Source organism: Natrix helvetica (genome assembly GCF_964273705.1).
Source record: "Natrix helvetica genome assembly, chromosome: 2".
Taxonomy (NCBI): Eukaryota; Metazoa; Chordata; class Lepidosauria; order Squamata; family Natricidae; genus Natrix; species Natrix helvetica.
In genome coordinates this window covers 73,918,158-74,198,846 of record NC_138552.1, presented here as the reverse complement: position 1 = coordinate 74,198,846, position 280,689 = coordinate 73,918,158, and the positions used below count along the sequence as shown (strand labels likewise).

The 280,689-nt window shown below is 40.8% G+C and overlaps 4 protein-coding genes across 12 annotated transcripts; all 4 read left to right on the top strand.

The window, feature by feature from the left end:
- The first annotated feature begins 31,441 nt into the window (after positions 1–31,441).
- PIP5K1B (phosphatidylinositol-4-phosphate 5-kinase type 1 beta) lies at positions 31,442–115,211 on the top strand. Of its 5 annotated transcripts, none has more exons than XM_081943656.1 (15): positions 31,442–31,582; positions 67,259–67,340; positions 70,442–70,507; positions 78,846–78,976; positions 81,366–81,483; positions 83,964–84,116; positions 86,129–86,428; positions 93,141–93,352; positions 94,002–94,085; positions 94,202–94,250; positions 94,854–94,938; positions 96,812–96,967; positions 97,647–97,791; positions 111,148–111,265; positions 114,513–115,211. In XM_081943656.1, the coding sequence occupies exons 3-15, from the start codon at positions 70,442–70,444 to the stop codon at positions 114,513–114,515; spliced, it is 1,620 nt and encodes a 539-aa protein (XP_081799782.1). In that variant the 5' UTR covers positions 31,442–31,582; positions 67,259–67,340; the 3' UTR covers positions 114,516–115,211. The 5 variants fall into 5 exon arrangements, with proteins under 5 accessions (XP_081799782.1, XP_081799783.1, XP_081799785.1 ...); XM_081943657.1 differs by lacking the exon at positions 31,442–31,582 and adding an exon at positions 31,816–32,023; XM_081943659.1 differs by lacking the exon at positions 31,442–31,582 and adding an exon at positions 32,132–32,271.
- An 11,025-nt stretch (positions 115,212–126,236) lies between these two features.
- FXN (frataxin) lies at positions 126,237–137,003 on the top strand. Of its 2 annotated transcripts, none has more exons than XM_081945746.1 (5): positions 126,237–126,466; positions 128,848–128,945; positions 133,340–133,460; positions 134,707–134,804; positions 136,685–137,003. In XM_081945746.1, exons 1-5 carry the CDS (start codon positions 126,335–126,337, stop codon positions 136,839–136,841), a joined length of 606 nt encoding a protein of 201 aa, XP_081801872.1. In that variant the 5' UTR covers positions 126,237–126,334; the 3' UTR covers positions 136,842–137,003. The 2 variants fall into 2 exon arrangements, with proteins under 2 accessions (XP_081801872.1, XP_081801873.1); XM_081945747.1 differs by lacking the exon at positions 126,237–126,466 and adding an exon at positions 126,591–127,183.
- A 6,298-nt stretch (positions 137,004–143,301) lies between these two features.
- TJP2 (tight junction protein 2) lies at positions 143,302–241,649 on the top strand. 4 transcript variants are annotated; one of them, XM_081945744.1, is made up of 24 exons: positions 143,302–144,709; positions 171,776–171,887; positions 207,258–207,311; positions 220,575–220,699; positions 221,702–221,804; positions 222,514–223,072; positions 224,824–224,927; positions 225,104–225,257; positions 226,620–226,731; positions 226,820–226,953; positions 229,219–229,285; positions 230,216–230,366; positions 230,949–231,057; positions 231,660–231,870; positions 232,840–233,027; positions 233,864–233,959; positions 235,004–235,083; positions 235,209–235,419; positions 236,254–236,354; positions 237,331–237,543; positions 237,779–237,889; positions 238,796–239,125; positions 239,553–239,638; positions 240,828–241,649. In XM_081945744.1, exons 3-24 carry the CDS (start codon positions 207,267–207,269, stop codon positions 240,991–240,993), a joined length of 3,456 nt encoding a protein of 1,151 aa, XP_081801870.1. In that variant the 5' UTR covers positions 143,302–144,709; positions 171,776–171,887; positions 207,258–207,266; the 3' UTR covers positions 240,994–241,649. The 4 variants fall into 4 exon arrangements, with proteins under 4 accessions (XP_081801870.1, XP_081801871.1, XP_081801869.1 ...); XM_081945745.1 differs by lacking the exon at positions 143,302–144,709 and adding an exon at positions 145,611–145,800; XM_081945743.1 differs by lacking the exons at positions 143,302–144,709; positions 171,776–171,887 and adding an exon at positions 178,303–178,326.
- A 1,794-nt stretch (positions 241,650–243,443) lies between these two features.
- On the top strand, positions 243,444–273,534 carry ENTREP1 (endosomal transmembrane epsin interactor 1). The gene is made up of 11 exons (XM_081941738.1): positions 243,444–244,419; positions 247,251–247,307; positions 250,678–250,788; positions 251,260–251,382; positions 253,299–253,406; positions 253,514–253,647; positions 257,783–257,912; positions 259,695–259,770; positions 267,196–267,333; positions 270,236–270,528; positions 271,926–273,534. Exons 1-11 carry the CDS (start codon positions 244,030–244,032, stop codon positions 272,127–272,129), a joined length of 1,764 nt encoding a protein of 587 aa, XP_081797864.1. The 5' UTR covers positions 243,444–244,029; the 3' UTR covers positions 272,130–273,534.
- The last annotated feature ends 7,155 nt before the right edge of the window (positions 273,535–280,689 follow it).

Sequence of the window (280,689 nt, the reverse complement as noted above, 5' to 3'; positions counted from 1 at the left end):
CCACTGGTGTAAAAGCTCATTTGGGTTGTCTTTAAAAAGATGAGGAACAGCTCAACATTTCTGCACCCAAATCCTGAGATATTCTCCCATCTAACTAACTCACCTAACTCTTCTCTTCTCCATTTTTTTTAATATTAAGGAACATCTGATAAGGCTTTCAGACTGAAGTAATTGTTATTTAGGTACTAGCCCCAAATAATAGTTTTATTTTTGACAGATCCTGCTGACAAATGACTTATGTCAGGGGTGTCCAAACTTGGGAACTTTAAGACTTGTGGACTTCAACTCCCAGAATTCCCCAGCCAGCCATGTAATGTAAATGTATCTGAACTGTTTTTGATTAGATTTTTTAATCTCACCTTTATTTCTTTATAAGCAACTCAAGGTGGCAAACATATCCAACACACTTTCCTTCTCCTACTTTTCCCACAACAACAACCCTTTGAGGTGAGATGGGCCGAGAGTGAGTAGCTGGTCCAAAGTCATCCTGTCAGCTTTCGTGCCCATTTTATCTTGATGTGATAGAGAGAGGTTTATCTGAGACATTTTCTCAAAGTTATTTTCTTGGCCCAGGCTTATGTCTCTCTTATCTGATTATTGCCTTGATTGCAACTCTTCTTTCCGCCCTGCCAGAACATTCTCTGTGGTCTCTACACCATGATATCACCTGTAGGCAGCCCATCCCCTGCCCAGGAATGGGAAAGGCTTTAATTATATTTCTTGTTCCAATCTTCCCCTTAAACCTTCAGCAATCCAGATCAGTTTCAAAGTGTGCAAAATGGGAGGGGTGTGTGTGATTCACTGACTGGTCCGTGGTGATGCAGTCAGGGGCTTAGGAGATGGTAGAATAGCTAGGTGCCCATTGACCACTTCCAGATGCTAGCACGTCTCCTGCAGCCATTTCCCCCCCAGATGTACCCAACATCAATCTGCAATCCACCAAACAGCTATTTGGCAGACAGAACTGTACAGTAAAGCAGAGCCAATTTCCCCCCTCAAAATCTAAGAAGACACAACTGTTTACTCAACAGAAGACTCAACAAAGATGATTAGGGGACTGAAGGCCAAAACATGTGAAGAATGGTTGCAGGAATTGGGTGTGCCTGGTTTAATAAAAAGAAGGGGTGAAAGGATAACACTGTTCTAAGCCGCTGCTACAAAGAAGAGGGGTTTCAGCCTATTCTCCAAAGCACTTGAAGGCAGGACATGAAGCCGTGGATGGAAATTAATCAAGGAGAGAACCAATAGAAGATAACTGAGGAGAAATTTCCTGACAGTTAGAACAATTAATCAGTGGAACAACTTGCCTTCAGAAGTTGTGGGTGCTTCAACACTGAAGGTTTTTAAGAAGAGATTGGACAACTATTTGTGAGAAATGGCCTAGGGTTAGGGTTGGAGGTTGGAGGTTAGACTAGAAGTCTTCCAAGATACCTTCCAACTTCGTTATTCTGTTTCATAGATTGTAGTGTGCTACCCGTGGTGGGTTATGACTGGTACATCCCGATACGGGCGTACTGGTGCCTGCCGGGAGCACTGGGTACCGTTCTGGTACGGTGCTCCAGAGGGCCCACCCGCCCGCCCAAGCTCCTTACTGGTATTTGAGTTCTTCGGCGCTTCCGCACATGCACATGGAGCGTACGACGCCTGTGAGACCCTCCGCTGAGCAGCTGGAGCATCGTGGAGGTGTCGCGGAGCATCATAGGAAGTAATGACGTGTTCGCACATGTGCACGTGTGCTGCGCGTGTTCAAGTGGTGGACGCCGGGCCCCGTTGCACTGTACCGGTTGCAAGGGATCCAGAACCCACCACTGGGTGCTACCACCGTTTGACCACTCTTTCAAGATATCTCACTACCACATGGAAGGTTTTGAAAGAACAAGCCCTATCCCTACCATGTCCCAATAAAGTGAGATGGCTGTCTATCAGTTGTCTTTCAGAGCACAGTTGCAGATTTTCAAGCAACCCAATTCTCCCACTGCATCTTTCCCACCTAGAATAAGCTTGTTCAATAGCACCCAGAAGCTAAAGGTATTCATTTACACGTAACATACCAAGGAAATCCAAACGAAGATCCTTTTCATTCAAAACAGATGCCAGTTGCCCACTGAAGAAGAGACAAGTATATGAGTTGTAATGTTTAGTGGTTCTAATAGCCTGCTGTTGAAATCTTCTAATGGGGGATTCCATGGAAATGTAGCAAGGAACTCTGGGATCTCCTAAAAGTGGGCTGTAGCAGCATGGGTAAGAGTTAGAAATTTTTAGGATTTCAGTGGCTGTGGAGGAAATGGTTATGGCTATTAGGGAAATCGAGATCAATCAAGGGCAATTATGCAATAGGCATAGCAACCGAACCTGATTCTCCCTGCTTCCAGCTCCTCTGAGGCTAGCTTTAAACACTCCAGTTCAGATTACAGTCAATTTGTAACAGGGTTGGGCAGAGGTGGGCTGCGCTTACGTTTACAAGCGGTTTGCTGGTTGTGCGCACGCACGTGCACATGTGCTAGCTTCATTCGGCACGCCCCTTTGGGAGTGAAACAGAGCTTCAAAGAAGCAGGTACCCTATTTTTCGGAGTATAAGATGCACTGGAGTATAAGATGCGCCAAGATTTTGAAGAGGCAAATTTTTTAAAAAAATTGCACTCTCCCCAAAATGGCCTGTTTTTCGTGAAACGGGCCCAGGTTTTTTTTTCATAAAAAGGGCATGCATAGCCTTTAGGAGGCTTGTAGAGTGCTCCTGGGGATTGGGGGGGGCCAAAAACGAGCAAAAAATGGCCCATTCAATGCTGTATTCAATGTATACGACACACCCAGATTTTCACCTTCTTTTTTGAGGGAAAAAGATGCGTCTTATACTCCGAAAAATACGGTAATCAACTCAGGCAGTGAGTAAAGCAGGGGCAGCACAAAACTCAGCTGAGCAGCGAGGACAGAGGGAACGAGCCAGAAAGTTAGCTATAAACGGATAGCTTAGCACAAGGGCAGATAGGCGGGTCCAGCCAGCGATCAACGCTAAGGGTTTGCCCAAACCTGCGCGACCATGCAGCAGCCCACCACTGGGGTTGGGTTAGTGCTTCAGTCTGGACCCTAGTTGGTCATTCTCTACTCCTTGCTCTTCTCATCCCTGCAGGTAAGGAAGCTTGCTGACTGGGCCCTATTCAAGTCTCTCAGGGATCCTTTCTGAGTGCACTAGTTCCCATTCTTTTTGCTTGCTTTCCCAAAGGATTGGGATACATTCATACAGGTGGTTCTTGACTTACAAACAAACATTTGTTTAGTGAACATTTGAAGTTACAATGACACTGAAAAAAGTGACATGATTGGTTTTTGCACAACTGTTCCAGGACCTCCATAGTCATGTGATCAAAATTTGGGCACTTGGCAACTGGCGGGTATTTATCAATCCCAGTGGTACTGTCCTGGGATGATGTGATCACAATTTGTAATCTTCCCAGCCGGCTTCTGACAAGCAAAGTCAATGGTGGAAGCCAAATTCGCTTAACAACGGCAGGATTCACTTACCATTTGCAGTGATTCACTTAGCAACTCCGGGGGGGAAAAGTCATAAAATGGGGCAAAACTCACTTAACAACTGCCTTACTTAGCAATGGAAATTTGGGGCTCAATTGCGGTTGTATGTCGAGGACTACCTCTGCTATCTGTACATTTTTCTCTTCAACGTTCAGCGTAGCCTCTTTCTTTCCTCCCATTGTGCCATTGTTGCTCTGATGCTACAATGATCAAAGCAAAGGGAACAGGATGTCCCTTCATTTCTGTGTTCCACTGAAACTCTGCAATAAGGAAAACCTGATAGCTCAGCAAAGTGCCATTCGCTGCTCCTTCATAGTTTCATTCCAACATGTTGTTACTTAAATATGGGGTAGGAGGGGAAAGAAAAGCTTTGCAATATTGTGGGCAAGGGGGTGATAAAACAAAAGGAGTATATTTCACTTGGCTTTAGGCCAGGGGTGCTGACTGGGGAATTCTGGGAGTTGAACTCCCCAAGAGTCAAAGTTGCCAAGTTGCCAAGATTTGACACCCCTGCTCTGTGATATTAAAAAAAACCTACGGCTCAAACGTCTATGGCTGTGATGGTGAACCTATAGCACGTGTACCAGAGGTGGCAGGCAGGCGTGCTCTCTGTGGGCATGCGTGCTGTTGCCAGCTGCTCTTCGCGCCGTCATCAACTGCACCAGCCAGCTGATCTTCAAGCTTCCAGGACTCCAGCAAGCGTGCCAGAGGTGGCACGCAGCACCCTCTCTGATAGCATGCAAGCCGTTGCCCCAGTTCAGCTCCGCCGTGCATGCACACGTGCCTCCTGCTGGCCAGTTAGACTACGGGTATCTGCCGCACATGCACGGCGGGTGCGGGGGGGGTCATTCACACATGTGCAGGGTGCGTGCAGGGGTAGCGCAAGTGCATGGGGGTCCACACATTGCATTTTGGGGGCTTAGATACATGCACACGCTAGCGCAGGTGTGCGCTTTAGGCACTCGGTCCAGAAAAGGTTAGCCATCACTGGTCTATGGAGATTCTTAGTCATCCATGGTTGTCCCAAAGGTGCTTTTTCAAGAGGCAACTGGACTTTCTGGTTTTTCTTTGAAGACGTTTCTCTTCTTATCCAAGACATTTTATATACCAATACCACTTTATAATGCTTTGGTAAGACCACACTTGGAATACTGCATTCAGTTCTGGTCGTCACGATGTAAAAAAGATGTGGAGACTCTGGAGAGAGTGCAGAGAAGAGCAACAAAGATGATTAGGGGACTGGAGGCTAAAACATATGAAGAACGGTTGCAGGAACTGGGTATGTTTAGTATAATGAAAAGAAGGACTAGGGGAGACATGATAGCAGTGTTCCAATATCTCAAGGGTTGCCACAAAGAAGAGGGAGTCAAACTATTCTCCAAGGCACCTGAGGGTAGAACAAGAAGCAATGGGTGGAAACTAATCAAGGAGAGAAGCAACTTAGAACTGAGGAGAAACTTCCTGACGGTTAGAACAATTAATCAGTGGAACAGCTTGCCTCCAGAAGTTGTGAATGCCCCAACACTGGAAGTCTTTAAGAAGATGTTGGATAGCCATTTGTCTGGAACGGTATAGGGTTTTCTGCCTAGGCAGGGGGTTGGACTAGAAGACCTCCAAGGTCCCTTCCAACTCTGCTATTGTATTGTATTTCTTCAGCACAAAGAAAAAACCAGAAAGTCCAGTTGCCTCTTGAAAAAGCGCCTTTGGGACTACAGCTCAAACCTTTCTTTTCCTCTTCTAGATTTGGTGGAAAAGGCTGGTTACGGATTATAAGACGTCAATCTGAGGCGCACCAAGCCACTGGCAATCAAAACACAATATGATTTGGCAGTCTGTGAATTTGAACGCTTCTAGGATGTGCAGTCTTAAGGGATTATCTGTGCTACGTATTTGCCTCATCCCAAGGATGGGACAGCAATCATTTCTGCAGAGCAAAAACAGATGAAGTCAGCTTTTACTCACGTCCCCTTCCGTCACAGATTTGATCCCCAACACATTTCCCCACTGTGGTTTGAAAGTCGGCTTTTTGTCTTAAGAGCTTTCAAATGCTCTTATTTATTTCAGCAAGAGGGCTTTACTTCTTTGCGACCTATTCCAGCAGTTCATTACAGGTAGTCCTCGACTTAGGACCGCAACTGAGCCCAAAATTTCTGTTGCTAAGCAACATAGTTGTTAAGTGAATCTTGCCCCATTTCACGACCTTTCTTGCCACAGTTGTTAAGTGAATCACTGAAGTGGTTCAATTAGTAACAAGGTTGTTAATGAATCTGGCTTTCCCATTGACTTTGTTTATCACGTCACAAAGGGTGATTACGTGACCTCCAAGACACTACAACCGTCATAAATAGGAGTCAGCTGCCTTAGTTTTGATCACGTGACCATGGGGATGTTGCAATGGTCATAAAAATGGTCACATGTCACCCTTTTCAGTGCAATTGTAACTTTGAACTGTCACTAAATGAACTGTTGTAAGTCAAGGACTAGCTGTACTTCACAGAGGGAGGAATGCTTGCTGAACCCAGAAAGAATTTCTAAGATTTCCCTTTGATAATCAGTATCAAAACAGCAGAGAGACTAAAATATATGTTTTCTAAAAGGTTGCTGACTCAATGCCCTGCCTATATTTTCCTTCTCACATATGTACAATTTAAATGAAGAGAAATCTGGTACAGGTATTCCTTGAAATACGACCTCAACTGAGCCCAGAATTTCTGTCATTAAGCGAGACATTTGTTAAGGGAAGTTTGCTCCGTTTTATGACCTACCTTCCTGTACTTGTTAGGTGAATCGCTGCCGTTGTTAAGTGAGTAACACGGTTGTTAAGTGAATCTGGCTTCCCCACTGACTTTGCTGGTTAGAAGGTCACAAAGGGTGATCGCATGACCTTGGGACACTACAACGGTCATAAATATGAGCCAAGTGTCTGAATTTTGATCACGTCATCCTGGGGATGCTGCAAAGATCATAAGCGTAAAATACAGTCATAAATCACTTTTTTCAGTACTGTTGTAAACTTCGATCACTAAACTACTGTTTGTAAGTTGAGAACTACCTGTAGTATCTTTTCAGAGTAACACATTATATTAAAAGCCACAAGCTTCATGAACTATAAATAAAGTTTATTAGTTCAACTGGGTTCTGCCAGATATTTCCTGCTTTTTTTTTTTTTTTTACTATCATAGTTTTCTTCCTACCAAAAAAATTAAATTATTGTTTCTTTTATCTAGCAATATTTCCATAGCTAATTGGGGACTTTTTTGGGGGGGGGGGGAAATAAATGCAAGAAAAACTAGGTAGTTGAAAAATAATAATTTAGAAAAAATGTTTGTCCGGTTTATGAACCAGCCTCCTCATAGCTACAGGGTAAAACTCTTAGTCATTGTGCTGTTTTAGCATTCACACTAAAGAAAAGATTTAGAAATTATCAGAGTTCAAAAGGGTTGACAATAAAATGTTTATTTTAAATGCAGATGTATCATTGCATATATGTGTCTTTTTGTCCTTTAGTATACTTATATACATACACATATGAAATATATAATACATATAATACACACAGAGACACATTTAGTTTAAGACAGATGTATTTTATACATATGTAAAATATATTTCCAGGAAGATTCTTCCACTGGAAGGGAAGCAATTAATATTTGTTTTCCTGGTGGAAGGACACAACAACAGAGGAATTGTCCAACAGGAGAACATGGCAACCTGCTGTGTAAACTTAATATCTTGCCAGATGTTGCCAAAGTGTCCCAGACCAGAGAAATTTCCTGCAAGCAGCTTAGAATCAAGCTGTCACGGAAGCAGCTCCAGTTGCCAAGTGTGAAATAGGCTTTAAAATGGAGAACCTTCCTCAAACTGTTCCATCTGAGAGATAACAGCACTTTTCCTTTTTCTATGAACTTTTGCCTCAGCCAGGAAATGTCTTCCTTCTGATTCATTGAGGTCACCCTTGTTTTTGTTTTTTCCTTCTTCTTCTTATTATTATTATAATGTTTGCCTCTGAGCTGTAGACATTTTGTGGGCAGGGCTGTATTAATTATTTAGCAGTCATGTTGACTGTAAAGAGTTATGGCACGCATTGATGTTTTGAATGTGATTGCTCACTACGGAGAGATTATTTTATCCCATTACTGAGACTTAGTCATGCTTGGAATAGTGATGTTAATTAGGGTATCCACAATTCCATTTGTATTGCTAAGCATCAGGAATCTGTTGGCAACCTTTTAAGCATTTCAAGTTTTGCAAGTTGCCTTTGCAGCTGACCATGCCATACTACCCAAATCACTGGGATCAGACTCTTGCATTAACATGTGCTTTAATTGATCCCATAGGACAACAGATAAGTTATAAATACTGATGAAATTTGAAAACTGAAGGTAAGAAAAACAAAAAGATACAGAATCCAGCTGATTATGCTAAAATCAGAGGTGGTATCAGCAGGTTCTGACCAGTTCTGGAGAACTGGTAGCAGAAATTTTGAGTAGTTCAGAGAACTGGTAAATGCCACCTCTGACTGGCCCTGCCCCCATCTATTCTCTGCCTCCTGAGTCCCAGCTGATTGGGAGAAAAGGGGGATTTTGCAGTATCCTTCCTCTGGAGTGGGGAGGGAATGGAGATTTTGCAGTATCTTTCCCCTGCCACACACCCCAAGCCATACCATGCCCACTAAGCCATGCCCACAGAACCAGTAGTAAAAAAATTTCAATTCCACCACTGCAAGTGGATTACTTCAGCCAGTATTTCTCACCTTTGGCAATTTTCAGATACAGGGATTTCAACTCCCAGAATTCTCCAGTCAGCCTGCGAGCTGGAGAATTCTGGAAGTTGAAGTCCACACTTCTGAAGTTGAGAAACACTGATTTATAGAAAAGCTCTTCTTTTTGTTCCTGACACCACTGGAACAAAAGACATAAAGACTCTGGAACCTTGTGCCAAACACTATGTCGATATGGGATTATTTCTGGTCTCCAGTGCTGCAGAGATATGATGGAGAAAGACAAGGGATGTGTTGGATTGGGTAATGGATAGGCACACACAGGCTTAACGGTAACAACAGCTCTTTATTAAGTACAAGTGAGAACAATCCAGTGAAGGTTGAGTCTAACAGCAGCCCTTTTATAGGGAGTTGTCAGGCCCTTCGACCAATAGGATTAAACGCGGGAACAGAGGACCTTGGTGGAAACCACTATAGTTAGAGCAAGTATATAACAAGATGTATATGGCATCACCTGCATTTCCATGCCTAACATTAAGGGGAAATATATGGAGGGCTAATTGTTTTCAGGGGCTCCCATGTGATTTGTGGTCTTAAAGTTTAGTCTATCACAATGATTTGTCTTGATGAGAGAATATCTCCTGAGGAAATAAATCCTTGTTTTCTTAGTAGACACATTAGAATAAAGACAGCTAGGTAGGTTTGGTTTGGTTTGGTTTTTTTTACTGAATATAATCTTTCAAATTTCCTTCATTTCCAGAGTTGTGCAATAATGAAAGTAGGAGTTTTCCCTCCAGACTTGTGCCTCAATCCTTGGATAATAATTCCTCACGGCTGCTAAGAAAGGTCTGCGGTGGGATGATCTAGCAGAATAATCCCCACCCATAACTCTTTAGTTATCAGTCACTTTCATACATGTGATTTTTGTTATTAGGGAGCAGCCCAGGGACAGCACTAAAACTCTCTCTAAAAACTCAACAGCCGGCAGCATAAGACACGGACAAAGTTCTGAGAGCTAAAATTGGTTTTATTACAGTTGGGAAGCCCACAGGACAAAGATCAGTGGCCGCAAAATCTACCCATCCAGCTGGATATATATGTAGCTCACCCAGGAGTCTCTTTTAATCTCCCTTCTCTCTCTCAGCCTTATGAGGTACAGAATGTCTTGCCACTCATTGCTCAGCTTTGGAAGTGGAAAGCAGCTGCTCCATATAGGCAATCCATGACTTAGGAACACAATTGACCCCAAAATTTCTGTTGCTGAGTAAGGCAGTTGTTAAATGGGCTTTGCCCCATCTTATGACCTTTTTGCCACAGTGCTAAAGTGAACCAACGCAGTTGTTAACTTAGCAATATGGTTGGTAAGTGAAATCTGGTTTCCCATTAACTCTGCTTATCAAAAGGTGAAATCTGGCAACCCTATTAATTTTGCTTGTCAAAAGGTGACCACATCAGCCCGGGACTCTCCAACCGTCATAAATACTTGCAAGTTGTGAAGTGTCACAACTTGGAATCTGGGTTGTAAGAAGCCCTGGAAGGCCAGCTGTAACTTGGAATGGTTGCTAAACGATCGGTCATAGGTCAAGAGCTTTTGTGAAGCTCTACATGGGGCTCCCCTTGAGATGTACCCGAAGACTACAACTAGTTCAGAATGCGGCCGCGCGGGCCATCATGGGGAGTACTAGGTACTCCCACGTAACACCTTTCCTGCGCGAGCTGCACTGGCTACCTGTGGGTTTTCGGGTGCGTTTCAAGGTGTTGATCACCATCTTCAAAGCGCTCCATGGCACAGGGCCTAGTTACCTGCGGGATCGCATTCTACCACATACATCCCTGCGAACAATTCGCTCACACAGGGAGGGACTCCTCCGGGTGCCGTCCACCAAGCAATGCCAACGGGCGGCGCCTAGGAGTAGAGCCTTCTCTGTGATGGGCCCAACCCTCTGGAATGACCTCCCCCCGATATTAGAACTACTACCGACTTCCGCTCCTTCCGACAAAAACTTAAGACTCACCTGTTCCGACTAGCCGGCCTGGCCCACTTATAGTTCTACTCTTACCTCCTGGCGGATATTTTATTTGGGATAGCTTTTAAGGTTAATGTTTTTAACTTTTTTAAATTTAAAAAAAAAAATTTAATCTAACTTAACTAAATTGTACAGGGAACTTCTACTACCTCCTCCAGTCCTATGTTTAATTTATTTATTGTATACTTATAACATGTATATTTACTGTTCAACTATTTTAATATGACTGTACACCGCCCCGAGTCTCTTTTGAGAGAGGGGCGGTCTAGAAATCCAATAAAGTTAAGTTAAGTTAAGATTTCCCCCATTTGCTTTTCCCATTTGTTTCATAATCTTGATTCTGAACATAATCAAGATATGGGAAATGCAGTTGATATATACGAGGCATCCTTTCTGCAAGTACACTGGCGATGCACAGATGTTTTGCAGCTGGTACTCAGTTTCCCTCCCTGAATTTGGAAAGATTCTATGATAAAGTGAAGGTTGGTCTCCACTACGGAGGAAAGGGAAGTAAGCAAATCAGCTGTGTGTTTCCTGGAGCCCTAGACTGGAAGAGACTTTGAGCTTAGGAGTCAAAATAAAATAACATTTTAGCTTTCTACTTGTAGCTTTCTTTCTCTCTGTCTTGTGTTTTGGATAAAGCTCTTCATTTGAATAAAGGGGAAGCTGCTTTCGTAGCAGCAAATTCCATTTCAGCCCAGGAATGATTCCAGCAGACAATCAAAGAAGAAGTTGAGATCTTAATCCTGAGGGCATGTCAGAAGCAAACAACACACACTTTAAAAAGGGGGGCAGGGTTTCAAGTCTGTGATTGTGGCTACCATTTTGACTCTTTTGACCTCTAGGTAGATGACTCTTAAAGCCCATTACGTCTCACCTATTATTTCACAATTAGAGCAGTATAAACCATCAATAGCATGATCGCAATGTTGGGTATTGTAAAAACCTATAATTAAAGGTAACCATTGAATGCCTACCGATGTCTGCCTTTCAAAACCAACAGGCTTTTATTTCTATTTTCATGGGACCCAGATTTGATATATTTGCTATGTTTGGCACCCAAAGATTTTGAAGAGACTCATTTTAGTGACCAAACCTGCAATGTTGCACAGCCTGGTAGCTACAATTGACTGGAATATTGTGCAGCCTACATTTCCTAGAGTTATGCACATCTTATGTTTTCAATTATGGAAATGTGCTGAATATTTACAAACACATCATAAGAGGAGGTTGTAAGTTTGCTTTGCATGATATGTGGAACAAGTTTTTTTGCTTCTAGTATCTGCAAATTTCTTTCTGTTAAAGAGGCACATAAATAAAACATTAAACATGGCACGGCCAACGTAGAGCAGAACTTAATTTGTAAAATAATAGAGATGAATATGCATTGTCACAGGATGTACAGGTGTGGCTCTGCTCCAAACATAATTTGAACTCTTTAATTATATGTTTGAAATGTAAGTATGCACATGCCAATAATTACGTCTGTTACAGTATTTATATCTCATATTCTGCACAATAAGGAAGATAAACATAGATATTTCTTACCCTCTCCCTTCCGTTTTTAATCGATTCCTTCCCAGCTTTTGGCTCTGAAGTCTCGAATTCAGATTTCTAAATAAAAGATAAAAGCTTGATTGGGAAATAATGTAGTTCATCCTTCAGGTTAAAGAGAACAGGCCCATGAAACAGGTCACTCCTACTCAAATCAAGGAGAATTCTGAATTTGTAAGCTGTGTGGGTGAAATTCTCAAACAGATGGTGAAAGCAAATCCATCTGGCCTTCTAGCTTTTTCTCATTGTAACTCCGTCTTTTTCTTTTTGGGTAGGTTAATCTCACCTATCCTGATTTCCTTAACCACTTGTATTTTTAGGTTAATGCTTAGGGCAGATGAGGAATAGAATGAGCATATCTGAAAGAAAGATACTGTTCTTCTTCTGTCTATTTGATGTTACATGTCATTTTAACTTAATATATATTAAAATTTAAAATGTTTACGCACACACAAAATTACTTATGTTCCTCAAGTTCTAATCTTAATTAACATGTTAAAAAATGAATCCAGGATTCTATTATATGAATAAATTCATTTTTTTTAAAAAAAATCATTGATTCTATCATTTTGAATTCTTTGTTAAGGGAGTCCTACTAGGTTGATTTTACTACTATTTTAGCAGCAAATGTCATTACTGTGTTTCAGTGTCACCAAGCAAAGTAATTATAGTCATGCACTGCAATAATTTGTTTTGCTGTCAATATTATACTCCCCATTTCTACCAATACATTGAGTAAATGGGCCTAATACAGTGGTGCAATTCAGCCGATTCTATCTGGTTCGGACAAATCAGTAGCAGTGGCGGTAGGAGGCTCTGCCCACCTGTCCGGACATCGTCCTGTTTTTTTATGCTCTGTGCTTGTGCGGAAGGTCCTGCACATGTGTAGGGGTGGCACGTGCGAGGGAAGTGTGCACACACTCACATTTCGGACAAAGATCTCAGAAGATCATCAGAACTGCAGAAAAAAACATTACTGCCAACCTGCTTTCCATTGAGGACTTGTACACTGCACAAGTCAAAAAGAGGGCCATGAAAATATTTACAGACCCCCTCGCATCCTGGACATAAATTGTTTCAACTCCTACCCTCAAAACGACGCTATAGAGCACTGCACACCAAGACAACTAGACACAAGAACAGTTTTTCCCCGAACGCCATCGCTCTGCTAAACAAATAATTCCCTCACTCTGTCAAACCATTCACTAAGGCTGCATTACTACTACTATTAGTCTTCTCATCGTTCCTATCACCCATCTCCTCCCACTTATGAGTGCAGGACTGTAAATTTGTTGCTCGTATCCTTATGATTTATGTTGATATAGATTGTTTCCATCAATCCTGGGAAAAGGATCACCTGATATTAAACTACAACCTATGACACAGGCATGTATCTGGGAGTAAACCTGCTGTTAGGTGTACTACTGTACAACCTAACATAACGAAATGAATGTCCCACCATCAATTATACAGAAAGAAGCATAACAGATTGCGGGGAGGGGACACCAATTTGGCTTCAAAAGCAAAACATACTTGTTCTAAGCATCTCTTCCTTGTCATGAATAACATTACTGTGTTATATTATCATATATCACATTTAAGGTTTTGCCTTCCAAATACACAGTTTCGTCTACATATAAGCATTTTACCATTTTGGTATATTTTCAGAGAATTCAGATTCTCTCCAATGTGCTTCCTCCAATAAATAAATAAATAAATAAAAATAAAAAGGCATATTAGTCAAGCGTAATTCTGCTCTAAAGGCCGTTGGCCCTTAGAAACTCAAAAAGGCAGCAATGGGATACATTAAATATTAACCTAGAATATGACTCTAAGGAGAAAATGTAGTCATTATGCTCTGTAACAAAGTGAACATGATAAACAGGACAGCTCTTTGGAGCTAGAACTATGAGTTAGAAATTAGATAAGAATATAATGGTAAAAGAACATTTTTAAAAAGCTTCCTAGCTATGTATTCATAGTAAGAATCTAGAAATCTTGTGGGTTTTTTTAAAGAGTCCCATTGTGAGAGGAAGAGCTTTTTTTTCTGCAAAGAAATCTGGCTTAGACTTGTTGGGGACAACAAAAGAGATAATTTAATTTACTACATGATGGAAGATAATTATAGGCCTGGATTTACTTTATTTTATTTTATTTTGTGGAAATGGCATCTCTAATCAACTGGATTTCTGGAAGAAGAAAACAGTTATTCAGCAAAAAAAATCAGCTATTAGGAAAACAAATTGGATTTTCGGTCAGATATGAATATGTTGCACACAAGGTATTCTGTGAATTTTCTCCTGCAGATCCAGAGGCCGATGAAGTGGGTTGAGATGTGCTAAAGATGAAGCTCCGTTCTTCCTCCAATGTTCTTCTTCCACAAAGACAATCATAGAAATATCCTGGACCTGAGAAGAAGCTTAGGTTAATAAATAATGACCAGTCTGAGCTTTCTTCAGTTCATGGAATACAGGTAGACCTTGACTTACAACCATTCATTTAGTGACCATTTGAAGTTACAATGGTCACTGAAAAAAGTGACTTAGACCATTTTTTATTCTTACAACTATTGTAGCATCCCAGGGGTGGGTTCCTGCCAGTTCTAACCTCTTCTATAGAAGAGATTCCACAAATCTACAGTGCCGTTTAGAACCGGTTCCAGCTCCCTCCCCCGCCCGTTCACACAGCATCAAGATGAACAGCGAGAGGAGGAATTCTGGGAGTTGAAGTCCACAAGTCTTAAAGCTGTCAAGTTTGAACACCTCTGGGGGTTTTTTTCTAAAGGGTTAGGGTTGCAAGGGTCTTGTAACTTGACAGCTTTAAGACTTGCGTGCTTCAAATGCCAGAGTTTCTGAGCCAAGATTTTGGTTGCTAAGCAAGAGCGTTGTTAAGTGAGTTTCACCACATTTTACAAGTTGGCCACACCCACCCAATCACATAGCTGGCAAGCCACTCCCACCCAGTCACATGGCCGACAAGCCACTCCCACAAAGCAGGCCACACCTACAGAAGAGGTTCTAAAAAAATTTGAAACCCACCACTTTAGTAGCCCCACGGTTACCTGGCATGTATTTATGACAGTCACACTTACCCAGGATCATGTGATTACCACATGTAAGCTTCCCATCTGTCTTTCAACAAGTAAAGTCAATGGGGGTAGCCAAATTTGCTTAACAACTGCTACGATTGACTTAACTATTGTAGCAAAAAAGATCATAAAATGAATCAAAACACATTTAACAACTGCCTTGCTTAGCGATGGAAATTTTGGGCTCAATTGTGGTTGTAAGTCAAGGACTATTTAAAATGGTTTGTAGTAATTAAGCAAGCTGAGGATGTCTCCCCAACAGTGGTGTACGTAGCTACTAACTGGTATCCAGAACAGATCGTTTTTTAAATCTCCCTCACACACTTTGTGGCTGAAAGCCAATTTGGTGTACAGAAATGGTTAAGGCACCAAGTTAGAAACTAGGAGACTTGAGTTCTGGTCCTATCTTAGTCATAAAGCCTGTTGGGTGTCTTTGAGCCAGTTATTCTCTCAGCCCTAGGAAGAAGGCAATAACAAACCACTTCTGAAAGCTTCTGCCCAGAAAACTGCACAAAGAGAAAAATCACAAGGAGTCTCCACCTGTCTTTACCACATCCCTTATTGCTTGTTCCTTGATGGACTGATACCCTTGGTACACCATTGCCCCTCAATCTTGTCGCGGAATGAGCAAAGATTGCAATTACAGGTAATCCTCAATTTACAAGAGTCCTTCTGTGTCTATTTGAAGTTGCAACAGCCCTAAAAATAGTGACTTACGACTGTTTTTCACACTTACAAGTGTTGCAGCATTCCTATGGTCCTGTAATCAAAATGTCCACTGACTCATATTTATGACAGTTGCAGTGTCTTGAGGTTATGTGATCACCTTGTGCGACCTGACAAGCAAAGTCAATGGGGAAGCCAGATTCACTTAACAACTAGGTTACTGGCTTAACAACCTCAGTGATTCATTTAACAACTGTGGCAAGAAAGGTTGTAAAATGGGGCAAAACTCACTTAACAACTTTCTTGCTTAGTAATAGAAATTTTGGGTTCAATTGTGGTCATAGGTTGAGGAGTACATGGATATTGCATGAAGAGCTTATTCATTCTACTCTACTGTGTTCACTCTGTGTTATCACCAGAAGGGGCCAGCAACCATTTGGAAATGTAAGAAGAAATGATATTACTCTGCATCCATCTCGCTCCCATCAGACCTATCAGAACTAAAAGGTACATTTTCCTGCTAGTGTTTTGAAGTTCTCTTTGTCCCTTTGTCTCTACTTTCTGTTTTGACCAATGAGTATTTCTTCATTTATAAGTGGATTCCAGGAATTCCTTGGATAGTTCAGAGATCACATCCCCTCGGTGTCACCTCAACAAAGTTGGAATTACTATGGTCTCCAATATCTTCTAAAATTATTTTTGATCAGAAATGCTGACCTACACACCAACAAGCATGAATTTACAAAGCAAAACTATTACAAAACAAAAGCTCAGGGTAAGAGAAATAGGTCAGGCAAAGAAATATAGCAATTTAGAGATCAACTCAAAATTCAACACTGAGCAAAAAATTTTTATTTTTAAATTGTTATAACTACCAGGGACGTGTGGTCAGGGGAGGCAGGGGAGGCAGAGCCTCAACTCTCATCATGAAATAATAATATATAATAATAATATATATTTCCTCCCATCCCTTTTACATGGCTCCCGCTAAGCTCCGGTAAGGAGAAGAGCCTTTGGGGAGGGAGGAGGAGGAGGAGGTGCGCGCGTGGGGCAGTGCCAGCTGGGCAACCGGCAGAGGCAGGAGGGTTCTCCGAAGCGCCAATAACCTTCCTGCCTCCGCTGTACTTTGTGCGCTCCTCGCGACTGCAATAGATGTCCAGAAGTGGCAGGGCTGTTGGGCTGGAAGCCCAAACCCCATTAGCCACAAAAGCCGCTTCTGGACATATATTGCAGTCGCGAGGAGCGCGCGAAGTCCAGTAGAGGCAGGAAGGTTCTCGTTGTTCCCCAGTCGCTACTACTTCATGGCATCCCAAGAAATGGTACCTCTAGAGACATTAAAGACAAGCTAGTAATGAAGGGATTTTTGTGCCTTTAAGTATGTGCACCCTTATGCTTTCACTTGGTCTATATAAGTTAAAATTTATATGCATTTCTAAATGTGTGTATATAATGAATGTACCAAAAACCATGTCATATAGGCCAATCAAAATATATTTAATTAACCCTTTTTCGGAGAAAATATTACTGTATTTGAGATACTTAAAAGTCATAATCAAATGAATGTTTAGGAGGGGAAAGTAACCAATTCAACCATGTAATTTATATAATTGCGTGTCTATGGGACATGACTTTTGTTACAACCTTATATCTCTGTATGCATATGTCTGTGTGTTTGTGTTTGTAGATGTGTGTGTGAGAGAGAGGGGGGGAAGAGAGGGGAAGGGAGAGAGAGAACTATGTACACATAAAGAAGTATGTATTTACAACCACAAACCAACAACTGTTAGCTCAAAGTTACAACGGCACTGAAAATGTGACTTATGAACGGTCCTCAAAATAAGCAGTTACTGTTGGAACTCAGATTTGTTTAACAACTGCATGATTCACTGAACAATTGCAGTGATTTGCTTAACAACAATGGGGAATAGAATATCCTGAAATCAGTTGTGACTTACTTAATCATCTTGCCTAGCAATGGAAATGTCAATCCCAGTTCTGGTCATAAGATGAAAACTGACCTGTAAGGCCACATAAATCAGTTGCAGGTCACTTTTCTTGAAGAAAGAGATGGGAAGGCCCAATGACAAGAGGGTGGAAGGACAAACTGTATTTCTTGCCAAATGTTGCCAAAATGTCTCAGTCCCAATAGACTTTTTTTAAAAAAGCAACAGAGCCAAATGGCATGAATACATAATAGGAACAATGTAAAGATGCAGATAAAATATGGTTTTGTTTGATTAAGCATGCAGCATGTGAACTATGTCCATGTACTTTTATAAACTCTAGTCTAGTGAATCGAATGCATTATATAAATGTATTCAGTTTAATTCCTTCAAAAAGCTGTAGTTGAACTAATTATAGCTTTGTAAACCAGGTCTGTATTTAGAGAAGAAATTGTTTGTTGTCCCAGTAATCATCTTTTTGTACTATACTTCTGGATTCCTAACTCATTTATATACTGACTTTATTCAGCCAAAACACTTATTTATAGTAAACAACCGTAATTGGCTTTCCTAAACTGATTTTCTGAATTCATTCAGTGTTAGATATTAGCATATACCGAGATAAGTCTTCCCTCTGGTCCGCTACTACAGCGGGAAACAGGTATCCCTCTGATTGGTCGAGGGGCGTACCCGATCCCTATAAAAGGGGAACCCTCCGACCACAGAGCAAGCTGGATCACTACTATTACTAATAAAGAGCTGTTAAGTCACTTCGTGTCCGCAGTCTGTCTCTCATTGCCCAGATCTAACATTGGCGACGAGGATGGGATTGAGAGACAGATAGGACGAAGAACGCTACCTCCAGAATCTCCGGATTTGATCCAGCCCAGGAATTCGGCAGCAATTCCGACAGCCATCTCAGATCACCGCAGCGCGGCAAATTCAAACAGAGAAGATGGCGATGCATGCTCCCCCCGCTCCTTTCGACCCAGCAAACGACGAATGGGAAGCCTTCATGATTCGTTTCGAGTGTTTCCTCGAAGCGAACAAATACACGGGGATCACCGATGCGAGGAAGAAAAACATCTTCCTCGGCTACTGCGGAAAAGAAGTCTTCAATACGGCCAGAGACCTCACCGCGCCTACTCCAATACAGGCAGTATCGTGGACAACGTTGCAACAGACTCTGCAAACTCATTACGCGCCAAAACCTTCCCGCCATGTCTGCCGCAAAGAATTCAACATGAGGACTCAGAAGGCGGGAGAATCCATTAATCAATATGTTGCAGCCCTACGAAAAGCAGCAGCTCACTGCGAATACAGGGATCTGGAAGAACACATCTTAGAGCAACTCATCTGTGGGTTAAGAGACATTTCGCTGCAAAAGAAGCTGTTGGCAAACCCGAATTTAACCCTACAGACAGCGTTAAACGAAGCAAGAGCGTCAGAATCAGCGGAGAAATCATCAGTGACCATACAACGAGGGGCCAACATAAACCAGCCAGCACCAAGACAAACCAGAGTGCACTACAAGGACGCAAGCCCCGACTTCGAGAATCCCGAGTTCGAGGACAGTCACCTGATGCAGAGCAGTCACTTGAGGCCTGGGGGGAGACCCGGATCCCGTTTGCCGCCCTGCGCAAGTTGCGGAGGGAATCACCCCAGGTCTACTTGTAGGTTCAGGAACGTTGTTTGTTCGCACTGCAACAAACTTGGGCACATCGCACGAGTGTGCCGGAGCGGAGTCCCTGCCTCACGGCAGCCACCCATGTACCGCCAACAGAAGCCCAACCCAGGGGCTTGGCGAAATCAAAAAGGGCGCCCAGAGAGAAATCCACAAGTGTTTACCCAGAGAGAACATTTCCAAAGAGCTGAACGAGCGTATCCCCAGAGAGATTACTCACAAGGAGTTGAGCGAGCGTATCCCCAGAGAGAATACACACAAAGAGCTGAAAGAGCGTTCTATCAAGACGCTCAACGAGAGTATTTTCAGGATGTTGACGATGAGATAGAGTTGACCCAGAGAGAGGAGTTGCGAACGTATCTCACAACAATACATCAGGTCCGCCCTAAGCGGCCCAAAAGGCTGAGAGTCACAGTCCTCTTGGAGGGCTCACCCTGCGAGCTAGAAGTTGACACAGGATCGACCCTGACGATCATTTCATGGGCATCCATGAAACAGGCTATCCCTAGCCTCAGAAAGAGCCAACCACACGCTCCAGACGTCCTGCTACGAGACTACCAGGGGAACCAAGTCCCCATCGTGGGCCAAGGCACATTCCACATCCGTTTCAAGGACATCGAAGCCCAGCTGCCCGTGACCATCGCCAGCGCGCCATTGCAGAACCTTCTGGGGCTTGATTGGTTTGAAGCCCTGGGGTTAGAAGTCACCGGAATCAACGCCGTGAGAAACAGCAGCGCGGAACAGATTTTTAAGGAGTTCGAGGATGTGTTCAGCCCCGGTCTTGGTAAGTATGTGGGTAAACCAATATCATTCAACTTAGACCCCAAAGTGGCGCCAATCCGACTTAAACCAAGACGAGTGCCTTTTGCACTCCGCCCATAAATAGATAAAGAAATAGATAAGTTAGTGGAGCAAGGAATCCTTGAGCCGGTAGATCACACGCGCTGGGAAACGCCCATCGTGACCCCAGTCAAACCAGACGGATCAGTCCGCATCTGCGCGGACTATAAATGCACAATTAATGTCGCGCTACAACAGAGCGCATATCCTGTGCCTGTAGTACAGCACTTATTGCACTCGTTGGGGCCAGGAAAGGTATTTGCAAAATTAGACATGGCACAAGCTTACCAGCAACTGCCAGTTGATAGCGCCACAGCGGAGGCCCAAACTATAGTGGGGAGGAGGAGCTATAGAGGAGCATTCAAATGCAACCGGCTACAATTCGGCGTTAGCATTGCCCCAGGATTGTTCCAGAGCGTCATGGAACGACTTTTGCAAGGGATACCAGGAGTCGTCCCCTATTTTGACGACATCTTGGTGTCAGCTGCAAACGAGGAGCAATTAAACAAAAGAGTCAGATCTGTTTTGGCCAGAATCAGAGAAAAGGGTCTCCGCCTTAAAAAAGAAAAATGCCAAATTAACGTGCCTAGCGTAGAATTCCTGGGTTATAGAATCGATGGTCAGGGAATACACCCCACTTCAAAGAAAATTAAGGCGATCCAGGACGCCCCCACACCACGAAACCAGACCGAGTTGCAGGCCTTCCTCGGATTACTTAACTTCTACAGCGTTTTTCTGAGGCAGAAGGCGACCGTTGCTGAGCCACTACACCGTCTACTCCAGAGGAACGCACCATGGAAATGGGGACGATCCGAAGCTGCAGCTTTCGCCGGGGTAAAGCGCCTGCTCACCACTGACTCATTGCTTGTTCAATACAGCCAGACCCTACCGCTGGTATTGACCTGCGACGCATCACCTTTCGGAGTTGGAGCAGTCCTCAGCCACAGGATGCCCGACGGAAAAGAAGCACCCATTGCGTTCTACTCCAGAACCCTTTCATCGGCCGAGAGAAATTACAGCCAAATGGACAGGGAAGCGCTGGCTGCCGTAGCGGGAGTAAAGTGTTTCCACGAATACCTCTACGGCCGCGATTTTGAACTGATCACAGATCACAAACCGCTGTTGGGACTTTTGGCGGGAAACCGCCCCACTCCGGTCTCCCTTTCTCCTCGCATGACCAGGTGGACTGTTTTCCTGGCTGCGTATTCATACAAATTGATTCATCGACCGGGCTCCACTCTTGGACACGCAGACGCACTCAGCCGTTGCCCATTACCTGACATTCTGCCAGACCCCACTCCAGAAGTACCGGTATTGCTCATTGACTGTTTGGATTCGGGACCGGTTTCTTCCTACGATGTTGCAAGGTTCTCCTCTAAAGACAACTTAATAAAACAAGTTCAAACTTGGGTTTGGAGGGGGTGGCCAAAGGGAAATGTGGGCCCGGAATTCAAAATGTTTTGGTCAAAATGGGACGAGCTCTCAGTACTACAAGGATGTTTGTTGTGGGGGGATCGAGTTGTTATTCCGTATGCTTTACGTAAAAATGTATTAGATGCTTTACATATGGGTCATCCGGGGATTGTTAGAATGAAGGCGTTAGCAAGAAGTTACGTGTGGTGGCCAAACATGGACAAAGAAATAGAGGAGTGGGTGGCCACTTGTGATCCATGCCAGGAATCGAGACCAGCACCCCCGGAAGCGCCCGCCACAGAATGGGAGAAACCCAAAGCACCCTGGTCGCGAATTCACATCGACTTCGCAGGGCCATTCCAAGGTCAGACTTTCCTTATAGTTGTGGATGCATACTCAAAATGGCTAGATGTAGTCCTAATGACTTCAACCACGGCAGAGGCAGTCATAAAGGTTCTACGGCGACTCTTCGCCACCCATGGCCTGCCAGATCTCCTCGTATCCGATAACGGGCCCCAATTCACGGCCATGCACTTTGAAACATTTTTAGCAGGGTTGGGAATCCGGCATGCCCTCGTCGCGCCATTCCATCCAGCATCAAACGGACAGGCAGAGAGAATGGTGCGATTCGCAAAAGAGGCCCTCGCCAGGATGGGTCCAGGTGATTGGCAAACACGCATTGACCATTACCTCCTCATTCAGCACATTACCCCAAGCGCAACGACGGGTAGGAGCCCCGCTGAACTACTCATGGGTCGCCGCCTACGGTCTCACCTGGACCGGCTCCACCCGAATTACTCTGCCACGGCTCCCCCAGACTCTACAAGTAAGATCCGGTCTTTCAGAGTAGGGGATTCTGTATACGCCCACAACTACACAGGGGGGACATTGTGGATGCCGGCAAAGGTCATTGGCATCACGGGTCCACGATCGTATTTGCTGGAACTAGAAGATGGGCGGAACTGGAAAAGGCACATCGATCAACTTCGGGGTCGCCTAGCACACTCCGACCTGCGAAACGAAGACGAGAGTTTCCTGTCTACAGAAAGTCAGCCACACGAAAGACCCATCATAGGAAACGACGACGCCGGTGAGCAAAGCGGGGGACAAGGCAGCACGCACGAAGCAGAGAAACCCCCAGACAACGCAGCCGAACAGACTCCTGAACGCCCGAGCAACGAAGGCACAAGACCTCCAGAACGGGAAATAGGAAAAGCACCCGATCCTGCAACTACTTCGAACCAACCTGCACCCGGTCCTACAACCACTTCAAACCAACCCGAACTACGACGTTCCTCCCGAGCAAGACAAACACTCACATACCTAAAAGACTATGTAACATACCGCAACGTTCCATCTAGGAGGGGAGGGGTGTTAGATATTAGCATATACCGAGATAAGTCTTCCCTCTGGTCCGCTACTACAGCGGGAAACAGGTATCCCTCTGATTGGTCGAGGGGCGTACCCGATCCCTATAAAAGGGGAACCCTCCGACCACAGAGCAAGCTGGATCACTACTATTACTAATAAAGAGCTGTTAAGTCACTTCGTGTCCGCAGTCTGTCTCTCGTTGCCCAGATCTAACATTCAGCATTAAACTTGGTGGGCTGAGTTTGCACAACATTAAACATACCTTGCCAGTGTGGTTTTATGTAACATCCAAAAACAGCCCCTCTCAGGGAGGGACAGAGAAAACTTACTGGTGATAATGTCCCACAGAGAGAATTGCAGGAACCAGTTGGATTGCTACCTGAACTTTATTTCAGCATAGGTGATAAAATAGCATTTTTTTAAAAAAAGGTAATCTGAGCTTTTTTAAAAATCAAGCTGGGGTCCTGGTAATTTAATGGTTATCTGGGGAGATTTTCTGAAAATATGCAAAAGAGGTTTTCTACTGTTTTCCTACAGGATTCTTAGGCTTGTTTTTAACTTCTAAGGCTATACTTATTGTCTCTGGATGGTCCCAACTAGATCCAATCCTGCTTGATTATTTTGAGATCAACCAGGGTCAATTAGGTGTTGCTATTCAAGTCACCTCTTTCATTTAAAAGAAATATTCCTCAGGATTGTAAATACATACAGAATTGTATTGGCTGTTAGCTTTGATCTGAATTTTTAATTATATATGAATAATTTAATTTATTCCAATTATTGTCAATGCTAATTTATTCTTGTTTTATAACAAATGTATATTGTTGTTGCATTAGTATACCAATAAGCAATCTGATGTCCTCAAGATGTTTAGGACTACAGCTCCATGCTATAATCCCTAAATTGTCTACTATGTTGATTGAGAGGAAGGAAACATTGCTCATGGTTATTTAGTTGGGAGGCAAATTTTTATTTTGTGTTTCAGTGTTTTCCACATACATATGAAAGAGAACATGCTTTTACTGGGTTATTGACCAATTTATTGTTTAAATGTGTTTGGTGTGGCTATGTGTTCTTGTATTTATCTGTTTTGGGAATACATTAAATTGTTCCAGGTGCTCTTAATTTTATGGTTATCAAGATTGCTAATTTATTGTTTATTTCATATTGTATATTTGTTATTACAGTGGTACCTCAATAGTCATTGTTAATTTGTTCCAGGAGAAGTGATGATTACCAAAAATGATGAATACCAAACCAATTTTTCCCATAAGGAATAATATAGTTAGTCACAAGGCAGCCAAAATTGACAAGTTCTAGAGTCTAGAACAGTCTAGAATCTAGACTGTACATTGAGTACCAAACAAACTATGAGTATCAGGATAAAAGTTTCACATCAAAATGCATTGAGCACCAAATTTGATGAATTTCAAAGCAGTTACATATCATACTTTTTGAATATTCTGCTATTCTGTTTCATTTTTTTCTAACCACCTTTATCCAGAACATTATAAACTATAAGACCTGCAACACACCAATTTTCTGTGTATCAGCTTGATCTGTGCATTCACTCAACCTTGCTTGGCTGTTCCAAGTTGGGCATGAAGAGTTTTGCAGGTGTCCTTTTTGTACTGTAAAAATGTTGCACGTTCCTAAAAAAGTTTGGAGTCATCTGAAAGTACACTTGCTCCTTGCTTGTGTTGATCTATTGGTGCCAATCCCACTTTGGCTGTTATTAGATGACATGACTTGAGGTACATAGCAACCAACCTCTAGAAAGGAGAAGGTAAATGATCTTTCCCAATTAGCCTCCCTCTGCCCATCTCACAATGTCATGTTGCATAACTCTCAGAACCACTGTGAATTAGTGCCAGGTATGAAATCCTCTTACTTTCGCTACTGGTTTGGAATTGGGAGCGCAGAGCATCTGTGATGACATTTGGGCGGATGGGCGGAGACTCCCACTGCCGCCACTACTGGTTCGTCCGAACCAGTGCGTACTGGCAGAATACCATCTCTGATTAGTGCTCTTTGAAGTACTGAACTGCTAGAAGTATCTTCTTCAGTGAAATTGTTTCTATTGTATTCTATGTTGTTGAAAGCCATCATGGGTCTTCCAGATTTGGCAATCTGTATATTTAATAAATAAAAAATAATTGATTTAATAATCTGTCTCCAAAATGTTTCCACAGTGATATTGTTGTCTGCCCAAAATAAACCAGACCAGTAAACCAAAGTCATATAGTCCAACACTACTTTAATTATAAAGTTAGAGTAATATAATTTTGCAAATCTGAATGTGCCTTTCCCCTCCTTCCCTTTATCTTTGTGTAAACTAGGGAGGGGCTTGTCCAAGATGTTTGCATATGTTACAGGTCTGCCCTGGACTCAGGTTTCTTTTATTTGACCATTGCCTTGGCAGTAGCTCTTCCTCCTATCCCTCAAAACCATTCCTTCTGCTTTCTACAGCTATGGTCTACACAGGCACCAGAGTTGGTTCCAGAAAAGCCCAATTTACACACCTGGGCATTTGCTATCTAGATCAAGGTGAAGCAGCTTGACGTCAGTCAAATTTCATACCAGAACTCAGTAATCTGTCTAGAAATTCCAAACATTTAATACTTTCTTTAAGAATTTGCTTACTTGGCAGAAAATTTTCAAACACATCTCAACTAATTGGGCTCTTCATTTCAGAAAAAAATAAAGCCTTACACCTAGATCAGGGGTGGCGAACACGCGGCTCGCGAGCCGCATGCAGCTCCCGGCCAAAATAAATGAGGCTCTTTGCCTCTTATCATTATTTAGTATACTGTGGCTCGGATCGCGCGCTCCCTTTCGGAAGCTGGGGAGGTCCTTTGCAGGCAGCTAGAACGGGCCGCCTGCAAAGGACTTCCCCAGACTTGCTTTGAGGAGCACGGGGCGACTGAGGCTAGTTGTGAAGCCCCAAAGCCCCCACCGCCACCGGAAGAACTGCTGCCACCTGCTCCTCATCCTCCTCTAACAGGCAGCACTGCCGGATTTGCCGCCCGGCGCTGCGGCTGAGATGAAGCCCGCCAAAGCTCCAGCCGGCATCTCCGCGCATGGCAGCAGCGCCTCCCCTCCGCTCGGAGCAGCTGAGCTCAGTCAGCGCTGGGTTACCCCTGCCCCCTCCTCCTCCTCCTCCGCCGTGCTTTTGAGGAGCCATGAGGCTGCAGGAGCCAGTAGGAAGGCGGGGGGGAGCAGGGGAAAAAAAGCCTCATGGCTCCTCAAAAGCACGGAGGAGGGGGAGGGGGCAGAGGTAACCCAGCGCTGAGCTCAGGAGCAAATCTGGTGATTCTGTTGGAGGAGGAGGAGGAGGTAGCAGCAGTTATTCTGGTGGCAACTCGAACTCGTCGGCATCTTCAGCAGAAGCCCTGCCCACAATGAAGAAAGCAAAGATGGAGCAGATCCACGCAGATGACGTCGCTGCAACATGACTGGAGGAGGAATTCTGGGAGTTGAAGTCCACAAGTGTTAAAGCTGTCAGGTTTGAAGACCCCTGGGGGTTTTTTTCCCTAAAGGGTTAGGGGTGCAAGGGTCTTGTAACTTGACAGCTTTAAGAGTTGCGTGCTTCAAATGCCAGAGTTTCTGAGCCAACATTTTGGTTGCTAAGCAGGAGCGTTGTTAAGTGATACTGATATTATATAACACTTTGAATTAAGCGGGTACCTTGAAGAAACATAACTTTGAGTTTCAAATAATACTGATTTCGTTGTTGTCTTAGGTGACATCTGTGAAAAAAATTCGGGTGCTCAGGCATGAAAATGTGCCGCTCAAACACTATACTTTTCTGCTCACATCGAAAAAAAATTAGAGGGAACATTGCTTCCGGGTCTGTTTTGGCAGGTCACTGCGTGGTGTGGCTCTCTGACTCTCACAGTTTAAAATTTTGGCTCTTTTTGTCGAACTTGTTCGCCACCCCTGCTCTTGGCCATCTAGAAAGTATTCCAGGTTTTTGATTGTGGTGACCAAAACTGGATGCAATATTCCAAATGTGGTCTTAGTAAGGCATTATAAAGTGGTACTAACATTTCATGTAATTTTGATCCATTCCTCTGTTAATGCAACCTAGGACTGTATTGGGGTGGGGTGGGGTTTTTTGGCAGCTTTGGCTGTCTTAATCCGACACTGTCAAGATGTATTGAAACCACTGGTGGAGTATAGATTAGGAAAGACTGTTAATGTGTTTTGCATATTATGATAATTTTTCCCTGCTCTACTATATTAACCTCATATGGTTAACAAGTTAGCAAAACATTTCTAACCGAAAAGGAAGTTTAAGAAGAATATTGCCAATACATTAATTTTTTTTCAATTTTTCAATTTTATTAAGAAACATGTAAAATACACACACACAAAACTTAGACGTACAACACATTTACACAATGCAATACAAACAGGAGCTTCCTGTTCTTTCTAGTAGCAATTATCAATTGATAGCGCTCACCTTATATTATTTCCCATTCAATTGTATTTCATTTGGGTTTCACCATTCTTAGCTTTCTTATTTTACTCATAACTATTATTTTTGAGTTTTGTTACATTCCTTCATTGATTCTTGTTTCTTTCCTCCATCCACCTATACCATTTATCCTATATCTGGTAGAATTCTGATTCTTCTTTTCCCTGAATTTCTTTAGTTAGTTTGTCCATTTCAGCACAATCCATAACCTTTCTTATTATTTCATCTTCACTTGGAGTTAGTTTGTTTTTCCATTTCTGGGCAAAGGCAATCCTTGCCGCCGTAATTATATGTAGTATTAAATACTGGATTTCTTTTTTGCATTTTGCAGACATTATTCCTAATTTAAAAAATCAGGTTTCCATTTTATTTTAACCCCCGTTATTGCCTCCAGCCAATTTCTGATCTTTTTCCAAAAATGTTTAGCCTCCTCACAGGTCCACCATAAATGGTAATATGTTCCATGTATCGATTCACATTTCCAACATTTTGGGGAGGTATTTGTTGAGATTTTAGCTAACCTTGTTGGTGCCAGGTGCCATCTATAAAACATTTTGTATTGGTTTTCCTTGTATGCAACTGATAGTGTCATTTTTAAGTTTGTTCCCCAAAATCTTTCCCATTTGTCTAATTTAATATTATAGCCAAAGTTCTGCGCCCATTTTATCATTTGTTCTTTCACAATTTCCTCTTCCATTTTATACTTCAGGAGAAATGTATATATTCTCCCTATCATCTTTCTATCTGAGCTTTGAATAATTTTATCCAATTTGTGTGGTTCTGTTTCAATGGCATATAATTTGGTATCTTTATTGTATTTAGTTTTGATTTGAAGGTAAGTTAGCCAGTCAACTTTCATGTTTTGTTCTGCCAATTCTTCAATTGTTTTTAAGTTTCCCTGTCTAGCAATTAAGTCTCTATATCTTAGCATTTTGTTCAAATCTATAAAATTTGGATGGGTCGTCCTTTCTGTCGGTGATAGCCAATTCGGAATTTTCACATACATTAATTTTTTGAACACACCCATTCTAGGACATTTTTATTTACAGAAATATAAATGGCCACTGCTATCCTATCTGCTGTATATTTTAGTGACATCAAAAACTTTCCAGTTGAAAGTCTAATGAGAGGAACTGCTTTGATGAAATAAACCAAAATATTGCAAACACTGTCTTAGATCCAATGCACAAGTTGTTTCTTTCCAAAGCTTTCTCATCAAAATAAGTGATTGTACCTCAAAGAACGACTGTTATAAATCAAAGAACCAGTTTTACAGGCTGCATTTTGAAGTGCCCTTTGTAATCAGTTGAACTAAAGAAAATGTTGACAAGATGCAGGGAACTTGTCTGAGTCTTTCCAAAAAAAAGTTGTCTTCCTAACAGCTAATGGCTATCGATGAAAGTGTACAGAACTGTGTCAAAAGTAGAAATTATCTTCTACAATGGTGTGTTTTGCCTATAAACCCATGTATTAATTTCTAAATATCCATATATGTAAGGCAAGGAGCCTCTTGGGGTCAAACTGATAAAAGAAACTAAGCTAAAAAGAGCAATTTCTATTCTATTTAGAACTTCCACTTGCACTTATCTTTAATTGCTTTTCCTCAGCTCTATGACAGCAAGAACAAAGTCCAATTATGATAAAAAGCACAAACCTATTGAGTAAAGCTTATTAGAATTACTAGAGTCTGATCACTAGAAATTACTAAACAACAAATACCCTTGTGCAATCAATATTAATGCTAGCTTGTTTCAAGAGGTATCTCAAGGAGCAGATATGGCATTTAAATCCAAACATACATACTTACAAATCACTACTTAATTCATAGCTCTCAGGTTCTGTTATTCTGATGCAATAAGAATCTGCAAATGCTGAATAAAATTGCTGAATTTGTATTTTGTGTTAAAACTATGCTTCATAATATTTTACTCCAAAGCAAGATCAATAGAAGCAGTTTTGTATTCATGTTTAGGGAGGAAATTTGCCAATATTCCCTAAAAGACCTCTCTCTACTTTTTCTGAAGCTATTGTATATTTACTTTTATATCTATATATCTGTATCTCTCTCTCCGTCTCCCCTGTGCTAGGATTTCTATGGAAATTAGGCTATATTCCAATCACTATGGTGAATTTTAAACCATGGCTTATAATTGGCTTACCCAATGTGTATACAAGGTTCATAGTAGGCCCCAACCCAAATCGTCACATTGAGAGATGCACTGCACAAAGCCTTACTACAGTGCTTTAAAATGCATTTATCGATGCTTGGAATTAAAACTCAGAATAACATTATAAAGATCTCTTACTTTAATGCAACCTATTTGGGATGGTATCACTTCTGAATATTTATAAAAAATTGTTTTCAAAATGATTAAATACTGAATATACAATCATTCAAACATATAGGCCAGTGATGGTGAATGTTTTTGTCCTTGCGTGCCAAAACTGTGCACGCCTGTGCAATAGTGCGTGCACCCGTGCCCCACACCCACAATGCATTGCACCCCACCCTCGTGTGCATACACGTGACCCCCCCATGCATGCGCAGGTAACCCACTTGCACATGCACATGCTTCCACTCCCTGCATGGGGTTTTGCCCCTCAAGCCCTCCAGAGGCCAGAAACACACTCCATTTTTGGCACCCTGAGGCCTTAGGGAGGGCCTCCTGAGTCTGGGGGAGGCCATTTTCTCCCTCCCAGAGGCTTGAGGAAAGCTTCCAGAGCCTGACCAGGGCAAAAACCAGGAAGTTCCAGATGTTCGGAAATGGGTGTGTTTCCGGCCTCTAGAGCCCAGGGGAGGCCGTTTTTCCCCTCCCAGAGGTTCGAGGAAAGTCTCTGGAGCCTGGAGAGGGCAAAAAACCAGGACATTCTGAAGTTCTGTTTTTCGCCTTCCCCCAGACTGCACACACACACACACACACACCGCACATGCGTGTGCATCTCCTGCGTCCACGGCAGACCCAAAAATCAGCTAGCCGGTGGGAGGCGTGCACGCATGCGTGGTGGAGCTGCACTGGGTAAGTTTGCATGCCTGCACAGAGCGCTCCGCATGCCAAAGGTTCGCCATCACGGATATAAGCTATGCAAAAGGAAAGTCACAATCTCCTAGCATTTGACTTTAGGGAGTGGGAGTACTATAGGTGGCTTAAGGCATCTATTTTGCATCCTTTGGCAGCAAAAGAGCAGTTTGCCATCAAATTTTTGCCCTACAGATCAAATGTCAATATAGGTCATGGGTTGTGATTTATCTGTTTAGGTGCAAAACTAACCAAGCCATATGACCAACCTTGTACATTATCCTTCCTGTTTACTAGATTTTAGAGGTGTCTTTTTTATTACCCATTTTTATGATAGCTATGACCTTTGGTTTCCATTGCAATACCAAAATCCAGATTGCTCACAGGATGTTTAGATCTTGAGCAAGCCATTAGTATTAAAGCATCGAAGAAAAAAAATGTGGCAGATAAAAGAGGTGACATAAAAGATCCCAATTGTATCTTTGAAGTGTTCCTAAAAGGGCATTGCTCTTTAATATTTGTTCTATCCCAGATTTTCAAGATTTGATTATTTTCAAATAGGCGCACTGAAGCTCGTCCTTGTTCCTTCCCCAAATCCTATCTGAAGTGTGGGGCTGAAGAAGGAAAAAAAAACATTTTTCCCAGGGGCTCATGCCAGAGCAAGATTGCTTATAGCTTTTGAAAATTCAAGGGAAAGCCTACAAATAGCATCCTGCAAACCAATGATTTCCATGCCGAATAATGCTAAATGTCATCCGTGGAGAGTCCTAACTTTGGAGCAGAATTGTGAAGATTTTTTTTTTAAAAAATGATGAATAACCGAAGAGAACTGGTTAAAATAACAACTGTGCTGGTTAAACTGTTCAGGTCCTCAAAACAAAAGGTCAAGAGAATGGCTGGGAAAGTCCAAACTTGGCTGTAGATCAAACCTTTTAATACCCCCCCCTCTCTCTGACACACACACACTGTGAGAGAGGGAGGGAGGGAGAGGTAGAGCAGGAGAAAAAAGAGAAAGAGAGAGTAGATGTATGAAAAGATACACTGGAGGAAATGGACTAAAGGTTGAGGCATCACAAATTGTGCTTGTCTTTAAGATAACCATTGTGGATTTTACAAGCAAAGCAATCATCGGAGAGCGCAGAGTCCACCACCGAGACTGCGCGGAGAGCAGAAATCAAGTTGGACCCAACAATTTCCTCAAACCGAAGCCGGATCAAACTGACAGGCCACGGCCTGAGTGGGACCTCCCAGGTAAACCCTTGGCGCGTGAAAGACGGGGAACCGAGAGAGAGAGGACGAGAATCGAAGGCGACGCCAAAAGAAAGTGAAGGCGGTGGGGGGGGGGCGAGGAACGAGGAAGAGCCTCGGTGCGGCTGCCGGGCTACGGGGGGGGGGGGGGCTAAGACGGGTCGCTTAGTTTTGGGTCACTGGTTCTGGCTTTTCCTTCTTTCCCTTCCCCCTCTCTCCCTCCCTCCCCCTCCAGCCCAGATTCGGAGCTGGCTGGAGGAAAAGAGCACGAGGCCCGCCGAGGCTTTTGCGCTGAGTTTCGAGGAGGCGGGTGGGCGGACGGCTCTGGCTTCTACGTGGAGGAGATTTCTCCCCCTAACAGGGCCGGAGGAAGAGAAAAAAAGGGAAGCCCAGCTCGGAACTTGGCGTCGAGAGGAGGAGGAGGAGGAGGAAGAGGAGGAAGCGGTGGGTGCTGCAACCTGGCGACCAAACCGGTCGCGTGCCCGTCGGGAGGCGCTGCTGCCCTGCGGCGCAGAGGCGCAACTGGGGCAGGATCAGGGACGCCCCGGGCTGAGCCGAGCTCCAGAGCGCCAGGCAATTGGCTCTTGCCGCCGCCGCAGCTTAGTCCCTCCCGCGCCTGATTGCCTGGGATTCCGGCTCGGCTTTTGGAAGCTTGTCGCCTGCGGCAAGCCCGGTTTCTCGGTCGCTTGGAGGTGGGTGTGCGGGAGACTCCGGCTGCCGGAGGAGGAGGCCTTTCTCCGAGCCTCCCACGGAACCCGAGCTTGGCCTGCTGCTGGGGAGCTGCGTGGTGAGGAGAGGAGCGGAGGGGGGAGGACGGGTTGGCGCCAAGAAGAAGCGGGGAGGCTCATTGGTGAAGGTGGAGGTTGCGCTGCGAAGGGGAGAGACACGGTTTCAGCCACGGCGGCGCTGGTCGGAAGGACTCTTGTACCCTTGGCCAGCTCCAGCCCTGGCTTTCCCGAACAGGTGGAGGGAGGTGGTTGCCTTTAATCCTTCGCCGAATGATACCCCCTCCCTACCCCTCACGCAACTCCCGACCGATAAGAGGTAGGAAATGGGGAAGGGGCGACGGTCGAGATCCTGCTCGTCCAGCACCTCAGAATGTGTGGGGCTGGTCGCCTATCGCTCGCCGCGCTTTTCAAAGTGGTCAGTTGGGGGGAGAGAAAGGGTGGACAGGTCCACGGCTCGGGGAAGTTGTTGCGATGGGTGATTTTATACCAAAAAAAAAGAAGAAATGTTCTGGAACAGTCATTGCCCGGCTTATGCGAACACCACAATTTGTATTCCGACACCCCTCTTTCCTTCCCCCCCCCACCAAAAATAAGAAGATCTGGGGGGAAAAGTACTTCGTGCAGATTCTGTAGGTGCCCTTAAACGGGAGAAGGACAAGAGCTGGGTTGGCTGCCTGGAAGAATCCGAGCGTTTTAATGTCCTTTCCCACAACCCTTCCAGTTTTGCCTTCTGGTAATTGAGCATCCTGTTATGGAGAAGAGCAACAGTTAGACTTCTGTTAAGGCTAGGCCGGTGCCTGTTATGCATGGTGTTGGTTCTTTCTGGTTTCTTCAAGCTTGTAAGAAGGTCAGGAATCTTTCTAAAACTTGTGAAGGGATTAATTACTCCGCGTGTTTGTGCTTTCTTCCAGTAGCAGAATGTGCTATCTTGGAAATCCCATTGAGTTTTAAAGACAGGATCAAGATCAGGGTTTGGGGGTTAAATTTTGTTGAGTGCAGGGAGCAACTGCTTATAATTGAAAGGGCACCCGAATCTAAAGGGTATAAATATATTTACAAAATAACTGCTGGACCTTTTGCTGGAATTCATAAGACATAAATGTAACTGAACCTGTTATCTGAAATGGATGATTGGGAGGAGAATTAGATGTAAAGGAATTTAGGATTGAAACAGGAGTGATTTTTCTGGACTAAAGGAGGGATATCAGTTTCACCAGGTTGGGTTTAAAAATGAAATGATGAAATAATAATATAAACATACGTTGATATTATGCAAATGTTCTGTTCTGAAAGGAAGCTCTTTGCTCAATATATAAAGATTGTATTGCATTATCACAAGATTGTTTACCTAAAATAGCATTGCTTCCTGGAACCAATAGCTAGTCCTGAATTATAGCTATTGCAGGTGAGTTTTTATTTCACTATATGCAAACACACCTTTGTGTATTTGCTCTGCATACCTTTGTGTAATAACATTTCTTCATTAAGCAGAAACTTAGTTGAAAAAATGGAAACAAAGATGGATGCTAGTTAGTCTCCTTCCACTGCTCCCAACTTTTGTAAATGTTGGATCAGATACCTTCATTAACTATAGTGATCGCATATTAAAATATAAAACATTCAGACATAAGAGATTTCATTATTTTATCAAAGGTGTAATATTAAGATGCAGATTAGCCCATACAATTGCATTTAACCTTGCCAGGAGTCCTGCAATCCATAATAGTTAGTAAATCAGAGGATTTTACTTCTTAGGTTCGCTATGTTTTGGTCTTGGTACTGTTTCATATCTCAACCTGGCCAAAACATATTAATGTTAATAATATTACTGAAATAAACAATATAGTATACAAATACTAATAGATAACATATTAAGATATCATTCATTGTGACATTAAGCAAATCCATGATTATGCAAAACAATTCATCTAGACTTGAAAAGCAAGGACTGGAAACATGAACCTAGGAAGGGGCTAGACTCTCATAATGTAAAATAGTAGCTTAAAGTTATAGTAATTACTTCATGGATATACAATGAGTTTTCTGTAATTTCTATCCAGCTTTTTTAAGTTGTGAAAAACAAAAATCAAATGCCAAAACAAAAACATAAGATCGTTCCTCAGTCCTTATGTCAAAGAGCTATGCTGGAGGAGAAACACTATTTAGGACTTCAGTTCTCACTCTCCTAATCAGTTGCAATAGATAGTGAAAACCTACTAGACATTTGATTCTTATACTAATTTGTACTAAGGATCTTTCTTAATGCTTGCAAGACTTGTTTACTAAATTGGAATGGAAGCTTTTTGAATGCATCATAAGTCTGAATCCTTGCAGTCTGGTTCTCCCCCCCCCCTCCCATTAATGTTCAGTAGTGAAGTTTGTGTGACTTCCCTCTCTTTTTGCATTGCATAATTGGAAGAAAGAACTATGCCTGGGTTTCTTTGGATAGTGACATAACAAAAATATTAAATGTCAATGCAGCTATCTTTTAATCTTTTCACAAAATCAAAATGATACATAGAGAGCTGTAATAAATTATTTGTATCCTGAATTATAAGATATGGGCAAAAATAGCTTTTCCAATGGATTGCTTTCATCTTTTTCTTTCAACAATACTTGAGAATGCACTTATTTCTCTACCATTAACAGTTCATCCATGGATTTAGAAATTTATTTCGTGCATTCCAGTATAATCCTTTACATGTTTACCTAGGAATAAGTTCCTTTAAGAGTGCATAGGATTAGAGCCGACAATTATTTTCCTACGATCACTGAAGATGTTATGAAAATACAAACATTGCCAAAAACAATTGGTACATTTCTTCTATTATACTCATTTTGTATCTGTTAAAAAGGCTTTTCATTATCTATTGTGTGATGCTGCACATGAAACTTCTGGATAGAAAGTACTTATTTCAGTCAATAGCTGTGTAAAACCATTTACGACTTATAAAACAAAGTAGGGAAAGTATGCAGAGCATGAATTCTGAAATTCTTTCCAAACTCTCTGCCAAAGGCCATAAGAGGCACTGTATTTTATTCTGCATTCAATTTTTCTGTATTTTGTTTTTCCTTTGTGTTACATCTGTGTGCATATAGGGAAGCATAGACCAGATTACTATACTGTAGTACAGTAATCCATTCTGAGTCACATGACCAGTAATGAGTGCTTACAATGAAGGAGTTATCAATGTTCTGAGATGCTTTCCACCTGCCTCTCTGTAGGGATGCGCTGTAGGAATTTTCCAGGATTTTTTCTCTGTAGCTTCCACCAAGATTTTGTTTATTTTGAAACCTACATTTTCTTTGGCAGTGTTCTCCCTCTGTGCTGTACTGTACTCTGTACTTTGTCCTCCTCCCATGATGGCACGCATGCCAGAAGTGCCACACAGAGCTATCTCTCCGGGCACATGGAGCCATCACCCGTTGCTCTTCTGGGTTCCAGTGGCGGGAGGCGGCCCAACTTTCTCTCGCTGTCCGGGTCTGCGGAACCAGGTCGTCGATGGGGATGTCCCGCCACCCTGATGGGGGCAGGGGGATGCAAGGACCCTTGAAAGGCCAGGCAGAGCCAGCGCATGCACATAGGAGAGCAGGTGGCTGGCGCACATGCGCGCACCAGAAACCAGAAGATCACCTGCTTTTCCTGTTTCTGCCACATGCGTGTGCTTCGCATGCACATACGCTTTGGCATTCGGTGCCAAAAAGGAGCATGCACGGTCTCATTTCGGCACTCTGTGTCAAAAAGGGTAGCCATTACTATCCTACTCTATTCAGTTATAATAATACTGATAGACAGACAAATGTCTCAGCCCCTTTACCTAACTTTTATGTTTTGTTGGTTTGAAAGTTTCTGCACAAATAGTCCTCATAACAGTTCATTTAGCACTGAAAAAAGGGACTTGTCCCCGTTTTTCATGCATGACCATTACAGCATCTCCATGATTATGTGATCAAAATTCAGGTGCTGGCAACTGACTCATATTTATGACAGATGCAGTGTATCTGGGTCTTGTGATCAGCTTTTGCGACCTCCTAATAAACAAAGTCAATGGGGAAGCCAGATTCACTTAACATCCGTGTTACTAATTTAACAAGTGCACCGATTAACAACTGTGGCAAGAAGGGTTGTAAAATGGGGCAAAACTTACTTAACAAATGTCTCGCTTAGCAACATAAATTTTGGGCTTGATTGCGGTCATAAGTTGAGGACTACCTGTATATCCTGCAAGTTTTTTCATCAATGGAGTTTGTCAGTTAAACTTTCATAGTAGGAAATATCCATAAAAAGACATCTTCTGTCGTTTCACTTGTAGGACACCTTTTGAAGGGCAATGTATTACTACTGTATAGAAGTAGTGCTGTTCTACTATCATGATGTTTGTCATAGAATAAATCAAAAGATTAAAGCATGTCTTTTATTTTAAAACTTTGGAGAGTGTTCAGAATTTGTAACCAAAAATGTTTTTTCAAGAAACCTGAAAATGTGGTATTTTAGTAACCTGAGTTGCATAAACTTAAACATGATTACTAAGGAAGTGTAGGAAATATGGGTTAAACTGGGACAAATTCCTAGTTGTCCAATTAAGGTGTCAGGATCAGCCTTGAAGTTCAAACTTACCGTAATTTTTCTATGTTGTGTGACTTTTTTTTTTCCTGGTGTTTTGCTGAATCTGTTTTCATTTGTGGCACTAGATAGGCAGCATAGCCCACAAACATCAGCTCAATGATTATCTAACTTAGTTGACGGACACAAAATATATTTTTGTTTTCATATGTTAAATTGTATATGTTTCAGAAAAAATGATAACACTTTATATAATTTTTGCTAGATGTAACCTTACATTTTGTATATTTTCTTCGGTTTTTTTCAATCTATGCTTTTATATCTCCCTGGCCAATAGTCAAAAACATACACTCTTAAACTTTTGTTTCATTTGCAGATAGATAGATTTTTACTCCAAAAGCATTTTATTAAAATAAATTTGATTAAAAAAAATCTAATTTAAAATTTAAAAATCTGATGGAAAGTTGTAATGGAAAGTATTTCAGTGTTCACCATAGCTAGATGAAAAGTTTGGCTTTTATTTGTATTGGAAGTCAGTTCTTTTCAATGAATGTTTGAAAGAAAGGCAGAGGATACAGAATTTTGTAAAATACAAATGCTTAATACTTTGAAATGGCCATGAAAAAATTGGTCCTGCTTTATTTTGTGTAGTTTTCAAGCACTACTCCATCTCTTTAAAAGGTGCATGTCTAGTCATAACTTTCTGGACAATTATTCTGGGAATCACATATTTTATCAGTTGTCATGTGACAGAGGTAGAGAAAGGGTGGGTGTCAGAGTATGTAATCCTATATAGCCATCAACTCTGATTCCACCAGGTGTAGATAGTCCTCAGGTATGACCAATACAGCAGCAAAGATTAATTATTCTTGGTCTTCAAAGTTAACGGCTGTTGTAGCACCTTGTGGTCATGTGATCACAATTCAGGTGCTTAGCAACTGCCTGCACTTAAAACTGCAGAAGCACTTTAGCTTCCCCTCTCCCTTTGCCTATCTGCCCCCATCTCTGCCCTTTGGACAGCTTTGCATTCGATTGACTCTGCCATCCCAACTTGATTTGTTGCTCCCCATATGACCTTTGGAAGGCTTTTGAAGAAATCTCAGGACAGGATCACCTGCAATTAATGCAAATTGCTATATGCCATTTGGATAAGAGGCGGGCACAGTCCGAGGAAGAAGACCTGATGTAAGCAGCAGCTGCCTCTTGAGAGCCAGGCAGGATAGGGTTTTTCAGCAGTGGCAGGAAGAAGATAGTGAAAGTCAGCAAGGACTTGAGGAGTGGCAAGGTTGGCAGGGGCAATAGGGTTGGTGAGCATTGTATGGCAAGGCTGGCAGGGCCAGGGCACACAGATTGACAAAGCCAGCAGGCAAGCAGGGGCGATAGGGCCAGAAGATACTAGGGTGAGTGGAGGGTAGGGTGAAAAGTTAAGCAGAAATGCAAGCCAGCCAAAAGAGCACAGATGTGGGGGTGCAGATAAGGTGAGCTGTAGACAAGATACTTCCTTACCTTATCAATGCTTTGGGATGGGAGGGACTGAGCCCAGAGTGGCTTGGATCAAGGCGGGTCCTTTGCTAATGATCAGTCAGATATGGTTAATAATGCAGAAGTTGCTGTTGCAAAATCATGTGATGTCACTGCATCACTTAGTGTCAGAAATTCCAGTCGCAATTGCTAACATAACTCGACGGCTACCTATATGGTTGATAGTTACTAATTGGTAATTCTTTTGCATAAAAAAGTCACACTTCAAAGGAATGTTTTTTCTCTATCTCTGTTCTAAGTTTTGCTTAATTTTGTCCCCATATACAATAACATTGTTTTCCAAGGTGTGGAACTATGATCTCAACTTTAGTTTTTGGGCCCTAAGTTCTCCATTGTTAGCATTTGCTCTAGATATTCCTGATCAGCTTGAGTTATGTTCGATATAAGACTTATAATTTATTTTTTCAAGAGTAAGATAAATTCAAGTAGAACAGAGCGAGTGTTGTCTCCTTAAGTCAGTGCTTTCCAAACCTGGGTAAATTATTCAAAACTGGGTAAAAGTGGTTTTTCTTTAATTAATAACACACAAAATCATTAATCGTAATGGGAACATTTACATTGACTTAAGGTGTTTTACCTAGATTGGGTAAGAAGGACTTTCGGATAAGCTGTTTGATAAGGAAAAAGTTTGGGAAACACTGCATTAAGTAATAGAGAAGTCTAGTCAAACTTAGAGTTCTAAGTTAAACATAATTATGGAAGCAAAAAATTAAGAAGAAATGGGAAATGGTAATTCGTTGGTTAACTCTAACTCAGCTATCATATGAGGCTATTTTTTCTTTAATACATAAAAGACATGTCTGGCCAGCCTCCAAAAATAGAATTACATTTTTTCAAAGAAGAGAGGAAATAGTAAGCGTGTCAGTGAGAAAGTATGCATGATCTGATGAGTTTAAGGAAATGTCTAATTTTAGCTTTAAAGCTAGGATGAGCAACCTGTAGTCATGGGCCCTGAGTACTTGCAGTGTGCATTAGGAATATTTAGCAGCAAAAAAGATAAAGCATGATTTTTCTCTGTGATTTCTAAAATAAGGGACAAACATGTGCAGCAAGATTTAATGCACTTGTTTTCCTTTTGAGACTCCACATTCTCCACTACCCCCTACCCCCAAATTTCAGCTTGTCCATGCTTTAACCTCATTTTTTTTTACTAGCTACAAGCCTTGCGACCCTGGGAGGCAGAAATATTTAACAATGAAAATGAAAAATCAGAAGCTTTAAAGTCTCCTTCATAACTTCAGGTCTGTGTTAAATCATGGTTGTATATAATTAGCAGAAATGGAAGATTATCGAAAAGGAAATGACAGCTTTAAAAAAACGATCAGTTTTGTTTGCCACCTAATTGGTAACCAAGATATTGTAATGGAAAAAACAATCAGCAGTATCCCTGATCAGGAAGTGGAAATTTGACTGTAGGTTTATTATTGCTGTTTATTAATCACATTTCATTAAAAAAAGCCATGACAAATGATGGTCATATTTTTAAAAAATATGAGGAAAATCAATAAATAAAGAAAAATGTAAATAAATCATAAATATATCAGTAAACCTAAGTTCCCATATTGACTCACTTCCCATTTTGTGTTAAAATACATGCCTGAGCACCTGAATTTTTTTCACAGATGTCACCTAAGACAACAACGAAATCAGTATTATTTGAAACTCAAAGTTATGTTTCTTCAAGGTACACACTTAATTAAAAGTGTTATATAATATCAGTATCACTTAACAACGCTCCTGCTTAGCAACCAAAATGTTGGCTCAGAAACTCTGGCATTTGAAGCACACAAGTCTTAAAGCTGTCAAGTTACAAGACCCTTGCACCCCTAGCCCTTTAGAAAAAAAAACCAGGGGTCTTCAAACCTGACAGCTTTAAGACTTGTGGACTTCAACTCCCAGAATTCCTCCTCCAGTCATGTTGGCTCAGGAACTCTGGCATTGAAGTGTGCAAGTCTTAAAGCTGTCAAGTTACAAGACCCTTGCACCCCTAACCCTTTAGAAAAAAAACCCCAGAGGTGTTCAAACTTGAGAGCTTTAAGACTTGTGGACCTCAACTCCCAGAATTCCTCCTCCAGTCATGTTGGCTCAGGAACTCTGGCATTGAAGCAAGTAAGTCTTAAAGCTGTCAAGTTACAAGATCCTTGCACCCCTAACCCTTTAGGGAAAAAAAACGAGGGGTCTTCAAACCTGACAGCTTTAAGACTTGTGGACTTCAACTCCCAGAATTCCTCCTCCAGTCATGTTGCAGCGACATCATCTGCGTGGATCTGCTCCATCTTCGGTTTTTTTCACCGGGGGCAGGGCTACCACTGAAGATGCCGACGAGCCTCTGCTGCCACCAGAATAACTGCTGCCACCACCTCCTCCACCTCCTCCTCCTCCTCCTCCAACAGCACCACCACATTTGCTGTAAGGCGCTGTGTCTGAGGTGAAGCCCGCAAAGCTCCCGCTGGTGCCTCCACCCGTGGCAGCGGCGCCTCCCCCTCCGCTCGGAGCACCTGAGCTTGGTCCCGCGTTACCCCTACCCCCTCCGCCGTGCTTTTGAGGAGCCATGAGGCCTTTTTTTCCCCTGCTCCCACCCCCTCCATCGCCTTCCTACTGGCTCCCGCAGCCTCATGGCTCCTTAAAAGCACGGAGGAGGAGGAGAGGGCAGGGGTGACGCGGGGCTCAGCTCAGGTGCTCCAAGTGGAGGGGAAGTCGCCACTGCCACACACGGGGATGCTGGCTGGAGCTTTGGCGGCTTCACCTCAGCCGCAGCGCCGGGCGACATATCTGGCAGTGCTGTTGGAGGAGGAGGAGGTGGTGGCAGTTATTCTGGTGGCGGCGGGGGCTTTGGGGCTTCGCAATACCATCAGTCGCCCCGTGCTCATCAAAACAAGTCCAGGGAGGTCTTATGCGGGTGGCCAGTTCTAGCCGCCTGCAAAGGACCTCCCCAGCTTCCGGAGCCTGTGGCAGTAGAAATCACTGCGCGGCAGTTGAAAACTGCTGCACGGTGTTTTCTTGCCATGTGCGCGGTCGCACAGCCGTGCACCTTAGAGGGAACATTGACTACTGTATGCATCAGTGTTTGAGGAATCTCAAAGCTACTTGAACGAATCTGTTTATTTCTTCTTAAGTAGTTTCCTGAATAGGAGCTCCTGGAAAGTTACCATATTTTTCGGAGTATAAGACGCACTGGAGCATAAGACGCACCAAGGTTTTGAAGAGGCAAATTTTAAAAAAAGTTTTTGCACTCTGCAAACCTCCAAAAAAGACTCGTTTTTTTGTGAAAATGGGCCTGTTTTTTTTTTTTTTCAAAAAATGGACATGAATAGCTCTTAGGAGGCTTGTAGAGTGCTCCTGGGGGTGGGGGTGGGGCAAGAATGAGCAAACAAAGGCCCATTTTCTGTGAAAAAGGGTCCGTTTTTTGTCAAAAAAAGGGCATGAATAGCCTTTAGGAGGCTTATAGAGTGCTCCTGGGGGCTGGGGGGGGGGCAAAATTGAGCAAAAAACTGCCCATGTTTTGCTCATTTCTGCCCTCCCCAGCCCCCAGGAGCACTCAGAAAGCTTCCTACAGGCTATGCACAGCCATTTTGGTGAATGGCGCGGGGATTTGAGAGGCAAAAAAAAAGCTTATTCAGTGTATAAGACGCACCTAGATTTTCAGCCTCTTTTTTGAGGGAAAAGGGTGCGTCTTATACTCCGGAAAATACGGTAATATCTCATTAGTGTCAGATTTCCCTCAAGATTGTAAGGAACGTTTTCTCTTTAAGAGTCTGCCTGAAATGGGTGCAGTTTGTCATTGTAAGTTATAAATTTGCATTCATATTAGTTTCAGATAGGCCTGTATTGTTGGCTATGTGGATATATTTATTTTGAGGTTTTTGAATTGAACTTAATAAAAATTGTATTTGGTCTTGTAGCCTGTTGTAATTTTTGTTAACATTTTCCTTAATGGTAGAGCCTTGCTATTGTTATGGATACTTAAAACCTCCAAAATGCTTAAATTCCTGGTTACTACTTTATTTTCATTTAGGTTCTGCCTATGAAATAGAACTTAAATGGAAATTTAAAGACAATCTTATGTAACAATAAATTTATTTCGTAATTTCACAAGATGATTTCCAATGCTGTAGGTATGTTATTTCATATTTATGAGGCTTACAGCTTAGGAGTACCTGCAAAATTCACGTTATTTCAAAATAAAATTTCAGAATTTTAAATTGTGTGTAAGATGGATGAATGGGGCTGTCTTGAACACAATTACTTGCTATGCATGGTAATAACTCTATGAAATTGTCTATATTTTTAAACAAGTCCTTCCACTATCATTATCAAATTGTGTAATACCATCTCTACACTAGTCTGATTTCTTAAGAGAAGTAGAAATCTTCCACTATCGTGTTTAACAAGCTTGAACTGCGACCTTTTCAAATTACAGTTTTTTCAAATTCTATGTATGTGGGAATAGAACAGTGCGTGCTTTCTGTGTTACTATTTTATAATTTGTTTCTGGCAAAGCTGTAACTAGCATTTCTAGATCCTGTTGCAGATACCAACACAGTGAAAGATATAAATTTATTTGTTTTGTGATTTTATGAGATGTGATTGCAGCTCATAAATATGTACTAATTAATTTGATTTTCTTTTATCTGCAACTGTACTAACAGTTTAATAGTAACAACATGGAATGAATATGGCTTTGTATTCTCTGAAATTATTATTTTTTTTCTCCCCAACATTTGAATGCTCACAGTTTTCAAATATGCACTAAAAAGAGCAGGTCTAGTTTTGAAGTAAAAATGGGCAATGCATTTGGTTCAATACATTGTGTAGCTGTCCATAATTATTCCAAAGAAGGTTAACAAAAGATGTGTCAGTAAAAACTTAAATGTGGGTATCCAAAGCAAAATGTTAGTATTCCTACCTTTCCTTGCTGTTGAATTAACGAAGTCTGGTTTGGTTATTTAACCTTTTCAGCTCTTTTATTATTAAATTTTAACAATAGATGTACCAATTATCTGCACAAGATATTTATCTAAGCCAACTGTAACTTTTTTGCTTATGATTTAATCTCTTACATCAGGGGTGTCGCATTGTCACGGTGATGTCACTTGACATATCAGGACTCCCCCCCCCCCCATTGCTAAACAAGGCGTGGGCATGACCAGCACGTGATGCATCCGGCCTGTGGGCCACGAGTTTGTCAGCTCTGCCTTACATGATCATAATGTTGTCTAATGCAGAATGCCCAATGTGTAGCGGTAGAGTTTAGCCTTTCAAGTGACGTTCTCTGTCTTAGAAGTCCTCTGGGTCTACACACCTTAATTCCACCTTCTGCCTTAGTAATTCTTGATTACTAAGGGAAGCCCCGGCATGTGAGAGAACTCCCCTGATCTGTGCTGTTCTTGCAAATTAAAAGGAAAAGAATAACTAAATTCCATAGCATCATCTTCTGGCCTTGTTTCTTTAAGATTTGGAACTAAGAGAATCAACTTGTTTTTTTTCTCCCTTCCTTTATAAAGGAGGCTCTATTTGTGAGGGAGATAAAGTCATTTTTTAAAAATAAAAATAAAAATCCAGTTTTAGCTTTAATCAGTCACATATAAAACATTCACTAGCAAAGAATGTACAAATAGGGAATTGCAACTTCAATAAATTCTCAAGTAGTTCCATAGAAAAAAATATATATAAAGGAAAGGGAAATGTACGTCTCTGAATAGAGATCTCAATATATTTGTTTCCTACTGATGAAGGGCATTGCTGTAAAACGATTGTCAGTTACATAAAGCTCAATTGTAGAGTTTATACAGTGAACATAAATACTAGAGACAATAAAGCTTAAGCAGCAGTTCAAACAAAAATGTAAAAGTTAATATTGGCTGGTGTTATTTACCTATTGCTCAGAGCAAGTGAATTCCTAAAACAGGTCTTCTGACTTCTGGAATTTTCCAGAGTCTTCTGGATAATAGCCTTTAATCCAGAATTTAGGACAATGTTACTTTTGTCTTCTACTTAATCTGAGTAAAGTATTGGGTACTTTACCTAATATTCAGTGTCTCTATTTGATTCCAAAAAGGCAACATTTTCAAGAGGGACACCTTGGGAGATTTGCCATTTATACATGACAGAGGCAGCATTTTTCTTTGGGAATGTGATAAACAGATGCTGATAGGCTATCTGTGAATATGCGGTCGCAGCGTTACAGCCATCAACAAAGTTGACAAATGATAAAATAAAACTAAAATGTATGAGAAAATAATATTAATTTGATTTAGTTTTCAACATAATATAATTAAACACATTTAAATAAGGTTTTTCTCCTAGTACCTCACTCAAAGACTAGTTGTTTCCCCTGGCCTGAAAATGTTTCTGCTCTGTTGACAACACAATGTGTGATATGAACTCAACACTACATTATTTAGTTCAGATCTTTTTATTGTTCAACCTGTTTTGTGAATCTTTGCTGACTATAGGGGCAGTGTTCATCTCCATTTTAAGGCCATTGAGCCAGTCCTGTCCAAAGACATTTCCACCCTTATGTGGCCAACATTTCATCATGGAGCGCTGTTACTATTTATCTACTCACATTTGAATGCTCTCAAACTGCTAGGTTGGCAGGAGCTGAGGACAGGAGCTCACCCCCATTGCATAGTGCTCGGGTCTCGAACCTGGGCTGCCATCATTCTAGCCCACAAGCCCAGTGTCTTAACCACTGAGTGTACATGACACCCTTATTTAGTTGAATAAAGGTTACAAAAATTTCTGTTTGAAAAATTATTTCTAAGTATTTTAACTTAACATGCTTTATTGTGCATTATCATTACTTGAATTTGTTCTATTCTTATGAACCAAATTTCTGCGTTTTTTAAAATCATTCAACAGAGTAGTTCTCTAATATTTGAAATTAGGGCAAAAAGGTTAATCTTGGGCAAAATGTTATTTCTAGGAGCATTTCAAATAGTTATGAAAACAATTGTGTCAAAGTAAATCTTTTACAGGCTGTATTCTTGTTTGCATATTCCTTTCCTTATTGAAAAATTGAAAGGATTACATTTATAAAGGCTTTGTTTTGTATCTGTGGTTAATTCAAAACATAACCCAGCTGTAAAGCAGTATATCTTTCATGAAGCTAACTTGCATTTTCTTATTGTAGTTTCTCTCGCACGCGAAGAGATCATAATTGGAACACCTACTTCCTCTTTTGTCTAACTGAATCTGTTTACCTGTGATGAAGGTAGGTCCAGGATAAAAGCTTTTTAGTCCCACCTTTTGTCAAGAGAAACTAGATGATCCCTCGGTGCATTGCCAGTCTAATACAATTATAAGAACTAATCTTTAAACCAAAGAAGTGAATCTTTTGAAAAACCATTATTTTTTCTTTACATATAGCTCCCAATAATTTTCTTATCAAATTCTTTAAAATTATGTTATTTAAAATATATTCCCATGAAAGTGCATGTAAATAGCAACATAAACATAGGTAATATAATAAAATATTGTAAGACAGTGCTGAAAACATTGGAAAAGAGGAAGGATTATTAAGTTCTTTGCATGACAGCTACTTGCAATTTATATCATGTAGTAAAAACAGCATTCTAGTTTAGTAATATGAAGCAATAAAATAAAAGACCACATAGTCAAGATAGATACCGTTTGTCGTGAAATGTTAGAAAGTATATGCTTTAATTGCTGGGATTTTACAGTGGTAATGTGTGAAATATAATTTCATAAATATATCATCTATTTAGCAATTCTCTGAAAGTGCTAATTATTAACGTATCTCAACACCTGCTGTTTATATTCTTAAAAATTAAATATTTACGAGTGTTTGCCCAGTCCAGATAAAACTTTTTCTTGATTCTTACCTATATACCAGTATAATTGTGCAAACTTTGCATAGGGTTGTCAAACATTTTTTAACCTGTCATTATGTTTTTTTTAAATATTATTTTGTTAAAGATCTTGCCAGATTAGTTGATTCTTAAAGAAAGAAAACATCTGTTTATTACTTGAGAAAAGTTTTTTTTTAAGTTCCAGGTGTTTACTTGATTCTTTATTATATTAGTATATGCTGACTGTGACTTTTTATTTGAGACTATCATTGCAAATTTTAATTTTGCACATTCTGTCTTTATTATAAATAATAAACATTAGAAAAATGTTCCACAACGTTGTATCATACTGAATTATATGATTAAATAGGGATAAATTTTTCATCATCAGGCTTTTTATCATGATACTGTTGTTGATTTAGTTTAATTCTATTTTGCCAGGAGCAAAAAAGTAGCTATTTAACCTTTGTGGAGCACTATACTTTCCAATGTGTACCTGTGCTTTATTCAAGGAGCTCCTTCTGTAAGAAGCATATGCATTTTCTCCTATCTACTCTTTTACATTCATTTTAAAAAGATGTTATAATGCTCTCATATTTAGAGGAGAGGTGAGTTGCAAATCCTGGCACTACCGGTTTGCTCGTGCACACTTGATGCTTCTGCACATGCACAGAAGTTTCTGCGCATGCACAGAAACATCCGGGCAGGTGGGTGGAGCCTCCCACCGCTGCCACTACTGGTTCGCCTGATCCAGGCCAAATCAGGAGCAACCCACCTATGAATTACAGTAGAAGGGGAGAAATGCAGTTTATTTTCCAGTGGAAGACAGGGAGTGGTCACGTGTGGGTATTCTCAAAGCCTGATTGGTCCAAAGACTGAGAGCAAACTTCTTAAATACTCCTGCCTTCCTTTCTTGCCCAGTTTCCTCTCAGTCTCTTGGTCCAAGCACTGTTTTGAGTTTGTCAGTAGGTAGGGAAGTGATTTGTTCAATCTGTTCTTAAATTCAGCTTAATTGGATAGTTTAAAATTCTTGCTAAATTCCAAATTACAGCTGCGGCCCAAGGGACAGTTCTCTGCCTTGGGCGGTCAGGGGGGGGGCTGTGGGGCGCTTGCCCTCTCCTCCGCGGGCCAGAGCCTTAGCCCTATCCCCGGGGCTGCAGGCGTGCCGGGCTCCAGCGCAGCTTGGATAAGGCCGTTTTTCCTTCAGCGGGCAGCAGGAGAGCGCTGTCTGGTGCCGCGGGGCACTCAGGAGTGTGGGCGAAGCCTCCTAATTTGATTCGGGTGGCTGCCGCGCGCTGAGCCTTACTAGCTCAGCGCAGCAAATACGCCTGGGGGGAGGGCGAGCCAGTGTGCCGCGGGGCCCCCAGGGCTACGACGCCCATCCTTGCCAGAGTCGGGCACGGCCTTAGAGTTCCGCACGGCCCTCTCCTTCGGCGCCTAGCCGTTTGGAGACTCCAGGGGCCGTTTGGGGCGACAGCCACATGTGCGAGGCTTTTCTCCCGTGCGTGGCTTCCTGGAAGACCCAGGCCAGGAGTGATCGGCCTATTCATCATCTATACATCGGAGGCCCAGGCTCCGGTGGGGCCTACAGAGGCCTAATTTCTTCCTCCTCTTTCTCCAGGACACGTGAGTGGGACAATGGAGGAAGGATTGGATACTCACCAGGGGCAGACAGAAGGCCCTATGGGGGTGGAAGAGAACGTGGGGCAGGGGTTCAGTCCCAGGGAGCCCCCAGCTCGGCCCCCTGCGGCCCAACGTCCCTGCCACGAGGGAGGAGGCCAGGAGACACAAGGCCCTGGAGAAAGCTTTCGCCAGGGCTGAAAGACAAGACAAGTCTGCTGGGCCTTTTATCTTCCAGTAGGTCTAGGTCACCTATCAGACCTCCTTCGGTTCATTCCTCGCCTCGGGGGTTCAGTCCTTCTTCTCCCTCGGCCTCCCCTGCCAGATCCTGCAGCTATTCCAGGCGGAGGGGGTCTCCCTCCCCTCCCCTGTTGGTCTCTCTGGTATTGGCGAGGGAGAGCTCTGAGGACCCATTGGAAAGTCCTACAGAGGGCATCATCCTTCTCAAAGGTTGGCACCCCAGGGCCCTAGTTCTTCCTTTAAGGACTTAGGATTTAGACCGCCTTCCGGAAGATATCAAATAACTTATTTCTGCAGCCATCTCAGTGGGCATTGCCCAGCAGGACAGGGGTTCCCATTTGTCTAGGGGTCAGGGGGACCCAGGTCGCCACATGTATTGGGCGCCTTCTCCTTCCATGGTTAGCAAGGGTTCGGTCCTGGAGGAAGAGAATCTCCAGGATATGGGATTCTCGGAGGAGGAAGACACAGCCCCTCCTGATCCTCCATCGTCCTCGGGTCTTTTTCCCCTGACCGCATTCAAGACTCTCCTGAACAAGGCGAGGAAGACCACCAAGATTGGTACATGGGACTCCACAGTACCCCCGCCTAGGGACCCTGACATGGTCATGTTTTCCAACACGGCCACAAACAAGGAGGAAATTCCGGCTCCTCCTCTATTTATGGAGGTTCTGCCCAACCAGTGGGCCCGTCCATCCCATTTTTCTAACCCTGGGAGTAATGACCGTCGCTTCTACAACGTGGAGCAGGCCTTTGCTCAGGCCATCCAATTGCCCACCATTGACATCCCGGTCGCTACACTGGTCTCGTCTTCCCCGGTAGTGTCTGGTGATGCGGCGGATAAGTTGAAACCCGAGGATAAGCGCACAGAGCTTACCTTAAGGAAAAATTTCGGAGAACGAGCCAGACGTCGCAACAACCCAATTTTTCTTGGGTTGGAGGGGAGGAGATGTGATATAAATGGCAAAAAAAAAAATTCCTTTTTTTCTTTAGATAACTATAAGAATAATAAGGAAATGTTAATGGATAATGTTTAATGATTTTTACATGTCTTGGCATTGGTAAAAGCAATCAGATATAAGCCTTAAATAGTGAGTTGGGGAAAAAAGGGAATATGCTATAAAAGGGTAATTATTGGAGCTTTATAGGAATAGCAAATGAATGCCAGTAGGTGGTTGTGTCTTTAAATACAAATGATTCTAGATAATAGCATGTTTAAATAATTATAACTAAATGAGAATGATGGCATTTTGATGGCAAAATACATAAAGATTTTTGATTTTAAAATGTAAATTAAAAATATGAAGGATGAATAGTAACGCACGAAATTTATTTGTAACCAATTGACATGCTTTCTACAAGATGTAATGAATAATTTTTGTGTGTGTGTGTGTTTTTGTTTAATTAAAACAATAACCCCCCCCCCCAAAGGAAAAATTTCAATGCCACTGCCTGGGCCATAAAGACCGCGGCGGCAGCCTCGTATTTTAACCGCACCACAGTCATGTGGCTCCGCCAGCTCCACGATCGCATTCCGATCCAGGATGAGCGGCTCCATCAAGACCTGACCAAGATCATTACCGCTTCTCAATTTTCCGCCGATGCAACTTTGGGCAATTTGCGTCCAGTGCCTTAGCCACCTCAGTTACTTCCCGATGCCTTTTATGGCTTCTAAATTGGCAGATGGATAATAAGACCAAATGGAATCTTGCGGCTGTACCTTTTAAAGGGCCAAATCTCTTCGGGGAGGCGCTCGATCCCATTCTAGTCGAGAACAAAGATAAAAAGAAGTTTCTCCTGTCCAACACTAAGAAGTCCGAGGCTAGGTCTCATCCTTATCGTAGGCTATCTTATAGAGCTTATGACTATGATCATCATCAACATTTTTCCTCTTTCAGGTCTGACAGGCAGTTTTCTCGGTCGTCCTTTCAGGACCGGAACAGATTCCAGCATCAGTCCCGGCGGCCCTTTCAGGGTGGCGGCAGTCACCCCTACCACAGAGGGAAATGACTCGAACCCGAGTCGTCCCATAGGCGGCTGCCTGTCCCTTTTTGCAGATCAATGGGACGAAATCACGTCAGACACCTGGGTCAGGTCAACCGTTCGCCAGGGTCTCAGGTTCGAGTTTCTCTCCCCTCCCCCGAATCTCTTTAGGTCGTTCCCTCCGTCACGGAGCCCTGGAGCGCTGCCACCTGATGGACCAGGCTATCAAGCACCTTCTCAACATTCAGGCAGTGAATGCTGTTCCCCATGCGGAACCAGGCCGGGGCCACTATTCCAACCTGTTTGTGGTTCCGAAGAGTTCGGGGGGCTGGAGGGCGATTCTGGACCTCAAGCGCCTGAACCGATTCCTGGTATACAGGCATTTCAAGATGTCCTACCTCAAGTCTATCCTTCAGGGCATCCAGAGGGGGGACTTCTTAGCATCGGTAGACCTAACAGAGGCCTATCTTTATATTCCTATTCTCCCAACTCACCGCAGGTACCTGAGATTTTCACATGGGGACCATCATTACCAGTACAGGGCCCGTCCCTTCGCATTGGCTTCGGCCCCTCGGTCATTTACAAAGGTGCTAGCGACATGAGCGGCTCATCTACGCTCCGTCCCAGTGAGGCTACAATGTTACCTGCCCACGTCCTTGTCCAGGCGGGGTCCCTTCCTCAGGCAGTCACAGATCTACGTCTCACCATTTGGAGACTTCAATTTCTGGGGTTCTCAGTGAACTTTCCCAAGAGCCATCTCTCCCCATCCACGCGCCTTCTTCACCTAGAGACAGTCATAGACTCCGAGTCAGGGGTGGTGCGTCTATCTCCGGACCGTCAGTCAAGTCTTCAACAGTTAGCAGGAAAGGTTCACAAAGGTCAGTTAGTTTCAGTCCTCACATTGTCACAATTGTTAGGCAAGATGGTGTCTTGTATAGAGATAGTCCCGTGGGCCAGACTCCACCTCTGGCCCCTTCAGTGGAAGTTCATCCCCTTCCAGAGGGGAAGCATGAGCAACTCCCTTTGGACCCTCCGCCTCCCTGCGGGGGTCCGGGCTTCTCTCAGGTGGTGGATCTCCCCATCTGTCCAACGGGGCTGCTTCTTTTGCGAACCAGACAGGGTGACAGTGACCACGGACGTAAGTCTGTTTGGTTGGGGGGCCCTGGTGGGCGCTCGCTTGACCCAGGGCAGGTGGGCAGCCTCAGATCTCAGGCACAATATAAATTGGCTGGAGCTGAAGGCAGCGCGCCTAGCCCTACAACACTTCAGGTCTTCTGTGGAGGGCCGTCATGTATTTCTCCTGACGGACTATGTGGCCACCAAGGCCCACATAAATCGTCAAGGGGGGACTCACTCCCGGGCTCTCTGGCTAGAGGCCCTGAGGCTCGGTGCCTGGGCGGAGAGACACTTGTTGTCTCTGGTGTCGGAACACATCTCGGGTGGACTGGCTGAGCAGGGCAATCCTGGACAATGGCGAGTGGCAACTGCACCCGTCCTTGTTTCAGGAGATCTGTTGGAGGTTCGGCACCCCGCTGGTGGACCTCTTCGCCTCCCCGGTGAATGCTCAGCTGCCTCGTTACTTCACCAGATTTCAGTCCCGGTCTGCAGAGGGCATGGTCGCCCTCCGGAGCAGGTGGCCTCTGGGCCTTCTTTATGTCTTCCCTCCCATTCCCCTCATTCCGGGGGATTCTCAGGAAGGTGGTGGTGGAGAAGGCGCTAGTCATCGTTGTGGCCCCTTATTGGCCCAGGAGGCCCTAGTTTGCGGATCTTGTCCAGCTGTCAGTGGCCCCTCCGTGGGGCATTCCGCAGGAGGGGGTGGTCTTGCGCCAGGGGGTCCTGATTCACCTGGATCCCCAGTGACTCCATCTGACCGCCTGGCTCTTGAACGGCAACTCCTGAGGGAGGCGAACCTGTCTTCCGGGGTCATACGTACCATCGAGGCTTCTAGGCACCAGTTGATGACACACATTTACAACTCCACCTGGGCTGCCTTCGTTAAGTGGTGCTTCCCACTTGGCGTTTCCCCGGACAGGGCCACTATTCCCAAAGTTTTGGACTTTCTGCAGAAAGGACGATGGGTTATCGCTCAACACCCTGCGTCGTCAGGTGGTGGCTCTGTCTCCAGTCCTGGGATGGGTGGGGGTCATCCTCCCTTTCTCATGTTCCACTGATCAGGCGTTTTCTTAAGGGGGCTGCTAATCTCAGACTTCCACCCATACACAGGTTTCCTATGTGGGATCTGCCCCTAGTTCTTAGGGTCTTGACGGGGCCTCCATTCGAACCTCTCCGGTCTGTTCATCTGAGATTCCTGTCCCTTAAGGTAGTTTTTCTAGTGGCGATTACCTCAGCCCGGCGTATTTTGGAGCTGGGCGCTCTGTCATCCAAGGATGACCTTTGTTGCTTTCACCAAGATAGGGTAGTTCTTCGGCTTGACCCTACCTTTCTCCCAAAGGTGAACACCCTTTTCATAGGGCGCAGGAAGTAGTCCTGCCTGATTTTTGTCCGGGTCCTTCTAATGATAGGGAGAAGTTCTGGCACTGTTTGGATGTTCATCGTTCTCTGCACATTTATCTCCGACAGACAGCAGGGGTCCGCAGGTCGGAGGCCTTGGCTGTTGGCTGCGGCAGGCCATTGTGGAGGCCTATGGGGCGGCGGGTCATCCTGTTCTGTCGGGAATAACAGCCCATTCGACCAGGAGTGCCGTGACTATGGCGGCATGGGCCACTAGAGCTCCCTTTGAGGACATTTGTCGGGCTGCTACTTGGGCATCCCCGACACCTTTTATCCGGCATTATTGGCTGGATGCGTTCGCCTCGACGGATGCTGCATTTGGTCAGAGGGTCCTGCAGAGGGTGGCAGCGGAAGCTCCCCTTGGGTCGTAGTTGTGGTTGTTTTTTCTCCCTCCCTGGGACTAGGCTTGGGTATGTCCCACACGTGACCACTCCCTCTCTTCCACTGGAAAAAGAACGTTGGTCTTACCTGAACGTGTCTTTTCAGGGGAAGAGAGGGAGTGGTCACGACCCGCCCTGGTTAGGTTGTTGGGGCCAAGGGGAGGGCCGGGTGGTTCCCGGGGGTTTGTTGTTGTTTTTTTGTTTTCAGTTCGATTGTTCACCTTCGAGGAAACAGGGCAAGAAAGGAAGGCAGGAGTATTTAAGAAGTTTGCTCTCAGTCTTTGGACCAATCAGACTTTGAGAATATCCACACGTGACCACTCCCTCTCTTCCCCTGAAAAGACACGTTCAGGTAAGACCAACATTCTTTTCAATATATTTTAAAAATTCACAGAGGTATTGTAGAAAATCCCATTTGCTTATTGGTTTGCTATCATGTTGTAATTGCATGCTGATCACCTAGTGCCTGAATTACAATCATGTCATTGGGGAGACATTGTAATGGCGTTGTTATAACTTTGAATGGTTGTTGAACCAGTGAGTGTTAGATGAGGTCTATCAATATAAGAGATACTGTAAGTTAGCAGACCCAACTATTTGGGCACCAGGGACAGGTTCTGTGGAGTGAGTTTTTTCCGTGGACCAGAGGGGGCATGGTTCCATGTGCTGTCTGCATCCTGTAGTTGGGGCTTCCCTTGTTTGCATGGCCTGGTTTCTGGCATGCCACAGACCAATGCTGGTTCACAGACCATGGTTTGGGGACTCCTGCTGAAGTGTTAGCTAATATTAAAATGGTTTCAGAGAGCATCCGATGGAGAAACTCTTGTAATATTTATATTGGATGTACATAGCTATGTGTTTCTCTCTGCCATACATAACATTTTTAAAGAATGTCAGCTTGTGCCCAGAACAGAATGAATTCCTTATTCACACAGTTTAGTTATTCAGATCTTTTAATTGTATGATTCCTGTTAGTTGCTTTTTCTTTCTTTTGTTCAATCATATTAAATTCTGGATAAGTCTCTGCAGTTTTCCTTGCAAGATTTTTCAGAAATGATTAGCCACTGCCTCCTTCCTAGGACTGAAATAAAGCCCAAGGTCACCCATCTGGCTTTGTGCCTAAGGTTTGACTAGAACATACAGTCTCCTATTTTGTAGCCTGATTCTTAACTATTTCACCAACTGAGAGCCATTCAGTTATGTGTGCCCTGCTCTGATCGTACTGCATACAAGTTCTGTTAACATAGGCTAATCCTTTTGCTCCTAAATCTTAGATTTATATTAAATTTATTTGAAGCATAGGACCCACAGAGATTGGAAAGCAGTCTGAGCCCTTTTGATGTCCATGGGCTCCTAATTCTTATGATAATTTTTCTATCATAATTAAAAAGTGCTATCTATATGCCCTGGTCAAAAGTGTTGAAAGTTTTTTGAAACATTTGAGAAATCTGTAAAATCTGTTTGGTCGTAACAATAACATTACTGTTAAGTAATTAAGCTCCCCGTTGGGAGAGCGAGTATGCAGAGAAGCGTAATGAGAGTGATATGGAATAACACACACAAACCAGCATACAGAGACACTGAATAGTATAAAAATATAGTAGTTTACTATGTAGAAATATAGAAGTATTCAGAGTCCGGTTATCAGTCCAAGTCATACACTGTTCAGTAATTCAGTTATCAATATTCTCAGTCTAACACACAAAATATAGCTAAACAGTAGCAAACCACAATACCTCAAAATACACCAACCAGCTTCAAACAAAACAGAGAGAGAACTAACAGTCATTCTGGCTCCCTCTTATGAGGTAACAAACTAATTACATCTGTTAAGCATTTAAAGTAACAGTAAAGTAATCATAGCTTATATACATTGCCAAGCCAAGCCTAGGGTTACATCCCTAACACTCTCCCCTCTTGGGTTGTCAATGTATTTACACACAACTTCACATTCTTAATCCATAAACATCACAGTAATGATTTATGTTTCTTCTTTAACACACAATTCAGTACATAATGTAGGTTCAAGATACATTGCATAATGCATCCCTTATCAAACATAGAACCTTTTATATCAACATCATCTAACTCATCGGGGTTTACATAATTTCCATTCATAATGGTTTACATAATTCCCATTCACTCCAGTTTTATGCTTATATACACGTTTTCATCCCCTTGCATAAGTAAATCAGTCTTGTCAAGCACTCCCAAATCCTGCAATGACTTAAATTCACTGTTCATGTTAGCTTGCACTTTTTATCCTCAGTTGGATACATAGTCAGCTCATTGTATGCAGCAGGTACCTTATCCACCTTCCATGCAATAGATGCCTGATACCTATCAGGAGGCCGCGTTACACGGGTTGACCTGGGTAATACAGGACTTATAGGTGGACTATCCTGAACATCCTCCTGCTTTATCACTTCCTCCTCCTGTGTAGACTCCTTCCCTTCATCACACGTTTTTGATATTCCTGATACCTTATTTGGGTCTACTCGGGTTTCAATTAGTACATCATCATTATTTATTTCCAGTTTATCCCAACCAACATGCTCTAAAAACTTCGCATTTGCACTGTGATAGATCTTATGTACCCATGCAGGAACTCCAAACGTGTGCAAGTAGCTCAAATCAGGTTTCCTACCATGCCAACGTGTAAATGGTACCTCTCCAGTAGAAGCATTTACAACGTTGTTCAGTAAATGATTAGCACACATCATGGCTTCACCCCACATTGCCAAGCCAAGCCTATGGTTACATCCCTAACAATTACTAAAGATGGATGTCACAAGAAATCATAACTAAATTTAATTACTCTGGGGGAGAAAAAAATGAATTGGGTCTCTGTTTTCTTCAAAGTTAATTCTGATAATAGGTTTTGAGGGGGAGAGCAGGAGGGGATTGAAAATTTTTTAGCAACCGGTTCTCTGCCTGGTTGCTGGATGAGCGTGGCCATGGGGAGCATGGCCTACTCGGCCTCCTGCACCACAGCAGGGGGCGTTTTTTGCCTCAGCAAGCTCCAGAGGCTTTCTTCGAGCCTCCAGGAGGGGGAAAACGGTCTCCCCTGGGCTCCAGAGGCCAGAAACAAGCCTGTTTCTGGACTTCCAGAACCTCTGGTAGGCCTATTTTTGCCTTTCCCAGGCTCCAGAGGCTTCCTTCAAGCCTCCGGGAGGGCAAAAACGGCTTCCCCTGGGCTTCAGAGGTTTAAACTGGCCCGTTTCTGGACTTATAGAACATCCGGTAGGCCCAATTTTCGCCATCCCAGAGCCTCTCTGCAGGTCCTGCACTTACCTGCATTGATGAACGGGCTGCATGGAGACTCCTAGGAAGGGCGGGGTGGAGTGGGCGGGACCAGTTAGTCCTTCCAACTACCGTTTTGGCGAACCAGATGCAAAATTAGCATCTGGTTCACCTGAACCGGTCCAAACCAGCTGAATCCCACCCTGAGGGGAGGGAAGAATATGTGGGATTTGATGCAGGCCAATATAAGTAGATGTAAGGTAGGATCCAATCCATTCCATTATTTCATCAGGAGTGCTTCCAAATAACACACTGACAGGCTATATTTTCCCATTTAATATTTTTTTAAATTCAAAATCATCCTTAGGTAAGAAGAAAATGTGTGGTATAAACATGCAATATTTCAGCTGGTATGGACAGAAAAATCTGAATTTCTGGCATAGAAGGAAATATTGTTCTAAGAAAGAGGTGTGTGCAACTTAATGTGCTGCAAAGTTTTCCACATCCCGAATTTACAAAGAGGAAGAGACTTTACAGAACCCAGCAACATTTCCTTCTAAATCAAAATACAAAAGATCTGGTGGCAACCTTATAATTCCCCTGTAAATTACAGGATAACATTTTAATGAATTGTGCCTTTTTCTAAACTGATTGTGACATTGATAAGAAAAATGGAATTTATTAGGAAAAAAGTAGTGCTTTACAAATATTATCACAAAAGTGGATGTCACGAGTGCTGGATGAGATTTGGGGAAAATTCCATTGATTTCTGGATCAAATTATATCTAAAAGGCTTTCTGAGTGGAAGATAGTCAATGGAAATTCCATTTGCAAAATTACGGGTAATGTTTGGAAATGATTACTAGTCCTCCATCTGGAAGAACCGGCTCTTAAAAGATGCACACAGATACATTATCTATTCTACCTATTTGGGCTGTATATTTTGCCCTAAAGGCCTAAAATACGACCTGTTCTTAGCAGAAGAGCAGTTTTAATTCATTCTGTGTTTCCTTGTTTATTTAGATTTATGGAAAACATATGAGTCATTCCTTAGCTCATGACTGTACCATTGTATATTTTGCTTGTTTAATTTCATGGTGTATAAAATGCATACAATGAGGAAAGGATGCTATCTGTATTCAGTGTTTTTATGTCTCATAGTCTCACACAGCTTTATTCATAAGGACAGATTCAGCTTATAATATCTTTCCCTCCCTACATACTATTTTTTGTAAATATACTGGGAGAGTCAGTGTTCTTCTCAAAAGCTTCTGCATGTCAGATGTATGTAAAATTCTTCCATTTAACCAATAGAAATTAAGAACCGTCTCTGGGGAAATTAATTCCTTATACATGTTTTGTGAGAATTGTCGGGCCTCTGTTCAACACCACAGGTAAGTTTTGTTTTTCCGAATGAAGGCTGCAAGGTTAAAATGGCTTTAATTGGGATTACTTTGAGTTAAAGCTGCAAGGCTGAGGTTTTAACACCAGGCATATTTCAAGGGCTGTGTGGTTTTCCATAAACAATATTTTCATTACAAAAAGGGCTGGGAGTATCGGAGTCTCCTCCTCCAGTTTCTCTGTGAGCACAGATATTTTTCTATGTTCTGTTAAGGAGAAAGCCATAGCCTATCATCTATTTCTGTTATTAAGCCATCTTGATATTGAGGGATATTTCGGTAGGTGCACTAACTCTGAGAATCTCTGGAAGCTGGAAGAACCAGAAACTGCTGGTAGTGACTAGTTAAGCAGAGAGACACATGATGGAAGTGAAGGCAGAAGGGGTTTTGCAACACATGGGAAGAAATCTACCTAGAAACTCAAAAGTGGGGAGGGGGGGGGGGAAACAGTGACAAATCACTTCTGTATTGTTACCAAGCAAATTGCATGGAGATGGCTAAAACATTTAGACCAGCTTGAATGTCAGTTAATGAGACTGCCTAAATCAAAAGACACTTCACTGGTTGCAGGGGAGGAAAATTAAACATTTATGAGTAAATCTGGAGCTGATAACCTAGCTAGACTAAACTACAAAGAAGGCTGATATTAATCTAGGTGACAGTATAGAAAAATGAGCTCCTTGTTTTACAAGGAGAAATGCAATTGGAACTTGGAATATAAAAAAATGTACTCTAAAGAAAACTTGAAACTATCCTAGCAGAAATGAAGTGCACTAAATTGGACACTAGTGGGTGTAGACAAGTTGGAGTATGTTCACCTGTAAGTACATAATAATATTCAGGATAAGAGATGGTGGTATTCATAGTATGGTATAGTATACCAATAATTGGTGTTCACGGTACGAGATTGTGCAAAACAGTGGGATGGAAAGAATATTTACAGAGGACATTGCTGGCTACATAGTCAATTCCAAGCTAAGAAACAAGAGAATCATATCTACAGCATTAGATTTAATGAATATCCAGTTGGGGGGAAAACATTTGCAGTTGATAGCAATTGGTTCTCCTTTGAATAGGCCATTGTTATTTAATCTTTTCTCCCTTTACATGGAAACTAAAATATCATTTTAATCATGTACTGCAGCATTCCATGCTTATGATCATCAGGCATTTTCTCAACTGTTTTAGCCATTTGGGGAAGGAGTGTTTCCTTAGTGACAGAGCACCTGTTTTCTGAATTCAGATTCAGTTTGAATTAGTGCTTGAATCATTGAAGAATCATTTCCTTTGGAGCAAGTGATTTGGTTTGAACTAACAATAAACTAGCTTTCAATATTCATGTGTGTTCTACATTGGATGAAAGCCAGCTGAAGGAGGTGTTGGATTCCTATCTCAAATCACAGAGCGTTTTTTTTTTGTGTGTGTGTGTTTAATCATATCCTATCTTGCAGTACTTAGTTTCAGTTGGTGATGTTGAAGTTGAGGATATAACTTTTTATTTTTTTATCACTGTTGCCCTGTAGTTTTGGAGAAACACTCAGTATCAGTACATAAAATATAAATATATTTTAATTTTTAAATATCTTTGTCCATTGTAGCAATTACAATCAGTAGGTCACTTCCTGGGGGCGGTGGGGGTGTGTGTAGTATAGTTCTTTAATGCTTTGGGCATGATTATGGTTTATTTTTTATAATTCTTTAAATTGTATTTTTATTCTGATATCCACTGCTGTTAAATTAGCCACATAATAAATACTAAGAAAGATGAGGTGAAATGCTGCTGTTGAAGAAGAAGCAAGTCCTTATTTGTAAATTGTTTGCTTGAGAAATGTAGTTTAGAGATTTTGCACATTAAATACTTTTTTGTTGGCTACACTCACCAATTATTCCTACTACAGATAATTATATAAAGACTTCCTTTGGAAAAAAAGTCTTGGTCATGAATAAATAAAGAAACAAGAATATTCTTTCTATATTTAGGTATCATTCCTTTCTGCTGAAACATGTTTGATTATTCATATGGATTCTTTAAATACAAAAGCTTTTAATGCTATTAATAATTCCACGTGTTTAAGCAAGAATTGTTTTATTCTGTTTGTTGGATGGCATTTAATAGGATTTCAGTTGGCATGTTATTAAATGGATATGTGTCTGAGCAATCTGGTTTATTCCTGCAACTTATAAAATGCAAAGGATTTACCCAGAACTTCAACAAAACAGTCTTTCTCTAAAGTTCCTTACCTTTTAGTAAATGCTTGTCTGAATAATGTCTCAAATAGCTTGTCCCAGTCCTCTACGTTTTAATTCCTACCTACCTACCTACCTACCTACCTACCTACCTACCTACCTACCTATCTTTATTCTATCTATCTATCTATCTATCTATCTATCTATCTATCTATCTATCTATCTATCTATCATTATTCTATCTATCTATCTAATTTATATGGCTGCCATCTCATAGAAAACAATTCTGTGTAACATACACCAATCCAACAAAACAGTAGAAATATAAAGCAGTCATTGTTTAAAACTGTTATATAATCCTCATTAAAAAGAATTAAAAATGATAAAAACAAAACCAAGACTGGAAGGAACTAATAGGCAGAAGAATGTTAACAATAAGTCAACTATCCCACTAGTTCACCCCTTCCCAGAGTCCTCAGGCCCATTGGCATTGCCCCCATAATATATTTTTCTTGTTATTTATTTATTCTGAAGTTTATGAAAAGACTGGTTGGCATCATGCTGGGCAGCTCAAAAACTATGGCACTCCAGGAATGTCCTTTTGCTGTAATCAAAGAGGTTCTGCAAAGAAGTGACAAGAATTGGTGGACATGCATTCCAACAAAAAACTATTCTGCAGATGAAAAGGAAAATGACCCACTGTGCCGGAGCGAAAATTAAAGGATCTAATTTGGACAAAATGTACACTTAATAAATACAGATATTGTTGATTTGAGAACCAAGGTATTTCATCTGCCTTAAATGATAATAAAACTTTTAGGCTCATTTCCTTAGACACACCCAGAAGTAAAAAAAAAATTTTTAAGTGGAGCTTGATCTCTGGTGATAAGGACACAACCATGCTGTTTTCTTGGCAGTAGCATGAACATACTTTGCTGTTTCCTCCTTCTAGTTCTTCATTTAAGCTGTACTCTGGTGTTTTTTATTGCTTTGATTCAAGTTCTGATCAAGCCCAGTTCCACCTAGTTTGGAACTCAGGTAGGATTGGCCAAGTGCTATTCTTTTCTCATGATAGGAGAATACATACCAGAGGAAAATTCTATTAAATAACCTGTGACTCATTGGGTCATCCTCCCATCTAAACAGAGAAATAGAATGACCATGGGCGGGCAAAATAGCAATGGAAATGGGAACAATTTCTGACTTCCTACTGACTTCCCCATTGATGTTGCTTGTGGGAAGCTGGTAAGGGAGTGCCAGAAATCACTCCTCTTTCTTAGCTGCCCTCCCTCCTTTGCTGAGGGGAGGGGGAACAAAGAGATTCATGGACCACAATAAAATTGCACCCCACTCCTGATTTCAGCATATCCCTAAGGGTCCTTTCCCTCCAGGGAGAAAAAGCGCTCACCCATCAATTGTTGGTAATCTCAGCCAGCCCTATCTCGGAAGCAGACATTCGAATCGCTTCCTCACTCTTACCTCACCATCCACTGCTGTGTAATTTCATATTTTAGTCTCTGTTCCAAAGCAGTCCATTGCTGCCCTAAACCTTCCAGTTTTGCCCAACTGAAGATTACAAGCAAACACGAGAGGTTTAGTATACAGTTTGGTTTGTGATTCTTCAGATGATAATGGCAAGGACAAATATGAATACACAAGGGTTAAATTAGGAAGCATTGTTTTTTTATGGCAGATTGCACCCTAAATCATTTGTCTTTCAAGCCCTAAGCTGTTTCTCTCACATACGCATACATACAGACGCGGACACACACTTGTGATATTTGACCAAAAGGTTGGAGACCCCAGATTTATTTAATTCAGTTTAATTTGAAAAATGTATTTGTTATGCTAAAGAAATCAATGCCTTCTTTACCTTGGCAATATGAATTCCCATATTAAAAAGAAAGAATTTTCTCCAAATAAATTGGGAATAAGCAAGCCTCTATTACATCCCAAATATTCTTGGATGGAAAGTTCAAGGCTATATTGTACTTGGTTTGGTTTAGTTATTTCAGGGTAGCATTGAATTAATTTTTCTGAAGACATTTCCTTTTAAGTTGGTATGCATAGAAATATGCTTTGACAGCCAAGGGGAAAAACTGCATATAAATCCACCTCTATGTAGGCAGAGTGCAAGGATAGATGAGAGTCTGCTTGTTGTGTAAACAGTATGATTCTTTGATGAGCCTTAAATGATCATAGGATGTAGAGTTTATTAAGATCCAGCATGGAAAAAAAATCTTTTGCACTGGTTATTTCCAAAGTATTAGGAATTTACTAATATTACCCGTCATGGCAGTGTAACATGTTAAAAACTGATATTTGGCATTGGGGGGGGGGGGGGGACGACTTTTTTTTTTTTGCTAAGGATTTATTTAGTATCCAATGCAAATGATTATATAAAAAAGAATTTCAGACATTCTTATATAATGCTTGGTCAAAACATACCATTTGCTAGCTTTGCATTTAAAAATAGCTTTATTTTCTTGGAGTATAGTTTCAGTAGTTAATTAATTGCTCATTATATATTTCTAATCTATTACTGTAAAAATAAATACGATCTTATGCCACCATAAAGACTAGCTAGTATAATATAGTGTATACAAATTATGTCTTAATTGGTTAAATATACCACAGAGTTGTTTGACATTGTATTCATTAAATATAAATTATCATCATTGCATCCTAGGATTACATAAATTTTACCATAACAAAAAATGTCCAAGTACAAGGTTACATGATTACGTGGAATAACTTTTTAAAATGTCGTTACCATATATTTATACCTATAGGAAAAAATATTGAAAAAAATATTTATTTTAAAGCAGCCCTGTAATTAAGCACAGTTTTACAAAAGTTTCTTTGCTGAAGGCTGAGACGCAGTTCTCAGTCATTAGATCTTTTAGTGTCTTCATCTCTTCTTTTATGGAGGTGTGGGTATATTCAGAAACTAGGAGCAGGTTACCATATACAGTGTTTTGTGCTTGAAGAATAATAAATTTGGATGCATGAACAGTAGTAAATTTCTTATTTTCCCAGTTAATAGAGAAGCAGATAGAAAATATAGAACAGTTTCCATTATTTTTGCCTATTGGAAGCAAGATCTCAGCAGCTTGATAGGTAAAGCTAAGATATGACAACTGATTATAATCCTATCAGTCCTCCCTCAAAACATATGTGGTTTTGCTGTTGTAATAATATTCTGTATGTACAATACAATACAATGCAATAGTAGAGTTGGAAGGGACCTTGGAGGCCTTCTAGTCCAACCCCCTGCCTAGGCAGGAAACCCTATACCATTTCAGACAAATGGCTATCCAACATCTTCTTAAAAACTTCCAGTGTTGGGGCATTCACAACTTCTGGAGGCAAGCTGTTCCACTGATTAATTGTTCTAACTGTCAGGAAATTTCTCCTCAGTTCTAAGTTGCTTCTTTCCTTGATTAGTTTCCACCCATTGCTTCTTGTTCTACCCTCAGGTGCCTTGGAAAATAGTTTGACTCCCTCTTCTTTGTGGCAACCCCTGAGATATTGGAACACTGCTATCATGTCTCCCCTAGTCCTTCTTTCTCTTAAGCTAAACATACCCAGTTCCTGCAACCGTTCTTCATATGTTTTAGTCTCCAGTCCCCTAATCATCTTTGTTGCTCTTCTCTGCACTCTTTCTAGAGTCTCCACATCTTTTTTACATCGTGGCGACCAGAACTGAATGCAGTATTCCAAGTGTGGCCTCACCAAGGCATTATAAAGCGGCATCAACACTTCACGTGATCTTGATTCTATCCCTCTGTTGATGCAGCCTAGGACTGTGTTGGCTTTTTTGGCAGCTGCTGCACACAGCTGGCTCATATTTAAATGGTTGTTCACTAGGACTCCAAGATCCCTTTCACAGTTACTACTACTGAGCAAGGTACCACCTATACTGTACCTGTGCATTCCATTTTTGTTGCCTAAATGTAGAACCTTACTCTTTTCACCATTGAATTTCATTTTATTAGATAGTGCCCAATGTTCAAGTTTGTCAAGATCCTTCTGTATCTTAAGCCTATCTTCTGGAGTGTTGGCTATTCCTGCCAGCTTGGTGTCATCTGCAAATTTGATGAGTTCCCCATTTATTCCCTCATCCAAATCATTGATGAAGATGTTGAAGAGTACTGGGCCTAAAACAGAGCCTTGGGGTACTCCACTGCATACTTCCCTCCATGTAGATGCAGTTCCATTGAGGACTACCCGTTGAGTGCAGTTGGTCAGCCAGTTACGAATCCATCTGGTGGTGATGCTGTCTAACCCACATTTTTCTACTTTATCTAGTAGTAGGTTATGGTCTATCTTATCAAAAGCCTTACTGAAGTCCAAGTAAACTATATCAACGGCATTGTACAATGAGCCTACTATGTGAATGAGCTAACTAGCGTTATAATTCCTTTTCATGTATCTTTAAAACAGCCTCACAAAGGTTTACTGAAATAAATTCTCATTCAATATATTTTAGTAATGTTCTGCAATGTAACATGCATCAATTGCTTTCCCTAAATGTGTAATGGAATAGTCCTTGACCTATGACTGTAATAGAGCCTGCCCATTATATGTTGTGATGGTTATAAAACAGGTCGATCACATGTTCGACACAATTTTATAATTTTTTTCGCAGGGGTCATTAAACGATTGTGTCAGTCATAACTGCGGACGCTGTGGTTGTTAAGCAAATGCCACAATCATAAATACAATCTCTTGTTGGTTTTCGGCAAAACACATAAAATGTGATCATGTGCCTGCAGGACACTGTAAATGGCCATAAATGTGACCATGTTGCCGAGCACCTGAAGTGTGGTCATGTAACTATTGGGGGGGGGGAGATGGAACTGGGTATCAGAACTTCAGATCTGGGTCAGGACTTCCGGTTCCGGCTCCCGAGAGCGACAGGCATGTTCCACTCGCCCTGTGTGCTCTTGGTGGGCTCCTCCTTGATCAGGGGGGCACTGGGTGCCTTGTAGGGGCGCCAAGCCGAGGGGGCGGGTAGCTGGGGGTCCCCTGTGTCGGCAGCGGCCACGGGGGGGGGGCTCCTGGCATTGCCCTAGATGCCAGGAGGCGAAAGGGGGTGCGCGGGAGCTCTATGCTTCCGCGCGCTTTCGCGACGGGGCTGCCGGACGAATCTAGGAACTTGAAGGCTGCAGCTGCGAGGTGGTGAGATGGAAACCCTCCCCGGCTCCTTTCTTTGACTGTTTGGTGAAGGATTGACAGCATTTTTAAAACTTCCAATCGGCTTCTGAGAAGTGCGATTGGAGGGAGGGGGATTTCCCCCTCCCTTGGATGGGCGGCTTTGGATTGCTCTCTGCCCTTGGAGGAGAGGGGGGAGAGTTTTAAAATGAAATCACACTCATAGCAAGCAAGCAGGTGAATATCCTGTTGCAATTGTGAAAGAGAAGTGATGATCTGTTCTTTTTGAAAACTTTTGAAAACTTTCAGTTTGCTGCCTTTTGATCCCGTGCTGGCAAGGCAAGCTGGCACACTTCTGTTGTCTTTATGCACTTTGAAATCTGACTCCACCCACAGAAATTGCTGGCATTTTGTCTTTGTCTCCGTGACACCCAGAAATATCTCTTGAAATACTGTACCTTGGACTTGGACTGATGGATTTTATTGTCTGGATTTGAACTATAGAAAAGGTCTCTATTATTGTCAGGACTCCCTGCCTCGTGATCCCTCTCAGCTATCCCCTGTTCATCATTGCCATTCTACCTTGTGGATACAGACACCACTGAGTTTCTCTTCATTAAGATGGCACCGAAAAGACCCCCACCTGGGAAACCAGGCTTTGCTGGCTCTGCTCCAACATCTTCAACGTCCAGCCCCAGTGGACAACAGACATTAACATCTGTATTACAAAAAACCCCTGAGGAGGACCTAACCCAGCAGTTGCTTCAAAAGATTTTAAAGGGGCAGGAGGAATTGAAAAATCAACTGAAAGAAATGAATGAACAACTCAGAGAGAACCAAAATCGAATGGCTCAAAATTCACAGAGACTGGAACTTTTGGAGGAGGGGACGGCTGAGATAAGGAGGGGGGTGAGGGGGGTCAAAGAGGAAACCAAGAACTTGAGAACCATCAGATAAAAATAGAATTTGAAAGGATGTCTTTTTTCCTTAGATTTCAAAATGTAATTGAGGCTGATAATGAAGATTTGAGGGAGATTATGACAAACTTACTCGCTGAATACATCAAAAAAGGCAGACAGCAGTTGGGGTGGGATATTGACCTGATCTATAGAGTCAGTTCAGCTTATGCTAGAACACAAAATGTTCCAAGAGAGGTTCATATTAAATTTCTTAGAAAGACTACAAGAGATGAGATTCTGAGTGCACAAAGGGGGCAAGCGTTAAAATACAAGGAGAGAGAGATAGTCATCCTGAAACAAATCCCAAAGAAAGTCAGAGATAAAAGAAAAAAATATTCGTTTTTAGCGAAAAAACTATTTGAAAAAGGGGTTTGGTTTCGATGGCTTCTGCCAGAAGGTATGTTGATATTCTGGGAGGGTAGTAGAGTTAGAATTAATACAACTATGGAGGCGGAGGCCTTTATGGAAAAAAAACAATGCTCTCCTAGATAAAGCTGTTGACACTATACAGGACACGCAGGACACGGGAGGTGCCGGAGCCTTGCTGGTGGGGGGGGGGGGGGAGAGGCAGCATCGAGAAAACTTAGATCACAAAAGTGAGCTAGAAAAGCATTGCAATTGCTGATACAGGGAATTTTTTTCTGTTGGATATAAAATAGATTGAAAATATTGGAAAATATAAGGTAAAATATGCTGTCAAAAATTGTTAAGTAGTATTTTACTTAATGTATTAACAAGTGAAAATTATGAGAGTCGGGGGGAGTGCCATTCTCTGCACAATGTAGCTGCCATAATTTGTACCCTTTTCCACTACCCTTTTTCCTAAAAATTTTGTAAAACCAATAAAATTTTTGTTCAAAAGAACTTCAGATCTGGGTCATAACTCCCCTTTTTCGGGTAGGTTGTAAGTCGAGCACCACCTGTAATTAGAATGATCATAAATAACATATGAATCAGAGGTTGTATTCAGCAGGTTCTGACCAGTTCTGTAGAACCGGTAGCGGAAATTTTGAGTAGTAAATACCACCTCTGACTGGCCCTACCCACATCTATTCTCTGCCTCCCTAGTCCCAGGTGATCGGGGGGGGGGGGAATGAGGATTCTGCAGCAACCTTCCCCTGGAGTGGGGAGGGAATGGAGATTTTACAGTATCCTTCCCCTGCCACGCCCAGCAAGTCACACCCACAGAACTGGTAGTAAAAAAAAATTGAATACCACCACTGGTATGAATGTAATAACACATAAATGGTGTGTGTGTGTGTGTGTAGGGCCCTGCTTTTTGTTGATTGTTATTCTATATAAAAATATTTTTAAAATAATTTACTCTGGTTAACAAAGTTCTTTTTTTTAACAGTGTCCTGGAAAAATTGACAGCATCAATGAAAGGGCTGATTCCCTCTCTCAACTGCAGGCTGTTCGTAACATAGCTAAGAAAGGTATATGCATTCTAATATTATTAATAACAGTTACTACTTGTTGCTATTATTAAGCCTACCGTAAGAATGGAAAAATATATTTGTGATTACAGGTAGCCTTTGATTAAGTATGGTAAATAGAACCAGAATTTATGTTACGTGGTGGGAGATGGGCGCAGACAGGGAAGTGGCACTGTGGCATCATCTGACTGTAACTGGGCAGGCAGTTGCCTGCCTTGGACCCACACTCACCCTACCCTTGGTCTCTTGAGGGAAAAAAGCAGCAAGAGTGACTTATGGGGGAGACTTGTGACTTTCCCTGCTGGCTTCCCCCTTGACTTTGCATGTGAGAAGTTGGTAGGGAAGATCTCAAATGGCAATGGTGTGGTTATGGGCTCTCCAACTGTTGTAAATGTGAGCCAATTGCCAAGTGCTCGAATTAGAGTCACATGATCATGGAGACATGATCATGCAATGACCACAACTTCAAGGACCTGTCATAAGTCTCTGGCTTTATTGTAACCTCGAAGAATCATTAAGTAAGTGGTTGCTAATGTATGCAGAGTCTGGGCAGTTTATAAACATCTTGTTTTATGTTCATAAAGTTTTACATAGCTCTTTGGGTGACCAAAAGAGCAGATCAACAACCTAAATAAGAAGGACATGCATTTTGACTAATAATATGTTCAATGTAGGCATCAGTCTGTTAACTAGCACATTTCAATTTCAAAGAAGAGTTTAGTAAAGGAATATTTATAGCATGAACTATGAACCTCCCTCTTTTAAGTGTTGCTTTGCAATCAGCTTGTGAAGCCAGATGAGCTATTTAATGATTTTTCTTAAATAAAGATGTTATCTACGAGAGGACATTGTGCCCGTTATGTAGTATCAGCTTGCAGGCCCACTCTAGCATTTTAGTGAATGCTTTTTTTAAAAAAAGAAAAATGCTTTTTAAAAGAAAAAGAGCTGAACATTTTGAATCTAGGATAAAGAAAATGCAATCATATTCTCTACCAGTTTATTTGTTCCTTAAGATAAGGGACACAGAGACAGACTTTTCAGAAACCCATACTTATTCATGTCTTTATGACCTCCTGGCTCTTTGCTTGCCCCTAAAATTTTTAAACTTTCTAATTGGTATTTATCTTGGTGAGTTTACTAATATTTTTCTTTCCCTTTATTTGCTGTTTCATCTATCTCTTCTCACTGATATTTGTGCATGTTCTATGCATAAAGAAATAGGAATTACATTAAATATCTATTGTTGGTTAGATGTAATACAAATTTTCTAATGTGCTCATGACATTTTTGCCAATGCTATTGGCATTGGCAGGGAAACACCCCGAGCATCTCTCCACAGCTACAGAAAGGGAATGATCCAGAGATATTTTAAAGATCACTGGGAATGTTGCATATAATTTATATATAAAAACTCATCAGATGTATAGTAGAGGCTAGACACTCATCTGTCTGGGATGTTTTAATTTGAATTCCTACACAAAGTTGAAGGGGCTGGTTTGCCTAAATAGGCTATGATTCTATAGTTGTTCTCCATGAGATAGAAACAGCTAAGTGCACAAGGGTATATATACTTGTATAAACTCTGAAGCCCAACAAACCTGAACAGGCCCCCAGCTATGGTAGCCATATTAGGTTAGGATTGTAATTCATCCATGCAATCCAGTGGGCCATTCGGGTGAGTGTAGCGACTATAAAATATAATGGCAATCACTGATTATTAAGATAAGATAGAACTATTAGTGCAAAATTTTGCTTTGTCTTGACTAAAATTCCTATAAACATTTTTTTATAAAGGAGCTAAAGGTAGCTCTTTATTATGTTCCATGTGGCTTTGGTTGCTCTGTTGTTGAACTCATTTGTTGGAGAGACATGGTTTGACTGTTATTACTCATGCTTCAGTAATGATCAGATTAGGAATGCATTGCTTTTAGGACTTCCCTTGGCAAGTATTGGTTTGATTCACCATTAGAGGAACCACATTATTTACTAGCAATGACTGTCCTGAGCATATTATCAACCTGGTATTCAGAGAAGTACATTGCTATTGATTTGTTTCCAGTCTCGTGGAGGATTGATTTTAGTGTTTAAAACCTTAAAAGGACTGGGACTAATACAGTTGAAGGATTACCTTTTACAACATGAATCTCCCAGCAATTAAAGTCTTTATTACAGGCCCTTTTCTTGTTCTCTTAGTTACTATCTTTCAGACATCAGATGAAGTCTTTCCAGAGTTGTTATTATTGCTGTGCCTTTTAATAGCTGTTGTGGCCCAAGGAACTGGCAGCAGAGTTGGACAGTGAGGAGGTTGGGGACAAATATGGGCCAGTCCTGGGGGCTGAGGAAAACTCTGGGTCGGAGGCAGAGAAGGAGCTAGGCAGCAGTGAGGCAGAGGTGCCTGTTCCCAGTGTGCACATGCGCAGAGCTGCCAGAAGACAAGAAAAACTAAAAAAGCAGGGTCAACTTGGGAGTAAAGGCACACCTTGGAGGTGATTGGCCCCTCCCATAGGAAACAAAAGAGGAGCGAATGGGGAGTGGGCTTTTGCAGGAAACAATTTGTTCCTTCGGTTGTTTCAAAAGTGGAAAGTTCTGTTTGTGACTATAAGAGACTCTGTGCCAAATGTTGCCTTGCCCTGCATTTGGAAACTCTGACAGCTCGCCAAGTGAGATATGGTTCGTGTTGATAAATATTCCTCTGAAAGACTGTTTGCCAAGCCTTCACAGTGGTGTAAATAAAAGAGGTTTTGCCCGGACTAAAACTCTGCTTCATGCTTGTTAAGGAAGCCTAGGTCAGAACAATAGTATTTAGAATATTCTGTGATGCTGTGATTATCCAGAGGTACAATTTGGCTTAGAAATTACGGCTCCCCAAATTATAGAGAGAATGGGGAAATAATAACAAAGTCCACAGGTGTCAATCTATAAAACCGACTGTCTGGCATAACGTAGCGGCACTACCACCTGATTATTGATTTTAAACTAGTTGTTCCTTGTACATTGATGTATTATATTTTAGGTTTTATTTAATTTGACTGTTACATTTTTGGGAAAGGTGAGCTAGAACACTACAAATAAAACACATTTGTGCTTTTAAATATTTTCAGATGCAGACTATAGCTGAAAATGGAGATCCCCCTTCTGAAAAACAAAATGAGAAAACGTATAAAAAGGTTTGTAAAGTTTTATATCCTTTTCGAATGATTCAAAATGATTTCATTTTTTAACAGCTTGTATAGAGTGGTAGAATGTACACTTTTCTCTTGTGCTTTATGGTTCTTGGAACACAAGAAAATACGTTTGGATACATACTATATAGTTACTATACAGTTATAGGCAGCGGTTTGCCAGCCACGATCCTTCTGGGACACGAGCCTCAAATCAATGCCTTTCCCCTTGCTTTCTGAAGAAGAAAATTAATCGCCACAAAATCACTTCTGAAGCTATGCCTCCTTCCTATTGGAAAACATTAAGGGTACTGCCAGCCTTATTGGCACCAGCTGTTGGGGGTGGCTCTTTCTGATCCTGAATGCAGTAAAAAAAAAAAACAGGGCCAGACCTGCGAGAGAGGACAAAATTGCCAAGACAGAATTGTATTTATTTGCATTTGTATAAATTGTATTTGATGAAAATATTGTTTGTTTTATATCTTACCTTTATTACTTTTATCAACAACTCAAGGCAGAAACGTATCTAATACTCCTCCTTCCTCCTATTTCTTCATAACAATAACTTTCTGAGATGAATTGGGCTGAGAGAGAATAACTGGCCCATAGTTATCCAGCTGGCTTTCATGGCTAAGGCAGAACTAGAACTCATGGTCCCTCTGTTTCTAGCCTGATGTTTTAACCACCAGACCAAACTGGTTCTTATTATTGATAATAATATTAATATTAAGGGCTACTTAGATAGGATCTATCATCTCAAAAGAACATTTTTATTTGGTTTCTGGTCTCCCATCAAAACTCCAAATTCATGTTGGTCCATCTGACCCAAAATAAACCATTAAATTACTACTGTAAATGTTTTGCTTAGAATGTCAGTGCTATCTATTTGAAGTATTTCAGCCTACAGTTATACTCTAAAAAGCAATATACAACCAAAAGCCAAAGTACTTCAAGGAGCTGCTACATCATAACAGTAATTAAAATTTTAGTTTAGAGCAGTGCTGAAAAAAATACAATACAAAAACACTGGACTATGTCTATCTTAAATGGATAACTACATTAAACAACAATAACAACATAATAATGTTAATTAGAAAGGGAATTGCCATATATTATAGATGAATCAAAAACATCATTAGAAAAACATATGGCTCTTAGGCACCAAAATAGCCTTAAATGGTATAACCATATCATGTGATACAATTGTAAAATGCATTTTATTATAAGAACAAAAAGGCAAATTAAGCATATAAATCAGTACATGTGGTTTAAATCTCAAAATAGTGGTGCACAAGACTCCTAATGGTGAAGTACTTCTTCAAATATAGAGAGAATAACTTTCTATAACATGATAATAATTGATAAAGAATGAATGTTCTCCTATTCTTATTATTGATTTATTGAGCAAGTGTATATGACTGCCCATCTTAACAAGGCAATTCTGGGTGGTACATGATAATAGATAAAAATATAAAAACAGTGTATACAAATTTTTAAAACCCTGGTAAAAAAATATACCAAAAAACTCAAAATACAATCAAAGCAGGGGGAGAATAAGAAGTGGCCCTCTCAACAATGGAGCTATCTTGCCAAGGGTCAAGTTCCATAGGAACCCAAGCCTAGTCACATAAAAAGGTCTTGAGGGCCTTTTGGAATGTCAGATGGGATGTGGCCAATCTTAATTTTTTTGGGGGGGGGGATGTTCCATAAGGCGGGTACCATAGCAAAGAAGGCACATCTCCCTTGGATTCACCAAATGTAGATCCCTGGTCAGTGGTATCCACAGCATGCCTTCTCTGCCAGATCTGATGGGGCAAGTAGGGAAAGGTAGCCTGGTTCCTCAGATAGCCTGGTCCCACTTGATGAAGGATTCTAAAGGTTAAAACCAGCAACTTGAATTGGATACAGAAGCAAATAGGCAAGCAGTGAAGCTCTTGGGTAGAGTTGCAACATGTTCTGTTCCAGGAGCGTGCATTACTGTCCATGTCACCACATTCTCTACCTGTTGAAATTTCTGGATACTCTTCAAGGGCAGACCCTTGTAGAGTGCATTGCAGTAATCCAATTTGGAGGTGATTATGGCATGAGTGACTTGTAAACAGGACCTGCTGATTCAAGAACAGGCGCACATGGCACACAAGACAAAACTGTGTAAAGGCTCTCCTATCCATGACTGCCATCTACTCATCAAGCAGAAGTTATGAATCTAGGAGAACCCCAAGATTCACACTGGGTCTGTCTGGGATAGGACAACCGCATTCAGCTTCAAAGATGGCATAGTCCTGGAGTCAGAGGGCCTGAAAAACCAAAGCCACTCGATCTTGCAAGGATTAGCTGAAGCCCATGGTTTCCCATTCAGACCCTCACAGTCTCCAGCCGCCAGATCAGGGCTTCATTTAATTTACTAAAGGTAGAAATATAATACTGAATATCATCAGCATATTTATGGTACTACACCCAATGGTGATGGATAAGCTCACCCAGAAGCCTCATGTAGATAAAAGGAGAAAGCATCAAACCCTGTGGCAACTCACTTAGGCTGAGGGTAGCACTTCTCCCGTCACGAATGACTGGGATGGATTCTTAAGGAAGGGGGCGAACCAACACAATGTTGATCATGGTCAATAGTATTGAAAACTGCCAAGAAATCAAATACAGCCCATCTAGGTCATCTATAACCATGACCAATGCTGTTTTTGCCCCACAGTTGGGCCTGAATCCCAACTGGAAAGTATCTAGACAATATCCTTCCTTGAAGGCCTTCTGAAGCTGTTATTTCACTATATGAAATAGTGGATAAAAATTGTCCAGTATAGTGGGGGCCAGCAGTGACTTTTGTAGCATCAGGCTCATTTTGCAACTATAAAAGGATGCAATATCCTTTTCCATTGTTATCCTGCTAGTTTTGTAGCCATGGGTATACAATTCATAAGCACCTGCAAGATTTATTGTATAATATAATGTAAAATAATAATATTCCAAAATAAATTTAATATATGAAATTATTTAAATCCAAATGACAGCTGCCTTGATAGATGATCACAAGACATCAACCCAGTTTTCCATGTTTAATACCTATCCAAAAATTTGCATAGTGTTCAGTACATTATAAAATATTGTAAACTATAATTTAAAATTTCAAGAATTAAGTCCTTTATCTGCCAAAATAATTGTTGTTGATATTTTTCTCTCAGAAATTTCAACTCAGTCCATATCTCTCTCTATATTCAAATATCTAATTGGATATATTCTAGCAATCATTCATAAATTGCTATTATTTTTTTAAAGAATAGTTTTAATCCTCTAGTACTAGAAGAGATACTAATATTACATATTTGTATCTTATGAAGTATACCTAAAATTTTAAAAATTAAAACTGTTTAAAGGTGCACACATTGCATATTTTTGCAATGAACAATGTATTTGTACGTGGAAACACAACACGTAAGGGGCAACATTATGTTGCCACCTATGTTGTATAGTTCAGTTTAGCTTCTCTACAGCAAAGAATTTAAAATGACAGTAACCATGACCCAAGAACAAACTATTAAATAGTTACCTGATCCTCAATCATTCCCATCCATCTTATTATTTCAGTTCAGCCAATACCAGTGGGGTTGGAATCTGTTTTTCTAATTTTATTAGTGAACATATTCTCTATATGATTGTGACATGGAGAAATTTTTGAAAACAAATCTCAATATATTGGAATATTTGAAACAACATAGGATAAAATAATTATTTCATCCTATGTTGTTTCAAGCATTCCAATATTTGTTTTTATTTTTCAATTGTTCAAGAATATTTAATTATAAGCTAATATAATTTATATCATTCTGTCCTCCAAATCTAAAATTGTCCTCCCTTTTTTTATTTGTTCACATTTGTTCCTGATTAATAACCATTTAAAGTTCATTCTAAGCTTCTTGAATAATTTGGCTCTCCTAATTCTATCATAGTCTTGAGGAAGCAGCTCACGTCTAGTGATTAATATTTTTGGCTTACTGTTAATTTAATGGTGTGGCCTGAGGCCATTTCTAGGCTTGAGAGGATAAAGTCTTCTACTAAAGAGAGCTCCCTTTCATTACTGCTCACCTTGCACTGTTGCAGCACACACCCCAGTTCAGCAAATATGATGCACTCGTGCACTCTTGTATAGAAGCTAATATTTGTTTAATCAAATCTATGTTTACTCTGTAAAGTTTAAGATGGTTAGGAAGAGGTAATTACTTGGAAGTTTGAGTGCTGTAAACTAAAACTAATGTACTGAGCCAGTTTGTAGATTAGTTTTCTAGAAAACCTGTAGGGAAAAACCCTCTGAATAATTAGGAAAGAAATTGATCTTAGCTCTTTTTCCCCCAGACTTTCTTTTCAATCCTCAAAAAGAATTTTTGACCTAATTTTTCTGGGCTTCTGTCCCCAGAGTTATATTAATGAATATGCAGGCTTCTGAACTTTGAAGTAAAATATACATCTGGATTTTCACCTTTAAAAACAGCTGGCTAATTTTAAAGTGAGTTGGAATATCAGTATGCAAACATAAGAGACAGAACAGTTTGGTTCACACATATTTTGAGCACATGTCAATCTGTTACTTTTTCTTTTCTGTGCTTTAAAATTATTGTAATTATTTTTTCTTTTTAATGATTGCAATAAATTACTTGCTTACAATACACAAAATAAAGGATTTCTCAATCCTGTTTTATAAAAACCAATACTTTTACATCTATTTTGAGATTATTCCTTTTTCTTAAATGATCCGTTCTCAACTATAACACTTTCTTGTTCATGCTTTAGCATTGTTCTTTTTGATTTATATAAAATTTATTCATTCTGTAGTAATACTCACGAGCAGTAACTGCATCATTTACAGAGCCTTTGTTCTATTTTTAGAATACTTGATGTATGAAAACAGGAAGGACTCATGGTACTTTTTAATGTTTGATTTGACATTTAGTCATCCATAAAATAAAGCATAATTATTTATTATTTATTTATTTAAGACATTTGTATAGCAGCCTATCTGAAACCAAATTCTGAATGATTTACGATCTAGAATTTAAAAAATCTATACACAACATAATCCAGAAACAAACAATTGCTAAACCTTCCAATAAATTTAGCTCAATAATTTAAGACATGATCCTTTGAAATAAGTTTATCTAATAAGATACAGTATCCTCTGCATGTTATTCAAGGTTTGGGGGGAAGAGCTTTCTAAAATATAAACTCAGTGTCGAAGAACCTGGCGTGTCTTCTTGGGTTTCTTCGTTGCCTTATGAATAATGAAAGATGAAATGTCCACTAACATTTATGACTTCATGTCATAAATAATGCTTACCATCCTTAATAACCGCATTGTGAAGCTTGTTAAGTTAGCAATTTCATAATTGAGAACATTATGTTCTGTAATTGCTGACATAGAAGCCCATCCACAGATAAGCCAACTCTAGAGTTTTTAACCAAAATACCGGGGGGGGGGGGGGGGGGGTACTATCTGCAGAAAAGCTGACCTGCATTTTTCATGATATTTTGGTTTAAATTTTGAGGATCTGTAGATGGGCTTACATGCAAATATATATTGCAAATACAGGAACTTTGGAAAAGTATTACTGTATCAGTATACATGTATTTTATTAATAAAATCACAGAGACACCCATCCACAGATAAGTTGAACTTCTTTTTATGGGGGGAGGGAGATTGCATGTGCATGTTGGCATCTAAAATTCTTGGCTTATCCATGATATGGTATTTCCAAACCAAGTTAATATCCCTGGTCTATCACACCAAATTATGTAACTTTGGTTAAATGGTTTGCACAAAATTATTATCATCATCATGTCTAGTTTGCATACATGTTCCATTTCAGGGGAATGAAGTTGCAAAAATGTATACATCTTTAGAAAAGCAAGTAAGATTGTATGATCTGCCTACCTATATAAAGCAAATCATTGGAGGCAAATCCTCTACTACCACATATGGTGGTATCTTTTTTGTGCAAATTAGAGATATAGGAAATTTGTCTAATTAATTCAAGAGTTTTTTGTGGTGGAGTTTTTTGTTTTTTGTTTTGCTCCTCTTATTTGACTCTGTGTTTACTGGTATCTGGTTTCAGAGAAAGAAGCCTTAGACTCCAAGCTGGTCTATATTTTATGTGGTGACCAATTTCAGTAAAAAATGCTGACACATCTTGGACTAGAATTTCAAGAGGTGACACACATGTAGGAAGTCTTTAACTGATATTGTTTCAAAGGTCACACGATGGTTGCTTATATTTAGGATTATATGCAAGCATGCATTTGAGGATTAGTTCCTTACTTTATTTCCAGTTTTGCTGCTTCTTCAGATTCAGTAGTCACTGATTTCTATAATTAAAAGACAAATTGTATACAAACACTTCCAGTCAAAGGCTCCACTTAGTATAATTACTCTTTTGTTACTTCATTAGGTAAACAGAACTCTTATCCATTTTATGAAACTCTCTATAATCACTTAAGGTGTCTTTGTAATTTATTGTAGGAATGCAGAGTTAGCTGCTTATTTCATGAAGAGAGGAGTCTTTTTTCCACTTAGTATAACCATTGACTAAGTACATGTTTGAGTTGATACACGAGGTTCTTACACAAATAGAGCAAAATATGTCGATTTGAACAAAAGGGAAGGAGTGTAATGCAATAGAATGTATTGTCTATTTCATATCATCATGCCATTCACAAACTGAAATTGTGTGATTTATAAAATTGGACAGTATACTTTTTAAAAATCTACTCTGCCACTTGAAATACTGAGTCTCACCAATTAAATCTCTGCAACCAGGATGTAATAGAAGCCTTAAGCAGTAGCTGATAGCTTAAAACTTCTGCCTTTTGTTTCTTATAAAAGTTCAATAAAATCAGACTATGAGAAAAAGACAGAAGGCAATGCCTAGTCCTTTCATTTGGGCTTCTGGCTGTGTGTTTCTAGAGTTTATGACTCCGGGATGCCAGAAGTCCTTTACAATCCAAGGGTATAGTTTTAATTTTGTTGGCTGTAGGTGGAGAAGACACTGCCGGATGCTTGCCATATTAACTTCAAACATTTATAATATAACCAGATTGATTCTATATTAGTCTGAATAGTTCAGACTGCTGAAAAACATATGTATTCATCTATAAATAACATATTTGTAATCTGTGTAGCACTGAGAGATTTCTATGGATAAAAGATTTTTTTCAGAAATCCCAAAGGTGCTTTTTCAAAAGGCAACTGGACTTTCCACCAGAAAGTCTAGTTGCCTCTTGAAAAAGCACCTTTGGGACAACCATGACCTGGATGACTGAGAATCTCCATAGACATTTTTTTTCAGAAGAATTCTGCCTTCTCTCTCTTTTTCAAAAGCTATCACCATCACATTCTTAATAGCATCACATTTTGAAAATCAGACATGAAAAGTCGCCTTTTAAAAACAAATTTTATATATTGATTTTCCTATATATTGATTTTTTTGACTCACAGAAAGACAATAACTAGCTGTTTTTCTTTTTCCCTGAGTGTTTCCTTTCCTGGCCCATTAACTACAGTGTTCAGTGGGATCCTCCGTCCAGTTTCACTGGAGCATTTTAGCCCAGGAGGTATTTACTTTCTTTACCAGTTATCTAGCCACTATAGTTGTGGTAATAATTGGCTTACACAGATGACAGTGATGCCCTGTCAGCTGATTCTTTCCATTAGAAACTCGAATTCATTCTTCTGCCTTGTCCATTCCTCTGTGGCTGCATAACATCATGGCTGTGAGCATCTTCCTAAACTGCAGGCTCTGAGCTCCCCACAATTGGGCAAGAAAGGGGAGAAAGGGAACAAAAAGGAAAGTAGAGGAAGAAGTTTAGGAGCATGATAATTGGAAAAGTGAGGTTCTCCTTTTTTGCTTTTTTTTCATCTCCTGCTTAAATTATATAATGATTTATGGGAGCTGTTAGAAGTCCAGAGCACTCGGAAGATTTGCAGAGTCCTTTCTGTTGTAGACCATCTGCTGTGAAAAGGGAGAGTGCAGGCAGAGGAATGCTCAATTTTGCCCCCCCCCCCTTACTAGTAGGCAGCTTTTGAGGTATGAACTTTCTTTTCATACAGTATGTAACCTATGAGTTTCAAATAATGCTTTTTTTAATCTTTCTGGTAGACTTGTATGATGTACTGAGATCGTTTGTCTCAAAATCTGAGAAATGCTCTTGGAGGAATCAACTTGTTTTTTAGGTAGAGGAAGCCAGGACTTTGAAATATTGTTAGAGATGTAGAAGATTACCAAAAAAAAAAACCCATGTGTTGCAAAATGACAATTTTAAACATAACATATATTTGTTTTTGCAGACTGCATCTTCAGCTATCAAAGGTGCCATACAATTGGGAATAGGATACACAGTGGGCAACCTTACATCCAAACCAGACAGAGATGTACTTATGCAAGATTTCTACGTAGTCGAAAGTGTATTTCTTCCCAGGTAAAGGATGAGTTAATTATTTTTTATTTCCCTGAATATTATTTACCAGATTTGTTGATTAATTCTAGTGATAACCAGTCTTCCTTCCAAAGTACTAATACATGTTTCTTGTACTCACCTCACTTTAAAAAACAATCCAAAGAAAACTTGTGAGATTTGGTTGAAATTCCCCTGGGTCTATATAGATCTTTATATGGTCCATTTGAACAATTTTGTATTATTTTGTTAGGTATTGCTTACATTAAAAGATAACAAAATGATATTTTTCTGAAGTCTATACAAAACTAAATTTCTAGTCTGTTCTTCATGTATTTAAGGAAGCTCTATCTTGGGGCATATTTGTGGAGAGTACGTTATTACATATTATTTAGTATTTACATGTTAATATTAAAAGCTGTTAGTTAAGTCCAAAGAAAATGTAATGAAAGGTTTAACTAAATGGCATATAAAAGTATAGATATTTAGCAATGACTGATCATTGTAACAGTATGGCTTAATACTTAATATGTTTTAAAGTGATTGCTCTTCTTCATGGAGAAGTGACGCAGATTAATTCAAAAATTGGTTTTATCTCCTGTTTGAAGAAAATAGGCAAAAACTAGCAACAGAGGAAATAAAATCTTTGTAATAAAAGATGAATTTACACTTTGGTGATTCAACAACTGGGATCGCATTCACTGTTCTCCTCTTGAAAAGCCTTTTCCAAGCAGAGTTTGATAAATAGTAATTTTTGAAATCCGTGACCTGCAGATATAAAAAATTCAACAGCTCAAATAACTTAAAATAATGATTGCCAAATGCAGAGACATCTGGATTTCCTGAGGAAAGTAACATTAAATTACAAGAGTTAAGCATAAAAATACAATGTGTTTCACATTTTGCACCTTTGATGCAATTTATAGATTTACAGAAGTTTCATTAATCTCTTTATTTTGAAGTCAGTTTGTTTTAAAACTGAACCTAGCAAATAGCTAAAAATGCTTATTCTCTCAGTCAAAAACTGCAGCCTTCCCTCTTTTTTTTAGGGACGGCCGTTTTTGCCCTACCCAGGCTTCAGAAAAGTCTCCGGAGGCTGGGGAGGGTGAAAAATGGCCCCAACAGCCCAACCTGAAGCTCATTCCCAAACTTCCGGTTGGCCCGTTGGGGCCGTTTTTTGCCCTCCCCAGCCTCCAGAGGCTTTCCTGAAGCTTTGGGAAGGTGAAAACTGCCACCTCCTGTCCCCTGGAGAGCCTCCGGAAGCTAGAAACAGATCATTTCTGAACTTCTCATTAGCACATAGGGGGTGTTTTTCGCCCTCCCCAGACTCCGAAGGCTTTCCTGAAGCCTGGGGAGGGCGAAAAATGGCCCCAAAAGTCCAACCGGAAGTTTGGAAATGATCCGTTGCTGGCTTCTGGGGGGGCAGGGAGGCTGTTTTTGCCCTCCCCAAGCTTCAGGAAAGCCTCTGGAGCCTAGGGAGGGGTCGCATGCACCGGGGGGGGGCGCGTGGACATGCGCAGGTGGGGGAGGAGATTGAGTGGGCATGTGCACAATTTTGGCACGCCGTAAGAAAAAGGTTCGCCATCACTGACATAGGCTGTTTTAGAAATTATAGGTGGAATCTTATTACTGTAGTTCAGTTCTTCTCAGGAAGAGCAGAAAAGATGCTTTAAAATAGAAGAAAATAATTAATTGGTTAAAAACATTAAGCAATTAAAGAGTAAAAATCAGAAATGATGAAAGAACAGAATGAAAAATAAATTCAATTTGATTTTTTCAAGACATTTTAATAGTATATTGATATGGTTGAAATAGGGCTGTTCTTCTTTTATAATTCAAATTTGTAATCTGTATCAATTTTAATGAAATACATAAAGTTTTTTATTGAGAAATGTTATTGGGATGCTGATGTTAATAATTAGCATTTGACGAAGAAGTTCGTTGCCTGAAACACTATTATTCTGTACATCTTTAAAGGCATTGGTTTTCTTCAAGAATAATATTGGAAGAAAAGAAGCCAAAAACATTGATTGATTGATTAATTGTTTGATTGATTGATCTTCATATACTGTTACCGTGTTTCCCCAGAAATTTTGGGGAGGTCTTATCATTTTTGAGGTGCAGGAGGCAGCGAGCATGGTCACCTCATGGCTGCTGCTGTGTTGCAATTTTTTCGGGGAGGGCTGATTTTCGAGGGAGGGCTGATTTTACCGCATGAGCTCAAAAGCCCGATTAGGCTTATTATCTGGGGAGGTCTTATTTTCGGGGAAACAGGGTACATTTGTTCATTCTTAAGTAAACAGAAGATTTTGAAAAGGCTCCTATTTTTTTTTAACTAAAATTCAAGTTAAGATGTATATATTGTAAAGGCATATGTATAGACATAATATTTTAAATTTCTCTTTCAATTCAGTGAAGGAAGCAATCTGACTCCTGCTCATCATTATCCAGACTTTAGATTTAAGACCTACGCTCCTCTAGCTTTCCGTTACTTCAGAGAACTTTTTGGTATTAAGCCTGATGACTACTTGGTAAGACTTATTCCTTCTTTTTCCCCATAGAACATAAAGAACCCAAAAGCTCTTTCTGCTTCGGAACCAGTAACCATCAGTTACTTTGATTTGTGATTAGATTGAGCAATGCACCTGACATTATAGTGAAGAGAATTATTTAGTATTATTGCTTTGATTCATACACCAAATTCCACTCATCTGTGTATCTGTTTTTAATGGAGAAAAGGTAGCAATAATTCTTTTAAATATAGTCTATAACAGATTGGGTCTAAGATCCCTACGTTAGCAAGACATTCTGAACAGTTTCCAGTTACAGTTTTTAATTGCTTGTCCTAAAATTTGGTGTATTAATTGACAGTTCACCAACTGAAGTGTGGCTGCTACTCAAGTCATTATTTCTACTAGAAATACTATAATTGAATTTAAATACTCCTGTGGGTTTTGCTGATTGAATTTTAGTGAAGACATGTAATTCATTAATTTCCTTATAATTGTCTAACCTGTATAAATACATGTTTCCTTAGGGGAACATAACCTAAGGAATAAGAAAATTAAGCAACCTATAGAATGTCCTTTCAAACATGCACAGGGCAAAATGTAACACTGAGTGAACCATGGGAACTGCTGCCATAAGATCCCTATTGAATGCTTGTTCTGAATAGTTAAAAGAGCTGTAGTATTGCATTGTGTTTGCAGTTCAGTGTAGCGTGCAACTTTTCTTTTTTGTACTTAATGTGGCACTTAATAAATAGTGTAGCATAAAATTCAAAACTCGTCAAAATGATAAAAAAGTTGTTTCATTGCCAGAAAGTTACCGCTGGCAAAACCTCTGAATCTCATTTCACCTTTTTTAATATAGTTTTCAATTGAATAAAAAAGTGATGCATCATTAAGTAACATAAATATACTTTGTTAAGTGCATTAATAGGTAAAACAAACACATCTATGTGCAGTGCTAAAACATAATTTATATATGTATACTATATGCCAAATTTGTAAGTGAAGAATTTCACTTTTTAAAAAAATGCTGGAAAACTTTCTTCTCAACGTCTTCAGGGGCAGTTCATTGATTTATTTTTCATCATGATTCTTGCTAGAAATCTGTCAAAATAAGTCCCCTTAATTGAGGTTTTACTAAACCTCAATTAAGGGGAATCTTATTTTGACAGATTTCTAGCAAGAATCATGATGAAAAATAAATATCAATGTGTGCTCTTTTTTTTAGAGCACAGTGTAAAAAAAGTAATATTTATTTAATCTGGAATAAAAATCAGTGCTTAAGCAACATTGATGGCCGCTACTACCATATCTGAGCCTCAACAATTCTATTCTCAATAATTCTTTTCCCCAAAATGTGAAATACACCAGGTGCACCCTTTATATATTGACTGTAAAATTTAATTTTTGATGACATATTTTGACTTCTCATTGTGCTTTCTTTTTAATCTGCCTCTTAAATTCTCCTTAACTTTTCAAAAATTGGGTACACCTGGGAATATGCAGCTTATCAAAGAAACATCATCTTGTGAGAAACTGACTTCTTCCTAACTTCCATTTTTTCAGTTCCTCAGATAAAAGAGCTATAATGAAGTTTGCATATCTGAATATCTCTATGCCCATTCTGGCTGCTGAGAACACATTTTAAAATACATTAGGAAGTATTCATAATTAGGAATAGTTTAATATTCCAAAAAATATAAAGCAGGTAAAACCAAGAAAATTGGCAGTTCAGAGAGGGTTCTAAACATAATACACCATTTATTTTTTCTTTTATTCATTCACATTAACCTGTACCCTTTGTGATAAGATAAATAATTCTTAAATTATGCATCCCAATTATTTATATTGTTTTAATCTCTGTTGAAGTATAACTTGTCTCTGTCTTTTACAAAAGTGAAAATGAGAAAAAATAGGATTAATCTGAGTTCTGTTTTGACCTGAGTTTTTACAGCACCACACACAGAGGATTAAATCTGTTTTTTATAAACCTCAAAAACATGGACTTAAAACATAACTGCAGATATTTGCCCCCAGAGACATTAGTTAATTCCACTTTGTCAGATTGTTAGATTTTTTCAGGTTTTGACTCACGTGTTTAACCAGGAGAGTTTTTCATCATAGGTCAGCATTGCATATATTCTATTGCAGACAAAAACAGTTGTGTAAGACAATATATATCCCCTTGCAAGTTTTGTTTGTGTATTTCAATAAATTATGCAAAAAAGAAAAGTGTCATAAGAAGCCTTTTTAATCAGCACCAATAACACTTGGTGTTCTAACAGTTGTGTCAGAATTAGTTTACCGTGTCGTGGAGAAAGATTTATTACTGTTTCTTTTCTTTTTTAAAAAAAATTAGACCTGACACAGTTGAATAGTCTGGATAGCTTCAAGGATTTTGGTACACAAAGGTCTCCTCCTTCCTTTCATAAAATACCTAAAAACATATTTCTATATATCCATTTCCCAGAATGGCATTAAATTTCTGTTTCTGTATTCAGTATTCAATTTGCAGTGAACCATTAATAGAATTATCGAATCCTGGTGCCAGTGGGTCCTTGTTCTTTGTCACTAGTGATGATGAATTCATAATCAAAACAGTTCAACACAAAGAAGCAGAATTCCTTCAGAAACTGTTGCCTGGCTACTACATGGTAAAGATACTCATGTCCTTTTTTTAAGGTGGTGTGTGTGTGTGTGTGTTTAACTCCCTTGTTCAACTCTTGCTTATGTTCTTGTGACTGTTAAAAATGGCTTTTCCCCTCTAAATTTGTGATCCTATTATACTGCATATAATAAATAGGAGAAATTAAAAAATAAGATTGAGGTTAATAGACAAATTTTCTTTAATAAGTGGAATAATTGTTCATGTATACTGATAGAGATCCCATTGTATCTGGTTTAATTGATAAATCATTTACCCCTAAAGGACCAAATTATAAATTTGTCTTTTTAGATACAACTTTTATTTTCTCTGTTTCAATGCTTAACACTGTTTCCTTGGTTGTTCACTTTTTAGGTATGAAAAATCTTTTTAGAAGCCAAAAATTGATGGCAGTGTAGTATTTACTGCAGATTGAAAGTTTAAAACTGCTCTATAAGAACCGATGCAAAATTTGCTTAGTGGCTGTCTTAGATATAGTGAAATATAACATTTATGCTATACTGTATTACTTTCCATTCTTGTTAACCAAATTTGCTTTTAAATCAGGATTTGAAGTTAATAAGAGGGAAATATGGTTATTGTTCATTCTAATTAATAATCACGGTTCAAGTAATACTTAGCCACAATCCAACCAGGGCATAATCCAAGAAGGAGGAGAAAACACATAGTTCTGGAGAACCGGTAGTGGAAATTTTGAGTAGTTCGGAGAACCGGTAAATACCACCTCTGACTGGCCCCGTCCCATCTATTCTCTGTCTCCCGAGTCCCAGCTGATCGGGAGGAAATAAGGATTTTGCAGTAACCTTCCCCTGGAGTGAAGAGGGAATGGAGATTTTACAGTATCCTTCCCGTGCCACGCCCAGCAAGCCACACCCACAGAACCGGTAGTAAAAAAAATTGAATCCCACTACTGCTGCAGATGTTAGCTTCTCAAGCTTTAAGCATGTTGTTCTCCTTGCAGGTCCTTTCCAGGTGGGCATACCAATTTGATACAAAACTTTTAAGCCTTTTTTTAAAAAAAAAAATCAAAGATGGAGTAATGTGCTTGAGGGCAGAAGACTCTTATGTAAAACTCTTGATTTTTCTGCTTACTTTGTGGAGAGAATTAAATGTAAAGGAAAGAAGGAGCGGTATAAGAAGAAAATCATGAGTGGGAAAATGGATTTGTAGGAATAGCAGGAAGGGGAAAAGAAGATAAACTGTGATTATTATCTTAGGGTGGTTGCCTGCAGAAAGAGCACCAGAAGCAATTTACATCCAGCGTTTTGCAAGCTGTAGTATTTTAAAAAGTGGCTTAAAAGAACCTAATTTAGGGCAAGGAACTTCCTGGTTTTTTTCCTCCCCATTTCTTTGGTTGAATGAGAATCACTGTTTTCAGAATGAAACCCAGATTTTATGAATTAATGGCAAGTCTATCATTACCACTAAAGTGGTTTCAAACATTACTGAGGGAGATGTTTTGGCTTACTCCCAATGAAGTGGTTTTATCTTGTAGAGTTATAAGGATCTGTTATTGTTTGAACTGATATAAAAATTAGAATTAAATTATTAAAATAATATATTTATCTCTACTCCAACCCTTATACAAAATCAGTCATTAATTTTATTTGAAGGGGTTGCACAAATTTAATTTATAATTTTAGTAGGTAAAATTGGTATTGCGAAGTTTGAGAAATCTGCCTTAGACTAAGAGTTCAACCACCTAACTAAAGTTTAAAATGCTTGAATTAGCATATGGACACTTTTTAGTGGTGGGTCCAAAAATGATTTGTTGAAATAGAAATGATTTGCCTATTGATGCTTACTTTTGTGTAAAACTGTGATCTGGATTATACTTTACAGCAAGACTATCTTTAAGACCTGTGTGCTACAGCTCCCAGAATTGGCCGGCTGGGGAATTCCAGGAGTTGAAGTCCTCAAGTCTTAAAAGTTGCCAAGGATGGACACTGCTGCGTTATGGTATTGCAAATGTTCATTGGTATATTTTGTGTTTCTTTTAAGAATCTCAACCAGAACCCAAGGACGCTTTTACCCAAATTTTATGGCCTGTACTGTGTTCAGTCGGGAGGTATTAATATCAGGATAGTTGTGATGAACAATGTTCTGCCTCGAGCACTAAAAATGCATTATAACTACGACTTGAAAGGGTCTACGTACAAAAGAAGAGCATCCCGAAAAGAACGGGAGAAGTCTAATCCCACATTTAAAGACTTGGATTTCTTGCAAGATTTGCACGAAGGATTATATTTTGACTTGGAAACCTACACCGCATTGATGAAAACACTACAAAGGGATTGCCGAGTAAGTGAAAAAAATTTGAGTTCAACCTCTATTATCAAGCCATAGCTCTCCTGTTAACAAGGCATTGTATAAACATTGTATGAAGATGGATTGCCCTGTAGTTTATAAAACCTATGCCATTCTTGAATAACATTTTTTGCTGAAAGTAGAATGCATCTGGGTTGGCCTTCAAATTAAACTGCAATTTACTTACTTTTATTTCATTTTCTTCCTATATTGATGCTTTTTATTGTTCCCTAAGGTTGTACATTGTTTGTCTTGCGCTGCAAATTAGTTCAAACCAAGAGTAAATCCCATTAAATTCAATTATACGTATTTATGAGCAGACATAAATAAAATTGCACTTTTATTTAGTTTTTTTATATGGATTAAGATGCATATACTCAAGGTCCATTGTCTTTTTTTTACCCAGATAATATTTTATTTTGTCATCTTTGCTATTTTTACTTAGCTGTTTGGTTAATCTTTTGAGACCAAATATTTTTACAGACATTAAATGTTGTGTTCCAAGCTGTTATTGATCATAATACTATTCCTCTGTCTTGTAAAGACATAAAAATAGTACACTTTCTTTTCCAGCCTAGGTTTTACAGTAGGAATGTCCTGTTTCTTTCATCTGTCAGTCTCTTATTTCTTTTGAATCCTTTCATATCCTGCCACACATTTCTTTGCCCCATACATAATGCCCTATTATATTCTTCTGCCTTAAGGCATTTATTTCTATTTTGCTGCATTTCTGGTTTTTTTCATGAGCAAAATTATTTCTGTTTTATATTTTGAGTTCAGAATGAAAAATCAAAAGGTATATTAGTACTTGAAGCACGAGTGTTAATTTTGTTAGTTTATCTAGATTCTATGTAGTATTTATTGAAATTTTGCAGATACATGAATGTATATATATATATTAATAGCAGTGGTGGGTTCCTCCCGGATCGCACCGGATCGCGCGCGCTCCCTTTCAGCGCTCCACCTGGCTTGCACGCTCCCTTTCAGCGCTCCGTTCCCAGCCGAGCTGGTGGAGCGCAGGCAGGCATCGTTGCTTCGCCAGGGGCGGGGCAAGACTGTACTTCCGGTTTCAGCGCCGGAAGGGAGCGCGAGAGCCAGGTGGAGCGCTGAAAGGGAGCGCGCAAGCCAGGTGGAGCGCTGAAAGGGAGCGCGCAAGCCAGGTGGAGCGCTGAAAGGGAGCGCGCGCGATCCGGTGCGATCCAGCAGGAACCCACCACTGATTAATAGGTTTAACTATTTAAAAAATTGGGATTAATTTCAAATAAAATGCTCTAAGACCTTAACAAATAGAATAAATAAATCGATCATAAAATGCATATTATTTAAGAAAATTGAGAGGAATTTTTTTTTGTTTAGTAAAAAAAAAAATGAAACAAGACTGTTAGTATGCAATGTGGCCTAGTCACTTTTAAAAGTAGATTTTTTTTCTTAATTCTGAGGCTGGATTATGGAGAATGGTATTGACATATCATTGTTTTTGGAAGATATACAGGCATAATTTTATACACACACACACACGCACGCACACGCACACATACACACACACAGATCATATAAAGATCTATGAACAAAAAAATTCTAAAGACAGTTTGAATTACGCTTTTTGTTGAAATTTCACAGAAAAAGGCAGTGTTTTTTATAAAAATCTAGATGCTTAAATACTCTCTTGCTTTTCCAAATTTAAATTAATCTATACATTAATGAGCATGAAATATACTCACGCTTTACTCACTCATTTACTTCCCCTGTGGAAGAGACAGAACCTTAAAAGTCTGCAAAATACTTGGTCTTACTTTTCAAAGTGGACCTCTGACTTGCTGAACAAAAAGCAAATTTAGCTTCATTATTACATTCTTTCTGGAAAAAAACCCTTTCCTTGGAATTAACATGAAGCCAATGACAACATTAATTATGGATGTGTGTGTACCCATGTATCTGTGGTTGTGTTGAAAATAGAAACTTGCTTATGAACATTAGTACTTCAAAGAAATGTGGCAATGTGTGTAACAGGAGTTAGGTTTTAGATACAATTATGACTGCTTGCTTATGCCTAAAAGCTATCTTGAATAATAATTTTGCATTTGATAATATGCAAAAATGATAAAATAAAAAAGCAAAACATAATGGCAGCCTCTCGGAGATGAAATAATTTAATATGGTTCTATTGGTTAGAATGCTGTGAGAAAATAATGTGGCTGAAATGAAGTTACAGAAGCAAAAAGGCACCACTTCTAGCAAAGTCCCATGCTTATCAGCACACTGTGGTATTGTGTCAAGTCTTATTAGTGAGCATGAGGCCACCTTTTGTTTGGAAATCAAGCGTGAAGTTGATGATCTAATAATCAGCTGCAAGCTCATCAGATGTTCTTCCTAACAAAGGACATTGTTTGTCACTGTAGTTTCTGGAAAGGAATATTCCATGAACTCAGGCAATTAGTGATTAGGTGGAATGCATAGACGTGTCTATTCAGGGAAGCCATATATCAATACTCTCTTATAAAGGTCAAAATTTTAATTGCAATATAAAAATTATAAGAATGTTTTAAAAGTCCCTTACACTAAAACCAAACTATTTTAAGTGATGTAAAATGTGGACTATATGCCTAAAATATATTCACTTTAAAAGATTGCATATTGGGGGGGAAATGCTTTCAGAGAGCCACCCCACTGCGTGTAGGATATAAATTATATGATGGAACGCTTACTCAAAATGTATTTTCACTGTTTGGATATTTTTTTAGTCATTCATCTTCGAATTCCTAAAATGTTAGGAGAATAAGTTTAGGAGTTGTGTTTTGGTATATAAGTGACCTTGAAGAGTATCTAGAAACTTCAGCTGCAGTGGCGTGAGCAAGATATGTGTGTTTCTGGTAGAACATGTATCATACCTCTGCTTCGTGAGCTGCACTAGTTACCAGTTTGTTTCTTAATCCAATTCAAGGTGTTGGTGTTGGCCTTTAAAGCCCTTCATGGCATCATCAGTTTTTTGAGAGACTGCCTCGTCTCAATTTTATTTACCTGTCCTATCAGATCCAACAGAGATCACATCAGATCCAGTATTACAGGTTCTGTCACCTAGGAAGCTATAGTTAGTAGGCCTAGGTGGTGGACCTTTTCTGCTGTGGTCTTCCCACTGTGCAATCTTCTTACCCCCTGAGGTTAGATTGCTCTAGTCATTGTTGAACTTCTAGAAGTCCTTCAAGACTTGGTTATGTCAGCAGACCTGGGGGACTCCAGTGGACAGTAGAACTAATGATCTGGCTCTATTTTCTATCCCTTTTTCTATTATTCTTTGTTTTAGCTTGACTTTTATAATTTCAATGTATTTATTAACTGATTTTAGCTCTGTTGTACGTTGCCCAAAGTTGCTTCTTTGTGAGATGGCTGACTATATAAATTGGATTAGTAAATAATCATAAAATACATGGATTTAAGTGCATAGATTGAATTTAGATGTCCATGCTATTTTACAGTGCCTGACAGCATTCTATCCTAAAATGTAGGGTGTAAATCATTGTGGTACTAGTAATATATAAAAAATCATTCAATGACAATTCAAAATTATGGTGTCAGAGAATGAAGGGATCTCCTTAATTAGGACACTGTATCGCCCCCATAGTCCTGTGATCAAAATTTGAGCCTTAGCAGTCTGGCCTCACTTAAGAGATGGCATGAGCCTCAGAGTGCATAGTGACGAGAGTGACTATGGCTAGGACTGGACTGGGCTGTTTGTGATTTCCTGGGACAGCAAGAAGTCCCTTCACACCATGCTGCTTGGGATTGGGCGCGGGGGTCTGCTATGGCTCAGGATTTTTTGCAATCTCAGAGCTGCAACATTCCAATAAGCCCCTTTGTGCTATCGTGCTGGCCTGACCTGGGACTAGATTTCACATTGCACTGTGATTCATGGACTTCTTGCAACTTCAGAGCGGCAGTACGCCAAAAAGCTCCTGAGATACAATGTACTCTTTCCTTGGCCTCCCTGTGCTTGCATGCATGCACTCTGCACATTATTTCCTTCAACTCCTTAGCTCGTGGTGCACTGCGCGCGCGCACGCTCACACACACACACACACACACACACACACACACACACACACACCAACTTGTGTATGACCTGCCAACAGACCACCCAGGTCTTCCTGCGCTTCCTTGCAACAACTCCAGCTCCTTACCTGTGACTTCCTGCGGTTCCTGCTTTAATGACCCATTCATCAAGTTACAGCGGCAACTGGGACTGTTGATTGTTAAGCGATGTGGACACATGATGTTGGGCTTTATAGTCACATTGCTTAGTGATAGAAATTCCCATCCCAATTGTGTTCATAAGTTGAGGACTACCTGTAAGAGGCCTCGGAATAGTCTTCTATTGGCACTAGAAGTAGTTTGTATTCCTCTGTTATAACTTGCTGGGAGCTAATTAACACTAAATCAATCTGACAGGTTTTAGGAAATTAATTGGGATGTTGCCATTGTATGGGTGGTTTTACTTTTATTTTCTAATTTTGTATTGATTTACTGTGGATGTTTTAATTATGTTATATAGATCTTATTGTTCCACTAACCACTGACAGTTCTTGTGATACAAGAATATCAGTCTAAATAAATGAGTATAAGATAAATCAGATAAATGAGTAATAAATAAGAGAACAGATTACTTCCTCTCTGCTGTTGCTCACCATTCTGTGGTGTAATTGATAGAGAGTCTTTCTGTCTATATCAGTGATGGCGAACCTATGGCACGCGTGCCACAGGTGGCACGTGGAGCCATTTGTCAGGGCACGCGAGGCGCTGCCCTGTCAGCTGGCCAGCGCGCATGCGTGCGCTGGCCATCTGAGTTCACCGTTTTTAAAAGCCATTTTTTCACCCTCCCCAGGCTCCAGAGGCTTTATAGGAGACTGGGGAGGGCGAAAAGAGCCTCCCCCCCCCCCGGAGGCCCTCCGGAGGCTTCAGGGACCGTCCGGAGGCTTCCCTGAAGCCTCCGGAACGCTTAAAATGACCCTCCGAGCAAACCGGAAATGACTTCCGGTTTGCTCGGAGGGCCGTTTTGAGTGCTCCGAAGGCATCAGGGAAGCCTCCGGACGGTCCCTGAAGCCTCCGGAGGGCCTCTGGGGGGGCGGGGGAGGCTCTTTTCTCCCTCCCCAGGCTCCTATAAAGCCTCTGGAGCCTGAGGAGGGTGAAAAAAGCATGTAAAAATGGGGGGGTCACGCCTGTTGTGCGCGCATGCACACTGGGGGGTTCACGCATTGCATTATGGGTACGGCACGCCCGCACACAACCCCCCTGCGCTCCCCCCACTTGTGGCACGCGAGCCAAAAAAGGTTTGCCATCGCTGGTCTATATAAACCCTGAAGAAGTGTGAATGTGTGGCCCCCTTCCGTCTTTCTACCAAATTTCCAAATTTTGTTCATCTGTCATTCAGAATTTTGGAATTATATTTATCTCTTGTGCTTGAGATATGATATCATGTAGATTTTATCTGGAGTATTGGTTTTGAAGTTTGGGAAAACTGGGAACAGACTAGGATAAACAGGAATGAAATTCCAGTGTTCAAATTCATTAGGAAACAGCAATCGAGTAATTGTTATATAGAGTATAGAGAAAAATTAAACCTTATAAGGTTCCTCTTCAGCCTACATTTTTCAAACCAGGACTTCCAATATTTAGTCATTTTCTATACTTTAAATTGGGTTATAATAATAGGAGATACATATACCACAAAAACTACTGTATTTATTCTCATGTGTCTTTTTCTTCATTCCACATATATCATTTTTGATCCCACTGTATGGGAGAATGAGGTCAAATTCTCTTTTCATTAATATTCTAAGTATTAAGGGGAAGAGGAAAAGCAATTATGTCTCAAACCCTGAAGCAGTTTTGTATCAGCAGGAAACTCAAGTTTATGCAGATTTTAGTTTCATACTAGATTTAATTGATTATACCAACCCCACCTTTCAAAAGATGTTGAAGAAGAAATAAGATAATGGTTCCTTTCCAAAAAAAATCCAGTTAATATCCAAGCCAAATATTAATCTATGTTATAAATCAAAGCTTTTTCAGACTTTTGAATTCCTATATTCTGCTTTTGAAATTTAGGGGCGATTTAAAAAAAAATTCTGAGAGCTCAAGATATATTGCAAATAACTATCTGAAAAATGTTCCATATAGTTTTATCGCTGCCATGACAATAACATGAAATACCTGTAATCTCCTCAAAGTAATATATATTTATAGCAGAATTGTATTTATTACTGCATTGTATGTTTATATTGAATTTATTTATTTTAAATGGTTATAAATTTCATCATTTTATGTTAAATAGCATACAGCTTAAAACGGAGCCCTCCTTACTCTACTAGTCACTTGCTTCCAGTTTGACACAGAGCTAGTGATATACATTTTTAAGTTTGTTTGTTCATGTGTATCTTTATAATTGTATTTCAGGGCACCCCACATTTTGCAACTTAACTTTCTGTGTTAAGGGTATATTAAAGCAAGAAAACTGTAGTGTTTTTTAGACACGAACTCCTATTTAGTCTGGCAAAAGAATTTTAAAAACTTAAATTTAGATGTGATCATTTTTATTGGGATATCAAATCAAAGTAATTATTTATCTCTGTTCAATATGGTCCATTTATCTTTCTTGTAAACTTTTTCACCATTTGCCACATAATAGATTTCAGTCTAAAACATCTGATCCTAGGTGCTGGAAAGCTTTAAAATCATGGATTATAGTTTGTTGCTTGGCATCCACATCTTGGACAGTTCAGCAAAAGAGAGAGACGGGGAGTTTTCTCAAAATACCTCTGACTCTAAACGCCCAGGAGGACAAAGAGTTCTTTATTCAACTGCTATGGAGTCCATTCAAGGTCCAGGAAAATCAGGGGACTGTGTCATCACAGAAAATACCAATACGTAAGTCTCTTAAAAACCAACCCTTTGAAAACAAGAAGTTACTGGATTGTTTAATATTTTTCTTCAGTTTTGTATACTACATTTAAAGACTTGCCTTCAGACTTGCCTTCAGTTGGCGAACAATAAAAGATAAAGTCAAATGGACTTAAAAAAACAAACAAATGTTGCCTGCTAAGAAATATAGTACAGAGCAGATCACGTTAGCCCCTGAGGATGCCAAACATACAGTAATTGCTGGCAAAGTATCAGGATCCCAAATAATTAGACCATGGCCTCTTAATTCATCACCACTCCATCCCCGAAAATGTTAAGCCAAAAAACAATTGATTTATCTATGCATTTTATGTATACAAAATCACAGGAATATATCCTTAAATGCCTAGTATTATTTTGACACAGCTGTTTGAAAAAGAATACACCAGAGGAATGCATAATCTTAATTTTCAGACATGGGGAAAAGTAGTCAAACTGAGGAGGGAAAGAGACTTGCTTAAATCCATTTTTGACAATTATATAGCCCTTGCCATATGGTGCAAACCTTTTCACTACATACATTAAGAAGGCCATTTTTAGCTGTTAATATATTTCTATGGTTACTTTAGAAAGTAGGATTTACAATGACTTGCTATTATTTCGTTGTTTCTGTCAGAATGGGAGGCATTCCAGCTAAAAGCTACAGAGGAGAAAAACTGCTGCTATTTATGGGCATAATTGACATCTTGCAGTCCTACAGGTAAACTTAAAATAATACTCATTGTTTTCTGTGCAATTATTCAGTTAAAGCGGTATTGTAGCCAAAGGGGGGGATAAATGTTTATTAAACTCTTTTTTGTGGTATATTGTCATCAGGTTAATAAAGAAGTTGGAACATTCTTGGAAAGCCCTTGTTTATGACGGAGTAAGTCATTTTAATGTTTTTTAGAATTATGTCAATGATTTATGTAAGGTGGAAAGCTCCTTTTTACCTCTATTCTGTTCAGCAATAAGAGCTGCATCTATTTTGTGCATAGAGCTTTGCCATCTCTTTAAACAACTATATCTAGAATGTCTTTTCATTTTGGGTGTGTCAGGAACTAACAGAACCACAGAGTTGAAAGGGATCTTGGAGGCCTACTGGTTCAACCTCCTGCTCAACCTTTTTAGACAAATGGTTGTTCAATCTCTTCTTTAAAACTTCCAGTTTTGGAGCACCCACAATTTCTGGGGGCAAGTCTGGAAAAAAGCCGCTTTAGTAACTTTCTAGAGATTGTTGAATGTTTGTTTGTTTGTTTTTAATTTAAGAAAATATCCTTCAAATTGCTTTTGATTTTTTTTTAATGGATGCAGTATTCTCTAAGTATTACACAACTTAATAAATTAATGGTATGCTAAAAATTTGCCAGTGAAAAGTCAACAGTGAAAAGAAAACACTAAATTTTAGTTTCATGTTCTGTTGTTTGATCTGTAGATTATATATCCTCTCCTCTTTTCTTACTGACAAAGCTTTTTTGTTTCTTTGTAGGATACAGTTTCAGTCCACCGACCAAGTTTTTATGCTGACCGGTTTTTAAAGTTTATGAGTACCAGAGTATTCAAAAAAAATCAGCGTAGGTACCACCATATTATGAACTAACTAAAGCCACTCTTAACATTCTCTTTTTTTTTCCTAGAGCGGCCCCACTTGCATAATTACTTAATCTCTGAGGTTGGATCACAGTACAGAATATAATATAAGTACTACAGGCTGATATTGTAAACTGCTGCCATGGCAGTTGGCAAAACAGCCTCTGTCGTTGGCTTCTTGGAAACTCCTCTATGCTTGTTGCAAGACAAAATGGATCCTGGCTTAGATGGAGCTTTGTTCTGATTAATAGGGGGTCCCAAATTATATACTTAAGTTCCAGATGACGATGCTTCCTGTTGCTCAAGTTTATAATTTCAAGTTTGTAGTTGAGTAAGCCTTGAGAGGGCAGTTCTGGATTATTAAAATATTCACGACCACTGAAAATTCTTCCATGAATTATCAAGATTGGAGACAACCAGTAGCTAATTAGAGTTTGCCTTCTGGTCAGTAAATAAACAAAGATGTTTTCAACAAATCATTGCCCAACTATTGAACACTAAGACAGAGCAAAACAAAACTCAGCCACTTCAGCAGAGGTGCTTATTGGTTGCAAATGGAATTTCTTTTTTGAAAGATATGTAACTGGAACTAAAGGAAGCTGAACCCTGGCTTGATTTCATGCACTCAAGCTGATGCCATCGACTGAATGATATGTGTATATGTTTCAGGGGAAGCCCGTTCACCCCATGGAACACATTGGAACTCTGAAATTCCTCCAAGTCACTGCAGATACATAATTTTAAGTAGTTGGATTACACACAGCCTCTTGAGTATCTTCATTCTAGTGTTTTGTGGCTGTATTTTCTTTAGTATTCTGAGTATACCATTTTGAAAGTTTATGGTTAGAGCAATTAATAGTGTGTGAGTGAACCTAGTTACCAATCTTGTAAGTACATCTAGATGCTTATAATATTCAATGTAAGGGATGCTATAAAATGTCTTTGAGACTGTTTACCCACTGCACTGCATACAAGACACTATAAGAATTATCCTTAAGTTCTAATGGATCCCTGTGTTACTCCATGATGTTTATATAATAATGACATGGGCAGATACTATTCTAGTCAGACTGATAAGGAAAATAATCTTGTTCCTGCCATATCTCTGTCCAGTCCCTTCAATGGAAGAACATGCGTTTGAACTTAGCATTTCTTCACTACGTAGGAGATGAATGTTGGTTGAGTTAGGGGAGAGCCTGGGTTCAATGTCTTTTTAAATCACTTAACATTCATTGGGCTGTTCTATCCAGAGAAGCAGCACCTTTTCAACTAGTATAGATCTTTAGATGCAGGTAACATTTCCTATTTGCATAGAAACAGATGAATCTTTAAATCTTATTATAAAAATGAATATTATAGCTCATCACATTAAATTACACACTGCAGTTCTTAAATCATTTTGGCTATCCAGAAAAATGAATTAAGATTGAATTTTACTTTGGTTTATACTTTGAATCTCTTTTTTCCCTTTACGTTATATGTAAGAATTTTTTTGTCTGTACTGCCATAAAGTTGTTTCTCTTGTCCCTGATACAAAAATTGAACAAATGCTATTCATTGTTATAACCTACACTTAGCCTCTTAGGAACTCGTTGCCATATAAAAGTTGAGTTCAAATTTTATTAACATATAACTAAAATCAGCTATTTCTCACATTTATACTGGCACGTACTATGGATTTTTCTGAAGACAAATGATTGTGTCATATTTATGATAATGGCAGTTATTTGAGTAAAATCTGTTCAAGTCTCTTTTGGGACATCCAGTGAAAGGAAGTGTTTGTATAATAATGGAAAGTTGGCTATAAAAATAATCTATATTTACATTACTTTCATTATCTCCCTTTTAAAACCCCAGTTCTGAAGTCATCTCCTTCCAAGAAACGATGCAATTCTATTGCTGCTCTAAAAGCTACATCACAAGAATATGTGTCAGTAATTAGCCAAGACTGGAAAGATGAAAAGCATGATTTACTCACAGAAGGACAAAGTTACTGTAGCCTTGATGAAGAAGGTAATTTTCAGTAGAATAAGATGCTCTAAATTCCAAAACTAGCATTCTTTGCCAAAAGGAAAAAGTGATAGTTTTAGAATAGAGGTGCACATTCTGGTCTTCCAGAAGAATAGTAAATAACGAAACTCCCTAATTCCCTACCTAAGAACCTCCGTCAAATTGATTTTAAGTCTTCTGAAAAATAATATTAATTATATTTCCATTTAATCAAATCACATTAAATCCAGTTTTTATGCTAGACTTGCCTACTTCTCTCAAATGAGCCCCCTGCTATATCAACCAAAACTCAAATGCAATCCTTGACTTGAAATAATTGTACACCTCTTGTGTAAAATGGAAAAAAATGTTTTAAGCTTTTCTGAAGATAATAGATAATAATAGCAGATTACCTAAAACAAACCCTAACTTAATATACATTAAGATGGAGCTTTATCTTAACACACTGTATATCAAGATCTTTGGTTCAAAGGCAGAATGCAATAAGGGATTTAAAAGGAGGAAGGCACACCCAACCACAGTATTCATAAACTTTATAAACCCTATTTAATGAAGCTGTGGATGATCACACAAACAGCATTTTTATATCTCGTGTGTGTGTTTTCACAGCAAGTAAGCCCTTAATTTTTATATACACTAATTTCTCTGCAAGAGTGACTTTTTTCCCTTTTTTTCTATACAGTATTAGCCTCCCGACATCATCCAGATTTAGTGCCAAGCACAGCATCTCTGTTTGAAGCCGCTTCTTTAGCAACCACAATTTCTTCCTCCTCTCTCTACGCAGATGACCCTTATCAACATGACGGAACTAGGTTTTATTCAAACAGGTAACCTGAATATTCACTTTTTACTGTACTACGGAAGGATGGATTACCTTGCCAGGATCCCAATCAAATTACAGGTAGTCCTTGACTTACAGCCATTTGCTTAGCGAAGTTACAACACTGAAAAAAGTGACTTATGAGTCTTTTTCACATTTATGATCATTGCAGCATCCCATGATTATGTGAGACCAAAATTTGCCTGCTTGGCAACTGGCATAAATTTATGACGGTTGCGGTGTCCCAGAGTCATCTGATAGCAAAAGCACTTAAGATTTATATACCGCTTCACAGTGCTTTAACAGCACTTTCTGTATTCACCTCTGTGATCACTTTTTGTGACCTTCTGAACAGTAAACTCAACGGGGAGGCCAAATTCACTTAACAACCATGTTACTACTATAACAACTGCAGGGATTAATTTAACAACTATGATAAGAAATGTTGTGAAATGCGCAAAACTCACTTAGCAATTCTCTTGCTTAGCAACAGAAACTTTGGGTTCAGTTGTCTTTGTTAAGTCGAGGACTACCTGTAGTTGTCATACTGTTCTTCTAGCAATGGAAACAGTTAATCCAAAGTCTCTCAGAATCTGATTCATAGTGTTTATGTAAGGTCTAAGGCAGTGATGGCTAACCTTTTTCCCATTGCATGCCAGGAGCGGAAGGAGCGCAGGGGGATCGTGCACGGGCATGCCCAGCCCCCACGGACATTGCGCACAACCCCCACCCTCACCTTGCTTTTGGCACACATTTTGGCCGAAAAACAACCCAATGCGCAAGCCGGAAGTTGGGAATGGATTTCCGGGTTGCCCGTAGGGCCATTTTTGCCCTCCGGAGGGAGAAAAACAGCCCAATGCACAAACCGGAACTCCGTTCCCGAACTTCCGGTTTGCACATTGGGTTTTTTTTTTCACCCTCTGGAGGCTTCAGGAAAGCCTTTGGAGGTCAAAAAATGACTGAAAATGAAGGCCGAAGTTAGTTGGGCAGCGTGCACATGCGCGCTGGAGCTGACATGGCAACACCTCACGTGCCCTAACAAATGTCTCCGTGTGTCACCTGTGGCACGCATGCCATAGGTTCGCCACCACAGGTCTAAGGTTACAACTCAAATGTTCCAGTGAGCACTACACGTTCGGGATGACAAACTTTTAAGCAGTCTTGCTGCAAAACTGATTTGGTTTTTTTGTGCATTCTAGGTGCAAATGAGATGAGGTTTGTTTATTTTGAGAAGATGGTAGAATATCTGCTAATAGTTTTGGTAATAGCTGCCAAATCTCTCTTTCTCACACCAGATTTTTAGACTCTGTAGCACCTCAATCAGTGCACCTATTGGTCCTCTCTGGGCTTTTTGGAACCTTATTTAAACTAAGTTCAAGGTATTTTTGTGTGAATAACATTGCAGGCTATGTTTTATTTTGCACTCTGTATTGGTTATTATCAAGTTCTCATTTTTTTTCTCCCCCATTTAGCTATTGGGCAAAATGCTTCAGAAATCCCCTAATCTACAACTTAAATTTAGCTGTTATTTTCAGAATAGAAAATATTTTTTTAAAAAAAGAATTGATTGTTTATGTAAATTCTGCTTGGGAATTACGAATTAAGATATAATTAAGATATACTTAATGTATAATTAAGAATATTATACTCCATACCTCATTGACTTTTAAGGTGCTGTGTATCCCTATTGGGAGATGAACTAACTTCAGTGAAAACTTTAGCTGCTTACATTTAAACTTGTTCTTCTAAATGCTGCAAGAATTTCTGGAAAGCTGCCTTTGAAAAGAAACAGCAGTGTTAGTTTTGGATAAGGGAAAATGGTCCAAATAAATGTTATATATTAAAACTATATTGTTGACTTTAAAATGAAACTCTCTTCTACTACATAATATATTACCAACATAAAATAAACTATATATACAGGTGAAACTCGAAAAATTAGAATATCGTGCAAAAGTTCATTTATTTCAGTAATGCAACTTAAAGTTGAAACTAATATATGAGATAAGACTCATTACATGCAAAGCAAGATAGTTCAAGTCGTGATGTGTCATAATTGTGATGATTATGGCTTACAGCTCATGAAAACCCCAAATCCACAATCTCAGAAAATTAGAATATTACATGCAATCAATAAAACAAGGATTGTACACAGAACAATATCGGACCTCTGAAAAGTATAAGCATGCATATGTACTCAGTACTTGGTTTGGGCCCCTTTTGCAGCCTGTGGCACTGCTGAGGTGTTATGGAAGACCAGGATGCTTCAATAGCGGCCTTCAGCTCTTCTGCATTGTTCGGCCTCATGTCCTCTCATCTTTCTCTTGGCAATGCCCCATAGATTCTCTATGGGGTTCAGGTCAGGCGAGTTTGCTGGCCAATCAAGCACAGTAATCCCACGGTCATTGAACCAGGTTTTGGTGCTTTTGGCAGTGTGGGCAGGTGCCAAGTCCTGCTGGAAAATGAAGTCAGCATCCCCATAAAGCTCGTATGCAGAAGGAAGCATGAAGTGCTCCAAAATCTCCTGGTAGATGGCTGCATTGACCCTGGACTTAATGAAGCACAGTGGACCAACACCAGCAGATGACATGGCTCCCCAAATCAACACAGACTGTGGAAACTTCACACTGGACTTCAAGCATCTTGCAGTGGGTGCCTCTCCATTCTTCCTCCATACTCTGGGTCCTTGGTTTCCAAATGAGATGCAAAAGTTGCTCTCATCAGAAAAGAAGACTTTGGACCACTGAGCAACAGACCAGGTCTGTTTTTCTTTAGCCCAGGTAAGACGCTTCTGACGTTTGTTGTTCAGGAGCAGCTTGACAAGAGGAATACGACATTTGAAGCCCATGTCCAGGATCCGTCTGTGTGTGGTGGCTCTTGATGCACTGACTCCAGCCTCAGTCCACTCCTTGTGAAAGTCCCCAATACTTTTGAATGGCCTTTTCCTGACAATCCTTTCCAGGCTGTGGTCATCCCTGCTGCTCGTGCACCTTTTTCTTCCACACTTTTCCCTTCCACATAACTCTCTATTAATGTGCTTTGATACAGCACTTTGGGAACATCCAACTTCTTTTGCAATTCCTTTTTGAGGCTTTCCCTCCTTATGGAGGGTGTCAATGATGGTTTTCTGCACAACTGTCAGGTCAGCAGTCTTTCCCATGATTGTGATTCCTACTGAACCAGACTGAGAGACCATTTAAAGGCTCAGGAACCCTTTGCAGGTGTTATGGCTTAATTAGCTGATTAGAGTGGGACACTTTGAGCCTAGAATATTGCACCTTTTCACAATATTCTAATTTTCCAAGATTGTGGATTTGGGGTTTTCATGAGCTGTAAGCCATAATCATCACAATTATGACAAATCACGGCTTGAACTATCTTGCTTTGCATGTAATGAGTCTATCTAATATATTAGTTTCACCTTTTAAGTTGCATTACTGAAATAAATGAACTTTTGCACGATATTCTAATTGTTCGAGTTTCACCTGCATATAGTTAAACTCTTCCGAAGAGGCTTGGTAGGGAGTAAAAACTGTGTAGTCTGTAACTTGTTTTCTTTATCCACCATTTTTTTCTAAAAAATGAGGTCAACTCAAGTTAGCAGAAATCATCCAAACTTCTGTTTCCTTTCTCAAAGTGGACAACTTGGTTGGTTGTTTCCACAATCACAATTACTTTTGTTTTGTATAAAAGTGGTGGTGGTGGTGATAATGATGATATTCTGCCAATACACAGAAATGTGAAATAATTATAACAATTTTCATCTATTATCTCTGTTAGTTAAAACTGGAATTTGGGGGTGAATTTACTGGAAGTGAATTCCTGTTACTTGTCCCAGCTCCTGACAATCTAGCACCGTGATGGCAAACCTATGGCACAGGGCCCTCTGTGTGGGCACGCGAGCCGTTGCCCTAGTTCACTACACCGCACATGCACACACGCCTCCCACCTGCCAGCTGGTCATTGGGTCTCTGGTGCACATGTGCAGAGGCAGGATGTGTGCGGGGGGCTGCATGTATGTGGGGGGATGTGGGGGGGGGCCACACACACATGTGCAGGGGGGTCATGAGGGGGGGCCGTGCACACATTGCATTTTGTGGATTTGGGCATGTGCACACGCACTTTGGGAAACTCAGTCCGGAAATGTTAGCCATCACTGACCTAGCAGTTTAAAAGCATGCAAATGCAAATAAATAAATAGGTACCACTTTGGTGGGAAGGTAACAGTGCTCTGTGTTTCGCTGCATGCTCTGCGGCATGATGTCAAGTTAGCCATATGACCACAAAAATGTCTTTGGACAGGGTCAATGGCTTAGAAACGGAGATGAGCACCGTCCCCTAAAGTTGGCTAAGACAAACGGAGGACTACCTTTTACCTATATAAAGAGAAAAGCCTTTTGTCAACTCTGAAGTGAACCTGGCTGAAACCATCTTTTGCTGCCTCATAGTTACTAGGAACCCTGAGAGAGGTAAGGGAGGAGGGAAGTAGACAGATCGGCTAACAGTCAAAACAAAAAGTTTTCCTTTGGGGACCAAGGTCATCTCAACAGGTGACTGTTGAAGGAGGAGAGTAGTGACCCAGCAGCCTGCTAGCTGTTTTCATTGGACAATGTGACCGGTGATATCTGGGAAGGGGAACTTTTGCACTTTTAATTAGGTGAAAACCGTGGGAACGTTTAGAGTTGGTTTTCACCGCTGTGCCTATATGATGTTCTTTTAGGAATCTACCTGCCTCACAGTTTTGCTTTTGGTGGGAGCCATACTCAGAACGATGACATCTTCATTTTGTATCTCCATGGCTATTTGGACTATAAAAACTAGAAAGTACATTCATTAGTAGAAGGCAGGAGATCCTGGCTTGGAATTATTACTGTACTTGTTGTAGCGTGAACAGGTTGAGACAGAGTCCCTGTAACAGTTACTGTGTGGGATTTCAGTGCTGACAACAGGTTGAGATGACAACCAAACGAGGTGCGCAGGAAAGATATTGACACATTTGGGCGCGGTGGCTGGATGCAACATTTCACCTTTAAGTGGGGCTTTCCTTCAATATCACAGTAGGTGACAGAACAAAGGAAGTTGATTTAATCTGGAACAAATGAAATAATTGGCCTTGTTTATAATTGAAATAGGAAGCCCAAAGGCTATTCCCAGCCTGCAGACTACATTGGGAAATAAAAACAGTATTTCCATGTTATTGCCAAGATCACAACTTCTGTACGTCTGTGTAATCACAAGAATAATTGTTTTGCATTCCAGAAAGTGAAAAGTTCTAACCAAATACCAGTTGAGCTTATTTCTAAGCTTTTTGCACTGGAATCTTGCGATTTTGTGGGTTTTTACAGAAATGCCTGCCCAGAGAAGGAATAAATGAAAAGTGATAATGCTACTTCAGCACTCCTTTGCCAAGCTTAAAGATTTGTAAAGTATTTTTTATTACAAAAGAACAAAAGTTGGTGTTAGATTTTAATTACCTTCTCTAGGAATTATGTAAGATTTTTATATTAGTTTAGTTCTATAATACACTTGGTATAAAATCCCCTGTATGTATTTTCTGTGGAATTACTGAAGCAAATCTTCTTAACATTTCTCCGTGATGCTCTTTCTTAACCCTGTGTATCACATTAGGAATTATTTCATACAATTCTAACTTTCTGGGTTCAAAAATTCCATTTTAATATGCAAAACCTGCACAGTTATGAATGTGTATCCAATCGGAACAAAATCCAAATATAAAACCAGACATCATTGGATCTTGAAAAAGCAAAGGAAAAGAACAGTTTCTAAAATTTCAAATCCATATCAATGGTCTGCATCCTGAAAATTCTGGATTTCCTTGTGCCCCTCAAAGGCAAATAGCTTTGGTGATATTCTTTAGAGGAAGAACTGTCGCTCACCCTACACTTCTAAAGGCTCAAATTTATTTTCCAGTTTTTATGGCTAACCTGTGCAGTCCTGTGCATAACTACCATCAGTTGTCACATAGACATTCATGAAGATTCAGAAAGTAGAAAAAGCAAAGCTGTGTCTTGGATCCAAAATCAAACAAGCTCAAACTTGTACAGTTCTATCCAAAGTGTGTCTTTCTAGCCAAAATGGGAATGCAAAAATATTTTCCTCTCCCCCCCTATACACTCCTAAGGGGATTATAAAGTCAAATAATATGATTAGTATTTTATCTACGGAAATATTTTTCAATGACGGTGGTTTCTTTCACTAAAGAAATTAATTAAATTGAGATATATGCTGGTGCGTTTTCTATGGCTTCACATTGACTTTCACAGTGGGAGGGGGGAATTCTGCAGTATTCTTAGTGTTTAAAAAGGTTTGATACCACTATTAACTGATAAATAATAGGAATTCTTGCAACTAAATAAATGTTTTATCATTTTCAATTAAAACCATAATTTTTAAAATAGAAAATTTTAGAAATGTTAAAAATACAATTAAATTTTTAAAAATGTATAGTACAATGATCAGATACTTCAAATAAAAGGATAATTACTGCAATCAGTTGCTCATTTTTGTATAGATTCCCAAATCAACAGGGCATCAAGAGAATGCTTATGCTAACTTTTCTGAATCAGTTCTTGATACGAGGAATGCCAAAATGGCAATGTAGAACATGGGTCAAAGTATTATGAGCAATATAGAACATGGGAAGTATTCCATCTCTGGAATTCCTGTGCATTAATTTCCGAACCATTGTAATTACCGATAAATATATTCATTAATCAAAATAGCTGGTATGAGGTAAAAGCAGGTACTTAATGGAAGCAGCAACAACTATATCAAGGCTCTTGCAAAGTATTTTTTCAAATACTTTTGGAAAGTTTTTAAGTGAGTTTAGTTATGACACAGATCAAATAACTTGAAATTACTGCAGTTGCACAATTCCTGTGGACCGGAAAGCAACCCTTTGGACACTTTCTGTGAGGATTATTGAACACGTTTCTGTCCCATTGCAATTAAACCGATTCTTGATGGTTTCTATGGAATGTAAATAGAAAAATAAATAAAACATCCAGGGTTACTACACTTAATACCCATGGAATGTAATTAATGACATTAGCAAAGGCATGGTCAAAAAGAACAAAAATAAAAGTAAAAGATGACATCATAGATAAGCTCAGGAGAAAGTTCTCTAAAACAATTCAGATTTCAACCATCTTTGAAAATCAGGGTATAGTTTGATATCCACTGGGAGGCTGATTCACAATGTTTACGCTGCCTCAAAAAAGCACTACTTCCTCCGATCAGCACCCCCAACCAACTTCTTGAAAATATGAGATGCAGTAGTCTTACCTTTGTAGTTTAGGCTAATGTTGTCTTGGAGTAGGTAGTATCCACTGTCCCCAATACATATCAGTAATGCAAATATGCTTTATGTGATTTGGTAACACAAAAGAAACTCTAATTGCAATCCATTTTGTTCCAATGTAGAGAAGAATACATTGAAGTATCCGTTCCATGCATTGCTTTTGGGTGGAATTCAGGGGTGGGATTCAGCAGGTTCTGACTAGTTCTGGAGAACCGGTAGTGAAAATTTTGAGTAGTTTGGAGAACCGGTAAATACCACCTCTGATTGGCTGTGCCCCCATCTATTCTCTGCCTCCCGAGTCCCAGCTGATCGGGAGGAAATGGGGATTTTGCAGTAAACTTCTCCTGGAGTGGAGGGGGAATGGAGATTTTACAGTGCCCTTCCCCTGCCATGCCCACCAAGCTACGCCCACAGAACCGGTAGTAAAAAAAAAATTGATTCCCACCATTGAAATTATAGTGTTCTGCAGAAGAATAATTGTAACAAATTTAGATTCAGAGCTATAGGCTGTTCCAATGACATAAGTAACCTTGTTATTATATGTTTGTATGTAGAACTTTCCTTATGATTTTATAATGCAGGATTCTGGTTTACATTGAAGCATTTGCTTCTATGTAAAAATTCCTTCTGCAGACAGTATTTGTATGAGTAACCCACCTTTTTTATTGATATTACAGTGCAATTTTACTTAGGACAGCAACTTCTCAATATCCCTTTCTTGCTGAAATCTATATATATAAATAACTTACTAGGACTTTTTGTGGCTTTTTTGTAGTTGACAATATATCATGCTAACATAGGGATGGTTTTATTCAGTAAAGATTCAATATTCTTGTGTTGGGACAACCATTGTTACCGGTTGGGTATTAAAGACTCAGTGTTAGCAACAGTTAATCTTCCACCAGGTTATTTACATCATATTAGACTAAAATCACTGAAAGATTGGTTTTTTGTTTTTATCTTTATTGGGTATTAATTTAAGGGAAAAAATAGTATGTTGTATTTTCCATGTGCAATATGCAACTGTGTGTTTGAAATGTTTCTAAAAGTCCATAATTGCAACGATTTTTTTCATGATTTCTAAATACAATTGTGGCTATAGATTGTACCTGAATGTAGGTAACTTTTGCAGAAGAGTCATGGTGGGTACACAAGAAGTTACTCTAATGCAGGGTTGACAAAACTCGATTTCATTAAGGGCCACATCAGGTTTGTCTTTGACCTTGGGGGCGGGGCAGGGGGGCATGGCCAACTCAGTGTCACCTGTGTTGAGGGCACCTGTGGTGGCCCAAGCACTCTGCCAGTGAAAACAGAGTTTGGGAGGGCCATGCCCATTCCATTTTTGCTGGCAAAGGGTTGCAGGAGGCAGTTGCAGCTGAAAACGGAGCTCTGGAGGGCCATGTATCATGGGTCGGTCCTTCGCTGTTTCCAAGGCAGCCCTGCAGGCCAGATCTAAGTACCTTGTGAGCCGGATCTGGCTTGAGGGCCTTGAGTTTGACACTCCTGGTGTAAGGGGAATAGATAGATTTTACCAACTATACAACCTAAAATAGCTTTGCCTGAAGAGCATCATCTATACCACAAAACGGTGTTAAGTTTATTGGAAAACAAGTAATTATTTTCTGCAAGGAAGCAGAGAGTTATTTTCAGGGCAGTGTTCTTCATCTTTCTACTCTTTTATGGCTTATTCTTCTTTGCTCCTTCACTGTTATAGCATCTGGTTTCTTTGTGGAGTACACATGGGTATGATCAAAGCCACGTGAGGCAAGAAAGTTAACGCTAATTTGAAGCTAGGTGCCAGTATGATGGTGCCCTGGAGAGCAAGTAAGATCAAGATAGATGGATGGTTTTAAATGGAGTGCCAAAATGTCATTTGAAAAGTGAGGTATTTTCAGCATTGTGAAAAATATTTCCCCAAACCCTCTGAGTTTATCTTCCTTCATTTCAGCAGAACATCAATTTTCAAAGTTTTCTGGGAAAAGCAAGCTATTGCCAGGAAGAAGAGTTAATATTTCTTTGAAATAAAAATAATAATCTTGGAAGAGCCAGTTGATATTAGTGTAGAGTTAGTATCTTGTCTCAGCCATGTCCTGGAAATATAAATGGGTATTTCGTTAGTTAAACTGAACTGAATTGGATGGATTTAATAGTATTAAATGTTGTAAGAAATACTAGTAATTTATGTCTTGCCATGATGTGCAAGATTTATTTGCACAATGTGATGGCATATATATTTACACGATGTCATGGAATTTATACCAATTTACCATGCAGATTTAAATTCTGGAATTTCTGCATGTCTGCTATAGGTAGATAATGTAGCCTAGATATTATCCATTGGTTTTTTATCTAAGTTTGCACTTCTTATAAAACCATTCATCTATTTTGATCTCACCTGTTCTCAAAAGAAACATCATACTGGCTCCTAAATTCCAATTAGTGTTACTTTCTCGCCTCATACGGTTTTCATCATAATCCTCCTACAAAGGTTTTTAAAAAGAGTAAAGGAGTCCCTGCAGATTTTACTCTGCTAGTTGTTCTATCTATAGGGGGCAGTAGTCATCTCCATTTCAAGGTCATTGAGCCAGCACTGTGTGAAGATATTTCTGTGGTCATGTGGCCAGCAGACATCACAGAGCGCTATTACCTTCCCACCAAAGTGGTGCCTACCTATTCATCTACTCACATTTGCATGCTTTTGAACTGCTAGGTTGGCAGAGATTGGGGCAAGTAACGCAAGCTCACCCCATTACGTGGTGCTCAGTCTCAAATCTGGGGTGCAGGCTTTCCAGTCAACAAGCCCGGCATTTTAATTACTGAGCCATTGCGCTTCCATCTTCCTACAAAGGAGTATAACCAATTTCCCTTGGAGATGTATTTCAAAACTTACTAAGCATTCTGTTTAAAATAAGAATCCAATAATAATTGAAATTCAAATTAAGAATATCTATCTGTCATTTATGGTATATCTTTGACTAGGTATACATGATGAACACCTAACTGTAAGAATTAATTTTGATCGATCCGTGCTTGGAATAGACAGAAGATCATGGAGAATAGCAGTACTAATATCCTAGGGGTCTTCCAAATCCAGATGGACAGGCAGGTACTGGCAACTCAAAAGGACATTGTGGTACTAGAGAAGGACTAAAAGACAGCGATGGTGATAGATGTAACCGTGCCAAATGACAGCAACATCAGAAAGAATCAGTATGAGAAATTGGGGAAATACCAGGGTCTGAAGGACAAACTAGAGGAGATGTGGAAAGTAAAGCCCAGTGGTTGTAGGGCTGTGATCCCTAAGCTGGGAGAATGGCTTCAACAGATCCCAAGGAGAACATCAGAGCTCTTTGTCCAGAAGAAGGAAGTGCTAGGAACAGCTAAGATGTTGAACCCTCAAACTCCCAAGCCTATGGTAGAGCACCCGAGATTGAGAAAGATACATACAATCCGTAGGGCAATTTTAAAAATAGTTTCACATCTCCCTTAACTGTAAGACGGCTATTTAATTTATTCATAACATATTGAGCTTCTTAATGGAGCTTTGTAGGAGGAAATTTACAAATGACTTTAGGATTCTTGAAATAGAAATTCCTTTTTAGATTGATCATTGCCTTTAAAGCTACACAATGCAGAATATGGGATATAACCAGCAACTGCATCAAATCTGGCCATCCAATTTAATCATTTAGAGAATGTCTATTGAGAGTTCCTTCACCCCTTCTTCTGATAAGGGGATGTAGATAAGAAATACGTACAGCACCATGTATTTTTTAAGAATGAATTAGAACTGTGAATGTCGAGGTTGAGGTTTTTATTGAGTGATCCTAAGTAACTTTGGATGATTCTCTAGCTCTTAGGCCAGTGATGGCGAACCTTTTTTGGCTCACGTGCCATAAGTGGGGGGAGCGCAGGGGGGGTCGTGTGCGGGCGTGCCACACCCATAATGCAATGTGAGACACCCAGTGCACATGCGCACACTACAGTTGCGACCCCCATTTTTGCAAGTTTTTTTCGCCCTACCCAGGCTCCCCCGCCCCTCTGGAAGCCCTCCGGAGGCTTCAGGGACCTTCAGGGGGCTTCCCTGAAGCCTTCGGAGTGCTCAAAACGACCCTCCGATCAAACTTGAAGTCACTTCCGGTTTGCTTGGAGGGTCGTTTTAAACACTCCGAAGGCTTCAGGGACCTTCCCTGAAGCCTCCGGGGCAGTCAAAACAACCCTCCGAGCAACAACCCTCTGAGCAAACAGGAAGTCCGTTCCCAAACTTCCGGTTTGCCCATAGGGCCGTTTTTTTGCACTCCAGAGGCTTTAGGGAAGCTCATGAAGCCTCCGGAGGGCCTCTGGGGGGACGGGGGAGGCTCTTTTCGCCCTCCCCAGGCTCCTATAAAGCCTCTGGAGCCTGGGGAGGGTGAAAAACGGCTTTTAAAAAGGGTGAACTCAGCTGGCCAGAGCACGCATGCGCGCTGGCCAGCTGACAGGGCAGCGCCTTGCGTGCCCTGACAAATGGCTCCGTGTGCCACCTGTGGCACGCGTGCCATAGGTTCGCCATCACTGTCTTAGGCTAACCTATTTCAAACAATTGTTGTGTGGGGAAAAATGTGGAGAAAAGAGAGTTGTGGCTTCTTTTGGGAAAAAGTGGGATTAAAAAATATATATACTGCTTATGGTGGTGCAATACCTAATGTGGGACTGATTAAATTCTCCCAACCCTTTTAAAGATATGAGGGTATTAGGAAGCGAATGAGTAAATAATCTGAAATACCTAAAACCAGTAATTCACAATAAATTTAACAGTGAGGCCAACATTTATAAAGATATCCAGCAGAGAGCAGCTGAAGAAGCCAAAGCTTCATCAAACAAGGGCAAATCAGAAACATGGGTGGGTAGAAGCAAAGCAATATTTCTGGCAAAGCCTGTCTGGAAATAACGGTTTCTAAAGCCCACCTGTGCCACAGTTGTTCGCTTTTAGCCCTGGGAAAACTTTAGAGCGTGCCCTGGATCATTGGACTTGAGCCTATGAACCCTAGCTTTCTTAAGGCACGATAAAGCTTTGGCCTGCTCTAGTGATGTGTATATGAATAAGAATCTTGCTCAAGCCACAATCATTTATCTGTGAAGCCAAACTAGTCTTGTGGCTATAGAACTGCCTTCGTGCTCATTCATAAATGTGTATATATTATGTTATGGAAGTACTTCCCTTCCTATTTTGATAGAAAGGTAACTACTATACAGGGTTTTTGTGGAAATGTTACTGTTTATTTTTTCCTTCTTTGAATTATGAATCGTTCTAAAATCTGTGCAAAAACACATGAATAAAACTCTTTAATGTGACAGATTATTTAGTCACAGCTGTAATAATATATTTATAGCATGAGATGAATAAAACAGGAAAAGCCACAACATATCACTCACTCTGGAGCCTGGCTCATTCTATGGGTGTATCAGGTTTTGCTTTTCCTGTTTCTAAATAACCATAATAAATTAACAGCTCTTAGGTTGTGTGTGGATGTTGTGTGTATAAACAGACAAAGAATGCAGAAGTGCCTTTAGGCTGCTGACTTCTGGAAATCACAGTGTATAAATACATTAAGTTTATTTATGACACTGCCAACAACAATTTATACATGACCGGTTTCTCCCTAGTGTAATGTTGGGAAGTTGTTTTTGTAGCATTAGAATATAATGAGGATATATAATTAAGTGGAGATTTTTTTAGTATCCAAAGGAGTATTTCTATTGTTCCTGTTAAGTATTTTAATATAATGCATGCTAGGGATATATAGCAAAATCACAATTCAGGAGATTGTTGTTTCTAGACAAAATGCTTGAGAACAGCTAGTGTATTGTAGCATCGAGGCTTGGCAAGTTTCTGGATGCCAAAGGGCTTGGTCTTTGATTAAGTAATATTTTGGTAGAGTTGCATGGCAACCCAGCATTAACCAGACCTTGACAAATGTGAAAAAAAGCTCTTTAATAGGCCAGGAATTGCCAAAATGGTTCTTCATTTTATGAATGCTTGTTGTATATTCTTTTCCCATCCAGTAAAGGGTTGCCTTCAAGTTCAACATTCACTTTAGAAGACAGTGCCATCTGTTTGACTTCAGAACAGAGCACGGTGGAAACTGAGACTGATAATGCTTCGGTCCTGGATATATATTTGGTAAGTGGTCCAATCATGTTAATAATGTTTTAATTACATTTTTAAAGCATTTATCTTTCACCTTGCCTTTGAATCATTGCATGTTGTAATCTGCTCATGGTATAGCGTAAATATTTCATTCCTAAGTGTGCCTTTCCAGAAACTAGAAAATGTAAAGTATTTCCAAGCTATCGCCGCATTTTTCCAACATTGATAATGCAGGATGCTCAAATTTTGAGGACCTCCATACATGATGATTACACCTTTGTTTGATAATAGGTTTATTTTTAGTTCAGGAAATGGTTTTCAAGTAAAGCATTAGAGTTTTGCAGACCCATGAGTGAATCAGTTTTCCACAAGTGGGAACTCTCAGTTTATCCTACCACCCAATTCTTGTCTCCTAAGCTTCCTTCTGATTCCCTGCACAGTCTTTGTATTTCAAGAATCTCAGTAATGAAAGTGACCCTGGGCCACCTGGGAAGTGTCTCTGACGTTTTCTCTTCATCTCTTTTGTGGCTGTGATGGAACTAGCAGATTGGTTATTATTACAGATTATTCTGTTAATTTCCCAGAGTGTTTCCATTTGCATAGTCATTAAAATAGATCGTGTTTGGGAATACTACTATAAATAATCCTGTTTTAGGATTGTATTCAAGAGTAAGTGTTTCTTGACCCTAATGATTATATTTTAAGAAATAAAATATACCTTTTTGGAAAAAAAATACAGATTCTAGGGAAAAGGAAATTGTTAGGAATACTGTAATGTCAGAGTACCTTCCAGTAACTGCCTTTGTCAGCACCGCCTCTATATTCAACATGGCAGATGTCAGGATATTTGCATCAATTTTTTAAATTTTTATTAACCGTAACAGCTTTCTGCAGGGAAACTGTAAAAAGATAGCACAATGCAGCCCTCGGCTCAGAAAGTTTTCTTTAATGTTCTAGTTTTGGCTGATTGTAACAATCATACTCAGAATAAATAGTGTGTTATTTAGCTGCAAAACCATTCTATCAGCTGCTGAAATTCTGGGCCTCTCTTATTTTATATGTCTGTGTGTGAATAAATAAACACATTTCTTTTTTGTTGTATGTATGTATAGAGGGAGGAAGAAGAGAGAGATAACATTTTTATGTCTATATGCACTGAAAGACCTATGTTTATACCTCATTATTTCATCTTGAGAAGCAAACTCTGTGTGAATCTCTTACTTTTGAAACCAAACACAGCAGCCTCTTCTTGAGTCAAAGTTTGTCTGTAGCAAAGCAACAAAAAGTGGAAATCACCAATAAGCAGTCTTTGTTTTTGCTCTTTTGTCCAAGTGTTAGCATTCATATACACAGGCACCCTAGTTACTCTGAATGAAAAGCTTAATCCGAGCAGCCAAGATTCTGTTAGATTCATTTTAAAGTAAAACATTATCCTAAGATGATTTTTATCTTTTTATTTTGACTAGCTTTGCACATGAATACAAAATAACTCACAATAAATTCAAGGCATACAGGAAAGGAGAAAGAACATTGAGTAAAAAAGCTGAACTAAACCAGTCAAAGATTCAATGCCATTAGATATGTATGGCCAAACATAGAATCTCAGGGCCATTTTATCAAGTTCTGTCGTCATCGGATGTAATATGCGTCACTAGTGGAGGTGTTAAGTAAGAATGAGCAACTTTTGAATACAGCTTATTCCTAGTGATTACTGGCTCTGAACAGTTTTTCAAGCTTGTTCTTTGTGGGATAAGGTCAAATCATGCAGGCATTTAATAATTTCATGCAGAGTATAGAATAATTCAATTATAATGTTAGCAACAATCTCTTTATCAGTTATTTCTCAAGATTAAAATCATCATTGCAATTATTTTGTTAAATGAATTAATGCCATTGCCAAAACTAGAACCTTCTAAGTCTTCAAAGAAACAGTAAACAAGTCTCAATGTTGTCTTTCAAAACACAATACTGCCACCTATTGCTGATAAAATAGCATAGGCATCTTTTATTTGACTTGACATGTCATTTGTGTACAGGTTTGTATAAAACTCTAACTTACTATTTGCCAGGAGAGTTCAAAACAAAGCAATAATGTACTGCTACTTATCCCAATTATCAGTTTCATAAGTTCAGTTTTTTTTTAAAAATAGATTGTAAATGTAACTGCATTACAGTATTTAACTGAATGATTGTTCTCCATAAAGCTTTTTAAACCTTTTAAACATAAAACAGTTGCCTGTTTTAAATTTTAATGGGAAAAATATGGGTCATAAATATAACTCCCAGTTTTTAAGTATTAATTACCAACATGATCTACTAGTTTATAACCTACTAAAGGGGTGTCAAACTCGGGGGGGGCGTAACCAGCTCAATGTCACTTGTATCGGGGGCACCTATGGTGGTCCGGGCGGGGCTGGGGGTATCCATTGTGGAGGAAGGTGAGATCAAGGAACACGCCAAACTCTTGTCTAAGCAGTAAAGAAACATTGGTATTGTTAAAAATAGATGGAGAAGAACTACCTTTGAAGCCAGACTTCCTAGCAGTTTTAATTCTTTAATTCTAGCAGTTTTAAGGTGATATTATATTGTGGTCTCACAATCAGTCCTCCCATGAAATTCTCAGGAATAGGGCAGTACTGTCCTTCAGCTCAAAGATACTACCTTTCTGAAATACACAAACATGTTTTTCTAATAAAGCATATCACGTGAAGAAAAGTGATATGTTATCAGTTTGATATTGAGTGACTTTTGTTTTCTACCAAAATATTTGGCAGGCATATAGCCGGCATGTTTTTATTATTAGTATACATTTTTGTTTCTAAAAACAAACCTATTAACTTGAAATTGCTGCAGATTTGGTCACATGTAATAGAATTGGAACACCCACTGAAAAAGAGTGAGCAATAAGGAGAGAAAAGGAAGGCAAATATATGTATAATTGGGAGCAGACCACAAAAACGTCCCAAATATTATTATTCTATCACTGGAGATTCGGTTTTAACTGCCAAAGTATTACTCAAAAAATAGTTTCTAATGGGTACCTTTTTGTGTTTTTAGAAGAAGAAAAATAGATCATTGCAGCATATGGCTGTCATTATTGTACAATAAACATTCAGTATTAAAATATGGTGTGGTTACTATAGAAAAGCTGATCTATAAGCTATTTTAGGACAAAAAGCAGTACACAAAGGCAGCAATATATTTTCCAGCTTTACACGTGTAAGCAAATAAGACTCCTGAATGTTATTCTTTTGTAAAATGTTTTTTTTTCTTTTTACAGTAACAGAAGATGAAAGAAAATGAGCATATTTTAACAAATGCACTTTCTGCACTTCAGATTTATGAGGAAAATTTTTGTTAAGCCTGGTAAACAAAGTCTTAATCATCAAAGCTTTACAGAAATAATCAAACAGTTCTTGAACTATAGACATCCCATCCTAGACTCAGCAGATATGATGGGAAACATTCCACAATTAATCACGGCCTGCTGTTGCCTGCTCAACTGTGAAGCCTTGCCTCGTCCATCTTTTTAGCTGCTACTTCTACTTTCCTATTGTCTTTTCAGGACTTGAAGGTGATATTTTCATTTGCATGTATTCAGTGATCATGGACAAAAATATCTAATCCGCCTTTCCTATTTAAAGAGCCATCTTCATAGTGGTGACTATTCTATAAATCAATTCTGCTTTTCTCCCTTCCCCCCAGAATTATGATTGCTCATCTGTTAATTTCATACAAGAGGTAGTATGTCTGCACATAACTTTATGGAAACTGTCTTCTATAAAGAAATTTTCACTGTTTATTAGTGAAATAAAGAAGCTATTTATAACAAAGCCTTATGTTGTGTACATATATTGTCTTTGAAATATTTGTGATTAGATATATTGCTTGTAAAGGATAAATTACATAATTTATTTAGTATATTCTACTGTAAACTATAGTTTTATTGACAAATAAAGTATTTTGTTCTCAAAATAAATATTGCTGAGAGTCTTTAAACTTAATGGATGCCTTATTTGTATCAAATTCCCTTTTTTAGACTGCTATGGTACATTACACAAGATGAAAAAGGGGAATTTCTATAAACTGCTTTTTACACAGAACATGATTGCAAAGCAAAATCCTAAACTAAAATAAATAAGATTTCACATTTTATTTTTCATGGAAAAGTGTGTAATTGACATTCCATTTGAGGAAATAATAGGACTTTTGATTAATCTTAAATAAAAACTAGCACAAGCTTCAGATATCTGAAAATACTTAAGAATCTGGATGTTGAAATGTAGCATTTTGAGAAATTTTAAAATATCAATTTTAAAATGTATGGAAACACATAGGATTGCTATGTTTACAATGTGTGTTCCAGAAATAGGAACATTTTATATAGCACGAAAACATGGCCTAGACAGGTTTTTCCTCCTAGCTACAATACCTTAAAAACATTTTTGGAGGACCACTGGGAAATATAAAATATGAATCAGTAGAACAGATTGTGTGTAACCTTTTCTCCATGGCACTTTGATCCTATAGTTTTATGGCTTAGAAAATATTCTTTCATATAAGTGGAAGAATTTCTGGTTTTGCTAACCGAAAACATGTCTTGCAAGTGAATTTTATGTGTGCTTATCTCTTTCAATCTGTATTTATGCATGAATAAAGTAGCCATAATACATTATTTAAAAGTTTACATTAAGTATGTAAAGGTTCAGGTTTGCCTTCTAGTTCATGGAATTTGAGCTTGTGCATTTTTGTGCGCACATGTATATAAAAAGTATCAGCATAACCATACTTGATAATGATTATCTAAGATTATTCTAAAAATCCTAAAAATATATATGATATATTTACCAACATATACCAACATATCACACCTTTTCTTTATTTTATAATTCTGGTTTTCTATGAGTCATGGGAGTGCAGTGCACTGTTCCCTCTAAGGTGTGCGGCTGCGCGGCCGCGCATGTGGCAAGAAAACACCGCGCAGCAGTTTCGAACTGCCGCGCAGTGATTTCTACTGTCACAGGCGCCGGAGGCTGGGGAGGTCCTTTGCAGACGGCTAGAACTGGCCGCCCGCAAAGGACCTCCCCGGACTTGTTTTGGTGAGCGCGGGGCAACTGACGCTAGTTCAGCAAAGCAAGCCCGGGGAGGTCCTTTGTGGGCGGCCAATCCTAGGTGCTTGTGCCCGGCGCTGCGGATAAAATAAACTCCCAAAGCCCCTGCCGCTACCGGAATATCTGCTGCCGCCTCCTCCTCTAACAGCACCACCACATTTGCTGCCCGACGCTGCGGCAGAGGTGAAGCCGCCAAAGCTCCCGCCGGCGCCCCCGCCCATGGCAGCGGCGCCTCCCCCTCTGTTCGGAGCACCTGAGCTGAGCCCCGCATTACCCCTGCCCCCTCCTCCTCTGCTGTGCTTTTGAGGAGCCATGAGGAGCCAGTAGGAAGGCGGCGGAGGGTGCAGGAGCAGGGGAAAAAGGCCTCATGGCTTCTCAAAAGCACGGCGGAGGAGGAGAAGGCAGCAGGGGTAACGTGGTGCCCAGCTCAGGTGCTCCGAGTGGAGGGGGACGCGCCACCGCCGCTGCTACGGGCGGGGGCACCAGTGGGAGCTTTGGCGGCTTCACTCCAAATGTGGTGGTGCTGTTGGAGGAGGAGGAGGAGGAGGTGGCAGCTGTTATTCTGGTGGCGGCAAGGGCTCGTCGGCATCTTCAGCGGCAGCCCTGCCCCCTGTGAAAAAAACCGAAGATGGAGCAGATCCACGCAGATGACATCGCCGCAACATGACTGGAGGAGGAATTCTGGGAGTTGAAGTCCACAAGTCTTCAAGCTGGCAGGTTTGAAGACCCTGGGTTTTTTTTTCTAAAGGGTTAAGGGTGCAAGGGTCTTGCAACTTGACAGCTTTAAGACTTGCATGCTTCAATGCCAGAGTTCCTGAGCCAACATGACTGGAGGAGGAATTCTGGGAGTTGAAGTCCACAAGTCTTAAAGCTGTCAAGTTTGAAGACCCCTTGGGGTTTTTTTTTCTAAAGGGTTAGGGATGCAAGGATCTTGTAACTTGACAGCTTTAAGACTTGTGTGCTTCAAATGCCAGAGTTTCTGACCCAACATTTTGGTTGCTAAGCAGGAGCGTTGTTAAGTGATACTATATAACACTTTTAATTAAGCGGGTACCTTGAATAAACATAACTTTGAGTTTCAAATAATACTGATTTTGTTGTTGTCTTAGGTGACACCTGTGAAAAAAATTCAGGTGCTGCTCAGGCATAAAAATGTGCCGCTCAAACACTATACTTTTCTGCTCACACTGAAAAAAAATTAGAGGGAACATTGGTGCAGTGGTTAGAATGCAGTATTGCAGGCTAATACTGCTCACTGCCAGAAGTTCGATCCTGACTGGCTCAAGGTTGACTCAGCCTTCCATCCTTTTGAGGTTGGTAAAATGAGGACCCAGATTGTTGGGGGCAATAAGCTGACTCTATAAACTACTTAGGGAAGGCTGTAAAGCACTATGAAGCGGTATATCAGTCTGAGTGCTTATTGCTATTACTATCTTGGATTCATTCTGTCTGCCCCTATAAATATTCACAGTCCAAGACTTTTTAAAAGTGGCTTATTGGTTTCACCAGCTGATGCATCTGACTTTCAGAATGAGCAGCTGGGCTTCAGAATCTCCTTTTTGAAAAAAGCAGTTTTTGCACTGAAGAACTGATTAAAACAGACCTGGCTAGTTTATAGGTCAGTGCTTTGTATGAACGTAAGGAAGGCAGTTTCTATATAATTCAAAGCACCCAGGCTATTTCGGTAAACCACAATTCAGCTTGCTATGGATTTTATATGCTTTGTGAGCATGGCCACACAGATGGTTATTGCAAAGATTGCTTTCATAGTTGAGCTGTGTGTATTTAGGCCAAAAGTGTGTGCTACAGTGGTTACGGTTGGAAAAAGGGGCACCAGGGCATGTTGCACAAGGAGCACAAACCTGCATCTCTGTAAATCGGATATATCTCTTTAGCAGGATTGCACTGCAGCTGCAAGTCTGTACAATGCAAGAGAAAAAAATGCAGCTGCTTGAAGAAGTTGCAGACAAGTGGTGTGGTAACAGCCCGCAAGCTCCAAAGCTCTTTTTTATCCATCAACTTGCAATGCAATGCAATGCAATGCAATGCAATGCAATGCAATGCAATGCAATACAATACAATACAATACAATACAATACAATACAATACAATACAATAGCAGAGTTGGAAGGGACCTTGGAGGTCTTCCTAGGCAGGAAACCCTATATCGTTTCAGACAAATGGTTTTCCAACATCTTCTTAAAGACTTCCAGTGTTGGGGCATTCACAACTTCTGGAGGCAAGCTGTTCCACTGATTAATTGTTCTAACTGTCAGGAAGTTTCTCCTCAGTTCTAAGTTGCTTCTCTCCTTGATTAGTTTCCACCCATTGCTTCTTGTTCTGTCCTCAGGTGCCTTGGAGAATAGTTTGACTCCCTCTTCTTTGTGGCAACCCCTGAGATATTGGAACACTGCTATCATGTCTCCTCTAGTCCTTCTTTCTATTAAACTAGACATACCCAGTTCCTGCGACTGTTCTTCATATGTTTTAGTCTCCAGTCCCCTAATCATCTTTGTTGCTCTTCTCTTGAAGCGCTGCATTGCCCTCCTTTGCTATTCTAGGCCCCAAACACTGGCTTCGTGTTTCCTGTTTTGAAATACAGGCCAATATCAATTAGAATTAAAAAGGAGAAACTGGGTGTCTTCTGTTCTTTTCAGTCAGTGACTCCCCCTTCCCCTCACTGTGCTCTCTGATCTTAACCTGCTTCCCTCAAGGCATTGCCAGAACTCAAAATTCAAAAAACACATCAGCCATCTGCTGAGTCATTTGTGCTCATATTTTAACTGGGAAGAGACGAAGATGAAGGAATGCCCCTACTAAAAATATATCAGATGGCTGGATCTCAGAGCACACTCCAGTGGGATTTAGAGAGGACCACATTGTATGTCTCGGAAACATTGTAGAGCAGAGGATGGACGGTGGTGCTGTCACACTGTAACACCAGCAAATCCCAATCAAAGCTGGAAATGCTTTTGCAGATGTAGTGGTGAATTACATAACACGTTCAGTTAACTCGGGAGGGCAACTATGGCAGGTTTATGATCTATATAGCCATCTCTGCTGTTGTTCCTGCCCTCTGGAACACCTTGCCCTTCCCTGATGCGAGGTTGGCCCAACCCTTCTATCTTTCATAAAGGCCTAAAGACATGGCTTTGCCAGTTGGCTTGGGGCCTCAGTGGAGAAACAGCGCAATGGAGGTGGTTGAGTAATAACAGATCCCACCTCCCACCTCCAGTCCGCCTCCACCCTCCCCATGTGTCTTTGGTTTTAAAGTTTGGTTTTAACTTTTTATGTTTTAACTTATATGTAACTGTAAGCCATCCAGAGTTACCCTATGGGCAGCCAATAAATTTTATAAATAAATAAACTCCCAGAATTCCTGAGCCGGTGTGGTCTGCGGGTCATAAGGTCACCATAGATGCCCACTCTTGAATTATTATATCATAGAAATAGTTTGATGTGAGCAGTCTTCCTATGTTTCTGGACTGTTAGAATCATCAACTGAACAAACCAACATGTTAACACTTTAAAAGAAAGGGTGTCTGTCAGCTATATAGGAGTGGCAGAGGCTATCATGGTTTTGAGGCCCTTTGTGGTAGTCCAAACAAGAAGCCCAGCCGGGAACACCACCTCTATCTTTCTTGTAAGGTTGTATTAACACAATCTTGCATGTCTGAAAGTATTTTTGTCCTCTTATCGCCAGGAAACTAGGGAAGGTCCCTTCCAAAATGCTTCCCACACTTCCTTCTTTTTCATGCTGATTATCCAGAATTTGCCTCCTGTCTCCCAAGATCATTCCCACATACCATTAGTAGTGGTGGTGGGGTCATCCTGGAGGAAAATCTCTATGTGGAAAAAGTCAGATTCCTGCCCATGCACAGACTCTGCCTGTCAAAGAGAGCACTTGTGAAGGAAAAAATGTGCAAGAGAAAAGATTTTACTATTAGCTGAGTTCTTAATGCGCTACTATAAATGTATTATTGTGATGCACTATAAATACAGATGAACTTGGGTGAGAACTAGACCAGGTGTTCTCTACTCACTGTTTGGGAAAGGATCCGGGATTGGGGGGCGGGGGAGGAATGGCAAGGAGGATATATTAAACTTTTGGCCTGGTGCTTGATACTTTGGGAAACTCTAACGAGGTACTTAAGCCAGTCAAACTATTTACATTATGCCTCTCCAAAAAATAATAAGCACTCATCTTTTAAATAATTGGTTTCTCTGTACAGTAAGCATTTATTTATTTTTTTAAAAGCCGATTAAAGGAGGAAGAATTCCACTTACCCTGTTTTATTTTAAAGAACTATTTTAAGTGCTGAATTGAAACTCTTCCTGTCCAATCCTGCATTTTAAGCTGTATAATTGGTTTTGGCAGCAGCTAGATAAATTTGTTTCGGTATAAAAACGAACCAGTTTTAGGACTGATCCGTTTGTGATTGGGAGACCACTGGGAGGTCTTGGGATCACAGGCGTAGGCCCAATAGGTAACAGAAAACTATTCTGGAAGGAGGGCAAGCCACTTCTGTCCTACTGAATGTGACTGTGTACTTATCAGGAGTTGAGATTACTCAAAGAGTCTTTAGCTTGCATTTGTAGGATTCTCAGAACTTGTTCAACTTGATTCTCCAGAGCCACAGCACATTGTTTCATCCAAAATAATCTTTAAAGGAATACTAGATGACCCACGACCAGTTTCCTTACTTAAAAAGAGAAACAGGAATGACCACTAACAGCTGACAATCAGCTGTGAAATGAGACAACTGCAGAGTTTTGGGTCTCTAGCAAAGTGAATCATGTTGTGTTTGCAGTGTTCAGTGCCTCACTAAACTGCCTTGCAGAGGCCTACTTTACTTTTCCAGGCCCTATAATCGGAGAGAAAAATCAATATGCTATAGAATGTTTTCCAATGCATGTAGTTATTCTAGTTTGGCTACTTAGCATAAGGAACGCAAACAACAACCAAGCAGAGCACAAGAGAAAACAGGAGCAGTTTTCAGCCCTAATTTGAACAAGATTTTAGCTCTGGTTAAGGTTGTATGTTTAGCCATACAGCATGTAACTAAAAAGATGGTTTTCTTTTTGCACACAATGCACAGAATGACAAACAAGCCAGCCATATTTTAGCCTAGCTACCCTAGTACATTGAACAACGACATGTTTACTTTATGGTTCTGTTAGATACTAGCTTCAGTTATAATGGTTTCCACCAAGGTCCTCTGTTCCGGTGGGAACAGAGGTTTAATCTCATTGGTCGAAGGGTCTGACAGCTGCTGTCAGACTCAACCTTCGCTGGATTGTTCATACTTGTTGTGTTATAATAAAGAGCTGTTGTTACTGTTAGCCTGTGTGTGCCTGTCCATTACCCGATCTAACACTGGCGACGAAGGTGGGATTGGAAGGCAACTAGGCGAACCAAAAAGAACGTAGCAATCCAGCAAGTAAATCCAGCCCAGAGCTCAGCGCAGCTTCGAGCGGCCATTTTTGAGCAGCAAACTCAAAACGCCCTCAGAACACAAAATGGCCATGCACGCCCCACCAACGCCGTATGACCCAGACCCAGAATCATATATGCTGAGGTTCGAATGCTTCTTCGAAGCCAACGACCTCATGGGGCTTTCTGAAGGCCGCAAGAAGAACATGTTCCTCGGTTACTGTGGACGGGAAGTGTTCGAAACAGCCAAAGACCTCTCTGAGCCAACGCCGCTACCATCAGTCGCTTGGTCAGTGCTCCAACAGACGCTGAGGACTCACTACGCTCCCAAGCCTTCTAAGTACATCCGCCAGGACGAATTTAATATTTGCAACCAAAAGGAACGCGAATCAATCAACGAGTAAGTTGCAGCACTACGGAAGGCCGCAGCATACTGCGAGTTCCGAGACCTAGACAAACTTATTCTTGACCGCGTCATATGCGGTGTGCGGGACATAAATTTACAGAGGAGTTTACTTGCCAAATCTGACCTCACTCTACAAATTACCTTGGATAAAACCAGGGCATCAGAATTGGCCGTTAAGTCTACAGAAACCCTGCAGTGCCAAAGCACTCTGCAAGACACGTGGAAGAGCGCACGTGCATATTGCAAGGCTGCAGAGGCCAAGAACTCAGAAGACGAAGATGACAGCTGCAGCATGCGCAGTAGCCGCACCAAGCTGGTGCGCAAATTCAAACCGTGTCTCCCGTCTTGCGCTAGCTGCGGAGGAGACCATGCCAGGTCGTTTTACCATTTCCACAACGCTATCTGCCAGCGCTGCAAGCGAAAGGGGCACATCGTCGACGTTTGCAGAAGCAAGCATCCCACGACGACCTGGCAGCCAAGAAGCTGACCTAATCACCAGCAGAGGCCCGACCAAGGGGCATGGCAGCCACCACCACGGCGCTCGGAGGGCGACACCAGAGTCACCTACCACACCTCAATCGGCCAAGTCCGCACAAGGCGGTCAAAAAAGCTGAAGATCACAGTCCTCATCGAGGGCTCTCCATGCGAGATGGAGATCGACATGGGGTCATCATTGACTATCATGTCATGGTCTACACAAAAGCAAGCTATCCCTAGCTTGAAGAAGCAACATCTACGCACCCCTGACATCCGCCTTTGCAATTATCAGGGGAACTGAGTCCCCATTGTGGGCCAGGGCACCTTCCGGGTGAACTTCAACAACTTCAGCAGTCAGCTCCCAGTGACGGTGGTCAGCGGTGACCTGCAGAGCCTCCTGGGGCTTGACTGGTTTGAAGCCCTGGGCCTAGAAGTGACTGGTATCAACGAGAGCGCCGACGAGCTACTCGCAGACCCTACCCCTGAGACGCCAGTCCTTCATTTTGACTGCTTAGTGACTGGTCCCATCTCGTTTAGTGACATTGCCCGCCACTCTGCAAGAGACTCCATGATCAAACAGGTTTTGAACTGGGTGTGGAGGGGGACTGGGTCATTGTTCCACCTAAACTGCGCATTGCAGTATTAGAGGCTTTACACGTAGGGCATCCTGGAATTGTCGGATGAAGTCTTTGATCAGGAGTTACGTGTGGTGGCCTAACATGGACAGGGAGATTGAAGAATGGATGGCTACCTACACACCGTGCCAGGAGTCCAGACCAGCTCTCCCAGAGATGCCTGCTAAGGAGTGGGAGTGACCTCAAGCACCGTGATCTAGGGTGCACATTGATTTTGCTGGCCCAGTTCATGGCCAGACATTCCTCATAGTTGTGGACGCCTACTCGAAATGGCTAGAGGTAGTCCTGATGACCTCCACTACGGCAGAAGCGGTCATCAAGGTACTACAGATACTTTTCTCCACACATGGCCTGCCTGATGTCCTGGTCTCTGACAACGGGCCCCAATTCAGGGCCATGCAATTTGAGACCTTCTTAGTAGCACAGGGAATCAGACATGCCCTGGTTGCACCATTCCATCCGGCCTCCAATGGTCAGGCGGAGAGAATGGTGAGATCTGCAAAAGAGGCCCTCTCTAGGATGGGCCCGGGAGATTGGCAAACACGGGTTGACCATTATCTGCTAATTCAACATATCACACCCAGTGCCACTACAGGGAGAAGCCCCTCCGAGCTTCTCATGGGTCGCTGGCTAAGGTCCCACTTAGACCGGCTACACCCAAACTATTCTGCCGCATCGCTCCCTGATTTCACAAGCAAAATTCGGAACTTTAGCGTAGGGGGATTCAGTTTATGCCCACAACTACGCTGGGGGAACTCTGTGGATTCCTCCCATAGTGATAGGCATCACCGGGCCTCACTCTTATCTCATAGAACTCGAGGACTGTCGGAATTGGAGAAGGCACATTGACCAACTCCGTGGCCGCCTCTCCAATTCCACTCTTAGGCAGCCAGAGTTAACTCCTGTCGAGTTAGCCAAAGCCCTACCCAAAAGGAGCACGAAGTCACTCCTTTCACAGCCAACTCAAACCCAAAGTCACCCGGATACTTAGCTTCTTGTATTGCAGGCCCACAGAAAGCTCCGAGCGAACCGGCTCTAGAAGCTCCAGCCGCGGCCCGTGAAAGATTCCAGGAGCTTCCACCAAGCAGAGCTGTGGAGCAAACAGGTCTGTCCGACCTGCCCGAAGAAAACCCTCTGACTGAACTGTGCAGGTCAGGAAGAGGTACCAAAAAGCCCGCCTACCTGCGTGACTACGTTACCAGTAAGATTATTCCATCTAAGAGGGGAGGGGTGTTAGATACTAGCTTCAGTTATAATGGTTTCCACCAAGGTCCTCTGTTCCGGTGGGAACAGAGGTTTAATCTCATTGGTCGAAGGGTCTGACAGCTCCCTATAAAAGGGCTGCTGTCAGACTCAACTTTCACTGGATTGTTCATACTTGTTGTGTTATAATAAAGAGCTGCTGTTACCGTTAGCCTGTATGTGCCTGTCCATTACCCGATCTAACAGGTTCAATGTTTGGTGTGAATCAAGGCAACTGGGATGAATAAACCATCCATTCACCATGTAGATAAACATCTCACAAACATATGTCTGTACAACATGATACCAAATCACAATTAACACAACATGATAAAATTAAGGTTAATGAAGATTTTAAAAATAATTTTGTTAGATGTGCCACATTGAGAAGATGGAGTAGATATAAATTCAGGGTGTGTCCAAATATTCCTCTCAGTCTCACCACAATAACCATATTATACAAGAAAAATAAATAGAAATGGTTAACTTATGGTGACATAGCAGGATTTTCCTAGGATTTTTTAAAACAAAATCAAGAGACTTGACTTGAGTCAGACTTAATGTCAGTGGTGTTCTTATATACATTTATCAGAAAGATTTAAAGTAAAAAGACTTTTGGTTTTGAATATTGTAAACATGAAATAATTATATACAAATGATAAACATGTTACAGCTGATATGCATTGCTTTTATTAAAATTTGAAATGGAAGAAGAACAAGCAAAAGAATGTATAATAAAATAGGCTAAAATTTGGAATGATAGGAGAATACATGCATGAAATTCACATTGATATAATCTTAAATCTTTACGAAATGATGTATCAATGATATTGTTCACCAGAAAAAAACTGTTTAAAATGTATAAACATATATATGTTGTAAAAGACAACAGGAGTGGACTTTTTATCATGATGGTGGACAGGAAGAAAAGCTAAAAATGGATTCAAATATATTAATTTAGAAGATTTTAAAGCTTTATATGCAAGTGAAGCCAGAGATGTTTCTTTCAGAATTTATGGATAAAAAGCTGGGGGAGGAGGGAAATGACCCTAATGGAACTTTTTAAAATAAGCAGTGATACTTAGATGTACAATGGTGGAAAATTTGACATTATCCACAGTGGATAGTAAAGATATTGGAACTTGCTGAAATGGCAAAACTGACAGCTTTGATTAGAGAAAAGATTCATTTTAATGCTGATTTGAACTTCGTGTGTGAGACAGAAAGAAATGGGATAATGTATGATTTTGACGATTAGAAAAAAGTTAATAAAAAAATGAAAGCAATGCTGTAAACCTTAGCTATGAGGTCAATTTAAACTCAGACTTACAACTCTTGTAAAAGAGCAGGTTTAGTGTAGTCGTTAAGAAAACTAGAGTTGATGAATTCTATTCCCACCTTAGTCGTGAAAGCCAGGTAGATGACTTTGGGCCAGTCACCTCTCTTAGTCCAACCCACCTCACAAGGTTGTTGTTGAAGGGAAAATAGGAGGAAGGTGTGTTAGACATGTTTAACGTCTTATTTGTAAAAATAATAAAGGTGGGGTACAAGTAAATAAATAAAATCAGAACAATTTCTTACATCTTTTTTCTACATTTTTGCTTTGTTCTTTCTTTGCTTCCTTCTCTTTCTTATCTAATTAGTTTGTTAGTTAATGGGTCTCCTGGGTCTTTTTCAGGCACCGCCAGAGGGCAGCAGCGGGCCTTCGGCAGCTTCCATAGCCGCCGTTCTCTGTGGTTCGCGGAAGGGGCCGCGGCGGCCAGAGGCGGGCCTGTTCCCGAGCGGCGGCCTGGCAGCATGTGGAACCGGGGGAGAGCCTGCGTCTTCTCCGCGGGGCTGTTGCTTGGTGCCCGCCGTCTAAGCAACGGCGCGGGCCGGTGGAAAGAGACCCCGGCGGCCGCCGCTTCTTCCTTCTTTCTCAGCCAGCCGGTGAGCGTGATTGGCTTGCGAGGAAGGAAGGGAGGCCACCAGGACTTGTCTTTTTGGGGTGGGGGGTGGGGGGCAAGGAGAGAGCAGATCTTGGCGGAGGATTTGAACTTTTATTTCCCGCCATTCTCGGCGAAGAAGGCGTCGCCTCGGTCAGGAAGGAATCGCCCCTGATCCGCCCAAGTCGGGGCCTCGGAAGGGCAGCCGCAGAGCCTTGCCGTCCCTTCCTTCGAGCAATCCCGTGTATCTCTTATCCAAGATTGTCCAACCTCGGCAACTCTTTAAGACTTGTGGACTTCAACTCCCGGCATGGCTGGGATGGGGGATTCTGGGAGTTGAAGCCCACAGTTGTTAAAGTTTGATCTATTTTATTTATTTGTTTGATTTATCAATCGTTTACAAGATAATAGGTGTAAGAATAAACATGGATATGAATGAAATGGGAACGAATAAATGGGGACAGTAGGGCAGGGACGGTAGGCATGATGGTGTGCCAAGGATGGACAGCTGTGACTTAAGAGCTGGTTATCTGTAAACTGGTAGAGAGGCCATTGATAGTCTGACATAGTAAAAAAAAATACCATATAACTGTTCACCACCTTCGTCCAGGCAATGCATAGATTGAGGTGTGTGTGTGAAGGAGTGTTAAAGGTCTTGGAAGCCAGATTTGATTCCTTTCTAAAGGCTTTTGAATTATCTCCATCTGAGAAGTTGAAACAGGTAAGGGATGGTGTGGCTACCTGAGATACTAGAGATGTACCTACTACTTGCATTCTGTAGTAGTATTTTAACAATCCACAGGGAGGTTTTGAATGATGCGTGAATGCAACAGACTCCACAGCCTTCAAGAAATGCTTTTGTATTCTGTGCAAGTTAGGCGTTTTTATTGCTTGCACTTAATCATAGTTTGCATTAGGGGGAAAAAAACAAGCATACTTTATTGAATCCTCTAACTTGCGCTTAAAACCCAAATGTCATTGCATAGAATGAGACGTACTATTGAGTACATACCCATAAGATTAGTTTGCTTTTATATTGGCTTAGGGGTTGTACCTTTGCTTTTTCATTCTTAGGAATTTATATCAGTTTCCCAGTTTGTATCTCAATCTGAATATATTTAGAGTTATATAAAAGAAACAATAGTTCAATGAATATCCTATGAGTGGAGCATTTCAATAACACAAGTGTTTTAGTTGGTGGGCAAAGCAGAGTGATCTTCCTGCCCTTCTTCAAGTCACATTCTTTCCCAGGAATAAAGGCTGCAAACCCTTTAATATCTTATATGAGCACAGAGATAGTATCTGTAAAGTGATTCTGGGTGTTTATGGTATTAGAAAAAGCTTTATATGTTTTAACAATTACAGTTTTTCAGTATGTCAGTGCCTTTATTCTGCTATCATTACTTTGTGCTCTAAACTAAGTTTAGAACTATGTTTCCCACAAACAATAGTAACTCCCACAAACAATAGTAGCTCCCACAAACAATAGTAACTCAGGGAAGGATGATATCTCCTAAGCTTCAGCTTCAAAGACCTCTGTAAACTTCTGTATTCCTCTCCTTTTCTGTGTAAAGAATCAGATGGCCTTGTGGGTAGAAGGAAAGGATGGACTTGATAATCCAACTCCTGCTTCTCCACTGCTCAGTTCTCTGTCCCTCTTTACTGGATTGGTGACTTATTCTAATTTAGCTTGGTCTAAATTCTACTTGGATTTTGATAAGAAACTGGAAAAATAGTTGTGAGATTGAATCAATTCCATGGGTTGTAATCGGTATTATTATAGATAGTCCTTGACTTATGGCCACGATTTTGGTTATAAATTGTAGGGATTGTAAATCCAATTGTCAGGTGATTAGGCTTGATTTTATGACCATTTTTTCAACTATCATTAAATAGATCATTATGGCTTTTAAGTGAATCTTTTCCAGCACAATGATGTTAAGTAGTTGGTAATGAAATGTCTGCAAGAAAACAACCAAAGTCAGAATGCACCAAGAGCCACATAGGAAATGTTTAAATACACTTATATTTGAAAATATCTTCTATGGCATGAAATAGACTTGTGCTCATTTATAGACCTCAGTTGTATGTCATGGCATCACGGCATTTACTTCTAGCCGCCTTTAAAGCAGTTTTCCGCTAAATGTCTCAAAATATAATTCATAGAATTATTTTCAGTCGTGCTACCTGAGAATTCTAGAACATTTATTCATTTGTTCATTCAATTTCTACAGCCAAGTGATTCTGGGCGGCTTACAATTCTAAAATTATAAAACAATTTAAAACATTAACTCAGTTCACAAAATAATTAAATTATAGTCCCAACTCATCTATAGGTCACTATTTTGGCAAAAACTTGTTTAAAGTTGAAACTTTCTTTTACAGGATGTCCATGTGCACTTTTTAGACCATGTTCTGATCAACAGAATCAAGAGTATTCAATTTATATTTGAAAGAAGAACAGGAACTCTCATAGACAAAAGGTATGTTGTATACACAATTGCTAATGTATTGTGATATGTTTTTTTCCCCAAAGGCTAAATTAGTGAGCAAGACAGAACTTGATATCTGGCACTCAGACTTAGCATTAACCAAAGCTAGTGCCCATTGTGATTAAGTTTCATCAAGTAGGTGTTGACTCTTAGCAACCTAATAGACAAACTTTGTCAAAAATGATCTGTCCGGCCTTTTAAGTCTGTCAGTAATGAATTAGTGACTGTTGTAATTCAGTTCCGCCAATTTGCTACTGATAGTCCACTCTCCCCCCCCCCCCTAGCATTATGAACTTCTCAAGGGAGATGGATCTTCATATTATGTGTCTAAAATATGATAGTTGAGCCTTGTCACATGTGCCTCAAGTGAGAACTCTGGATTGATGGGTTCTGTCGTCTACTGTTGTTTTTCTGACTATTCATACTATTTGCAAGAATCTTCACCAGCATGCCAATACTCTTCCTAATTTGCTTCTACAAAATGAAACTTTCACATTCATAGAATGTCACAGGGAAAACTACTGTTTTCATCATTCTAATTTTTGTACGCATGGACACATTTTAGCATCCACATATATTTTTCAACATATTGTTGCTATCCTACCAAGTGATACTATGGCATCTTTGTTGACTGCTGCTTGTTCACTGTTGATGGTCAATTCTAAAAAAACAGAACCCATTCAGCATGTCAGTGTCTTTATTATCATTTCAAAGGCTTTTTACTGTACCCATGATCATGGTTTAATCATTATATTTGCTCTTAATTCAATTTTCCTGTTTTTCGACTTTAATTACTACAACTTTCAAATCATTTATAGCTTTCAAAGTAGAGTCATCAGTATATCAGCAGTTATTAATATTTTGTCCAATTTTAAGCCATGTTCATCTTCTACCAATACAACATGCCTCAAATATTTTCAGGCTATAAATTGAATAAATAAGGAGAATATACAACCTTATCTCACTCTTTTATCCACTTAGAACCAGTCTGTGGTTGTGTTGTTCAGAATTGGCTTTCTGTCATGCATATAGATTTTGCAGGTAAGAGATTCTGGGACTTCCATTTTCCTATGAACGTTCCCTGGCTTGACATGGTCAGCATAATTCAAGGCCATTCTATATCCAATAAAGTGCATATTGACCTTTTTTTTTGGCATGCTTTGATTTTTTTCAATTATCCAACATACAGATGCAATAATGTCACTTATTCCTTGGCTTTTTTTAAAACCAGTTTGAACTCGTAGTATTGTGCCTAAGGCTGTAATCTGTTTTGGATGACCCTAAACAATTATTTTACTTGGCTGTGAAATTAAAGGATGTTGTGTAATAGTTTGCACAATCTGTGAAATCTATTCTGTCTTGGTAATGACTGGAATGCTGATTTCGCTTCCAGTACTAGCAGTTCTCACAAACATGAATACATAACTTACTCCGCAGTACTTCAGTATACTCCCTTCTTTGTTTAATCTGCTTTGAATAAGTTACTGTTTCTTTACATCCTTCAGCATACTAGGTTTGAGGTTGGAATATCCTTTTGAGTTTGAGGGATTTCAAATCTTTTGAAAAATGTTGTTTTCCTGTGTCTTGTTTCCATTTTGGCAATGCTGTGGTAATGCTTCTCCTTGTCTCTTCTAAGAGCTCTGTGGAATTCTTTGCTCAGTTCCTTTATCTTTCTTAGCTTTGGGTTATCTTACAGGCAATTTTTACCATCTCCCTTCTCATCCAGTTGGTTTCTTCTGTTTCTTGGTCTTTGGCAATATATTTTCACATTCATCCTAAACGGTTCCTTTGATTTAATTCCACAGTTCCTGAGGCTCCCTGTAAATGAAGCTCAGGATTTTGTAGTTTTCCTTTACATGGTAAGTATATTGTCAAGATTATATAGTGGAAACTGGTTTTGTTTTTCCACTTTAACCTGACTTGGAGGTTGCACACTAGCAGTTTGAGATCCGTCCCACAATCAGCCCCTCACCATGTCTTTACTGTTTTAAGTGAGTTCTTCAATTTTCTTACATCAATAATATGGTCAATTTGGTTTCTCTGTTGCTCTACCTGATGATAAGGATAGTGTTAGCAATGAAGAAATTGGATTGGCAGAAACTAACCATTCATTTTCCTGTTTCATTTTTGTTTCCTACTTGTGTAGTTCAGTTATGTTTTCCTCCTTAATATTTGTAACATTGTCTTTCCGGTTCCCAATCAAAAACAGTACATCTTGCTTGCAGCTTCTATTGATTTCTGATTGAACTTGACCATAAAATTCATTCCTCTTTTTCCTCAATACCAGCATCACAGATCTGGATAACTATCATAGACCATTAAAGGGTTCGTCTGCAAAATCTAACTGATGTTATTTGATCATTAACTGCATGGTACCAAAATACTGTCTTTGCTAGAACCTTCTTGACTATATGAAAAGAACAGAGTTCTCAGTCTGTAGTGGGTTCGTTTCATTATTCGTCACGTTGAGCTTTTCCATATTAATACTTCTTACTACTCTTTGTGTTCCACTGCATTTCTGCCTTTATAGTTTTGGATTTTCTTTTTCTCTGCATGAAAACATCAGTCAATAGACATTTCATAGGACGTAATCAGCCTATGTCATAAATATTGTTTCTACTCTGGAAGACCCATAGCGTGTTGAGCGCCATCTGACTTGATGGACCTATCATCCAGCATTCACTTCATCTGTTCTGTTAGATCAGTGTTTCTCAACCATTTGCAACTTGAAGATGTCCGGACTTTAACTCCCAGAATTCCCCAGCCAGCGAATGCTGGCTGGGGAATTCTGGGAGTTGAAGTCCGGACATCTTCAAGTTGCCAAGGTTGAGAAACACTGTGTTAGATAAAGCATTGATGATGTTATTTTGTTTGGGTAATGAAACTTCTGCAAGAAAACAACCAAGCTAAGAGAGCACCAAGGACCCTTCATATTTTCTCTGTCCTTGTGGTTTACTTGATAAAGTACAGGAGTGATATGATGACCTTTGCACCTTGGGTGACCCTCCTGGAAGAATACACTGTTGGTATAACTGCCTGACGACCTCCCTCATCTGTCCCCAAAAAACCCCTTGCCATATTGAAGGCAGCAGAAGCTGGGGATTGTTGGAGTTAAGGAATCCTTAACTGAAAGCACATGTCCTCACTAATTTAGTGTAGTAAACCGCATTGATATTTTTAGCTGAGCCGAATCCAACATTTATCTGACAGGCGGGACCAGGCAGAACTTTTTTGTAACCTCTAGATGGCAGAAGAGAGCATCTTCCAAGATTTTTTTTTAGTCCTGTACTCTGGTCTAAAGGAGTTCCTTGCTAAATGTTAGCCTTTCTTTTCTCTCTTCTGCTCAGGGTAAGTCTGTTATTGTTTACCTACAGGTGCTGGAGGTATCCTTAACTGTTGCCTTAATTGTTGTATACAATGTTGCATTGAAACATCAGGAATATCACTAATTTAGCAGCATTACTGATCCATTGAGCCAGTTAGATCTAGTAGTTAAAGCACCAGGCTCCCAACCAGGAGATTATGAATTCTAGTCCCACTTTAGGCATGAAAGCCGATTGGGTCACTTTGGGCCAGTCACTCTCCTATCAGCCCAATCCACCTCACAGGATTGTTGTGGAAAAAATAAAAGGAGGCGCTAATACGTTAACTGCTTTGAGTTATTTGTAAAAATAATAAAAGTGGGATACAAATAAATATTGAGCAACTTGTCCTTATTTTATTCTTACATTAGACAAAGCAAGCTTAATTTACAAGTCTCGTCCAGAACATTTTTGACAGATGTCCTTCCAAATGGTGATTCTGTTTTAGTAGTACTGAACATAATCTCTTAACTAGTTAGCAAACAGTTCTTTATTGAAATTATTTATTTCCTGTTGAGCTAGGAAAGAAAATTAATTGTTCCTCCTGCAGGATAGTGAAAGAACAACCAGGCTAAGGATACTTTCCATTCCTGATAGAAAAGGAATTTGGCAATATATCCAAAGTTCCATTTGTTGTTTCTAGAAGTTCTGAAATATATTCAGTGGTTTGTCTCGTAGAGGAGTAATTGCTACTATCTGATATGCTAGATTTGTATCATATCCAAATGTTTTTTGAGAAGTAATAGGCTAAGAATTCTTATATCAGATGGTTGCTTAAATTAAATGAATAGAAATGACTTAATGGCCTGTCTAGAATTAAATCTCAGCTGATTTCTCTCTTCGTGGACTATAATAAACTTCCCCCCATCTGAATTAATAAAATCTATGAAATGCTTCCAACATTAGCTAGTAACAAATATCTTCAAGTCGTCTGAATTTTTTTTCCTCTGAATGTTTGTAATCTCTCCCTCTTGTTTTCAGCAAGTAAATTTGAGTGAATCTTTATTCACATGACTTTTACAGCTCATTCGATGAAACCAAGTATGAAAAACTTGCTGAAGAAACACTGGAATCGTTAACAGATTTCTTTGAAGATTTGGCAGACAAGCCGTTTGCTTCCAAAGATTACGATGTCTACTTTGGGGTATAATGCTACTGTTTCTTTTTATGATATTTTTTTTTTTTTGTAAATTTTAACTTGTTTGTAGATAGAACATTTCAAAACACTTTATATGTTATTAATTATGGCTGAAAATATTGTGAGATTCTCCTATAGTTCCAGAATTCTAAAGTTACTATCGGAGACAGTGTTCCTTAAGGGCAGTAAAATCACTGCTCAGCCTTCTTCGTGGATCCCTCAGGTATATCACAGACCAGTGTATTTCTAAAAGCCATGCTTACTTGGAATTAAGCAAGTTGAAGCTCGACGCCTGAGTTGAATTGAAAAGGCCTGCATAAGTGAACAAATGCACAACCTTCAAAGTTGCTGCCTCATTTAAGGAAGGCATCGTTGAAGTTGAGTTTAAACTGTTGCTTCATATAGTTCCTCCTACATAATCTTCATGATTCTATATAGTATAGTATATACTGTATCAAAGAATTTGCCTGTGGAAATATTTGCCCTTGTCACAGTTCAGAATTTGCATTTTCTCCCAGTTCAGCTATGGTTCTGGATTAACGTTTTTGAGAAAGTGTGATCAATAAGAGATATAACACTAATGTATGTACATGAATGTGTGCACGTTTCTTCTCTCTTTCCCTGTCATATTGCCTAGGTACTACCAGATTAAAGTCTCAAACACATTATTGGGGGTGGGAAGGCAGGGTCCAGACTCCAGACAATATTGTTTTCCTTCTGCAACAGTTGCTTATTTCACCCCCTTACATTTTTTTTCTAACTGCAGAAAAGCTGTTAAGCAGTGAAAGGAAAAAAAATTAATTGCACTGTGGACATTAAAAATAGGAGGCTGTCATCTGGAGGCACTTATTTTTCTCTTGTAGTCCGATCATGATTTTTTACTGTGTTGTGTTGTGAAACCAGAAGGTGGCATAGATGGGAAAAAATGTAACAAGTGAGATACCATTTTATGGTTTGCAATTGGGCAGGTGTGAGTGCATTTTACAGTATGTGTGATTTAGAACCAGTGTATATTTTTCTAAAATTTCCGGAAGTTAATTGATAAGAGAACATGATAACAAAAGCAAAGAGGGAATTAAATGAAGCAAATAGTTTAGTTTGGTTGAAATGTACTCATTTAACAGTGATATGAGTGATTCTTTTAACTGTAGTAAACTGTAGTAAAAAAACTGTAGTCAAAACTTAATATTTGAAAAATCTCTTGCACAATAACGTTAATTGAAAGGTCTTCTTTTTACTTTTTATTTTAAAGAATGGAGTACTAACAGTGAAACTGGGTGGAAACATGGGAACTTACGTAATCAATAAACAGACACCAAATAAACAGATATGGCTCTCTTCTCCAATCAGGTGAGTTTAGTTTATAGGTTACAATGATTTGAAAATTTGTAGTTGAACTAAAACACCATATTGCACAATTCATTTATTAGGTATCATTCTGAAATTTCTAAATAAATAGTATGGCATTTCGAAGATTGTCCAGATTCTAGACTTTGATGCCATCTTCTAACCAAATTTCCCTGTTTAGCACAACACTTAATAAGCGCTCGGCCGTCGGCCCGGAGGGAGGCGCTGGGGAGGGCCTTACAAGGCGGGAACCGGACAACTTGCTACGGGCAACTGGCAGTGGAACACATTTAACGCTTCTATTTCATGGTTTAACCGAAATAAAACTTTTTTTCCCTTTGGCCCTTCCTTTCCCTTTCCTTCTGTCCCTCCTTTTCCCTCTTTCCTTTCAGTCCACCATTTCTTTGATGTTGTCCCTCTTGTCCCGCCTGCGCTGCAGTTGGAAACTGCTGCATGGCCTTTTCTTGTGACGTGCGCAGCCGCACAGCTTAGAGGAAACATTGGTGCAGAGGCCAAACAAGTGCATCATGTTTCAGGTGGCAGGCTGTTCCAGTACGCGCTGCCACCTGAAAATGCTTTCCTTCCAAGTTCCCTGGTGCACATTACCGAGCCACATGCCCTCCTCCTCCTTTACAGGCTCGCTGCCTGTTTTCTCCTGGCCAGCACCGTCGGCTGGGGGAATCGGAGAAAAGCGAGAGGCAGCGCAATTGGGCGCAGGAGCTAGGCGTGGACACAGGACAGGCAGATTAAAGGCTGCCGGCTTGCTGGCTTGGATGCTGGCCACCCGGAGTGCGCAGGCAGCAAAGGAAACCCGCATCGTGGCTCTACTAAGATGCGCATTTCGCGGTGGGGCACAATTTGGGGGTGGCAGGTGGGGCAGCCCTTAAGTGTCGCTGCCAGCGACCACGGTTTCCCGGATGAGAGCCAACAGGAGAGGAGAGGCAGCACGCCCAGCAAAGTTTCACCACCTTTACCCCAACGAGCGAGGGGAGGGGAGAGTCCAACAGCGTCCGGGGCACTTCTTCGCCACTGGCAGGGATGCCGGGCACCCCATCCCCTGCTGTACCTGCCACCCCCAAATTGTGCCCCACTGCGAAATGCGTATCTTAATAGAGTCTGGCAGCTCTGTTGCATCTCTCGGCTGGTCTTTGCAGGGAAAACCTTGCACAGTAAAGAAAAACCTCATGAGATGTGAATGCACGTCTGCACAGAGCGGCCGAGAGAGAGAAGTTGTGGAACTGCCAGACTCGAATAAGATGCGTGCCACACCCCACCCCATCTCCTGCCCCACCTGCCACTCCCAAATTGTGCACGGACATCTTTCTTGAGTCTGGCAGCTCCACCACTTCTCTCTCTTGGCTGTTCTGTGCAGGGAAACATCTCGCTGCTGCTGTTCAACCTCGAGGCACGTAGGCATGAGGCAACGGCAGCCACAATGCGGGTTTCCTTTGCTGCCTGTGCACTCCGGGTGGCCAGCAGCTGAGCCAGCAAGCTGGCAATCGGCCAGCTGCCTCTAATTTGCCTGCCCTGCATCCGCGCCTGGCTCCTGCACCCTTACCCGACTGCACTGCCCTCTCGCTTTTTTGCTGCTGCCCAAAAAAGGCTTTGAACACAATTCCCCGGGCTGCTTAGGGAATCGGGCTCCATGTGAAAGTGAGGATCCCCGCCGCATGGAACCCCCCGAAAATGCAACACGTGGAGCAGGTGGGTGGAGCTACATTCAGAGTATAAGACGCACCCAGATTTTCATCTTTTGGGGGATAAAAAGGAGCGTCTTATATTCCAAAAAATACGGTAATGTGAACCAATGCTTTTAATTATGCATGCTCCATTATATTTTTTAAATGTTTGTTTTAGCTCTCTCATGTCTTAATTTTTCACAGTGGACCAAAACGTTATGACTGGACCGGGAAAAATTGGATTTATTCTCATGATGGCATTTCTCTTCATGATCTATTATCAAGGGAACTTTCACTTGCATTAGCAATTGAACTGGATTTATCAACTTTAACACACGCTGGTGGAGAGCCTAATTCTTGATATCTATCTATAAAAATCAAAAGACTTTGGACTTTGACCCGTTTCTTTCTTTCTCATGGTATACTAGTTTTAATACGTTTGTCCAAATTTAAATTCTCAAAACGTTGTTCAAATCTATTTTATTAAGCACTAATGGAAATATATATATCTATATATATGCTACATGTTTTTGTTCTTTTTGTTGTGTTGCAAGTATAACTGGTGAAATATTTATGCAAGATTGTATCCAATTGTAGAAGTGTGATATTTGCATAAGAGTTGCCAGCCAAACTGGATACTTTTGATATAGACAGACAGACACACACACACACCACTATCAATAACTTTTATAATAATGCTAAAATTCAGAGGAATTGACAAAATCAAATGGTATGTCCAATATATCATGTTATGCCCTCCCCTAGAATGTGACACTGCAATAATTCTCAAGTAGCCTTTGTGTGAAGTACTCCAATAATTCTTATAAAAGTGTATCTAATTAGTGGAATATTTATTTTTTAAAATCAGAAATAGACTAATTGAAATACTAAGGCTACCTATTTCATGTATATAATTAGAAAACCTGAAATATCCTTGAAATAAGGAGTCGAAATTATTAAACTAATAGTGAATTTGAGTTTGAGTTTTATTAAATTTATATACCGCCCCCCTCTCCCCTCAGGGACTCGGGGCGGTGTACAGACAGTACAAATAAAACAACAAAGCAAGAACAACAAAACATTAGACAACCAACATAAACATACGGTCTGTGCAATACCCGAACTCATTTCAAGTTAAAAACAGTCTAAAACCAAATTAAAACCCCAAAATTTACAATATTAAAAAGCCATCCAGGAAGGGCAGTAATAGATTGTACTTATGATTCTGATTAGGCTAGGCCGGCTAGCCGGAACAGGTGGGTCTTGAGTTTCTTACGGAAGGAGCGGAGATCAACAGTAGTTCTAATGTCAGGGGGGAGGTCGTTCCAGAGGGCTGGGCCCATCACAGAGAAGGCCCTACTCCTGGGCACCGCCCGCCCGCATTGTCTAGCAGAGGGTACCCGGAGGAGACCCTCCCTGTGTGAGCGGATTGGTCGTAGGGATTCCATAGAAAAAGTGGGATTAAGAGCAACATCCTTCTTAATTAAATGCAACATTAGATTTTAAGATGGGTGAAGAAACTAGATCTAAGCAAAGCAGCAGAAAAATGGTTTTCGAAGCATATTTTGGAAGGCTGTCATGGCTGCTTCAAAAGCTATTCTCAATCCATTGCCCTAAATTACAGATTTAGAGAATCTGTAACTCTATGAGATCTTATTCTCTAGCTCAGACATAGGAAACTTCAGTCCCAAACTTGGATTGACCTCCAATGATTTTCTGAGGACCAAATAACACCAAAAGGCACCGACCAGGTTTCCTGAAACCTTGTTTGTATGTTCCTCTCACAGAGACACATTGTGAACACATGGCCTTCCCTACTGGTGTAAACAAAGGAGGATCAATGTGTTCTTGGTTTGGGAAGCATACACGGATCTTTGACAAAAGGCAAGCTTTTGGATACCTTCTCCAACTACGGAGGGAAGCTTGCAAGCCATATGCTGTTCACAGGCTGTAGTTATATACAACACAAAAATGAATGCAAATTTGAAACCAAGCTCCGACAAAACTGAAATGATAAGGATTAGCTCTTGATACTTACATACCATGTTTCCCTGAAAATAAGACAGGGTCTTTTTTTTTTACCCATGAAATATGGCTTTGGACTTATTATAGGGGAGGGCTTATTATTTTCTGGGGCAGGCGAGAAGCGAGGCGCGCCTTTTATCTTTCCAGCTCCATCGATTCCTCACAACGTTTTCCAGGGAAGCTGCTGGTAAAAAAAAAAAAAACACCTCGCGAGTTCTATCAAACTTATTGAAGTCGCGAGAAGGGTTTCTTTTTTTTTTTTAAACCAGGGGCTTTGCTGGACACAATGGCGAGGAACGCGACGGACCTGGAAAGGTAAGAGGCACGCCTCGTGGCCATTGCAAAGGATTTATTAGCTATTCCCCAGCATTTTGGGGTTGGGGGAATGCAAAGGATTTATTAGATTTTCTAGCTTGGACCCGAGGCACCTGGAAACTTGACACAAAACACTTTCTCCCTCCGTGTGTCTCTCTTTCTCCCTTCCCTTCCTCCGATTGGCTGGCGGCTAACTGTCTCTTGAGCCCAAAAGGCCGTGTATCTCTCCCAAAGGCCGTGAGGAAGAGCTGGGGATGGAAGAGAAGGAGTCCCATTACCCAGGACGAACAGCCAGGTCCCTAACAGTGGAGGCGAAGTGATAAGAGGTGGATGACTGGGGGAGAAACCCTGGGGGCAAAATAGGTGGGCGAAGGGCAGGAGGAGAATAGTCCCATTCCACGCTAGGACGCACGTCTCGCTTCTCCCTCCCCCTGCTAAAGGGACATCGAGGAAGGGAAGAAGTCAGGTGCCATTACATTGGGGTTGGGGTGGGAGGTGGCAGGCCAGCAATGCACCTCGCACCCCATTCTCACGCAAAAATAACACCTCCCATCAAGCCCCAATGATAACGGCGGGCCTGGCTGCTTCCCTTCCCCGACGTCCCTTTAGTGAGGGGTAGCAGTGGGGGGGAGAAGCGAGACGCGTGTCCTAGTGTTACCAGAGACTGACAGCTCTGCTGCGTTCCTTGCCCTTTTGTCCTTGTAAAAAAAACCTCGTGAGTTCAACTTGTGAGGTTTTTTTTACAAGGGGCTTCACTGGATGAATGGGCGAGGAACGCAGCGGGGCTGAACAGGTAAGAGGCATGCCTCGCTTTCCCCCCCCCACCTGCCACCCCTTGCTAAAGGGGCGGCGGGGAAGGGAACCAGGCAGGCTGCCTTTACCACTGGGGCGAGGTGGGCGGTGTTGTGCTGCGAGGCGTGCCTCTTACCTTTCCAGGTCTGTCGTGTTCCTCGCCCTTTTGTCCAGTGAATCCCCTTGTAAAAAAAAAACCATGAGTTCAACTCGCGAGGTTTTTTTTACAAGGGGCTTCAATGGACGGAAGGGTGAGGAATGCAGCGGAGCTGTCAGTCTGGTAGTGCTAGGACGCGCGCCTCGCTTCTCCCCCCCCCACCTGCCACCCCTCGCTAAAGGGGTGGCGGGGAAGGGAACCAGGCAGGCTGCCTTTACCATCGGGGTTGGGTGGGCGGTGTTTTTTTGCACGAGAGGGAACAGGCAGGAGGGGGTGATCGCATTGCTGGCCTGCCGCTGTGTTTGCACGGGAGGGAACAGGGTGTGAAGCACTTTGCTTGGCCTGCAGCTCTTTTTGCGGCAGGCCCTCTTTTTGCCCTGCAAGGTGGTACAGTGGTAATGGCAGGGACCAGTTGCGCATGCACTTAGATAGTTGGGGGCGGGCTTATTTTCGGGGGAGGGCTTATGGTGCATGCTCTGAAAAGCCTGATTGGGCTTATTAGCAGGGCGTGTCTTATTTTCGGGGAAACACGGTAGGGGCTGACATGGCCGAATTTTACAATATCTGGTATTCTCTAATTAGTCTCTTAGCCTTGGTTTGTTTTCTGGCTCATTATGAGAATTGCTTCCAAGCTTTGGAAGTGGCAAAGAAGATTCATGTATTGTGGACTTTTTCTTTTAACTGGGACCTAGTTTCTGTAGCTCCAGTGTCCTTTAATCACAATGTCCTCTAACAATGAGCTAAAAGTGGTAGTAAACGATATAAAAAGTCATTTTTCCATTAGCAGCAGCATTTGAATGGCTTTCCATGTTAATACAGGTTTTGTGTTGTGGAGAAAAGAGAAGCCAAGAGAAATTTGGGTCACTCCCTCCTTTAGAATTTAATTATTTTAATAAAAGTAAATACTTCAAAACTATTTCAATTAGATGCCTTTTTAAAATCAATATTTAAAAGTTTAGTTCTTCAACAAATTTCTTCTTAAATTTACTTCTTAAACATTTGCTTAGTAGATTTGAATCATGTTCGTGCTTGCCTTATATTTACAGTACTCTGAACAAGGCAAAGTTCAACAGTAAAAGGTAAGTTCCTCCTCTTGCCACCATTCCTTGTAATGAATACATAGTTGAACAATGAAATAGGATCTCTTATTTACTTGTTACAAACATGCTAAAACGCGTCTAACTTCTGGAATTCTGCATTTTTTTCAAATGTTAAACATGTTAAATATTCCTTCTGACATTGAGCACATCTGCATTTTTATTAATAATATTGTCAGATCTGAACATGAATAACAGGAGGGAGGCTTCTGGGAATTGGAAGGAGCCTCAAGATTTCCAGAAAATAAAATATGGATGGGAAAACACTCAAAAGCCCCATTAACCGTGTCATCATTCTCAGGGGCCATAAATGCTGATTGACTTTAAAAAATCTATAGTTCTGTACCTCTGACTGGGATGAATGGGTACATAATGGTCTATCTTCTTGACAATATAAGTGAAATGTTCACAATTATTCTTAATTCTGGGTAACACAAAACGCGAATGAGTCATTCAAATAAAAATGAAATTGATATTAAAAAGAATATAAATGGATTTTCATCATTGGTATTTGACATCAATCTTTTTGATCCGTAATTTCAATAAATTGTGCTACTCTCAGATCAAATAACTTTCTAATGGTGATAGTGAATATTTCTGTTATAGATATCCCTTAGTACAGTTTCTTGTATCAAATGGGAGCATTGAGCTAGTTAGTACAATGACAGGAAGTCTATCCCAAGGAAACTAATTTAAAGGAAGAAGGAAATAAAATCTTAGGGCACCGTGATTAATTGATATGACTGATATTCTAGAACAGTTCTCTTAACAGTATTGCAGTGTTCTTTTGTTCCCCAATGCATCCAGATATTCTAGGTGAGCACGTGGAGATAAAGTTTGCATAAAATGCATAAAGAAACACAAACAGATAAAGGTTTCTATTGGTGACCTTTGTGGACCTGGACATTTAAGATCTCTCAGATGTGCAGGATCACTTGCAGTATTAATGGAACTGGGGGACATTCAAAAATGAGGGATGTAGGTCTGAACATTATTGTAGTTCTACAAAGTAATTAGAAATCTTCACCCATAGAAGTTGAATCCTAAGAAATATAGGTGATTCCAATATTGCACAACTGATTGCTTAGTCAAGCTCATTATTAGCTGCTTGCCTTTTGATAGATTTAAGAAGAGGGGGAAGCAGTAGGGAACACTGCTGTATCTTGTATCACCTAAACACATCAAATTCATATCCTATCGGGTCACAACTGAATTTTCATGAATGACTGCATCAAGTAGTAGATCAAAGTTAAATGGCATGAAATGGATTGAACTCCTTGCTCTCAAAACATTTGTTGATAATTTTGTGAGGAATAATTTGGAACGAATAAAAGTCAATGTCAACTTTGGAAGATTTGAGTATTAGATACATCAAGTGTACACAATGATGGGATTCATACCATGTACTTCCACTGGACATTTGCCATAGTGTATTATGTAAACTCATTTGAATTATACATAGTCCGCAAGTGGAACTGGAAATGGTTGTAAGCTACAGCAGTCTTAAGTAGAGGCACCAATATGATGGGACCTTTTTTTGACATTTTTTGTGGTAGTCATTAAGCAAATCACAAGGTTGATAAGCAAGTAGTGCAAGTGAACCCATTCTTCTGAATGTAATTTGCTGGAAACTAGCAAAAGTCACAAATCATGACCATGTGACTGGGATGTTGCAACAAGTTAGAAACGTGAACCAGTTGCCAAGAGTCCTTCTGAGGAAAATGGGTCATTTCTAAAGTTGATTAAAAATAAGAGTCCAAAGTGCAGTCACATGTCCATGGAGGGTGTTTGTGTGACATTTTACAATGGCTAGAAGTACTTTACAGGGTATAAAGCACCCATTCTGAGACCATTGTAATTCCAAACAGTTGTAAAACCACCAGTGGTAAGTCAAGGGCTGTCAATAGAAAGAGACCACTCTATCACTTAGACCAGTGTTCTCAACCTTCCCAATGCCGTGACCCTTTAATACAGTTCATGTTGTGGTGACCCCCAACCATAAAATTGGTGTCTCAGTTCCTAAGACCATCAAAAGTATGTGTTTTCCGATGGTCTTAGGCAACCCCTGTGAAAGGGTTGCTCGACCCCCAAAGGGGTCCCGACCCACAGGTTGAGAACCACTGATTTAGACTATTCAAACATACTAACTCAAAATATAATTTGCTTGTATCTTGATGTATCATGGCAGAATCTGGTTATGGAAATATGGTGTGAGGTTATCCCAGGTCTTCACGTTAGATATGTACCCATAGTTAGTGTTATAAAGCAAAGTCAGCCAGTATATGCACTGACATATGAAATATATGTCTTGGACATCCAGAACCCAGGCTCATTCAATGCCTTGGAATTTTATTCAGCTTGTTCTACCTGTACAGACAACATCCCAAAAGTAATGGGTAAACAAAGTATTATGTACTTTCTTGGTGAGATTGAGCAGGTAGACACGCAATGCCAGCCAAGAGCTGCACTTTTCTTTACCACCTTAGCGACTATTCAGGGGTCATTTGGATCTTTGCAATCCAAATTTGATCACCCTAAGATAGCCATTGTCAGGCTGAACCAGTCTTGAAAGTAAATATCCAGTCCCTCTCAAACTTGCGCAATCCCTTCACAAGGGAGTTTCAATTGCGATCTGGGCTGAAGCCAAACGAAAGCCGCTCAATGATGAATGCCCCGGTGTCACCACTGACTCGACTTCCTTGCGTTTATCAGAGTTTTGCTTTGAACCGGTATTTCCTGTTCCAGTCAGGACCACGGAGAGGAACTGAACTTACTTGTTGGCCAGCGTGAAATGCTGGCTGCTACTCGCACTGCACTTTGGTTACATTTCTCCGTAACGGTTGCCCCTAATCTACGTGAAACTAGGCGGCACGTGTGCAGGGACACGCGTGTCTGCACTTCTGCCGGCCGCAATCCAGAAACCTCGAGTGAGAAAAAGAGAGCTGAAAAGCGGCCCAGGGGTGCAAACGATGCCAACGGATCGAATAGGATCCGGTGCTTTGAGGTTGATTGCAGGAACCTAGCCCGAGGATGGATCCAAATCTCCGAATGGGTGACCGGTTACATTATTAGCCCACTTGGCGGTGTAGCTGGGTAACTGCATCCTCTGGGTTTTGTAGTCCCATTTCGACGCCTCGTTCTCGGAGTAGCAAACCCTCTGTTGGTTCTGAGGGCGCGAATTGCGCTCTGCAGCCTCTGGCCTTTGTAGTCCCATTTCGACGCCTAGCCCTCCGAATAACAAACCCTGTTGGGTCTGAGGGCACGAATTGCGACGTCTTCTCCAACGTCTTCTCTGGAGTCCGGATCGAAGGGCGCCGCCTCGCCGTCTAATCACGTCCTTTGAGCCGGCCAGTCCCCTCCCTTCTCTCCCCACCTCTCTCTTTATTGTTTGGCTGGCCGTGGTGTCTTCTGGATGAACGGTGGTGGCAACTGTGGCTGGGTGGCGGAGGCGAAGCCAAGCCAGGAGGACGCGGCGCTTCCTTCTCCGGGCAGGTGCCTCCCAAGCTCTTTCCCGCCTCGTCCTTTCCTTTCCTTTCGGGAGGGTGGGAGGCGAGAGGCAAGAGCGTGCTTACCTATTTGCGGCGACGGAGCGGCCGCGCCCTGGAGAGAAAAGCCGCCTCCTAGGTTAGTTTTCCTGGCCGCCTCTCGAAACAGGAAATGGGCTGAGTCAGGAAAGGCTCCAGAACAAGGACTACCCTCCCTTCTCCCGGGCAGCTTGCACCTCAGGCGGGCATTGAGAGGCGCGGTTTCTGCTTAAATCGCGGTTAATATCTCCAGGGGCCGTGCCACTTTCCGTCTTCCAAGGGCCGGGCGGTTTTCCAAACGAATTATTTCCTACTCCAGGTAATTGTTTTCTTTTTTTCCCCTTTCTCCTTCTCTTACCTGTTGGGCGTGTGCTGCGTTTTCTTTTTTTCTTTTTAAGTCGCCCTTTTAATCGCCTCTTAATTGAAGGCGTAGACGAGCGAAACGGCGGAGTTGGGGTGGGCGCGCCAGGTGGGAGAAGAGTTCCAGACTCGCATTCTAAGCGCTTTCCGACGTGCAGGCGAGCGCGCGGGGCTCGAGTCGCAGCGCCCTTAATAACCTCATTTGAGAGCCTGATTGGGGAGCGCCCCGACGCGCCCTTTTTCCTGCCCTACTGTCCTCCCAAACTACATCCAAAGGTGGCAAAGCACTACACTCGGGCTGTGGGGGTGTTTGGGGTATGGAGTGTACGACTCGGTCAGGTCCACGAAGTCGCTATGCGCAAACACTCGAGTGTTGAAGGCTCATAAAGCGTGAATCCCGTTGTTTTGGTGCTCGTCGTTTTTCGAAATGACCTCTCCGGGGTAGTTTGTCACGGGATATTTTGTGGGTTTGACCCCGGAGTTCAATCTCCAGGGGGGGACGAATCGAGGAGAGAGAATCGGGTGGATTTTGTTTTTCCCGGCTTGGAGTCGTCTGAATAAAAAAACCCCCACTGTTCTGACTATATGACGAATCCCAGGAAAGAGTTAATAAACAGGAGTTTATCCCCTCAAGGATCGTTCGTTGCCTTCCAGCCGCTTTTCCCTCCAGGTGTTTGGGTTATGGGTGGTGCTTTCCCTCTGGTTATGCTTTTTGCTGGATGGCGGACTGGATATTTCCCAGGCGGAAGGGGCGCTGTTCTTCCTCGTTCGCTCCTGGGTTAAGGGAGAGAAAAGTTTTAATTTGCAGGATCGAGGTTTCTTAATTTACAGGATTATGGGCCTACAGTTGTTTCTGTTTTCCAATTCAAGCACTTTCGGTGACGGTCGGTAGGAGCTTGAGTTGGGCCTGTGGTGAATCACCGTTTGTTTGCATAAGAATTAAGTTGAATAGAGTCATGGGAACTTTTGTTATCCTGAGGAAATTGTACTCAGGAAAAAAAATATATCTCTGAATACCAGCCATGCTTGAAATGGCACATCAGTACCACAGTGTGTACTTTGAAATGCCTGGGTTTGAGAGAGATCATTTCCTGTATTTCTTAAAGGCTGACAGACCTAAAGCTCCAGTGTGTTTCACAAAGCAAACAAAATCAACACCCGACTTAGTTACAAGTGGCTATATGGTGTTCCCATTGTTCTTTTCTGAAACATACTGGTTTTTCCTTTTTAAAAAAAGCAGCCTTGTGCTGTGCAAAGCCTAAGGCAGAGTCTTTCCAATTTATTAATTAAATTGGTTGTTTCAATACCTTAGGTTTGATAACCTGCTCTTCAAAAACGTTTTAGAAAACCATATGTAATACAGCAGTTGCTGTGAGAACAATGCTTCAGTCTGAATAATGTAAAAGATTTGTCATCCAAAGATTTCCAGCACAAGGAACATGTAAGCCGTCAAAACACATGACGTGCCAAAACACAAACACTACTATATTAGAATACTATATTGTAATTACTGCAATAAATTGCTTCTCAGTTGTATAAATAGCATTCAGATCAAATTGGTCACCAGCCATGTTCAACTTCTATCCATTAATTTGAACATATTTTATAAGTAATCATTGTATTGATTGGTATTCCTCTTGAGAAACTTAATTGGGGTACAATATACACAAAAATAATGTTTTACCAGTATTGGAATAAAAATGCAAACGGTTAACAATGGCAGAGTCATGAGTTGTCATGATTGATCAAACAAAACACATCACAAAAGAGCTGCCTTGTGCACGAAGTCTTTTTTTATTGGTAGCGTACAAAAGCATTAGTTTCTCTGTAAGATTGACTCTTTCTACCAGATAATTCTTTAAATAGCATTCAATTTAAACCAACAGAGCTTCAACTTCTCTCTCTCTCTCATTTCAGGACAATGTATAGTAATGAATTGCTATAGGAACTAATAGTTAATCTTGGAATGGTAGAAGAATTTCCTGTCTACAGTAGTATTGCTGGTGCTGGTGGGCAACACTTATCCTAAATTGTAGCTAGGAATGTTGCTTCTGTAATACAGTACAAAGTTCCCAACCAATTAATCAAGGACTTCAGTTGCATGCTCTCATGACTTACCTTGGTCATCTTTTTTGGTGCCTTTGGATTTTCTTCCATATCTACTGTACTAGGTAGATGGATTCCATATTGTGCCATACTTCTTGTATAAGCTATTTCTATGCTGTATCGGTTATTTAGAGATCTTGGATTAACCTGGAATTGCATTTATTTATCTACCTAAAACTGATAAAATCCATCTCTGCTTGCTTTCCATTTTTCTCCTTCTCCCTCTTTGACTCCAACTTTTAATAAGTCACTTCCATTAGATAGACCACACAAGAAAATCAACTCCACAAGAAGGTCAAAACTACTTGCATTCAGATTGGCTATAATAACAGAATCTTTCAAGTATGATTGTTCTGAACCTTTTCCTCTTTCTTATAGTTCAGTGATGTATGGAGGTATACTTCCAGCCCCTATTACCTAGGTGACTAATCCTGTACATGTCCATAAAGGTCATCTCCCTTACTGTCTACATACTAAAAAATTATTACTACTTTCTAGTGTGAGTTGGGCAGCCATATACATTTCTTAAATGTATAGTGGTTCTCATGTTACCTTTCATGTTTGTTAATTGTGCACAGACTTTTTAAGGACAGTTCAAATAGATATGCAGGCAAAAGAATTCTAATAGAAGCCTTAAAGGGAACTGAGTTCAAAACTCAGAGCTGCCATGTTACAGAACAAAATTATAAAATATATTGCAAGGCTGCATTTTATTTTGTTTGATTTTAGGAATGGATCTTGTTCGGCTATAGGCAGTTACATTTGTAATTTATTTTGAAGAATCTCATTTTAAGTGTATTGTTATAGTTTATAACGCTCTCCTAACATCTTAAGTGGATTCACTATACCTACAGTAATTAGAAATGAATTTGTTTCTAACTTGTAACTTCCTTCTTACAATAGTGAAATAAAATGTTAGGAAAAATACATTAACCTTGTGCCTCTAAGGCTGAGGTTTTATATTACAGGTGGAGATAGATCCAAATGACAATATTGGATTACCTGGAAAAGCTCAACAATTTTGGCTTGGACTCTGACTTAATACTGTATAAGGTGACCTACTGTAACTGTGGAAATGGAAGTAAAATACCGTACAAATTACATTGCTTCTGACTCTTCTATGTTGCTTCCTACTAACCATGAAGTCTGATTGAACACTTTCCCTCTAAAATTAGTTAATGCAGCCTCTGATTATGCAAAATTAGAGTTTGCAATAAGCACAAGATGGATCAAGGAATCCTGATGCTAAAAGTGGATGCAGGATAAGGAGTAACTTTAATAAGATTAATGGGATTATAGACTTGTGCCAGGTATTATATTCAAGTAATCCATAATTCTTCAAAAATGGAACTGCACAGATTGTTTCACATAAGGGATATTGTGACATAAAATTAAAATACTCCTCCTTGTCCTCCAATTTGATCTTTTTTTCCAAACTCTCTGGAGGTCTTAAAAAAAACACATATATCAGTGTTGGCGAACCTTTTTGGTACCGAGTGCCGAAACAGGAGTGCAAGTGCGTGGGAGCACCCGAAACCAGAAGAGCAGTTCCCTGGCACACATCTGCGCGGCTGGAAGCTGAGCTTCCAGTTTCCAGAGTGCACATGCATGCCAGTCATCTAATCTTCCGTTTTTTGCGCACATGCATGCGCGAAGACCAACTGGCCAGCACACATATGCATGCCGGAAGCTAGACGCTCCGTTTCCAGACTCGCACATGCACACCAGGGAGCTGCTCTTCTGGTTTTTGCACACCCTTGTGCACAAAGACCAGCTGCCCGGTCTATATAACCTCTAAGATTTTTTTCCAATTCTATCTTTCTCTGTCCATATGAAACTAGGTGGAATGCTATGTAAGGGCACATATTCTCCTCAAGCCAAAACAGCAGTTCACCTTCTTCTGAAATAATGATATATTAGATCAGTGATGATGAACCTGTGCACCCATGTCAAAAAATATCATGACATTTTGCACCACTGTTCACCAGCATCCAACAATTTCCCTCAAAACCATGCCTTGCTCTTATGCTATTTTTGAAGGTTGTGGTGGTCATTACAAGGATATGCTTTTCTGCAGTTTCCAGAAGTCATATGAGAGGGCTGTGCACCCACATGGCCTCCAGAGCCTCCCAAAATTGTGTGAGAACAGGGTATGCATGAGTTTGCCTTTTTGAGTGGCAGCCATGGGCCTAGGACTGGAGTTCAGGTCTGGGCTTCTATTTACAACGTTGAGTGCCACCGTTCAGGGTTGGGCTTGATGGGCGAGGGTGGGGGAATAGAAAACTGTTTCTCGTATTCAGGGGTGTGATACGACATGGCAGCAGAGTCAAGTTAGGCATTTCCCCAATTTTTGACATGCCAAGCCCAAATACTGCTTATTGGGAAGAAAATATATTTCTCTGGATTGGAGAAACTCGCTGAAATTTTCCAGTAGAGTGGAGGGAGGGGTCACAGAAGGGTTATCACAGCCTGATTGGTCCATTTGACTGAGAGAAAACTTCTTAACCTTCGGCTTCTCCCGTTGGTTCCCAGTTTTTCCTCTCAGTCGGTCCAAGACTCAGGTTTGGTTCCTAGTAAGAGTGTTTATGGTTTTCTAGTTAGTCAGTATTAGTGACAATTGAACTTTTTAAATTTGGATTTTTTTATTTTAATAAATTTTTGTAGTGGGTCTGCCTTGCAGGGCTGTTGTTCGGCTGCCCTCAGAAGGCTGGGAGAATCAGTGGGGAGGGGGGGCGCTGGCTTCCTCCCTCCACCTCAAGGATCGCTCCGGACTGATGCCTGGTGTCTCGGGCGTGCCGGGCGACCCTGCGTTCTCTGAGCTTGCTTTCGGTGAGAGTCGCAGCGCGCTGGGGTTTTTCGGCGCGAAAGCGACAGATTGGCTTCAAATTTAAACCGCTTTATTTCCGGGCCGGTTACAGCCCGCGGCAGTGGCGCGGGGCCGTTTTCTTGGACTTGGAGGTCTCCTCGTGGCTTAGGAGCTCCAGCGGCGATCTTGGGTGCTTTTCTGGGCGGCGAGCTTGCAAGCGGCCGCCCGCAGGCATAAGAAGCTAAGGGCGAGGTCGGCGGCCATTTTTAGGCGCGCTTTTGCCAGGGACCGCCCAAAGAAGCCGGCGGCCATTTTGCATCACGTGTCTGGGCTTGCAGCATGGAGAGGCTGGGAACAACGTGGCCGTGCAGTTTGCAGCTTTACCGGAGGCCCGGAGCAGGCGATCCTCACCAGCTGAAGGGCTATTTCTACCTTAAAATTCGTTTTGGAGCACGTGAGTGGGGCGATGGCAGATAGAGCAGAGGCCCAGCAGGCCGCGCCGTCTCAGGCAGGCGAAGATAAGGCTGAACCCACTCCCCCTGTTAGGCCTCGGGCTTCTAGGCCTTCGGCAGAGGACAGACCTTCCAGAGCTCTGCAAAGGGATGAGCTCAGGCGATCCAGGGCTATTGAGAAGGTCATTGAAAGAGCTGAGAAAAGACAGGCCCGGGATCCTAGGCCTAGATCCAGATCTCCACGCCCTGTGGCTTCCTGCCCTTCTCCACCTGTGGCCAGGGGGTTCAGCCCTTCCTCTTCCTCTGCTTCATCATGCAGATCTGATAGGAGTCAGGAGCGGGGGGGGGGCTCGCTCTCCTTCTGCTTCCCTGGGGACTAGAGAGGCAGATAGGGAGGACCCGTTGGAAGGTACCTCTGCAGGTCCCGTTAGGGGTAGGAGATCCAGCAGGGCCTATGTGGCACCAGACTATGATTCGGAGGGTGATCAGGAGCATCTAGAACACCTCCCTGAGAATCTCAAAAGACTAATTTCTGCAGCCATTTCTAGGGGCATAGCCCAAAGAGACAGGCCTTACCATCACAGTAGGGTTACTCCCTTTAGTAGATCCAGATCTAGGGCTTCTTCCCCCTCTCTCATGAGTGAGGTCTCCTCTAGGGGGGAGGCACGGAGGGATGATTGGGGGTTTTCTGAGGAGGAGGATGCGGCTCCTGAGCCGCCTCGTTCTTCCAACCTTTTCCTCCAGGCCATGTTCAAACCATTGCTTAAGAAGGCTAGGAGGACCACCAAAGTGGGCACGGGGGACCCCACAGTCCCACCGCCCACGGATCCAGACATGGTCATGTTCTCAGCAACGGCCACCAATAAGGAGGAGATTCCTGCTCCTCCCCTTTTCTTAGAGGTGGCTACTAGCCAGTGGGCCCGTCCCTCTAACTTTTCCCCTCCAGGCAGCAACGACCGTCGCGCCTACAACATGGAAAAGTCTTTTGTGCAGGCTATTCAGCTTCCGGTTATAGATCAGCCCATAGCAGCTCTAGTCTCCTCTTCCCCGGTGGTCTCGGGGGACGCGGCAGACAAGCTTAAGCCAGAGGACAAGAGGGCGGAGCTCACTTTACGTAAAAATTACAAGGCCTCAGCATGGGCGGTGCGGGCGGCGGCTGCCGCCTCGTACTTCAACCGTACAACGGTTATGTGGCTCCGCCAGCTTCAGGATCGTATTCCGATCCAAGATGAGCGCGTGCACCAGGATTTAGCTAAAATTATGGCAGCGTGTCAGTATTCGGCTGATGCGACCCTAGACGCTGTTAGATTTGGTTCAAGTGCCTTGGCCACCTCGGTGGCCTCCCGTCGGCTCCTGTGGCTCAGGAACTGGCAGATGGACTATAAGGCCAAGTGGGACTTGGTAGCTGCCCCCTTTACAGGTACCAATTTGTTCGGGGCTTCCTTAGAGCCGATTTTGGTGGAGAACAAAGATAAGAAGAAGGTTATGCCTACATCCACCAAGAAGGCGGAGTCCCGTAGTCACCCCTATCGCAGGCCCCAGTTCAAATCCTATGACAGGGATCAGGATCAGCGTTACCAACCGTACAGGCAGGACAGGCAGTTCAATAGGCAGAACTTTCAGGATCGTTCTAGGTATCAGCCGCAGTCCAAGCAGCCCTTTCGAGGGGGGGGGCGGCCGTCCCTTCCGCAGGGGGAAATGACTCGAACCCGAGTCATCCCATCGGAGGCCACCTGGCACTGTATGCGGACAAGTGGGATCAGATCACATCAGACGGTTGGGTCAGGGCAACCGTTCGCCACGGCCTAAGGTTAGAGTTCCTCTCCAAGCCCCCGAGTTTTTTCAAGGTCTTCCCCCCGGCTCGAGATCCGGGACGCCGTCGTCTCATGGACCTCGCTGTCGCCCATCTCCTAGACATCAGGGCGGTGGAGGTCGTTCCGGAGCCGGAGAGGGGTCTGGGCTACTACTCACACCTGTTCGTAGTCCCAAAATCCTCAGGGGGTTGGAGGGCAATCCTCAACCTGAAGCGTCTGAACCGCTACCTAGTCTACAGGCGGTTCAAGATGGCGTCCCTAAAATCAATCCTGCAGGGCATTCGGAAGGGGGATTACATGGCCTCAGTAGATTTGACAGAGGCCTATCTCCACATCCCCATTCTTCAGTCTCACCGGCGCTATCTCAGGTTTTCTCACCAGGGCAGGCATTACCAGTACCGGGCCCTCCCGTTTGGTCTGGCCTCAGCTCCGCGGACGTTCACCAAGGTCCTGGCAGCACTGGTGGCTTACCTACGTTCCATCCCGGTGAGACTTCAGTGCTACTTGGACGACGTCCTTGTCCAGGCGGAGTCCCTTCCCAGAGCCACGTCGGATCTTCGGCTGACGATCCGTTGGCTTCAGGCGTTGGGGTTTTCCGTGAACTTTCCCAAGAGCCACCTGTCCCCGTCCAAACAGATCCTCCACTTAGGGACAGTGATAAACTCCGAGTCAGGGAGGGTTCGCCTATCCCCAGACCGCTTGACCAGCCTACGTCAACTGGTCTCCTCCGTAAGAAAAAGAAGGTCTGTTTCCATCCTGACCTTGTCTCAACTCCTGGGGAAGATGGTCTCTTGTATAGGGATAGTGCCCTGGGCCCGACTTCACCTGCGACCTCTCCAGTGGGCCTTGATTCCAGTCCAGAGAAGGATGATGAGCAACTCCTTGCGTCCAGTTCCTCTACCAGCGGAGGTGAGGCTCTCTCTTCGGTGGTGGTTGTCCCCAGCGCTGCAACAGGGAGCTTCCTTTTGGGAGCCCGAGAGAGTCACCGTGACGACGGATGCGAGCCTCTTCGGCTGGGGGGCCGTGATGGACTCCGACATGACCCAGGGACGTTGGTCCGCCTCGGATCTCCGCCACAACATCAATTGGCTGGAGCTGAAAGCCGCGAGACTTGCCCTTCGGACCTTTCGTCATCACCTGTGGGGGCGCCATGTCCTTCTGCTCACGGACAATGTGGCAACAAAGGCCCATGTCAATCGCCAGGGGGGCACCCACTCCCGTTCCCTTTGGCGAGAGGCGCAGTTGTTGGGCTTGTGGGCAGAGAGACACTTAGCATCGATAGTAGCAGAGCACATCTCAGGGGTGTCCAATCTTCAGGCGGATTGGCTGAGTCGCACAACCCTGGACGATGGCGAGTGGCAACTGGGCCCGGAGTTGTTTCGGAGGATATGCAGCAGATTCGGCACGCCCCTTGTGGACCTGTTCGCCTCCCCCGACAACGCCCAGCTGCCGCGGTTCTTCACCCGTTTCCAGTCTCCATCGGTGGAAGGAGCGGATGCTCTCAGGAGCCGGTGGCCCCCGGGCCTTCTTTATGCCTTTCCTCCCCTTCCCCTCATTCCCCGTACGATAAGGAAGGTAGTCACAGAGAGGGCTCTCGTTATTCTGTTAGCCCTGTACTGGCCGAGGAGACCCTGGTTCGCGGACCTGGTCCAGCTGTCGGTAGCAGACCCCTGGAGGATTCCCCCAGGGGAGGTCGTTCTGAGTCAGGGGGCTTTGCATCACCCAGGGCCTCAGTGGCTTCATCTGACCGCCTGGCTCTTGAACGGGGGATCCTGAAGGGGAAGAGACTATCGTCGGGAGTTATAGCCACCTTAGAGGCGTCTAGGAGACCGTCCACAGTTAGGATTTACAATGCCACACGAAAGCCGTTTGCGAAGTGGTGTATTCCATTGGGGTTGGATCCCTCTAGGGCTACCGTCCCGGACGTATTGGAGTTCCTCCAGAAGGGGTTAGAGGACGGTTTGTCGCATAATACGCTCCGGCGACAGGTGGCGGCTTTGGCCACTATTCTGGGGGGGGGAGGGTTCCCCTACCCTTTCACGTTCTCCCTTGATTAAGCGTTTTCTTAAAGGGGCGGCTAACATCCGTCCGCCTCCGGTTCATAGATTCCCGACCTGGGACCTTACTCTGGTCCTCAAGGCTCTGACGGGCTCCCCGTTCGAACCGCTTAGGACGGTGCACATGCGCCTTCTCACCCTTAAGGTGGTGTTTTTAGTGGCCATTACGTCAGCCAGGCACATTTCAGAATTGGGGGCCCTTTCTTCTCGCAGTGATCTGTGTATAATCCACCAAGACAGGGTTGTCCTGCGTTTGGATCCTTCGTTTATTCCGAAGGTGAATTCTCAATTTCACAGGGCCCAGGAGGTTGTGCTTCCTAATTTTTGTCCCAACCCTTCACGGGAGCAGGAGTTCGTGTGGCACAGGCTGGATGTCCGCCGCGCCGTCCGCATATACCTGAAACGGACGGAGGGCGTTAGGAGGACCGAGGCGTTGTTCGTCTCTTTTCAGCCGGGCTCGTTGGGATGCAAGGTGTCCTCTTCCACTATCGGGAGATGGATTAGGTTGGCCATAGTTGAGGCCTACGGTGCTTCCGGGAAAACTCCCCCGTCAGGGATCACTGCCCACTCCACCCGCAGTGCCGCTACCACTGCGGCCTGGGCTACCAGAGCGCCCTTCGAGGATATTTGCAGGGCGGCCACTTGGGCCTCTCCTACGCCTTTCATTAGGCACTACCGTTTGGATGTCTATGCCTCTGCTGAAGCATCCTTTGGGCGGAGGGTCCTCCAGAGGGTGGTGGCCGATCCTCCACCTGGGACCCAGTCTGCCCTCCCGGGGACGTAGCTTGGGTATGTCCCTTCTGTGACCCCTCCATCCACTCTACTGGAAAAAGAACGTTGGTCTTACCTGAACGTTTTTTTCGGTTGAGTGGAGGGAGGGGTCACATTCCCGCCCTAGTTAGATAGACAGGGTCCGGGAGGTGTAGGATCGGGAGGCCCCGGGGGGGCTTGCCCTTGTCTTTGTTTGTTGTTACAGATGCATGCAACGACATCGCGGAAACTGGGAACCAACGGGAGAAGCCGAAGGTTAAGAAGTTTTCTCTCAGTCAAATGGACCAATCAGGCTGTGATAACCCTTCTGTGACCCCTCCCTCCACTCAACCGAAAAAAATGTTCAGGTAAGACCAACGTTCTTTTTCTGAAGATGCTACATATGTAGAAAAAGTGAAATTTCATCAAACTCCATGTTTCTTCTGAACATGTGAAGTAAGCTTCAGATTCATGGGCCTTTTCTTGAAATAGAATTCATAATCTGAATCTAATACTCGCCATGAAAGGATATGCACAGATGGGACTTATAAGAGAATCCATGCAAGAACTCAACTTACATAAATATTCCCATTATGCGTATTGTTGTCTCCAGGTCTGTATTCAAATGAATATCCTGCAAATCAACACATTTTTGTTATAATGTGGTCATTGGAACTATATGTGAACCCCACTGAAGTCCCCAAAGCTTTGGTGGTTTGGTGGTAGAAACTAATCAAGGAGAGAAGCAACTTAGAACTAAGGAGAAATTTCCTGATGGTTAGAACAATTAATCAGTGGAACAGCTTGCCTCCAGAAGTTGTGATGCTCCAACACTGGAAGTTTTTAAGGAGATGTTGGATAACCATTTGTGTGAAGTGGTGTAGGGTTTCCAGTCTAAGAAGGGGACTGGACTAGAAGACCTCCAAGGTCCCTCACAACTCTATTATTCTATTCTATTCTAAAATACATGATGAATCTTGTCACATCTGGATTAGTTAGATTGACCCTTTTGTTGTACAGCTAAAGATTTCTGGGAATATACTGGTTACTTGTACCTATCGTGGCTTAAAATCAGCAGTCGGGTGGCAAGTGAGGCCATGCACATGCCAGATGTGCCAGATGTTCTCAGTGATTTATAAACATTTTCTTGCTGAACACATCATTGCTGTAAAAGAGCATTTGCTGAGTAGTGGGGCTGTGTTAGCCTGCTTAGTTCTGAGCACATCTCTTAAGCATCTGCTACTAAAAAGATATATTTAATTTCTTCCTTCCTCTTAGCTTGGCTCATAAAGTATGGAATGTCATGGAAAGTATAGCGAATGAATCTTCGGTAGCTCTTAACATCATTTGAAAGATGAAATCACCTGCTTTACCATTAGTGCTTGGATTATTATAAGCCTTGGAGGTTTAGCTGAGGATTAGTAAATTGGAGAGTGTCCATTATCAGACCAGGCTTAGGACCATGTTTCTTGCTTCATTTCCATTAGAGCTTTATTCATAGATCCCTAGAATTACATAACAGTGACGTTTTCAGAGAAGCTGTCAGGAACGTTTTTACTCTTTCCCCCCCAAATGTTGCTATTTCTCCAGCTTGCAACGTATGTAATCCATTTCGAAAAAGCTTGCTGTAGTTTAGTCAGCTTGCCCAGACAGGATGATTTCCGATGCGGCAGCCAAATATAGTTTGCAGCTTAATTCAACACCGCATTAAAAGATTCAGGATGAAATGTAAGAAGTACGTCGCTATTCTTGAAGCCGCAGTTGGAATCACTCCGCTTAATAAGAGAGAACTGCTACCAGTGGTTCGACATGTAAATCTCTGGCAGCAACCCGGGTGAGTTGTAGGTTGGGTGAATGAGTCATTGCAAAGGTAAATATTTACTCTGAATCTGTCTGCGGATTTGTAGCATTCATTATGCGTAGCTAGTTATATTTCCTCAATGGCAAAAATGTAATGCTCTTGTCTAGTGTATATTTGGCTAAGATCAGTCAAGGCATGGTGGGTTACAGCATTGAAGCCTCTGGTTAAGCATTTGGGATGAAAATAATACAGTGAAACCAGTGCAGATTCAATGCAGGGGCAAGTTTAGATGGGGATATAATGGCATTTCTCCTCTTGTACATTTAGGAATAGTCTGCACCCAGGCAAAACAGAATGTACCAAATCCTTTAGGAAAAATGTTCTTATTGGAAAAAGTGAATTATGTATATATTACCTATCCCTTATTAAAATAAACCTCAATGGATGTCTTCTAAATCTGTTCTATTTTCCTGATTCAACTCTATGTAGTTTCTGTTGCTATTCTTCCACTTGGTATTAATGTTTGTTGTCCTGTAGCTTTTTCTATTCTGCCTTTTGTTATTATACGCAAACTTTATGCTTTAGCTTTCTACTATTTTTTCCCCTTAGCTGTGACTTTCTTTCAGCTAGGATCTCTAAATCTGTTCCAGGATCTCGGTGTTATTGGTATTAATCCTGGTCATCATCAACCACCTCTCCCTTGGTTCAATTCTGCTGAAGTTGATCTCTGTTATCAGCTAGTTCTGTTGGGCAATGTTCCTTCTAAATTTTTTTCAGTGTGAGCGGAAAAGTATAGTGTTTGAGCAGCACATTTTCATGTCTGAGCATCTGAATTTTTTTCATAGATGTCACCCGACAACGAAATCAGTGTTATTTGAAACTCAATTCTACCATGTAAATATACATTAAGTAAAGAAATCTCCCTATACAGGTAGTCCTCAATCTACGGCCCTAATTGAGCCCAAAGTTTCTATTGCTAAGTGAGACATTTGTTAAGTGAGTTTTGCCCCATTTTACAACCTTTCTTGCTACATACAGTTAAGTGAATCACTGCGGTTAAATCAGTAACCTGGTTGTTAAGTCAATCTGACTTTCCTCCTGACTTTGCTTGGCAGAAGGTTGCAAAAGGAGACCCCAGGACACTGCAACCATCAAAAATATGAGGCAGTTGCAAAAGATCCAAATTTTGATCATGTGGCCATGGGGATGCTGCAAGGATCATAAGTGTGAAGAACAGCCCTAAGTCACTTTTTTCAGTGCTGATGTGACTTTAGTCATTAAGTGAACTGTTGTAAGTTGAGGACTACTTGTATTCAAGTTCAATGGATGACTTTCTATGGGAAAAGGATCAAAACTTCCCTCTATCCACATTTTCCATACTATGAATTACTTTATATGCTTCATACTTTCCCCCTTACTATCCAATAGTCTGCAGTGATATTAGCAAGTTATGAATAAATTACCAATTGATGTAGATTAGCAATTGGGGCACATAAAGAAACAAACAAAGAGGGGAGAGGAGGGAGGGGGAGGAAGGAAGGAAGGGACACACACACACACACAAACAAACACACACACACATAGACAGAGAGACAAAAAAGGAAAGAGAAGAAAGAGAAAAAGAAAGGTGAGAGGAGGGAGGGAGGATAAGAAAAAGAGGCAGAAAAAAGAAAGAGAGAGAAAGAGAAAGAAGAAAGGAAGGAAGAAGGAAGGAAGGAAAGAAAAAAGGAAGAAAGAAAAGAGGAGAAGGAATAGAGGCCAAAAAAGCAAACAAGGAAAAGTAGGAAAAACTTTCACTGGAAAACACTATTTTTCCATCAGCGCAAAACTTTCCTAAACAAGGTTAATTTTCCGGATTTTGAGTTTCTGGTCTAGGCGGACCAAGAAGCCTCTGTTTTCTTTTTCTTTTCGAGCAATCAAATCAAATAAAATCCAGCTCGATTCCCCCTTCCTGCGGAAAAAACCTCGAGCCCCAATGCTCCGAACGCAGAGGCTGGATTCAGACATGTGCCCACCTGGCGTGGGCTTCCATTTGCTTGCGTGGCGAGCGCCTCCCACACACCCGCATCTCAGAAGCAGAGCCAACAGCGGGGAGCCCAGCCATGGGGACTTAGCCGACAAACTGCGACGGAAGCATGCTCCGCACGTCCCGCGGAGAGTTTGCTGTTGCCGCTGCTCCCCCCCCTCAATAACTTTGATCCAGGAGGGAATGGCCTCCCTGTCAATCAGCCACGCGCCGGCGGAGGGAGCCCAATCATAACCCTAGGCAGCCACATTTCTATTGGCCAAAGGCCCGCCTTCCTCTGGGTGTGTCCAGGCACTATAATATCCCGGCCCAGCTGATAGAAGCCTCCTAGCCGCCTGCAGCTTAAAGTCCATCATGCTAAAGATCCCTGCGCGGCAGTTGGAAACTGCTGCGCTGTGTTTTGTTGCCACCTGCGCATCCGCGCACCCGCGCAGCTTAGAGGGAACATAGCTGTTGGGATGGGCTGTTTCTGGCGGGACTGTTTCAGATGCTGTATCTTCTAGACCTTTTCCATTTCAGTTTATTTAGATGAAACATTGCTACTGCTAGAGTCTAGTGCAGAAGTGGGTTCCTACCAGTTCGGACCGGTTCAGCCGAATAGGTAGTAACTTGATCTGCCACGCCCTTGAACTGGATTTTTTAAAGTACTGCGCATCCGCAGTGCGTCCCTGAGCAAACTGCAGTAGCAGCAGCTGGAACCCACCCCTGGTTCAGTGATCCACTGCCCAGGCTACCTTTACTGGCTTCTGTACCTCCTACCTGGGCTCTTCTAAGGCTTTAGACCAGTGGTTCTCAATCTTTCCAATTCCGCGACCCTTTAATACAGTTCCTCATGTTGTGGTGACCCCCAACCATAAAATTGGTGTCTCAGTTCCTAAGACCACCGAAAACATGTGTTTTCCGATGGTCTTAGGCGACCCCTGTGAAAGGGTCGTTCGACCCCCCAAAGGGGTCCCGACCCACGGGTTGAAAACCACTGCTTTAGACAATCAGGAGCCCTTTCCTGCGGAGTTGTCTTTCAATTGTGTTCACTTGCTCTGCATTGTACCCATGTGGTGACTGTGGGCTCTGTTGTTATAAGCCGCACCATGGACTCAAGCTACTCCTGGCCATCCTGCCAATTCTTCCTTTTGGCTTGGTTGCTTATTTTACTTGACAGCCCTTGGCTGCTCTACTACCTTAGGTGTTGATGCTTTCTGTTGCTTTGCTTTCCTTCTTTGAGGAAATATTTGAAAATATTTACTTTCCAATGTGTCCTGAGCCTATCTTCCATCAGTTTAGCTGATGTTCCATTGGACACCTTACAGCTTTGTGTCATCACCCCAGGCTCTTCACCTGTCAACACTGCTATCATAATGTTTGCCTTTACTAAAACCACTGTAACTTTCTGGGTTTTCTCCTTCTGTGCTACTACTAGGATGTCACCTTGGAGTTCCTGGCATCATTCTCTTTTTGTTATTGTTGTGCCTTCTTACTTTGTTTTCTTTTTTTTCACTCTTGTTTTTTCTAATTGTTTTTGAGCCTCTTAACTATCCTTTTTCTTCCTAAAATTTCTGGGACACAAGTTTCTCAAGCCTCTTTCACCCCGCCGAGGTTCTTTTTGAAGGGCTGAATTTTTTTGATCAGTAAGAACTTTTATCCAGTGAGACTTTTAATTTTTTTCCTGGGAGAAGAAGGATGCTGTCCCTTGCATTTACCTGATTCTGTCCACTTATATTTCTACTTCATGTATCAAAGGATCCATCTAGAGTTTACGTGCAATAGGCAGCCTATACAGGTAGTCCTCAATTTATAACAGTTCATTTAGTGACCATTCGAAATTACAACAGCACTGAAAAAAGTGACTTATGATTGTTTTTCACACTTATGACCATTGCAGCTTTCCCATGGTCACATGATCAAAAATATGTTTGGCAACTGACTCTTATTAATGACAGTTGCACTGTCCTGGGATCATGTGATCAGCTTTTGTGGCCTTCTGACAAGCAAAGTTAATGGGCAGTCCAGATTCACTTAGCAACCATGTTACTCACTTAACAAATGCAAAGATTCACTGAACAACTGGGGCCAGAAAAGTCATAAAATGGGGCAAACTCACTTAACAAATGTTTCACTTAGCAACATATGTTTTGGGCTCAACTGAGGACAACCTGTACATTAAATAAATAAATAAAGCAGCTTTCTGTTTCTAAGTTTTAAACAGATTTTCTGATTCTTTTGAAAAAAAAATAATGTTTTAAGATCGCATATATTTTCTGTGAGAAGAGCTTAGAATAAAATGCTTTGATGCTCTGGGATTATATCCAAATAAGCACCAGACATTATGTATAGATATCTCTCTCCCTCCCTCCCTCCCTCAGGGTAGACTACATAATGCTTCCTCCTCCAGTTTTATTCCCATAGAGTATGAGATAGGTTGAGGTAAGGATCCAAGGGAAACCAAATACGGCTTCGTGGCCACATGGGAAGCAAATGGAGTCCCTTGCGGTATTAGTAGATGCTGTCACCGGGGTGTTCAGTTGTGCCCAGTCACAACGGCCTGCTGCAGCAAGTGTAAGGTTTTGTGCAAACAAACAAAAGATGTTATTGAATGATACCATTAGGTAATGCTCCCTGTGACTGGTCCAGAGTCATCCAATATGTTTTTTTCACTGACTGTGCCCTTGAATCTGGAGCGCTGGTCTTAATCTGACACTCTAAAATTGCTACACTGCACCAGGGTATGTATAGGGGGTCAGGCATTTTGGCATTTCTTTGTCTACAATGCAAGCCAAGAAAGCTCCATTGTTTCACGGTCTCCCAAGTTGTTGCATGCAGTATAAAAGAGTCTCATACTGAAGCCAGAACAAATGTACATGTCCTCTCTTTGGCTGTTAAGGGGTCACTGGGCTGGTAATGGATTGATGATACGCTTCAGGCAGTTGAGAAAAGTATGTCATCCACCATAAATAAGGATCTTGTAGCTTAAAGAAGAGGTTGGTCTTTTTAAAAATCTACTGCCACAATCTGACAATCAGGCTGGTCAAGCTAGTATTGACCATACTATTGATTGCCAACAGAACGTGAAAATAGGTGGCTTGTGCTGCCTTGTATTGTAGCTTTAATCAAATGTACGGTATTTGGTTCATTTGCAAAATCCTTCAGGGAATCAAATTCCCCATCAGGGAATGAAATTCACAAACTACATTTTGCTACTATAAAAAGCATCATTGAAATGCAAATAGCTTGTTGATTCCAGAGAAACACACGTGTCTACAGGATGCAAACAGCTCGTTTCGGCTTTGATGTATATGGATGCATTTCAATTATGCTCCTTTAGGTGGCAGCCTTCCATTATGATGTAATTGGGATTCCTCTAAATGGGAAGCTACACACTGTGCATAAATATGTAACAGTGGCCCTTTGATCCTACTAATGAAGTATTATTAACTGCAATAATATTGTGGAAGATAAATGAGGCAAAATCTAGCCCCATGGTTTATAGAAAGGGAGGATAGTCTTTAGCCCTCCTCATGCTGTGGCATTTAAATTCTTGGATAATTAGTCACTGATTGATTTATTATGTGCCATCAAATCAGTGTCAACCTTAGTGCCTGCACAGATATATTTCTAAGAGAAACTCTGTCCTAATTTGGTCCTTCAGTTCTTCCAATAGTGCCGCTGTAACTGAGTCCATCCACTTTGCTGATGCTCGGAGTTAGGACGGTGCTGAAAAAAATGAACTTGTGACTGGTCCCCTATGCCCATTGTAGTGCCCCCGTCCCCCCCGCAGTCAGGTGAACAAAATTCCATACTGCAGCCTGCCTGAAGTTACCACGCAGGGGTGTTTCAACTGCCCCCCATCTGCCTATCTTCCCCTATCTCTGTCCTTTGGGATGCCCTGCATTCCATCACATACTTCTGCACACACTCCCTTGCCATTCCCCCACCCCCCACCCCGTTCCCTACAGATAACCTTCATCATCTTCTTCCTCCTGTTGCTGGATCAGGATCCAGTTGCTGAGTGTGGTGGAGGGTGATAGGGTGCCACACCCTGGTATGCTGAAGAGAGCTTGCCAGGCCCAGCTGGAAGGAATCAGAGGGGATAGCGAGAAATCGCCCTCTCTGTCACCAGGTCAAGCATAAACCTTAGCCCTCTCCACAATCACCCCACTAATGGCAGAGCTGTCCCAATCCCAATTGTGGTCATAGGTTTGAAGACTAGCTGTAGTTTTAGTTCCCAGAGCTCCTTAACTTTTATTATTTGGTTTAGGGCAGGGGTGTCCAAACTTGGGAACTTTAAGACTTGTGGACTTCAACTCTCAGAATTCCCCAGCCAGCCATGCTGGCTGGGGAATTCTGGGAGTTGAAGTCCACAAGTCTTAAAGTTCTCAAGTTTGGACACCCCTGGTTTAGGGGATTTGGAATCCAGCACAGTTTGGCCATCCTGCCTATGATTTTGCCACCTACAAAAACACAGTGTAACTCATGTTAAATGCCTGTTTATCCTGATTGTTGTTGTTGTTGTTCGTATGTTAGCTGTGATTACAACTGAACTTTGGTAGTTTAGTTCAATTTAATCTCTTCGGAGGTTGTTGAGGGCAAAATATAGATTAATTTCTAAAGTGGCTGCTGAGAAGATATGTGGAAAAGTCTATGGAAAACAAATCTTAGACCATCTATTCCAGCCAATAGAAAATACAGGAGTGCTTAAAACTTTGGGAACCCATTTTTCAATATTGCTACATAAACAGTATAATCTAAAAGCTTTGTTTTCAGTAACTGGTGTGTGCTCTCTTGCTTAGCCGTAACTGCAAACGAATTTTTCCAATAACTGTTCATCAATCCTGCACATGGGATTGGATGAATTTTAGGTTTGCCCTCTTTATAGAACAGCTTCATCTTAGAGATGTCGATGGGCATCCTTTCACTTCATGCCCTTCTATATCATTTCTATAGAATGAAGGCCAGGACATTATCTTGGCCATTCTTATTCATTAATTTTCTTGGTCTTTAACCATTGTTTGGCCTTATGACTTATGCCTTTTAGGCTGTAGTCTGGTTGCATGACCCACTTTCTCATTAGCTTCAGGTCATAAATAGATACTATGACTCTTTCCTATGGAATTTGCTGATACATTTCAGGGTTCGTAGTTTCATCAATGATGGCAAGATGTCCTGCTCCAGAGGGAGTAAAGCAGGTTCAAAAACCATAAGAGCAAGTGTGGAGTAGTGGTTAAGATGCTGGCTTAGAAACCAGGACAGTGAGACTTCTAAACATCCCTTCATCATAAAAGCTGGCAAGGTGACTTTGGCCAATCATTTTTCCCCAGCTCAACTCACCTTACAGGATTGTTGCTGGGGGGGGGAAATAGGAGTATTAGGTACTGTATGTTCACCACTTTGAGTTATATTTAAAAAGGTGGGATAAGAATTTAACAACAATAACACTGTCACCACTGTGCTCCATAGATGGGATAAGGTTCTAATGCTGGAAGGCAGTGTTTGTTTTTTTGCCAAATATAATACTTTACATCTAAGCCAAAAAGTTCAATTTTAGTCTCATCCATACATAGCACATCCTTCCAATAGCCTTTTGGCTATGCACATGAACTTTTGCAAACTGTAGATGGGCAGCAAAGTTCTGTTTGGACTCTTCTAGGGACCCTGCCATTCACATCATTGTTGTTCAGTGTTCTCCTAATGTTTTTGACACAGTTGTTTAATTTGTTTAGGTTTAGATCAGTGGATAATAGATCAGTGGCTATGACACTGAGCTTGTTGATCAGAAAGGTTGGCAGTTCGGTGGTTCGAATCCCTAGCACCACGTAATGGAGTGAGCTCCCGCTACTTGTCCCAGCTTCTACCAACCTAGTAGTTCGAAAGCATGTAAAAATGCAAGTAGAAAAATAGGGACCAAATTTGGTCGGAAGGTAACAGTGTTCCGTGCGCCTTCAGCGTTTAGTCATGCCGGCCACAGGACCACAGAGACATCTTCGGACAGCGCTGCCTCTTTGGCTTTGAAACGGAGATAAGCACTGCCCCCTAGAGTCGAGAACAAATAGCACATATGTGCGAGGGGAACCTTTACCTTTATGAAGAAATATTAAAAAATTAAACGGGTTCACAAAGTTTTAAACAAAATTATTATCAAAGCTTGGTCTAGTGGAAATCTGGAGACTCCCACTGTAACCATGAACTACTAGGTGACCTTGGGACAGTCTCTCCCAACTCATCTTACAGGGTTTTTTGGGGGGAAACAGGAGAAGGAAGGTATATTGGATATGTTTTCCGCCTTGAGTTATTTGTAAAAATAATAAAGGCAGGATACATACATACATATTTTAGTATTTAGTATTTTAGGCATAATACAGTTTTCCGTAGTAGCATCAATTTTAAATGCTTAATTTTAAAAGTTATAAATTTAAGTCAAAGCAATAGTATTACTTTAGACTGAAACAACTTCACTTGATTCCTGTCCTGTCTTAGAGATATTGGAATAATAATTTCAGAGTAGCTAAATGTTTACCATAAGAATTATTGCCTTCTTCAAGAGACTTCAAATGCCAACGCCCATTTTGTGCATATGTTTCAGCCGCACACCCAGGATTTAAACATACCACGTGAAAAATAGTGCAGGAGTAATTAAACATGATCATTCTACCATCAACTGGGAGGAGATGTGAATGATAAAGATTGTTGTTGAAACTTTGCTGCATTTTTAAAATTTCTACAGTACTATTCAGTGTACAGGTTTCTTTGCAGGTAATTCTTGTTTACATAAAAATGGCTCCAGGGAAGATGTGAAGCTATATTATATGCTAAATGAGAATTAAAATTCTGTGCCCAAGCATCTCAATTCCAATTAAAAATCTGCATTTGGAGTCCTACATCACAAGCAGAGGTAATTATATACATTAATAAAACTTTAGGAAAATATATCAGTTAAAGGTGTAAACATGATGTTGAATTATATTCCTTAATTATGGAATTAAATATTAAAACTGGGATTTGGCAAAGGGAATTTTTTTACACAGAGGGAAACAAATTTCATATTAAATGGAGTGTTCTTTATTGATATTCAAATGTCTTCATAGATTCAGGATTTTATTATTATTTTATTTTGAAATCCTTATTTGCAATCATGAATATGAGAAACTTTTTTTAAAAAAATATACAAATATATTCCATTACTATACTTTAGCAGATATTTCTATTATGGGTTTTTTTCCCTTCAGTTTAAGCACAGGAACTTTATGAGGAAGCTTTATTTTAATTACATTTCATTTTGGTCATCCGAATTGCTTAAGGGGTGGGCATGGTTCTCACCCACCATCTTTCCCAGGGAGATAGATTAGGATTAGATGGCTTCCATCATGGCTGAATGGATCTTGGTTTCTCCAGAACAGCCACAGCCATATTGCTTCTCTTGCTCATTCAGTCCCAGGATGATATTATAAGTGCTAAAATGAACAATGCAATTCTAAGAATTTTTTATTCAGTTCCTTATTTACATTCTGTCTTAGAAGTAAGCCAGAAAATTCCTAGACTTTTTGTAATTTGCTTTTAGCCCCTCTGTTATTAACTGTCTGTCATTGAGAAGCTGGCTGTTGTTGTACGCTAGAAATAAGACAATATGTCCTGTCATAAATATCTTGATGTATAAAGTATGAATCCTATTGATATATAAAATGAAGTATGTCTATTAACTGCGATGGCAAACCTATGGCACGTTTGGGCATGTGCGCTGTCACCAGCTGCTCTTCTGGTTTCTGATGCACTGGCCAGCTGATCTTTGCAGGCACCGGAGCATTGGAAAAGGGCCTGAAGAACAGGCAAAAATGGCCTGAAAATGACCCAAAATACACCCCAAAAGCAGGCATATGCACGCCGGCCAGCTGGTCTTCAGGTTTCTGATGCACTCCAACACACGCACATGGACGCGTTCCGGCACTCACTGCTCTATAAACTAAATAAGTTAGAAGCTGCAGCAGAGCTCTATAGCTTGGAGAAAAGTTGTTGCACAGGAAATAAATATTTGTGATAATCAGAATGAAATCCCATTGAATTCAGCCGTTCTTACTCTGAAGTAGGGTGGAACAGCATCTACTTCCATCAACACAACCTTCACAGGTATTACACTAAAACTTACCCAAACGTAGGCTTTTAATTATGCTGGTTGAGAGTTATGGAAATTGTCAAAAAAATATCTCTGAAGGGCATCATATCGGAAATGCAATCGCATTCTAATTGTGTCTGGGATGTGAGTCTACTTATGTAGGAGTAAACCCCACTTAATTTGAATGTTTTTTATCAAGCAGTCTTATCAAGAGTGGTATTGTGAATGAGTGTTAATTCTAATTTAGCGTCAGCATTATCTGGAATTCCAATAGCTGCAAGGATCCAACTCAAATGCAAGTTGCCTCCATTCAAGAATCAGAAAAAATAGCTTTGGAAAACACAAATGGGCTAGAACTTAAGATAAATGGGGAAAATATGGTGACGAATTACAGCTAGTCATTGCTTACTTGGCTGCCTTGTTTGGTGGTTATTTAAAATTACAACACTGTAAAAAAAACACCAATCCTTACATTTATGACTATTGTAGCAACATGTGATCACATGGTCACCACTCTTGTGCTTCACAACCAGCTTCCAATAAACAGGATTAATGAAAAACATGGAAGCAAAATCGCAAGTCGTCATCATGTAATGACTCATTTTATTGACCAAATGGGAAGTGACATTGTGAGTCCATCGCAGTCATGTGGTTTTCCACTTAGCAACCATGGTGCTTAGCAACGGAGTGGCTGGTCACAGTGATCACTAAGCACGGGCTTCTACACTGTGTTATTTACATCTCAAAATGATTTGTTAGTTATGCTTTTCTCTTTGAAATGAGGTCATCTGTGCTGTGAGGGTGGTTGTAACATGTTAAGGTCAGACTTTTGCACACCCAGCACTAGGCTTCAGGATACAATTCTCTGTGTCTGTCCTAAAATGGAGTAAATGGATAAATCAGTATCAAACGCAGTGCAACTTTCTTGCTCACTGGTTATACACAGGCAGGATTTCCATCCTGTGCAATGAAATGTACACTCATAAAGCCGTACAGAATTTTAGAACAAAATATTTCTTTTGAAATATCCCTGTCTGATTAAATCTTTCCTTAAAATGGAAGGTCCTTGGATTGAGAAAGCCAACAGATTGGAAAAAATATTGTCTACCAAGAAGTGATTGTAATTTAGCAACTTCAGAAAGATTGTTGTTGACGATAAAGACAAGCTGAATATTTTCAACTTCAGCTGTTCTCATATATAGGTTTTGGTTTGTTTTGGCTTGCTTATCATTTTTTATTTAAAACATACTTTGCAGTCTGTATTCCGCAGACTGTTTTAAAAATGTGTCTATAATAGCTTCAGATGGTTTTGAGACACAGAGCATGGAAAATTTATGTGGCCTGTTTCTCTTTGACTAATATAATATCTTTATATCCCTCCCTTTTCCCATACTGGAGCTCAGAGCAGCCTACTGGTCCCATAGAACTGTTTCCTTGTCAATTCTTCACTTCTTTTTAGTTCAGGGTATCCAACCTTGGCAACTTTATGATCAGTGGACTTCTACTCCCAGAATTCCCCAGCCAGCCATGCTTTCGGAGCATCTAATCTGGGAGTTGAAGTCCACTGGTCTTAAAGTTGCTAAGGTTGGACATCCTTTCTTTAAGTAATATATGGCAAATTAATGGGTCTTAATCAGAAATTCAGTAGGTTCTCTTTCCCCATTTTGAGATTCAGAGATAAAATATCTTTCCTAACTGACCTTCAGGTTATCCTGTAGACTCTGTTGTGGGAAATCCCTATTCCTTAGCTGCATTGTTCCTTCCCAAACTAATCTTAAAATATGGATTTCAGAATAAAGTACACAAGCAGGATAAGAAATCTAAAGCTTTGTGTGTGTATAGGTTAGCTGTAGATTTGTATGTAAAGTTCAGTGCCCTTCCCCAAACTTGCAGGTGGGTAAACTTGCAGATGAATTGATAGTCCTTCTGAAAGATGTAGAGCAGACTTAGATATGAGGCAGGCCATAACTGTATTTTATTTTTTTAATAGTTAATTAACCTTGGAGCAGCACATAGGTAGTGTGATCAGAACAGCACAAATATCTCTGTAGAAAACATGTTATTTTTAATGTCTTTTTTGTACCCGGGGGAGGGGCTGAAAATTAATGGAGGGTACGTTTGTTAAACTTAGCTGAACTTTTTTGTGGTCTTGACAGGGGTGGGCTGCTGGGGGTTCGCATGGGTTTGGGCGATCCTCTAGCTAAGTTTCTGCCCGATCTGGCGAACCCCCAAATGCCACCCCTCCCTCCCACCCACTCCTCCCCTCCCCTCCCAGAAGTCTCCACATGGCTTGTTCATCATGCAAGGTAAGAGCAGGGCTCTTGGGGAGGGCAAAAAACAGGCCTGTTTCCAGCCTTCGGAGAGCTTCCGGTGCCTGGGGGAAGCAGTTTTTGGCCTCCCGGAGGCTCAAGAACAACCCCCCCCCCGCTGTGGTGCAGGAAGCTGACTAGGCCACGCCCACCATGACCATGGCCACCCAGCAACGCAGCAATGAACCCGTTGCTGGAACTTTTGAAGCCCTCCCCGGGTCTTGATAAGTCCAAGCAACAAAGCCAAAAATTGCATGTCTTGAAATCAAGGTCATGGACATTGAGAGATTGCAGACTTGGAGAGTTTGGTGTATAGATGTACTGTATAAAAGGTGTATAGGATGTAATTCCTCTGGCGTTGTTAGCTTGGGGTGGAAACTAAATGCAGCCTACTAAATAAAATAGAGATACAAATATCACCATGCTTCTGATTTGTGAAATAAAGATTGCAAGCAGTAATTTATTATAGGGATGTACGTATGTGTATATACAGAACTTTCATAATTACATAAAGTTGGAAATTTCCTGGTTAACAAGCGCAGTCCAGTTCTGTTTAGGGTGTGGTGGGAAAGAATCAGAGTCATCCAGCTGGTTGTTCATAACAAGGCTATGAATAAGCAAGGGTGCTAGAAGGTGAATGATCCTTTTAATGGCACTCTATGAAATGAGTCGATGGATGGAGAAAAAACAGCCACGGAGAAAGAGAGAGAAGCCTACATACTAGGCTTCGAATTAATTAAAAGTTAGACTTAATTGACATAGCTCTACAGGAAATGCCTGTAGGTAGGGAGCTGAGGAGAAGTGGTTAGTGGGCCTGGAATTGACTGAAATCATTATATATGACCGGCTTGAATAAAGAAATTATGCTTAGAGTGTTTGCAAAGTGCCTGGTTGAACAAATATTTGGGATTATATGGCTGAGCTCAGTATGAACCAAGTTCATTTCTAGAACTTGTTTTCCAGATGAAATTTGTTCCAGAGCATATGATGTAGGCGCTCACAGCTTCCTTTCTTTAAGCCCTTGCAAAGTACTTTTCATTTGAATTAACAACTAGATTTAGGGAGGTGCCTGTTCCTCTTCTCCAAGAGTGAGCAACTTCTTCCAAGTACTATGCACAATTATGTAATGACATCGATCTGTTAAAAAAAAAAAAAAATATCCAAAATGTCACAAGATTTCAGCAATCTCACTTGCACAATTTCATGTAGTAATGGCAGTTGTGCAGGATTTTCACTTTTCTCTGTAATCTTGCAAGATCCCATATGAAAATTCTTGTGAAATGTGGTAGGCTTGTGATATTTTGCCCATTAAAAGAATTATATAATGTTTTGTTTTGTTTTTTACTTCTGAAGATACTATCTAGAGGTGTCCTGGGCGTTATATTCCTGTGTTCCATTTTCCATCACAGGGTGGCTGCATATGTGACAATACAGAAAGAAATATTCTATTGAAGAGTTGTATAAGCTAGTTTCAAGGCTGAGAATTATAAAACAGAAACCCTGGAAACTATCCATCAACAACTACCATAGCACCTGAACAGCAGAATGACCAGGAATCCAATGTATATATTCAGATTTCTCAGCTTACAATCATAATTGAGCCTAAAAATTATGTTGTTAAGATGGTTGTTAAATGAGTTTTGACCCATTTTATTAGCTTTCTTGCCACAGTTCTTATGTGAGTCACTGCGGTTGTTAAGTTAGTGTCGTTGTTAAGTGAATCTGGCTTCCCCATTAACTTTGCTTGCCAAAGGTGATCACATAGTCCTGGGACACTGCAACCATCATAAATACATGCTAGTTGCCAAGCATCCAAATTTTGATTATGTGATCATGGGAATGCTTCAACAGTAGAGTATGAAAAATGGTCATAAGTCATTATTCAGTGCCATTATTATAGTATTTATTATCAGCATAAATACTTCTTAAAACATAAAATATAAAAATGTTTGGATCAATAACTAGATTTGATCTAGTTTGTATTCTCTTCCTAGTATTGCATGTCCTTCCTTCCTTCCTTCCTTCCTTCCTTCCTTCCTTCCTTCCTTCCTTCCTTCCTTCCTTCCTTCCCATATTTCTGAATTTATTTTAACTCTAAAGCTAACAGATTTGAATGTACATGTGGATTCAAGCCTTGTTCTTTCAGTATACAGTACAGGTGATTAGAAACATTCTGACTTCCTATAATTTTATCGTGCCATGCTTCTTGACCAAATGGATCTACTGTAGTATTAGCTACTCCTACTCCAGGACATTTCAAACATTGAATTCGGACATTGGCTGAATTCATACATTACACTGAGCTACAATTTTTCAGTCTTGGTTTTTTGAATAATTCAGTGTTCTTTTTGGAGTGTTTTAAAGCCAGGGTGTGATGGACAAACAATAAAAGCTTGATTCATAGTATTTGCTAAGCCACAATGGATGGATTCTCACATCATGCTGCTCTAAAAAAAACTTGAATTGTAGCCTAGCACAATATGTGAGCCTAGTTATTTTTTCATGGGAATTTATACATATGAAGAGAGTGTATTAGTAGATCTGGTTCTAACAGACATATTTATATTGATGCATTGATTTTTTAAATTGTAGTATAAATGTGTGTCATTATCATGTATGGTATTAAACAACCAAAGAGATCTGTCAAAAAAGAGAAATGTTTTCTATATTAATTTGCTAGGCAGAATTGTGTCCTGCATAGCATAATTTAAAAGTAATTACAAATCTTTAGTTGATAATATTTCAAGCTTCACCTTGATTAATTGCATTGACAATTTACATTGTTCTTCTATTATTATTAATTTAGGGACCAGACATCAATATACCCATCTCCTTGTGAATGGGAGTCTAGCTGCAATTTGAACCCAAGGCACTTTACAGGAAGTGCATTAAGAAGACTGAAGCCAGGCCTTCCCCAGGTATGTGTTATTACATTCAGAGGTTAATACATTCAATAGTTTCAATCAACAGTCTGAAACAATAAAGAGAGCTGTAGTTCTACAATTATTATTCCAGGATCCTTTTGATTGTAAAAACTGCTCTAGAGCAGGGGTCCCCAACTCCCAAACCTCAGTCCATGGACCAGCACCGGTCCATGACATGCCAGAAAACCATGCTAACAAGTGAAGCTCCATCTGCAAGATCAAGCGGCATTTGAAACCATGCCCACTCCAGTCTGCGGAAAAACTTTTCTCCATGGAACCAGTCCCTGGTGCCCAAAAGTTGACAAATCATATCATAAAATAGCACTGTGGGCATATGTACATAATGAAGCAAATCCTTTAAAGGATTTAAGAATTTTTTTTCCCTATTTAAACAAAATCAAAGTTATCTCCGAAATTCTTATCTAAGGTACTTCTAAAGAGCAGGTAGATTTTCTATATATTTAATTTTATATATTAAAAAGTAAAATGATATATGCTTAGTTATATTCTTGATGATTTGCAGTATAAATTTTCCTTTTTGCAGGGAGAGGGCAATAGATACCGTATTTTTCGGAGTATAAAATGCACCTTTTTCCCTCAAAAAAGAGGCTGAAAATCTGGGTGCGACTTATACACTGAATACAGCATTTTTTTTGCCTTCTGAAACCCTGCCCCCTTCACCAAAATGGCCATGCATAGCTTTTAGGAGGCTTTCAGAGAGCTCCTGGGGGCTGGGGAGGGGAGAAATGAGCAAAAAAGGGCCATTTTTTGCTCTGTTTTACTCCCCCCCAGCCCCCAGGAGCTCTCTGAAAGCCTCCTAAAGGCTATGCATGCCTTTTTTTGGAAAAAAAAATGGGCCCATTTTCGCGAAAAACGGGCCATTTTTGGGAGGTTTGCAGAGTGCAAAAACTTTTTTAAAAAATTTGCCTCTTCAAAACCTTGGTGCGTCTTATATGCAGTGCGTCTTATACTCCAAAAAATACGGAAAGTGCAATGAATATAATCGAAGGTGATAGTATAAAAATCCAAAAACGCTATTCGGTGCAGTTAGTTCTTGACTTACAGCATTTAAGCCCCAAATTTCCTTGCTAAGCAAGTTACTTGTTAAATGAGTTTGACCTGTTTTACAATCTTTCTTTCTACAGTTGTTAAGTGAATCACTACAGTTGTTAAGTGACTCTGGCTTCCCCCAGTGACTTTGCTTGTCAGAAGGTTGCCAAAGATGATCAAATGGACATTGCAACTGTCATAAATACATGCTAGTTACCAAGCATCCAAAATTTGATTACCTGACCATGGGGATGCCCTAAGGTTCATAGGTGTGAAAAATGGTCATAAAACACTTTTTCAATGCTGTTGTAATTTCAAATGGTCACTAAATGCAGAGGTGGTATTCAGCAGGTTCTGACGAGTTCTGGAGAACTGTAGGTTTGAGTAATTCGGAGAACCAGTAAATACCACCTCTGACAGGTCCCATCCCCATCTATTCTCTGCCTCCCAAGTCCCAGCTGATCGGGAGGGAATGGAGATTTTACAGTATCCTTCCCCTGCCATGCCCACCAAGCCACGCCCACAGAACTGGTAGTAAAAAAATGTGAATCCCACCACTGACTAAATGAATGGCTATAAGTTGAAGACTTACCTGTATATCTGTATAGAATCCCATTGAATTCTTTAGCGTTCGGTGATCACATGGCCTTTGTGAAAAAAATGCATGGTAACAGAGTATGTTGCTGATTTATAAATCATAGCAGCTAAGCCAACATGGCCTGGTTAAATTCTGGGGCATTCATGATGCTTCATGTGAAGATTCTGCCAGGAGTTACTTTTCCCATGTTGCATCTTTCACTACAATCATGTTCGGAGTTACTTTCATTTGCCTCTGTTATCTTTAGCAAATATATGGAGGCAGAACTGAGGCTTTAACACTGGTCATCCAGTACGCATGGCTGCGTTAAGTATTTCCAGTGGGAAAGACATATTGGTAGTGACAGATAAGTTGGCTTTACTGAATTCTTTGTTATAGATGAACTTGCCAGGCACTGAAAAGAAGATTTCTTTCTCTTGATTAAACTCTCTTGAAAGTAAACATTTTGATCCATGTCATGTGCTATTTCTTTTCCTTTGAAAGCATATTTTAGAATAGGCCTAATATTTTTGGAAATTTATCAAGCTGATGCATTTGCATAAGCTGTTGTTTGTAAATTGAGAGCCAGCAGTTGAAACAAGCGTGGCTTTTCTCTTAGGTTTAATGGTGGAGTGCATCTCCATTGATTCTACATATGGCTAATGCTAGGCCAGTGCTTCTCAAATAGTGGGGCGGGCCCCCCAGGGGGGGCGCGAGGCTCCGTAAAGGGGGGCTCAGCTCAAATTATTTTATATATTTTTGTTTTGCAGGTTAAAGTTTTTTTTTTAATATTGTGTTCCTTTAAATCCTGTGCTCCTTTAAATCTTTTCTGCTACAGTTAATAAAGCTATTCTTTGTTGTAAATTGATCCACATTTCTTTCTTTTTTTATTCTCTTATACGTTAATAAGGATACAGTGTTATGCAGAGGTGTACTTATAACAATTTTATAGACAAATGATACTATTTACAGTCGCGCGGGGGGCGCGAAATGTTTTCTTCTTCCTAGGGGGGGCATGACAGAAAATAATTGAGAAGCACTGTGCTAGGCCAAGAGATTTGCAAATCTCAATGTCCTATTCTGTTTAATATGAAGATCATTGAGTTAGTAGCTGGGACCCAATCATGCGCTGGTACCCTGAAAATGAGTAAATACAAGTTTTTATTATAGGATTATTAATATCCAGGGCATTCCATCCCCGCTAAGTATGTTTCCCCCCAAAAAGCAAGTTCAGAAACTTCTAACCTTGTACATAAGAAAGAAGAAGAGATAACATTTATAATGCAATGTCACAATGAGATGTACTTCTGATTATTTGGACATGTTGAGGCAATTTTCCTGGACAGGTATTGGGAAACAAAGAAAAAATTATCAAACCTTACACCATACAGTGGATTTTAAGAGCGAATTATTGGGTAGTCCTCATCACTTTTTTTATATTACATTATTTGTGCATACTTGTAAAATTATGTTCATTGAAAAAAGAATCCAGATCAGTGGAATATAAAACCTAAACCGAAGAGAAAGGCAATCCTAAAACATTAAGTAAACATTGTTCTGGATTATATTATATTGCCTTTATATTGCTTGATCATCCAATAAAATGAAGAATTCACTGATTGGTTTTTAGAATGAATTGCGAAGTTCACATCCCATTGGCAGTTTGTAATTCATTGATGCTGCTGTCTTCCTAAGTAGGTTATAACAATAGTTTGCTTGTAAGCTGCTCTGGGTACAAAATGTTTTTAAATACAGTGCAACACAACATTGAGAACATGGGGGAGATGTTTGTCTCAAATTAAATTGATTGACCAATAAAAATGCTCTGCACTAAAAATGGAGATTTGCAATATGGAATGAGTAGTTTTATCTCTTTATTGTAGGGTGAGTTTTTTTGAAATGTTTAAAAATGAACTCTCTAGTCTGTCTCACCTGGGCCATTTTTATGAAAACAAAGGAATTATTTTTCTAAAAATTTCAATTATTTGAATAATCGGCAACAGTCCACTTTTCTTCAAAACAAAATGTAGATTTTGTTTTTGCATTTTTTTTTAAAATTCATTGGCATCTTCAAAAATGCAGGTCATATCACTTTTTAAATTTTTTTATTAAATTATATGTTTACGTTTTATTAAGCATTACAATTGCAACTATAAAAAACAAATGAAAACTTTTAAAAAGGGGTCTAAGCTGTCTCTCAAGAGAGACAAAAATATGGAAACAACTTAATTCTCAGTCACAACGCGATAAATTCATCTCTGTTGAAAGAGTTGGTGCAAATACAATTTATTCATTGTCTGCGTTTTTGGGAAAGAGAACTCATAAAATAATTTTAGAACAGCAATTTCTAATTTTCCTTATCCCTTGTCAGCGCTTCTTCTTTGCTGTTACTGGTTTAAACCAAGGTTCACATGCCATGCTAAGCCATATGTTTTATCATAGATAAACCATAGATGATCATAGATTAAAAACCTATGAAACATAATTTTCTGGCTGTGTATGAGCTCAGAGCAGGGGTGGGTTCTAGTCGGCGTTACTGCCGATTCGCTCATGTGCGCGCTTTGCATGCGCGTGCTTGATGTGCGCTATGCACACATGCAGTTCAATGGAAATTGTTCTGCGCGTGCACAGAACTCCCAAAAAATGATTATGGCGGCGACCGCAGAACCAGTTCGGAGGGCATGGTCAGCCTGGGTCGCTGCTGTTCTGTGACCCAGGCAGGCATACTAGTACTGATTCAGCCGAACCGGGCCGAACCTGAGGAACCCACCTCTGGCTCAGAGAGAACTACACAATAGTAGGAAAAAAAACTGTCTGTTGAGAAAAGGGGGACAAGAAAAAAAGCAGATAATGACATTTAACGTCCTTTGAGTGGACTAAATTTTGAATTCAAGAATATGTGGTTATGACTCAAGTGACCTCAAAGGCCTTCTCTTTAGTTGCAATTTTGTTTTAAAACTGAACAGCCTTTCCCAATCTGGAATTCCCACAGCCTTCAGTCTTACTGGCCGGCAGCTTTGAGAGCTATAGTCTCTCACTGCATCAAGATAGTGCCAATGTGGAAAAGGTATACTTTTCTATGTAATAGTTGAAGCAAGCATTTTGTGTCTGTAACTGAAACAAAACTAATCGTATATTACCATTATTAATGTTTTTATTATTATATGGATAAGCTGAGCAAAATGTATCACTTTCAAATGTATCACTTTCATCCTGTCTACCTACTACTCTTTTTATTGATTAGAATAACCTAGGAATGTAATTGTGACTATGATACAAACGAGGAACTTAAGAAAAAGCCCTGTAACATTTATTTACTTCATACAGTATTTTATTGTTTTAAAAAACATGCAATGCTTCTCAAACATTGTTACTTCTGCCAGAAGAGAACCTTTTTTTCCTTACCGACTGAGCAATTGAATAAGATCACAGCTTTTGTCTGGTTTCTATCTCTGAAAGTAAACAAGGTACTGACTTTGCAAACTGATTATTACTGGAAACATCTGAAATACCATTACACTAGGCATAGTTTTCCTTGGGGATTATTTTGCACTTCTATAAATTGTTGTTGAGGAGGTTTGCTGTAATGCCATACCAGTCTAGGAGCACCCACTACTCCTCAAAGGGAGCTGTAATCCCTACATGAGCTTCAATTACTGTTTCCTGCACTTAGGGCACTACTATTATTTAGTTTGCCTTCTCTATATTATTCATAGTTGTTTTATTTTTATTTTCTTTTTTTGCTGTTCAGAGGGGTAGGGGGGATGATGCAGAGAAATAAAAAAAATCATCTTGCCCTGCTTTTATTATTGGAAGTACATGTCGTTGCTGCCATATTCTCCTTCTCCTGGTTTTAGGACTTGAAATGTTGACAGCTTTAATTCTTGTTCTTTACACACTGGTGATCTTTATACCACCAGTTTGGACTGATGACATTCCTGTCTGATGGAAAGCTTAAGTCATTGGGGGGAAAATGTTATTCCCAACCTCACCAAGAATTTCTTTCAGAGCTTTTCATTTTTTCCTTGACAGTCTTGTCATCTCTTCTATTTTTCACTTGCTAAAACCTCTTCCAACCCAGGACCCGTGTGTCACTTTCTGTTTCCCAGGCCCAGTTTATCTACGATTTGTGAAATAATTACTCAGTAGAAGTCCTAGATTTGTCTCTGTGTGCCTTCGAGGCAATTTTTGATCCTGGGGACTAGGCAAGTCCTTGCAGTTTTCTTGGCAGGTTCCAGATTTGAGACATTATCAAAGATGAAACTTTCAGGCAACTCCATAGGAAAGCCCTGGTCCTCAATGATTAGAATTGGGCTTAAAACAGTTTAAAACACGAGATTGCAGGCCCAAGCATCATTGCACGGCAGTAAAGGCCTACTCAAGCGCATAAGAATCTGTTGTTCTGACCCTCTTCGTCCTACTTCTCTAAAACGGGCTCTTCCACGCTTCTCCTAGCCGAGCTCTGGTTTTACGCAGCAGCTTAATTTCTTCATAACACGCCCCTCCTCCATGCCCCCGTGTATGCGTCCGTGTGTGTATGCGCGTATTTGCGCGCTTTTTCTACTCTTTTTGTAACTCTTCCCTCTCCCCCCCCCCCCAATGGAAACGGAAGCGTTGGTCTTGCTGAGGCACTGAGTGGCTGCCGCGATTCCTCCCTCGCATCATGGGAGGCGTCAAGCGAACAATTAATGCCCTTACCGGTGCCCGCCCCTCAACTTCCAAGAGGGAAGACGAAATGTTGCAATGGGAGCAGCGCAGGGTTCCATCGGGAGCGAACCAATTGGCCCAGGAGGGGGGAGGGAGCAGGTCTGTATTAGCACCCAGCGCCGTTTCCTTTCCCTCGTTTTATCCTTGGCTGCTGTTCTCGGTGTCGCGGGAGCCTGTTTCACTCCCCTAGCCTGGATAGCGAGCACGGGCGTGAAGTCGGCGCCACAGGTGCGCGCGAGTTTTTTTGGGGTACCCCCCCCTCTCGGCTCGGAATGGTAGCGGCGTTATTAAAGAGTGTTACTTTGGTGTGGTAGTTGCGCTCAGCGAAGGGAACGGCTGGATATTCCGGCCGGGCGGCTTCTTAAGGTTTGTTGGGAGGATGGGATAAGGACTCCGGAGGCCAGAAGAGGAAGTTTTTGGGTTCCCAAAGAGTGCGAAACTTTTTTCGGGGTTTAAGGAAGCCCAAGAGTTGCTCAGGAATAGCAAGGCGTCCGCCGCTTTCTGAGTGTGAAAACCGGGGGAAGTAAGTGGGACGGCTGAAGTTTTACCCATAGCGGTTTCCTTCAAGGAACACTCTTGGAGATGCCGGTGAGAAGGAGCGATCGCTATCCGCCTGCTCGGTCGATGTTTTCCCCGTGGTTTAGGGTAAGTTTTAAAGCATCCTCGCCTCCCCCGTTTCCTTCCGATCTCCCCATCCTTTCTTCTCCAGCTTCAAGAGTGGCATTTACGGACTCCGTCTGAATCGGTTTAAAATGGACCCGGGGGCTTCCTTTGCTGCAAAAATGGACCTTACGTATTTTTGGTTATTGAAAACGATGGACGATGTTTAGGTGGCTAACTTAAGGCTTTTTTTGATTGACTTTCAGGATACATTGCAGGGTATATTATCTGTGATAGGTCCATAGTGCAAGAGAGATAGTTGAGTGCTTTATGTTGTAGAGTGGAACCTACATACCGGAGGTTGTTGATATTTTGCTGGTAGTGCAAACCTCCTTTTCTTTGCCCATGATTTATTTAATTGTTCACAAGGTAGATTAAGATGCTGTTTATCATCTAACACAATTGAGTGCCCTCAAGGCTACAACTCTCATCAGCCCCAGACATGAGGATTCTGAGGAAGTGTAATTCAAGATTTAGAAAGGCCCCGGGTGATAAAAGGCCAGTATAGGTGATGTTCAGGTTTTGTTCCTTTTTGACTTCTGCACAAACGCACAGGAGAGTGATTTTGCATGTTATGTTAAGACTGCATGCTTTAAACTGTGATGAACTGGGCAAACAATTGTCAAACTTCACTAATAGGACAAAGTCCACAGCACTTTTGGACATGCCAAAAAGCAACTGCACAAGTTAATGCGATATGTGCACCTATTAATGCAAACACAGTGGGGAGGGAGGGAGAATTTGGCTGAGACTTAAGTCAAACAGCACACTAAGCCAACTAAATTATTTTATGCCTTGCCCCTTGCCTGAACCCAATTGTAGCCTATGGTTTAGCAAGTTGTGCTAGCCTATCCAGTTTTGGTGGTTGTTGTTTTTTAAACTATAGTTAAACCTCCTATGACTTAATGTATTGTGCAGACATGGTGACAATAAGTGTAGTGGCTCAATAGACATTTGAAAGTACAGTATATGTTCATTTTCTGTAAAAATACAGCAATGAAGGTGGAAATAGGAGTATTCTGATAAAATCTGAAGCATGGTTTATTTCTTAGTTATAGAAGATCAATTTTTTAATAACATTTTCAGCATTAGGAGTGAATCACAAATTTGTTCAGGTAGCCTATGTAGTGAAATAATATCCTACTGTGATATACAAATTAATAGCACATTGGGAATTAAGGACAATCCTAAAAACATTTCTCAATCCCCTTAATTCATCCTTAGAATATTTTTATGACTTTGCAAGGTTGCAGAGATGATTCTTTCAAAGAAAATAAAAGGTGTTGCTTTGGAAACACTGATGCTTTTTGAAAGAAGCAAAAGTAAGAGACAGGTGTGGAAATAGCAGAAATTTTATCATTTTAAATTAAGGATAGGCTAACTAAAAAGCTAATTTTTAATAAAACATATTTTTTTAAAGCAACAAATTATTTTGTGGCATTTGATATTTGCGTAAGAAAGGATTTGTTCAATTCTTATATTTATACAATTTCTTATTACACAATAATGCATAAAAATAAGAGTTACTGCAATCCATCTGCTTAAAGGCACAACAATACACAAGGGTCTGGTCAGATTCACTAAACATAAGACCTTTAATTATTTCTTGAAAGTTATAATCTGTATCCTACTTTTTTAAAAATTTAAAACAAATAAAGAAAACATGCATTTATCTCAACTGGAGTTTTGAATTATGTTTTAGTATTATTTGATCCTCTTAAAAGATTTGTTAAGTTTCATTTCTGTAAATTAGATAATAACTTTTTGAAGCCAATATACATCTATTAATTTTATTCAAATATTATTGCGTACTGTTCTGGACCGAATACTATTCAGTGTACATGGTTGGAAGAAAGATGTATAAATTATTGTTCTGACAGCAGAAGTGAACTTGCTACTGCTCTTTTTCCCTATATTTATTTATTATATTTAGGAACCGCCTATCTCCCTCATAGAGTGACTCTGGGTGGTAAGAGTGACTAATATTAATTTGTAAAATACTAATGTCTTTTCATACTCAGCATGATTATGAAACTTAAAATATTTGGCAAGTGGCAGCATTTGAACTCTTGACCCATTGCTTATTGTCTGTCTGTTTGTCTGTCTGTCTCTCTCCCCCCCCCTCCCCTCTCTCATATAAACAGACATGAACATATTGAATAGAACTCTGAATTTCATACTCTTAGCTAATAGTAGACCAACAAAGGGAGGAATGGCTTCAGGTGGTTTTATTTCATTTTTTAAAATACCCTGTATTATAATTTGCCCATTAATTGAAGTTATCTTTTTTCTGAGATGGCTATATCTCTGGAGATCTGTCAGTGGAGAAAATATTAATTATATTAGTGCAAGACACAGGAAAGTCAAATACTATGTGTTGCTTCAGCACAGAATAATTTGCAAGATTTTAAAACATGGAATCTTTATAAAGATGTAACATGGATGTGAAAAAGTTCAAGTACCATATTCCTTATTGCTGATTTGAAGGATACTGATGAAAACAGATCAACAAAGACTATGAAACCTTGTTCTCCCCAGAAGATATTGTCTACCTGTCATCCAAATGTTGCTGAATTGAATGTAATACCAATGAGTTCAGAAAGGCTGTGGCCTGTATCTTGCAATGTGGAAGAGCATTGCAGAGAGAAGGAGAAAGTAGGTTTCTAAGGATCTGATTTATTTATTTATTTATTTCTTAGCGCTTATAGACCGCCCCCTCTCCCGAAAGGGACTCGGGGCGGTGTACAGTCCATCTCAGAAACACATCATGAATAACTATAAAATTTAGACAATTAAAATTATTAAGTAGATAGATAAATGAATAAGAGGAGGATAAAAAGATATACAGAACTGTACTGCTAAGTAAATAATTTAAAATGTAAAAATTAAAACCCCAACAGATATCCTATAAAATTAAATTTAAAAGAACAATCCCCTAAAAAACCAGTAAGAAATATGTATGCCAGGAGGTAGACGTTATCATTATGCCAGGCCAGCCAGTCGGAACAGGTGTGTCTTCAATTTCTGTCGGAAGGAGCGGAAGTCGGTGGTGGTTCTAATGTCGGGGGGGAGGTCATTCCAGAGGGTTGGGCCCATCACAGAGAAGGCCCTACTCTTTGGTGTCGCCCGTTGGCATTGCCTAGTGGAATGTCTGGAGGCAGCCACAAGCTTCCTTTACTGAAGTGGGACAAGGCCTGAGAGAATGGGACTGTGCATGGGACTTATTTTTCTGGCTTATTATCCCAATAAGGCTGATGGAAGAGATAAGTACAATGGGAAAAGAGAAACATGCAACCAAATAACCCAGCAGTTGAATGAGGGCTTGGAGCAGTTCAATAGCTGTGCTTGTTTCCTGACTAATGCAAAATCTCGTTACATTTGCTAAAGCCTTTTCTTTAATGTATCCAGCAAGTTATGACAGTGTCAGTAAACATCTGCCTCCTGGGCTGAGAGTTCACATGCTCTTTGCCTCAGCTAACAATTGCAGGGCAAAGAGATTACATTGGACCTTACAATAGACAAAGAAGTCAGTGTCTGAGGGGCGGGGAGGGGGGGAATCTCAGAATTGAGAGAAGAGGCTTCTTGGGGATGCTATCGTTTTGCTCTTTTCAGTTCAATGGCTAAATCTAGTTCTTGTTCTCATTCTAATTCTGAAAGTGTCAGATAACACAAATATAACTGAGCAAAGGCTGTTTTTCTCTCCCTTTCCCTACCACCCTTTGCCCCCTATTAATATGTGAATTCAGGTAAGCATTATTCCACCCTTTTCTGCAAGCAGAATATACCGTATTACATTTTGGAGATGATTGATGTAGTAATGTAAATTATAGGTAAATTCCAACTGTGAGTGTAAGCATTGCGTATAAGGCATACTATGAATAAGACCTGTGGGTTGGGAGGAAGGAAATCTCTTAAATTGGCAAACTTATTCCTATTTTTCAAAGTGTTACATTTCAATTCATGGGAAAGATATAAGTTACTGGGGAGATTATTTTATTAGTAAGTTGAAATCAAAGAACATGCATGAATGGAGGAAGAGGAATGCATAATTATTAATATGGATGCTGGGAAGCATAGAAAAATTTACTATAGCATTATTGTAAGTGAAATTCGTTGCAGTTTGATCGGATAAGTACCTTGACTTGCAACCACAATTGAGACCAGAATTTCAATTGCCAAGTAAGGTGGTGGTTAAATGAGTCACGCCTGATTTCATTTTGTGAATCCAATTTCTCATCAATTTTACTTGTCAGATGCCAGCTAGGAAGGTCTCACACGGTGACACTCGGTTGCTGAAGCTGTCATAAATGTAAGCCAGTTACCAAATACTTGAATTTGATCATATGGCCAACAATTGTAAGTGCAAGGACTGGGTTGTAAGTCACTTTTTTGGGTGACGTCATAACTTCAAACAGTCGCTAAACAAATGGTTCTAAGTCAAGGACTATCTGTAAATACTGACTTGATTGGATTTTATCCCAATAATAAGTTTCGTTTATTCAGTATTTTAGATGAAAGGAGGATTTCGGGAAATAATTTTCCTCCTAGTTTTGTACAGGTAGTCTTTGACTTAATGACCAAAATTGAGCCCAAAATGTCCATAGTTAAGCAAGGCAATTGTTAATTGAATTGTGCCTCATTTTACAATCTTTTTTTGTTAAGTGAATCCTTCCATTGTTAAGTGATTCATATGGTCATTAAAGAAATCTGCCTTCCCCTATTGTCTTTGTTTGTTGGAAGCCACCTGTGAAGTTTACAAATGGGGATCCCATGACTCCAGGGCAGTGCAACTGTCACAAATACATGTCAGTTACGAAGTCCTCACATTTTTATCACATCACTAGGAATACTGCAACAGTACTAAACCCAATTATAAGTCACTTTGCTTGTAAGTCCAAACAGTTACTAAATGAATGATTGTAAGTCAGTGACTACCTATGTTATAGAAAAATAGCCTATGCAATGTTTTGATTTCTGCTACATGAAAATAACCTTATAACTACCACTCTTCCTCCTAATTGGGACCTCAAACAATGTACAAAACTAGAAACAAAATTAATGTGTAATTTAAAAAAATCTACTTGCATAACAATGAAAACTTATGAGCACAAAGAATTCTATCTGTATGTGTGCTTATATACACGCTCAACCTACACAGTGGTTATTTTCAATGTTTTGCATTGGCAACTTCTTAGATTGAACCTTGAGATAAAACGTTTCTTATGAGCTGTATAATTAGTTTAAGAGTAGATCTTCATTATAGATATGCTAAAACTTTTAATATTGCAATGTTCTTATGAGTATTTGATATACTGATGTTGTTTTTTATTTTGCCATATTCAAAGATAATGACTTTTTTTTGGTAGTTACACAAATATGGGAATAAAGATTGTGCCAATATTTTCAGGTATTTTTTGACATTTAAGCTAGAGATTTAAAAAACAATTTAAAAAGCAATATTAACTCCTGTTTTTGTGTGTTTCCTGCCTTAAAATGAATTTTGACAGTTGTGCCTGGAGGCTTTCTCAGTAAAAGGGGCTGTTTACTGTGTGATAGTTTTCTTTCATTTTTTGGCATATGTTGTACCAATAACTGAACAAAAACTCTCTTTTAACATTTTCTGTATAAATGCATTTTTAATCTTTGCTTCCTAATCTTGAAAGAAACAAAGTAGATGTTAACTTACTCTAGCAATAATCTGATGAACTATTTTTGAAGACTTGTATCTCAATCAGTCTTGCCATATCAGGTTTGTTGTTGTTAGTTGCAAAGTTGTGTCTGACCCATTGCGACCCCATGGACAACGTTCCTCCAGGCCTTTCTGTCCTCTATCATCCTCTGGACTCCATTTAAGCTCAACTGTTCATGAGGTTTTCATGGCAAAGATCTTGGAGTGGGTTGCCATTTCCTTCTCAAGTGGATCCCATTTTGCCAGGGCTCTCTGCTATGACCTGTCCGTCTTGGGTGGCCCTGCACCGCATATCTCATAGCTTCATTGAGCTAGGCAAGCCCCTTCGCCATGACAAGGCAGTAATCCGTGAAGGGGCACACCAGGTTAGAGAAAGCTATTTCATATCTCTACAGTGAACTTCTTTAAAAGCCATTTTATTTATATATTCCAATATGGTATTGTGTCAAGAGAAATGTATGTGCATCTTTAATATATTTATTTACTATACAGAAATAGTAAAGTGTAGTTGAGGTACCAGATTTTTCTATTTTTGGTTTTATTCTTTTTGTTGTATATATTGTTCATTTTGCTGGTTTTTAAGTTTGGTTTTAAGAGGGGCATCTATACAGATATTTAAATAAATAAATCAGCAACAGAAAATCAAAACTGGAAAATATGAATATAAAAAGGGGGGAAAGACAAAGACAAAAATCACAAACTATACACACACACACAGATATATAAACACACAAATCTTGTAGATATTGTAGGACGAGAGTTATGTTAGTTTAGGATTAAAACAAATCAGGAGGAGCACTTTTCTTAACTAACAGATTTTATTAAAAAGTATCATTAGTATTATAAATTCTAATGTTTTTAATAAAATATGTTACTTGAAAAAGATGCTACTAGGCTCCTTATGATATTGTACTTTGTTTAAATGTAAACGTATGCTAAATAAAAATACTACTATATCCCTGTTACAGGGATTTTCAAATAATGTTCAGGAGAACACAATATTAAAAAAAAAGTTGTTGAAGGTAGGCAATTTTCTATCACTAGATCATTGTCTCTCTTTATTTTAACTAATGAGTTTAAAAAGTTTGAAAACTCCTATTCCATAATAACAATTTTAAAAAGCTCAATTTTTAAGCATGGCATTAAACTTGACCACATAAACTATTATTGGTCAGTCTTTCCACTATATCTTTTATTCATTTTGCAGGATAATTTTTATTAAAGATTACATTGTACAGATAAAACTAGTGCAAATGACAAAAGATACAAAATATAAAAAAATGAAAAGTGCAGAAAAAAAGAAAAGAACACCCACTGGTTCATGGCAAGTATAGTTAATATTAATAACATGATCAGCTATTAAAATACAACCAATCATCTCATCATCCAAAATCCAATCCCATTTTCTGTAAATAAGTATTAAAGTCTTATCTTAATTAGAAAAGCTTACTAAGGGTTATCAGAAATAGCAATGTAACTATTACTGTGTTTCCCCTTATTTTATTTTATTTTATTTTACTCCCGAAATAAACGCTTGGCTTTATTTTTGGGAAGGTCTTATTATTTTTGAGGTGCAAGCGAGCATGGTCACCTCATGGCTTTTGTGAATCCAGTATAAAAATGTGATCCATGTAACTCTTCAGGTTTAGTATTTGTAGGTCTTTTAATTGTTAAATCATCCAGTTTCATTTGTATATCCAACAATTTTATGTTTTTGTATGATGTATTCACTATTGAGGTCTATCTCCCTCTTATACACAGTCCTTTTAAAATTCACATTCACATAAATTTCAGTTTTATTTGGTGGAACTTGTTCCTATTCTTAATTTATATATAATAGCAGCTATTTTTAAAATTATTTTCTGAGCCCAATAATTATAGATCTTTCTTAATAGATCCATTTATGCATTTATTTCCATTTGATACCCTCTGGTGTCCAACCTTCGAAGTCATCAGTTTTTTCCCCCAGTGTAAATTTACAAAGTTTCCCACAGGAAGTACTCTTATAATTTATTTCAAAGTCTTAACCCAAGTCAACTTGGATCCTTAATCCATTAAAACTTTTTAAAACCAACAGCCAAATCACTCTTTTTTTTTTAAACAAAATTTTATTGGTTTTTTTTTTAAATTTACAAGGAAAAAGGTAGTGGAAAGGTATACAAATTTTGGCAGTTGCAAAGTGTGGTAGGCGCCCCCTCCCTCCAAACTCATAGTATACATCTGAGTATAAATCATTAATACATAGTCATATATAATCAGCATATTAGTTCTATTGGTACTTTCAATCAGTTTAATACATAGTAATATATGATCCACATGTTAATTCCATTACTACTTTCGGTCAGTTTATATCAACGAGATTTACTTATTCATTTTTGTGATCTGAGCTTTCTTGGTATTGCCCCTTCTCCCCCCGCTGGCAGAGCTCCGGCCCCTCCCGTGTCCTGCATATCCGTTGTAGGATCTTCTGTTTTTTCTAGGTGTATTTTGTTTTTTTCCATAAAGGCCTGTGCCTCTATGGGTGTGTTAATTCTAATTCTTGTCTCCTCCCAGAATATCAACATACCTTCAGGCATCAACCATCTAAACCACACCCCCTTCTGGTATAATTTATTCGCTAATTGCGAATAATTTTTCCTTTTTTCCCTAATTTTCTTGGGGATCTGCTTCAAGATAGTTATTTCCCTATCATGGTATGTCAGGGCTTGCCCCCTTTGTACACCCAGAATTTCATCTCTTGTGCTTTTTCTAAGGAATTTAATATGTACCTCCCTGGGTACATTGTGTGTTCTGGCATAGGCTGAATTCACTCTATAAACCAGATCTATCTCCCATTCCATCTGTTGTTTTTCTTTGTGTGTATATTCAGCCAAGATGTTTATCATGATGTCCCTTATGTTTTCATCATCTACTTCCATCACATTTTGAAATCTAAGATAAAAGGACATTCTCTCAAATTCTGTTTTCATTTGTTGGGTATCAAGTTCTTTGTTTCCCTTCTGCACCGCCTCTACCCCCCCCCCTCATCTCCGCCACCCTACCCTACACAAGGTCCAGTCTCTGTGAGTTCTTATAAATTTGAGCTTGGTTCTCTTTAATTTCTTCTTTCATTTCCTTTAATTGTTTCTTAATTTCCTCTTGTCCCTGTAAGAGTTGCTGAAGCATTTGTTGCAAATCCATCTCTGTACTTTTAGGTTGCATCAGGTCTGTAATCTTTGATTGTGTAGCAGGACTGGATGTTGCTGATGTCGGGGTAGAGGTAGCAAAGCCAGGCTTTCCAGGGGGTGGTCTTTTAGGAGACATAGTTTATAGAATAAAGAGTTCAGTCAGTGTAGAGAATGGACAGCTGGAGCGGCAGAGCAGCCAGATGAGTCCAGGAGGCAGAAGGTCCAAGCAGGAGAGAATTCCTCTAGTCAGCCTGGCAATAGAGTAAAATTTTTCACCCCAGAGAGTTCAAAGAGTAACAATCCACAAGAGATTCTTCTGGGTAGCACGGAGACAAAGACCGGAAGCCTGAATTTTTAAAGGTGGAGTCAGGTTTCACAGTTCATGAAGACAACGGAAGTGTGCCATCTTGCCCTGCCAGCTTCGGGCTCAGAGGCATAACAAAGTTTTCAAAGTTCCCAAAGTCCTCAGATCATCAGTAAATTATGGAGTTAAATTCAATGAAAGTCACTTTAAGCAAGGGTGTGGCATCATTGGTTGGCTCTCCCCCCTCCTCCTTCCCCTGGGGCTGAGAGCAAAATTGTTCCAAGCCGCCTGTCCGAGGGGGGGGGAAATCCCCCTCCCTCCAGTCGCGCCTCCAAAGTTAGCCGAAAGTGAAAGTTTTAAGATGCTGAAAAGTTCTTCAAATCAACAAAGGGAGTGAAGGGGGATATGCGCCTCACCACACAGCCGCTGCTTCCTTCTGCTTTTTCATTCTCCGATCAGCCTGTTGCGAAGACGCTTTACACGCCCTCCGATACTGCTCCCCGGTGCCTAGAGCGAGGCGGGGGGCCCCCCACCAGCCGCCGCCGATGCAGGGATCCCCTGCGATGCCGCTCCTCCGGCAGGATGCCTCTTCGGGGCGTCCTGTGCCCCCCAAGGAGTGGGGAAGCCCACCGGGGAGCCGGAGCGAGCAAACGAGTTGCCCGTCGCCGTCAGCCACCGGAACCGGAAGTGCCAAATCACTCTTTTGCTGTATATGAAAAAAATTTATAAACTTTTATAAACTCAAAATTTCTTTCATTTGGTGAAAACTCACCCAGTGAATATAGTAAAACCTCAGGTTTGAAGTTTCTCAATGTTTAAAAAGAAGCAAAAAAACCAAAAACCCCTATCTCTGAATTAAATCTAAAAAAGATATTTTAATTGAATATCTTGCTGTTTCAGGCTTTTGGATAATCCAGATTTTCCTGACATTAATCTGATCTAAAATACCACTATCCTTAAACTACTTTCTTTTTAAAAAAATAGCAGGACAAACCAACCAGTTTTTCAAATAATGTGAATAATAATAAATGTAATATTTATATCCCAGCATCTTCCAAATGTGCCTGGCATTGTACCATATCAATTAGCTAAACCAAATAATGCCACTCCAATGAAGAGTATTTGTCAGGTGGTGACAGAAATATAAGCCCCTCCCCCTTTTTTCAAAGTTAATACTTTACCTTTCATTGACTGAGTTCATATTCCTCACATCCTAGAAGAATATGTCTCTTAATCCAACATTGTCTAATTAAAAGTACAACATCCAAGAATAATTTCTTTTGTGTGTGCTGTATTATTACTACCATGCAATTAAAATGTTTACATTTTCAATTAAAGAGAAGCACCAAGCAACAATCCTTTTTCCTCAATCTGTATTTTTTGGTATTATTCCTGAGAGTTGACCATCTGTCTCAATTCTTATTCTTGCTGTCATTTCTGCATAAACCTTCCCAGTTCAAGTCAATTTGAAAGTTTATTTAGCTGCCTTCAGGTGTTCCTTGGAATGTCTGCCCTAATTAGAATGATCTTAGATCTTTTGGGTTTCATTTTATGAAACCCCACTATTTGATAATCATGGAAATGGACAAATATAACTATTATGGTCACTTTTTACAGTTGCAGTTGTCCTCTATTGATAACTTTAAAGCCTTAAGAATTTATAACTTTGCCAGAAACAAAAGCTACAACAGTCCTTTTACTTCTCTCATATAATATTTATATTAAACGTTCTTTCTCGGCTCCCATACAGAGCTGTGATTGGACATTGCAAGAGTACCTGGAAATACATCATTAAAAATGTATAATGGTTCAATATAATATTGTCTGGGACATCAATGGCTTCTACTAGGGTTCTATACTTGTGAAATCCTGGATTCCCAACCTGTTGCTTATTTATTACAATAAGCAGAAGAATCTTCCCCAGAGCCTTTTCTAATACCTGAAGCTCTGCTGTAATGAAGTTGCAAGGCTGCTTTTAATTTTAATCTTTGTCTAATTCTAATTTGTCTGTTTTCTGAACATTTTTCCTTCAATTTTTATATCATTTAGTTGAACATTGCCTTAAGACTTAACTGTTATATAGAATTAGAACCAAATGCAATATAATAAATGCCACGAACTCTCAAAATCTAGACCTCCATTGCGATATGATTTGACACCCATCACCCCTGCTTTTTTGAGTTCAGTTTTATTTAACATAGTCATAAGAAAACAGTTTAAAGCACCACAAGTCCAGCAATTACAGGTAGTCCTCGGATTACAATAGCAATTGAGACCAGAAATTTCATCACTAAGCAATGACAGCAATTCCAGCAGTCACAGTTGCCATTGCTAAATGACCATATGGGTGGTGAAGTGAGGACATTATGTGATTGTGACTTCCAATTTTCTGCTGGCTTTCCTTTGTCTTTGCTAGTGGGAAGCTGGTAGGAAATGTCAGAAATCTGATCGTGTGACACTGCAACAACTGAAACTCCAAGGACCTGTTATAAGTCCCACCCCCCGCTTCAGCACTGTTGTAATGGTTTTGAATGCTTGTTGAACGAATGGTCATAATCTGACGGCTATTGTACCTGTATCTTTTGCAAGCTTCTCACAAGCAAAGTCAATGGGGAAGCCAGAGTCATTTAACAACCATCTTACTAACTTAACAACTGCAGTGATTCACTTAACAACTGTGACAAGAAATGTCATAAAATGGGTAAAAACCCTCTTAAATGTCTCACTTAACAACACACATTTTGGGCTCAGTTGTGATCATAAGTCGATGACTACCTGACTATATAAAAAAAATAGACAGCTGGTGTGTTGCAAAATAAAGGGACAGCTTCTAGTATCTTTGGGCTTCATATAGACCTCGTAGGCATTTGTAGTAAATAAAAAGACGGAGTGCTGACTTTCAGTGCTTTCTTCCCACTTCCTCAGCCCCCAGTGACAAAGATAACCTGGCGTAAATAGTAGGACTAAGAGACATGGTCTAGAACAGAGGTCTCCAACCTTGGCAACTTGAAGACTTGTGGACTTCAACTCCCAGAATTCATCAGCCAAACTGGCTGAGGAACTCTGGGAGTTGAAATCCACAAGTCTTCAAGTTGCCAAGGTTGGAGACCTCTGATCTAGAACAGGCCCCAAAAGACTCATTTTGTGAGGGTCTCTACCCTCTTTGACAAGCTGTTTAGCGCACAGTTTATTTAAATAAATATTGAGTGGTTCTTTAAAAAGAGAGAAAATGAATTTGTAGTTAGACTGAAATTTGGTTGAATTTGTACTATTTGCAAACTATGCACAGTGAAGTAAATCTGTCTGTGCTGGGTTAAACCAATAGCCAATTTTAGCTATGAGTTTAATTTACAGAGTCTAAACAGGGAAGTTTACAGGAAATGTATTAATAGATATGAATACAATAGATTAGAATATCCCATTTTTACAGCAAGTACTGTTTAACCCAGAAGCAAAAGGAAAGACCTTCCTTTCATTCCAGGGAAAACATCTATCCTTCATCCAATTAGCTTATTGCTAGACTTGCTGTTCTTTATAATGTCTATTTATAGTTGGATTTTTTAAAATGTATATGTAGGTGTTCCAGGTATCATGAAAATAATTTATGTTATAAAACAGCTTCCTTTTTATCTATGTCCTTTTTGTTGTATGTTTAGGACTACAACCTTAGCATGTTGGGCTTTAGATGTCATGATATTTTTTTTGGGGGGGGGGGTTGTAATTTGGTTTTCTTTTGTTTTACTAAATCCAAGAATATTGTCCATGCAGACTATTCTGTAATTTAGATTTGCTAGTAATTAGATTAACTAGTAATAATGAAGCTCTGGCAGTTGTCTAAGATATAGGTCAATTATATAGAACTCCATTCTGATAAAGCTTATCTTTCTAAGAATGCGAATAAGAGGCTGCATAGGAGGGACCAGATAAAAGCAGGGAGATTGGTAGTTATTACGGTACTTATGAGATTGTTTTGACACTCAGTTTCTATTTGGTTAAATATATAGGCCTGTAGTTTCTTAAATTACAGTGGTTCCTTCCCAAAGGTTTTTTTTAAAACAGTTCTTATTTATTTATTATTTTCTTATTTATTATTAGCGTTTATATACCGCCCCCTCTCCCAAAAGGGACTCGGGGCGGTGTACAGTCCGTATTAAAATACAACAAATTAAAACATAGAAATAACTACAGAAATACATGTATATATATATGAGGAGGATAAAATATGCCAAACTGTACTGCTAATAAATAAATCAATACAAAAGTTTAAAATATCAGATTAAATTTAAAACAATATCCCTCTAAAAACCAGTAAGAATGTGTATGCCAGGAGGTAGACGTTATAAATTATGCCAAACCAGCCAGTCGGAACAGGTGTGTCTTCAGTTTCTGTTGGAAGGAGCGGAGGTCAGTAGTGGTTCTAATGTCGGGGGGGAGGTCGTTCCAGAGGGTTGGGCCCATCACAAAGAAGGCCCTACTCCTCGGTGTCGCCCGTTGGCATTGCCTCGTGGACGGCACCAGGAGAAGGCCCTCCCTGTGAGAGCGGATTGGCCGCAGGGATGTATGTGGGAGGATGCGATCCCGCAGGTAACTAGGCCCTATGCCATGGAGCGCTTTAAAAATGGTGATCAGAACCTTGAAACGCACCTGAAAGACCACAGGTAGCCAGTGCAGCTCGCGCAGGAGAGGTGTTACGTGGGAGTACCTAGTACTCCCCATGACTACCCGCGCGGCTGCGTTCTGGACTAGCTGCAGTCTTCGGGCGCGTCCCAAGGGAAGCCCCATGTAGAGAGCGTTACAGTAGTCCAGGCGAGACGTCACCAGTGTGTGAGTGACTGTGCGTAGGGCATCACGGTCCAGAAGGGGGCGCAATTGGCGCACCAGGCGAACCTGGTGGAACGGCCCCCTTGCCACGGCTGCCACATGATCATCCATTGACAGCCGGGCGTCTAGGAGGACGCCCAAATTGCGCACCCGTTCCACAGGGGGCAATTGTTCGCCCCCTATGGCCAGTGATGGAATCAGCTGGCTGAACCGAGGTGCCGGTAGCCACAGCCACTCGGTCTTGGAGGGGTTGAGCTTGAGTCTGTTGTCCCCCATCCAGACCCCGACGGCTTCCAAACACCGGGACATCACTTCGACAGCCTCGTTGGGGTGGCTTGGGGTTGAGAGGTACAACTGAGTATCATCAGCGTACAGATGGTACTCAACCCCAAAACCACGGATGATCTCACCCAGCGGCTTCACATATGCGTTGAACAAAAGGGGCGAGAGGACCGACCCCTGCGGCACCCCACAAGAGAGTGGCCTCAGGGTCGACCTCTGCCCCCCAGTCAACACATATTGCATCCGGCCGGAGAGGTAGGAGCCGAACCACCGTAAAACGGTGCCTCCGACTCCCATCCCCTCCAGCCGGCTGAGAATGAGATATATTAATAGTTTAGATGAATTGTTATTGCAGAATGGTGAAATTGTCATGGATTATGAATAATCTGCTACCCTGAACATGAAAGATATGATTTATTTTGAGTCAAGAGAATTAATAATTTAGACAATAATAAATTGAAGGAGTGGAGAATTTAAGCGGCCTTGTGGATTATGTTATACTTATCTGAGAATATTAAAAATACATTCCTGTGTATGACTACTCAAAATTATGTTCTGCTGAGCTCACTAAGACCTACTCTAAGCAAAGTTGCAGCCTTAATCACAAAGCTGCAGTGATGTATTTTCCAGGGGGGAAAAATTCTGTCCAGATTAAGCAGATGTTGATGTGTTAATCTACATAGAACAATTTTCTATTTGCTCTGTGTAGCTCACCAAGGAAACAGGAAGTTGCCATATATAAATTAGCCTATGCAGATTAGTTCAGTGTGCACATAAAAGGACAAATTGGTGATGTGATGTTAGAAAATTTTCTTTGGAAAAATAAAGCAAGATGCTATTATTAAATGAATTGTGCCTGATTTTCTGGCCTTTTTTGCCACAATAGTTAAGGAAATCAATAGCAATAGCACTTAGATTTATATGCTAGTTCATAGTGCTTCACAGCTCTTCTAAGTGGTACACAGAATCAGCATATGGCCCACAACAATCTGGGTCCCCATTTTGCCAACCTTGGAAGGATGTAAGGCTGAGTCAACATTGAGTCTGTCTGAATCGAACTCCTGGCAGTGAGCAATGAGTTAGCCTATGAGTTGGCCTGCAATATTGCATCCTAACCACTTTGCCACCACAGAGCATGCAAATCACTGCTGTTGTTAAATAGATCATGCAGTTGTTAAACAATCTGACTTCTCCCATTGACTTTGCTTATCAGAAACCAGCTGGGAAGGTCACAAATGGCAATCATATGCCCCCAGGATGCTCAACCATAATAAATACTGCAGAGTGCTTGAATTATGATCACATGACTGTGGGGATGCTATGGAGGTCATAAATGGTCCAATTAAATGACAGTACAACTGCCTCTGGAACCCAACTACTGGGAAACTACTGTACAGGTAGTCCTCAATTTACAACTATTCAAAGTTACAGCAGAACTGAAAAACTGAATTTTTCAGTTCTGCTGTAACTTTGAATAGTTGTAAATTGAGGACTACCTGTACAGTAGTTTCCCAGTAGTTGGGTTCCAGAGGCAGTTGTACTGTCATCACATCTAATAGCTATTTATCCCCATGACTTCCATTAATTGGTCCACTTTTTTAAAAAATCAACAAAGCTGGTAGCCAGCACCACATCTGGTTTCTTATTTTATTGCACTATTGACTTGGTTGCAAATCTTTAGAGGAGTTATCTTCATTCCTGCCCATGTGGAAAGATCAGTGTTAGGAATTCTTTTTTCTTGCACTATATATACTATATACCAGTGATGGCGAACCTATGGCACATGTGCCACAAGTGGCACGTGGAGCCATTTGTCAGGGCACGCAAGGCGCTGCCCTGTTAGCTGGCCAGCACGCGTGCGCATGCTGGCCAGCTAAGTTCACCTTTTTAAAAGCTATTTTTCGCCTTCCCCAGGCTCCAGAGGCTTTATAGGAGCCTGGGGAGGGCGAAAAGAGCCTCCCCTGCCCCCCCCCCGGAGGCCCTCAGGAGACTTCAGGGACTGTCCGGAGGCTTCCCTGACGCCTTCGGAGCGCTTAAAACCACCTTCCGAGCAAACCGGAAGTCACTTCCTGTTTGCTTGGAGGATCCTTTTGAGCGCTCCGAAGGCTTCAGGGACCGTCCGGACGGTCCCTGAAGCCTTCGGAATGCTTAAAACGACTCTCCGAGCAACCCAGCAGTCACTTCCGGTTTGCTCGGAGGGTGGTTTTAAGCGTTCCGAAGGCTTCAGGGAAGCCTCCGGACGGTCCCTGAAGCCTCCGGAGGGCCTCCGGGGGGGGGGGGCGGGGGATGCTCTTTTAGCCCTCCCCAGGCTTCTATAAAGCCTCTGGAGCCTGGGGAGGGCGAAAAAAGCATGTAAAAATGGGGAGGGTCGCGTGTTGTGCGCGCATGCGCACTGGGGTGTCGCGCGTTGCATTATGGGTGCAGCACGCCCGCACACTACCCCCCTGCACTCCCCCTACTTGTGGCACGCGAGCCAAAAAAGGTTCGCCATCGCTGCTATATACACTACATTTGCTGGTGAGTAGAAGAAGGTATATCAGTTATCTCAACACTGTGAACTTGCTTCTTGCTTCCTAGACAAATTTACCTGACTTCTGGTGTATGTACTTAATTGAATATGACATAACTTCAAAAGCTTTCTTTGAAAGAATTTGCAGTTGGTGTATCTTTTCTATGCAGTTTTACAAGATGCTCTCAAAATTGATAAGATAGCTCTTTAAATTCAAATGCTCCATGATCACTAGCATTTGGCATTTGAAAAGTTTGTGGAAAGTACAGCTTCAAATGCTTTACTAGATTATATGTAATTTACAGCAGTATATGTGACTTTATAAAAAGATTGACTTTTCAGCTCAGTTTCAGTCACCTGATTTCCTTTACTTTCTGCATTATGTACAGAAGATTGGCAAATAGTTGCTTAATGCCACCCTCTAGTGGAAACTAATTTATAGATTGAGGTGTTTAATACCAAGCAGGTTGGCTGCACCTGTAACAATTTAGTTTATACTGTTCATTGATACCACTTCAAATTTAAAATTGCTGGCAATATGATCATTTGTATATGATACAACAATATATTAAAGGTTTGATCCATCTTTGTCTGGTTTTGATAGATGTGTACACGCGCAAGCTATCTAAATTGAGTGACTCAAATCTCATTGGCAAGTATGTATAAAACCACATGAGTAAAAAACTGAAGACAAAGGAAAATATGCTTCCCACTATTCTTTAAAATGAAGCTTTGAAAAATAAGGAGTTTCTAAATTCAGAGAAAATAGAAATAAATAGATGGGAAAATAATTGAGAGAAGTAATTGAGTGTTAAATAGCCTGCATTTTTTTTCCAGAAAATTAGAAAAAATAGGACCAGAAGGTAAATGAATTGAAAATATATCATTTCCAATGTCCATTTGTTTATGCTGATATATATCTAAAGAATGTAACACAAATGGCAAATAGGGTAAAATTTATGTCCCTAAAAATATATGTCTTTCACGAAAGTAGCAATCACATTTGTGATATGGACATGGGATAATTAAAGCTGTTATCCTAATATATTTTAATAATAATGAATATTATGCTTAAAAACTAAACAGAACAGATACCGTGTTTCCCTGAAAATAAGATAGGGTCTTATTTTCTTTTCACCCCCCCAATTTTTTTTTGCTTGGGCCTTATTATCGGGGGGGGGGCTTATTGGTTTGGGGTTGCCGGGTGGCTGCTCTCTTGCGAGTGGGCGCCCGAAGAGCCGGGCACAGCCTCAAGGGCAAACGGCTGTGTTGCGCTGTCTCAGCAGTGCAACAAAGCCACCATGAGGTGACCGTGCTCATGAGCAGCCGCCCGGCAACGCCCCTTTCCAGCTGGGCAGAGCACCACTCACCGACCCAGTAATATCCCAAAGGTGCTAAGCTGCGTGGCGCTCTGCCCAGCTGGAAAGAGAGGTTGCACAAGCACTTGTTCTTCCTCCAACTCGCGTGCCTTCCTGCCTCACCATGCCCAACTCTCCCTGCAGGCCTGGGCCAGGGTGCTGCCGCCGTCCCGCTGCCACCAGCACCGTCATGCTCCGAGCATAACCGGCTTCCAAACTCCGGAGATCCGCTGCTGAGTCTTCCGGCAGCGGCCACTCTGGGACTACGCTCTATGGTTGTAGACTCGGCAGCGGATCTCTGGAGTTTGGAAGCCGGTTATGCTTGGAGCATGGCAGCGTGGCGGCGGTGGCGCCCTGGCCCAGCCCTGCAGGGAGGGTTGGGCATGGTGAGGCAGGGAGGCACATGAGCTGGAGGCAGAACAAGTGCTTGCCCAACCTCTCTTTCCAGGCAGACAGAGCGCCACGTGGCTTAGAGCCTTTGAATATTACTGGGTCAGTGAGTGGCGCTCTGCCCGGCTGGAACGGGGCATTGCCGGGCAGCTGCTTGTGAGAACAGCTACCCAGCAACCCCCCGCTCCAGCTGGGCACAGCGCCACCCACCAACCTAGCGGTATCCCAAAGGCGTCAAGCAATGTGAGCGCCTTTGCCCCCCTCCCCCGGCTCCTGCGGCTTTGTGCCTTCCGGATATCACCAGGTTGGTGAGTGGCGCTCTGCCTGGCTGGAGGGGGGCTGTCCAGGGGGCTTATTATTGGGGGTGGGCATATATTTTTGCCCACAGGAAAAATATGGCATGGTCTTATTATCAGGACATGTCGTAATTTTGGGGAAACACGGTATATACAATCTCAATTGAATTTAAATACATGAAAATACATCCTGTGGATCTGACCCGCCCTCGAGTAGAGGACCTGGTGGACGCATGGAATAGTGCGACTACCGGGGCCCTAGACCGGGTGGCGCCTTTGCAGCCTCTCCTGCGGCGACGAACCACCCTGGCCCCTTGGTTTACTGAGGAGCTAAGGGTGATGAAACGCCACAAGAGACGCCTAGAGAGTCGTTGGAGATCCTCCCGTTCCGAATTTGACCGAGCACAGGCACGAGCCTATTTGAGGACGTACCTTGTGGCACTAAGAGCGGCCAAACGTCAATATTGTGCCGTTCTTATTGCGTCCGCAGATAACCACCCTGCCGCCCTGTTTTGGGTGACTCGCTCCCTCTTGTTTGAGAGACCGCGGGAAGCCCCTTTACAGGGCAGAGCAGAGGAGTTTGGGAAATATCTACAGGACAAAGTCGCTCAAATCCGGATGGGATGGGCCCCTTTCAGTGGTCCAGTAGAGACGCCCGTGGCGAGTCTTGAGGGACCGCTTTGGGAGGAGTTTGACTCGGTTGCCATCGAGGATTTGGACAGGTTGCGTGGACGTCTGCGACCCACCACATGTTTATTGGACCCGTGTCCCTCCTGGCTTGTACTGGCATCCTGGGAGGTTACGCGCGACTGGCTCCTGGGCCTAGTGAACGCCTCGTTGGGTGAGGGGTCTCTACCGGCCGCCTTGAAAGAGGCGGTGGTGAGGCCCCTGCTCAAGAAGCCTTCCCTGGACCCAACGGACCTAGCCAATTATCGTCCTGCCTCCAACCTTCCTTTTTTAGCGAAGGTTGTAGAGAATGTGGTGGTACAGCAGTTCCCACGTCACCTGGAGGAAAATGATTATCTAGACCCGCGCCAGTCCGGCTTCCGACCCGGGCACAGCACGGAGACGGCCTTGGTCGCATTGGTTGATGATCTCTGGAGGGCCAGAGATAGGGGTTGTTCCTCTATCCTGGTCCTATTAGATCTCTCGGCGGCGTTCGATACCATCGACCATGGTATCCTGTTGCACCGGCTAGAGGGGTTGGGAGTCAGGGGCACCGTTTTACGGTGGTTTGGCTCCTACCTCTCTGACCGGACGCAACGTGTGTTGGCAGGGGAGCAGAGTTCGACCCGGAGGTCACTCACATGTGGAGTGCCACAGGAATCGGTGCTCTCGCCTCTCCTGTTCAACACATACATGAAACCGCTGGGCGAGATCATCCGTGGCTTTGGGGTGGGATATCATCTGTATGCTGATGATACTCAGCTATACATTTCCACCCCGAACCACCCCAATGAGGCCGTCGAAATGATGTCCCGGTGTTTGGAGGCCGTACGGGTCTGGATGGATGGCAACCGACTAAAACTCAACCCTTCCAAGACGGAGTGGCTGTGGCTTCCGGCCCCCCGGTTCAACCAGGTGCTTCCATCTCTGGCCATTGGGGGCGTGCAACTAGCCCCCATGGAACAGGTGCGCAATTTGGGCGTCCTCCTAGATGCCCGGCTGTCCATGGATGACCATGTAACAGCCGTGGCAAGGGGGGTGTTCCATCAGGTCCGCCTGATGCGCCAATTGCGCCCCTTATTGGACCGGGATGCCCTACGCACAGTCACCCATGCGCTAGTGACGTCTCGCCTGGACTACTGCAATGCTCTCTACATGGGGCTTCCCTTGAGATGCACTCGGAGACTACAGTTGGTCCAGAACGCGGCCGCGCGGGTGATTATGGGGAGGACTAGATACTCCCCTGTAACACCTCTCCTGCGCGAGCTGCACTGGCTTCCTGTGGTCTACCGAGTGCGTTTCAAGGTTTTGATTATGATCTTTAAAGCGCTTCATGGCATAGGACCTAGTTACATGCAGGATCGCATCCTGCCCCACACATCCCTACGACCAATTCGCTCACACAGAGAGGGACTTCTCCGGGTGCCGTCCGCCAAACAGTGTCGGGGGGCGACATCCAGGAGCAGAGCCTTCTCTGTGATGGGCCCAGCCCTGTGGAATGACCTCCCCCGTGACATCAGGATTATTTCCGATCTCCGCTCCTTCCGTGTACAGTTGAAGACCCACCTCTTTCAATTATCCGGCCTGGCTCAACCGTAATTTTTTCATATTCCTCCTGACTGTCTTTTTTAAATTTTAAATTTTTATTGTATATTGGGTTTTATTAAACGGGGCATGTTAATGGTTTTAATTTGTCTAAATGTTTTAATCTATTACCTCCTCCGTGCATGTATGTCTGTGTATATATGTATGTTTATATATGTCTTAGTGTACGCCGCCCCGAGTCCTGCCCGGAAAGGGAGCGACTAATAAATCCAAATTTATTATTATTATTATTAAAATACAAACTGCTTAGTCAATTTTAATGTTGAAAGAATAGTGGAATACTGAATAGTTATACACAATTAAAAAATACCCCAACAAACCAGCGTACATAAATCCTATTAATAATATATGAATATATAAATAAGTCAAGTAAAATTAAACAATAATACAACATGAAAGCCAGCTGGGTGACTGGGTTAGTCATTCATTCTCCGCCCAATTCATCTTACAGTATTGTTACAATAATACAATAATACAATAGCAGAGTTGGAAGGGACTTTGGAGGTCTTCTAGTCCAACCCCCTGCCTAGGCAGGAAACCTTATACGATTTCAGACAAATGGCTATCCAACATCTTCTTAAAGACTTCCAGTGTTCACAACTTCTGGAGGCAAGCTGTTCCACTGATTAATTGTTCTAACTGTTGTGGGTACATAAAAGGAAAAAGGTATGTTATATACGTTCCCTGCCTTGAGTTATTTGTAAAAATAATAAAGACAGGATACAAATAAACGTAAAAGCTATAAAGGCCTGCTCCTGAGAGAGTGAGTTAATTTTGGGATTTATTTTTCACTAAATATGCATAAAAGTATGTAAACTGGCCCATTAGTGTTGCATTCAGTTTCAAACAGCTTTTATCCCTATCACCATTCTTTCCTTAATTTTTCCCCCAACAAGCCTGTTTACAATGTAATTTAGGTTTATTAGATTCTCAAGACACAGTGAAAGCCTTTTGAGTACAGTCTGCATTCTGTTTTTATATCAGCACTTTCTAATCCAGGTTTCCGAGGTTGGAGGGGTTTGAGAAACATAACCAGTGCACAAATAAATACTTTTTTGCATTAGGAACCAATACATGAAATCTTATAGAACTACTCAGCTGTTTTAGGTTGCTCTCTGGTTCCAGTTTTGACACCGGAAAGGTCTATACATGGCAAAGCAATTCGCTTTAACTGTAGAAAAGAGCAGCTGTTTGCTTGCCTCTCTGAAAATATGACTAAGCCATCCTCATTGTTCTCCATCTTGTCTTAAATGAAAAATGTAGGCTGAGGTGAAGCTTTTGAAAATGGAGATTTAGTAATAGTATGAAGAACATAGTCTCTTGAGCATGTGGCTGTCCTTATGAATAATGTAATGGTTGAAAACACTTTGTGTGTGAAAAATGTGTTGGCAGAAACTGATTTGCAATCTTCTGCACCACTTAAATGAGTCGGTTACTGTAGTTACCTGATCTGATAATGCACCTAGGAAGGGAATGTAGGATGTGATTAGAACCTTAGTCCTGTGATTTTTCCATAGTATTTTGCGATACATACATGTAGGACAGTGGTGAGTTTCAATTTATTTTAATACCAGTTCGCTCGCACTTGTGTGACGCTTCTGGGCATGCTCAGAAGTGTCTGGGTGGATGGGAGAAGCTTCCTGCCGCTGTCACTACCGGTTTGCCTGATCCGGGACAAACCGGCAGAAACCCACCTCTGATGTAAGATTTTTTTTTCTCCATATAACTCCTGAAAACGCTGTAAAAAAAAAAGCAGAATGTTTACTAACTCTTTTGAACTTTAAAAGTCGAGGTGATAGAGCACCTGATTTATACCTGTCTTTTGTGCATATTGGGAGCTGATTGGTTATTTAAGATACCAAAAGAGAGTTCTTTCACTAGGGAAAAAAACCCCAAAGGAATTGAGTTCAGTATCACTGCTCATTGAAAACATACATGCTTGGCATTGTAAGAATTGCACATGGATTAGAGAACAAATGAAAGAATACGATATCATCAAGAGAGTAAAAGAATTGAAATGGAAATGGGCTGGTCACATAGCAAAAAGAACCGACGGCAGGTGGACTAAGGCAGGCAGTCATAGAATGGATCCCATTTCATAAAAAGCATCCACAAAAGAGACCTAAAGCAAGATGGATTGATGACATCAGCAAATATTGCAGGCGCAATTTGCAAAAGAAAACTCAGGACCATATACAGTAGAACCACTGGTCATCACCAATTCTCACCACGACCAAATCAAGTTATGACCAAAAAATTCACCTTTTATTTTCGCGGCCGATTTCCCCTTCCAGACTTTCTTTTTGGGTAAGCGCCAAATTTCCAAAATTAGGTTCAGGTCACAACCAAATCGGTTTGCGACCAAAGGTATGGAATGAATTATGGTCGTGACCAGAGGTTCTACTGTAGGTTGAAAACATGTGGAAGAGGCATTCATCCTGCCTTCCACAGACAGTGGCTAAAATAATAATGATCACTGCTCATTAAAGAAAGATTAATTGAATTAGGTTGCTCTCGCTGATCTTGGGTTGTTAAGTTGGGGAGAAGCAGTGATCTATAAATCTATCTTCTCACCTTTCATACATTTATATCAGCTTCCCCAATCTTTGCCATCCAGATGTCATTCATTTTAGTTGCAATATACCCAACACCTTACAAGGGCATCATATTCGAATTGGTTGCTTAAAAGCTATGCTTGGGGAAGCTAATCAAATTGCAATGAGTTCTATAATCTGCATCCCAATATCCAATATTTGTGTCCTGCATGCTCTCCAAATGCAAGACATGTGCCCATATCTCTGAAATTTCACATTTCCTACATTGTTTGTTTTTCTTGGCAGAGGAAAAGCAACTTAATGTTGATGCTTACTTAACCTCAGCCTCAAAGGTTATTTAAGGAGAGCTTTTGAAACAGGCTGGACTGGACTCTTTTAACATTATAAAATTCAACATTGCTTTTGGAAGTTTTAGTGTTCTTGTGTATGTGTGTTTGGACTTCTGTATATTACCTTAGGAAAGAATGGCAGGATGGTTGAATAGCTGAATATGTAGGCTACTATTATAGTAGAATTACATAACCATTTTTGAATGATACAAATTGATTAAAAGCCTGGGGAGTTCACCCTCTTAACAGATTGCATCCTGCCACAGCAAAAACAGGTAAAACATAGTGAATGTGATTATGTGCTGTGAAAAATAGAGGATTTTAACAGGGGATGGAAATTGATTACCTTTTCCCTTTCTCTAAGTAGGCATGAAGGTTTTTAAATTTAAAATATGAATAAACTAGCATGTACTGGAGGATATTTCTCAATCTTTATGCTTGAAAAATGTTTGTGGGGCGGTTCATGGAGTCACTAGTAGTAGATCCTATAAAAACACTATTTAATTAGAATTGGGTAGGATGAAATCTGTGCATAATGCTTCTGAGAAAAATTGTTGAATTAAAGAATGGCACTTCATTAAGATATTGGTCTGAATTTTCTGAAAAAGTTACTTTTTCCACTGGGTAATTGCATAAATAATGTAATAACTAACATATTGTGGTTATCTTTTTTGCATTATCTCCAGTGACATATTAATAACTATTAATAAGCAGCTAGTACTTGATTTAATTCATCTCTTGATGTATTTGCATTCTCTGTGCATCATTTCTCTTTTAAATTCTTGGCTCCTGATATAGCTAGAATCTTGGGAGCGAGAATTTAATCTCTGCTTCAGAGGGAGATTTATAAAATCTTGCCCAACCCCCATGCTCATTTTGGTCCTTCCATTAATCTATTGGCCTTGACAGTATTTTGCAAAGCGAACAGATGTAATTTTTATAACATTAAAGAAGAGATTATGAGTTAGAGGTTTAGAAGAACACAGATGGCCTTTATGCCTAGCGGACTCCCAAGGTGAGCTTTTGCAATACTTTATAAGTACTACATTCTGTTCTCTACAAAATGCAGCTTCTGGATACAGTCACTTATAGTTTAATTAATCCATTCTTCAAGAGCAGTGAAAGCATTTTATTTCATTTATAGCAATTTGATTATATGTAATTTCAAGGAACATTAATCTCTTCTACCTTCTTCCCAGAAATAAATGCTACTCTAATTTCTATAGAGCAATTACTGTACAGCAGTTTCATTCACAAATAAAATATTTTTAAGTACAGCAACTGTTCAAAGTTACGGCGACACTGAAAAACAGTCACTTATAGCAATAGCATTTAGACTTATATACCGCTTCATAGTGCTTTACTGCCCTCTCTAAGTGGTTTACATAACCAGCATATTGCCCCCAACAATCTGGGTCTTCATTTATGACCATTGCAGCATCTCCATGGTCATGTCAAGCAAAGTCAATGAGTCAACACTAACTTAAGAACTGCAGTGATTCACTTAATAACGGTCACAAGAAAAGTTGTAAAATGAGGCAAAATTCACTTAACAAATATCTCAGCAACAGAAATTTTGGGCTCAATTGTGCTCATAAGTTGAGGACTATCTATACCTGAAGTAATGAATAATTATCCTTAACATTTTTCATGAGGCTGCATGAATATAGAAATCTACATCTGTTGGTTTCTACACTGTAAAACTAATGAGCACATATTTGTCTGTTTGCATGAGTCAAACAAAATTTTTACCTTAGAGGACATCAAACACAATACCTCAAAAGTTATTTTGCTGATACATGATTCAAGAAGGAGATGTGCAATCCAGAGCATTTTGGGAATGATTTTACAATTGTCATCTGTCCTGATTTTTACAGTTATATTTCTTTTTTTAAAAAAAATCCTGTTCATTTTAGCTCTTCTCAGTTTTTTTTTCATGGTTAATATTTGTAAAGATACCAGCATTAATAATAAAACATTAATATTTGGGATGGTTTAAGTTGTGGCATCAGGATTAATTAATTAATTGATATTTTAATTTATGAGGAACATTTTATTCTAAGACAAGACATTGCATTAAATCAATTGCTACATGAGCAATGCCCAAAGGCTAATGTTTGATACTCAGTTTGATAACTTGTGCATGGAAATGCAGAACATGGAATTGGCGCACCATTTGGCAAAAAGGAATAACAATTTCTACAAATTTCTGACTAAACATTTTATCTGTTTTTATAGAATTTGTTTTCTGAGGCAAACTTTCCTCCCATATCTATTAATTTGGACTTCCCTGATTTTCTGCAAGATTACAACTGTAAATTCACAGATTGTAGGGAAGACAGAACTTTAAGCTGGGTTGGACAATAATTTCCCCAAGGAGCCAGATGAGAAACTGAGTCTGTTGTGGAGGGTGGAGCCAATAGCTTCTGGCTGTGCTCTGCCCACTCAACCGGAAAGCCGACCTCTCGAACTTGCATGGCCGAGCTTGAGTCTCCTCACTTGATGATCATTCCTCCTCCCCTTGCCCGCTTGTGGCTGGCAGCCAGTTGAAGGAGTACACAGCAACTGCGTAGAGCCAGACTCAACTCAGCTTCTTCTCCCACCCTCTGCAGTGTGCTTTTTTACATTAATTTATAATATCCAACTGATGTCACATGGCTTGGATAGGAACAGGCAAAGGGTCATGGGGCCCAGCGGCTATACCAGTGATGGCTAACCTTTTTGTTGTGATGTGGCAAAAGCAGGGGGAAGCATAGGGGGGAGTCATGCGCATGCATGCCCACACCCATAATGCAATGCCCTCCCCCACATGTGTGCGCACAACCCCCGTGCATGCACACACAACCCCACCCCCGTGCACATGCGCCCAGACCTCACTGAAGCCTCCGGACTTCTGGGAGGCGCGCTGGGCCGTTTTTTGCCCTCTGTAGGCTTCAGAAAAAACGGCCCAACACACAACCCGGAAGTTTGTTCTTGGACTTCTGGTGGGCCCCATTGGACCATTTTCTACCCTACCCAGGCTTCAGGAAAGCCTCCTGAAGCCTGCGGAGGCTGAAAAACAGCCCAACGCGCAAACTGGAAGTCCGTTCCGAACTTCCAGTTTGTGTGTTGGGCGGCTTTTTGTGTGTTGGGCGGCTCTAGAGAAGCCTCCAGAGGGCAAAAAACACCCAAAAATCAGCTGGCCAGCGTGTACGTGCGCGCTGGAGCTGACAGGGCAATGCCTCATGTGCCCTCAGAAATTGCTCTGCATGCCACTTGTGGCACGCGTGCCATAGGTTCAGCATCACAGGGCTATACCATGCCAAGGTTTGGTCTCAGCTGGAGCACATAGATTTCATGGATATGAACAAAACAGCAATTATTTGATAACCTATTTGGAATCACCATTACTGTTATTGCATTACTCTGTTGATTTATACTTTAGCTTTTGTTTTTTATTGTAATATTTTGTTTTTTAATTTTTAGATGAGTTTTATGTTATAACAGGTTTTCAAAAGACTGAAGGGAAAGAATTCATATACAATATGTCTATCTAATTCGACTTATCAATAGCTTCTTCAAGGTCTAAGGAGGGATTTCTTTTCCACCATAAAGTATCAAACCATTATTTGGTTTTGTTCAGGTTTATTTTCATCAACCCTCACAATATTTCACCCAAGTCTCTAATGAAAATACAGAATCTATATACAGGAAGTCTTTGATTTATGACCATTTGTTTAGCAACCATTTGAAGTTACAATGGCATTGAAAAAAGTGATTTACAACTTACAATTAGTCCTTTCACTAATGACTGTCATAATATCTCCATGATTACATCATGATTTGGGCACTTGGCAATTGGCATGTATTTAAATTGGTTGTGGTGTCCCTGGGACATGATTACAACCTTCCCAGCTGGCTTATGATGAAGTCAAAGAGGAAGGTGGCAGAGAAGGTCACAAATCACCATCACATGATACGTCTTACATAACAACTATCGAAAAATGTTGAAAAATTGGGCACAGTTCCGTGATGCCTCACTTTCATGACCACATTGCTGAAAGACAAATTTTCTAGTCCCACATCTGATCATTTTATTTTATTATATCACTGGAGACCAGAGCAATTAGACAATTGCTTAGACCTGGATTTTAAAAGACTTAGATTTCTAAGGTTTGGCTGCTACCTTTATAACTTATATGACAAGTTTAAAGTATGAAAGTAGAGGAACAGTCCTGCTTATTTTCTGCTAACATTCAGAAAGTATCTCTTTGTTGTTTACTCGTAGCTATGCTTATTAAATTTGGCTTTAAAAATATTATTGTACTATAATTCTAAAAACATTGCTTCTGCTTGAAGCACTTTTTCTTGGAAAAATTCCCTTTTTTCAATTGATGTTGTTTTTTCTCCATATAAATAGGGCCCGGTCATGGAAGAGCTGATATGGGAACAGTACACAGTGACCTTACAAAAGGTAGTATGTTATTTGTTTATAATTTTCTAATAGCTTTTTTGCACGGAAATATCTCATATCAATTGACAAACAAGATGTGTTCCAATTTTAATTGCTTTTCAATAACAAAATATTTTAACCCTGACAAGTATACTGCTTAAACATTTTTTAAAAAAACCTTCATTTATTGTCATCAATAATTTTCTTTGCAATGCTAGCAATTCATTTTTTCTAGAGCTACTAAAAATACCCAGAATTTAAAAAAATAACAGCAACCCTTTTTTAAAGGTTCAGTTCTCTATAACCCAAGGAAGAAATAGCACAGTTTTCCAGTAGAGTGGAGGGAGGGGTCACTAAAGGGTTATTACAGCCTGATTGGTCCATTTGACTGAGAGAAAACTTCTTAGCCTTCGGCTTCTCCCGTTGGCTCCCAGTTTCCTCTCAGTCAACAGGTCCAAAAGACTCAAATTTGGTTCCCAGTGATTGTGAGTACTAAATTTAAAAAAATTAATTGGTTCAATTGGACACTTTAAATCAAACAAATTGCTTCGTAAAATAGAGCTGGCCCAATAGGACAAGCTATCGCAGTCCTAAATAGGCAGGGAAAGCAGCGCGGAGCAAAGCTCTTCCCACCTTACTCCCTGCGGGCTCTTTTCCCCCCGACTGATTCCTGGTGACTCGGGCGTGCCGGGGGGCTTGCAGCTCATTTATCCTCCCCCGAGACGATTTCCTTGCCTTGAAGCCGCAGCGCCGGCGGCCCTTTGCCGCGCGTGAAGACCGGCAGTCATTAAACGAGACCGCGCCGTCTCTACCGAGTCGGCGGTGCCCTCGGCGGCGGCGCGTGAACGAGACCGGAGCGCCAGCGGCTCTTGCCGGGCGTGAAGACCGGCGGAAGTAGCTAAAGGGCCGAGATCACTTGCCTTTTTAAACGGCGAGCCCTACAAGGTGCGGGGGAGGCAAGCGGCAGGCTCGGGCGCCATTTTAAACGGTCGCTCGAGAAGAAGACCAGCAAGCCTCAGCGGCGGCCATTTTGAACACGTGTTGGGCCTAGCCCTTCCACCCTCTACCGAGCCTCCGTCATTATTCAAAGCTCAAGTTGAGAGTTTCTCCCAGCAAGAGGCTTCTAGCTGCGACTGCTTCTTCTTCTATAATCATCAGAGCACGTGAGTGGGGCGATGGCAGCGAGATCTGAGGCAGTTCAAACCGCAACTCCCCAGGCCCAGGAAGATAAGTCAGGCCCCACTGCCCCAGCCAGGCCTCGTGTTTCTAGGCCTTCTGCGGAGGATCGCCCCTCCAGAGCCCTACAAAGGGATGAGCTTAGGCGTTCCAGGGCAATCGAGAAAGCGATTGAGAGGGCAGAAAAGAAGAAGGTCAGGGATCCCAGACCTAGATCTAGATCTCCCAGACCTGAGGCTCATAGTCATTCCCCTTCTGTCAACAGGGGGTTCAGCCCTTCCTCTCCCTCTTCCTCTTCATCCAGATCTGTTAGGAGTGAAAAATGGGGGGCTTCTCCCCCTCCCCCAACTTCCCCTGGGACAGGGGGCTTGGATAGAAATGATCCTTTAGAGGGCCCCTCTGCAGGCCCCTCCCGTGGTAGGAGATCCCACAGGGATTCAATTCCTCATGACTATGATTCTGATTATGACGAGGAGGATCTAGAACACCTCCCTGAAAATCTAAAAAGATTAATTTCTGCAGCCATTTCCAGGGGAATAGCTCAAAGAGACAGACCTTCCCGGCATAATAGGATTACTCCGTTCAGCAGGGCCAGGTCTAGGAATTCTTCCCCCTCCCTCATGAGCGAGGTCTCTTCTAGGGGGGAGGCCGGTCGTCAAGACGACTGGGGTTTCTCTGAGGAAGAGGATGCGGCCACTGATCAGCCCACCTCTTCTAACTTATTCATTCAGGCCATGTTTAAACCCCTACTGAAGAAGGCTAGGAGAACCACCAAGGTGGGCACAGGGGACCCTACAGTGCCCCCGCCCAGGGATCCAGACATGGTGATGTTCTCAAACACGGCCACCAACAAGGAGGAGATCCCTGCTCCTCCTCTGTTCTTGGAGGTGGCCACCAGCCAGTGGGCCCGACCTTCGAATTTTTCCCCTCCTGGCAGCAATGATAGGCGGGCTTATAATATGGAGAAGGCCTTTTTACAGGCAATTCAACTTCCGGCTATAGACCAACCCATAGCTGCCCTGGTCTCATCCTCCCCGGTGGTCTCCGGGGATGCTGCGGACAAACTTAAGCCGGAGGATAAGAGGGCGGAGCTTACCCTGCGGAAAAATTATAAGGCTTCCGCTTGGGCAATGCGGGCGGCGGCTGCCGCCTCGTATTTTAATCGCACAACAGTGATGTGGCTCCGCCAACTCCAGGATCGTATCCCGATCCAGGATGATCGAATCCATCAAGATCTGACCAAAATTATGGCGGCCTGCCAGTATTCGGCCGACGCGACCTTGGATGCCATGCGCTTTGGCTCCAGCGCCTTGGCCACCTCTGTGGCCTCACGCCGGCTCCTTTGGCTTAGAAATTGGCAGATCGATAATAAAGCCAAATGGGATTTGATAGCTGCCCCCTTCACGGGTCCAAATTTGTTTGGGTCTGCCCTTGACCCAATTCTAGTGGAGAATAAGGAAAAGAAAAAGGTAAGGCCTACTTCCACTAAGAAATCCGAGACACGCAGTCACCCATATCGCAGGCCTCCTTTCAGAAACTATGACAGGGACCAGGAGTCCCGTTTCCAACAGTACAGGCAGGATAGGCCATTCAATAGACAAGGCTTCCAAGACCGCTCCAGATACCAGTCTCAGTCCAAGCGGCCCTTTCACGGGGGGGGCGGCCGCCCCTTCCGCAGAGGGAAATGACTCAAATCCGAGTCATCCCATAGGCGGCCGCCTGGCATTATATGCGGACAAGTGGGACCAGATTACAACAGACGGTTGGGTCCGGGCGACCATTCGCCACGGCCTAAGGTTAGAGTTCCTCTCCTATCCCCCGAGGCGCTTCAAAGTTTTCTCCCCATCCCGGGATCCGGAACGCCGTCATCTCATGGACCTCGCCGTTTCACACCTTCTGGAAATCAGAGCGGTGGAGGTCGTTCCGGAAACGGAGAGGGGGCGGGGCTACTATTCAAATCTATTTGTAGTCCCGAAGGCCTCGGGGGGTTGGAGGGCTATTCTCGACCTGAAGCGCCTGAATCAGTATCTAGTTTACAGGCGCTTCAAGATGGCCTCCCTAAAATCAATCTTGCAGGGCATTCGAAAGGGGGATTACATGGCCTCGGTAGACCTGACGGAGGCCTACCTACACATCCCCATCCTTCGGTCTCACCGTCAATTTCTGAGATTTTCCCACAAAGGCAGACACTATCAGTACCGGGCCCTGCCATTCGGCCTGGCCTCGGCCCCTCGGACGTTCACCAAAGTCCTGGCGGCACTGGCCGCTTACCTGAGATCCATCCCAGTCAGGCTCCAGTGTTACCTGGACGACGTCTTAGTGCAGGCAGGGTCTCTTCCCAGGGCCAGGGCAGACCTCCAGCTGACCATCCAATGGCTCCAGACACTAGGCTTCTCAGTGAATTTCCCCAAGAGCCATCTATCCCCATCCAGACAGATTCTGCACCTAGGGACAGTGATAGATTCCCAGTCGGGGTGGGTCCGCCTGTCCCCAGACCGCTTAGACAGTCTGACGCAGTTGATCAGGTCAATCAGGACAAAAAGGTCCGTTTCCACCCTGACATTATCACGACTCCTGGGGAAGATGGTATCCTGCATAGGGATAGTTCCCTGGGCCCGCCTGCATCTGCGTCCCCTTCAGTGGGCCTTAATACCAGCCCAAAGGAGAATGTTGAGCAACTCTCTACGACCGCTTCGCTTAACGTCGGAAGTGAGACGCTCGCTCAAGTGGTGGATGTCCCCAGCATTGCGACAGGGGGCCTCTATTTGGGAGCCGGAGAGAGTACAAGTCACGACGGACGCGAGCCTTTACGGCTGGGGGGCCGTGATGGGGTCCGACATGGCCCAGGGACGTTGGACTGCCTCGGACCTCAGACACAATATAAATTGGCTCGAACTCAAGGCCGCGAGACTGGCCCTCCGGACTTTCAACCGCCAGCTACAGGGGTGACATGTCCTACTACTTACGGACAATGTAGCGACGAAAGCTCATGTAAATCGGCAAGGCGGGACTCACTCCCGAGCCCTCTGGCGGGAGGCACAGACATTAGGCCTATGGGCGGAGAGACACTTGGCCTCAATTGCGGCAGAACATATTGCGGGGACGTCCAATCACCAGGCAGACTGGTTGAGCCGGGCGACTCTGGACAACGGCGAGTGGCAGCTAGATCCAGAGTTGTTTCGAAAGATCTGCCTCAGGTTCGGCAACCCCCTTGTGGACCTGTTTGCCTCCCCCAGCAACACGCAGCTGCCGAGATTTTTCACCAGATTCAAGACCCCAGCTGCAGAAGGAGCGGATGCTCTCAGGACCCGGTGGCCTCCGGGTCTCCTCTACGCCTTCCCTCCCCTTCCCCTCATTCCCAGAACCATTCGGAAGGTAGTCACAGAGAGGGCTTCCGTCATTCTGTTAGCCCCATATTGGCCGAGGAGACCATGGTTTGCGGACCTGGTCCAGCTCTCGGTCGTAGATCCCTGGAGAATTCCACCGGAAGAGGTAGTCTTGTATCAGGGGGTCTTACTTCACCCAGAGCCGCAGTGGCTGCATCTGACCGCGTGGCTCTTGAGAGGGGATTGCTGAAACGGAGGAAGCTGTCATCGGGGGTCATAGCCACCTTAGAGGCAGCTAGGAAACCGTCCACAGTGAGGATCTATAACGCCACCTGGTCGGCCTTCGCGAAGTGGTGTAGCCCCAGGGGGGTGGATCCAGCCAGGGCCACGATTCCAGACGTTCTAGAATTTCTTCAAAAAGGATTAGAGGATGGGTTGTCCCATAATACCCTCAGGCGACAGGTAGCGGCCCTATCCACTATATTGGGAGGGGAGGGTCCCTCTACCCTCTCTCGCTCTCCGTTGGTGAAGAGGTTCCTTAAAGGGGCGGCCAACATCCGTCCGCCTCCGGTCCATAGGTTCCCTACATGGGACCTTACCATCGTCCTGAAGGCACTGACGGGGTCCCCCTTTGAACCGCTCAGGTCGGTCCACATGCGCCTCCTATCACTGAAGGTAGTATTTTTAGTGGCCATTACATCGGCCAGGCGTATCTCTGAGCTGGGGGCCCTTTCTGTTAGAAGCGACCTTTGCATGATTCACCAGGACAGGGTGGTATTGCGTTTAGATCCTTCGTTCATACCGAAGGTCAATACTCTTTTTCATAGGGCCCAGGAAATTGTCCTACCAAATTTTTGCCCCAATCCAACAAGGGAGAGAGAACAGGCGTGGCATCGGTTGGATGTACGCAGGGCCCTCCGTATTTATCTGAAACGGACGGAAGGCATTCGTAAGACCGAGGCGTTGTTTGTCTCGTTTCACCCAGGTTCCCTAGGCAATAAGGTCTCGTCTTCAACTATTGGGAGGTGGATCAGGTTGGCCATCGTTGAGGCCTATGGAGCCTCAGGCAAATCTCCCCCGTCGGGGATTACGGCTCACTCTACTCGTAGTGCGGCCTCCTCAGCGGCCTGGGCCACAAGGGCGCCCTTCGAGGACATCTGTCGCGCGGCCACCTGGGCCTCCCCTACTCCTTTCATAAGACACTACCGCCTGGACGCTTATGCCTCGGCTGAGGCATCCTTTGGGCGGAGGGTTCTCCAGCGGGTGGTGGCCGATCCTCCCCCTGAGACCCAGTCTCCCCTCCCTGGGACGTAGCGTGGGTATGTCCCTTCAGTGACCCCTCCCTCCACTCTACTGGAAAAAGAACGTTGGTCTTACCTGAACGTTTTTTTCGGGAGAGTGGAGGGAGGGGTCACTCTCCCACCCTAGTTAGATAGACAGGATCTGGGAGGGGTAGGATCGGGTGGCCCGGGGCGGCTTTCCCTTGTCTTCTTACATCATGCAGACGCTGACCTGACATCGCGGAAACTGGGAGCCAACGGGAGAAGCCGAAGGCTAAGAAGTTTTCTCTCAGTCAAATGGACCAATCAGGCTGTAATAACCCTTTAGTGACCCCTCCCTCCACTCTCCCGAAAAAAACGTTCAGGTAAGACCAACGTTCTTTTAAAATGCCACTAAACCTCTGGGCTTTTCCAGCACTCAGTTTTGATTATCACGAAGGAAATGTTTTGGAACAAATTACATTCTTTGGAACAAAATAGGAGTCCAGTGTTCAGGTCTACAGCTTTTTGTAAATGGTACTGTTCCCCAAAGTCATCAAAGTTATCTTCATTTGCTACAAAGGGACAACAGTCCCATTCATGCAATTAAAAAAAAGGATAGAATTTACCACGACAGTGGTAGTACAAAAAGAGCAGTTTGATGTAGTGTTAAGACACCAGGCTAGAAACCAGGAGATGTGTGTTCTAGTCCAATTTTAGGCATGAAGCCAGCTGGATGACCTTGGAGCAGTCCCTCACTCTCAGCTCTAGGAAGAAGGTCATGGCAAAGCACTTCTGAGTATTTTGCCAAGTAAACTGCAGGAACTAGTCCAGACATTTAACCAAGAATCAAGAGTCACTTGAAGGGACAAATAAAATTTAAAAATGGTGATGAGCAGCCCTTTCCTCTTATAAATTACACTGTGACATAAGCACTTGGCTTTGTGTATACAGCTGTTGTCTTTTTACTGAGCAGTAATACATATAAAGGCATCCAGCATGCAGATAAATCTGTTTGCTCAAACCATAATTTTGTCTTTGATTTCACAGTGGGGCTTATGAAAGAGAAGGACTGCTCAGAGATCTCGAAACTGAACTGTGCGCAGATTATCCAAGAAATGTTGGACAATTATCTACTCCTTTACCGTGACCATTACAGAATACTGAAATAATTGTATTTCCACCTATTAGTTTTACTGTCTTAAATGGAAGGTTTTGATCTGATTGTTTCTTAAACAGAACGGTGGAATGGGCTCTTGGTTAACAAAAGGCCCAGGTTTAAATTCCAAAACTTAAATGAAGAGTTTAAAAAATAACTATACCCAACAAACAAGAATATAGTTTTCTCTAATGGATACCAGTGTAAGATTGTCACATGGAAGGCATAAGTAACTTTTTAACACATTTACTTATGCAGAGGCTTGGGAAGGCTGAAACAAATACAGGCTTATAGCTTGTATTAACTTTCTGAACTAGAAATAATTCCTTCCTCTTACTTAAATTCAAATGTAGCATAATACAAATGGCCCACATCCCCTTATTCTTCTTTCTTCCAGTCATTCCAGTTCCTTGCTTCCCTTTCCCTTTACATGTTTGAATTCAAGCTCAGTGTTTTATTATTTATTTACAGGTAAAAGTAAAAAAATTAGAATATCGTGCAAAAGTTCATTTATTTCAGTAATGCAACTTAAAAGGTGAAACTAATATATGAGATAGACTCATTACATGCAAAGCAAGATAGTTCAAGCAGTGATTTGTCATAATTGTGATGATTATGGCTTACAGAGCATGAAAACCACAAATCCACAATCTCAGAAAATTAGAATATTGTGAAAAGGTGCAATATTCTAGACTCAAAGTGTCCCACTCTAATCAGCTAATTAAGCTATAACACCTGCAAAGGGTTCCTGAGCCTTTAAATGGTCTCTCAGTCTGGTTCAGTAGGAATCACAATCATGAGAAAGACTGCTGACCTGACATTTGTGCAGAAAACCATCATTGACACCCTCCGTAAGGAGGGAAAGTCTCAAAAGGGAATTGCAAAAGAAGTTGGATGTTCCCAAAGTGCTGTATCAAAGCACATTAATATAAAGTTATGTAGAAGGGAAAAGTGTGGAAGAAAAAGGTGCACAAGCAGCAGGGATGACCGCAGCCTGGAGAGGATTGTCAGGAAAAGGCCATTCAAAAGTGTTGGGGGCTTTCACAAGGAGTGGACTGAGGCTGGAGTCAGTGCATCAAGAGCCACCACACACAGACGGATCCTGGACATGGGCTTCCTCTTGGACATGGGTATTCCTCTTGTCAAGCCACTCCTGAACAACAAACAACGTCAGAAGCGTCTTACCTGGGCTAAAGAAAAACACACCTGGTCTGTTGCTCAGTGGTCCAAAGTCCTATTTTCTGATGAGAGCAACTTTTGCATCTCATTTGGAAACCAAAGACCCAGAGTATGGAGGAAGAATGGAGAGGTACACATTGCAAGATGTTTGAAGTTTCAAGTGTGAAGTCCAGTGTGAAGTTTCCAAAGTCTGTGTTGATTTGGGGAGCCATGTCATCTGCTGGTGTTGGTCCACTGTGCTTCTTTAAGTTCAGGGTCAACGCAGCCGTCTACCAGGAGATTTTGGAGCACTTCATGCTTCCTTCTGCATACGAGCTTTATGGGGATGCTGACTTCATTTTCCAGCAGGACTTGGCACCTGCCCACACTGCCAAAAGCACCAAAACCTGGTTCAATGTCCGTGGGATTACTGTGCTTGATTGGCCAGCAAACTCGCCTGACCTGAACCCCATAGAGAATCTATGGGGCATTGCCAAGAGAAAGATGAGAGGACATGAGACCGAACAATGCAGAAGAGCTGAAGGCCGCTATTGAAGCATCCTGGTCTTCCATAACACCTCAGCAGTGCCACAGGCTGCAAAAGGGGCCCAAACCAAGTACTGAGTACATATGCATGCTTATACTTTTCAGAGGTCCGATATTGTTCTATGTACAATCCTTGTTTTATTGATTGCATGTAATATTCTAATTTTCTGAGATTGTGGATTTGGGGTTTTCATGAGCTGTAAGCCATAATCATCACAATTATGACATATCACGGCTTGAACTATCTTGCTTTGCATGTAATGAGTCTATCTCATATATTAGTTTCACCTTTTAAGTTGCATTACTGAAATAAATGAACTTTTGCACGATATTCTAATTTTTCGAGTTTCACCTGTATGTATATCTTATTATTATTTTTACAAATAACTCAAGGCAGTGAACACAACTAATACTCCTCCCTCCTCCTATTTCCCTCACAACAACAACTGTTTGAGGTGGGTTGGGATAAGAGAGTGACTGGTCCAAAGTCACCCAGCTGGCTTTCATGTCTAAGGTGAGGCTAGAACTCATGACCTCCTGGCTTCTAGCCTGATGCCTTTAACCATTGGACCAAACTAGCATCAGCCCACCTGCTCCTTGTCCTATTGTCCTAGGGCCTGCCGTCCTCTTTGTGTGCCTTCACTACCACCAACGTTGCCGTTTCACTGCTATCTCCTACCTCAGAACTCCCAGGTCTAGAATATGCCAGTTCCAGTTATATCCTGAGATCCATGGGAATGGTTCAAATGCAATTGAACATTCATGTTTTGCTCTTGGCATAATCTGGCTGTCCAATCAGGGAATATTGTGCATATTTTACTTCACACAATTAAAAAAGCACTGAATTGTACATTGACAAATGTAACTCTAATGGTATTATTACAGTATTTTTTGGAATATAAGACGCAACTTGCCTCCCCAAAAAAGAGGGTGAAAATTTGGGTGCGTCTTATACACTGAATGTAGTCCCACCCACCCCCACCAGAGGCCAAAAACATGGGGCATGGAGGCAGCGATGGTCTGTGGCAATCCCTGCAGCCTGGGACAGCTGATTGGGGGTATTCCGGCAGTCCAATCCACCCGCCAATCAGCTGTGCGGAATCAGAATGCAGTAAGTGCTAAAGCTTCCCTGGATGGTCAGAGTTTGCAGCAGCAATCACATTCAGAAAGCACACACAAGTAACTGATTCAGTAGTATTCAAAATAATAATAATAATAATATACAATACAATACCAAAAGCAGGTTTTCCAAGGTAGCAGTAAATACAAGCAATTTCACTTTCAGTTCTCAGCTAAGCCAGACTCCTTCCTGTCTCCTTGTTGCTTGCACAGCAAATACTATTTCAGAGTCCAAATAGCCCTCATTGGCTGACTTAGTTGCTATGCCTATTAGTTGGCTGACCAAGTCGTGAATTCTCACACACTGACAGGATGTTAACCAGCTGAATACTATGGATGCTCGTAGGCAGAGGCAGAATTTTTCTTCTTCTCATTTTCCTCCCCAAAAACTAAGGTGTATCTTATACTCTGAAAAATACGGTATTTAATAAAAGTTTAGAAAGCTCAGGATATGCCTATCTGGGTTTTGTAATTAACAGTTTCCATTTTACTGAAGTTTTTCAAGACGTCCTGATTCAAATCAAATATTTTCTTTAAGCCCACGTTGCTTCTATGATTGCTCACCAGTTATGTGATAGTTTCAGAATGTTTTGAAAATCTGTAAAGTATCAGCTACGGACACAGAAGCAGAGAAGGAGTGACAGGCCTATATTTATCTTCTGAATTTGTGGCAGATGGCTTCTTAATTTGTAGCGCAGTGATTTAAATGCTACATTACTGCAGCCCTCTTCTGTCTCTGTAGTTCCAAGCCATTCGTAAATCAAGATTGTGTAATGTGCTCTTGTACACACTGTAAGAAACATTTTTCATTTGTCATGCAATTCCCTAGTCTATAGGGAAGTACTTTTTTTCAGGACAAGCTTAAAATATGGACTTAGGTTAATATTATATCAATTTTGACTACTGTACTGTATTGTACTGGGATTCCTCAAAGAGTGTCTAATAAAGAACAGTATGTAATTGCAAATTTTTAACTAAAGACAATTTAAAAGCACCATATAACTGTCTCCAAACTCCATAGGGCGTTAAGTATATTGCAATACACTTTCCCCAACAGTCTTGGAGGGCCAATATAAAAAAAAAATCCCACATCAACTAAAACTGTCCCCCCATGGACAAGGGGCTATTGAAACAACAGCTCATGCCCTACTGTACTGTACCTTCTATAAGGACTCATGGACCTATCTCTTAACACCTCACCTGATAAACAGGAAACACTGATATCTGTTATATACAATTGCTGTTGTCAGATCAGTGTAATATAGTTTGTTTGAATGTAGCTAAATTTTGTTATTCTGTCTGCAAATTTAGGCAGACTTTGACTGCCCACTGACTTGTGTTTTTTTTATTTTATTTCATTTTATTTTTTAAAATGCTTCTTATTTGTAATGCTGGTCTGTGACTGTAATAAAAATGACTACTATTACTACAATTTAAAAAGTACCCATCTCAGAATGACTACAGGTCTTAACAGTGTTTGCTACCTGCACTTCCAAGTAAGAAATTAGGTTTTATAAAGCAACAACATGATGAAAACACATCAGTGGAAACTAGGAAAAGCAAGGATATAGTACACATTAGGGACATTGCATTCAATGGAAAAATAGCATTTAAAATGATAAGCAACATGGAGAGGAAAGCAATAAAAGGCATGTTAAGCATTCAGAAAGCAATAAAAAAGATGATGAAGAAGAAAGGAGCAATCACTGAAGAAATGGCATTCAGTGACAAAAAAGAGTTTCAGCAGTATTGAGGGAAGACTAGTGACTGATTTCTTGGGGATCAGTGATGAGACAGTCAGTAAAAGGCAGTTTTTGGGAAAGGGAAAAGACACACTCTGCGATGTAGAAATAGAGATTTTGAGGTAAACACCTTAGCTTTGGGGATCAGGAATTCAGCAGGAGAAGGAGGGAAAAGAATACTGAAAGCCAGCATGTATGTGAAAAACTGATGCAGTGTGGTGGGGAGGAAAAGAGAAGGTAAGAGACAAAAAGAGTGGCTGGAGAAGAAAATCTGTAAGCAAAGACAAATGGTAGGATTGGGAAAGGAAGGATGAAGGTGCATCTTTGTTCTACATCATCCTGGTTGTTGAGGATTTATGGTACACGGATCATCCAGAAATTAATGGAAGGAACATGAGGGTAGAGTGGAAAGAAAGTAGAAGTCTCAAAGCTATTTGGCCAATCTTTGGATGATCAGCAGTTCTTGGATTTCTGAAGACACCACTGAAGTAATGGAGGGAAAGACTGAAAAATGAGTCTCTTTCCTTCTCTCTCTGGATGGCCACAAAGTCAGGGATTCTATACTGTGCTACCTGAGGAGGGTTATTCAGAAGGGCTCTTGAGTCATCCCTTCACCAAGGTATTCTCAATTCTGACTGTCTTTAAATCGTTTTTAAAATATCAGCTTGTGTACACCATGGTCAGCATAGATGACATTCGTAATCCAGTCAAACTTCCAGCAGGAAGTCTACATTATTGCTGCATCTCCCCGCAGTTCAGATTTTATCACAGTAGGCAACATTGACATTAAACCCAAGCAAATATGTAACAGGTCTTATTATTCTGTACTTTTTATAGGGACTTGCACGCTGCATTAATTGATTCTCTCATTAAAATAATTTCCAAATAGAGATTAAGAGTAGTATATATCTCTTCTTCTTGGAGGGCTTTTGCTACCTAAGTGTTGCCACATTTTGCCAAGAAGCTATTATCCAACATGGCCAATCTCTTTTTAAATGTTTTTTTAATTTTATTTTTTTAGAGGTAAGACGGAATTTCATTAGTATTTTATTAGATCTTTTAGAAAAACAGAATTAAAAAAAAATAAAAAGAGTAAAATACAAATTTGTTGTGGCCCAGCAGGATCTGGTTGAGCTCCTGATGGACTCGGATAGTGAGGGATCATTTGAGTCTGCCCTGGACGATGTGGAGGACCCTGTGCAGGGTTCAGATTCAGAGCAGGGACCAGAGGGGCTGGTTGGCCACCAGGAGGCACCTGAGGCATGGAGCAGTGGGGAGGATCAAAGGCAGTTTGTCCCTGATGCTAGAGTAAGACGGGCTGAGAAACGTAAGCAGCAATTACGTAGGCAGGCTCATAGAAGATAATTCAACACAGGTGGTTGTGGATTGGCCCCTCCCAAGAGAGCTTATAGGTGAGGCGTTGGGAGGGGACATTTGTAGGAAACAACCATCCAAAATTAGCAGTGAAGAAAGTCTATGTATTCTAGCCGTGTCATTGGGACTGACTAGGTGTATTTTTTCTTGTACGTGAGTTATCTGGGCCCTCAGCCAAAGGGTTTGTTCTCTTGCAATTAAACAGTGGCAAACAGCCAAGCCTGTGTTCTGGCTTGTTCACAGGCGTGGAGAGAGAGTGGTCAGAACACAAATTAAACAGGTTCTAATATGTCATGGTGATTACGGTTTCCTAATATATCTTTAATTACATTTAAATGATTGAATATAATTGAGGGGAGAGAGTTGTGGTGTGGCTTTGGTTGTTTGCTAAACGCGTGGTGTGCCTTTTCCTTTTTCCCTTTCAGGACTCAAAGCGAGGATTTGGTATTGCAGTTTCTGGTGGCAGAGACAACCCTCATTTTGAAAATGGTGAAACATCCATAGTTGTCTCTGATGTCCTTGCAGGCGGCCCAGCCGATGGATTACTTCAGTAAGCAAGCTTCTTTACCTTAACCTCTTCCTCTTTTTTTTGCTTTGACAATTTATTTGTAAAAACAAAGGTCTTTCTGAACTTCGGCCTTCCAAGTATTTGCCCCTACAAATGTAGCCATTTATTTTATTTTTTACTGTAACCATGATAAATCTGGCTACCGCCCAATTCTCCTTACCTTTATCAGAGCTTGACAATAGAAGATTTTAAATTTGGGGAAGAATTTATTGTTCTACCGTAGAAGGCAGCATTCACGAACATCTGGCTCTTTCTCAGTTTCTTCCGAGAATAAGCATAATACAAAAATAAACTAACCTTTTGGGGATGATGATAATGATGATACAGTATTTCTCATTGTAGCCGAAGAAAAGAAATGGGAAAATGCCATTACTGTATTCTGATGTTTGGTTTCATGGTTATTATTATTTTGTTCATAAATTTGGTTCTTCAACATATGCTTACATCACTAAATAGTATTTGTATTAAACTACATGCAGTAATCAGCTATGATTCCTGTAATGAAAGAGAATGTATGCGCAGTCCTTGGTGCTCTCTAAATGTGGTGGTTTTCTTGCAGACATTTTATTACCAAACTAGGTGACATCATTGGTGCACTGATGATGAAATGTCTGCAAGAAAACCACCAAGCTCAGAGAGCACCAAGGATCCCATAACACAGAGCTGCAAATATGCTCTTCTACCAGTAGAAAGTATATATTTGTAAGCAAAACCCAATAGGATCAGGGAAATTTTGCTATAGGTATGCATGCCCAATACAGAGGGGGAAAGTTTACACTGTTTCTCTACAGTGTTTCTTGGGTATTAAAGGCCAAAGGGGACAATCTGGGAGTAGTTAAGGACTAAACAGCTGTATGAGGTTTTTTCCTATATGGACACTTGCAATTGTGGCAGAATTAGGCAGATCCCCATGTTTTCAACCAGAATAGAATTAATGTTGGTCCTATTTTTTTTTAAAAAAATAATTATTCACTTCTGTTCCAGAGAGAATGACAGAGTTGTTATGGTTAATGGCACACCCATGGAAAATGTGGCCCATGCATTTGCTGTACAGCAACTAAGAAAAAGTGGGAAAGCTGCTGTCATTGTAAGTTTATTATTGTTTATTTGTGAAAGAGAGAGACCAGAGAGACCAGGCCTAGTGGTTAAGGTGCTGGCCTAGAACCCAGAGGTGGTACTCAGCCACTTCTGACAGGTTCTGGTAGTGGAAATTTTGAGAGTGGGGAGGGAATGGGGATTTTGCAGTATCCTTCCCCTGCCATGCCCACAAAGCCACGCCCATAGAACCGGTAGTAAAAAAGTTTGAATCCCACCACTGCTAGAAACCAGAAAACTGTGAGTTCTAGACCTACCTTAGGCATAAAAGCTTGTGAGTGACTTTGGGCCAGGACATATGTTGTTAAGCAATGCAGCCATTAAGTGAGTCAGGCCTGATTTCGTAACCCTTTTTCACGGGCGTTAAATGAATCATGTAATTATTAAGTGAATCCAGCTTCCCCTATCTTCTTTGCTTGTTAGAAGCCTCTTGGGAAAGTCACAAATGGCGATCATGTACCCTGGGATACTGCAACCTTGATCAATACATGCTAGTTGCCAATCACCCAAATTTTGATTGCACAACTATGCGGACAATGCAACACTTGTAAATGCGAAGACCAGTCATAAGTCACATTTTCCAGCACTGTTGTAACTTCTAATGGTCATTAAGCAAATGTTTGTAAGTCAAGGACTACCTATATAAAATGATTGACTCCTTTTTTTAAAAAGGCAACCTTGTTCTTATATCCTGTAAATAGGTTGTGAAAAGACCACGTAAGGTACAAGTCCCCGTAGTTCAACGAAGCCCATCCCTTGACTACGACCACAGAGCTTTCGAAGCCTTGGATGACCGTGCAGAATTTGACGGTCGAAGTACTCGAAGTGGCTACAGTGAGAGGAGTTGGCACAGTGGAAATGCAGGCCGTAGCCAGAGCTGGGGAGACAACCTTGACAGGGGCTACAGAATGGCTCCCAATAAAGGGCGCAACCACAGCAGAGAACGCAGCGCCAGTCGGGATCGAAGTCGGGGCCGTAGCGTGGATAGAGAGAGAAGCTTGGACCGTGAATACCAACGGCCCCGAAGCAGAGGGCGGAGCGTTGATCGATTTGATACCTATGACTATGGGTATGATGGAGGCAGGAGTCTACCAAGAGATTATGACTGGCAATCTCGTCCTGACCCTCAGCGTGGGAGGGAAACAAAGAGTGGTAGCAAAGATAGGCTGAGTACCCACAGTCCCGCCTCTGACCCATACGACCATAGAACACAGGAAGAGCCTGTTAGTATTCTTCTCACAAAAAGCAAATCAAATGAAGGCAAGTTCTAAAATGCAAGTTGAAGAAATGTTTCCTCTTGCCTTTTGTTTGGTTGTCCTACTGTCATTGATGCAAAAACCAATTTTGTTGATGTTTTACCATTTTTTCTTCTTCTAAAAAAGACAATCTATAATTTACAGAGGGAGATATTGCCAAGTTGTAGTTGCATATGTATCTGGAGGGCACCATGTGGGAAAACCCACTGTTTGCCAATAGCCACTGAGTTGCCAGTGGGAGGCAGTAGTGTGCCTGGTGATGTGTTCCTTGTTCTTCCTCTACCTAATTTTATAGGATTTTAGCATGGTACAGAGTAGACCTCAGTCATGATTTCCAGCAATGTCTGTGGCCATTTGTAGATCCTAAATATTTTTGTAGAAAATAAAACAGTGGATAATTGCTGCCAAGTGATCTTTAATCAGCTATATCCAATCCTGCAACCATTTTACCTGAAGGCCCCTTATTGGGCTCTCAAATTTTCAAATGTTTTCCCTGATTCCGAAAATGTAGAGATTTCCAGGATATAGGATATCCGTTCATTAGCATTAAACTATTTTAAAGTGCCCAAGTATTTTAAACTTTAATTGGCACGTGTTTACACCAATGAATAAAGAGATATCAGATATATAACGTTCTCCTTTGAGACTTAGAAGTATTTCTAACCATAAAGGAGGAGACATGTTTTGATTTGTTATCATTGCTAGTTTGGATAGATTAGTCTCAAAATAAATTATTTCCACAGTAAAGTGAGATGTAAGAAAAATTCCCACCTTTTATGTTATTAATAGATTGAGATTTGTTTGCTTAATATCTCTTTTTGGATCCAACCTGAGGATATATCCATAAATCTGCAAAAAAAAAGTTCAAATTCTGAATGAAGCAAAATTGAATTTAGCATGCTAAATAGAGAGACAGTGAGACTCTTGTACTCAAACAATTTTTTTCTCATATTATATGGAATAAATAGTGTATCTGGAAATGAGAGACTATCTCTTAAGTAGCTATCCAGTTATCTTAGGAATGTACCCAGAAGCACTGAGAAGTCAAGTTCTTTGTGGAAAGGTTGAAATGCCTAAAGAAAAGATAAAAAGATAATTTAGAGGCAGTATGATAAGCATCATCAAAAACATGAAATAACTGCCATATAAATTTATTCTCTGCACTTTGGAGAGATAAAGAACTGAATTGTAGGTTCACATTTACAAGAAAATGCATATAACCAACTGTGAGAAAGATGGTTTCTGATAATAGAAACAGGTGATAATGTAATAAAAAATCTGAATAAGCAAACTGTCCTTTGTTCATCAAATACTTTTGAACAAAGGTTGGATGGAATGTATTCTCCTGCGTTAGAAAATTAGTTTAGATGATCTGGTGATGCAATCCCATGTTTGAATTCTGTCTGAATTTCAATATATACTAGGTCATAGCAATATTGAAAGTTCATAAGGTACTATGCAGTAAATTGTGCCTATGCAAATTGTTTTTTGAGTATAATCTGCCAACTCTATGTAGTGCCTGCTTGAATTATGTTAGTTTGTGAGTCCAAGAATAGCCAAATTTCATTTGTAGACTATCTTTGATTTATGGATCATAAGTTACACCCTCAGTCTAAAATGTGGGAATTGCAGGGACAAGAAGCATCTGGTGAAAAAACTGATACATCCTTCTTAAAAACAAAATTTGGCAATTGCTAGCATGCAATAGGTTTATTTGATAAATTGCAAAACTCCATCTTCCTATTCCTCTTGCAGAATATGGCCTGCGGCTTGGAAGTCAGATTTTTATCAAAGAAATGACTAGTACTGGCCTGGCAACAAAGGATGGTAATTTGCACGAAGGGGACATCATTCTCAAGGTATGTCATTGTACAAAGAAACATTAATTTCTTAATGGGGATGTAAAAGCATATAACCCTGTTGTTGTTGTTGTTGTTGTTGTTGTTGTTGTTGTTTTAATTGCCTGTTTACAAATACTGGATGGAAACTGTGTGAACTTCAGATATAAATCAATCTGCTTGTTTTACACATTCAGATCAATGGTACAGTGACGGAGAATATGTCCTTATCAGATGCTAGAAAACTGATTGAGAAATCAAGAGGAAAACTCCAATTGGTTGTTATGAGAGACAAAAGACAAACTCTAATTAACATTCCTACCATGCAGGACAGTGAGTCAGAAATGGAAGGTAAGGCATAGAAAGTAAAGCCAAATATGCTTTTTAAACTGTTAAAAATGTTTTAATGATTTTCAAAAGAGCTATCTATGTGTAGAATGTTGCATCCTAAATAAATCTAAAAGTATACCAGTATGCAAAATCTTTGTGTTTTTGTTGTGTGGAAAAACAACAACAGTCTCTTAATCCTAACCAAATCTTTGAGGCAAGGGATAGGAGCAAGTGTCTAGGCCTTAAGCTAAGACAATAATGAGCCCTGCAGGAATCAGCTAAGTTCATAGCTTCCATCCCTGATACCGGAGAAGCAAATACCTCTAAATAAGCCTACAGTCTATCCTGTCCTATTCCATAGATATCAGTTTTCTTCCATATTCATATACACAGTAAATGCTCATAATTGTTTAATAAGTTTAATTTGCTTTTGATGGGCTTTAAAGCAAAAGGAATGTCTTAAAGCAGAGGTCCCCAACCCCTGGGACATGACCCGTTGGGAACTGAGCAGCACAAGTGGCGGGCAAGTGGATGAAACTCCCATTTGCGCAAGCAGTGGGCCTGCATTCTTGTGTGCAAAGCTCTTATTAGCGCTGTACCATACCCACCCACCCGCCTGCCGCCTTTGCTGGTGCTGGTCTGCAGAATTGGAAAGGTTGGATATCACTTAAAGTTTAAAAGAAATCAAGTGCTTTAAGGTGCCAGGTGATTGCTATAAAGTTTAGAATATAAATCTTTCCCCTTAATCCTCCAAAATCCTGATTTCTGGGTCAAAACAGTGCTAGGGGCCACGTGTGTATCCTCAGATTGTACATATTTGAAAGGACCTTACTTCCCCTGCCTTGTCTTTGGATATATGCCAGAATATCAAGAGATAGATAACTATTTTGGCCTAAGGCCTCAAGAGAAGAATGCTGCCTTACTGCTCTAGTGACTTCCAAGATAACTACCCAATAAGAAGTGACAATCTGGATATTTCCATTTCCCTGGAAGCTACTACCACAGTGGCTTTCAAGTGACTGCTCATAATTTTTATGCCAGCCCTAAGGATTGCCACAGATTATCTGATGCTACCATTTTTTCCAAAGGCTTCATTTGAATGAGGCTTGTTGAATGACATCTTTCAAAGAAAAGCTAAGAAATCTCTATCCTAAATTTAGATCTGTTTGGTAAGCAAAGTTACAATGATTTAATTTTCTGCCTGGAGTGCTTAGATTCCTAGTAGGAGTACCTCGTAACATCAGCTTTCTTTAATTTCATAAAGTATGTTTTGCTATCAGTGTTTAAAAGGAGAAAGCCTTTTATTATGCACGCAGGTCAACAAATATTAAAATTACAGACGGCAGTAATTTTTCCAGGCTCTGCACTATGTTCTCCCAACAGATATTTCAGAAATAGAGTCAAACCGATCTTGCTCACCTCAGGATGACAGAAGACTGCATCACTCTGATGTGGAGTGCCATTCTTCAAATGAAAAGCTAAAGGAAAAATTGAGGTGAGATGTATACCATACTGTCATTTACTTTTTGTTACGATACAGAATCTTTGATTTGTTCTTAACAGTGTCTGTTTTTTGTATTAAGTGCAAAAGAAGAGCCAAACAATAGACTTTCCAAGATGGGAGCAATGCCCACCCCTTTTCGATCCACTGTGGATTCCACGGCTGTTTTAATACCGCAGACAAATAGTCAAGTGAAGTACCAAGATGATCCGCCAGGTTAGTGCTGCTTTCTTTTGAGATCCTTTGGATTCAGTAACAAGACATTTTGGGTTCCATTATGTAGTCACACAATTTGATTAGTGATTCATAGGGCTGAATAATAAGAGTCCACTTTCCTCCTGCTTCAGACAATTTAATCCTCTAAGCTACTCTCACAAGTTGGAGTCCTTCAATGCAAAAAGCCACAACCAATCAGATCATTTTTAGTATATTTATTTCTATTGCGCTATTATCATTATCTTATCATTGTTACCTATGACCACCCACTCCAAAAGACTGTGGGTGGCTTATGGCAGTAGCCGCCAACCCTTTGGGTGTCAGGGACTGATTCCGTAGTGTAAGGTTTTTCCACGGACCAGGGAGGGTGTGATTTCGTGTTCTGACCTAGGCTTCCCAAAAGTACAAAGCTGACTCCTCGTCCCGATAAAATCCCTTTTATTTAGTTTAAAGTGAATTCCTCTCCAGCAAAGTCCTGGCCAACAGTCTTTCAAGAGATTTTACAACTACAGACCTTTATCAGGTGTGGAGAGCTGCCAGGCCGGTATCTTCCAAACGCCACTCTGTAGCAGACAATACTTGGCAAGAAGTCAGGAATATATCTTCACTCTAATGAGTTGAACTAATTGTCTCCTGAAAACTTTCCTCCCTTTCGCTCTTCTTTATTCCCTATGGGAGGGGGCATTCACCATCCACTGTGGCTTTACTCCCGATTCAACCCTTGTTCCTTAGCTGTTCCCTTACCCTGGCAGCTTTGCGCATGCACACACTGGAAACAGGCTTCAGCTGTTCTTCTGCCCCATTGATGTCCAACTCCGAAGGCAGCTGATAACTGTCAGATGGTCCTGGCCCCATCTCTGCCTCTGACGCAGAGCACTTGTCAGAGCCTTCCCCAGACTCCAGGACTGGCCCATGTTCCTCCCCAACCTCGTCACTGTTCGAATCTGCTGCCAGATCCGCTGGCGGGCCACAACACACAAATAGAGCTTCAGTCGTTTGTGCGGCCCGATTTCTGGTACGCCCCAAGTCTGCGACCAGGGCTTCGAAATCTCTGGCCTACAGCATCCCAATATACAATTAAAACAGCTAAAAACACAGGTGTCCAGACTAAAAACAACAATAACGATTAAAAGAAAATGCTAGAGGCTTCACAACGGACCAGTTCCAGACCTAGGAACTGAGCTAAGTCTTCTGGAACCTCAGAAGAGTTGGCACCTTACGTACCTTTGTGGGGGATGCTGTTGAGAGGACAAGGGCAGGTCAAAGAAGGCATGTTTTCTCAGTCCCACAAGATGAATTTAATATTTTACATGATTTATGGAATAGCATACTAGATGCCCAGTCAACAATGACTTATCTAACAAAATTTGACCAATAAACTATGTTTTAGTATATTTGGTAACCCATTGTAGAAGTTTGTTGAAGAAACAGACTGTAGATAGAGGGGAAAAGTTATTATTAAACAAAAGAGCATTAAGTAAAATTAATATTGATCGGTTACACACACTATGTTAAGCCAAAATACAGTTTGGTTTTGCCTTAATATAATCTATAAATCCAGTAAATTGTGTTTTATCAATAAATGGTGGTTAATAAAAATGTCTTAATCTAATAGGCAAACCAATTTATATAGTGGTTTATAGTAGAATAGAATTATTTTTGAAATGTCCTTTGAATTAGTAAGGCATACAATATTAGAGGTTGAATAAGAACATTGGATGGGTGCCATAAATTTTGTTTGTTTTGATGAGCTACAGGATTATGATTTTGCTGCATCTTTGGAAATTATCACAAATAGAAAAAGTATTCTATTTTGTGGAATTGCATGCTTAACAAATAAAAGTTCAGTTATAGTGTACGTTATCTTACGCATTCTATATTTACTAGGAGCAAAGACACAGATATTAATACTAATTATTTTAAATAAATTTCTGAATTTCTGACATATTGTTTTGTAGTACCCTGTTTCCCCCAAAATAAGACCTCCCCAGATAATAAGCTGAATCGGGCTTTTGAGCGCATGCGTTAAAATAAGCTCTCCCCTGAAAATAAGTCCCGTCCCCCCCCTGAACATATTGAAACACAACAGTAGCCATGAGGTGACCACGCTCGCCGCCTCCTGCACCTCAGAAATAAGGCCAAGTGCTTATTTGAAAGAAATAATTAGTATTAATATCTGTCTTATTTTCGGGGAAACATGGTATTGAGGACTAAAGTAGAAGCAGATTCTAATTTTTTATTTTTAATTTATATATATAAATGCAGTTGTACATTCAAAACCAGCTACAAGAATATTTCTTCAGCCAACTCCTGAGGACCAAGCAATATATGGGTATGAGTTTTTAACTTTTATGACTATTATTTTGATTTCTTATAAACCTTGTTGCTTTAAATAATTGTAATAATGGGGAAAGTGTTTTATTAAATGTTAATACTTCTAGTCAGGTCAGGATGTTTCTAGTACGATTGAAACAAGTGATTCTTCAATCAGAACAGGAGTTTTAAACTTGAAAGAGGATTAGAGTGGAAGGAATATAAATGAGAAAAAATCCTTTACAGAGATCTCTGATGTTCATGGAATCTGTTGAAACCACTCTCCCAGCTTAGGAGTCATAGCCCCAAGTGCTCCTGCCACTACTGGGTAGGAGTAGGACCACTGTTGGAACCAGCAGTGGGACCACTCCTGGGACTGCTTTGGCCTTTAGCTTCCATGTTTTCTCTACTTCCTCCTTCAGGCCACTTCTCCAGCTTCTCATACTCCTTTTTCCTATTGTTCTTGTGTCATTCAGCACTGCTATATCTATTACTTCCCCTGTCTTCTGGTCCTTGTCTACTATCACAGTGTCTAGTTGATTGGCCAGTACCTGTCTGCAGGGCTGCGATCCTACTGTTTTAGCCACCAGTTCACTGAGCGTGCACTTTGCATTGCAATTTTTGAAACTATGTGCCTGCCGTGCGCACGTGCACATTTGAAAGGAAAACAGCTGAGGCGTGGCAATCCACTCTGCCGCACCTACCAGCTGAGCTAAAAAACAAGGAAGTATAGGTGAGTATAGCCTGGGGGCGAATGGGCGGGCCAATCTGAAGGGCGGAGCAAAGGCAGCATTCTAGCCATTACGCTTTCCACTGGTTTGTGAATTCTGGGAATTGAAACCCACATATCTTAAACTTGCTAAGGTTGAGAAACACTGCTATGGAAATCATTTATAGCCTATTATATTTTAAACTGAAATAAATAACACCCATTGTTTTTTCTTTTAAGTCCCGACACAAAAATGGTGCAATTCAGGAAAGGAGAAAGTGTGGGTCTCCGGTTGGCTGGTGGGAATGATGTAGGAATATTTGTTGCGGGAATTCAAGAAGGGACCTCAGCAGAACAGGAAGGCCTACAGGAGGGAGATCAAATTCTTAAGGTTTGCATGCCTAATTATTTTCCATTTAAAATATAATTTTAAGCAACTTAACTGAAAACAATATCCCTGGTATTTATAATTATGAGAACAATTCTGAAATTGACTTTTAGGAAATCTGTTTAGTGATATGGCTGAGATAAATATTTATTTTATTTCTTCTTTCAATTTTTATGAGAAAAAAAAAATCCCCTTGTCACAAAAATCCCCTCGCCTTTCTGTGCTCTCTATTATAATTAACAGATCTGTCGATTAATGTCAGTATTTCTGTAGGGCCTGGCTTAAATGTAAGACTTTGTTTTTAAGGAAAGCATGGTGGATAACGTTGCTAGTGATTTCCAATATTATAATGGAATATGTGAAATCACTCAGGTAAATTCCCTATTTTTCTGTAGGCTTTTTCAATTAAGTGCCTTACAGATGTAATTCTCATAACAATAAGTTGATATACCTGGTTACTGAAAGCTGCAGTAATGTAAAACATAAACCACTAAAAGGTATCCTATGGTTACCTAGCATTGCAGTATTCAAAAAAAAAAACCCCTGAAAGAAATATTAAAGCTGAGTATGGTTCCTTTGAAACAGGTAAACAGTCAAGACTTCAGAGGTATTATCCGAGAGGATGCTGTTCTGCACCTATTAGAAATTCCTAAAGGTGAGATCGTGACAATTTTGGCTCAGAGCAAATATGATGGTACGTATGAATATGTAATGTGTAAAAGAAGAGCATGTTTCTAATGTGTTGTTTTATTTAATATATTTTCTTATTTCATCTTTTGTTCTGTTTATATCTACTGAGGTTTCTCTTATTCTTAGAAATGTTTATTAGTTACAGTAATGTAAATTTTCTGATAAACATCCAAGTTTTTAAGATAGCTAAGTAGAACACTGTTTGTTAATTTGCATAGTGGTTAAAGTATTATTTACCTTAGTGCTCAAAAGAGATATCTCCAATTTTTGAAAGTACCAAAATGTCCAGTGATCAAAAATATTTTATTATTCTGCAAACAAAAGTTAGCAAGATCTTTGTTTACCCTATTGCTACTATACATTATCGGAAACATCTGTTAATATATATGATTCCTTTTAAAATATGAGCCATTGGCAGTAGGATATAGCATATTGAAATTCAAAAATTGATTTCTGTGTAATGTATGGGAGAGAGGGATAGTGTCCTGTGTGAAATGTGATATAAAAGCATTTTCTTTTCTTCTATATCTATGGCTCTTAGGTGTTTATTTGATGGAAAGAAATAATTAGGGTCTTTCTCGCGTCTCTTTCTCCCCCCCCCCCCAGTTTATAGAGACATAATGGCTTGTGGTAGAGGGGATTCTTTCTTCATAAGGACCCACTTTGAATGTGAAAAAGAAACTCCACATAGCCTGGCTTTCAGCAGGGGCGATGTCTTTCGAGTGGTTGATACACTATATGATGGGAAGCTGGGCCATTGGTTGGCAGTGAGAATTGACAGTGAATTAGAAAAAGGGTTGATTCCGAATAAAAGCAGGTATGTTACTCTCCTGTAAATTCAACATGGGATATCTTACCTTTCATTATGTTACACTATGATTATATCATAGTGCAGTATACAAAAATTATGTTATGCTATCTTATGTTGTCAAGTTGATACTTGTTCTTAGTGATTGTACAGATAAAACATACATATTGTATAGATAAAGATTGTCCTTCAAACCTGGTCCTTCAAGTCTCTCAGTGGTGCATCCATTGTTACTCAAGGATCTGGGTCTTTATATAACATGTCCAAAATACGATAATCTAACTTGGAAATTTATTCCTTGAGTGATCAATCCCTGGATTGATTTGTTCTATGAATGTTTGTTTTCTAGGCTAATCGTAGTATTCTCAGGAACATTATGCAACATTAAATATTAAAAGCATCAATACTTTTTAATCCTGCTTCTTCGAAGTCCGAATTTCTTATCCATGGACTTTGAGAGGAAAAACAAAGATTCTAGTTTTGGTAGCTATAGACGGTGATTGGATCAGATTAACTTGTCCAACGCCTTCATTGCTACCCTACTAAAGGCTAGTCTGCAGTGTATTTCTTGATCATCCCACTGAAGCTTGATTTAAATCAGGTTCGATGTACAAATAGGTATAGGTAGAACTAGGACCTCCAGGGACAAGGAATAATTTTAGCCCTGCCCCCAAAAGGGCACACCTTTATCTGTTCCTATTCAAATAAATTGAGTAGATGGAGTATTGTAATATAGCGGCGAGGAAAGCTCCTGTGGATTCTTATGAGATGGGCTGAGCTCAAGAGATTGCCATTGCAGCCATCAGCACATATATGAAGATTCACTTTCTATATTCCTAAGACTATGTTAAGGGCTAAGTATTTGAATCTTTCTAAATCAGATTTTTTTCTTAAAACTTGGGAGATGAATTGCATTTGATCTTAGGTGTATTCCCATTGTTGACTTTTGAAAAATGGAGCAAATGCTCTCCCTTTCAGGGCTGACCAGTTGGCCAGTGTTCAAAATGCTCAGAGAGATGGTTCCAGTGATAGGGCTGACTTCTGGCGGATGCGTGGCCAGCGGTCAGGAATGAAAAAGAATCTGAAGAAGAGTCGAGAAGATCTAACAGCAATCGCATCAGTTGGCACAAAATTTCCAGCCTATGAGAGAGTTATGCTCAGGGAAGGTGAGTGAAGGACAGCATTTAAGAACTGAGAACCGATATCCCTATTTATAAAAGATAGATACTTTATTTAAGGACGCAGAAGTGTTCAAAAAATATAATTCTTCAGTTTTATCTCTAGACCACAAGTAGGCAACTATGGCAAGTTTATGACCTGTGGACTTCAACTCCCAGAATTCTTGAGCCAGCCATGGGCACCAAAGAAATTACCCCTACCAGAAGTTTTGACTCTTAGCTACTGTATATGGGAAAAGATAACTTCCTTGATGCTTCTGGGCATTGGGAAAGTGCCATTTCTCTTACCCCTTCTTATAACAAAAGTGATACAGTTTTGGAGTCCATAACATCTCAAATGACTTCATCAACAGTTCAGTTTGTGTTGAAACCTGGCTTACAAATTGCTTGCTTTTTATTGGATGTCAGCCACTTCTAGTTAATTTCTTTTTAATTCCTGTAGGAAGCTAATCTTAATGACTGTAAACTTTCCCCTTTGTAAAGAGGGAAATTATAGGTAGGTATTAGGTTTACAGACAATAGATGTTAGCCAATTATGTTCCCCTGTTGAAATTACTTTCACCAAGACAATGGAAGAGGGCAATTCTGCTTTCCTCTCCTGCCACTGTATACTGTGAAAATTGTTTCAATAGTCTTGGGGAATCCTGTAGAATAATGGGTATGTAATGAGTAGCAAGATGAAAAAGAGAAAGATAATGTCATATGAGCAGAATTCATTGATGTGGCACTGGACTTTTCCCTCTAATGACAATAAACCTTAAATGATTAACGTTTTCCTTTGATCCTATAATCATGGTAACAAACTACATATGTTTTCTTTGCAGCTGGTTTTAGGCGACCAGTGGTGATATTTGGTCCCATTGCAGACATCGCGATGGAGAAGTTGTATAAGGAGTTGCCAGAGCTATATCAGCCTGCCAGTGAGTGACTTCATGCTTGTTATTAATTGAACAACAAAAATAATACATCAGATAATTATGAAGTGATAGCAATGAAACAGATGAATAAGAAAAAAAATGTCTTAGACTATCTCTTCCCACAAATACTTTAAGAATTTACAGTTTCAAATAATTTCTTGGAACTTGGCTATGAAATTGGTAAAAAATAGCCTGGGAAGTTAAAAATATAAGAAGGGAATGGCCAACTGCTTTTTGGGCATTCTTGACAAACCGATGCCAAGAAAACTGCATGAGTCTGTCCAGGAGTAAGTCAACAGCTGAATTTGAACAAAAGTTAAGCAGGTTTTATTTTTAATGGCTCATTACCTCAACATTGTAAAGCCCTAGTGAATGATCTTTTGGATAGAAAGCTATTACAGTAGAGACCAAATTTTTTTATTTTCTTCCTGGTGTTTTCACACAAGTTAGTCAGTTTTCATTCTTAAGGCATGACTAGAACTCACAGTCTCCTGGTGTATAGTCTGGTACCTTAGACCAGTGGTTCCCAATGTGGGGTCCACACCCTACAGGGGGACAGTTTGATTTTTAATGGGGGGCAATTTGAACCTTGTTTAAACCAAGTTAATGGCCTTTTAGGCTTCCTCTGTATGAGTAGAGTTTACTTTTTGAGTAAACTAAGAATTATATGTCGGGGGGGGGGGGCATCAGAATTTTAAAGATACTTAGGTAGGGCATGGCCAAAAAAGGTTGTAAGCCACTGCATTACACTAAACTCGATCGTAGTAAAGTCATAACAGAGAAAAGTAATTCATAAACTTGTCAAACTAAGGAATTTACTTTTAGGTACATGAGCAAAAAAACTCTGGCACAAATTTTATTGGTGAAGTGATACCAGTTAAGACATTCCTGATCTAAAACTATTAAGCGCCTTTAAGACTGATATTAGAACAATATGTATTACTTTTAGAGTTTTCCATTCAGGCACCCAAGTTGAAAACTCCTGTTAATGTGATCTTCTAAGGCAAACTTTAAACATATGATAAAACTGGCATATTATTCTTGCAGAAACAGAACCAAAAGACGCAGGTTCAGAGAAGTCCACTGGTGTAGTACGTTTGAACACTGTGAGACAAATTATTGAACAGGTATATTTTTCCTTTTGTATCCTTTCCATTAGAATAATAGTAGTAGACCATATTACAAAAATATTGATGTGTTTTTCTTTCCTTTCCTACAAGCATAAATTCAATATTGCCCTTTTCTTGCACAGGACAAACATGCTTTGTTGGATGTGACTCCGAAAGCTGTGGATCTGTTAAACTACACTCAGTGGTTCCCAATTGTAGTGTTTTTCAACCCAGACAGCAAACAAGGTGTGAAAGCTATGAGGCAAAGGCTAATTCCCACATCCAACAAGAGTGCACGGAAGCTTTATGATCAAGCAAATAAGTTGAAGAAGACGTGTTTCCATCTTTTTACAGGTGCATAAAACCATCACTTATTTTCTGTGAAAGCATCTTTTGGTGTACAGAGTAAAGGTTATGTGATTGCCATACAGGAAATGTATTCAACAATGAAACTCCAAAGCCTATTGAATATACAAGTTTTTGGTAGATGATAATTCTGTTGGAATTAGGACAAAAAGCAATATTTTTATATGGATGAGATAATTGTAATAGTTTTGGAAAAATATTCTAATTATAGGAAAAGCAAAAATACTCTAATTAGAGGAAGGCTTAAGTAGTGGAATAAGCTAATCAGAGTTCCTAGCATTTCCCAGAAAGCTTGGTTCAAATAGCTTAAATGTAAATCTGTGAGTTACAGTATTAAATGCATTAATAGATATATTCTGATGACGCACGCAAAATATTGTTTGTTCTTCTAATCTATATTTAAAAGAGTTCAGTTGGAGAGGTTCTGAGAAAAATGTCTATTAGGATTGGTTATAAATTACGAGTGTGAGAAGAAGAAATCAGTAGTAAAGTAGAAAAATAATTTATTTCAAATATGACAAAATGTTTCTTAAGTGGGTACGAAGCAAACAGGAAGGATAGTATAATAATTAAGTATTATCCATTCCTGATCACCAAGATTCTCATTTTTACTTTTACATTGATGGAATGCTGTGCTATTGTTTTACTATGCTTTTAAATATTAAGCATCCTCTCACAGATTTGTAATAACTAGTGAAGCAGTTGGCAGATGGAGAAAAGCCATGATCTTGTATTGTTGAAAAACCATTAAAGTAAGAAAATGAAATGTTTGGCAGTGATGGTTTGCTAATCCAATAATTCCTTGTTTAAACATTTGTGCAGCTTCCATTGATCTAAATTCAGCCAATGATAGTTGGTATGGCAGCCTTAAAGATACTGTTCAACAACAACAGAATGAAGCAGTGTGGGTTTCAGAAGGAAAGGTATGTGCTCACATCCTTTTTGTTTGTGCATGCATGTTCGTCTGGAACATGGACCAAGGGCCTCTATGAGAGGAAAGGCTTTCTGTGTATAGAGGAATTTCTTCGTTATATGCATAGAGAAATCTCTCCTTGTTCAAAGTAAAGGTTCTTGAATTTAATGCAATAGTCATTGTGCTTAAATGTTGACATATTAAAAACAATCTGGTTAAGGTTTGGTAGTTAAAAACTTGGCATTCTGATCCTAATGGGCACTAAGGCATTCATGGAAGCATATTCATGGGTCTTTCTCAGTATATTCACAGGTCAATACAGAATTGCTAAATTTCACTGACTTTCTTTGTTCAGATTGAAAATGCTGAAATCTTGTGGGATGCAACAGTGTCATTGGATTTTTAGCCATTTGTTTACCTTTTGATTTTTTAGGTAGCAAGCTATTGCATCAGGTTGTGTTGATGCCTCAAAGGTTTGCCAGCCTCAAGTATATTCCTAATAAACGGTGTATGGCTATTCTTTCTAGCATGTGACTTTGCTTAAATATTATTATTCCATTCGCTATTGTGTTAAATGTTAACAGTTACCTAATATAAGTCCTTGACTTATGACCACAATTGAGCCCAAATTTTCATCATGTCATTGTGGTCATAAGTCAAGTCACCATGCGATTGGACTTCGTGTTACAGCCATTTTTAAAATGGTCATTAGGTTAGTAAATGAATCCCATGTTTCCAAGTCTGAATCCAGCTTATCCAATGGGCACTGGGAGGCTGCAATCAGTTGTAAATGCACACCAGTTGCCAGGCGCCTGAATTGCAATCACAGGACTGCAAGGGTGATGCAGCAATCATGACGTCAAGGTTAGGTTGTAACTCTCGAATCCATTGTAACTTTGAATAGTCATTAAGCGATCAGTCGCAAGTCAAGGACTGCCTGTGTTCTGACCCTCAAAAATCTCTTAACAAAACCCTCTGTTTTGCAGTTGGATGGAATGGATGATGACATTGATGATCGTATGTCATATTTAACTGCCATGGGTGCCGACTATCTGAGCTGTGATAGTCGACTAATCAGTGATATGGAAGACACAGATGGGGAAGGTGGGGCTTACACAGATAATGAACTTGATGAGCCCTACTATGAGCCAAGAGTTTCTTCTATCAGTCGGTCCTCCGAACCTGTACAACATGAGGAGGTAAGAGGTTTCTTTTAATCTTTCAGAACTTTATGTTGTAAATACTGTAATGAAAGAGAAGTCTGGAAAATAACTGGTGTCATTTTCAGATATTAATGAATGTTGTTTGCATGTAATGTCTGAGATGCAAGAACTCGTACGTCTTTTACTGTCAGTTGCAAAATTGTAATTTCTCTTCACATGAAGCCAGAACTATGTGAATATATGCATCATGGTTATTATTACTTGTTTGTAGAATCTAAGGAAATTTAGCCCTGAACCGAAAGCTCAGATGAGAAAAGCTGGGAGCAGGGAAGTTCTGAGGGATTCCAGTCCACCCCCAGCCTTCAAGCCTGAACCTCCAAAGGTAATATGGAAAGAAATATCTCTACAGCTTATGAGAATTGTTAATGTTTCTTCATTAATTACCAAAACATAGAACTATAAAAACTAAAAGAAAAAAGAAATGGGAATAGTCCATGCCAGGTTTGTCCAACCTCAACAACTTTAAGACTTCTGGACTTGAAGATGATGTTACCCTTCAGTGTGTCTGACTCTTGGCGGTTCTATGGGCTAGGTCTCTCCACATCCTCAATCTTGCACTGTTGTGGACTTCAACTCCCAGAATTCTCTAACCAGCCATACTGAAGTCCACAGGTCTTAAAATTGCCAAGATTGGGCACTCCTGTTCTAAATTCTGAGCTGGGCAATACTTTTTGTAGAGTAATGTCAGAGAAAATGCCCCAAAAGGTGGATTCATGCTATTAAATTGCCTGGAGGATTTAAAAGCTTGTAAATTTTGGGTGTGGCCTAGCCCCCCCTGCGGGCCATTTTTGCTCGCAGGAAGCCTACTAGTCCCAAAATGGAGCACAGGGGGGTGGGTGTCACGTGTGCATGGGCCAAGGGAGCAGGGGGGGTGTCGCGTGTATTACATTATGGGTGCGCGCATGCGAGCACACTGTTGCGCATGCATTTGCTTTTTGCGTGACAAAAAGGTTAGCCATCACTGATCTAGTTGGTAAACATAGCCCTCCGTGGATTGTTGATTCATTTACTGAGAGTGTTTTAGTTACTTTTCAATATCTGCTATTTAGTTTCTAACTTCTAAATCTTGATGTGAAAATTAAGGGAGAAAAGTAGCTCTCTGTGTTTCCTTAACTAATCATATCAGCTTTATAGGTTTATCAGTTTATTGAAACTGATCATTTCTAGCCTTAATCTGTTATTGTTATGTAAAAAAATTCCACACTTGTTTTTGTCTTTATGTTTATAGGCTAAGTTGCAAAACAAAGAAGATTCATATGATAGTCCTAAGAATTACGAACCCAGAACAAACAGCCCTAATGCACCTAGTATTGAAAATTTGGGAGGACCAGCTAAAGTAGCTCCTCCTCCAACAGCCATGAAACCAAACTTTGGCCGGCCTGTATTGAAGTCTTCTCAACCAGTCATTCAACCTTCTGAAGTGGAAGAAAAAGTGGGAGAAGTTGTAGAAGAGAACACACCAAAATCTGTGCTGGGGAAAGTTAAAATTTTTGAGAAAATGGATCACAAGGCCAGACTACAAAGAATGCAAGAACTGCAAGAAGCACAGAATGCCAGGGTATAAAATAATGATTCTGTTGTTCTTGTGCAAATGTTTTATTTACAGTAGTTAAGAAAACTAGTGATACGGAATCAAATTAATAAAAAACATTATTCAAATAACAGTTTGGAGATAGAGTGGACACTATTTTTGAAAGCTTTTTCAGAACAATTTGGAATGGAGTGCTAGAACTGTCAATGAAGAAAAATGTTAGAAAAATATTATTCCTTCTAGCACAATAATCTCCATTAATGTTCATGTCATTCAGAGAGCCATTTTATATCCAAACCTCTAGGTCTGGATATTTTTACATATTTTGTAAATAATCTGACAAGTCTGTAAAGTAAATTATCTTGCTCTTGGAGGGAAAATTGCTATCAAAGAATAATTTATAGAATTTATAGTTTGAGGGAAACATGGAAATATTTTACCTGCTTTTTTAAAGGTGGAAATAGCACAAAAACACCCAGACATTTATGCAGTCCCAATGAAAACACAGAAGCCAGAACACAACCGTCCCGAGATTTCCAGGTAAAACTGAATTAATTTCCCTATTTTTTTTATACTTCTGTGGCTTTGAATATGTTTTACACGCTTATTCAGCATCAGAATTTTTTTTTAGAACAGAGGTCCACTAGTAAGTTGGAAGTTGACAGCTCTCCAGATAGTGTAGTACAGTTCATTATCTTTTTTCACACATTTTTACTTCATTGCCTTCCATTCAATCTGCAGGCAACATGAATCTCTTAAACCCAGGATTCTTCTGGTAATAAGACTGCTATATAAATATGCATAGTTAATAAATATAGATGTATATCCCTGGTTATAATAATTATCTTTTCCAACTCTGTTGCCAACAAAGGAGTTTGTTCCTTTTCACATTTTATATGTGGAAATACACTCCTGACCATTTGCAGCCCAATTTTCTTCTGTAAGAATTTTATTCATAAGCCACCCTTTGTTCTCTTCACTTGTCCTCTACTAAAACACTGACCTAATTAAGTATATGCCTTCTTTCCCACTTCCCTCAGAGAGCTTTTCTCTGTTACACTTTAATTGGATCTTTCCTTATTAAATTTGATTGTCAAATTATTGAGTTATTGGAGAAGTAATACTGGCATATTAACAGTAAATAATAAGTACCTTGGGTAGAAAATCTCATTTTTCTCTGATTTTAAGAAATTTCATATCCAAAAAAATTCTGACCTAATTCATTATAATTATGGCAACCTCATGAAGTGGAAGAAAGCTGCACAACATTATTGAAAGTAGCATTTCTCTTTCCCATCTTACTATGTTTTTTTAAAAAAATAAACTTTTGCAAAATGAGCCATGAAAAGAATATTGTCAGAGAGCTAAATGGACAGAGTGCAAATATGTTCACTTTGTTGCCCCTTAAATATATCCCATTCAAAACAATCAAAGTTAGAAGTTTTTTGTAGTTTGTTTTTGCCTACATTCTCACAGGATCTATTATCCTATGCTAGCAGCCTAATTTCAGGCCAGGCTTACTAATGAAGAAGAGGAAACAACTCCCTTCAAGTATAAGAGAATTTTGAATGGCAGTGATTTGGCAGGAACTTCGTTTCAAATGTGTTGTTGATGGTCTGACAATATTAATAAAAGCAAACTTTTTACTTTAACTTAAACTGGTAACAAGTCTATTCCTGCTTGGTCTCTGTTAGCTTGCGCAAAATAACTTTGTATATGTTGATTTTAGTTCCAGACCTCCCGAGCCTCAGAAGCCGGCTGTTAGATCTTACCTAGATAATCAAGGAATTTACGGCAGCGATGCAGAGGAGGAAGATTATCGGAAGCAGCTATCTGATCACTCCAAGCGTGGATACTATGGGCAGCCATCGAGATACAGAGATACAGAATTATAAAATTATTAGCAGTCAAGCCATTGTTCTGGGACACATTTGCACATCAAAAGCTCTGATTCTTTTTAACAAGCATATGTATATTTGGGGTTGAACTTGACAGGTATCTTGCTCACTAGAATGGCGCAGTATCATTTAAGTATTCAAGGGACTGGATCATGGTTGCCTATTTTACAAAAGGACCAAAATATTTATAAAGCTGGTATTAATTTCTGACATCTATAAATTTTTAACTTGGAATTCTTTTCCTCACTGAAATTGCCTCTTTAATAGTCTCTTAACTGTTGGGCCTAATGGAAGCTTGATGAAAACCACAATGCTTTACTGCAAGAAAAAAAAGAGTGCCTTTCAAACAAAGTGTCTTCAGCTGTTCTCTTAACATCTGATACTTGTGCAAAGCCATGAAATTTCTACTGCTTTTAACTTTTGTATGTTTCATACCTCCCATTTTCCCCTTGGATGCTATTTTTCTACTTTAAATTAGAACTGTGCACTATTTTCAAATGCAATGACTGTATATATGAAACTCTTTTCTAGGCTGGCTGCCATAAGGCTAGGGAGTGCCAAGTTTAAGGAAATTATGTAGAAAATAAAGGAGTCTTTGGGTTTTAAAACTTTACATCACTTGTGAAATAAAAAAGATTATATTCTACAGGCAATTATGATTCCATTTTTGTCTTTATATCTTTTTAAAATCATACACGGAGGCAAGTAATTTCATTCAGTTTAGGTTGTGGCATATTGTGCAGTACCATACTTTGCAGGACTATTATTTATTCAAAGGAGATCTACAATAGGGGGGATAAATCTATCTCGACACTCATATCCACACAATGAAAGTAGAAGAGGCTGGACTGTTACAGTAGACATTCTTATAGTATACCAATCCTATCCTTGTTCATGCACCCACTGGCTCCTGAAGAGTTTCAGGCCTGAATGTGACTTCCCTAATTCTGAATAATTTTTTTGAACTATGGAGCCAACTGTGTATTCCATGTTAAACAACTAGTATGCAATTTAAATCTTTGACTACTAATCCACCATTCCCTTTTAAGTCCTGTAGAATCTTGAATTTAAAACTTGGAACTTTTATTAAACTATGTGGAGTCCATTACTTGTTTATGCCAATCACTCAGTGGTGGGTTGCAGGCGGTATGCCCCGGTACGGGTGTACCGGGAGCACTGGGTACCGTTCTGGTACAGTGCTCCGGAGGGCCGACCAGCCCGCCCGTCCCCCTTACATGTATTTGAGCTCTTCAGCCCTTCCACTGAGCAGCTGGAGTGTCGCTGAGGTGTTGCAAGAGGTAAGGATGCATGCGCGCGCTGCACACATGCATGTGGGAGACACCAGGCCCCGTTGCACCGTACCGGTAGCAATGGGATCTGGAACCCACCACTGCAATCACTTTATATCTTTACAATATGTATTAGAACCATTTGAAAACGAAAATTAACTCTTTGTAAAATGTTCAATATAGTGGCTGCAATACTACCTAGCCAAGATAAATTTAGTTTTTTCCATACTCTCTAGATTTTCTAACTTGGAAGTGACTGATTTTAAATAAATCCCTCCTATGTTTTGATATGTAAATGCCTGTGGCTATTTCATCTTTTTTACAGTCAAGTTAAAACCAAATGCTAAAAACTGCAGAGGTATTACTTTTCTTGCTCTTCTCTTGGGATACTTAACAATACAAAAGCCTAATGGTTAAGAAGAGCACTTAAAACAAGTAGTGGGAAATGTACCACAGGTTGAACTCAGAAGTCATCTGAATGGGTTATAGAATAGCAAGTCATTGAAATGTTTTAAATATTTTAAACCTGCCATAAGTGATAGAAAACAGAAAGCTTGGTAAATAAGAGCTCCCATCCCGAGGAAAAAAAAATTGGGTTGTGTTTGGCAATGATGGGACCCACATTTTTTGAGAGACTGAGTAGTGGGATCTGAATGAACAAATTAGTCTCTGTTTTTAGAAAATATACAAAAATGATCACCACTTGAAAGAGATAGAGGTGCACTAGAAAGTATACAAGTGACAGGCTGAAAAAGCACATCAGTCTTAAAACATATACAACTTAAAACAGGAGAGGTGGCCATGCACTTGTTGCAAACAGGTTCATTCGAACCGCAGCTAGGATGAATTATTCTGATAGTTGTTGTTGTTTTAATGTAAACGCAGTTTACAAAAATTGCATTTGCCAAGAGAAGTTGGCATTAGGTGAAAGCGAGTCTGGTTTAATAAAGATTAAGATTAATTTTGACAGTAAAGTATTTGATGCAAAATCTATAAATGGGAGGGTGGACGAAGAGTTGGGGCTCAATTAAGTAGTAAGGAGAATTAGGGCTGCCTGGCTTTCGAATACTGACAACCGCTGGCCTGAAGCTGGGCAGGCATCTGAGGCCTCCGCTGCAACCCAAAAGGGGAGTCCTAATCAAGGGCGGAAGTGAAAGATCCGGAGGTTTGACTTTTCGGTGGAGCCCGGGAGAAGTTTGTGGGTTGCGCGTTTCAGTGGGTGGGACGAGCCCGGCGGGAGCCCTGCGCGGCAAGGAGTTAACCAGGAGTTCAAAAGTTTGGCAGCGAGTTGGGAGTAGTTGCCGGAGGGGCCTTCTGAGCAGTTTGCCAAGAGCAGCAGATTTCGAACGGCTGCAGACCATGGTGGTGGTGGGGGGAGCCGTCTCCCCCAGGGAATAAATAGGCTGCAAGGCTTCGGAGCCTCTGGGCGGAAAGGGAGGGTCGGGGAGCTGGTTTCCTCCTCCCGCCCGAGCAAGACAGCGCGGGGTCCAGCAGCGGGAGGTCAGAGGATCCGCGCAAGGCGGCGGGAGGTGGTGGTGGGGACACCTAGAACTGCCAGCAGAGGCCTAGGGAGCGCGAGGCGAAAAGCGGGCGCCCACGGTCGCCTGCCTTCCGCGCGCACCAGGGAGTGAACTGCCGGCGGGCTCCGGTAGACGGGACCTGGGCTTGCCCAGCCGCCTCAGCCAGAGGAGGAGGCCACCCGGGGAACCGCTCAGAATTCGCCGACTCTCTTCCTCCCTGCCCCATGTCTCTGCCGGTGGTGCTGCCGGGCTCCTGCTGTCCCATGACGCGCCTCTCGGCGGTCTCTGAGGCGGCCAGACCTTGCTCAGCTGGGGCTGCTGTGGCGGCTACCACCGCCGCCGCCTCAAACCCGCCGCCCCTGCCGCCCCCTCGTCGGCTCCGCTGGTCCGGCTCCGGCTTCCAGCAGCCCCGGCCACCCTCCCTATCCCCCGTGGCTTCACGTCTGAATGGGGCCTCGTCCTGCCAGAGCCCGCTGCCGGCCAGACCGCTGCTGTCCCTGGGGCTGCTGCAGCTGATTTTGGGGTGCAGCATGGTGGCCCTAAGTTTTGGGGCGCTCTCCCTCAGCAACTCCCCGCAGGTGAAGAACTCCTGTCCCTTCTGGGCCGGCTCTTCGGTAAGTGACCCCCGGCCGGGCCCTTTTCTTGCCTCGCGTTTGTTTTCCAGCTTAGCGGCTGTCTCGGGCCACCTGCTTGGATCTTCTTTGTTCCCGTTCCTCCCCCTCCTTGGAAGCAGACGTTAGGCTTGGCAGCGTCCCATGGGTATTGATGCTCACAACAACCCTGCAAGGTTGGACGCTACAAAATGGGCGTTCTGGTTTTCCCCTGGAGAGTCGGAAACAGGAGTCGTGATTTAAACGGATTGGCTAAAAATTGGATTGGGGGAATGGGAAGCTGGAAACGGCGTTGTTAAGCCGTTGAGGTTAGGAATCCCATATATGGGCTACAAAAAATTAGGGCGACGGAATCCCTTTGCTGGCAGCCAGCTCGGTTGTGGTTTGGATTTTTGATCGCCCAAATCTTGTAGCCCCAATTAAGATTGATTTTAACTTGTGAGGTTTATTTGATGGCGTTATATTTAGGAAGCTCCCAATAGTTTGCTTAGTATGTTAATCAAATAACTTTTAAATGAAAAAAATAAAGGAATTGTAACGGAGCATTTCCTTTCTTTACTTCTGAATATTTTATATTAATAATGCAAATAAAAACATTTAATGCACTTAGGCTGTGTTCGGGTGTTGTCCCTGCACTTTTGAAAAGCCTGGTTGATGTGAAAGAATAGAGTCAACTATAGTAGTGAACAAGATTCCAGATAACTCTGGTTTATTATTTGTCATGAGTTGTGAAATTGCTGTTAAGCATAATTTCTTAATATAAATGTGTTGTAACTATTTTAATTATTTAAGCCTCTCCTATGATGTGGAGAGATATTGTCTTATTTAATAAAAGACTTCCTGCTTATATGTATTTGCAAAGTCAGCTGAATGCATTCATAAAAGCAAGTCTCACTTGCTATGGATTTTGCTTTCATGGATTAATCTTTTGCCTCAGTGCTGCATCTAAATCTCTCTCAAAAGATTACAGACTTTCTGAATTGCAGATACCGTCCCAACCAGTGAGAGAGGAAGCAACACCTGTTAAATGACATTTAGAAAATATGTGCAGAAGTAACCATATCTCCTAAATTTTCAAAATTATATATACATTGGTATAATATTAATATTTGTAGCTTTATGAGATTCCTAGGTAGTTGGAAGATGTCCCTATTCTGTGATATAATTGGTGATACATTTCCTTGTGAAAAGACTTCCAACCATAAATGCCTTGCAGGCAGTCACAGACATTGGAGAAATCAAATTCTAATGTTAATTTAAAGATGAGTGTATCTATCTCAAAGAATTTGGACTCAGTAAATTATTTAATATTTGTGAGCAATAAAAAGGATCTGTGTCATTGTGTCTTGAAAGTACACAATGATTAGGCAGTATTGATGTGATGATCATAGGCTAGAACTCTTCTTTCTAAATACATAATGAGGAATATTGCAAAGCATCATTTCAAATTCCAGTTTAGTAAACATTAGCAAGCAACAACGTTATATATTTTTATTCTTATGGCGTTGCAGTAAATATGGGAATCTGTTTCTGTACTATCTTTATGGTGAAAGAAGCTTCACAACAGGTAGAGGGATGTAGGGTCAGATAGTTGGTTTAGCATTGTTTGAAAATGATTCAGAAGAGTCTTTGTAGAAGCACAGTGTGGTTTTCTTCCAGGTTTCCTGGTGAATCTGAAAAAAGATGCTGCCACTTTAAGAGCTGTATTAAAAAAAACTGGTCAGATGAACCACAAAATATATTTTTTTCTTGGTGTTTCATTCCTGCCTCTGGATAAAAGCTATTGATGTGACCCTGTAGGTAGAGGCTGTGAGATGTCAGCAGGCAATAGGGCAGTAGTGAAAAAGGTTTTTAATTGCTAATACTGAGAGAGAGAAATATCAGTATTGGCCAAGTGAAAATATAAAGGAAGCAACCCAAATTAGTTGATGCCATTTTTTCTAATTTCTCTTCTAGGCCAACCTAGTATTTCTCTCCACCTCACTCCAGATAGCAAAAGATTTTCAATCAGCATCTGTTCTTGGGAAACGGATCATAGATTCCTTGCAGTAACTCCAGCATTTCTCAGGATATGTAGCCCATAAGTTCAAAATTGCCTGAAGGCCTTTGATTTGTCCTTGACTTACAACCATTCCTTAGTGACCAAAGTTACAACAGACCTACCAGGGCACTAGTATAAATTTGGACTCGAAGTTATGATGGTCATCCCTTCCCCTTGGAAAGTAAAGAAGGGATCTGCAATAAATCTTCATGCCAAGATTGAAAGGTCCCTTGGCTGTGTGTTTCTCCCAGATAAACATAGGACATGCAGACAGATAGATATGATTATTAATTTCCTATTAAAGTTAACTGCAAGCTAAGGGCTTTTTTCCCCAATCCTCATTTCAACTTCCTTTTTTCCTCATTTGTAAGATTCTAAAGTGAAAAGTATAAATGTCATAATAGGTTTAACTTTGCATTTTATATGGTATTATCTTAGTACAGTTATCTTTTTAAAACATGTGGATTTAGTTACTTCTTACCAGTCTCGTTTCAGTGGTTTTTAAGCACTTTATATGAGGAAAAGAGTTACTTTCAAAAGCCCTAATAACATTCCAAAGGTTATTTTACTATCCAATTAAGACCTCTTGTACTACTTCAAAACTTGGATACCACAGTTGAATAGATCTTTTTCCAATATATTAAAATTTGTAAGCCTGTGTTTCATTTTAAGTCTACATTATGAAAAGTATTTAGCACCTGCTGGAAGAATGGGATTTTGCTGATCTTTAGCATGTAAAGGTCATGAGTAATATTCTCTCAGTCCTTCATAACAGTTTGTTTTATTATTGCAGGTCATTTTATCAGGGATTATAGGATTAACAATATGGAAGAGACCCATGATACTTTTGGTATGTGTTGGTTAATATGATTCTGATTCAACTGTTATAACAAAGAATATCACATTTTTAAGGGAATAGCATGACTATTAAAAATGAATGTTACTTTCCTCATGTAAATGGATTTCTCTTAAGGCAACATGTTCCCATTTTAATGAAATTATTTCAACTACACATTATAGTTGTATAACTGATAATTATATTTCAACACATGTGTAGTTTACCACAGATTTGAAGAAGTAATTCTGAGAAAGTTTCAATAAATTTATATTTCTAAGTTAGTATATCTTGTATTTAAACCTTGAAGTCAGTCTACTTTCTAAACTTTTTTTTGCTACAGTGGAACAGTTAACAACCTCATTAAGCTTGATATTTCTTGATTCACAATTTCCATTGCTTCTAATATTGCATCCACATAATTATGAAGAGTTTCTCAATGTAATGTTATTTGCATTCTATAAGGTACTGATTGTTGATTCATTAAATTTGTATACTACCCATCTCTCAATGGCTCACAATCAAATAAATTATAATAAAATCAATTGAAGATTAAAAATGGCAAGCACAAAGATGTGAGGGGTCTCACCCTCCCTTTCTGAAAGCTTGGGTAAAGTGCCAGATTTTCTAAACAACAACAGAGTAAGTCCAGATTTCAAACTTTGTTCCAGATGGTAGGCATTGCTACGGAGAAGGCATGCTGTCAGGATCCTGAAAGTTGACATTGTCTAATCAAAAGAACTTGGAGTGTGCCAACACTCAGGACCAAATTAGCCAAGCAGATGCTATGGGAGACAGGCAGTCCCTCAAGTAACCAGGCCCTATACCTTGTAGGGCATTATAGATAACAATCAACACCTTAAATTGCACTCTGAAGCAAACTGACAGCAAGTGGTGTTCACAAAGCAGAGCGGGTACCGCTATATGCTTGGATTATTTAAAGGGGTAGTTATCAAGGACCGCCACATCTAGAGAGCATTACAGAAATTAAGCCACAAGGTTACTAGGGTATGAATTACTGTTTGAAGGGCCTCCCAAATTAGGAAAAGGTGTAAGTTGCCTTCCTAGCCCCAGGTAATACTTCTTAGTTTAGTTTAGTTTAGTTTATTAGACTTCTAGACCGCCCCCTCTCCCCGAAGGGACTCTTCAAGAAGGAACTGCAAGTCCAAGAAAACCCAACCTCACCCCCCCAGATTGCATACCAGTTTAGAAGGGGGAAGTGTTCCCTCAATCAAAGTCAGAGATGGAATATCCCCAGATATTCAAACTGCCTGTTGCTTGGTGTTGCTGGGATTCAATTGGAGACAGTTCCTCCCTATCCAGCTTTAATGCACTGGAGCAGAACCTTAATTAGCCTCACTTGGCTGGCGCAGAATCAAAATATAATTGGGCTACCTTCAACTGAGCTGCTGAATTACTATCAGTGGATGCAATGTTTTGCTGCCTGTACCACCAGAAGGCAATCCCTCACATAGGCTTTCACCTTTTCTAATCAGACTAGTATTAGCACTCCAGGAGAGGTGAGATGGCATCAGATACTTTCTGTCTTTATTCCAGAAAGTATTTTTTTTTTTTTGATGTATATACAGTTATACTTGTATAGTATTCATTTTAGCAAATAGACGGTGTTAGAGGTTTTGTAGCAAAACGATTTATTTATTTATTTATTTTCTGCCAACCTAGCAATTTGAAAGCATGTAGAAATGCAAGTAGAAAAATAGGAACCACTTTGGTGGGAAGGTAACAGTGTTCTGTGCGCCTTCGCCATTTAGTCATGCCGGCCACATGACCACAGAGATGTCTTCGAACGGCGCTGGCTCTTCGGCTTTGAAATGGAGCTGAGCACCACCCCCTAGAGTCGGGAATGACTAACACATATGTGCGAGGAGAACCTTTACCTTTATTTATATTCAATTTATCAGAATAGCATATTTTTACAATATCCTCTGGGATATCACACTTTAATATTTGACTTTGTTGCACAGAATGACAAACAATGAAATGGTATACCTATTTTCCCCCAGGGTCAGGGAAAAGAGTTCAAGAATTTTCCCTTTTCTTTGTAAGATAAAGTAATAAATAAAGCATAAACTAGATATAATGGAAAGAGAATAATCTCTTGTATTCAAGCCATGGGATCCATACTTAGCTGTAATGTTAAAATGGAATTTAGGGCTGCAGGCATATAGTTAGGCTGATGAAGATTCTACGATGTTTTTAGAATATATCTAGTTCTCTCTGAAAGACACTTGGAATAAAGAAATTGTGTTTGTTGCCCTACTTTTTGGCATACAAAATCTAGCTGATACTTGAAATATTGATCAGAAGTAGTATCAGATTGTAAAGCAGTAAAATCTAGTTGGTGTAGTGCCATAAAGTGAATATATCTCAGTAGGAATATCCGAATTTGAAGAGTATCATACAATTTTAAAAACAAATAATAAATTATTCAAATACTCTCTGAGATATCAATTTGTCTTAATGAGGTAGACAGTAAGCAATTATGAATAAATAAGTAATTTTGCCATTGATGTGCTAAATATAAAAAAGCTTTCTCCATTGGAAACCTGTCAGGTTCTACTGCTATAATTTTCAGTTTTATAATTTCCATAACCATAAACATAGTTTTAAAAGTTTCTTAAGAATTTCAGCCCTTCAAGAAATATTATATTATTAGTATATTGATTACTAGTATATTTCCTTAAATTATTCTTTTATTATAATGCAGTACTTTCTTATGTATGGTATATACATATTATGTAAATATATACTTTGCTTTAAACATACTTTTAACCATAATATGTATAAAGGTTTTTTTAAAATACATATTTTATATTGAATAAATATAAGCAATAAAGTAATAAAGGATTTGAATATTCAAAATATACAATTATAAATTATCTCTACCATTTTTTTAAAAGTTGAGAAAATATATATGGTTTCAAAGGAGTCTTGGAAGTAATAAAAATACAGAATGTACATCCTTTACATCCACTGCTTCTCAGTTGTAATCTGAGTTTTCTTTGTTTGCAGTTCTTAAACATTTATTTTCACGTTCTCTGCATTAAAAGGAAGTGATCTGTATCATTCCAAAGTTCGAATAACATCAGTTCAAAAATAATTTAGAACTATGATTGACTTCCATGGCAAGAAAAAAGATTGATAGATCTTAAATTTAATTCCCAACTATCTCAGCAGATTGCTGGCCTAGTCTGGATTTGGAAGCTAAACAGCTAATCGTGGGAAGTAAACCTGTGTATGTGCAGATCCAAGTATATTAACTATATGTGTCTGAATTTTCCTCATGATAGGATATATATGGAATATTAAAGAAACCAATTTGTTTTAATGTTGTAATTCACTGTGCAATTTTTATTTGTTCTAGGTTAACTTGTTTGTTTTGCTTTCTGTTATTTGTGTTCTCTTGAACTTGGCTGGCTTTATCCTTGGATGCCAAGGTGCTCAATTTGTGTCCAGTGTCCCTAGATGTGATCTGGTGAGGAGATATTTACGTTTAACGTATATATTCAGAGTATAATAAATAACAATAATTGTAATGTTCCATACTTAAATAACTAATTATTAATATTATGCATTAGACCACAGTGAGGCATAATGAAATAATATCTGTAACCCTAATATCAAACGTATGAATCTGTGATTTTCTTCTGTTCAAATCAAACTCTACATTCTTATATAGGTTTTTGAGAATCTAAGGCTTTAAATAGAAAGCTATGATAGTTCTTTAATTTACGTTAATGGACAGATAATAGACAAAGCAATAATATATTTTATTGTTCCACATAGCAATTCCTTAACAAAGTTGCATGTGTCTTACTGTATTTTGTATTTTGCATTATGGATTATTAATTTTTTGATTTAATTTTGATAACATTTTAATGTTGCTCTATATAAAACATTGCTTTTCAATTACTAATTCAAATGCTTACTCTATTCAATATTAAAGGTTGCTGGAAATAAAATTTGTTTCTGCTGTGAAGAATTTATGCCAGCAAAATGCACCGAGAAAGAAAATGCATTGGAATTGTATGCAATCCAGTCATGCAGTTCAGTTCACCTTCTACTCAAAGTAAGGTTACTAATACTGACTGTAGTGGTTGTAAATTATCTGCTATAAATAGAAACATGATTAAGAATAATATTGATTTCTTTCCAATGCAGAACTTCCAGACTTTTTGATGCCTTTTTATTTAGGACCTGTAAGAGGAAATACTAAGGAAAAAAAGACAACATATAACCTTATTTGACCATGTTTGGTCATGTCAGGGACTATATGTAGGGCTTGTTGACTTTATCAGAGTGCACATTCTGAATGAAGAAGGAAAAATTAGATGTGACTAAAGTGAGAGTGTTCTTTGTAGAAATCATGTTCTTTAAAAAAAACATTCTCCTTTTTTTGCTCTGGAATTAATATCTGCTCCCCCATCCTTTCACACTTTACAAAATACAACTATATGTAAACGCAATCATATATTTGCATCTGGAAATATGACAGTGTGCGGTAAAGCTGGAATGCATAACTTTGTCTCTCGGGATTGATGCTCATGTTACAATGATGTTTGTGTTCTCACTTGAGTGCAATATTTATTTTCCTCAAATAGCCATTACAAATGCAGATCTGTATCACAACTTTGGTGTGAATGATATGGTAACATGCCTGGCATTCGGCTATTCAGCCTTTCTTTCAATGCCTTCCTCAAGAGTTTACCACTTCCCGAGAGAGTCTGTTCCATTGTTGAATGGTTCTTACCTTTAGGATTTTTTTTCCTGATGTTCAACCAAATTTCATTTTCTCGTAATTTAAACCTGATCTTTCTTATGCTGATTTCCGCAACATTTCCAAATAGCTCTGCCCCATCTTCTACATACCAACCACTGGACTACTTGAGAGCAGCTGTCACATCTCCCCACAGTTCTCTTCTCCAAGATGATCATGCCCAATATCTCTAGCCATTCCTTGTAAATTTCACCTTCCAGATCCATATTAAGATTTCCAGTTCTTCCTGTTATTCCTTATAATCAGTACATTTGTATAGAGAAATAGGCTTCCTTATTGCCATGGGCCTTGACCTAAGCATAAACTTAATTCCACACAAATAGATGGCGTGGCGTTCCAATTCTATATCCACTCTGCAGAGATGGACTAAGCTTTACAATTTCTTTATCTTTGTGCTAAATCTCCATCTATATGGGCTCCAGGGCTGACTACCTACTGTATGTGAAAAGAAAACTCTTGCATTCAAGGCCAAATTGTGTGAAAAATATAACTTGTAGCATGGCTCTTAAAAAGGGTAAACTTGTTGCCTTGTTTCTCTCAGAAGTTATTTGATAAGAATTACAAAACAACTTATCTGAAGATCCACCAGAGATACTAAAACATGCTCGCGAATCTATAGAAGTGATCATAATCTCTAGCAGACATTAAAACTTATATTTAATAATAAATTTATATATCTGAATCTCTTTGTGGATTAAGTTATTGGTAAATTGGATTTTTAATATATATATATATAAACTGCATAGAGGAAAAAGGTATCAGTGAAGAATATTGTAGGAAGTGACCCATGTTAGCCTACGGTGGCAGAAAATCAGGAGTCTGGTAGCACTAACAAGTATTAAAAGACATGAACTCTTGTGAGCTGCAGCTTACTTCATCAGATAAATAGAGTGGCTAGATTTAAATTTAGATTTAAACAGGAGGGAGAAGAAGAGAAAAAATATGCTGGTTATGCAAATGTGAGTTACATGAATAGAATCCTAGGGAGTATAAGCAAATTACAAGGTTGCTAGTATGATACACTGGGAGTTTTTGTACCACAGTTGTCAAATTTGAATATAGCATAGTTTCTAGGTGAAGGAAAGGCAGCTGCTTAAAAGTTAACTGAATTTTGTGCTTGGAAATCAAAAGAATTAATGTGTGTACTTTTAAATATATGTTTGGTGAATCACAATTGCAGTTATTCTTTTCAATTTTTTGTCCTTCAGAAAGTTCTCTTTGCTCTCTGTGTTCTGAATGCCTTGACAACCACTGTTTGTTTGGTAGCGGCTGCCCTACGTTATCTGCAGATATTTGCAACTAGAAGATCCTGCAGAGTAAGTGAGTGCAGGACACAGTTTCATTTTTTAAAAAAATAGATTTATTAAGAAGTTACTCTTCTGTTCCTGCTACAAGAGTGTTTTACAGAATTTTATCTTGTTAGGAAGAACCGCACGTTTATACAGAGGAAGTTGAGGAAGATGGCCATGCTTCTGATGCTGATGATTTTGTGCCACCAGCCCCACCTCCATCTTATTTTGATACCTTCTATTCTTCCACACCACGAGGCAATCGCAGGTAAAGTACCTCGCTCCTGATATTCTGAGACGTGACAACTGATTTAATCAAGCCTTCTTACAGGTAATCTTCAACTTAAGAACCGAATGGAGCCTACCCTTTAAGATCACAAGTAGTGTCAGTTGTTAAGTGACATTGCTTCGTTTAACAACTGCCCACCCTTGTTCTCCTACGCGCTGCTTGGAGTGTCCAAGCATAGGTTAAGTTCAGCTTGCTACCCAAGGACTGAGTTCAAAGATTATGTAGCCATACCTCCTGCTCCCCTCAGAGGCTGAGTTTAAAAACTCAGTCACCCTAAAAGGACACAGTTGGGGAGCTCCAGTTCTTGGACAGCAAGTTGGACTCCTCAAACAGCTTAGTGTAGCCTCTTTTCTTATTTTTGTGTTTAGAGTGTAGATTAGGAAGCGTTAGGTTTTCTTATTTTCTCCCTTCAATTGAAAGCTTCCTCCCTATAGCCTTCTGAAGCACGGAACAGGCAGCTTGGAGCGTGGCTGCCTTTCGCGACCACCGAAGGCGGAGGCACCACTGGGAGGTTCGTCAGCGGCCGCTGGCGAGCTCTGGGGGCAGGTAGGTAGATTAGGGATCCCCCAAAAACTGTCGGAGGACTGTTTTTAGCCCCAGAGGCTCTACTGAGCCCTCTGGATTGCCGACAGCTCCCCAGTGCGCTCCAAAGCTTGCGGCGGCCATTTTGAATGGAAAAAAGTGGCACGCTTTATTTTTCAAGCCATTTGAATGACTGCAGCCTGGTTCTACAGCAGATTGCCGCTGGGAGGGCTTCTTAATATTGGGATCTCGCTCTGGGGCTCCAGGCAGGTCCCCCCATCCCCAGGACTACTATTAAGAGCAGCTGCAGGGAATTTGGCTTTTCTCTGGCCATTCCCTGCCTTATTCCAGCGCAGATCTGCATCGCCTTGGGACTTCCAATTTTGGTGCCAAAAATATTGCTTGCTGTTATTGATCCCTGCCGAGCCCCATTTCCTCAGGACTTGGACTGAATTAAAGGGGCCTATTATCCAAAGCTATATCACATACAGGGACTAATTACAACCAAGCTGTGATAAGGCTGGAAGTGTACCATGGCCAGCAATAGTGTGGCTGAAGTCAGGGATCAAACTGAACCTACCTCTAACAAGCGCAGCAGGCCCAACCCTGCTGCTAACAGGGACAGTGCAGGATGCCCTGCAAAAGGGAAACAGCCCAAAGCCAGCCTCTTTTCACAAGTCAGAATCGTTCTTCATATCGTTTCAGCCCACCTCCATGGGCAGGAAGGTATCATCTTCCACCATAGGACTTTGGCTGCGCGCTTGCATTAAGCTGGCTTACGAGCAACAATCCAGACTTGTTCCTCTTTGTATCACAGCACACTCCACGAGGAGCGCTGTGACTACAGCCGCTTGGGCTATTCAAGAGATATGCAGGGTGGCTACCTGGTCCTCCCCGTCACCGTTCATTCGGAATTACAGACTTGACTCCTTTGCCTCTGCAGAGGCTTCATTTGGAAGGAGGGTCTTACAGCAAGTCCTTGCGGCTCCTGCTAACCAGGACATTCCTTCTTCCCACCCTGGGACTTCATAGCTTGAGTATGTCCCATGCTTGGACCCTCCAAGCAGCGCCTAGGAGAATGACCGTTGGCTTACCTGAATGTCATTCTCTAGGCGCTACAGGAGTGTCCAACCCCGCCCTGGGGTCGCCTGAGGGTGCATGACTTATCACCTCTATGGCATAGACTTTTCTCCATACAGCATCCTTCTGGGTCTCATACCTTCGTTTTTTAAACTGAGCCTCTGAGGGGAGCAGGAGACATGGCTACACAATCTTTGAACTCAGTCCTTGGGCAGCAAGCTGAAGTTAACCCATGCTTGGACACTCCTGCAGCACCTAGAGAAAGACCATTCAGGTAAGTCAACGGTCATTCTCTTGCTGCCTTCTCATTTATATGAGGTATGCCTGTCCTTTTTGATCTGACAAGGTTAGCTTGTTCCAAATCCCATGAATGAATGTCATCTGATGGGACCCAGAAAATATGCCTTCTCTGTCACAATTCTCTTTGTGATTTCCATAGCCCTTGACCTTAAAATCTGATTTTTCTCCCTGAATTTGGAATAACTTGGATGCTTAGGGTCCGGAAGAGTGCTGTCACAGTCATGGGGGGTATGCTATGTTTTCTGTGTCACTTTTATCTTCTGTTAACTGATGTTTTTTATCTCAATTTTCCTCAAGATCATTATTAGAAATTTGGTTCTTGTCAAACACTGAAGTAAGCAAACTGTTTACAGAATTTTTATTTTTTTATATGCTGAGCATTTCCCTCCTACCTGCCATTTCATTGTCATAATAGTAATGAAAATACCAATTAATTCTTAAGATTAACTGTGATATGCTTAAGAGCTTCAATGCGAAGAACGAAGAGGAAAAACAAAATGTGTATCTCATTAGAGTTGAGTGCATAATTTTGCCATAAGTGCAATTACAGTTACATATTTGCTATGGATCTCATACTACAAAATAGTGCTGCTTTTACTCTGAGCCAAGGCTGTCAAAGTCGTGACCTGTGGACGGGATGCGTCACACGCTGGCCATGCTCCGCCCGGTTTAGCAAAGGGGGGGGGGAAGTCCCAATATGTCACATGACGCTGCTGTGACGCCACAGGTTTGACACCTGCTCTGAGCAGTCATCTGGTTCAAAGTCTTTTGGAACCCTATGACATCACAGAGGTTAAACCAATAACAATCCTAGGCCTTGTGGCATATGTGATTTGCCTTATAAACCCAAAGCCATGTAACTTACGTAGCACAAATAGCATTAGTTCACTATATATCAGAGGAGTCAGTAGCAGAAAGATGCAAATCGAAGAGTATAGAGGAGAGTTGAGCAAAGCAGTTGAGAGGTTGACCTTCAGAATGCCTATCTGGAAATAAAGCATAGATTACTGCAGTGCTGGATTTTTTATTCTAATGTGCTAATGATTGTAACAATGGCAGAGATGGCTAAAGTATCTTTATCTTCAATTAGCCAAACATATGGAACAGTTAGATAAGGGATATTTAGATGAATTCCCTCATGCATTCAGTGAATGTGCAGGAAAGATAAAAGGAAGATCCTTGCTATCTATGTTGTCTCTGGACAATCATATATTTAACATTTGTGTAACGGATATCATGCCCCTCTGCTTCTTTCTCATCAAGTAGTGAGAACTGGCTAACCAAGAATCCTAGTTTTGTGGAAGAGCCATAAACAGCCACAATCCTTTTCTGACTAATTCCGAGCATGCAGAAACAGAGCTTCCAGTCCTTTAAAGGATTTGTCCTTTTTCTTCCCCCTTCAGAAGATGTATGATATATGTGCAGAAGGGTAATAGCTAATGTCTCTGCTGGGGAAAAAAAGCTAATTGTTCATTACTGTCAGCCTGTCTTTAATTATAGTTGTTACAGAAAAAAGATGGCCATTCTAATTCTGTGCCTAAATGGTCCCTGCATATCTTGATTTCTCTCTGTGCCTCTACTTACATCAATGGACACTGTAGATTCAGAAGGACCCTTGCTATGGAACAGTGCTTCCAGTCCTGATCTCTGGGCCAGGAACATCTATACTCAGCCTCTCTGTCAACAAGGCTAGCTGTCTGCAGTTCTTCTGCAGATTGTATAAGCACAATGGGTCTGCAAAGAGTATTGTAGGAGAAGGACTGGCAGATCCAAGGGGAGGGATAAAAAGAGGGATGAACCTAGAATCACCATGTAGCCATAAATGAACTAAGTCTAACCCCTTCCCTTCCCTTGATTGCCATTGACTCTTACTTAATTCTAAGCAAGGATTGATCATTAGTTAAGATTCCTGTGCATCAATTAAATTGTACCTGCACACAAGGACCTGGTGTTTTTTGCGCCTGACAATTATTTGACATTTAGATATTTAATACTTTAATTGGATTCCATACTTAAAACATTTAGGCCCTTCTTTTTCCCCCACAGAAAATAATCCCTGTTTAAATCCTTGTGAATGCACTTTAAAAAAAATCCCTATTCTGTATATTGTTGTTTTTCTACTAAAGGTAGAATTCCATTATCCTGTCTTTTGGAGCATATTTCATTAAAATGTTATGGGCGCTCTTTAGTTGATGCAACCTTTTTGTCTTAGGATGCTGGGTTCTGATGTCATTCCATTACCACACATTTATGGAGCCCGAATTAAAGGCGTTGAAGTTTTCTGCCTTCTTGATCCCCCACCTCCTTACGAAGCTGTGATGAGCCAGATAAGACATGAGCAGGTATTGTCCAGGGTATTCTTCCAGCTTAACGTGCTTTCACAGGAGTCTGGTACACTGTAACATCCTTCAGATGGTCAAATGTGCCACGTCTCTGCCACTGAGTAAGGCCACATACAGTGGAAATGTTGAAACAAACAAATATTTTATACTTGATTTAGGCTTGGGACTTTGTTGCTTTTCCACTTCCTGCTTTTTTGATATCATATAATGTTAAACATCAATTCTGAAGAAAAAGTATACACACAGGAAGTCCTTGATTTACAACCACAATTGAGCCCAAAATTTCTAATTGCTAAGCAAAACATTTGTTAAGTGAGTTTTGCCCCATTTTACAACCTACCTTGCCACATTGTTAAGTGAATCACTGCACTTGTTAAATTAGTAATATGGTTGTTAAGTGAATCTGGCTTCCCCATTGACTTTGCTTATCAGAAGGTCTTAAAGGATGATCACATGACCTCGGGACACTGCAACCGTCGTAAATATGAGTCAATTGCCAAGCATCTGAATTTTTATCACATGACCATGGGGATGCTGTAATGGTTATAAGTGGAAAAAATGCTTTTTTCAGTGGTGGTGTAACTGAGTGATCATTAAATGAACTGTTGTAAGTCAAGGACTACTTGTACTGTTTTTGCATTTTTATTTTTTTCTAATTAATATAGTAACCAACTCTGTATTTCAGAATCAAAATTAGTCCTAAAAGATTATTCTGTTCTAAACTTATTTGATGGTTATCTGAAGCTCTAAAATTATAGGCTATACTTTCTGCTCAGTGCATGTTTTTATATCTCAAAAGTTCTCCATTTTGACAAGTAATTGTAATATCAAATATGGTTTTCTTACATCTCACATCATTTCTGTTTTTAAACCCTCATAAACATGCTAGAATTTTAAATATCTGTAAAGAATGGGAAGAAAACAAAGTTTCAAAACAGAATGCACTTAACTTTCCATCTTACTTATTTATGGTCATTCTGCAAGTCTATAAGAATTTGGGAATGCAGAAATTAATGACTGCTAAACTTTTTCATAGGACTTTGGGTTTTTCTCTCTAGTTGGCATGCCTTGTAATCTCACATAAGCCACAGTCACCCTGTGGAATAAAAAAGTGACTAAGGCCATTGTGTAGTTGTGTTTAAGTCTCTCACCTCCCATCACATGAGCTTCTTGGTATATAACGAAGCTAAAGATAACGAAAAGGAAATGGGAAGTTTCATGCTGAATCTGATTTATATGAGTGACTTTTGGAATTATTCTATAGGAATGAAAGAGTTCTTTTCCACCTCTGAATCTTTTCACTAATATCCATGGATTCACCTTTGACCTTTAAGGAAATTAGCTGTTACTTCAACAATTTGTTGTGACACATTTGCAAGGCTGTTTGAAGATAAAAGTCATGTGCATTTGGTATGGCTTGGACTCTGTGGCTAGTCTCTGTAATTATAGACTAATTAAAACAAAATCACAATGAGGTGAAAATAAAAAAGGTCTAAAATATCTAAGAAGATTAGAAAAGAAATTGTAGTGTATAAAGTATAGAACAGTATTCAGATGTCAAGAAGTAAAATCAGATTATCACTACACATAAAATAAATCAAATGACCAGAATATATAGTAAAGAAGGGAGATCATTATTCCTGGAGAATATTTGTGATTTAGTGGTGTTTCTTTGTCATTCTATTTAAATTTTACAATTAAATTAAATTTAAATTGTCTAAAGTCAGGAATGTATTTCTATTTCTCATTAATTTATCTAGAAGCTTACTCTCTTTTTTTTAGGAAGATGCATCCAATTCAGCTGTTGTAGAAGCTGTAAATGACCCACCTGAACAAAATGATACACAGGTGCCACAAGGTAAAAAGTGTTTTTTGGAAGTATTGTGCTAAGGTTAGCAATGAATTACAAGAAATACAGTAATGATTGTTTTCTTATTTAAACTAATTTAATGTATATAAAAAGTGTTTTCTCTTAAAATTGATCACTCTGGAACAGCCTTTCTCTTTCTTTCCCTTAAACATTGTAGGAGGAGAACCATGTTAATCTATGGTAGCAAAAGATCAGGAGGAGTTTGATTTTTGATTAACAAATTATATTAAAAAAAAAACCTGCAGCTCATTTCATCAGATATATAGAGTAGCTAGACTGATATAGGATTTAAACTAGGGCTAGGGGGAAGAGGGAGAATGGAGGTCAGTTAAGCCGAGGCAGGGTGCACATAAAACAGATTGCCAGTACTTCATAGGGATGTGTTAAAAACCCATCATTGTATTTGTTCTGTCCTTCTGAGATTGCCTGCACCTTTGACGTAGGTGAGTTCAGCATCCTTTCACTCACTGATGGAGTTGGCAATGCTCCACTGGATTCTACATAGGACAAAAAGGACAAACTTTGCACAGAAGAATTAATAGACACAGATTTGACACCAGCAAACAAAACAAGGAAAATCGCATTGGAGCACTTCAGCCTTGTAAAGTCCTTGAAATGACTCTTTTGGAATAACAGGACTTTATCTCCACCATTGCTAATGAAATGAGTCTTACTGTTAGATTTTGGAAGCAACTGAACAGAACTAAAACCTTATTCATTCTAAAGCCTATTTCAGCGATGGCAAACCTTTTTGCCATCGCGTGCCTTAAGCGGGGGGAGCACAGGGGGGTCATGCGCTTGCGTGCCACACCCATAATGCTATGCGCGTGACACCCCCCCCCCACATGCATGCGCGCGCGACACCCCCTCCCATTTTTGTGGATGGACACATTTTTCGCCCTTCTCAGGCTCCAGAGGCTTACTAGGAGCCTTGGGAGGGCAAAAACAGCACCCCCCCGAGGCCCTCCGGAGGCTTCCTTAAACCCTCCGAGGGGGAAAAATGGCCCTACGGGTTGCCCGTAGGGCCGTTTTTCACCCTCCGGAGGCTTCAAGGAAGAGAGAAAGCAAGAGAGAGAAAGAGAGAAGGGAGATGGGGGTGTGTGTGGAATGTATGTATGTATGCATTTGGAGACAAATGAAATCAAAAGTAAATGCAAGCAAGAAATATGGAATTTGGCTCAGATCGCTAAAGACAATCCTGCTGCCTGGAAAACAAGTTCTTTGGAACAAGAATCACACTGTTCTCAGCACAGCCATTTCGACTTGGCATGGGGTTGCTGTGGCCACTTGTGACTGTCTCATCCTCAGCTCAGACTTACTCCGCGTTATCCCAAAAGAACTTCATGCTGGAGGGGAGGGGGGAGAGATCCACTGCTTGTCATCATTAATATTTTCCCGCCGTCAGGGAAGTGAGATCAAGTCAAGCTCCTCAATGCAGGGGCAACGTCCTGACACCCCAGCTTTCCGAAATCCCTCTGCTCCCTTCCATTCAAATAAGTACACCTGGCAGCTTTCGCCTTATTTACACCCACTCCCTGAGTTTTCCGCTCCCAAGAGACACAGGGGCAGGCAGGCAGAGAGGGGGCGATTGCACGGGGCACCTTGTTTTGCATGCCCAGCTAGTCAACTCCCCCGGCGCCACAAGCTTCTTTAGTGCATGGTGGCTGATGGCCGTGTGCGTGTGTGTGTGTGTGTCTTGCCAACGAAACTGCTGCTGCTGCTACCACCTGTTTTACTACTATTACTGAGGCTGCCGGACTGCCTGTGAGAGGAGGAAGGAGAACTGCGGGCAGTCCGGCAGCCTCAGTAATAGTAGTAATATAGGTGGTAGCAGCAGCAGCAGTTTCTTTGGCAGGACTCACACACACACACGCACTAAAGAAGGCTCTGCCCGGCTGCGTCTTTCCTATGCTCCCTTCCCACCAGTGAGTCCACTCAGCAATCACCCCCTCTCTGCCTGTCTGCCCTTGTGTCTCTTGGGAGCGGAAAACTCAGGGAGCGGATGTAAATAGGGCGAAAGCTGCCATGTATACTTATTTGAATGGAAGGGAGCAGAGAGATTTCGGAAAGCTAGGGCGTCAGGACGCTGCCCCTGCATTGAGGAGCTTGACTTGATCTCACCTCCCTGACGGCGGGAAAATATTAACGATGCAAGCAGTGGATCTCTCCCCCCTCCCCTCCAGCATGAAGTTCTTCTGGGATAACGTGGAGTAAATCTGAGCTGAGGATGAGACAGTCACAAGTGGCCACAGCAACCCCATGCCAAGTCGAAATGACTGTGCTGAGAACCGTGTGATTCTTGTTCCAAAGAACTTGTTTTCCAGGCAGCAGGATTGGCTCTAGTGATCTGAGCCAAATTCCGTATTCCTAAAGGAGCTTTTGCGCGCTCTCTTCTGCCGCCTACAAATTCCACCCCCTCGCCTCTTCTCCTTCCTCCCAGCCCTGCCAATCTAGTTTGCAAACCCTCCACCTTCCACTCCATGCTGCAAAGCTCGACAGCCCCCTAAACTCTGCAGAGCTCCACTTTGTGGCATATTGCAAAGCTCAACCTTTCTCCCCCCACCACCACCACCACCAACGCCACCTCTCGCCACACTCAGCACGTCAATCAGTGGAAAATTCAGCTTTCCTCCTCCAGGTTAGGGAGAGGGGAAACCTTCCTCTCAGGTGGTTCGCGCCCTGTGGAAAGCTCCTGCACAAGCGAACACGCCGAGCAGTTACATCTGATTGCAGATGTAAACTAAACCTCCAGCTGCTCCGCTCACATCTTCAGCCTCATTTCCAAAACCTCCCCATTAAGCCCTACAGAAGCTCAGTCCAATAAAGCTGTTACTAATAACTTGGTTCTATGGAGTGTAACTATGTTCATGAAGCCTCCAGAGGGAGAAAAAACACCCCCAATGTGCAAACCGGAAGTCAGTTCCCGAACTTCCGGGTTGTGCGTTGGGTTATTTTTCGCCCTCCGGAGCTTCAGGGAAGCCTCCACAGAGCAAAAAGGAAGGCTAAAATTAGGTGGCTGGCGCACGCATGTGCGCTGCCGCTATAAGGGCAATGCCTCACATGCCCTAAGAAATGGCTCCGCGTGCCACCCCTGGCACGCGTGCCATAGGTTCGCCATCACAGGCCTATTTCATGGTAAAGTCATTATTTGAGGAATACATTTCACATTTTCTTTTTGTCCACACTGCTTTTGGAATGGTATTGTTGATGCTAATTAAAAAGTATTTTAATTATTTGTTCGTAGTTCCCGCTGTTTTAGAAATGTGAATAGGGAAAATATAGAGACCCTGGATTAGATTAAAAACTAAACTGAAGAAAGGTAACACACACTTATCACCTTTGTTGACCTTGTATTGATGGGGTTGTCAGGCTATTTAATTAGTTCTGAAAATACATGTGTCTAGAGTAGACCATGAACAATAATTTTATTTATATTCTGTCTTCTAGGACAAATTTTTACAGTTTACAATTTTAAAAAGTACAGAATATGTAAGTGCTACATGTATTTTAAAATGAGACAGAATTATTGTTAAAATCAGTAAAATGACTGCCAGAATAAAATAATCTTTGGACCTGGTTAGTCCTCACCCGATAGAATACATACAATTCTTATTAGATTCTCCCAGTGAGGGATCCACAAATATCAAGCTATGTATTTTTAATCATTGAACTGAATATTGTGTGCACTGCTCTTATTTGGATGAAGGGAAGAACTGAGAGGGTACACGTGAGAAATTGCCAAGGGAAATTTTCCAACAGTTTGTTTAGATCAGTAAAGCTAATACAAGATAGATATGCTGTATCCCCTGTATGAATAGCTCATTCTGAATCTAGTGATTTGATGGATTAGTGGAAAACATTGTTTTGAGTTCAACATAATGTTTGAGTCATTGAACCTCTAACTCCTATCATTCTTTATTGATTTGTTCACCTTTATTCTTCCTTTATCAAGGTTTGTTAGTTCTCTAGGAAAAACCTTTTTACAACCAGTTTTACTGTGTGATCCCCTTGGAAAATTTCACGCTATCAGAACACAAATTATGATAATTTCATTTGGATCTTAATTTGAGAGACCATTGAACCTCTTTCAGTATCCAAGTAGCTATGACCCAGCTGAAAATTAGGAATTTCTGTTCCCTTTGCTTTGAAACAAGATAGTTTAAAAAAGAGCTTTGGCACGGTTCCCCATTTAAAAAAACAACTGAATTAATTACCGTATTTCTCAGAGTATAAGACACTCCTTCCACCCCCCCTAAAAGTGGGTGAAAATTTAGGTGCCTCTTATAGACTGAATGCAGGCGTTTTTGACCTCTTGAACTCTCTGCACATCACGTTTTTGTCCTCCCCGGCCCCCAGAAGCACTCTGCAGGCCAAAAGTGGGTGTGTTTTTGGTGAAAATAGGCTATGCGGAGCACTGCAGAGTGCTTCTGGGGGCCTGGGACGGCGGAAACATGACTCACAGATGCCAAAAACTATTTTTTTCTCATTTTCCTCCTGTACATTTAGGTGTGTCATATAGTCCGAAAAATACGGTATTTTAAATCTCATGTGGCCTGCTCCAGATCCATGTCCTTGTTTTTTTCTTGCCAACAACATAGATATGCTTTGTCATGAAATTTGGGAATATTAGTTTTTATATATTCTGAGGATAATAGGAACACATGTTTTTCACTTCTTCAAGCTATTTGGATAACACGGATAATTCTCGGGTGATTAAAGCAGAGCATGTCTTTTTATGTCCGTGTTTCTGTAATACTACATATCCAAGTTTACATATGCTTGTGAACATGATGTTAAAATAACAAGTCCAGCTTTTTAAGATTTACAGTTTGCTTTCTTTGATCATTGAAATATAGTTTGCCAGAGATGATATAAGAACTCTGTTAGATACTTATCATTGACACATTGGTAATATTTTTTAAAAAATTATTATTAATAATATTGGACATACATCAATATCATTATATGAACAGTGAGGCATTTGGGTATCATTCATTTAAATACAAATACTACTACTAATAATAATAATTGTTACATTAATCATACTTAAATAATGTTATTATACATATTTATATTAAAGTGTGTTCATTGTTTAGTTGTTCAGTGTTTTGGTGCGCCATTCTAATAACAATCACAATATTATTCAAACATACATAGTGATACCATCTTTCAACATCTAATCTTTACATCTAGCTATTACTTTTAGTATATTATTGTATAAAAATATGTATAATAATACCCCTTGATCTTATTTCTGCCTCTATTCTAGCTCTCAATAAAGCCAATCTTATATTAAAGAACATTCCCTTTCTAACTATCATCTTTTGCCCACTTTAGTATTTCAATACTTATTCATTTTTTGACTTGCCTTCCAAACTTCTCCCTTGGGTCTTTGTCTCTGTCTACATCTTTCGTATTTAACCCAAATATTTCTTCCATCTCTATTTTGCTGCCGTACCTCTGGAGGATCTGCCCAAGCCCCTGTCTTTTCTTCAAAAATATCCTTCTTTTTATCCAATCCCATTTTTTTTTGATGTCTTAATATATATTGTCCCTTATTTGATTCTTAAGTCTTTATTGTTTTCTCCTTCTTCTGTTCTTGTTTTATTTATCTATTTATCTGTTCTGTCTTTTCCTCTGGTCTTTCTATTATCTCCTCTGTTTCCTGTGTTTTATGCTCTTTATTCATTGTCCCTTGTTGAACATTTTCTGATTTCCCCACAATGTCATACCTTCTCTGTGGGAGTGCCTTCCCTCTGGAATGAGCTGCCCCTGGAGCTTCACATAATCCCTGACCTCTGGTCCTTCCGACGTGCCCTAAAAAGTTGGCTTTTCCAGCAAGCCGGCCTGGCCTGTTAATTTTAACTCATTTTAAATGTATTGTCTTTTAAATTCGGTTTGTTTTTTGGATATGGATTTCTTTATTTTTTTAATTTTTGGGATGTGTGTTTTTTAATGTTGTACGCCGCCCTGAGTCCTTTTGGAGAAGGGCAGCATATAAATACAAACAAACAAACAAACAATTAAGTCCTTTATCTCCCTATGGTTCTTTATCAACATATCATAAGTACTTTGGAGCATTAACACCATTTCTTTTTGAAATCCACTCAACTCCCCCTGATGCAACATCTTGTCTTATTTTGATAGGTCCAAATATTGCTCAATATCCTGTTAGTAGTCTGTCACCGCCCCAAAGTCTCAAATGTCTGTGACCTCAGAAATCCAGCTTAGAAACCATTTATTCAATCCTAGCGTTGCTCTTCAGGGGAATGCAATAGTTATAATTCTTTGTGTCCCACAGTTAGTCAATTCGTTCCATCCAGGAAGATTTCCAAATGTCTCCTTAAGTCCACTCTGTAAGTCCACTCATAGATCCTAACATTTAAAAGTCACTTTCTTTAGATGTCTCCCATAATCTCACAGTTAAACCTCTAATAACCATGAAGTAGACAGATGTAGAAAAGTAGGTAGCACAGCAGTCCTCCAGGTGTTATTTATTTCCATTTCCCCCCCTTTGTTTTATCAGTACTTCCCAAGGTTGTAAAAGTTTAGTATATATTCCATTCACCAGTAAATGGCGCCTTCATCTTAAATTTCAATGTTGCATAAAGTCTGACAGATATTTATTTCAGTTTTTTGCAAATAGTATTCAGACAAATAATTCCAGCATTTTAAAATGCCTTACCAAAATATTGCCAATAAAGTTTAAAAATGCAGTCTTTCTATATTTTAAAGATTTTGCGCTCTCCCTTTAGTTCATTTTCTTTCAGGTTCATAATGTTTCTCTCTGTAATTATTTGCCGCTTTGACAAGCATTTCAAAGAGTCTCTTTTCCAGAGTTTATTTTCTTTGGGGTTAGGTTCTAGGTAAAAAAAAGAATCAACTCACCCAGTTCCAATCACTGTTCATCTACTCCGCTCCAGCACATTCTTTATTACTTCGGCTGCCCCAGCTTCACGGCAACCATAATGGCTACCTGTCCTTTTCGTTGTTGGATGGGAGAAAATCCCTGGGTCCAGTTGGAGAGCTGCCACTCTCTGTGACCTGCAGGGTGCCCCTCCTTTCTTCATCATTCTTACAGAGTGACTTTAGGTCTCACTGCGACATCAGACCAGTAGTCAGCAATTCTTTTGATAATGACTGCACATACCCTTTTATAATTGTATTATCATGATTAACAGAAACCTTTATTGTAATGGAAAGCTTGGTAAGTATTGCTTGGTAATTATTTTTTAACTTTAATGACTGTAGAAATCTATTTAAAAGAATTATGTTTCCAGAATTTTTTCTCTCCCCGCTTGATATTTGTGTGTGTCCGCTCACACATATGGGTGTGGGCATGAAGAAAGAGAGACAGAGCACATGTGAGTTCATGCTAATTGGATTTCTTGTTCCTATCTTTCTTCATTGCAGGAGATGAAAGTTCTCCTAATTCTTTGAGTAGAGAGACCACCTTGTCTCCAGATGCCAGCTTGGTACCTGTGGGGATTTCTCAGCTATTCAGAAAACGATCAAAAAGTGATCCTGTTCTTCAGGCCGTTCCATTCAGAGGTGACCTGATTCTTCTCTCCTTTACAGAAAATATCCTTTATCTTTTTTTTTTCCCGAAACCACAAATTTATTTATTAGCATTAAGAGTATTCCATCTCAAATGGTGGTGTTGCTTTGGAGCTGTAAATTATTCAATGAAAAATGATGGTGATCTTGTTATAATTAGGGCCATAAGGCCCAGTGAGATCCTCGCCTCAGCCAGAAGAGCAGGAGTGGCAGTTATATGCCAACTCCTACCCACCAAACCCCACCAGTTCTTCCAAGGCTGCAAGTGTCAGCCCTCAGGCTGCCCTCCAGGGGGACTCTGTCCATCACCATACCCACCATGCAACGCTGCCACGTTGATGTTGCCTCTCTGATGTCGATTGAGCCTGTAGCTGCATGTGACTCTTCTACCCGGGTGCAACTGCCTCTGATGTAACTCTTGTACTCGGGTGCAACTGCCTACTCTGATGTAACTCTTTGCTCGGATGCGGCTAACCAGGAAAGAGGCTATGATGACACTGAGTGGGGGTGTGGCTGGAGATGTGGGTCACGGTGATTGGTGATGGTGGGTGGGTGTCATCTGGGTGGAGTTGTGGGTGGAGCTGGGTGGGGTAATGGTATATATATGGGTGATGGTGTTAACTTGGTTAGAACTGACTTGGATTTGATTACCTTTGTATCATTGTCATTTAGTGCTGGTTATCACGTAGTTTGTTAGATAGAGATAAAAAGCTTTTCACCAAACAAACTGAATCTCTGTTTGTATGCAACGTGAACGCCAGAACGTGACGGCAAGGAGGGGAGGGGAGGGCTTGGCTGCAGCCATCAGAACTGAAGCTTAGTTTTTTAGACATGAGGAATTTGCAGAGCAGTGGTGCTGGAAGGCTGTTTTCTATGCCTACCTCATTCTTATTCTAAATGGATCTTTCAATGAATGTTGCTATTCAGCAGTCTTTGCAGAGCCAGGTATTGATAGACACGTTTCTTACAGTAATTCTGCTAACAAGGCAAAGTACAATGAAAAAGCTTTAGGAAAGAGAAGGGAGTAGTTGAGTGCATCAGCCCACATTTGTGTATGGATCACTTTGCACCAACATGAATGTGAATTCTTATCCATCTCTCCCCCCCCCCAAATGTATTACGTTTAGAAGTGCAATGTACCCCTAAACATACACACATGCACGCACACATGCACGCACGCACACACAAAAATAGAACATAGCTAAAAATATTTACCAACATTACAAAATTAACTTTAAAAATATCAGAAAGATATAAATAAAACCGGCCTGTTGGAAATACAATTTGAAATGTTATTTAACTACTAAATAAGTCAGTATTTAAATTGCATTATTTTGCAGTAATTAACAATCAGTATATCTCAAAGTGTTGACTTTTTAAACTATATCACAAATGTTTTGGATGAAGGTGGTGCTGTGATCAAAGCCTGTCTGGATTTTAGCAAAGCGTTTGATAGAGTTCCAAATAATAAGCTCATAAAAACGTTGCACAGGTAGGACTTAACCACTGGCTGGTTCAGTGGTTAGGAAGTTGGCTCAGGGATGGATCCTAGTGTGTGATTGTTAATGGGGCACTGTCTGAACAGAGACCAATCACAAGTGGTGTGTCACAAGGGCTCGGTTCTAGGTCCTGTTCTATTCAATGTGTTTGTAAGTGATGCAACAGAAGGATTGCTAGGGAAGATTTATTTTTTTCCTGATGTCGTAAAATGGTGTAATAGATTGACATCCCTGGTGGTATCTGCAACACAGAAAACAATTTGACATTGCTAGAAAATTGATCAGAAATGTGGAAACTGCAGTTCAGTGTTCCTAAATGTAAGATCATACACTTAGGAAAAAAGAGTCCTCTGGCAGAATACACTATTGGGGGTACAGTGTTAGACAGACAAAATTGCCCTATCCATGTTGGGAGTGGTCTTGGTGGTCTTTGTTAGGTTTACTGTTGCTTGTTTGATAGCTTCTTGTTTGGGGTATTGTCAGTGGTGGGATTCAAATAATTTAACAACCAGTTCTCTTCCCTAATGACTGGCTGGGTGGGCGTGGCCAGGGTGTGTGACAACACTCAGCCTCTTGCAGCATCAGCCAAAATGGGGTGCGGGGATTGATTACAAAATGTGGGCTTTGCTTTTTGACATCCAGATCCAGCAAGCAAGGGGTATGAATTGCACAGAAAATACACTTTAGTTATGAAGAAATATCCCCAAAATCAGATGTACACTAAATGTAGACTGACTTTAGCTACACAGCTCCCCAGCAAACAAAAATTTTTGAAGCTCCAGGTAAAGAGGATTCATTTTAGGATGAGTAACCACAGTTTGCATGTTGGAGGTTCCTAAAGGAATGCTGGGAAACTCAGAATTTTAAAGAATATTGAGGGAGGGGTGCAGAATAGCCCTTCTCTGCCTGAGGCTGTAGAGACCCGGCACCAATCAAAACACTTTTTGTGAAGCAACTGTTCAACACTGACAGGGTAAGCCACTAGTATATGAAAATAAGAGCAAACACCACTCCCTTCTAGTACTGATGATGTTACCTAGTTTGGTAATGAAACATCTGCAAGAATTTATCTGCCAATTATAGAGGTATCCTAAGAATCCAACAATTCAATCAAAATGTCAACATAAGCATTCCAACTTCATGATGCAAGCTGCGCCCCTAACATATATGTAACATTGTGATGAAAATGTAACGTTGTTATTTTATTTATGTATTTATTAAATTTGTATTCCGCCCATCTCACTAGAGTCTAAGTGACTCTAATGGTAATGGTAAAAATGGCAGAGTTTGCATTGTGGTTTGTAGCGTGCTGTCCTCACTCTGAGTTAATGACTGACTGTGTGTAAAGTACTAGGACACAACCATTGAGATTTTATTTTGTTTTATGTTGTCTCCAGGTCCAGTGCTAAGTTGTGAAGCTGCTACTCAAACAGACCGAAAACCACAGCCGGCTACTGTCATTTTGCGGAAAAGTCTGAGAGCAAAGGCTGCTGCACGCTCAAGGCCTCAGTCTTTAATAGACTACAAATCATATATAGACACTAAACTCCTGGTAGCCAAATTCTTGGAGCAGTCCTCCTGCAACATGACGCCTGACATACATGAACTAGTAGAAGACATCAAATCTGTTTTAAAATCAGATGAAGAGCACATGGAGGAAGCCATCACCAGTGCCAGTTTTCTTGAGCAGGTAAGATACAAACTCCTAAACAGGTTGCAGCTCTGCTTCGGGAAGGAAAAGGCCAGCTCAAAATGAGATGCAGTATACAGTGCTGTCTGGTGTTAATTTTTTTCTTCCTAGGAGAAGACAAGGTAATCTTTCATCCTAGTCTGCTAGTTACAGGTTTGTTCTTTAATTACAGTTAATGTTTCAATCTCTGTGAACCAGGTTAGTGAAGAAGGGCAGAAGATGGTGGACCTTTTGTCCTTATTTAATCACTTATCGCTTCTGTGTTGATTTTTAATTTTTATCCCTTTTCTCCAAATTAGTAGAAGCATATAGTACTTACTTAAGGAATAAATGTGATCTTACCCTATATTTGCACTCCAGGTACGTTGCAGTTCTTAAGGGTGAAATAGGATTTTGTTTATTTAGTAAGTTAAAGGGAGAGGTCATACTTGTGGCTGAAGCTCTCCCCAAGTTTAGCTGGTCACATGAAGGGTCAGGTCAGCCTTTTGCAAGGCTGTGTATGCTTGTCTGTAGAAGATGGAAAAGGAGAGAAATCTCCAGCTGACAAAGTAGAGAAAATAGGGAGTTTGTCCTTGCAGAATTAAATCATCCCTCTTAGATTGACAATTCTGGATATCCATTATCTTAAAAAAGAAAGAAACTAAAAATATTTTTGGGAAGAAATAAAGAAGTGAAGAAAATTATTGCTGATACTAAAGCATGCCAAACATACCTATGCACACAGACCCCAAAACCCTCTGCAGTTGGAGCAATATTCATTTGTGTCATATCCATACTGTTGCGTAGTTTCACTTATGACTGAAGTCTTTCTAAGCTAAATGGCTTAATTCTCAATCAAAAAGAAAAATGGCCCAGCAGCTACTAAAAACATATCCTGATAGTGTTTAATGAAATAGCCAGGTATTATATGAAGTCAGTTTTTTTAATTTACTTTATTTATTCAATTTCTATAGCCACCCACCTCAGCCAAGTGATTCTGGTTGTGTTACAGTTCTAAAACAATAAAGAATAATAAAAACATCTAAACAATAAATAAATAACATACAGCAGCCGAAATAGTTAACCACCTAACAGTAAAGTCAACAAACAGAGCCCTTAGCACATTTACATTGCTGAAGTACAAGTCGCATTTTTAAAGCCTTGCAAAAGGCTAATAATACAATTGAGGCCATTCTAATCTCTAACGGGAGGATATCTCATAGAGCAGTGGCCATTGTGAAAAAAGCCCCTTTTTTCTGATCCCCAGAAGTTGACACTCTTTGGCTGATGAGATCTGCAGCCTGCCCAATCTGCTTTTAAAATTATATTTTAAGGCAGCTAACGTTTTCTTTATCCAAACATTTCTTAGATAAAAATAGGTACGGCAGTTGACAGTGTAATGTTCTTTCTTTCCAAAGGTCATGACTCCTGCTCACCGAGCCATAACAGGAGCACACACACTGCCTTTCAGGAGACACCCGGGACTTTTGCACTTGGAGAGCTGTGGAGATGTAAGTACTTTTACTACAGCCGGAACCCGGGGGCCAGGCAAGAGGACGCAGCGGATGGAGCCAGAGCGGCCTCACAGTCTCATCGGAGTCGTCCGAGAAACAGTACTCTGAGCTCAGTTGCTTTTGGGTCCTTCATGGGGTGCAAAGACTGGAGCAAGGAAGCAGTCGGATGAAGGGATCCTTAATCTATGTTTCTGATTTACGTACTGCTGCTTTTGAAAGAGCATTTGAGGAAAAAGTTGGAGTAAATTACTTTGACTAAAACCACGGTGCATTATAAATATAGCTTGAATCAGAAAAAAAGGATATTCAGGTGGAGTTAAAATATATGAGGATCAGCTCTGTATCATGAGATACAGGTAAAAGAGGAGTCTTCTTTATAAAAACAAATAATTGTTTCTACATAAACTTTGAGTGTTGCTCCTGGTATGTGTGGGTTTCATTTTTAATGTTTTATATCTGAAAGGGAATGTAAGATAGAGATATTTACAGTATATGGAATGAAGTATGTATTCTCATTCATCCCTTTCCTTTTTGATAATGTTGCACTACACATTTATCACAATACATTTTTTAAAAAGTATAAAGAAGCTTTTAAAATGACGTGGGGTGAACAGAGCTATCATTTTACTGTACTTAAAAGTGCTGCATGAACCTTTAGCTTTCCTTTTTTATCACTTCAAGTGCAAAAATGCTTAAAAATAATAGGTCATTCAGGTATTCTGCTGCTGTTCTCAGCCCATAAATTACTCAATAATCTTGAAAAAATGGATTAATAAAATTCAGAGCAATGATACATTTTTCCAGGGTAGCTTTATTACCAAAATGATGATGGGAGAATGAGCAATCAATCTTATGACAATGTAGCGGGCTGTGCATGCTTCAAAAATGATTCAAAAAAAAACTTCAGACTGGAAGGAAGTGACAAAATAGTACAGATATTATATATGCAGCCTGAAAATAAAATGTCATTGATTTTAAAAGTTATAATCATCAATCCATTAAAGAGGTGGCCTCCTTTTTTGGGATTATGTAGAAGCCTGAAAAAAAAAACATAGATTGCATTGATGACTGTCCCAAAATGCTGGAAAGCTTTGGAAAGACTGAATCACTTCTTCTGAATCATTTTCAAAGTGCGCATTGCTCTCTAAATGTTATATGGGAATGATTTTTTTTCTCTGCTTAAAACATACAGCTATAAATGTAATTCTACTGATTTTTTTTCATAATTTAGCTTAATCATTAATAGGAATCCAGATGAGAAAAGAAAGTGTTTGTTTTTTCTCTCTCCCTAAATCTTTGCTGACTTAAAATACATTCTGCACATTTCAAAACACTTGTCTGTAATGGAAGAAACTGGTGGTACTGGTAGAAGCCATTGCTACACATTTTTAGATTTTTACTTTCAGCGTTCCTGAAATGCTGATAATCCAACTCTTCTTTTCCTCAAATTGTCTTAATTCAGAAAATTAAAAAGCTGTATTTAATTTTGATTAAAGTTATAAATGAAATAAAACATGTTCCGGTTTCTTTTTCTTGACGTCATACATGAACTATTCCAATTTGTTTCCTAAGTGTCATTGATAGGCTATAGCAGGGGTGTGGACTTCAAGACCCAGAATTCCTCAGCTAGCCATGCTGGTTGGGCAATTCTGGGACTTGGAAGTCCATAAGTCTTTAAAGTTGCCAAGGTTGAACAACCTTGGGCCAAAGCTTGTATTAGTGGTTCAGACCTCTCTTAAGTTTATCTCATTGATATCTCCATCTGAAGCATGATTCAGTAAAGTAATTACCTGTTTTCCAATTTGCTAACACAGAAAAACCATGACTAATTTTTTCATCAGAGCTCAATGAAAGGAAATGCCTTAACATCCATGACTAAATACAGTAAGAACACTTTTAATAAAGGAAACAGAAAAATAATCCTTGAAATTAACCCTTTTGTTGCCAATATTTACTTCTGGAGATAATCGCTATTTACAATACATTCTGCCAATGATAGACAAGCTTCTTAAAGGTCACAAAATATCCATACTTTATCTCTTAAAGCAGGTCCTGATGGGCCTTTCCATCTGTTTGAATCAAACATGCCCACAAAGTTATCCCTTCAATTTTGGGGAAAGATGGAATCACATGGTGCCATATCTGGATCTTAAAGAAAACGGAGGTGGTGAAATCCAACTTCACAATTGCCTCTTAGATGATTTGTGAAGCGATGCTTAGTGTCATGTTCATTTATTTATTAAATTTATTTGCTGCCATATCGCCATAGCATTAAAACAATAAAACCATAAAAATATACATACATATTTAAATACAATAAAATTATGGGTTATGATTAAAAAATGGGAAGGAAAGGTGCAGAATGTATACTGAGGAGATGGGATCATCTATTGATCCATCAACTACCCAAACCAACTGCAGAGCCAAGTCTTTTTTTTAATTAAAGTTTTTTACTTTTTCCATTTTCATAACATATAATCACATGTATACAATAATACATATTGTATTATTAAATGTTTACATCAATTCATCTTACCAACAACTTCCAAAAACCAATTATTGGCTCTTCTGCTCTCCATAAATCATATTGTGTACACCATACACCCTGGTGTATGTATGGTGTACACCATACACCATATTTATGGTGTATGTATGGTGTACACCATACACCATACATCTGAAACAGTATAGGGTTTCCTGCCTAGGCAGGGGGTTGGACTAGAAGACCTCCAAGGTCCCTTCCAACTCTACTATTGTATTGTATTGTATTGTATTATTTGTACTTTGTCCATTACTTTCTTCTCCCTCTCCCCTCCCTACCTCCTTTCTTCCCTCTGTCATCCTTCTCAACTTCCCCTTCCTCTCTTCTCCTCCCTCCCCTTACCACTCCTCATTTTTCTTCTCCTCTTCCCCTCCTTTCTCTCCTATCCCTCTCTTCTTCCCTTACCTTTCTCCTCTACTTCCCACTCTTCATCTCATTTACTTGGTGTATTTCAGCTTCTGAGCTCCTTTTTATGTTGATGGTATTTAATTCTTTTTTCAACATACATATTTACTTTTTCTCCTTTTTAGTAGAAAAAAAGTGGCATAACAGAAATGTATTACATATATAGTCATTGTGCTTTTAAACCCCACCCCCCAACCTGATTTTGGTCAAGGTGTAGACCTGGTTACAATTCCCAGCTATTCTCATCATTATCTTTATATAGTTGTACATCCTTTCATGCCTCCAATTTGTGATTCTGTCTTTTTGTCACAATAGTTTCCCATTGTAGGTATATTTCATGTTCCCTCTCCATTTTTCTATACCTTGGATTACATTACCCTTAATTATCTCTAGATGACAATCTTTGCTGTTCAGTTTCATTACACTTCCCTTAATGTATTATATAAAGTAATATGCGGTAAACATCTCACTTTGTTCATTATCTTAAAAGTTCTATATATGTCTAGATTTTGACCCATGCTTAGTTGTCCTTCTATTGTCATATTCACTCAATTTGCAATTCAATTTAATTATGTTGACCTAGTTACCTGCGGGACCGCATCTCACCTCAAACATCTCTACGACCTATCCGCTCTTACAGGGAGGGACTCCCCCAGGTGCCATCCGCCAAGCAGTGCCAGCGGGTGACGCCTAGGAGTAGAGCCTTCTCTGTGATGGGCCCAACCCTCTGGAATGACCTCCCCCCCGCTATTAGAACTACTAACGACCTCCGCTCCTTCCGACAGAAGCTCAAGACCCACCTGTTCCAATTAGCTTGCTTAGCCCATTTATAGCTCCATCTTCCACCTCCTGGCAAACATTTCATTGGGGAATTTTTTAAGGGAATTTTAATTTTATTTGCATTTTAATTAATTATTGTACAGTATATTTTCTACCTCCTCCATCTACGTCTATGTCTATGTATTTGTATATGGTTTTAATAATGACTGTACACCTCCCCGAGTCCTGCTTAAGAAAGGGTGCGTTCTAGAAATAAAAGATTATGATTATTATTATTATTATTATTATTATTATTATTATTATTATTATTATTATTATTATTATATGTCAAATAGGTAAATCACAAACCTCTGCTTAACAAGCTCCCCATATCTGTTTCATATTTATCCATATTCCATATATTTTAACTTTTATTTAGTTATCTTTCCATTATCTTGTTCAACCAGTTAGCAACTCCATTTTATTGTCATATTTAGGAATAAAGCCCTTATCTTAACTTTATATTTTCCCATATAATAATTTCTAATTATCGGGGGGGGGGGTTGTGAGTCTTTTGTCCCACTTCTCTGTCTCTGTTCCTGTCTTCTCCTTTTCTTTATTTTGACAGATCCACTCCCTTCAGATTTCTCCAGGTGACCAAAAGAATAATTTATATTCCTCTTTGTGGGAGCATAACCTCCTGCTTCAATTTTCCCTATGCAACTAACAGCCTCCAAGACCACTTTTGTCAGCTTTCTTTTCCCTTTTGTTGGGACACCTCCCCTTTTCACAATTTTCCCTACACCATTGCCAGGATCAAAGGAGTTTTTTATCTGCTTTTTATTTCCCTCCGCTTCTACTTCTTCTATGTCTCCCCCCCCCCCCACTTCTTCTTTGAGTTCTATAGCTATCTGCATCTCTGAATTCAAAATTCTAATTAGGCTTGATTTTACTGATTTATGTATGTTTTTAAACATTTCACATAGTTCTTCAAATTCCCAGTTTTCCGTGATGTCCAGTTCCAAAGTTATAGTTAATTATACAGTTATGCTGTTCTTATTTCAGAGTTCTGTTCCACCTATCTGCTTCAATTGCTGTGGGGAAAAACGATGGTGGCCATCTTAGTCTTTTATTCTACTTTAATGTCCAGATCCAAAATTGCATTTAGTTATACAAACCTTATTTCAAGATTCTGGACCACCTTAAATTCAAACCGGAAGAGAACTTAGATTCATCTACTTCAATTGCTGTGGAAAAAAGCAATGGGGGCCATCTTAGTCTTTTGTTCTTCCTTGATATCCAGTTCCAAGATTGCAGTTTGTTGTACAAATCTTATTTCAAAATTCTGGTCCACCTTAAGTTTAATTAATCCATCTACTTTGAAACCGGTAGAGAAGCTAACGCCATTTTAATCCTCCGCAGCAAGAAAAAAAAAGAGAGAGAAGAGAAAAAAACTCCTTCGTAATTCCCAGGTCCGATATTTATTCTTTGCTTCAATCACTGCTCGAAATAAATCACTTATCATAAGTTTGTAATCAGCCTAAAGTTTTTCTCTGTCTCTGCTTTTCCAAATTCAGTCAAGGTTAAGTTGTCCGTTATCAGTAAGAGGACGTGCTTTTTTTTCTTGGTTATATTAGCTGGAAGGAATTCAAACAAAGTAAAAGTATTGGCTTCTGTTTAAGATCCAAAGCCAATTTAGAGTTTATAATTGGGTGGGTTTGTCTCTTCTCTGCTTTCTATTCTTCTGTTCAAAAGCGTTTCAAACAAAGAACTGGGGGGGGGGGGGCGCTGGTGTTACAACCCTCCACCTTTCTTTCTTTCTTTCTTTCTTTGGGAAAAAAAGTCCCGATCTGACCATCAGTATTATTTATGATCTCAAGGGTTTTTTTGCCTTTTCCAGATTTTTAATACAATACAATACAATACAATAGCAGAGTTGGAAGGTACCCTGGAGGTCTTCTAGTCCAACCCCCTGCCTAGGCAGGAAACCCTATACTGTTTCAGACAAATGGCTATCCAACATCTTCTTAAAGACTTCCAGTGTTGGGGCATTCACAACTTCTGGAGGCAAGCTGTTCCACTGATTAAATGTTCTAACTGTCAGGAAATTTCTCCTCAGTTCTAAGTTCCTTCTCTCCTTGATTAATTTCCACCCATTGCTTCTTGTTCTATCCTCAGGTGCCTTGGAGAATAGTTTGACTCCCTCTTCTTTGTGGCAACCCCTGAGATATTGGAACACTGCTATCATCTCTCCCCTAGTCTTTCTTTTCATTAAATTAGACATACCCAGTTCTTGCAACCATTCTTCATATGTTTTAGTCTCCAGTCCCCTAATCATCTTTGTTGCTTTTCCCTGCACTCTTTCTAGAGTCTCCACATCTTTTCTACATCGTGGTGACCAAAACTGAATGCAGTATTCCAAGTGTGGCCTTACCAAGGCATTATAAAGTGGTATTAACACTTCACGTGATCTTGATTCTATCCCTCTGTTTATGCAGCCTAGAACTGTGTTGGCTTTTTTGGCAGCTGCTGCACACTGCTGGCTCATATTTAAATGGTTGTCCACAAGGACTCCAAGATCCCTCTCACAGTTACTACTATTGAACAAGGTACCACCTATACTGTACCTGTGCATTTCATTTTTCTTGCCTAAATGTAGAACCTTACTCTTTTCACCATTGAATTTCATTTTATTAGATAGTGCCCAATATTCAAGCTTGTCAAGATCCTTCTGTATCTTAAGCCTATCTTCTGGAGTGTTGGCTATTCCTGCCAGCTTGGTGTCATCTGCAAATTTGATGAGTTCCCCATTTATTCCCTCATCCAAATCATTGATGAAAATGTTGAAGAGTACTGGGCCCAAAACAGAGCCTTGGGGTACTCCACTGCATACTTCCCTCCATGAAGATGCAGTTCCATTGAGGGCTACAAGTTGAGTGTGGTTAGTCAGCCAGTTACAAATCCATCTGGTGGTGATGCTGTCCAACCCACATTCTTCTACTTTATCTAGTAGTAGGTTATGGTCTACCTTATCAAATGCCTTACTGAAGTCCAAGTAAACTACATCAACGACATTCCTCTGGTCCACTAATTTTGTCACATTATCAAAGAATGTAATAAGATTAATCTGGCATGATCTGTTTTTGACAAACCCATGTTGGCTTTTGGCTATTAGTTTGTTTGCTTCTAGGTGTTCGCTAATTCGTTGCTTGATTATCTTTTCCAGAATCTTTCCTGATATTGAGGTCAGGCTGATAGGTCTGTAGTTTCCTGGATCTGTTTTTTCCCCCTTTTTTGAAGAAGGGAACTACATCAGCTCTTTTCCAGTCCTCTGGTAGTTCCCTCCAGGATCTCTGAAAGATATAGTTCAGTGGTTCTGAGATCTTGTCTGCCAGTTCCTTCAGAACCCTGGAGTGTAATCCATCCGGTCCTGGTGATTTAAACTCGTCTAGGGTAGACAGGTGCTCACTTACCATTTTCTTCCCTATTTCAACTTGTGTTCCTAATCTGATTTTTGTGATGCTGTTTTTGATAGGTTGGACTGTTTTATCCCTTTGTGTAAAGACAGATGCAAAACATGTGTTAATTAGTTCTGCTTTCTCCCTGTTGCTTGTCACCTTCTTGCCACTTTCTCCCAGCAATGGACCAATTATTTCCTTAATTTTTTTCTTGTTTTTAACATGTTGGAAGAAGCTTTTTTTGTTATTTTTTACTTTTGTGGCAAGCCTTTCTTCATTGTGAGCTTTAGCTTTCCTCACTTCATCTTTACATGCTCAGGCTATTTGCTGATATTTTGCCTTAATTATGTCCCCCCCTTTCCATGTTTTATACTTACCTTTTTTGTCTTTCAATTTGTCAGAGAGTTCTTTATGCAGCCATGCTGGTTTCTTTTGGGAGCTGTTATTTTTCTTCTTCATTGGTATTGTGCTAGACTGGGCTTTTGTAATCTCATTTTTCAAAATTTCCAAAGCTTCTTGAATTGTTTTCCCCTTGAGGATTCTCATCCATGGAATTTTTCCCAAGCTCTCTAAGTTTATTGAAATTAGCTCTCTTAAAGTCCAAGACTCTAGTTTGACTTTGTTCTACTACTTGTGTTTGCATAATGTTGAATTCCAATATTGCATGGTCACTTGCCCCCAGGGTTCCTGTGGCTTCAACACCTTCTATCATTTCTTCTCTGTTAGTGAGAATTAAGTCCAATATGGCTGATCCCCTTATTCCCTTCTCTACTTTTTGGGAAACAAAGTTGTCTGCTAGGTTTGTTAGGAACCTGTTGGATCTTCCACTTGGTGCAGAGTTTGTTTCCCAGTTGATGTCAGGGTAGTTAAAATCCACCACTACTATTGTGGTGTGCTTCCTACATACCTTAGTTAGCTGACTAGCAAAAACTTCATCTACTTCTGCTTGGTTGTGTGGCCTATGGCAATGTCATTTCCTCCCCAACCTTTAATATTGACCCAAATGCATTCAAGATAGTTCTCATCAATGTTGTGCTCTATTTCTGTAGAAAGGTAATGATTTCTTATATATAGTGCAACTCCACCTCCTCTTTTATTTGGTCTATTTCTTTTAAATAATTTAAATCCTTCTAGCTGTATGTTCCATTTGTCTGTTTCATCCCACCAAGTTTCTGTAATGACAACAATATCATATCTGCTCTCTTTTACTTTAATTTCTAATTCACCCTCTTTATTCCTCATACTCTGTGCATTGGTGTATAGACATTTGAGTCCATTTTGATTGACCCCGTGTTTACTGTCTACATAACCTGTGTTATGCCTGACTGCCCTACTTTCTTGCCACTTGTATGATTCAGCCACATGATATGGCACTCACTATTAAGTGCCTGGTTTTGCTTGACAGCAGGAATGATAATCTTACCCGCACACACATCTATGTTACATGCACTTATAACCCTATGAATTTTAGATTGCTGGGGACAGAAATGTTCTGTATCAATTA

What these genes read in the sequence shown, in the direction of transcription:
- PIP5K1B (XM_081943656.1), top strand. Translation starts at nt 70,442, where the DNA reads ATGCAGACTATAGCTGAAAATGGAGATCCCCCTTCTGAAAAACAAAAT. An exon ending in CACTACAAAGGGATTGCCGA is followed by an intron (nt 86,429 to 93,140) that starts GTAAGTGAAAAA and finishes ATCTGATCCTAG; the next exon opens with GTGCTGGAAAGCTTTAAAAT. An exon ending in ATCACAGAAAATACCAATAC is followed by an intron (nt 93,353 to 94,001) that starts GTAAGTCTCTTA and finishes TGTTTCTGTCAG; the next exon opens with AATGGGAGGCATTCCAGCTA.
- FXN (XM_081945746.1), top strand. Translation starts at nt 126,335, where the DNA reads ATGTGGAACCGGGGGAGAGCCTGCGTCTTCTCCGCGGGGCTGTTGCTT. An exon ending in CCTTCTTTCTCAGCCAGCCG is followed by an intron (nt 126,467 to 128,847) that starts GTGAGCGTGATT and finishes TTTCTTTTACAG; the next exon opens with GATGTCCATGTGCACTTTTT. An exon ending in ATTACGATGTCTACTTTGGG is followed by an intron (nt 133,461 to 134,706) that starts GTATAATGCTAC and finishes TTTATTTTAAAG; the next exon opens with AATGGAGTACTAACAGTGAA.
- TJP2 (XM_081945742.1), top strand. Translation starts at nt 178,810, where the DNA reads ATGCCGGTGAGAAGGAGCGATCGCTATCCGCCTGCTCGGTCGATGTTT. An exon ending in GGCTCAGAGCAAATATGATG is followed by an intron (nt 231,058 to 231,659) that starts GTACGTATGAAT and finishes CCCCCCCCCCAG; the next exon opens with TTTATAGAGACATAATGGCT. An exon ending in TGAGACAAATTATTGAACAG is followed by an intron (nt 235,084 to 235,208) that starts GTATATTTTTCC and finishes TTTCTTGCACAG; the next exon opens with GACAAACATGCTTTGTTGGA.
- ENTREP1 (XM_081941738.1), top strand. Translation starts at nt 244,030, where the DNA reads ATGTCTCTGCCGGTGGTGCTGCCGGGCTCCTGCTGTCCCATGACGCGC. An exon ending in CCTTCTGGGCCGGCTCTTCG is followed by an intron (nt 244,420 to 247,250) that starts GTAAGTGACCCC and finishes TTATTATTGCAG; the next exon opens with GTCATTTTATCAGGGATTAT. An exon ending in GTGCCAGTTTTCTTGAGCAG is followed by an intron (nt 270,529 to 271,925) that starts GTAAGATACAAA and finishes TTCTTTCCAAAG; the next exon opens with GTCATGACTCCTGCTCACCG.